A 256,099-nucleotide genomic window follows, 5' to 3' on the forward strand; every position below is an offset into this window, starting at 1 on the left:
GACATTCTTAGTGCCCGGAAGAAAAGAGACCACAAAATCAAAACGTGTGAAAAACAAGGCCCACCTAGCCTGTCTAGGATTCAAGCATTTGGCCGACTCCAGGTAAATCAAATTCTTGTGGTCAGTAAGGACTACGACTTGATGTTTAGCTCCCTCCAACCAATGTCTCCACTCCTCAAATGCCCATTTCATGGCTAACAGTTCCCGATTCCCCACATCATAGTTACTTTCGGATGGGGAGAACTTTCGGGAAAAGAAAGCACAGAGATTCATTTTAGATGTTACAGGATCTTTTTGGGACAAAACAGCTCCTGCACCAATCTCAGAAGTGTCCACCTCTACCTGAAACGGGAGTGAGACATCAGGTTGCTGCAAAACCGGAGCAGAAGTGAACCTTCGCTTCAGCTCCTGAAAAGAAGAAACAGCCTCCGGAGACCAATTCAGCACATCAGCACCCTTCTTAGTCAAATCAGTCAATGGTTTGGCAATACCAGAAAAATTAGCTATAAATTTACGATAAAAATTAGCAAAACCCAAAAACTTCTGGAGGGCCTTCAAAGAAGTGGGCTGAACCCAATCATAAATGGCCTGTATCTTGGCCGGGTCCATTTCAATAGTTGACGGAGACAAAATAAATCCCAAAAATGAAATCCTTTGTACACCAAAAAGGCAATTCGATCCCTTGACATACAGGGAATTCTCCCTCAAAATCCGGAACACAGTCCGAACATGTTCCACATGAGAGTCCCAATCCTTGGAAAAGATCAAAATATCATCCAGATAGATGATCAAAAATTTATCCACAAAGTCTCAGAAAATATCATTCATGAAGCACTGGAAGACAGAAGGGGCATTAGTGAGCCCAAAAGGCATCACCAGGTACTCAAAATGTCCCTCCGGAGTATTAAACGCCATCTTCCATTCATCCCCCCTGCTTAATGCGAATAAGATTATACGCCCCCCTGAGGTCAAGCTTTGTAAACCAGCAAGCACCTTTAACTCTGGAGAATAGATCAGAAATCAGGGGTAACGGATACTGATATTTAACAGTAATTTTGTTGAGGGAACGATAGTCAATACAAGGCCTTAATGAACCATCTTTCTTGGCCACAAAAAAAAACCCAGCACCTAAGGGTGAAGAGGATGGTCTAATATGACCCTTCTCCAACGACTCCTTAATATAGGATCGCATAGCCTCGTGCTTGGGTACAAATAAATTGAAAAGTCGACCCTTGGGAAATTTACACCCAGGGCTCAGCTCAATTGCACAGTCATAACTCCTATGAGGAGGCAAAGACGCAGACTCATTCTCACTAAATACATCATAAAAATCAGCCAAATAGTCAGGAACATCATGCGACTTGGGAGAGGAGGAGAAAATAGGAGCATCACTAAGGGCACACCGACACCCCCAACTCACCAGACACTGAGGTTTATTCTTCACCAAAGGAGTAGCATCAATACCCCTCAAAGGGATAGGCGTCCACAGAGGTGTCATAGGAAACCCACAACGTTTAGCAAAATCCAAGTCCATCAGGTTCAGAGCTGCTCCCGAATCCACAAAAGCCTTAGCGGAAAATGTGGACAGGGAGCAGATCAGAGTAATTGCCAGAAGAAACTTAGGTTGAACACCACCCAAAACAAATGTGTGTGCAAAACATTTCTCTCGTTTAGGGCAGACAGAAATAATATGAGAGGCATCTCCACAGAAAAAACACAGCTTATTACGCCTTCTGAACACCTGACGTTGCGCCCTAGACAAAACTCTATCACATTGCATAGGTTCAGACATTTGTTCAACAGGTGGCAACACCTCTCGTGCAGTTTTGCGTTCACGCAAACGCCGATCAACCTGAATGGCTAATGACAGAATCGTCAAGACCAGAGGGAACAGGAAATCCCACCATAGTATCTTTTACGGTTTCTGACAAACCCTTCCGAAAGAGAGCTGCCAAGGCACCATCATTCCAGGTAGTAAGGACCGCCCACTTTCGGAATTTTTGACAGTACAACTCTGCAGAATCCTGACCCTGGCTCAATGCCAACAGGGCCATTTCAGCCTGATCAATAGCATTAGGTTCATCATACAACAACCCCAAGGCCTGAAAAAATGCGTTCACATCAGTCAGAATAGGATCATCAGGTTTCAAAGAAAACGCCCAATCCTGGGGATCGCCGTGCAGCAAAGAGATGACAATTTTAACCTGCTGCGCGGAGCTCCCCGATGAGTTAGGCTTCAAGGCAAAAAATAATTTACAATTATTCTTAAAATTCAGAAATTTAGACCGATCCCCAAAAAACACATCAGGAGTAGGGATCTTTGGTTCAGCAGCATGTGAATGAGCTAGATAGGCGGAAATTCCCCGCACTTCAGCAGTAAGCTGCTCCACACGATCAGACAATTGCTTAATCTCCATTGAGAAAAAATTCCTCAGAGAGATAGAGGAAAAAATATACACAAAAAAAAAAATTCTGACACTTTTTTTTTTTTTTTTTACAATTCTTTCCTGCTATTGAGCACCCTAGAATCTGCAGTATGGCTGGTGATTCTGTTATGAATGAGTCACTGGAGGAGGAGAAAACAAAAATGCAAGCTAAGTCCAGAAAACCGGAGAGGTTGGTAGCTATCGGATTGCAGACCCCTGATCCTGTAAACCACAACTAACATTAGCCGTGGGGGGTTCCTACGGTGCCCTAGACCCCTCGACACAGCCGGAGAACTACATAAGCCTAAAGGAAAGGGGAAATCTAAACTGCCCCAGAGCAGACCCCCAAAGCAATAGACAGCCCCCAACATGTATTGTCAGTGAAAAACAGATGAAAACACAAACACAGACAGAAAGACAGGCTGAGCAAACGATGGAGCTCAATTAACTAGATAGGACAGGACAGAAAAGATGCTGGCTGCAATCCGCAAAAAACCCTACCAAAAATGTCCCAACCGTCTGATAGGGAAAAAGGCCCTGAAGTCGCTAGACTTCAAAATCACTATATCAGCACTCAGGTATATTCTGAAAACAGAGCAAAGAGATCAACTGATCAGAGACAAAAATGGAATTCAGCCAATCCCAACCAGGACTGGCTGAATACAAACACTAAAGAAACCAGACAAAATCTCATAGAATAATAGCAGGGCAAAAACTTAGCTTTTAGTAGACAGGAACTAAGCTGGATGCAAAAGCTCAGAGCAGAAAGGATCACCAGCAGCCCTGCAGGGCGTCGGCTGCCTTATATCCACTCAGAAATTCCAGATGTCCAATCACACTCCGCCTGTTCAGATGACAGGTTCTTCCCATCCCAATCAATTTCACTACCTCTCTTCACCAGCAGAGGGAGTTCATCAGACATCAAAGGTGAAGGGGAGAATGAACTCACAACAGCTAAGTGTGTAAGGAGAGCAATCTGCCCTAGGGGCTGTGTTATGGTTAACGCAGGAAGAAGCCACCCATCATCATCATCATCACAAGGGATTCACAATTATAAGGCTTGGACTACTGTCCATGTTGTGCCACTGCCCAATGTGTAGGCATAGATATAGTGTCTTCAAAACATTAGCCCTAGGGGCTGTATCATGGTTGATGAAGGAAGCAAGGCAGGTCTAAAGGACCAAACAATTATGATAAAGCCAGGACTACTAGCATAGAGGTGGCCGTGCCCAGTGTCCAGGCATAGCCATAGTGTCTCCAAAAATTAGCCCAAGGGGCTGTATCATAGTTGATGAAGGAAGCAAGACAGGTCAGAAGGGCCAAACAATTATGATGAAGCTAGGACTAATAGCATAGAGGTGGAAGTGCCCAGTGTCCAGGTATAGTCACAGTGTCTCTAAAATTTAGCCCAAGGGACATGATACCATGGTTGATGAAGGAAGAAGGGTCTCACTCTCATCACAAGTGCCTCCGATGGGAAATATTAATTAACATAACATTGTTTTTAGCTTATTGACCATGAGGTACATGTGTCAGATGCAGGTTTTGAAAACATGTGTAAGAAGAAGAAAAGGGGCTTGTATGGGAAGGGATGGATGTGATCACCAATATAAAAAAAAAAACGTGTTGGGTGACTTTAGGTTGGGATACTGTCATACTGTTGCGAAATCCAGACCTTGTTAAATTTTATCAGAGTCAGCCTGTCTGGATTCTCTGTTGTCAACTGTGTGCGTGTATCTGTGATGATTGCTCCAGCGGCACTGAAAACACGCTCTGACATCACACTAGCAGCAGGGCAGGCCAGCACCTCCAAGGCATAGATGGAGAGGTCGGGCCAACTATGCAGCTTGGATACCCAGTAATTAAACGGTACAGAAGCGTCAGGAAGGACGCTGGTATGGTCACTTAGATAGTCGTTCACCATCTTGTTCAACTTCTCCCTCCTTGACATTGCTACTGTTCCAGGTAGTCCTTGGTGATGAGCCGGTTAATTGAAGATAGCCCAGTTTGTGGACATTTTACCACCACCTCTTTTGGACCTGCTTGGTGAATCTCTCCCCATTAATGCATGCTGTTGCACAGAGCTGGTATCTCTGCTAGCAGTGGTGTCTGAGGGTGCTGTTGCCTTCAAATGATCGACAACAGCCTTCTTGAAGGATTCCATTGTGACACCCCTTGGTGACTGCAAGAGTAGCGAAGGAAATTTGTCCTTGTACCGTGGGTCTAGAAAGGTGGCCAACCAGTATAGGTTGCTATTGAAAATGTTTGCCAAGCTGCAAAGAGGCAAATGTTCTGTGACCCCTGAAAGTGGAACAATACCCATCCTCTCCTCACACTGACTCTCCTCCTCCACCTCCTCCTCTTCAGCCCACCCATGCTGGTCAGACAAGAAGCTGGGGTTGGGATTCCCCTCTGTAGCATGAGGTGTACCCTCGGTACCACTGAAAAAGAAGTCCTCTCCCTCCTCATGTTCATCATCATCTTCATCCCCCAATGTTACCTGATGATATTGGCTGGGCTGGGTAGGATCACCCATTGTGAAATCTTGCTCCATACCCAGCTGCTGGGCACGCAAAGATTCCATTTTTTGATTCTGCAGCAATTTTTTTTCAGAAGACATAGCATAGGGATGGGTACGCTGATAATAGCCTGACCACCAAGCTTGGTGCAGTACTCAAAGTTAACAAGCACCTCACAAATATCAGCGATCCACACCCACTCGACAGTCATGTGTCTTGGCTGAGTCTCAGTGTGACGGGCATGTTTAAGCTGGTATTCAGAAAGCGCCCTCTGCTGCTCACTTACCCTTGCCAACATATGATATGTTGAGTTCCACCGTGCTGGCATGTCGCAAATGAGTCTCTGGTTTGGCAAATTAAATTGCTTTTGAATCGCTGCAAGACCGGCAACAGCGGTTGAGGAGTGGCAGAAATGGACACAAATAAGGCGCACCTTCTCAAGTAGGTACGGTGAGTCAGGGAATGTTTTTATAAATTTCTGCACCACTAGGTTCAGCACGTGAGCCATGCATGGCACGTGTACCAGCTTCCCGAGCTTTAAAGCCGCCACCAGGTTACGCCCATTGTCGCAGACAACCAGACCAGGTTGTGTGACATCGGCGGCCGTGCCCGCCGCAGCGTCCCCTCACCTGCGCCCTCCTGTCCACGCGCGCTTCCGCTCTGCTCCCCGCTCTGCTGCGGGTAACCGCGCCGGCCTTAGGCCGCGCACGCGCGTTCCCCCGCTCTCTTCTGCTAGTAGGGGGCGTCGCTGAGGGGAGGGTCTGTGGGACGTACTTCCGGGTTCTGGCTATATCAGGCGTCCGCTCTATTCTGAGGGCGCCTGGTGATTGTGTGACTTCTTGCACCCATTGGCCCATACCTATTCTAGTGTATCCTGCCTATCCTTTGCTGTTTTCCCTGTGTGCTCTGTGGCCTGCTCCACTCTCGTCTGTCTGTCTCTGCCCTGTGCTCCCTCTCTGTACCCTCCCCTGTGGACTCCTGGCCAGTATTTTCCGCTATCCCATCCCGCCATCCTCCTTCTGCCTGCCTGTCCATCGAGTCGTCCCTCCTGGCACCGGCTGTCGCGGTTCTGCCCCCTGCGGTCCTGCCCCTAACGATCCCTGTACAGGGGTCGGTCTTCACCAGGTGCGCTCGGCCCAGGGGCTCCTGATCCACGACCCAGAGGGTCCACTCTTGGACGTATTAGACCTGAGTTGTCACAGTATCACCAGGCCATGGATCCCGCCGGTGCCGCAGCCGCCACACAAAAGGAATTACTTTTCCTTCGTGAAAATCAGACCCGGATAATGTCCTTTATGAAGTCTATGGACACCCGGCTATCCGCCCTGCAGACCTCTGACCCCGGGCACGCTCCCCTCCTGGTCAGCCTCCAGCAGGAGCTCGCGCAGCAGCGCGACGCTCAATCCCACATCTTAGGTTACATGGCATCCGTGGATGATCGATTGCTTGCTCTGCAATCCTCTGCTGCCGCAGCAACTTCCCCCCGTGACGTAGTCTCTGCCCCGTCTCCCCGTCTGGGTAAACCCCCCAGGTACAGCGGAGACCTTAAGTTATGCCGGGGTTTTCTGAATCAATGCAGGCTACATTTTGAGCTTGCCCCCCTTCAGTATCCTACTGACCGCGCCAAGGTGGCGTTCATTGTGTCCCATCTCGAGGGTGAGGCCCTGTCCTGGGTGAACCCCTTGTGGGAGAGGGATGACCCCGTAGTGTCAAGTATTCAGACCTTCTTGGAAACCTTTCGCAAGGTATTCGATGAACCGGGTCGCTTAGCATCCACCACGGAGGCCCTTTTTAACCTCCGCCAGGGTTCCCTCACAGTGGGGCAATACGCCATCCGCTTTCGGACCCTCTCTTCAGAGTTGGGGTGGAACAATGAGGCTCTTGTGGGAGCCTTTTGGAGAGGCCTCTCCAGTAAGATCAAGGATGAGCTTGCCGGGCGAGACACCCCCACCACTCTGGAGGACCTTATTTCGCTGGCCACTCGGATTGATCTACGCTTTCAGGAGCGCGCTCGAGAGGCGGTCGGAGAGAGAAGGTCCTTTAGGCTGTACCAGGCTCCTGTCCCTCGTTTCCCTGCATCTCCTGTTAGTACCGCTCCTGAGCCAATGCAGATTGATCGTGTCAGACTGTCCGAGCAACGGCGCAGGGAGAGGATGACCAAGGGACTCTGCCTGTACTGCGGAGGTGCCAACCATTTTGTGCGTTCTTGTCCAGAGAAGCCAGAGAGGTCGGGAAATGCCTCCACCTAGGTCAGGTAAGAGAGGACCCCCTAGGTGATCAAAATTCCTCTCTCCCCCTTACCCTTTCAGCTTTGATAATTGCAGGTCGGGAGCGTGGATCTGTGGAGGCGTATGTGGACTCGGGTGCTGCTGGTAATTTCATCCGCCAGGAGGAGGTTGATAAACTCCGGATTCCGGTGATTGTATTGAGGAACCCTCGTGCTATTTCCTCCGTTGATGGTAAACCTTTGCCCGGACTCATCACCACGGTTACCGTCGAAGTAGACCTTCAAATCGGAGCACTCCACCTCGAGAGGATAGCCTTTTATGTCCTGCCACAACTAGCCCATGCTGTTCTTCTAGGGCTACCCTGGCTCAGACGGCACGAGCCGGTGATTGACTGGCGCTCTGGGGAAGTTCTCCGTTGGGGGCACTCCTGCCAGGAGCACTGCCTACGGGCTCTCACTCGTCCCCGTCCATGCTCGAAGCCTGCCGACCTTCCGGGTCTACCCGCACCCTATCACATGTTTGCTGATGTGTTCAGCAAAAAGGAAGCGGACTCCTTACCACCTCATCGCTCCTATGACTGCCCTATCGACCTGGTCCCCGGAGCCACCCCTCCCAGAGGGAGAACTTATCCTCTATCCCCAGCAGAGACCACGGCTATGACGGAATACATACAGGAGAATCTGGCCAAGGGGTTCATCCGGAAATCCTCGTCCCCTGCGGGCGCAGGTTTCTTCTTCGTCCGGAAGAAAGATGGGTCCCTGCGACCCTGTATTGATTACCGGGGCCTGAACAACATCACTGTTAAAAACCGGTACCCGCTCCCGCTGATTCCAGAACTCTTCGACCGGCTGAGGGGGGCCAGAATCTTCACGTAGTTGGATCTGCGGGGAGCTTACAACTTAATCCGAATCCGAGCGGGGGACGAGTGGAAGACGGCCTTCAATACTCGGGACGGCCATTATGAATACTTGGTCATGCCGTTCGGTCTCTGCAATGCTCCGGCGGTGTTTCAGGAATTCGTAAATGAGGTATTCCGGGACCTACTCTATTCCTGCGTGGTGGTGTATTTGGATGATATCCTCGTTTTCTCGGCCGATCTCTCCTCCCATCGGAGAAGTGTACGCATGGTCCTGCAGCGCCTTCGAGAAAATCGTCTTTACGCCAAGATTGAGAAGTGCCTCTTCGAGCAAACAGCGTTACCTTTCTTGGGATATATCATCACGGATTCCGGCCTTAAGATGGATCCGGAGAAGCTGTCCGCGGTACTCCAGTGGCCTCGTCCAGTTGGCATAAAGGCCATCCAGCGTTTCCTCGGCTTCGCTAACTATTACCGACAGTTTGTACCCCACTTTTCTACAGTCACCAAGCCCATCACGGTCCTGACCCGTAAGGGGACGAAGTCTAACGACTGGTCTTCCGAAGCCGAGGACGCCTTTCTTGCCCTGAAACGCTCGTTTGCCTCTGCTCCGATCCTACACCGCCCAGTGGCTAGTAGGCCCTTCATCCTGGAAGTTGATGCCTCCTCCACTGGAGCTGGGGCGGTCCTTTCCCAACAGGCTCCATCCGGACGTCTAGTCCCCTGCGGGTTCTTCTCCAAATCCTTTTCTCCTGCGGAGTGCAACTACTCCATTGGGGACCGGGAATTGTTGGCCATTATGATGGCGCTGGAGGAATGGCGATATCTGCTCGAAGGGGCAGTGCACCCCTTTACTATCTTCACGGACCACAAGAACTTGGCCTACCTGCAATCTGCCCAGAGACTCAACTCCAGACAAGCCAGGTGGGCCCTGTATTTTTCCCGTTTTGAGTTTAAGCTCCACTTCCGGCCCGGCAGTAAGAACATCAAAGCTGATGCGCTTTCCAGGTCTTTGCAGCCACCTGAAAAGGAGGAGGATCCATCATATATTATCGAGCCGGCTAAAGTTATCTCCGTGGCCCCTGTGAGATTCTCTACTCTTCCGCCTGGCAAGACCTTCGTTCCTTCAAACAAACGTCTGGAAGTGCTGCGCTGGGGACATTCCTCCAAGGTTGCTGGGCACGTTGGGATTAAGAAGACCCTTTTGCTTCTCTCCCGGTATTACTGGTGGCCCTCTCTCCACCAGGACGCAAAGGACTTTGTAGCCTCCTGCAGGACCTGTGCTCAGAACAAGGTTCCTAGGACTCTGCCCCCCGGTCTCCTTCATCCGTTGCCTGTGCCAGAGGCCCCTTGGCAGCAAATCGCCATGGATTTCGTGACTGATCTGCCTCGCTCTGCTGGATGTACTACCATCTTAGTCGTCGCAGACCGCTTCTCCAAGATGGCCCACTTTATTCCCTTGTCCGGACTGCCATCTGCTCCGAAGTTGGCCGAGATCTTTATCCACCAGGTTTTCAGGCTGCATGGTCTTCCCCTACGAATCGTGTCCGATCGAGGGGTCCAGTTTACCTCCCGATTCTGGAGGGCTCTCTGTCGGCTCCTGGGCACGTCTCTCGACTTCTCCTCAGCGTATCATCCACAAACCAATGGCCAAGTGGAACGGATTAACCAAATTCTGACCACCTACTTACGCCACTTTTCTAACGCCCATCAGGATAATTGGGTCTCACTCCTACCTTGGGCGGAATTCGCTCATAATAATCATCCCAGCGAATCAACGTCCAAGACGCCGTTCTTTGTGGTAACTGGGCTAAATCCTGGGGTTCCGTTGCCCTTTTCCGCATCGTCTGGAGTCCCTGCAGCAGATACCCTCGCCAAGGAATTTTCGCAAATTTGGAAGGAGACCAGGGAGGTGCTCGAGGTAGCCAGCATCCGAATTAAGAAACACGCAGACAAGAGACGAAGGGATCTACCCCCGTACCATCCCGGGGACAAAGTCTGGCTTTCTACCAAACATATCCGCCTAAAAGTCCCTGCTTACAAATTAAGTCCTCGATACATCGGGCCTTTTGAGGTACTTGGGCGCATTAACGAAGTAGCCTACAAATTGAGGTTGCCGGCATCGCTCCGGGTCCCTAACGCCTTCCATATCTCGCTCCTTAAACCTGTAGTTTTGAATCGGTTTCAACCAACCTCCATGTCCCCTCCTTCGCCAATTTGTTCGAACGATGTCTTTGAAGTAAAGGACATTTTGGCCATGAAAAGGGTCAAGGGTAAAACTCTTTTTCTTATCGACTGGAAGGGTTTTGGTCCAGAGGAGAGGCCCTGGGAGCCCCGAGAGAATGTCGATGCCCCCCTTATCATGAAAAGATTTCTGACCAACCTCAGAAGGGGAGGACATATGGGGGGGGGTACTGTGACATCGGCGGCCGTGCCCGCCGATGCCCCTTCAGCGGCGGTGCCCGCCGCAGCGTCCCCTCACCTGCGCCCTCCTGTCCACGCGCGCTTCCGCTCTGCTCCCCGCTCTGCTGCGGGTAACCGCGCCGGCCTTAGGCCGCGCACGCGCGTTCCCCCGCTCTCTTCTGCTAGTAGGGGGCGTCGTGAGGGGAGGGTCTGTGGGACGTACTTCCGGGTTCTGGCTATATCAGGCGTCCGCTCTATTCTGAGGGCGCCTGGTGATTGTGTGACTTCTTGCACCCATTGGCCCATACCTATTCTAGTGTATCCTGCCTATCCTTTGCTGTTTTCCCTGTGTGCTCTGTGGCTTGCTCCACTCTCGTCTGTCTGTCTCTGCCCTGTGCTCCCTCTCTGTACCCTCCCCTGTGGACTCCTGGCCAGTATTTTCCGCTATCCCATCCCGCCATCCTCCTTCTGCCTGCCTGTCCATCGAGTCGTCCCTCCTGGCACCGGCTGTCGCGGTTCTGCCCCCTGCGGTCCTGCCCCTAACGATCCCTGTACAGGGGTCGGTCTTCACCAGGTGCGCTCGGCCCAGGGGCTCCTGATCCACGACCCAGAGGGTCCACTCTTGGACGTATTAGACCTGAGTTGTCACAGGTTGGAGTTGTAGTGGGGAGAGCCACTCATCGGTCTGTTGTTTTGTTCCTTGCCACAGCTCTGCTGCAGTGTGTGGTGTTTCACCTAAGCAGATCAGCTTCAGCAGAGCATGTTGCCACTTTGCCGATGCACTGCTGCACAGCTCCCAACTTGGGAGTGATGTGGAGGGTAATTCAGCATAGGACGACAAGGCGGAGGAGGAGGAAGAGGGGAGACTGGACGTATATGATGAGGCGGAAACCCTGATTGAGGTTGGGCCTGCTATTCGTGGCGTGGGTAGGATATGTGTTGATGGTCCAGTTTGAGACTTTGTCCCACCCTCCACCAGGTTGAGCCAGTGTGTCGTGACAGAGATGTATCATCCCTGGCCACAAGTACTTGTCCACAAGTCTTTTGTAAGATGGACCTTCCCGGTTACGGCGTTGGTGAGAGCCCGCTTTAGATTGTTTAAGACGTGCTGGTATATTGCGGGGACGGCACACCGGGAAAAATAGTGCCGGCCGGGAACAGAGTATCGTGGGGCAGCCACAGCCAAAAGATCACGGAAAGACTGTGTCCCCACAAACCTAAACGGCAACATCTCCACGGCTAGCAACCTGGCAATGTGCGCATTCAGCATTTGTGCTTGTGGGTGTGTGGCTTGGTATTTACGCGTCCTTTCATACATCTTGGGGCACAGACAATTGGACGCTTTCCTGGGACAAACAAGTGGATGAGCTTGTTGTGGCCTGTGTCTGTACAACCGCAGATTAGAAAAGACGTATCACAGGCGACATGGCAGTGGTTTGACCCGCAGTCGCAGACACTGATTTGGTACCCTGTTGTTCAGCCCACCAACCAGGGTGCTTGGCTGCCATGTGTTTCTCCATACTGGTGGTGCTTTGGTTGCCTTTGCCCTGGCCTCTGCTCAGCTTCCTATGGCAGATGCTACAGATGACAACATTTGGTTCAGAAGGACTATCGGAAAAAAATTTCCAGACAGCGGCTGAACGCACCCTTGCCTTGACTTGGGGCACAGAGGGATTGCTCTTGGCAACAGTTGACACAGTTCGCACTCTGCTCAAACCAGTAGCCCTTGGTGCCTTTGTTGGTGATACGTATCCACCTTCATCCTCTGTACTGCTGTGATGGCTATGCATGTCAACGGCCCAGGTCGGATCAGTGGTCTCATCATCGACCACCTCTGTTGTGAGTTCATTCTCCCCTTCACCTTTGATGTCTGATGAACTCCCTCTGCTGGTGAAGAGAGGTAGTGAAATTGATTGGGATGGGAAGAACCTGTCATCTAAACAGGCGGAGTGTGATTGGACATCTGGAATTTCTGAGTGGATATAAGGCAGCCGACGCCCTGCAGGGCTGCTGGTGATCCTTTCTGCTCTGAGCTCTTGCATCCAGCTTAGTTCCTGTCTACTAAAAGCTAAGTTTTTGCCCTGCTATTATTCCATGAGATTTTGTCTGGTTTCCTTAGTGTTTGCATTCAGCCAGTCCTGGTTGGGACTGGCTGAGTTCCATTTTGTCTCTGATCAGTTGATCTCTTTGCTCTGTTTTCAGAATATACCTGAGTGCTGATATAGTGATTTTGAAGTCTAGCGACTTCAGGGCCTTTTTCCCTATCAGACGGTTGGGACATTTTTGGTAGGGTTTTTTGAGTATTGTAGCCAGCATCTTTTCTGTCCTGTCCTATCTAGTTAGTTGGGCCCCATCGTTTGCTCAGCCTGTCTTTCTGTCTGTGTTTGTGTTTTCATCTGTTTTTTACCGACAATACATGTTGGGGGCTGTCTATTGCTTTGGGGTCTGCTCTGGGGCAGTTTAGATTTCCCCTTGCCTTCTTTAGGCTTATGTAGTTCTCCGGCTGTGACGAGGGGTCTAGGGCACCGTAGGAACCCCCCACGGCTTTTGTTAGTTGTGGTGTATAGGATCAGGGGTCTGCAATCCGATAGCTACCAACCTCTCCGGTTTTCTGGACTTAGTATTTTTGTTTTCTCCTCCAGTGACTCATTCATAACACACCTCGTTGTCCATGTCATCCTTCCTCCGTGTTGATATTGGCGACTGGCCAGATGGCAACTGTGTGTCATCACCATCAGCCTCCACCTCTTCACCCTGTATATCACGTGGATGAAAATGGCTTTCTTCTGGATGTGGGGTTTCAAATATTTGGCCATCTTCAACAGATAATACCCCCTCACGTTCCTCTTCAATGTCGCACGGTGAGAGGCCAGAGGCAAAGCAAGGAAATGGATCAAACAGATCCTCAGAGTGACTAAGGTTGGGGTCAAATGTTTCCTGTGACTCCTGACCGGGTGATGAACTAGGAACAGGTTGAGAATAGGATGACCCAGCGTTTTCTGTATGGACAGTAGACTGTTTTGTCATGGACCATTGGGTGCTGCTAGAACATTTCGTTGAGGCCTTATCAGCCATCCAAGACAGTATCTGCTCTTGTTCTTCTGGCTTCCAGGCCCGTTTATGTTCCAGACCGGGAAATTTCACCAGGAACCTAGATGCATCAACCTTCTTCAATCTCCCAGACTCCTTGCCTTGTTGGGCAACAACGACCCCACGTCCATGTCCCTGTCCCTTCACAACAGCCTTTTTAGGAATTTTGGATTTTTCTGACATAGTTGCAGATGTTCAGATGCAGATATTGGGGAACAAGGAGCAGCTAGTGCTTTGTGGAAGGTAGCACTACAGCCTAGTACTGCTTTGTGTTTTACAAACAGCACCGCAGCAGCAGAAAAAAATTGCCCTGAGGTTTAAGGTGAGATTATGCACCCCAGTAACCACACAAGGCAGCGGTGCTGCCACAAAAAAATTGCCCTTAGGTTTAAGGCAAGAATACGCAGCCCAGACACTACACAAGACAGCGGTGCTGGCTGCGTGTCAGTTGTGCAGTACCGTGTGTGTGTGCTATTCACTGTGAATACAGCACCGCAACTGCACAAAAAAACTGCCCTGAGGTTTAAGGCAAGAATACGCAGCCCAGACACCACACAAGACAGCGGTGCTGGCTGCGTGTTAGTTGTGCAGTACCGTGCGTGCGTACTATTCGCTGTGATTATGTGAACACAGCACCGCAACTGCACAAAAATACTGCCCTGAGGTGTAAGGCAAGAATACGCAGCCCAGACACCACACAAGACAGCGGTTCTGGCTGCATGTCAGTTGTGCAGTAGAGTGTGTAAATACTATTCGCTGTGAGCACAGCACCGCAACTGCACAAAAAACCTGCCCTGCAGGGGTAAATGTGACGTAAAGAAAAGCTGGGAAAACGGTCACTACTCAGTCCCTGACCTTATACTTTCAGCTCTGAAAAGAGCTTTTGGGTTTCACAGAGGATTTCTGGCTGATTTGAACCAAAAAACACAACTCTCCCTAGCAGCTGCTCACACTCTCCCTACACTAGCTGTGTTCTGCATGCAATGTGCAGAAAATGGTGGCAGGGCTTAGTGCCAGGCTATGATGACTCATAGGATGCTGGGCGGCCAGCCAATCATAGTAATGCTGCCCACAACCAAGAAGGGTGCGGCATTACTGTGATTGGCAACTGATGGGCGGGAGAACCGAATAGCGAGGCAAGTAGTGAAATACTTGCTATATTCCGAGTATCACGAGTAACGCATTACTCGCCAAGTAACGAGTACCCACGAATATGCTCGCTCATCCCTAATTATTATATTTAAAATATCATTAAAGTGCCAAATAGTGCAAAAAAATGCTCGTGCCAAGAAAAAGTGCAAGTAAAATAGCAACCTGTGCTATACCACCTATTCTATTAGAAGGACCAATCGACCTTGTACATTTTATCAGGTTGTTATACAAGATATAACCTGCTACCAGCAGATTTATACACAGTATATCCCGCTTATTATTGGATTGCAAGATATTAATCTCATGAATTATACATTTACACACAGGTCTATATTAGCATGATTATGTATCAACTGAAAGGGCATAATAGCCTCACATATATCCACTCAAAGACCAAATCTTAAAGGGAATCTGTCACCTATTTTTTCGAGTATCAGCTTCCGGCACCGCCATCAGGGGCTTATCTACAGCATTCTGTAATGCTGTAGATAAGTCCCCCCCCCGATGTAACCTGAAAGAGAAGAAAAAGGAATTATATTATACTCACCCAGAGTATATATAGAGTGCATCCTCTCTATCCTTCCCCTATAATAATATAAGGGAGGTCCGTTGGGTCTACTACTCAGCATGCAACAAATCAATTATAATTCTCATGACATTAACTGTGTGATGCTCTTTGACATACGCCTGTAATGAGAGGAGCCTTGGTTCTATGAAAGTGTTTCAAAATAATATGGATTTTATAATACCTGTAAATGTCCTCATTAAGGGCTTTCTACAGCAATATACAACTTGCTTGTTTGATTGTAAAACATCTCCCCTAAACATATGGGTAGCAATGAGTTTGCACCCATATGTGGGGATATAGTGCATGTATGTCTTCAATAACAAGCACCGCAGCTTTGCAGTATAACTACTACACGATGTAGTACGAATGCACGGTACAACCACACTTTAAGTTGGAATCAAAAGACGTGAGCGTTCCAAAGCGGGAATGCTTGCGCTCCCTGAGCCGGAAATGACGACACCGGCTAGGTGACAAGCACAGGAAATGACGCGAGCGGTTCACAGCAGAACCTTTCCATAAGCCGGAAGTGAGAAGTCCGGTGTCCAGAAACATGTGGATTGTGAGATATTTGTTAGACATTAATGATTGGGCCAACAACTGATATGTCTCAAGGTTGTATGATTTGTGAATATTGAATACCGCCATTTATTTAATAATTAGGAAATCTATTAAGATTTGGTCTTTAAGTGGATATATGTGAGGCTATTATGCCCTTTCAGTTTATACATAATCACGCTAATATAGATCTGTGTGTACATTTATAATTAATGAGATTAATATCTTGCAATCCAATAAAAAGAGGGATATACTGTGTATATATCTTGTATAACGACCTGATAAAATATACAAGGTCGATTGGTCCTTCTAATAGAATAGGCAATATAGCACAAGTTGCTATTTTACTTGCACTTTTTCTTGGCATGAGCAATTTTTTGCACTATTTGGCACTTTAATGATATTATAAATATAATAATAAATGTTAAGTTTTAATTTTCCAATCTGCTGAGAATAGTATACATCTAGATTGGGCATATTGGGCCCCTGCTTGCTAGTATGTCCCAAATGAAACAGTTGTTCTCTCACAATGCCCGAGAGCTGAAAGAGCGTGTCACATCTTAGTCAAGAAACTGATACAAGGAATATTCCAGAGGGTTTCATCTCCTGCAGAGATAAAATGCACTCGGCTGGAAACAGAGGTATAACTGGAACATTGTCTCTTTAAGAAAATGTTTGGTTTATTGTAGCAGCATACACCAAGCTGGGAAAGTAAACACAGCCCTCCAGGCAAAACAAAGAAACAAAAAGAAACAGCCCTTTTCTTGGAGGGATCTACCCACTCAGAGGCAGCAATTTCCATGGTTCAGGTTAGCACACACTTTCCTGGAGTCCGATCTCTCCAGGAACCACTGAACACTAGAAGCTCTGCCAGTCAGCCATTTTTAGTCCAGACCTTGTGACTCCTCCATCACATGACTGATTAAATGATTCTGACATCACACAGGTCCTGGCAGCTCTGCAGGTGGAGATACGTGGACAGTTTCCCTCCTACTCTATGAATGTCCATTAAAACCTGCCCATAATATAATTTTATATAACAGTCCCAACAAGTAGTGTGCTGGAGGAAACTATTCTGGTTTTACATCACTGATGCGATCATACGCAGTGACACGTATCTCCCCTCCATCACTTCACCAGTGACTCTGTCACATATTCTCCCTCTCTGACCAAAGCCAGGGGTTTTGACACCTTCACTCACTAAACAGGGTACTCTGGACAGGGCATCTGCTTTCCCATGCAAGCTTCCTGGCCTGTGCTCCACATGGAAAGAGAAGTCCTGGAGTGCCAGAAACCACCTAGTTACACAGGCATTCTTCCCCTTCTTTTCCCTCATCCATCTCAGGGGTGCATGATAAGATATTAGCCTGAACGTATGGCCTAGCAGGTAGTACCTCAGGGTGTCAATTGCCCACTTGATGGCCAGGCACTCTTTCTCCACGATGGCATAGTTCTCCTCACAGGAGGAGAGTTTCCTACTCAGGTATAGGACTAGGTGTTCGTTGCCATCTATTACCTGGGACAGTACAGCTCCTAAACCGATTTCAGAAGTGTCCATCAAGAGAACAAACTCCTTTGTGAAGTCTGGTATGACCAAGACTGGCTGTTGGCACAGGACAAAGGACAAGCTTCAACTTCTGGAATGCCATCTCCGCTTCAGAGGACCATTTGGCCATTGTCGACTTTGTGCCCTTGAGAAGATCAGTCAGGGGAGCAGCTATCCCCTGCTTTTTGGAGACCGACTGTGGCCACTTCTGGATTGCCTCCACTTTGTCTACTTGTGGCTTTCTCTCACCACTTCCAACGATATAGCCCAAGTACTTCGCTTCCTCTTTCCCGAGGGAGCACTTCTTTGGGTTTATGGGAAGCCCTGCTTTCCTTAGTGCATCGAGTACCACCTGAACCTTCTGCAGGTACTTCCTCAGTCTGGGCTGAAAATCACAATGTCATCTAGATAAGCGGCGGGGTACTTCTTGTGAGGGCCTAGAATAAGGTCCATAGCCCTCTGGAAGGTGGCTGGAGCTCCTTGTAGTCCAAACAGCATCCAGGTATATTGAAAGCACCCGTCAGGTGTAGAGAAGGCCGTCTTCTACTTGGCACTTGGAGACAGGAGAATTTGCCAGTACCCCTTCGATAGGTCCAGGGTGGTGATGTACCTGGCTGACCCCAGCCTCTCAATAAGCTCATTGACCCCGGGGCATTGGATACGTGTTGAACTTGGACACCTCATTGAGCTTCCTGTAATCATTACAGAAGCGCCACTCTCCATTTGGCTTCGACACCATGACAATAGGGCTGGACCAACCACTCTTTGACTCCTCAATGACACCTAGGCTTAACATTCTCTTCACCTTCTGGGAGATCACCTTGCGGAGAGCCTCAGTAATCCAATACGGCCTTTGGGTCACCCTCACATGTGGTTCAGTCAGGATCACGTGCTCCACCACCTGCGTACATCCTGGCAACACCGAAAACAGGTCTCAGTTCCACTGAAGCAGCTCATGGCACTGTAGTTTCTGGGCCGGCAACAGTGTCTCTGCCACTGTGACATCCTCGACCTTGGCTTCAGGATGGGCCCCTAGGCACGATGCTTCTATCGAATCCCTGTCTCACCATGGTTTCAGCAGGTTTAAGTGATACACATGGTACGGCTTCCTTCTCCCTGGTTGATGGACCTTATAGTTGACATCACTCAACTTCTCGACCACCTCGTATGGCCCTTGCCACTTGGCCAGGAATTTGCTTTCCACAGTGGGGATCAACACGAGCACAAGGTCCACAGGGCTAAACCGTTTCAGCCTCGTGGCCCGATTATAGACTCTCGCCTGGGCTTCTTGTGCTTGACGGAGACTCTCCTTCACCCTTGTGATCTGGTCCTGCATTTGTGCCACATGCTTGATGACACTCCGATGGGGTGTAACTTCTGCTTCCCAAGTCTACGTTGCAACATCTAGAAGTCCCCAGGGGTGCCGTCGAACAGCTTGAATGGTGAGAACCTCGTAGAGGCCTGGAGAACTTCCCTGATGGAGAACAGTAGGCATGGCAGGAGGCAATCCCAATCTCGTCCATCCTTCTCCACGACCGTCTTAACCATGGATTTCAGAGTCTTTTTGAACCTCTCCACCAGGCCGTCTGTCTGCGGATAGTACACCGACGTCCTAAGTTGGGTAATCTGGAGTGCATTGCAAAACTCCATTATTACCTTGGACATAAACGGTGTCCCCTGGTCCGTGAGGAAATCCTTCGGCAGGCCCGTCAGGGAGAAAATATGAACTAGCTCTCGTGCTATACTATGGGTGGAGGAGTTTCTCAGAGCTACCGCTTCCGGGTACCACGGAGCGTAGTCCATTATCATGAGGATGTATTGATGAACCCTGGTGGACTTAACTAATGGCCTGACCAGGTCCATGGCAATCCAGTCAAATGGGACTTCGATTATGAGTAACAGAATTAATGGACTGCGGAAGTGGGACACGGGCAGTTAGCTGACAGTTAGGGCAGGAGTGGCAGAAATTAACAATGTCCCTGTGACACCCAGGCCAGTAAAATCTCTGAAGGACTCGTTCCTGGGTCTTATCTACACCTAGGTGCCCACCCAACACATGAACATGGGCCAGATCTAGCACCCTACGTCTATAGGATCCCGGGACTAACGGCTGCTCTAATACTTCCCCTCTCTGTTTAGTAACCCAATATAGCAGCTCCTCATTGACCGCAAAGTACGGGAACCTGGTGTCGGTCCCAGGCTCTTGGGCAACCCCATTTATCAAAGTCACGTTTTCAAGTACATTTTTCAAAGTCAAGTCCTACATTTGGGCAGCCCCAAAATTTCCGCCAGAAACCTCTAGATCAGGAATTTCAGTCTCACTGGTAACCATCTCGTCCTCGTCACCGGCCAGGACATACAAGGGGAACTCATCCTTCTCTGACTGTGATGGGGTTTCAACAGGGTTGAGCTGTCTCCTGTCTGCATTCTTTGATATCTCCGCCTTTCCCCACAAGTCCCAGAAATGGCTGAAGTACCTCCCAATTATCACGGGGTGCAGCAAACCTTCGACCACCCTAACCTCATGGGACTCCATACCAAGGCTTGTTTTAACCGACACTGGTGACAGTATATTCCTTGGTGTCCCCATGGATACAGCATATACCCATGTGTTTCCCTGGGATTAACTGATGGCGTAATGTGGCCTTTACCAGGGTCACCAAACTCCCTGAGTCTAAGAGTCCTGTCACCAGTACCCCATTTATTGACACGGGACATGTCTGTGGCCCCTCACTGGGCTGATAGTGCACACTGCAGGCAGGGTGATCATAATAGGATCAGCGCCTCTCTAGGCTACAGTCCATCTTTTCAGAGGACAAGGGGCAACAGGCGGCTATATGTCCAGGACCGTGACATCTCCAGCAAAGCAAATCTTTACTCGTGGCCCTTAACAACCCCTCAGTGATCCCTTGAGATCTAGGAGTCCCACCAGTGGTGGTTTTACTATCCCTCTTTTGGGGCTCAGGTTCCATAGCTCATGTCGTGTCTCCCCCTTTGATGTGGGCTCTGGCGCTGAGCCCACATCTTTGCCGGCCGATGTCAGCTGTTTTGAACAGCTGTCATGGGCCTCTAACAGCCGCGGGTGGAATTGCAATCCATCCACGGCTGTTAACCTGTTAAATGCCGCTGTTAATCTCTGAGAGCGGCATTTAACACGCACTTCCAGCAAGCTCACTGGAAATCCCACCCCTCGGTGATCCCGTCACGTGATCACAGGCCACCGATGGGTTGACATAGCAACCAGAGGCCTCCAGCAGACCTCTATCATTGTCACTGCCGGATTGCTGTGATACAGTACATACAGGCGATTTGATCATCGTCTGTATGTAGCAGAGCTGATCGGATTATGGCAGCTTCTAGTCTCCCATGGAGACTATTGAAGCATATCAAAAGTTGAAAAAAAAAGTGTTTTTAAAAATATTAAAAATATTAAAAAAATTAAAAAAACAAAAGTTCAAATCACCCCCCTTTCGCCCCATTCAAAATAAAACAAAATAAAAAAATCAAACATACACATATTTGTTATCGCTGCATTCAGAATTGCCCAATCTATCAAGCTATAAAAAGAATTAATCTTATCAGTAAACGACGCAGTCAAAAAAAGGTAAAAACGCCAAAATTACGTTTTTTTGTTGCCGCAAAATTGCATTAAAATGCAATATTGGGTGATCAAAAGATCGTATCCACACTAAAATTGTGTAGGGGAAGTGGACTGACCTATGGACCTGTCTGCAGCAGGAGGGTAATGTACAGTGTGCTTGACGTGGACTGCTGGATATGAAGGTGGGAGACAGCTAGAAATAGAAGAAGGATGGCGAAGTACTGGATTTGGCCACTATGGGGAGACTAAAGACAGCAGAAACAGAAGGAAGTGTAATACTGTAGTTTGGCCACAAGATGGCAGCAGAGAGCAGTGAGAAAAGGGCAATACAGCAGCTTAAGGCTACGAAACCGCAGAGTCATGGGGGGCGGAGTTACAGGAGCTCTAGAGGGGAATTCCCAGAGAGAGGGAATATAAGAAGGAGTAGCGAGTTCCAGAAGAAGCCAGTCCAGGGAGAGGAGCTTAGGAGAGAAGACTGAAGAAGGGAGAGACAAACAGAGAAGAAGCTCCAAAAGGGACTGAGGAGGAAGACAGAGGGGTGGCCCTGACAGGCGAGACGCAGGACAGAGAAGGTCGGGGGTACCAAAGATGGACGGACTCAGATGGGTGAAGCGCTGTGGTGATAGGCCTAGGGTAGAGCCGCGAGGGACGTCAATCAGGAAAAGGAAGCAAGTGAAAGGTACCCGGGCCTGTGTGCGGAAGTGTCATGCAGCTGCTGCAGTTGTCAGAGGGACGGCCAATAAAGAGGACCTGTTGGATGCACATCAGTCTCTGCCTCAGTCTTTTCGCGGTGGAAAGGGACCACCCCCCAGTCGGCACCCGTACCTACAATTGTATCATTAAAAATGTCAACTCGGCACAAAAAAAAATAAACTCTCACCCAACCAGAGATCAGGAAAAATGGAGATGCTATGGGTCTTGGAAAATGACTTTTTTTTTTTTAACAAACTTTGGATTTTTTTTCACCACATAAATAAAAAAGAACCTAGACATGTTTGGTGTCTGTGAACTCGTAATGACCTGGAGAATCATAGTGGCAGGTGAGCTTTAGCATTTGGTGAACATGGTAAAATAAAAATCCAAAAAGCAGTTGTGCAATTGTACTTTTTTTGCAATTTCACCACACTTGTAATTTTTTTCCCATTTTTGAGTACAGGATATGATAAAACCAATGGTGTCGCTCTAAACTACAACTTGTCCCGCAAAAACTTGCCCTCACATGGCCATATTTTTGAGTACAGCATATGATAAAATCAATGGTGTCGCTCTAAACTACAACTTGTCCCGCAAAAAACTTGCCCTCACATGGCCATATTGACAGAAAATTTAAAAAGTTATGGCTCTGGGAAGAAGGGGAGCGAAAAACAGAAACGCAAAAACGAAAAAGGGATAATCTTTATTTTTAGTTAATGAGATTCTCGTGCTGCGGGGCAGCCTGTGGGGGGGTTATGTAGTACTTAGCTTACATATTCATCTGTATGGCTTATGACATGTCACTGATCCCTCACTCACCTGCCCCCTATTTTATATACTGACTATAATATGGTTTGAAAAATCTTTTATCCCCTATATCATGCACTGTAGCATGATTTAGGCGATAATATGCATATTTTAATTTTATTTAGACATAGTTTTAAGAACTGTTTTTTTTTTAAAAACAAAATTGCATTGGCGGCTGAACCTGCCCAGTAGCATCTATCGCATTCCGATAGATGCTACTGCGCAAGCGCCGCCACCGGCGCTATTTTGGCAGAGAAAAAAATTAGGCTTCATCAAAATGGTGCCGGCTGTGCTTGCACAATAGCATCTATAGGAACGCGATAGATGTTACTGCGCAGGCGCTGCTATTGGTGCCATTTTGCTAGAGAAAAAAATTAGGCCCCATCAAGAATGTTCCAGGCATTGCACCCATGATAACTCCCAGTTGCAATTGATGGGGTGTCTGCAAGCGTGAGGTTTGCCACTTAATGCACAGCAACTCATCCACAGTATGGCTATTGTCTGCTATGCTATCAAACTGGAAAACTGCTTGGCAGTGCATAATTTTGCATAAACGAAAAGAATGAGGGTACAGTGTGGAGTCAACACTGCCTGCCCTTGAGTCTGCCGAGGATGCCGTCATGTCTGTGGAACATAATCCACAAGAGGTGAAGGAGAAGATAGGTAACTGTCAGAGACACTGCACTGAACTTGCTCACTGAGCCAGTGTGCGTGTCCTGAGTAAAGCAAAAGCGTGCTCAAAGCTACCTGTGGAGCGGGCAGCAACCGAATAGATGCGTACTTCAGAGCCACAGGACCTGAAGCACGTGACTGCTAGAGGCGTGGCCTAAACTCCACAGAGCTAGGAGCTGCAAGACAATTCCTAGCAGAATAACTGCGAGACAAAGTTACCCAGGGGCATAGACAGTGAGAACAGTCAGGACGTAGCCAAAGAGTCACACACAGAGATAGCTGCAAGGTACCAAAGGGGGCGAGCAGAGAGTAGTCAGGTCACAGGCAATGAGTCATACACAGATAATAACGCAGTACAAAATCAACAGGCAAACTCACAGCGGGAAACAGAGCCGGGTCAGAACCATATAAACAAGCTATAGCAACAAACAGGCACACGGGGTCAGCACACTAGGCCAAAGGCAAAAGTATAACTGGCAGGGATTGAAGCTACCCAAGGGTTTATGAAGCTCTCCCAGAACCAGAAAGAGGCCACAATCATTAACCCCAAGTGTGCAGGTCAAAACCTGCACAGAGCTCCAGACAATAACCCCCGGTGTGCAGCTCAAAAACCTGCACTGGGATCATGACAGTACCCCCCTCTCAATGGGGGGCCTCTGGACCCCCAGGCTTCCCCGGGTACTTGGCATGGAACGCCTGAACCAGGCGATCTGCATGTACCGAGCGAACAGGGACCCATGAGTGCTCTTCTGGTCCATATCCCTTCCAGTGGACCAGGTACTGCAAAGAGCGGCGCACCCGCCGAGAGTCCACAATATGTCCAACCTCATACTCCAATTGACCCTCCACCAGCACTGGAGGAACAACAGTCTCAGAGTTCTCTTTGACAGATCCTGCTGGTTTTAACAGAGACTTATGGAACACATTAGATATTTTTAAGGAGGCGGGGAGACGCAACCTATATGCCACAGGGTTGACTATCTCCATAATCTCGTACGGACCAATGAACTTTGGTCCCAACTTAACTGATGGTACCTTTAAGTTGATGTTACGCGTGGAGAGCCAAACCTTCTCTCCCACCTGAAACATGTCTCCCGAGGCTCTCTTTTTGTCCGCAAAATATTTGTATCTCCCCTGGGCCCGAGAGATATTACGCCGGACTTCAGCCCAGAGGTTTTTTAACCGTTGAACGGACCCCTCTGCTCCTGGACAACCGGAATCCACTTGAGAAAACTCCCCAAAATGCGGATTAAAGCCATAGTTAATCAGGAATGGGGACATGTTGGTGGACTGACTCACCCGGTTGTTAAAAGCGAATTCAGCCAACGGTAAACAGAGCTGGGTCAGAAACATATAAACAAGCTATAGCAACAAACAGGCACACGGGGTCAGCACACTAGGCCAAAGGCAAAAGTATAACTGGCAGGGATTGAAGCTACCCAGGGGTTTATGAAGCTCTCCCAGAACCAGAAAGAGGCCACAATCATTAACCCCAAGTGTGCAGGTCAAAACCTGCACAGAGCTCCAGACATTAACCCCCGGTGTGCAGCTCAAAAACCTGCACTGGGATCATGACAGTAACCATCTCATGAGGATAGAAACAGATGTAACTCCCAGTCACAGAGACTTCACTAATCACTACCTTTTCTGGTTGCAGTGGTTTAATGCTGCCACTCAAAACATTCCACCAGAGGGCTGTGAACTTATGTATTGTGTCTGCCCATAGTCGATGCTCCAGGAGTCTATGGCGCACTGCATTTTGGAGTTCAAAGATAATGGGAGAGAGTGGCCTATGTTCTCCTACACATGAGAGAAGGCACACCTTTCTGTAAGAAATAATGACAGCTGAGTATCTTTCAGCAAGTCGAGTGCATGCCATTATTTCTCGAAAAGCAGCCAAGTCCCCAATGTGGTACTGCAGTGAGTGCACGCAAGTAAGTTGATAAAGTAAGAGTTTAGTTGGCACAGATGTGCAGGACTGGGAGCGTACACTTTTTTTGGCAGACAAGCAGGCATGGGTATTTGTGACAGGGAAGGAGCCCTCGAAGCATGACAAGCAGAAGTGGTGAATGACAATTATAATGACACCAACCACCTACTAGTTGAGTGTGGAGCCTGGCTGACTGAAATATAGGTATGAGGAGAAGAGGGAGGACATGCTTTTTTTTAAGCCTGATATCATGCTCTATTTCCTGAGTACACTTAAAAAGCGACTTATGGTGCCACAAAAAAAATGCATTGGCATGCAGTCCCCTTAAGCCAGAAGGCCACAACGAGGGTCAGGGACAAGTAGCCTCCCCTAGCCAAAGACAAGAAAGACCCAATCTTGCTCCTAGCATATGCCTGGATTCCCAACCAATGAAGAACTAAGAGTCATCAACTGTCAGCTCTCCTCCCGAGAGATGAGAGCCAGGGGTCAGGAGTGTACAGAACCTGATGGCCACTCACTCCCTTTGAAACTTACTTTTAAGTGGTGGCTTTGACCCTGGGGGGGTATGATTTCCACCGGATGACTATATAAGCCGCCCAACATACCAACAAGCAAGCCAAACCCAGTGTGCATGATGTTTTTGTCTACTAGGATGGCCCATGCCAAAGTCACCTTTTTGAAAGATACTAGAGTTGAACTTAGCCAAAAGGCTAGCTGGCTTGCTTTTCCCAAGTGAGCCAGTGGTGTCACTTCATGATGGAGAGTCAGCAATTCTAGCCCATACGAGCCTGGATGTCCACGGCTTGTTTACCTCTTGGAGAGCTTGGCAATGTCACTGCGCTGCCTGCTCTGCCTGCCCCGTGGCCGCACGCACCATCGCTACCCGCGCCCCGTCTTACTCACCTGGCCCGGCGCATTACCGTCCGCTCTCCTCCTGCACCCGCTCCTGCCTCAGCTTCCTGTCAGGCGCGCGGCCGGCCCCACTGCGCATGCGCACGCCTCTCTCTGTGAGACCAGCCTCTCTCCCGGCTCACTATAGGTCCTGACCCGGAAGCACCTCTGCACCTGCCCTTATCAGGCCGCCTCTTCCTTGCTGGCATTGCCTAATCATCACTTGTGTGTAGCTAGTGACCCTGGCCCCTTGTCTGCCTGCCTTCCCAGTTCTCCCTGCTGCGTTACTCTGCTCCCTATCTCGGTCGTCCTGTTTAACCTGCTCCTTTGTGTCTCTCCCAGTGCCTGCCATCCCGTGTCCACTTCCAGTCTGTGTCCCTGTGTTCCAGTCCTGCTAGCCTGTGTCTTCATCCAGTCCGTGTCTCATCGTTCCTGCCATGCCTGCCTGAACCTTCCAGTCCGCACCCCTGTTTTCCAGTCCTGCTACCCTGTGTCTCCGTCCCCTCCGTCTGCCGTGGTTCCGGTCCTGCACGTCCGTCCACCTGCCTCTCTCATCTCCTGCTGTGTCTGCTCCGTCCTCCTCGGGTACTGGCTGCCGCGGTGAGTAGTTTCCCCTGGGCCTGTCCATAACACTCCCTTTATAGGGGGTGGTCCACTTGGCCTGCTCACCCAGGGGAGGTTCGCTTACCGTGGTCCAGTAGGTTCACCCTTGGGAACCATCACAGCACGATCAGGCCATGGACCCCGCCGGTACCTCAGCCGCCGCCCAAAAGGAACTAGCAATCCTATGGGAGAATCAGTCCCGGATCATGGCTTTTTTAAAACCATGGAGTCCTGCCTCTCGGCTTTACAGACCTCCGACCCGGAGAGCGCGTCCCAGCTATCCAGCCTCCAGCAGGAGCTTGCCTAGCAGCGAGATACCCAAGCCCACATTCTTAACTACATGGCTTCGGTGGATAACCGATTGCTCTCACTCCAAACCTCTGCCTCGGTCCCGACTCTTGCCCCACATCCGTCACCCCGTTTGGCCAAGCCTCCGTGGTATAGCGGAGATCCCAAATTATGTTGGGGGTTCCTTAACCAGTGCCAGTTGCATTTTGAGCTGTTGCCGCAGCAGTACCCCACCGACCGAGCCAAAGTGGCCTTTGTGGTAACCCACTTGGAGGGGGAGGCGCTAGCCTGGGTAAACCCCCTGTGGGAGCGAGACGATCCACTGGTCTCCCAGCTCGTCACTTTTCTAGAGACTTTTCGTAAAGTCTTCGATGAGTTAGGTCACCTGGCCTCCACCACAGAGTCCCTATTTAATCTCCGCCAGGGTACCCTCTCCGTAGGCCAGTACGCCATCCAGTTCCGTACGTTGTCCTCTGAGCTGGGATGGAACAACGAGGCCCTGGTAGGCGCTTTTTGGCAAGGCTTGTCATCTCGAATCAAAGACGAGTTGGCAGGGCGAGACACACCAACGTCCCTTGAGGACTTAATTTCCCTGGCTTCGCATATCGATCTACGCTTCCAGGAGCGATCTCGCGAAGCTGCCAGGGAGAGAAGGCCTTCTCGGTCTTCCCCAGCCACACGCAGTCCTCCCCGCTCACGATTTTCCACCGCAGCTCCAATGCCAGAGCCCATCCAGGTGGACCGCCTCAAGCCAGCTGAGCTGCGCCGTCAAGAGAGGCTCGCCCAAGGACTCTGTCTGTACTGTGGCAGTTCCTCTCACCTTCCTCACTCTTGCCCAGTGAGACCGGGAAATGCCTCCGCCTAGGACAGGTAAGAGAGGCCTCCCTAGGTGTTAGCAATACCTCTCTACCCTTAACCCTCTCTGTCTTACTGAATTTCGGATCCAGCCGCTCCTCCGAGGTGGCCTATATAGATTCTGGAGCAGCCGGGAACTTCATCCAGCTCGAGGCGGTCAAAAAATTGAGGATACCTGTCAGATCCTTGGAGATTCCTCAGCAGTTAGCTTCGGTCGACGGTGCTCCCCTGTGGGAGACCGTTACTTTGGTCACCGAAGAGGTGGAGCTACAGATCGGAGTCTTGCATCGGGAGAAGATTGCCTTCTTCCTACTGCCGTCGTTATCCCACACACTCATATTAGGCCTTCCTTGGTTAAGAACCCACGAACCCGTACTTGATTGGCGAGCTCGTGACATTTTACGATGGGGTTAATCCTGTCACTCTACTTGCCTTCTTCCCATTCAGCCAGTCAAAGCTTCTCTATCTCCTGCGGTGCCTGCAAGCTTGCCTTCGGCCTACTGGTCCTTCGCGGACGTTTTTAACAAGAAAGAAGCAGCGAGCTTGCCTCCGCATCATCCCTATGACTGCCCAGACAACCTCATTCCGGGTTCTACTCCACCCCGTGGTCAAATTTACCCTCTGAATCCTCTCGAATCTCAGGCCATGACCGAGTACGTCCAGGAGAACTTGGCCAGAGGCTTTATTCGGAAATTGTCTTCGCCCGCAGGAGCGGGCTTCTACTTCGTCAAGAAGAAGGACGGCTCGCTCCGTCCCTGCATCGATTACCGGGGTCTCAATGATATCACAATCAAAAATAAATACCCGCTCCCACTCATTCTCGAGCAATTCGATCGGCTGCGGGGAGCACGAATCTTCACCAAACTAGATCTCCATAGGGCCTACAATCTCATCTGTATTCGCTCCGGTGATGAATGGAAGACCGCTTTTAACACCAGGGACGGCCACTACGAATATCTGGTGATGCCATTCGGCCTGTGCAATGCTCCCGCTGTGTTCCAGGAGTTGGTGAATGATATTTTCCGAGACCTTCTGCACTCCTGTGTGGTGGTATATCTGGATGACATTCTTGTCTTTTCCCCAGACTTGCCTACCCATAGAAGGAACGTCTGTCAAGTTTTGCTGCGCCTGCGGGAGAATCGCCTGTATGCTAAGCTAGAGAAGTGCGCCTTCGAGCAGACATCTTTCCCGTTCCTGGGCTACATTATTTCCGATTCCGGCTTGAGTATGGACCCAGAGAAGGTGTCCGCCATGCTCAACTGGCCACAACCTCATGGAATCAAGGCAATCCAGCGATTTCTTGGCTTTGCCAATTATTACCGGCAGTTCATCCCTCACTTTTCTTCTTTGACTGCCCCAATCTCCTCTCTAATTCGTAAGGGGGCCGACCCTCACGTCTGGTCCTCGGAGGCTGAAAAAGCTTATCTTACCTTGAAACAAGCCTTTGCCTCAGCTCCCGTTCTCCATCGTCCGGAAACCAACAAACCTTTTATTTTGGAGTTGGATGCCTCTGCCATCGGGGCTGGAGCTGTGCTATCGCAGAGATCTTCTTCTGGGCAACTGGTCACCTGCGGCTTCTTCTCAAAAACATTTACCGTCTCGGAGCGAAATTATGCCATTGGTGACAGGGAGCTGTTGGCCATCAAGTTGGCATTGGAGGAGAGGCGGTACCTATTAGAGGGAGCTGTGCATCCATTTAAGATCTACACGGACCATAAAAATTTGGCATACATTCGAACGGCACAGAGGCTGAATCCCCGGCAAGCCAGATGGTCCTTATTTTTCACCCGGTTCGATTTTGAACTCCACTTCCACCCGGGTAGTAAGAACCTCAAGGTTGATGCGTTGTCCAGATCTTTTCTTGCTGGCGATACTGAAGAGGAGCCCACGCACATTGTGGACCCTTCTAAAATCATCACGGTGGCACCCCTCAGCCTGTCCACTCTACCTCCAGGAAAGACCTACATCCCTGAGAACAACAGGAAGCGGGTCTTGCGCTGGGGCCATGCCTCCAAAATTGCAGGTCATGTTGGGTTCAAAAAGACTCTTCAGCTAGTGTCTCACTACTACTGGTGGCCCACTCTTCTTCAAGATGTGCGAAGTTTTTAGTGTCTTGCCCCTCATGTGCCCAGAACAAGGTTCCCAGGCAATTACCTTCTGGTCTCTTGCATCTGCTGCCAGTCTCTTCGGCTCCCTGGCAGCATGTGGCTATGGACTTTATTAATGATTTGCCTCGCTCTGCGGGCCGCACCGTCATCCTCGTCGTTGTGGATTGATTTTCCAAGATGACCCATTTCATCTCGCTTCCTGGCCTCCCTTCGGCCCCCGAATTGGCGAAAATCTTCATCCATCATATTTTTCGGTCTTCCTCAACATATCGTCTCGGACAGGGAAGTCGAGTTCATGTCCCAATTTTGGAGGGCACTCTGCAGATCCATGAACGTCGTACTAGATTTTTCCTCCGCCTATCACCCACAGACCAACAGACAAGCTGAGCGTACTAACCAAATTTTGGTGAATTACCTCCGTCACTTCTCCAACGCTCATCAGAACAATTGGTCAGACTTACTCCCATGGGCTGAATTCACAAATAACAATCACGTCAGCGAATTTTCTTCCAAGTCCCCCTTCTTTATCGTATATGGACAACATCCAGGCTTACCCCTACCGGTTCCTCCTGTCTCGGGTGTGCCGGTGGCCGATCTTCTGTCTGGGGAGTTCTCCAGGATCTGGCAGGAGACCAAGACCGTTCTCGAGCAAGCTCGTGTAAGGATGAAAAAACACGCAGATAAGAGGCGCTTAGATCCACCCCTTTATCATCCGGGCGATAAAGTGTGGTTGTCCTCCAAATTCATCCACCTGAAGATTCCCTCGCACAAATTGGGTCCTCGGTACATCGCACCCATCGAGGTCTTGTATCGCATTAACGACGTCTCTTACAAGTTGAAGCTTCCCGCCTCGCTCCGTATCCCCAATTCGTTCCATGTCTCTCTTCTGAAACCAGTGATTCTCAATCAGTTCCATGCCTCTACTACTCGTTCTCCTCGGCCTATTTCCGCTGATAATGTCTTCGAGGTTAAAGATGAAAAGGCTTAGAGGGAGAACCTATTTCCTGGTGGATTGGAAAGGTTTTGGTCCAGAGGAGAGATCTTGGGAACCTCGAGAGAACATCCAGGCTCCTCAGATTTTGGCACGATTTCTTTCCAGTCTGGGGAGGAGGGCCTGTAAGCAGGGGGTACAGTCACGCCACTGCCTGCTCTGCCTGCCCCGCAGCCGCACGCACCATCGCTACCCGCTCCCCATCTTACTCACCGGGCCGGGCGTGTTCCCGTCCGCTCTCCTCCTGCACCTGCTCCTGCCTCGGCTTCCTGTCAGGCGCGCGGCAGACCCAACAGCGCACGCGCACGCCTCTGTCTCTGTGAGACCGGCCTCTCTCCCGGCTCACTATAGGTCCTGACCAAGAAGCACCTCTGCACCTGCCCTTATCAGGCCGCCTCTTCCTCACTGGCGTTGCCTGATCGTCACTTGTGTGTACCTAGTGACCCTGGCCCCTTGTCTGCCTGCCTTCCCAGTTCTCCCTGCTGCGTTACTCCACTCCCTATCTCGTTCATCCTGTTTAACCTGCTCCTTTGTGTCTCTCCCAGTGCCTGCCATCCCGTGTCCACTTCCAGTCTGTGTCCCTGTGTTCCAGTCCTGCTAGCCTGTATCTTCATCCAGTCCGTGTCTGATCGTTCCTGCCGTGCCTGCCTGAACCTTCCAGTCCGCACCCCTGCCGTGGTTCCGGTCCTGCACGTCTGTCCACCTGCCTCTCTCATCTCCTGCTGTGTCTGCTCTGTCCTCCTCGGGTACCGGCTGCTGCGGTGAGTAGTTTCCCCTGGGCCTGTCCCTAAAGCTCCCTGTATAGGGGGTGGTCCACCTGGCCTGCTCGCCCAGGGGAGGTTCGCTTACCGCGGTCCAGTGGGTTCACCCTTGGAAACCATCACAGGCAACATCTAAAGAATTGTCTGGCAGTAATTTGCTAAAGAATTCCCACATATTTTAAGCTCTAATCTACAAATCACCACCATCGTCACCAGACTTTACAAGCACTGTTGAACCCTCTCTGCCAATAGCACATGTAGCCCCACTAGCTCCAGGGCTGATCACAGAAAAAGCAGATTTAGAGTATCTTTTAGCCATACATCATCAGTGCTTTGCATTGCTGAAGCCAACACCCTCCTCCTCTGATGGCATCACCTCCTCGGCAGACATTTGGTTTCCAGGTCTTATCCACCATAGAATTCTCATCATCCTTGATTCATCTGACACTTAACTGTGTGGGAAATTGGCCGAGCTTCTTGCACCTTTGCCTAATTTCAAGCTCGAAATTTACCCTGGATACTTCCACTGACAGTGTCCCTACCTCTGTAAGCAGGTGACGGTGACTGTTATGAATGGGTCACCGAGGAGAAAAAAGCAAAACAAGCTAAGTCACAGAAAACCAGAGAGGTTGGTAACTATGCAGGTTGCAGATCCCTGATCTTACCACACAACTAGCAGTAGCCGTGGAGCGTGCCTACGATGTTCCTAGACGCCTCGTCACGGCCGGAGGACTAAATAAGCCTAACTAACTGCCCCAGAGCAGACCCCAAAGGAATAGATAGCCCCCACACATGTATTGATGGTGAAACAAGATAAAGGCACAAACACAGGCAGGAAAATAGGCTGAGCAAACGATGGGGCCCACACTAACTAGACAGGAAAGGAAAGACACTGTCTGCAACCTGCAAAAAACCCTAACTTAGCTTTAGATGACTGGAACAGAGCTGAAAACCAAGAGCTGACAAGCCAGAAGGAATCACCAGCAACTGAATAGGGTGTCGGCTGTCTTAAATCCAATCTGAGAATCCTGAGGTCCAATCGTCATCCTCATTCTCAGGTGGCAGATCTCCACCGATCAAACCAGCCTCACTACCTCCCGTCACCACAAGAGGGAGTCTGGAAGGGGAACTCACAACTGGTGAACCAGAGAATGAACTCACAACAGGGGACCCTCATTTGACTCCTCTCTCATATGCACTGAGTCCTTGTGGCACCTCAATGGTTCCCATGTGTTTACATTGTTATGCCATGTTTAAGTGTGCAATGTGTTCTGTGTGACGTTCCCTTTATTCCATGTCATTTTATGTCTTTGTATTGTATAAACTGTACTGTGTTGAATATCTTGAGATTAGGGATAGAAGGAGTTAATCAGGGGGGATGGATTAACAGCCTAAAAGAGGCAGGAAGTTCCTGCGTCCAGTACAGTGCCGGGGCAGGCTTGCCCAGGGCTGGACGCTCTTCATCGTCAAGAGCAAAGTATACCCCTGGAGGGGAATGAAGTACTGCCAGGAACTGCCAGCAGTGGGAACGGGCACTGGAACTGTGGAAGTGCCCCCCGAAAGACAGTTGGTTCTCAAGAACCGGATTGGAGCTGACAATGCTGCATATTTTGATAGGGAAAGCGCAGGAAGTGTTACCTCATTCACCTCATCTTTATTAAAAGTTTTCTAACGTTGTAACTGAAGCGATGACATGTGGTGCAGTCCGAGGACGCCGTTCCAATAAGGAGAGCAACCATGTGCTGGAAGTAACTAACTGTGCCACAGGGCTGGGACTTTATCTGTCTTTCTATGTGCAAGGGGCCGGGGTGCTCACTGACTGTGACTTAGTGGACTCGCCCACGACTACCACCCCGTGCCCCCTCGTTACACCTCCATATCATGCAGAGCCTGCAACACAGGTGGCATTAGAATCGTGTCCTCCATCTTCTCTAGCCCCATTTCATCCAAGTACAAAGGCTGACAGGCAATCTCTTTTAATAAATCAACTGGAAGAAATTGTTTTGGTGAAGTATCTTACTTTACTTTCAGGGCCCTGTGCAGAGCGAGCTGACAATCAAAATGCCCCATAAAAAAAGGGGGAGACAGAAGCGCACAATAGGGTCTTATCCAATGATATAAACGTTTCACAGATATGGATCCACTCACCTGGTTCAGTTGTGTGGAACACAACAACCATAAGCACAAATGGGTAGGATCCGATGAACTGCAGCAATCAGCCAGTCACTAGAATTGCATATATAGGAAGGAGAGAAGTCCGGCTTTCAGGATCGCGCTGTTCCAGTCCAAAGTTCACAAGGAGTTAATCCAAGGACCAAGCAGTGATTATAACTTTCTTTTTATTCCATAAACGCTACGCGTTTCGTGTACACACTGTACACTTCCTCAGGAGCAAAGTTACACTGGCATCACATTCCATTCTCCTTATATACTAACTCCCCCAGGAAGTGAGGTAGGTGCTCATTGCACTTAAAAAAATTCACACATAACTATCAACATAATGTAAAATCACAAAAATCACTAAAATTCATCTATAAAACACACTTCTATAAAAACACACATATGTATACTTCACACTAGAAAAAATGGCTGAGAGAACAGAAAAGTTTCTTGAGTGCAGAGCATGGGTCTGCTGTGCAGGATCGAATCCGCATAGGAGTACATACATTAATTAATATATGATCATCTGCCTGAAATATAAGGAAAGTAAAAGTATAATATGTTGAATGAAGGGTTAATACTGAAAGGAAAATATAAGTGCGGTTATATAAGAGATTTGTGAATGTTGTTCTGCTAATTGATATGATGTACCAAGAATTTTAGATTTTTATTGAGTATAATCATAATTTTATTATAATGTTTTACATTTTTTCTAGTGTGAAGTATACATATGTGTGTTTTTATAGAAGTGTGTTTTATAGATGAATTTTAGTGATTTTTGTGATTTTACATTATGTTGATAGTTATGTGTGAATTTTTTTAAGTGCAATGAGCACCTACCTCACTTCCTGGGGGAGTTAGTATATAAGGAGAATGGAATGTGATGCCAGTGTAACTTTGCTCCTGAGGAAGTGTACAGTGTGTACACGAAACGCGTAGAGTTTATGGAATAAAAAGAAAGTTATAATCACTGCTTGGTCCTTGGATTAACTCCTTGTGAACTTTGGACTGGAACAGCGCGATCCTGAAAGCCGGACTTCTCTCCTTCCTATATATGCAATCAAAATGCCCCGGCATGGTTACATTTGCTGCTAATAGTATAGTAAGCAGTGACTGTGTATGCTCCGTGCATATCCCATGACTGAAAGACAGTGGATCGCAGGAGGAAAAAAAGTTGATTGGAACGCCATTTAGCTGCAGACTAAACCTATGTCTGCAAGATAAATAGCTTTTTCTGAGGTGACAGGTTCCCTTTAAGGTGCTGTAATGCAGTATATCACACAACAACCAATTCACAGTCCCACAGAGTCTACAGGTGTAGCACCTCATTCACACTGACTCTACTGGTGTAGCACCTCAGTCACACTGATTCTACTGGTGTAGCATCTCATTCACACTGACTCTACTGGTGTAGTGCCTCAATCACAGTGACTCTACTGGTGTAGCACCTCAGTCACACTGACTCTACTGGTGTAGTACCTCAATCACAGTGACTCTACTGGTGTAGCACCTCAGTCACACTGACTCTACTGGTGTAGCACCTCAGTCACGCGGACTCTACCGATGTAGCCCCTGTCACAGGGTTACCGCAACAGTGTGGAGACAGAAGAATGCAGCATCTGATTGCTCCTAATGTGGCACTGAGAAGAAGCACTTTTTTCTTTCATTTTAATGGTGTCTATTTCTTCGGGCAGAATTGGGGTTAATCGGCCATGTTGGAAATCTCTGTGCTCCCAGCTGAGCTCAGTTAAACACTCCTTTCCCCTTTAGAATCTGGGCTCTGATACAAATCCTTATCAGAGCTAGCATTTGCTGCATGGCTAATGGAGGGAGAGGTGTTCATATGAGCAGGAGAGTTGGAGGAGTTATCTGTGACTGTTGCTTGGTTTGTATATGTGGTATTTCCCTATCCTTCTCTATTTTGATTTATTCCCCTACCTCCTACGATGCACAGTAGCGCCCCTCTTCCCTGGGTGGGGGAAGAGGACAGATGGAGGGCTAACTCAGGAGATAAGGCAAGGGTGGATGCCCCAGCATTTTCACCTTCAGAAGTATCCCGGGGAGTAGAATGAGCTAGGGCGCCCCCCCAGTGTTAGGGACAGTGAAGAAGTCCCTGGTCCCGGGTCACCCGACAGCTGTGTCATAACATTAGTTCTGACCATAACCATTTTTTCTGATCCATGATGGATCCAATCACTGCTCTGATGGGGCAACTGCAGCAGCTCAGTCTGGAGGTGGCGGATTTATGCACAGTTGTTTTGCAGCACCCTAGTACATCTGGTGAGGGAATCTCGTCTATCAGGTAAATCATAGTGGGGATGGTAATCTTGCTCTTCCAGTGGCACCCCCAAGCGTAGGCATTTTCTCTCCCTTCTGACTCTCAGTCAATTCAGACGGTGGAGTGATTTTTTTCTGGCACTTGGCCTTATACATGATGACCCCGATCGCATCTTCTTAGCTGAGTCCATTCTGCACCAACTTCAGCAAGGAGACTGGCTGGCGGAGGAATATTGCTCTGATCGCCGTCTTTGCCAGAGACATAGGGAGTGACCTCTGTTTCCAGGAGGTTCGGGGTCAAGGTAGGTCAGCACTGAGCCTTCTAAGGAATCCATGCAGGCGGGTGCGGCATCTCACTCTGGTAAATTGTCTGTTGTCCAGCATGAAGAGGGAGTGTTTCTTCTGTGGTAAAAAAAGGGCCATTTCGTGGGCACGTTTTCTTCCCGACCACATAGTAAGCAACCGCCAGATAACTAGATGGCCCGGGTTGAGGGGAGGTTAGTAACCCGGGTGTACTTATCACCATTGTGGGTAGGACAGTTTTTTCTACCAGCCGTAATCCCCCTAGATGGAATTAAGGTGGATGTGTCTACATTTCTGGACAATGAGCAGGGTTTAATTTGATCGATCTAGGTTTGTCCAGGTCTGAGACCTCATCCCAGACACTCTGTCCAGACCTATACCCATGATTGCCATTGACTCTGACCCTTAGAGACAGGGAAATTAACTCATGTCATCCAAGACTTACAGCTGCAGGTGGGGGCCATGCACACTGAGGTGTTAGACTGTTATGTGCTAGAGGGTCTGCACTCACCTGTGGTGCTGGGACTTCCTTGACTCGCTCTACACAATCCTGTAGTAGATTGGCAGACTCAGTAAGTAGTAAAATGGAGCAGGTATTGTCAAGGACACTGCTTGGATACCCGATTTGCCAGGGTGGATACCCATCCCAAAAATCCGACAGATACCTAGTGCCTAGTTACCTGTCGGATTTTAGGGATGTCTTCTCGGAGCACGGGTGTCAAGAACACCCTTCTCTTCGTCCTTATGATTGTTAAGCTGCCCAAGAACAGATTCTATAATATCTCTGGTCCAGACAGACAGACCATGACGGACTACATCATGGAAATCCTGGCTAAGGGTCATATCAGACCATTCTCAGCCCCCATTGCTTCGGGGTTATTTTTTGTAAAGAAAAAAGATGAGGGGTTACGCCCTTGCCAGGATTTCTTTAAACTTAATAAGATTACTGTCCGTGATCCTTATCTGCACCCTCTCATTCCAGACCTCTTTAATAAGATTGTAGTGGCAAAATGGTTCTCTAAGGGTACCGTTACACCTAGCGATGCACCAGCGATCCCGACTAGCGATATGACGCAGTCAGGATCACTGGTGCATCGCTAGGTGGTCGCTAGTGAGCTGCCACACAGGCAGATCTCACCAGCGACATCGCTGGGGACGAGGATCGCTACTTACCTGTCAGACGCGGCGATCCTACGTCCTCCCGCCCGGCTCCACGCGTCGCTCGTCGTCACAGCAGGAAGCGCTGCAGGAAGTGACCGACGAGAAATGATCCAGCAGCTTCTCGCGCGATCAGCGATAACCAGCGGGGGAGCCGGTCGGAGGTAAGTATCACATGCAGCGATATCGCTAGCAATATCGCTGCAACGTCACAAAATCGGTGACTTTGCAGCGATATTGCTAGCGATATCGCAGTGTGTAACGGGGACTTTAGAAGGATCTCAGGGGGTGTATAATCTCAGAGCCTGTTTGTTGGGCTCTCCATGCATGTGTCATGACTGTCACACAGCTGCGACACATGCAGCTGCGGAGCAGAACAGCTGATCAGCTGGAGCGATCCAGGAAGCTGGGTTCCCTCTGCAGCTTATTCGGTGAGCACTATAGCTTGCCAAATAAGCCCTGACCCGATCAAATGTTATGGCATCTATATGCTCTGATCTGGAAAGAGAGGTTGTTGACGCTCAGGGGGATGCCCCTGCTGCCTGTCCTCTAGGTAAACTGTTTGTTCCTGTTAATATCCATCTTAGAATCCTTAGCGAACATTACGATTCCCCTGGTAATAAAGCCACTGCTGATCTGCTTACTCTGCGTTTTTGATGGCCAGGTGCTCATCAGCATGTTCGGGAGTATATAGCTGCCTGCAGTGTCTGTGCGTGTTCTAAGACCTCTCACACTCGTCCGTCGGGGTCTCTCCAACCATTGGAGATTCCCAGCAGACCTTGGACACACTTGTTGTCACGATGTGACACGACCCAACGGGGGCGTCGTCAGCGGACGGCGCAACACACACACACAACGGGATGGAAATGGGGAGAGGAAGGCCCTACTGATAGGGAAATGGGGATGGTTACTACCTCAGCTCAAACCTAAGCCTGTCCTTGCACTCCCCTAACACCCTAAGTGGGTCCTTCCCACCACCGCCATCAGGAACCTCGTCCCTGTCACCTAGCACTGCCCTGGCCAGTGCACTGGCCGGCAAAGGGCGCTAGCCTCACCAATGCAAATAGTACCACACAGGGGATAGTGACAAACATGAAAGGGACGAGGAAAAAACACCACACTTAGCTTCCAGACTCCCCTGCCAAGCTCCACACCGAAGATGACAAAGAAGCCAGACTCCAAACTCCAGAAACCGCAGTCACCAGAGAGCTGCCACTGCAAGGCTGGTCTCCATAGAGGAACTCTATCACCAACAGTCAGCTGATGCATCAGGTGACCATTTAAAGGATGGTGGGAGTGGTCATCACCCATATCAGCTGACCTAACAACTCTGCAGTTACAACAGACATTAACCCCCACTGGTCCTGAAAGGAAAAAAGCCACATTTCAAACATAGCAGAACCAGAGCTGCCACAAATCCAAAAATGGATCGTGACACTTGGTTGATTCGTCAGGGAAATAAATAGATTACATGGGGTGCCGACCAACATTTGTTTCTGATCTGAGGGTGCAGTTTGTCTCCAAGTTTTGAAGGGCATTTTGCACCTGTCTAGGGATCCATTTGTCATTTTCTTTTGCATTTCACCCACAGTCTAATGGGCAGACTGAACGGATTAACCAGAATCTAGACATGTATCTCAGGTGTTTTGTATTTGAAAATCAGGAGGACTGGGTTACCCATTTACGGTTAGCCGAATTCACTGTAAATATCTGTTGTCAGGAATCAACTGATAAGTCTCCTATCATGATCCAGACCGGGTTATTGTCTTGTCTCTCCTTTCCCGATCTGATCATGTCAGGGGTTAATTTTCCCTGCCTCGTTCATGTGTCCGGTCTGCTATATCTCTGTGCTGCAACCTGTGTGTAGTGCCGGTTATATTGCTTACCTTCGGCGTGTTTAGCTTGCTCTGGCGAGATCCTGATCTGTCCTGCTGCATTCATCTGACCCTACCCGTGTTTGCTGACCTTTGGACCGTGTTCAGACTACCCATTTGTTATTGCCCCTTTGCTTATCTGCTGTTTCTCTGGCATTCTGACCCTGGCATGTGACCCAATTTTCAACTTTGGGTTTCCCCTTGGTACTGCGCTACTCTCTGGTATGGACTCAGCTGACTATTCCGCTGCCACCTAGTGGTTGCTTCACTGTATTACTGCTGGTCTGCTTCATTGCAGGATATTCAGCTCATTCTCCACTCTGCTGCCATCTAGTGGAGTTGGTGTTACTCTGAAGTAACCCTCAGTATTACAGGGTGACATCTCCGTTTTTCGGGGCATATGGGTTCCATGCTCAGTTTAGTTCATTTAATAGTAATTGCCCTTCTGGATTACCGGAAGAATGGTTTTCATCTTCTATTACTAACATATAGCAGGCGTTACGAATAATTTGAGGAACATGGTATCCAAATATGAGTGTCGCTGATTGGAGACGTTTGGTCAGTCCAGACCTGTGTGTTGGTGACTTGGTGTCACTTTCCTCTAGGAACATTAAGCTGAGGGTTCCGTCTTGGAAACTGGTCCCAGGTTTATCGGTCCTTATAAGATTGTAGCCATCGTCAATCCCATAGCATTTAATCTTGCTTTACCACCTACCTTTAGGATCCATAATGTATTTTATCGATCATTCCTTAACAAATATGTTGCATCTTCAGTACCATCAGCTCTGCCACCATCTCCCATCATTGTCGATGGAAACTTGGAGTTTCAGATTGTGAACAGCTTGGATTCTCGTCTTGCTCGTCGGTCGCTTCAGTATCTGGTACTGTAGAGACACAGGGGGTTGTTATGCGCCCCGGGTCCCCTAGCTGAAACCACATGGACCAGGGATCATCCCGCCAAACGCCCGCTTTCCTTTTAACGTGGGCGTAATGCTACTCAGACAACACGGGATGAGGGTAAAACAGTGTGGCAATGTTTAATAAACCACAAAACAGACAAATAACACGTAGAACAGTCCCAGCACAGTACTCAAGATGGTACACATTACAGAGTCTCACCCTTCCGCTGACATGCCGGGATAATGGCAGATGTTACATCAGAGCTCCCAGGGTCATCTACCCCACCTGTGGTACACACAGAGAGGAGGTAACAACAACCATAAGAAGATGACAGTCCATACAAGGTACAAGGCCACTTGATCCGAGGATCACAACCTGGCTTCTCCGAACATCTCCTTTGAGCCAGGCGACCAGTGGGTCCCAATCCTTGCTTTCTCCAAACATATCCATGGTTCAGCAATGGTCAGTGGAGCAGATCTGTATTCTTCCAACCAGGCCGAAAACCCCTAGGTTGTTTCCTGTAGAATGATAGATCCTTGTCCATCGTGGTGGCGCCATGATGTAAAAAGGCTGCTGTCCTGTCTCTGTTCCTTTGGGTGTCAGGATGTCCTGGCAGAATCTCTGGTTGTCTCTCTCACCCAGTTTATCTGTTTCTGAGTCTCTTTATACAGAGGCATATATCCGATTTTTAGATTTAGCAAGTGTCCTTCAGTCCAGCATCACAGATAAGTGGAAGAATGGTGAGATCAAGTAGCATTACTTGATTATTTAAACTATTTGCATGGATTTTCCTCCTCTGGTTAGAATGTAAACAAACTGGCAGGCAAGGACAATGCATTTAACATATTAGCAAACATCATTGTTCAATGGCCATCCATTACTGTTTTGCAAAGATAATAGAAGATAAAATGTAGGAGATAATATTCGTGCTACAAGAAGAGTCAATTAATCAGACAACAGTTTATAATTTTGGGCCTACACAATTTACTTCTGGCTAATTAAGATACAAGGCTGTGTCTTCACAGGTACATTGGAGAAGGTATGGTCCTGAGGAGAGGATGTGGGTACCAGCATCTGATCATGTGGACAGACTGGTCCGGGCTTTTCGAGTGGCACACCCCGATAAGCCTGGTCCTGAGGTTCCGGAGATCCCTTATAGGGGGGGGTACTGTCACAGGGTTACTGCAACAGTGTGGAGCCAGAAGACCGCAGCATCTGATTGCTAGTACTCCGGCGCTGAGAAGAAGCACTTCTTCGCTTTCATGGTGTTTACTCCTTCTGGCAGTACAGATGTTAATCGGCTATGTTGAAAATCTCTGTGCTCGCAGCTGAGATTACAGCTCGGTTAGCCACTCTTCTTCCTTTATAATCTGGGCTCTGATACAAATCCTTGTCAGAGATAGCATTTGCTGCATGGCTAATGGAGGGAGAGATGTTCACATGAGGAGAGTTGAAGGAGTTATGTGACTGTCACTTGTTTTGTATGTGTGGTTATTCCTTATCCTTCTCTATTTTGGTTTATTCCTCTACCTCGACACCCCAGTGCATTCCTCTGTTATATGTGACTGAATATTTTGTATGCCTAGAGATTTCTGTTAACCCTTGTTTGTGTTGCCTCGTTTGTCAGACTGGTATACTACGGTGCACAGTAACGCCCCTCTTCCCTGGGTGGGAGAAGAGAACAGATGGAGGGCTAGCTCAGGAGATAAGGCAAGGATAAATGCCCCAGCATCGTCACCTTTAGAAGTATTCTGGGAATAGGGCGAGCTACAACGCCCCCTATCAGACAGCAGGGAAGTGGTATTCTGAAGCTGGTAAGCAATAATAAAAAAACAACAATATCCCTCACCTGCTGTCTATTGTTCTGTCCCACGTCATAATCCATGTCTGGGGGATAAACATTTTTCAACCTGGACGGTGCCAAGATGCGAACAGGTGAGGGATATTGTTGCTTTGTTTGTTTTTTTATTACAAGAGACAAGGGATTCAGTGGAATTTGGAGTTAGGTGAGTATAACTGTCTTTGTTATTTTTAAATAAAAATGGAAAACTGTGTTTTGTTTTATTTTAAATAAAAGACTTTATTCTGGCTGTGTCTTTATTTACCATACAACTATGGGATTAGTAATGGAGAGGTGTCTTAGAGACAACATTCTTTTACTAATCCGTTGGCTTGATGTCACCGGACAATACAAAGGTGACATCAACCCCTCAAATATGAACCCCACTTGCCACCCCTACAGGGCAAGTGGGAAGAGCCGGGCAAAGTGCCAGAATTGATGCATGTAATAGATGCACCTTTTCTGGGCAGCTGCGGGCAGCCTGAGAATACCAGCCTCCAGCTGTCTGCTTTAGCAAGGTTGGGTGTTCAAAAATGAGGGGAACTCATGTAATTTTTTAAAATTATTTATAGAAATAATTTAAAAATATGGCGTGGGGAGCCCTCTATTGTTAATAACCAGCCTTGGTAATGCTGACAACAGAGGGTCACAGCCCCAAGCAGTGAGTTTTGCCTGACTGGTTATCAAAAATACAGGGGAACCCACGCTGTTTTTAAAAAAAATTATTTATTTACAGCACAGGAGCTGGCTGCTGAATACTCCCATCAGCCATTCCTGCTCTCACTGTTATTAGCAGCAGCAGACGTAGGCTGATGGGAGAAGTATTCCCATCCGCTGACACTAGTGACAGGAGGTAAACTTTATACCTCCGATCACAGCTGCGGGCTCATGCTGTCTTTTAACAGGTTGGGAACCGTGGCTCTCTGACTGGCGGTGATGATTTCACCGCCAATCAGAAGCGGTGTTTGCCGCTCTGTCATGCCCATGTCAACGCGACAAACACCTGGTGTTCGAGCAATCGAACCCAAACAGTAACACGGACTTCCTGGTGAAGTCCGTGTTCGATGTCCATGCCCAAACAGTAGGTGTTCGGTAAAATTTTACATCTTCACAGTTCTGTCAGTTCATGAAAATCAAGTACGATCTGATGTTTTCCATGGACTTATTAACTTGCATGGCTTGGCTGAGTACGATCGGAATATCGGATGCAAATCATGCATGCTACAAATTTTTCTTCGAACAGACTTGGTCCAAGGAAAAAAATCTGATGTGTACACTGCTCACGGCCCCATAGAATAACATTGGTCTGACTGAAATCCGATGTTTTGTCTGATCACACTCGGACCAAAGATACAATTGTCTGCATGAGACTTAAGTCAGATCTGAATATATATGAAGTGTCTGCTATGACCAAGGCTCTATCTACTTCGTTAAACAATTAATCAACTAACTACAGACCAGAACAGGCCGGACTATACAAGAGAAACAAACTCCCATGCCAGACAGAAAAGACCATAAAATGCCAAGTGATTGAGAACTATTACAGTTTGAAAGTCTTTAGTGGTTGATAATCATTAACCCCTTTCCCACCTGAGACTTATGCATAGGTCCTTGTGGCCTGGGTCTTACTGATCTGGGATGTATGGATACATCCCGGCGATTTTGCGTGCGTGTGATCGCCGCTGGGTGTCAGCTAATTCTGACAGCTGACACCCGGCACTCAGTGCCAAGAGCAGTCTTGCTCCCGGCACTTTAACCCCCTAAATGCTGCGATCGAACTCAATCATAGCATTTCGGGAGAGGCTAGAGGGAAGACAGCCCCTCTGCCCTTGAGTGGGAGACCCCACGATGTCATGGCGGTGTCATGACGACGTCCAGGTCACCACTGCTAGCAAAGTTGCTAGATCATGCTCAGAGCATGATCAGCAACTTTGTATGTCATTGCAGCACTCACAGTTTGCATAGCGCAAGCGATGAGCTTTAGAGAACAGCATAAAAAAGAAAAAAAAAATGCTTTATCATCATACTGCTGAACAAAAAGTGGAATAAAACAAGATCAAAAGGGCAAATATAAATAAACATGGTACTGCTGAAAACGTCATCTTGTCCCACAAAAAACAAGCCATCATAAAGCTCCATCAGCAGAAAAAAATTAAAAAAAGAATAGCTCTTAAAATAAAACGATGCAAAAATAATAATTTTTTCTATAGAATAGTTTTTATTGTGTAAAATCGTCAAAACATTAAAAAAAACATTTTAATGTGGTACTGCCTTATCAATTTTACCACATGGGAACAATATAAAACCCCCACAAAAATAATTTCTGAATTGCTGGTTTTCGCTCATTCTACTTCCCAAAAATCGGAATAGAAAGCGATCAAAAATGCCATGTGTCTGAAAATGGTACCAATATAACGTCAACTCGGCCTGCAAAATACAAGCCCTCACATGACTCTGTCGACCTAAGGATAAGTTCACACGTAGCGGAATTCCCACGGAAGTTACCGCGAGAATTCCGGAATTCCATTCCACGGGAAAATCGCATTTTAAATTCCCGCGATTTTCTCGTGGAAAAACTAGCGATTTGCAAGCGTAATTAGCTTGCAGAATGCTAGCATTTTCCAAGCGATCTGGAGCATCGCTTGGAGAACTGATTGACAGGTTGGTCACACTCGTCAAACATAGTGTTTGACAAGTGTGACCAACTTTTTACTACTGATGCTGCATATGCAGCATCAGTAGTATATGATAGGATGTAAAAAATAATAAAAAAAAATAAAAAATATTGTTATTCTCACCTTCCAGCGTCCCGTGCAGCCTTCCCGCCGCTTTCCACGATTCCACTGCGGGAAAATCCGCAGCATTAGCACAGCATTGCGGAATCCCATAGGTTTGCATGGGATGCTGGTTTTTTGCATTTTCGCGGCAAAATCGCGTTTAAAATCGCTACGAAAACGCAAAAAAACGCAACGTGTGAACGCAGCCTAAATGTGGAAAAATTATAACTCCCAAAATGTGGCGATGAAAACAATTTTTTGCAATAAAAAGCGTCTTTTAGTGTGTGACAACAGCCAAACATAAAAACCTGATATAAATTTGGTATCGCTGTAATCACACCAACCCGAAGAATAAAGTCGTCGAATCACTTATACCACCTGAGGAATGGCGTAAAAAATAAATAAAACCAATTCTTCACCTGCTCTTTTGTTCATTCTGCTTCTCAAAGATCGCAGTAAGGCTCGGCGTTCATTTATCCTGTGCTCTATAATGAGGCAGATGGGGGTTTCCATGTACTCTATAATGAGGCAGAGTGGATGCCATCTGACCTGTGATCCCAGTGGTGTCTGTCTTTTTAGAATTGCATAAGAGTGCCGACGGCCACAGTTTTGTGCACTTCTGAAAAGACGGACACCGGTGAGCAGAGGCCAGACGGACCTAGTAACTCTGCTGCCTCATTATTGTGAATGGATCCCTCAGAGGTCCCCTCTGAATCACGGGCAGATTTAGCTGCAAACCCCAAAGTAAGTGCTCAGCATAGAGCGCTGGATAAATGTGATACCAAATGTTATATAAAATGTTCCCAATAAAAGCTTCAACTCGATCCACAAAAAAAGCAAGCCCCCACTCAGGTCTGCCACCTGTTAACAGAAATATAGGGGGCTTCCACGTTACTGGTAGCACAAAGGTTCTAGAAAAGCAAAATTGCTCCTCACCCCCAAAAGAAATTCAGCAAATTCTGTGCTCCCAAATCCGAATGCCCTCTCCCTTCTTAGCCCTACAGTGTACCTAAACCACATATAGCGCCACACATTTGGTGTTTCTGAAGCGATGAGATCCCGTCTAATTTACATGTGCATGTCTCTAAAAGCATGAGCTGGGCATAACGTACTGGTCACTACAACATATTGGTCACTATAGCGTACTGGTCACTACAGAGTACTAGTCACTTCAGTGTATTGGTCACTACATCGGCAGTTAGCAATTTTCACTCAGCAACATCCACTGCTGCTTGTTTCTGGAAAACACCCATGGACTCAAAATCATAACTACACCTGTAGTTAAATTCCCAAAGGTATAATTTCCAAAATAGGTCACTTGATGGGGGGATTCTGCTATTCTAGCAATTAGGGGTTCAGTATATGGAGTCCACAAACTGTTCTAGGAAAATATGCGCTCTAGGAGGCAACTAGCGCTCCATTCCTCCTGAGTCTCTCCGTATGGCTAAGTAGTACTGTACAGCCACATAAAGGGTATTGCCACGTTCGGTAGAAATTGTGGGACTAATTATGGTGACATTTTTACCCACTTCTTGTGTGAAAATGTAAAATTTTGGTGGTAAAAATGTAGTTATTTTTTCTTCACTTCCCAATGGTATAAAATTTTGTGACACACCCGTGGTGTCAATATGATCAGTGCACCCCTAGATGAATTTATTGAGAGAAGTAGTTTGTAAAATGGGGTCACTTATGGAGTGTTCTGCTGTGTTGGCACCTCAGGGGCTCTCCCAGTAGTTCATAGCACCCGCAAACCATAACAGTAAAATCTACACTACAGTATTGCGCTCCTGTTCTGAGCTTTGCACTGTGACTGAAAAATTTTCCCGATTACATGTAGGGTATTGGCGCGATGGATGTCCTCACAAGCTCCCCCATCAGTGGTATTGTATTAAGGATAGCGTACCCAGCACTTATCTTTCTCTGGGCATTTGCCCTCTTGCTGGGTTTCCTATCCCAGTTCCCTATGCATTATCTGGGAACTTCTTTCCTTTCCCTTTTTTGCTCCATCTATCTGATTGCCACTTATACCGGTCATTGTGTCTTTCTTTAGCAGCTTCATTATGCATATTGGATTATGACCATTTGTTAATGCTGTTGTAACTTTTTGCACTAGTGGTATTATATACAGCAGGGTTCCCCAACTCCAGTCCTCAAGGCCCACCAACAGATCATGTTTTCAGGATTTCCTTTGTATTGCACAAGTGATGCAATTATCACCTGAGAAATACTAAGGAAATCCTGAAAACATGATCTGTTGGTGGGCCTTGAGGACTGGAGTTCGGGAACCCTGATATACAGGACATTGCATTTTAGCACTTGTCCATTTTCGGGGTACTTGTTTTCTTGTTGGGTGACCTCCATCTTTAACCCGTATACATCATTATGGAATGTTTGTATTTTTTTCTTTATTTTTCCATCAATAGCTCCACTAGGGTTTCTATATAGCAACATGTAGGGCAAGGTTTTGGTTATATAGATATACTATGACCACTTGTTATTTATGTGTGGGACATAATTATTTAATATATTGTCTTACCATTGTGTAATAATTGCACATTCCACTATAATACTTGTGCACTTTTGTCCCATCCAGGGGAGTTTGTATGGCTTCATTTTAAGACTGAAGGATCTCTCTCATGTGTCATGTTTATGACTTTTTAATTGTTTTTATATGGTTATGTCCGTGTTGTACCTAATAAAATTAGCATTTTTGTGGTGATCCCTGTCATTGGTCAGTAGCTTTCTCTTCTTGTATATGGTTCATTTGTTTACTGATTTAAGGTGTATCTCCCACGCTATTTTGTGGTGCCCTCCCAGTCCTAGTTATATGTAGGGTATTGGCGCACGCAGGAAAAATTGGACCTCAGTTTGTGGTAACAAAAATTCCTATTAGCCTTTCGAAAAATTAAAAACTTAGGGCTAAAACAACATTTTAGTGGTAAAAATGTAATATATTTTTTCTTTACTCAACGGTATCAAATTTTATGGTATCAATATGATCACTGCAAACCTAGATTAACATATGAGGGTTTTTGTTGTTCTGGCACCTCAGGGGATCTGTGACATGGCACCCTCAAAAAATTACAGCAAAATCTGAACTCCAATGTGGCATGTCTCTTCCCTTTTGAGCTTTACAATGTGCCTCAAAAGTAGTAGTTCCCCACATATGGGATATCGGCGTACTCAGGAGAAATTGCACAAGAAATTTTAGGTTTCGTTTTCTCTTGTTACCCTTGTGAAAATAAAAAAAATGTGGCTGAAAGGACACTTTTGTGGGAAAAATTAGATTTGTTATTTTCACTGCTCAACATTATAAACTTCTGTGAAGCACTTGGGGGTTAAAGGTGCTCACCACACATCTAAATACCTTCAATGAGGGGTCTAGTTTACAAAATGGGATCACTTCTGGTGGGTTTCCATTGTTTAGGAACATCAGGGGCTCTCCAAATGGGACATGGCGTTCACTAATAATTCCAGCAAATGTTACATTCAAAAAGTCAAATGACGCTCCTTCCCTTCCAAACCTTGCCGTGCTCCCTCATATGGAGTATCAGCGTACTCAGAAGAAATTGTACAACAGAGTTTATGGAGCAATTTCTCCTGTTACCCTTATGAAAATGCAAAATTTGGGGCTAAAATAACATTTTTGTGGAGAAAATATGATTTTTTTTTTACGGCTCAACATTATAAACTTCTGTGAAGCACCTGAGGGTTCAATGTCTTCACCACACACCTAGATCAGTTCCCTGAGGGGTCTGGTTTTCAAAATGGTGTCACTTGGGGGGTTTCCACTGTTTAGGCACATCAGGGGCTGTCCAAACGCGACATGGCATTTCCTAATTGTTCCAGCAATTTTTGCATTCAAAAAGTCAAATGGTGCTCGTTTCCTTACGAGCTCCGTGTCCAGTGATTTTCCTCCACATAAAGGGTCTCGGCATGCTCAGGAAAAATTGCACAACACATGTTGGGGTCCATTTTTTCTGCTTACCCTTGTGAAAATAAAAAAGTGGGTCTAAAGTAATTTTTTTGTTTAAAGAAGTTACCGTATATACTCATGTATAAGCCGACCCGAGTATAACCCAAGACCCCCTAATTTTACCAGAAAAAACTGGAAAAACTTATTGACTCGAGTCTAAGCCGAGGGTGGTGCTGCACAAGGGTTAATGGTGGTCCAAAAAGATGCTCCATAGATAAATATCCCCATAAAATGCTGCAAAAGGGTTAATGGTAGCCCAAAAAGATGCTCCATAAATACCCCCCATATAATGCTGCGCAAGGGTTAATGGTGGCCCGAGAAGATGCTCCATAGATAAATACCCCATAAAATGCTGCACAAGGGTTAATGGTGGCCCAAGAAGATGCTCCATAGATAAATACCCACCATAAAATGCTGCGCAAGGGTTAATGGCGGCCTAAGAAGATGCTCCATAGATAAATACCCCCCCCATATATTTCTGCTGCTGCATATAAAAAAGAAAAAAAATCACATACTCACCTCTCCGTCGCTGGGGGCCAGATGCCGGTGTCCTGAGCAGGCGGAGACACCGATGCGCTATGTGGGACAGGTGCCGGTGTCACCGCTGGCTCAGGCCCCCGGCAAAAGCGATACTCACCTGACCCCGGTCCATCGCAGGGTGCCGCTCTGTCTCCCGGGTCTCTACAGTGACGTTCAGCAGAGGGCGCGCACCGACTACTTCATCACGCCCTCTGACCTGAACGTCACTGCCAGAGGACGGAAGACAGCAGAGTCACGCGCAGCGGTGAAACAGGGACAGGTGAATATGCCTCCCCCCGTCATACTCACCCCCTCCTGGCGCACGGTCTCTGTAGCCCCCATGCTTGTTGCATGTTCTTGGTGCCGCTGCTATGCCAGGTTTCAGTGGTCACATGGTACTGCTCATTAATGTCATGAATATGCGCATATTCATGACTTTAATGAGTAGTACCACGTGACCACTGAATGCAGGAAGTGCAGGGGCGCCGAGACCATGGAACAGGGGGGCTACAGAGATTGTGCACCAGGAGGGGGTGAGTATGATCTCTGACACCCACTCGCGTATAAGCCGAGAGGGGGACTTTCAGCCCCCAAAAATGGGCTATAAATCTCAGCTTATACGTGAGTATTTACGGTAAATGTTCATTTTTTTCGCATTCCAAAAATTCCTGTGAATCACCTGAAGGGTTAATAACTAGAGATGAACGAATTTGTTCTGATTCAGTTCTGAATACGATGAGATTCGAATATATTTTTGCAATATTCGTCGGACACAGCCGAATATGTCAAAGTCAGATTCGGGGACAAAACCCAAACAAATTCGCTCATCGCTATTAATACACTTCTTGAATGTGGTTTTGGGCACCTTGAGGGGTGCAGTTTTTAGAATGGTGTCACTTTTGGGGATTTTCTATATAGACCCCTTAAATTCACTTCAATTGTGATGTGGTCCGTAAAAAAATGGTTTTGTAATTTGTTGGAAAAATGAGAAATTGCTGGTCAACTTTTAACCCTTATAACTTCCTAACAAAAAAAATTTTGTTTAAAAAATTGTGCTGATGTAAACATGTGGGAAATGCACAAAGTCACAGCGGCTTTAGGCTAAGTGCACACGTACCGGAACTCTCGCGGAAATTACTGCGAGAATTCCGGAATTCCAGTCCGCGGAAAAATCGCATTTTAAATTCCCGCGATTTTCCAGCGGAAAAACTAGCATTTTGCAAGAGTAATTAGCTTGCAAAATGCTAGCGTTCTCCAAGCGATCTGTAGCATCGCTTGGAGAACTGATTGACAGGTAGGTCACACTCGTCAAACATAGTGTTTGACAAGTGTGACCAACTTTTTACTACTGAGGCTGCCTATGCAGCCTCAGTAGTAAAAGATAGAATGTAAAAAAAATAATAAAAAATGGTGTTATTCTTACCCTCCGACGTCCCGCGCATCCGTTCCCAGTAATCCTTTGCGAAAATGCCCGTGATGACGTCAGTTCTCGCGGGATCGCGACGTCTCGCGGTAATTCGCGATGACGTCGCGCGAATGACCGCGGGACTTCGCGATCCTGCGAGAAGGGACGTCATCGCGAGCATTTTCGCAAAGGATTACTGGGAACGAGAGCGTGGAGAGAGGCAGGAAGGCTGCGCGGGACTTCGGAAGGTGAGAATAACAATATTTTTTATTTTAAATTCTGTTTTTTACAGGGATATGGTACCCAAAGCCCGGAGGACAGTCTCCTCACCTCCGGACCATGGGTACCATCCGCAATTGTTCTGCTTACTTTCCGCATGGTGTGCACAGCCACATGCAGGAAGTAAGCGGAACAATGCATTCCTATGGGTGCGGGATCGCCGCGATTCCGCAAATTAATGAGCATGCTGCGGTTTTTACCGCGAAGCGATTCCGCCGCGGTAAAAACTGCAGCATTAGCACAGCATTGCGGAATCCCATAGGAATGCATGGGATGCTTATTTTTCGCGTTTTCGCGGTTAAAACCGCCACGGAAACGCGAAAAAAACACCACGTGTGAACTCAGCCTTATGGGGTTTCTGTTTCACCCTTTCAAACACGCATCAAAAACGCAGTGTGAAGACCCTGTGGAGCTGGACATAAAAAAGAGCGGTTTTCTTACTTTTTCTATGAATGTGACGCTAAAGAAAACCCAGATAACAGCCTGAGTTACTGCAGAGGGACCGACGTGCGGAGCACAGTGAGGTCACACACTGGGAGCCCTGAGGAGACGGCGCAGCGTGGCGGGGCCCTGCTCCTCCGCTGTCTCCTCACGAGTGGCCGGCTGCCGCCCCGCGGTAGTGATTTGTGAGCGAGCAGCGAACACAGCGGCAGAGAATGAGGGGAGCGTGAGCGCGCCCGCCTGTGGTGAGAGGCGTGTCCTGGCGGAAAGAGGCGTGTCCTGGCGGCACGGGGCGGGGTCACTGAGCCCCGCTATGTGCCGCTCTCATTTCCCTGGGTGTGGTTACACCAGAGACTTCGCTGTTCCGTTAGCAGAAGCTGCTCATTGTTACCGCGCGTTATCCCGGCTCAGCCTTCCCGCATCTCCGCCCGAGCTGTATGGAGAGAAGCCGATAACTGCTGCCAGGGACGAGTGACACGAGAGACCGCCGCCAACATGCCAAAAACTGTGAGTGCTGACTGCTCCGGGGAAAGTTTCCCTCCTCTCATTGCCCCCAGTATACAGCGGCATACCGCCCGACTGTGCTGAGCCCGGGGGGGCGCCACCGCTGCCAGATACATCCTCCTCTGTGCCAGAGCTTCACCCACCCCTGCCAGACACATCCCCCCCCCGTGCCAGGGCTTCACCCACCCCTGCCAGACACATCCCCCCCCCCCCGTGCCAGGGCTTCACCCACCCCTGCCAGATACATCCCCCCCCGTGCCAGGGCTTCACCCACCCCTGCCAGATACATCCCCCCCCCTGTGCCAGGGCTTCACCCACCCCTGCCAGACACATCCCCCCCCCGTGCCAGGGCTTCACCCACCCCTGCCAGATACATCCCCCCCCCCCCTGTGCCAGGGCTTCACCCACCCCTGCCAGACACATCCCCCCCCCCGTGCCAGGGCTTCACCCACCCCTGCCAGATACATCCCCCCCCCCGTGCCAGGGCTTCACCCACCCCTGCCAGATACATCCCGCCCCCCCGTGCCAGGGCTTCACCCACCCCTGCCAGATACATCCCGCCCCCCCGTGCCAGGGCTTCACCCACCCCTGCCAGATACATCCCCCCCCGTGCCAGGGCTTCACCCACCCCTGCCAGATACATCCCCCCCCCCCGTGCCAGGGCTTCACCCACCCCTGCCAGATACATCCCCCCCCCCCCCCGTGCCAGGGCTTCACCCACCCCTGCCAGATACATCCCCCCCCCCCCGTGCCAGGGCTTCACCCACCCCTGCCAGATACATCCCCCCCCCCCCCGTGCCAGGGCTTCACCCACCCCTGCCAGATACATCCCCCCCCTGTGCCAGGGCTTCACCCACCCCTGCCAGGTACATCCCCCGCCCCTGCCAGATACCTCCACCCCCCCACCCCCGTGCCAGGGCTTCACCCACCCCTGCCAGATACATCCCGCCCCCCCGTGCCAGGGCTTCACCCACCCCTGCCAGATACATCCCGCCCCCCCGTGCCAGGGCTTCACCCACCCCTGCCAGATACATCCCGCCCCCCCGTGCCAGGGCTTCACCCACCCCTGCCAGATACATCCCGCCCCCCCGTGCCAGGGCTTCACCCACCCCTGCCAGATACATCCCCCCCCCCCGTGCCAGGGCTTCACCCACCCCTGCCAGATACATCCCCCCCCCCCGTGCCAGGGCTTCACCCACCCCTGCCAGATACATCCCCCCCCCCCCCCCCGTGCCAGGGCTTCACCCACCCCTGCCAGATACATTCCCCCCCCCCCCTGTGCCAGGGCTTCACCCACCCCTGCCAGATACATCCCCCCCCCCTGTGCCAGGGCTTCACCCACCCCTGCCAGGTACCTCCCCCCCCCCCCCCCGTGCCAGGGCTTCACCCACCCCTGCCAGATACATCCCCCCCGTGCCAGGGCTTCACCCACCCCTGCCAGATACATCCCCCCCCCCCCCCCCGTGCCAGGGCTTCACCCGCCCCTGCCAGATACATCCCCCCCCCCCGTGCCAGGGCTTCACCCGCCCCTGCCAGATACATCCCCCCCCCCCGTGCCAGGGCTTCACCCACCCCTGCCAGATACATCCCCCCCCCCCGTGCCAGGGCTTCACCCACCCCTGCCAGATACATTCACCCTCCATTGCCATATACATTCCCCCCCCCCCTTTGCCAGGGCTTCACCCACCATTGCCCATCATGTTCTACCAGCCACTCAGTGCCAAAGAGTGGGATATTGGTCTACGCAAGTGACGGACCAGGTGTCCCATCTGTATTAATGGCGGTATACATTACCCGTAGTGACTGCGGCGTGTCCCATCCATAGTGATGGCAGCATGCTCAATCTGTAGCTATGACAGCGCGTACCATTCATAGTGATGGAGTCACGTCCAACCCAGGGATGGATGTATACACAACCTACAGTGATGGCGGAGCGCCCCATCCGTAGTGTCTACACAACCTGTAGTGACAGCGGTGTGTACCCGAAGTGATGGCGGTACAGGTGGCCAGTAGTGATGGTGGGGAGCATGGCCCATAGTTACAGTGCTCCACACAACTTATAGCGACGGTAATGTACACAACCCGTAGCAATGATGGTGTACTAGTCCTATGGTGACGCTCCGAGTCCTGCTGTGTATGTATGCTTGGTACAAGTGATCATCCATACAGTACTCTGTATGACTAGGATGGAGGTGATGGCACAGGGATGTGTAACGTGTAGTCGTGGCCTACATTGCTCGTGCTGATATATACCCAGGACTGGTGCGGAGTGTGGTCCAGATCTACTGAACTCTATGCATTTTCCATATGTAAGATGGACGCACACATCATCACAGCCACCAGGCGGACGCGTGCTGCTGCACCTGTTCTCGTCCCCATTCACATGGACTCCACGTGCTGCCATGCTGATGCACGTGACAGTAGTAGCTGTGAAGAGTCGTGATCTTCTGTTCTTGCAGAGAGTATATGTATCTCCTCTTATAGTAGCTGGTGGTCCGGGGCCGTAGTTTGACTACTTAGTGTCCATGTTACAGCCCCAACCTGAAGGCTCGCACCGTGTGTGGGTGCACTCGGTTCCTGGGGGGCAGCCACAGATGTTACCTGCCTCCTCGTTGTCGGCCATGCTGATGGAGGCTTCAGTCCTTGACGGATCCCAGAGATTCCTGTTGCTGCGGTGCTTGCCATGTGGACAGCAGGGTGTGGTGGTGAGGATGGTGGTCTGTACTCTGCTGGAGACTCTCCCCCTCTTTTCTAGAAGTTCAAGCAACTTCCTTGGGTGTGTGACTCAGGGTGTATGAGCGGCAGGAAGTGACCGCTGTTAACTCCTTGTGTCCTCATTCCTGCTCTGCTCGGTGGGGGCCTTCTCCGCTATAATACATGGCTGTGAGTTTGTGATGAGGTCAATGATTACATTTGTTTTACGTCTCACCAAACTCTTCCAGTAGTAAAATATTGACCGTTACAGAAGGATGACTTGGTTTGCTCTTTCTTCTTTATAGTTCTTCGGCCTTCTACAAGTGACAAAGATGGCATTTGTACACCCACCGATGTTCATGAGAGTTCACTGAATAGATCCATTCAGTGAGGACCTCGTCTGTTTCCATGAAGTGAGAAGTCCCACTCGTAACGCAAAGTGAAGCTAAATCTGTGCTTCCTTGCTCGTTGCTGCCAGGGCCTAGAGTAAGGGGTAAGGCCTCTTTCACACATCATTTTTTTGCCGTCAGGCGCGATCCGGCTTTTTTTTGTAAAACCGGATCCGGCAAAATGCAATGCCGGATCCAGTTTTTCCCCATTGACTTGCATTAGCGCCGGATCGTGCTGGATGGCATTGCGTTTCATCTGTTTTTTGCCGGATCCGGCAACTTGTCTCATTCCGGCGTCTGGAAAAAACGGCTACTGTAACGTTTTTTGTCTCCGGCGAAAAAGCCGTAAGCGCCGGATCCGGCGCTTCCTGCTTTTTGCTACAATGAAAGTCTATGGGCGCCGGAATGCGCCGGATCCAGAAAAAGACGGATCCAGCCACCGGATCCGTTTTTTTAAGTCTGCGCATGCTCAGATCCAATTGGCCAGCCCCCAGGAACAGATATAACCTGCTAGACGGATCCAGCAAAAAACGGATCCGTTTCTACAGTTCTCCAAAATTTATGCCGGATCCGTTTTTTCTAAAAATAGCCGGATCCTGCCTGACGGCAAAAAACTGATGTGTGAAAGTAGCCTAACGCACACACTGCAGATTGGACGCAGACGTTTCGCCCATCTCTTGTCCATCCCCCGGCTGCTTTTCATGTAAAGTAAGAATGTGGATTTCGGGAAGGAGGCGGTTGCACTGGATGGGTCTGCACTGTGTATTGAAGAGCATGATGGAGGGACAGTCTGCACCTTACGTTGGCGGTCACTGCGGACGTTACTTGTGCAGTTGCTCATCAGTAGTGTCGGCACGCAATAATGTTGGAAGAAATGGCAATATCTCTGGGATCAGTCCACCACCCAGCATGTTGTACATTTCTGGATCCAAAAAAGTATATGTGAGAAATAAGAGTACAGTTACAGCCGCTTCTCTACACTGATCATCACTGTACCACCCCTGTGACTGAGTGCCGAACACTGCCGGGAGGAAAAAAGTTAATTTTCTACCGGCAGCGGGGTTCTAAGTGCAGGTACCGGGCAGGTTCAGAATGCTATAAATCTGCAGATTATCCCCATATCTGTTGGTTAATAGTGTTTTTTTTTTTTATGTGACGGGGTCCCTGTAACCACCCCACTGCATTTTTCTTCTTGAAACATTCTTTGGGTTTATGCTGGGTTCTTCCCTTTCCTATTCGCCCCCCTTAAAATACAGCATCTGGGAGGTTTATTCTTCATGTTTTTTCCCTTAAGCCTTTCTAAAGGATTTAAGAAATGCTTAAAATAAACTACTCAAGACATATGGAGCTATTTACTTAGGCCTAAGCAATAAGAGTTTTATTAAGTTATTTGTGTATTTTTTTGCTGGAGAAAGTATCAAGTTTTGATGCATGTCCGTTATGCAAACGAAAAAAAATGACTTATTTTAAACTTGCCATTTTTCTAAAAAGTGGGATATCTTTAAAAGGGCAGATGAGGCCAAAGGCGTCCTGACAGATTTATAGGGAATCAGTCAGTAGGATGAGCCCTCCTGAGCAGTCTATAGGGGCACGCAGGTCATTGGAAGCTGAAGAACAGGACACCTTGATATCTGCGATCTGATGTTTTATTCCAGAGAAATCCACATTTTTCTTTTATATAACTGATCTGTTCAGTGCTGTGGCCCAGATATAGATCTGGATGAGACTCTGCCTCTAGAGCATATTTTAAATAGGTGGAGTTAACAGTGTGAGGCATGTAATGACTGACAGTCTGCTCTCCTGATCTCACTTCATAGCTGTGTGGTTGTACATGACACATCTGTAGGCTCCTCTCAGCTTCAGCTCACAGGCGGCCAGTGATACAATACAGCAGAGCTGTGAGAGCTGCAGCAAATGTGTTTATAATGAAACAAAGTTCTGTCCTGCTGTTCTGTTTAAGTTACTTGTTACACCATGTTATACATTGAGCATTTTACTCCTACTGGCTTCTGCTTAGGGGTGTGTATATACTGCTCTGGCAAGAATTAAGAGACCACTGCAAAATTCATTTTGCCTAATTTTTCTCTTTATAGGTATATTTGTGAGTAAAATGTGCTCTTTTATTCTATAAACTACTGACAACATGTCTCTGAATTTCCAAGCACTAAATTTTGTATTTATTTTCAGAAAATGAGACATGGTCAAAGTAACAAAAAAATGCAGTGCTTGCAGATGTCAAATAAAACAAGTTCATAATCATTTAGAAACAACAATACTAATGTTTTAACTCAGAAAGAGTTCATAAATCAATATTTTGTGGACTAACTATGATTTTTAATCACAGCTTTCATGCGTCTTGGCATGCTTTCCACCAGTCTTTCACACTGCTTCTGGGGCAAAAATGTAAGCATCTCTTCTTTGTTTGATGGCTTGTGACTATCCATCTTCCTCATGATTACATTCCAGAGGTTTTCAATGGGGTTCAGGTCTGTAGATTGGGCTGCCCATGACAGGGATTTGATGTGGAGGTCCTTCATCCACACATTGATTGACCTAGCTGTGTGGCATGGCGCATTGTCCTGCTGGAAAAACCAGTCCTCAGAGTTGTGGAACATTGCCTCAGCAGAAGGAATCAACTGTTTTTCCAGGATAACCTTGTATGCGGCTTGATTCATATGTCCTTCGCAAAAATTAACCTGCCCAATTCCAGCCTTGCTGAAGCATCCCCAGATCATCACCGATCCTCCACCAAATTTCACAGTGGGTGCAAGACACTGAGTATTTCAATAAAATGATGGTCATCCCGGTCAGTGAAGAGTCATTTTCATCCTCTGCCTGTCTGTAGCTTTATGTCCCCAGTGTCTGCTGCTTGACCTTGTTGTAATGGACTGCCATCTCAGAAATTTTAAGGATGGAGGCAACATGATGCTCACTGTATCCCTCTGCTAGTAAAGCCAGAATTGAGCCCTTCTTTTCCTCACTCAAGACCTTTCTTTTCAACTCCTTTGGCATGGTTAAAAGTAATTTTTTCTTTCCTATTACTTTTGGGGTATTACTAGCACTTATTTTGCCATCCAGCTTGTCCTATTGCAAGAGGATTGTGAACACCACAGCAGGGTTTTTTATACTTTCCTTTGTTAAATAAGATTTGGATCAGGCGATCACCTAATCAGAAGCACATAAGTAAGCGTTTTTACCGGCAAAAAACGCTTAAAAGAAGCATCCCATTCATTTTAATGCATTCTGCCCTTTTTGTGCATATTGATATGTTTTTTTCCTCGAAAAAAGCGCATTGCGGTAAACGCAGCATGCTCATTAATTTTGCAGAAAAGTCCACGTTTTTAGCTATTTTCTATGAGATTGGGGACGCATGGAAAAAAACACATCAAAAACGGGAAAACGCAGAAAAAAAACGCACGTTTTCTGGAAAGGAGTCCAGTTTTCATGCAGAAATTTTCTGCATACGTGGGCACATAGCCTTAGTAGAATGAGGTGTTCTTTGGTTGGAATTCAACTGACACTGGAATGGCTGTCAGACATGTAGAGAAGCTGATGTTTATAAAACTGTGCAGTGGTCTCTTAGTTTTTGCCAGATATATCTATATCTCCTTGGTGTGAAGTATTGTAAGCAGATGGATGCTAAATGCCTACACTTATGGAAATGTGAGCCCTTCATTTAAAAAAAAAAAAAAAAAAAGTTTTAACATATAACAGCTGATAAAGCTAATACTGGTCTCTACCTTAAGGCTATGTGCACACGTTGCGGATTCTGCTGCATTTCCGCAGCGGTTTTGGCCCTGCGGAAACGCAGCAGTTCCGCTGACCATGTACAGTACAATGAAACCCTATGGGGTTTCAAAAACGCTGTGCTGACGGTGCAGATTTTTCCGCGCGGTTTTGCGGCGGTTTACCAACCGCAGCATGTCAATTGTTTGTGTGGATTTTGCAGCGGTTTCATACCTTTACCATAGTAGAGGTGTGAAACCGCAGGGCAAAACCGCAGACCAAACCGCAGGTCACTTTACCTGTGGTTTTACCTGTGTTTCCACGCGGAAAAACCCGCAGCGGAATCCGCAACGTGTGCACCTAGCCTTAGGCTATGTTCACACGTAGCTTCTCTGCTGCCAAGAGCGCATGTTTTTCCTGGGGAAAAAAGCGCAACGTGTGAACATAGCCTTAGATTGTCATTCTGGCCTGCTATGATTGCACCTTTTGAGTATGAGGCGGCTGTTTGTCCACTTCTGGCACTTCCTGGGATCACTTCTTTTCCCAGGGTAGAGGAGATAACTTTGTTGCATAGACTTCCTAGTAACTAATTTCCAGTCTGCAGCCAGCTTCACGCTGTACAGTCATGTACAAACTTGACAGGCTTAAAGCTTAATAGAAAACTAGCCAAAAATGCTGACATCAAGCTGAAACAAGGTTTGGCCTTTGCTCTAAATGCAATCACCCGCAGCAGGGGACTTGCCCGAGAGCGAGCAGAGGCTCCCGGCATAGACCCCCGGCAGAGGCTCCTTGGCTCCAGCCGAACTTCTGATTATTTTATGTATTGCAGTTTGTGGATCTATTCATGAAACACTTTTACATAGGACAGATGTTCCACTGTGCGGCCTTCACTTCCTGCCATAGAAAGCATTGTCTACCCAGCTACATCTTGGCGGAAGGAAGTGTCATCGTGTGCAGTGGGGGCAGTGACATTGTCCGACTTCTTCAGCAGTTGAAGAGTTTAGCTACTGCAAATCTTGAGAAACCAGAGTCACATCCTGTGCAGGTCGCATGATGCAGGCAGCACTGACATGAAGCCTCACCAGGCGGCTGCAGATCCCGTAAGGAGGTCCTCGTCCTAAACTGACACTGGCATCCCTCATGTGGGCAGCGCACACGTCACTAGGGAAGCTGTGGGCCAGCGCCAGCCTCATGATTATGGGCAGTAGACTAAATACAAAGGAAATGAATCACTGGGACAGAATAATCTGGGTTCAGATTTGTCCAGTGGCCTTCTCGATTTCTGTGTAAGCTTTGGTTCAGTATGAGCTGGGGGGTTTCACCAGTGACTCGTCAAGTGGTGGCTATGAGTAATACTGGTAAATCCTGCCACGCCTGTATCCGGCCTCGCAGCAGAACGGGAACTGTAGAGAGCCGTTAAAGGTGCCGATCAGTGATCTGTGAGCTGCTAATGGATCTGGAGCAGAGAAGCATGGCTGTGCATATGTTGGCACATAGGAAAGTTATCGTTCATGGGTCACAAAGCTCCAACTGTAGTAAATATATTTATACAGGCGCTCCTTCTGTAGCTCTGGCTGTAGTAAATGCGTGATACAGGCTATAAACCAAAATTGAGGAGTAATTCTAGTAATCTAATATAAATATCTTACTATATGGTGTTCATGTAGGCAAAAAGTACTATTTAACCAAGAATAGTCACATCAACAGAAAATAATATATGAAGTAAATGAAGACAAATATATAGATCTTGTCAATTTTTTATTAGAGATACCAAGCATATCATACTAAAATCAAAGACAGAACATAACAACCAATTTAAAAACAGGGGAAGCAGGCTGTCGCACACATCTGTTTATAATATGATCAGGGAGTAGATCAAAAATGTATATATGGTGAGTATGCCAAGGTTGCAAAACTTGCGGTTATTTTTTATATATCTCTATCCGCAAGTGTAAGAATTTCATTATAATGTTATGATAATTTAGTTGGTCCATATATAGTGTTGGTTGTGTATAATAAGGTGCTAATCGTTAGATTTAGATTACTGGCCGCATGAAATCTCCATGAAAGTAGACAAAAAGGCTATATATACTAACTAGGATTCATGCTGTGTGTGTTGACACTGCTGCCCCACACTCCAAGGCACGTTTCACACATTGCTTCATCAGACGCTCATTCCGTAGCTCTGACTGCAGTACATGCGTTTATTCAGGCGCTGGTTATGTAGCTCTGACTGTAGTAGATATATTTTATACAAACGCTCGTTTTGTATTTCTGACTGTAGTATATGCGTGTATACACGTTTCGTAGCTGACTGTAATACATGCATTTATACAGGCACTCGTTCTGTAGATCTGACTGTAGTGCATGTGTTTATAGAGGCGCTCGTTCCATAGCTCTGACTGTAGTAAATATATTTTATACAGGCGCTCTTTCTGTAGCTCTGACTGTAGTATATGCGTTTATACAGGTGCTCGTTTCGTAGCTCTGACTGTAATACATGCATTTATACAGGCACTCGTTCTGTAGTACATGTGTAGCTCTGACTGTAGTGCATGCGTTTATACAGGCGCTCTGTAGTAAATATATTTTATACAGGCGCTCGTTTCGTAGCTCTGACTGTAATACATGCATTTATACAGGCACTCGTTCTGTAGATCTGACTGTAGTACATGTGTAGCTCTGACTGTAGTGCATGCGTTTATACAGGCGCTCTGACTGTAGTAAATATATTTTATACAGGCGCTCTTTCCGTAGCTCTGACTGTAGTATATGCGTTTATTCAGGCGCTCGTTTCGTAGCTGACTGTAATACATGCATTTATACAGGCACTCGTTCTGTAGATCTGACTGTAGTACATGTGTAGCTCTGACTGTAGTGCATGCGTTTATAGAGGCGCTCGTTCCATAGCTCTGACTGTAGTAAATATATTTTATACAGGCGCTCTTTCCATAGCTCTGACCTGTAGTATATGCGTTTATTCAGGCGCTCGTTTCGTAGCTCTGACTGTAATACATGCATTTATACAGGCACTCGTTCTGTAGTACATGTGTAGCTCTGACTGTAGTGCATGCGTTTATACAGGCGCTCTGACTGTAGTAAATATATTTTATACAGGCGCTCTTTCTGTAGCTCTGACTGTAGTATATGCGTTTATACAGGCGCTCGTTTCGTAGCTGACTGTAATACATGTATTTATACAGGCACTCATTCTGTAGATCTGACTGTAGTACATGTGTAGCTCTGACTGTAGTGCATGCGTTTATAGAGGCGCTCGTTCCATAGCTCTGACTGTAGTAAATATATTTTATACAGGCGCTCTTTCCGTAGCTCTGACTGTAGTATATGCGTTTATACAGGCGCTCTGACTGTAGTAAATATATTTTATACAGGTGCTCTTTCCGTAGCTCTGACTGTAGTGCATGCGTTTATACAGGCGCTCTGACTGTAGTAAATATATTTTATACAGGCGCTCTTTCCGTAGCTCTGACTGTAGTATATGCGTTTATTCAGGCGCTCGTTTCGTAGCTCTGACTGTAATACATGCATTTATACAGGCACTCGTTCTGTAGATCTGACTGTAGTACATGTGTAGCTCTGACTGTAGTGCATGCGTTTATAGAGGCGCTCGTTCCATAGCTCTGACTGTAGTAAATATATTTTATACAGGCGCTCTTTCTGTAGCTCTGACTGTAGTATATGCGTTTATACAGGCGCTCGTTTCGTAGCTGACTGTAATACATGCATTTATACAGGCACTCGTTCTGTAGATCTGACTGTAGTACATGTGTAGCTCTGACTGTAGTGCATGCGTTTATAGAGGCGCTCGTTCCATAGCTCTGACTGTAGTAAATATATTTTATACAGGCGCTCTTTCCGTAGCTCTGACTGTAGTATATGCGTTTATACAGGCGCTCTGACTGTAGTAAATATATTTTATACAGGTGCTCTTTCCGTAGCTCTGACTGTAGTGCATGCGTTTATACAGGCGCTCTGACTGTAGTAAATATATTTTATACAGGCGCTCTTTCCGTAGCTCTGACTGTAGTATATGCGTTTATACAGGCGCTCTGACTGTAGTAAATATATTTTATACAGGTGCTCTTTCCGTAGCTCTGACTGTAGTGCATGCGTTTATACAGGCGCTCTGACTGTAGTAAATATATTTTATACAGGCGCTCTTTCCGTAGCTCTCACTGTAGTGCATGCGTTTATACAGGCGCTCTGACTGTAGTAAATTTTATACAGGTGCTCTTTCCGTAGCTCTGACTGTAGTGCATGCGTTTATACAGGCGCTCTGACTGTAGTAAATATATTTTATACAGGCGCTCTTTCCGTAGCTCTGACTGTAGTATATGCGTTTATTCAGGCGCTCGTTTCGTAGCTCTGACTGTAATACATGCATTTATACAGGCACTCGTTCTGTAGATCTGACTGTAGTGCATGCGTTTATAGAGGAGCTCGTTCCATAGCTCTGACTGTAGTAAATATATTTTATACAGGCGCTCTTTCCATAGCTCTGACCTGTAGTATATGCGTTTATTCAGGCGCTCGTTTCGTAGCTCTGACTGTAATACATGCATTTATACAGGCACTCGTTCTGTAGTACATGTGTAGCTCTGACTGTAGTACATGCGTTTATACAGGCGCTCTGACTGTAGTAAATATATTTTATACAGGCGCTCTTTCTGTAGCTCTGACTGTAGTATATGCGTTTATACAGGCGCTCGTTTCGTAGCTGACTGTAATACATGCATTTATACAGGCACTCGTTCTGTAGATCTGACTGTAGTACATGTGTAGCTCTGACTGTAGTGCATGCGTTTATACAGGCACTCTGACTGTAGTAAATATATTTTATACAGGTGCTCTTTCTGTAGCTCTGACTGTAGTATATGCGTTTATACAGGCGCTCGTTTCGTAGCTGACTGTAATACATGCATTTATACAGGCACTCGTTCTGTAGATCTGACTGTAGTACATGTGTAGCTCTGACTGTAGTGCATGCGTTTATACAGGCGCTCTGACTGTAGTAAATATATTTTATACAGGCGCTCTTTCTGTAGCTCTGACTGTAGTATATGCGTTTATACAGGCGCTCGTTTCGTAGCTGACTGTAATACATGCATTTATACAGGCACTCGTTCTGTAAATCTGACTGTAGTACATGTGTAGCTCTGACTGTAGTGCATGCGTTTATAGAGGCGCTCGTTCCATAGCTCTGACTGTAGTAAATATATTTTATACAGGCGCTCTTTCCGTAGCTCTGACTGTAGTGCATGCGTTTATACAGGCGCTCGTCCTTTAGTTATTTTAGACCTAGGAAAAAGGAAACTCCCACAATTTACAAAACCTAGTTACATCTGAGGCTTGTCTGCATTGGGTGCTCTGAGATCCGACCAAGCAAAATGGCCCACAGAGTTGGCCATGTATACATTGCTGCTAATGCTTCATATAGAATTTAATTCAATATTTTGGCAAAGTTTTAGCCATATTGCTTGTCCTATATTCCGGCCCATAGACTTTATGGAAAAATCTGTCTTCAGGGTATCCTTACGGCAGAGGATCCCGCCAATGGAGAAATCTGTGCCTTCAGGGTGTCCTTATTGGAAAGCTAAGACGCTGATCTTTCCAATGCAGCTGTACGCAGCACCGTACGGGGCGACTCAGTGATTCGTTCGTTGTGCACTAGGGATAAGGGACTTTTAGAAAACCCCTTTATATTTAGACGACAGGAATTTGGTGAGGTTTGATCACACTGGAGCGTGCTGTGTGATACATTTGGTGCATCTTGCTGTAAATGTTAGACACTCCCCTGCGCCTCCTTTTGGCTGGATGGCTGGGTCGCTTCACCCCGATATGTTGTGGGGTGATAATGTCCCCTTCTCCATTTCTGGCTCTCGCTGTTATGTCAAATAATGCAGCAGAAGCTTTGTGCATCCAGCTGGGCTGAAAGATTTAAGCTGTATTGGTACATATGACGTGTAAATTAAAGGGGTTTTTAAAAACACGTGCTATCCCCTATCTATAGGCTTGTGGGACCTACCAGAACACCAGACCTCATCCTGACTGGAGCGGGGGGGGCGCTTGCTCTGGCTACACTTTACTTGCCCATGGGACTTCCAGAGTACAGCGCTCGGCTCTTTCCAGCAGTCCCATGGTCAGTGAATGGAGCGGAAACCGAGCATGTGTCCCCTGCGCCACGTGAAATGGGACTGCGGGACCTCTCTGGGGTCTGGGAGTCCCGCTCTCTGGATGATAGAGGGTCTTGCAGTTCAGACTCCTGGAGATCATGACGACGTCCCCTATGGACAGGAGATAGCTTGTAATTTTGGGTAAGGCCCCATTGCTTTTCCTTGGCAGCTTAGATTTGGTTATTTTTTTTTTCCCCATTTCTGGATTCTAATGGTGACGAAAGCGACTTGGCTTCTGTGCCGCCTCTTGTGCAGCCTTCCAGCTCGCTCATGGTATTAATGTTTTGCTGTGTGAAGAATACGTTTAACGCTTCAGTGAATGACAGATCTTTAACTTCCACTTTCTGGAGAAGTCGGAGGTTGTATATGGCGCTATGTGGGGACTTTGTACTGGAGATTTGCATGGTTGCACGCTCATGTCACACATTCCCAAAATGTCCTGTCCTGAACCTGGTGCAAGCTCTAACCGGTGTAAGAGGGGTTACACATTGTGGAGCTCCATTCAATGTTGTTCCCTGGCAAACCCTTTATATATACTGGAAACAGATGCATGGCCCATCTACCCATCACCTGTTTAATTATATAGATATTTGTGGCTAAAAATCACTTGCAAATTTGATCCATTAAAAATGTTGCACCGTTTGGCTTTTACAGGCTTTTTATTTTTCTTCACATTCAACTTTGTGGTCTGTGGTCATTAAATTAACTCAGACAGATAATAGTTCCAGGCTCATCATCTGACCAACGTATTGAGCTGACTGACAGATTCTCAGTTGCGTCATTCTGCACCCATCAATAGACAGCACAATGCAGAGCCTATAGAAGGAAACAATGCCGTTTTATTTTTTTTAAATACCAATTATAAATGATTTCTGGCCCTTATTTACATGTGTTTAAGTCTGAAATGTCCCGAAAGATGGCGCACTCTCTGCTAATGGATGTATTTTTGGGTAAGTGTCTTGTGATGGATCCAGCATTGGAGTTTCAGGGGCTGATCATTTTGGGTGTGAGAGGAGTTGCGCTGACGGCAATCTAATGTCAATGCCCAGCTTAAGAAACAAGTGTTTAGTAATATAGCTGCGTCAGACCTCACAAGTTCTCCTTAAAGGGATATTTCCCTAAACAAATTGTCTATACACTGCACGATAGCTATTGGATCAATGTCGTCCACCACCGGCAGACCCATCGTTTGGCGGAGGTAACTTGTGTATTTCCTTTTTCCGTCTGCTGGATGTGTTGGCATAAGTCCTGGGCACTGGAGCAGTGGGAACGTGCTCCCAGAACTTACCAAGCCCTTCTCCATCTGTCGGATCCGTCTGGGTTTGATGAATGCCAGGAGAGTGTTACGGCTGCGTTGTGCCGGCTGTGCAGGTTGGTGAAGCAGGGATGATGCTATGGGGATGTTTCTGGGGGATCAAACTTGGCCCCTTAGTGAAGAAAAATCTCCATTCTTCAGCATACTGACTCATTGTGGACAACTGTAACTTCTAACGTTGTTGGAAGATTTTGAGAGAGGCCGGTTCCTGCTCCCCATGACCGTGCCGCGTGCACGAAGCGAGGTCCGTAAGGCAAGGTTCGGCGAGATTAGTATAGGATGACGTGATTGATCCACTCAGCGCTCTGACCACCATTACATCCAACACTTAGGATGAACAAGAACGGAGATTACACCCCCGGCCCTCTCCTCCAACATCCGTGTCTGTCCTCACAAATGCATTTCTGGAAAAATTGGAAAAAATTCCCACAGATGTTCAATCTTGTAACAAGCCATGTCCAGAGCTTGCAGTGTGTGACGGCTCCATATAATGTCTACGGGACGCCATAAAGGCTGCAGTAGCTGAGATGTGTGGCGGTGTTCCGGTAGCCAGGGCTGTGGAGTCGGTAAGCCAAACCTCCGACTCCTCAATTTCCCTTACACCGACTCCAACTCCGACTCCGACTCCCACACATATTGCTTATATTTAAGTGAAAAATTTATTGTAGTACAATGTGAACATCAGACATTTAATCATTTTTATGATCCAATAATCAAGATAGAACAGAATATATATTGGTGTACTACCCGGTTTTCATTCTTTTTGGTACAGATACGATATGGATAGACAGATATGGATAAATGGATAGATAGAGCAGATTTCTTATCTGCTTTTGATATTGAAAACATTATCTATGAGCTCAAAAACCTTTCAGGTGATGCAGTTTTTTTAAAAAGATGATCAGCTTTTGCAGCTGAAAAACGTATCCTCAAAAAACACTGGAAAAACGCTGTGTGTGAATGTAGCCTTAGATAAGGAATAGAACAGCCATTTATAGGACATTTCATAACTTTCCCAAATTCCTATGAAAAAATATTCAGCACATCCTGCATTGAATTACTGTACCCAATTTATTATATATTTTAGGAGTCGGTCCATTTTATACCGACTCCAACTCCGACTCCACCAAAATGAGCTCCGACTCCACGACTCCGACTCCACAGCCCTGCCGGTAGCGGCGTCCTTTGTGTATTTTGGACGTTGTGTGGAGTGTTCAGCAGTCTTGTGATCTCTTCTCCCACACTTCAGGATGGGTGGTTCAGATGGAGCTGGGCTTGTGGAGCCATTCCCCGGCTTTCAGTCGCGTCGCTGCCATCTAGTCCTCTGCTGTCGGCTATCTTTGTTTTGTCACCTTCGTATTTACTTAGAAAAGTAGATAATGTGCCTAATATTTACTCTTGATTATCGCATGTTTGCATAATCGCTGCTCCACCATCGGAAGTGTTGGATCAAAGCTGCATCTCTGGCTGCAGGCCAGCGAAAGGTTTATCCTGGAGGTCACAAGTATTGGAGGAATTCCTATGTCTAATATTGGCAAGCGATGGGAGTTCTCCACATTACAGATGAATAATATGCATTTGGTGCAGGTAGTTATTGCTCTATGACCGCCATAAATTTACAGCACTTCATACTGGGCTTTATTCCTGGACCGTTGTAAACTTTAGGACATGGTGAAATGGAAGCTGGCAGCCGATACATGCTGCATGGCTTCTGCCATGTATGTTTAACCCCTTTACTCCCAAGGGTGGTTTGCACATTAATGACCGGGCCGATTTTTACAATTCTGACCACTGTCCCTTTGAGGTAATAACTTTTAAACGCTTCCATGGATCCCCGTGATTCTGACATTTTTTTCTCGTGACATATTGTACTTCATGTTAGTGGTAAAAATTTCATTGATATATCTTGCGTTTATTTGTGAAAAAAAACGGAAATTTGGCGAAAATTTTGAAAATTTCGCAATTTTCCAACTTTGAATTTTTATGCTCTTAAATCAGAGATACGGCACACAAAAAACTTAAGTAACATTTACCACATGTTTACTTTACATCAGCACAATTTTGGAACCAAAATTTTTTTTGTTAGGAAGTTATAAGGGTTAAAAGTTGACCAACGATTTCTCATTTTTGCAACACCATTTTATTTTTACAGACCACATCACATTTGAAGTCACTTTGATGGGTCTATATGATAGAAAATACCCAAAAGTGACACCATTCTAAAAACTGCACCCCTCAAGGTGCTCAAAACCATATTCAATAAGTTTATTAACCCTTCAGGTGCTTCACAGGAATTTTTTGAATGTTAAAAAAATGAACATTTAACTTTTTTCTCACCAAAAAAATTACTTCAGGTTCAATTTTTTTATTTTACCAAGGGTAACAGGAGAAATTGGACTGGAAAAGTTATTGTGCAATTTGTCCTGAGTACGCCGATACCTGATATGTGGGGGGGCAACCACTGTTTGGGCGCATGGCAGAGCTCAGAAGGGAAGGAGCGCCGTTAGACTTTTTCAATGCAAAATTGGCTGGAATTCAGATCGAATGCCATGTCAAGTTTGGAGAGCACCTGATGTACCTGGAAACTAGACCCCCCCCCCCCCCCCCCCAAGGAACTTATCTAGATATGTGGTGAGCACTTTGAACCCCCCAAGGGCTTCACAGAAGTTTATAACGTACAGCCGTACAATTAAAAAATCATATTTTTTCCACAAAAATGATCTTTTCACCCCCAATTTTTATTTTCCCAAGAGTAACAGGACCCCAAAAGTTATTGTGCAATTTATCCTGAGTACGCTGATACCCCATATGCGGGGGGTAAACCAGTATTTGGGCGCATGGCAGAGCTCGTAAGGGAAGCGGCGCCATTTGACTTTTTTGGCTGGAATTGAGATCGGACGCCATGTCGCATTTGGAAAGCCCCTGATGTACCAAAACAGTGGACACCCCCCAATTCTAACGCCAACCCTAGCCCTGACCAGAAAATGGAAATAATTTTTTTTTTTTTTTTATTATTTTTCCCTAAGGGGGTGATAACGGGGGGGTTTGATTTACTATTTATGGCGGGTTTTTATATTTGGCAGCTGTCACACGCTAAGACGCTTTTATTGTAAAAATAGTTTTTGCATCACCACATTTTGAGAGCTATAATTTTTCCATATTTTGACCCACCGAGTCATGTGAGGACTTATTTTTGTCGGGACGAGTTGACGTTTTTATTGCTACCATTTTCGGGCACGTGATATTTTTTGATCGCTTTTTATTCCGATTTTTGAGACGCAGAATGAACAAAAACCAGCGTTTCATGAATTTCTTTTGGGGGGGTGCGTTCACACCGTTCCGCGTGCGGTAAAATTGATTTTTATTTTTATTCTTCGGGTCAGTACGGTTACAGCGATACCTCATTTGTCATTTTTGTATGTTTTGGCGCTTTTATGCAATGAAAACAATTTTATATAAATTATTTTTGCATCGCTTTATTCTGCGAGCTATAACTTTTTATTTTTTCGCTGATGACGCTGTATGGCGGCTCGTTTTTTGCGGGACAAGATGACGTTTTCAGCGGTACCATGGTTATTTATATCTGTCTTTTTGATCGCGCGTTCTTGCACTTTTTGTTCGGCGGTATGATAAACAGGGCTGTGGAGTCGGTAAGCCACAGTTGCGACTCCGACTCCTGGATTTTATCAGGCTCCGACTCCTTCATAAATGGCCAATTCATAACAAATTTACTGTTGTAAAATATTAAACATCGTGCTTATTCAGTTTCTCACCATCATATAAGTAATCAGACCACTTAGAGCAAAAACTACATTTATTAGAATACAATTAGAATATAGCAAATAACTTTTATAAACTTTTCTAAACTGTAAGTAAATATGCAATAAACACTTTTATGCAGTTAATAAGAAGAAATCTATAAATTTGTCCTCAGAAAAAGTATTGCCTCTGTCAGATCCTCCTTCATGGATGCCCTCAAATCTGATCTAATTATTTTGAGAGCAGAGAACAACCTCTCTACACTAACTTGTGTTGGTGGCAAAGCAGTAACCACTCGGGCAACATCTCTGACAATGTCAGGATACAGAGGAATCGCTTGTTGCACTGTTATTTTTGATGAACGGTCAAATTTCTCAATTTCTCTTAGTGCACATGAAAAATTCTGCTGAAATGTACTGGCTGTGTTCCTTGATGGGGATGACTCTTCTATGCGGGAACGCTTTGCACGGTCCTTGTGATCCAAATATTTTTCGAAATTAAATTCTTCAGCAGTTGATGATGAGGGTGAAGATGTGACAGGACGACCAAATTCTTCTTGTTCCTCCTGACTGTTCTGCAACCCTTTCATCCTTACTGCTATTTCAAACACAGCTTCTTTTCCTTTACTTAGCTGTTGATCATCTAGAAGAATCCGATGCATTGGGTCTACATAACAGCTGCCAAAAGAATGTTATTTTGTAATAGTAGCTCCTCTCTCCGTTTCATTGATGTAGCAATGCCACTTGCAATTAACCCTCCTCTTTGGGACAGGCGAAACATCAGGTTCTTCCACTCCTTTAAGAAAATACCTGGAGTTAAGTCCTCTGCTTGTAATTTTTTAGTCACTGTAAATGGGTGCTCTAGCAATTTTTCCAGCTCAGTCACCTGATTCCACTGACTTTCATTTAGCGTCAGTTGAGGGTTAGCCATGTCTACAAGAAAGGTTTTCAGTTCAACCAAGCGCTGAATCATTAAGTAAGTACTGCCCCATCGTGTGGCTTGATCAATAATTGCCCCTTTTCCAGCACGTCTCTTCAAAATTGAGTCAACTTTAGGGGTTCTGGCAACAGTAGCCAATTTTCTCACCTTGCCAATCAGTGCAGCAGCATGTCCTTCTTGCAGACTGTCTCTTATAGCCAGCTGTAGCGTATGCACAACACAGCGCATGTGATGAATGAAAACATATTGACACAGTTTCAACAAGATCATCTAAACTATCATGTTGCTGTTCATCTGAAGCAACTTCAGTTTGCTCCTCAGTTACAATACTGTGTTCCTCTATTTCAAACATTTCTGTGTCTGTGGACCCAGAATGTTCTTCTAGCTGCTGGTCACCATCATTACTCATTCATTAGCTTAATAGTACTTATCATATTTGAAGCATTGTCAGTTACGACAGAACTTGCTCTTTTTTAAGTTCATAGTCTTGCAGAACCTTTTCCACCAAGACCTGGAGAAACTCACTGGTGTGATGAGCTTTGGTGTCTTTTACTGCCAATGTCTTGGTAACTATTTCATTTTTGTCACAAACAAATCGGACATTGATGGCAAAATAGTTCACTCTGTGACGTGTGCAGGCATCCATTTTAAGAAACAAAGCGTCCCTTGAGAGTTTTTTTAAGTTCTTCCTTTTGTTTAAAAGCTTCTTCGATTACTAATTTTCTAATACTCTCTCTCTCCAGAGAAACACCAAGCTTGCGGGCCATTTCCCCATTCAGACACATAAAAGCTGGTCGTGAAAATAATGAAATAGGCACACTATCCTTTACAACAAGCTCTATGATCTGTTTTTTAAATGTATCTACTGTCATTGTCACAGTAACTTTGTCACTGACAAAATATCTTGCAACTGATGGCTGCAAAGTTCTCTGCTCCTTTGTTTGGTTGGAAGAGCTGGGCACTGGTTCATTGGTTTGGATGCAGTCTTTCTCATCCACTGCTTTCAGTACTTCTGGATGAAAGCGCTGTAAATGTCTCTTTAGATTAGAAGCTCTGGTAGGAGCATTTTTATCTTTGCCTGAATATGCACTCATCTTGGCTTCACAGCATTTGTTTTCGTCTGGATCATTTGTCATACACTGACAGACATAATGTTTTCTATCTTGAGTGATGGTGAAATGTTCAAATACAGCTGATTTAATGTGATGCTTCTTTGACATTCTCAGGTTTTTAATTCTGCATTCACAATCCAAATGACAATTGTTTTTCCTAAAAACAATTGTACAAAATTATTGCCAGGTCGTACAACTGATATAGTGGTCAGTAATACTGTTATTATTCCTCATGTACTCACAGTTAACTGATGCAAAGTTTGTTGAAAGGATAATACTTCTTACAGTCTTCCTCTTCTGAGTAGCAGGCAGCTGTGAGATGCTTGGAAGACGCACACCTAGTATGATCTAGTCTAGAGGAGGAGCTTTACTACTAAGAATTTGCAACACATTTTCACTTTCAGTTTCATACATTGTAAGTAGGGGGGTTGGGGCAGCATGAGGTTAACCAAGTATAAGATTAGATAAGGGCAGTGGAGAACAGTGACACCCAAGAAGTAAGAAATGTCTATCTCCAGCAGAACTGCTTATCACTGTTGTTCATAGTTTGATAGAACATATATTTGAGTAACATTTATAAAATTCATATGAAAGTTCAATTATGAAATATTAATACATTTTTTTAAAGCTGGAGTCGGTACATTTCTTCCGACTCCAACCAAAACTAACTCCGACTCCACAGCCCTGATGATAAAGCATTATTTTTTGCTTCGTTTTTTATTTTTTAAGGGGCTCGCTAAAGGGGTTAACTAGTGGGACAGTTTTATAGGGTGCGTTGTTACGGACGCGGCGATACCAAATATGTGTACTTTTTTATTTATTTTTATTATTTTCAAAAAAGAATTTATTAGGGAATATTTTTTTTTTTATTTGTTTTAGTGATTTTTACTTTTTTTTTTTTTTTTTTAACTTTATTACATTTTCCCGGGGGGGACACTACTGTCATGTGAGAGATCTGTCACATCACAGGCAGTTTTGGAGGCTTCCTCATGCCGGTGCTTTGCAGGCATGAGGAAGCCGGCTCCCTGCAGGCCCCTGAAGGTCCCCGCCGCCATATTGAATCCGGGGACCTGCAGGGAAGGGGGGACCTGCAGCAGCTCTGCACATCGCGCTGCTGCTGGGGTCTCAGGGAAGCATGGAGGGAGCCCCCCTCCCTGCCGATGCTACCCTAAACCCCCGGCACACTGCGATTGTGTTTGATCGCAGTGTGCCGGGGGTTAATGTGTGTGGGGGGGGGGCAGTCCGTGACCGCCCCTGACACAGTGCCGGGTGTCAGCTGTGATAAATCAGCTGACACCCGATCAGCTGCGCTCCCCCCGTGAGCGCAGCTGATCGCGCTAGACGTACTATTCCGTCCTTGGGAGTTAGGTCCCAGGTCACATGGACGGAATAGTGCGTCTAATGTAGGAAAGGGGTTAAAGGGGTGCGGCGTTATGCTACAAGTCTGCAGTCACTCTGTGGCTATGTGACTGCGTGCTTGGGATTCCTCTCACGGGTACTGTGAAACGTGAGGGTTCATCGTGGCGGCGGGTGCGTGACCACAGGTACGTGATTTGCATTCATGCAGTCATGTGCAGACTAGATGAGCTCAGCCTATATGCCGGACACATCTAGTCGTAATGTGGCTGGAAGCAAGCGAATTGCTTGCTCCCACCACTGGAGAATGCTCACAGTGCTGGAGACTACTCGAACAGGCGGTCCCCTGCTCATTCTCCCCTTACTTGTTGCCAAAAGTGACAGGTTTCTCCTTTAGGCTAGGATAAAATTGCATTAGGGCATCCGTTTAACGGATGCGCTAACGCTGATGTCATTTTTTTACATCTTTAGTGACCTAGCGCTAACGGTATGCGTTAACACTAGGTTGCGCTCAGGTACCATGCGCTACTGAGCGTTAGCCCATACAGTTCTATGCACAGCGAACGGGTCCGTTCGCTGTGCGTTACTTCAACCCACCCAAAAACGCTGCAAGCAGCGTTTGATGGTGCGTCATGAATTAACGCATACTTTCTAACGCATGCCGATATTTTGCATGCGTTAGTATCATTGCGGGCAATGGGTGTGTTAACGGATCCGTTCCATAGCGTTAGTGCCGCTATGTAAGGGATCCGTCAGCGCATTGCCCCCTAACTGAATGTGAACCCAGCCTAAGCACCCACAGGCAGAGGCATGTCCAGTTCCCTTTAAAGCTCCTACCAACTCGTAGGAGCAGGTGAGGTGCCTGACTGTCAGATACAACTGGGGACCCTGAGGAGAAGATGGAAGCGGTTTATTATCACTTCTGTCTTTCATGCCAGCGCCACCTAGTGCAGTAGGACTATGCAGTGTAGACATGATTGTTGGGTCGCTCCGGCACAGCAGAGAGAGTCCCTGTAGTGGGCTTTTATCACTTGTACTTGGACCTCCATACATTCTCCAGTTACAGTGTAAACAATTATCAAAAGGGGGGAGACGGAGGATCCCCAGAAATCTTTTATTTCCCAACTGACAAATTGGGTAACAAAACGTCTACAAAAAATAAAAACTATTTCTTTTTCTTGTCTAAAATACGTATTTCATGTAAGGCCTCTTTCACACTTCAGTTTTTTGCATCAGTCAAAATCCGCCAAAAGGACGGATGGCGGATCCGTTTTAGTACTGATAACGGATGCCACCTGTCCGTTTTTTTGACGGATCCAACAAATGAAGAATTTTAAAGGAATCGCAGCCTAGAGAGAGAGAGGGAGAGAATTTTTTTTTTTTTTTTTTTGGTCCGGCACCCAGAAAGAATTTCGGGTTAAATCAGTGTCTGGAGGATCCGCCAGAAAAAAAAAAAAAACGTTGCAAGCTCCGTTTTGAAAACTTTGAAGATTGTGACGGACAGCAACTTTTGGCGGATCCTCAAAAAAAACGGATGCAACGGACAGCAATCCGTCACAATCCGCCATTAATGGAAGTCAATGGGGAAAAAAAACGGATCCTCAAAAGAAAATTGAGGATCCGTTTTTTTTTTTAAAACCTGGCAGATTGTGACTGATTGTAAAAAAACTGAAGTGTGAAAGAGGCCTAACAAGAATACATTGAATCTACAGATATCCAGACTGTAATCGCCTGGAGAATCAATGTTTTCATTCTTTCAGATTTCGTGTGAAACCTGAGCTGCTAAAATGTAGTCAAAACAAACAAATATTCGTTACTTTCTCCATAGTCACGTTGCTAAAAGATTCATCGTATATAAAATACACTGTCACCTGTATGTACCCCAAGACTGGCAGAAAAATATTTCTCCTGCATAAAATGACGCCGCCTCATGCAGCAAGGTGGTTAATATTAATATATATATATATATATATATATATATATATATATATATATATATATATATATATATATATATATAATATTAGTACATTTAGTTATTTAAATATTCCTTTTTTTTCCATTGGAGACCATTCAGCAGGCGGGGCCAGGAGTATGTCCTTGTGGCCTCTGTCTGGTCGGTATGTGCCGGAGAGGGCCTGCAGACTGTACTTTTCTATACTGAGGGCCACTGTAAAGGAGCACATAATCTCCGCTGTACGTGTCGTTACAATCGGTTATGTTGGGCACCCACCTCCTGAGTGTGTGCACTGTATAGGGGGTGCAGACACCAGGTTCATTTACCCTTAGTTTATTTTTTTTGTAGCTGCGAAAAGAATGGTCCTGGAGCAGCCGTTCCACATACCAGGCTCCAGCTGGATGATGCATCGTGCACAGGCCGTCTAGTCTATGGTTACGTCATCTGTCAGTTGGCTGACTTTTAGACCACAAAACCAGCGCACTGCTGCTGTAAAATCCGCCAAATTTACCAACCCCCTTGGCCGCACCTTCTAGACACTTTTCAAGGTGTCTAATGAGGCGTTAGTGTACTTGCCCTTTTTGCGTGGCCTTTCTATCACTTTATTCACATTTTCATCTGTAATGTTTTCTGTAAATCTGCTTGGCTTTGGAAGCTTCCTGTTACTCATTGATAACATTTTCACTACAGAAATGTGGTGAAATTTATAGGATTTTCTTTCATCTCATTCAAGTCTTTAGGGAAAATCTGCAAAAATCCTAAACTCCTACTTACAGCAGATTTCAAGAAGCGCACTGCGGGTCAGTTCATACAGCGCAACAAAAGCAACCGTGAGCATGAGATATGGAGTAATCCCATCCACTTGGCTTCACCTGGACAACCCCTCCCCAAATGCTATAGTCCCTATGTTTAAAAAAAAACAAAAAAAAAACGTATCTTGTCTCCTAGAATGGCGATGCTTTTGTGTTTTTCGCGTAAGTAGCGGCACAGAGCACCTAAGCCAGAGTCCTGGATGGGCTTCATTTCTGGGATATTCTCATTATAGTCTCCCCCAAAGTGGGAAATGGCAGCTCTAGATAGTACTGGCAATTATCATACGTGTTATAGCGGCCTTCCCACATAGGTACAGCACGTAATTATTGTACCTGTGTTGTAGCGGCCATACTACATAGGTATAATACATAATTGTTGGTGATCAAGTGAATTAAACGTTAGGGATACATTAAATGTTTATGCATGAAGTGGGAGCCAGACCTCGCTGGAGCATAGTCTGACATCCATGTATATTTACATGTTGTATACTAGGGTATAAAGCCCCCTTCTTACATAGTGAGATCGCTGAGCGTCACCGATTTTTGTGACGCAACAGCGACCTCGCCAGTGATCTCGCTACATGTGACACGCAGTGGCGACCGCCCCCCCCTCCCCCTGCTGGATATCGCAGATTGTGCTCGAATGTCCTGGGCCATTTTTTCGGTGATACAGAACTCAGGGACGCAGGCGGGAGTCGTCTGAAAAGCTGCTGTGACAAGGATCGCCGGATCGTTGCTGCGTCGCTGAAGAGATCTGCCTGTTTGGCAGCTTACTAGTGACCATTTAGCGATGCACCAGTGATCCTTACCAGGTCGTATACTTGTTGGGATCGCTGGTGCGTCGCTTAGTGTAACGGAACCCTAACCCTGCCCACACCACAGGCTGCTTTATATACTATTGATTTATATATTTACGGTATATTGCTCTACTTTATATACTGTGTGATCTTTACTGGCTATTTTGGGTTACTGCTGTGGCTCACCCCTCAATTTTAGCCTGTCCATACTGCTGGAATCATTGACTTGTCATAATTAAGATGTAAATACTTACACAAAGTTTGTAGTACTGTCATTAGTATTTTATTTACCGCACTTCATCTGGCGGCACGTTTTTTTTCCGTGCATTGGTGCCCTATGGGGACATCTACATTTATTACTCCCTAGGATTAGAATCTTCAGTTACTTGTATTTTTATGAACAATTGTACAATTATTCACATCTATTAGCTACTTTTAAAATTATGGCGAAAGAAAAAAAATAAAAAATACATCCAGTTCAACCGGCTGCTATAGAATCCTGATCCAAAGAAAGACAAGAAAAGAACATTTAATCAAATATATGAAGTCTCAGAGCTAGATGTAATGTGGCCACATTGGGTGTATACTGTATATTGTCCTAGATCTTGGTAAGAGTCTGTGTAATTATTGTAACTTGCAGCAATCTGTACCAAATTGTAGACTGTGTACAAACGCCGAGAACTTGCGTCTTGTGGACTCTGGGTTCAGTCCGTCCTCGGTCCACTTTGCTGCTCAGCTTTGACTCCATGTTCTGTGGCTTCTGGGATCTCCTGATCGCTTCTGGGATCTGTAACAGAATACAACATGAATGAGGCTACTTTCACACTTGAGTTTTTTTGCGCTGCGGGTTTGGGTGCGTTTTTTTAAAAAAACGCATGGTTTTTTGGCGCATTACCATGCGCACGTATGCACACCCATAGACTATAATGAGTGTTTGGGTAAAAAAAAGCATTGCGTGGACATGCGTTTTTTTGGGGCAAGTAGGACGCACAAAAAATGCAACAGGATGCATTTTGTGCGCCCGAGCGCACACTACAAAAAAAACACATGCGCATACAAACGCATGTGTATGCGCACCCATGTAAAGTATAGGGGGAAAAAAACCGCAAGTGTGAAACCAGCCTGAGACCTCCTGAGCTGTGTAGTCACCAGACTGGGTCCCTCCTGCTGGTGGAGTGCCACGGAGATGACACAGTACTGTAGAACCAAGATGAAACTCTCACCTGCTCTTCAGTTGGCGTTCTGAATCCATGATTGTAGAGTGTTGCAGTGGTCTCTTTAGCTCTGGTTCTGCACTGAAGCACAGACCCCGTTTGGTGAACTGGCAGCTCAAGAGGGTTATGGCCACTGTGGGCTTTAAATCCCATCTGAAAAGAGAAGCTCCTTGAAGATGACACAGGTCTGGAGCCTAGCAGTGATCTGGACCATGGATGGAATTTATAGGACCAGGACCTGAGTTGCACTATGGGTCCGATGCATTAAGCCCACCTTTGGAGTAGAATTTGCTGAATTCAGCTCATTGAGCAGTGCACACCGCTTACTGAATTTGCAGCATCTTCTGAGTGGCATGCTCCTCACCAGAAACGTTTCTCCATGGAATGACTGGATAAGAATTGCCACCAATATTGATGATTGTATTTTACCACGCCCCGTCCGGCCTCCTCTCAGCTCGCCATTGTGGTGGTGCTGCACGAAACTTGTGAGAAAGTGCTTTACTCCAATTTCCTGATGTAAAACGCATTGATGAATTGGGGCTAATGACTGTTCTTGGATTTTACATTCACGGGAGCTTTGACGTTTATATAGGCGTTAATGAGTATTCCTGGAAGTTACTGTCACAGTCCTGAACTTTGTCTTGGGAAACTGGTCTATGGAAGTAACATCCAGCATGTGTAAGCACTTCACAAGTTTTGTACTTGTGCTATGGGCTCAGGAAGGGAGGGGTCTTATCTGTTGGGTCAGCAGGGCACAAGATTTTAGCTTCATCATCACTGGCTATGCCGTGACCTCTATAGAAGACTGAGTGTTCCTTTTTTGTGAGAGCCCATTTTAACCCCATAATTCCCACCTATACTTTTTTTTTTTACAGCAGCTATTAAGGTTCCTTAGTCCTCAGCACCTCCTTTTTACAGCTCAAGTTAATGGTCAGATTCAGTAAGACTGGCGTTTTGTACTCCAGCTCTAATGAAGGCACCGTTACAGTAAGAGGCACAATTCAATAAGCAGTTAGTAAATCCGGCACATCCTACCACTGCCGTGCGCCTCCAGCAGAAAAGTTATCTTAGTCAGGGACAACAAGTGGCGTCAACTTAGATGATTTTACTACTTTTGCCACTCCCCTTCCTTCCATGCTCCTCCTGCTTTGGCAAAGCTCTCCAGCATCGGTATAAAAATGCCAAATTGCAACAATTTTTCACAATTTTGAGTTGCTAAAATATTTTTTTATTTAATGGTGTTTTACCCTCAAACTTGCAAAAACGCCTTGATGAATCTTGCCCTATATGGTATAGTACCTCCCAGCAAGTGTAGACAGTGTCAGCTGTACAATACAGCCGGAAACCGGCCTCATCAGCCACGATCAAAGCCAGCACCGATCAGTGTTGGTTAACCCTCTAGATGCTGCTGTCAGTAGGGAAAGCTGCGTCTACATCAGTGTTTCCCAATCTCATGTCCTCACGGTGGCTAGCTAATCTTGTTTTCACAATTTGCTTGGAAATATAAACGATCAGAAATTTTGCCGCAGGTTTTCACCTGAAATCCTGAAAACATGACCTGTTGGGGGGGGGGGGGGGGGGGTCGCGAGTGGTTGAGTTTGGGAACCACTGATCTGGATGTTTAACAGAAGGAGAAAGCGCCCCCCCCCCCGATCATCCCCATCTGCACCTTCCTAACACAATCAGTTTCTATGTCCTCTGGGTCTGGCAGCTTTTTGGCCCAAACCACAGGTAGCCTCCTTTAATAGAAATAATGAAAAATTACTGCTAAACATTATGCCCTTTTAACATCCTAACAAAATGAATGAAGGATGTTTGAAAAATGATGTTGCTGTAAATTAGATTTTCTGTACGTTTTGTGGTATCTGATGTACGGGAGAAGCTTTCAGAATTCACAAATTGTTAATTTCTCATCAAAAATCATATTTTACTTGAAGGGAATCTGTCGGCAGGATTTCACCCCCAAACTACTTAATACACATGTAGATCTTTCAGAGACTAGTCTGTCAGTACCATTACCCTGCCAGTCCGTTCCTTCGTCACTGAGAAATGTTTGAATTGATGTGCAAGTAGCTATGGGGAATGTGAAGCCTCCGTCACTCCGGCTCTATTCCCCACCCAGTGCCGCCTCCTTCTTAACGGACTTCCTCTTTGTTGTGTTACTTCAGGCAGATGAGCCTTCAGTCAAGCAGGGGAAGGTGGCGCTTGGCGGGGAAAAGAGCCGTAGTGACGCAGGCTTTTGCTCGAGTATAGCATTTCGGCCTCATTCACATAACCATTCAAACCGGATTTCTCGGTAATAGAGGAATGGGACCGGTCATGTAAGGGTACTGCTGGTCTTGTCTTTGAGAGAACTACATGTAAATAGTTTGTGGGGTGAAGTAATCTTTGCTGGATGACTTCTTTATCAGACATCCCGAGGATGCCGCCCCAGTCTGAACTGGCATAACCGTGGCCTGTTCTGCTGATCCCTGCCAGTCCCTCTGGTTCTGTGGATAGGTGATGCCTTATCTTCTCTGGAGAGCCCCTTTATCATACATACTCAGGGGGGCACAGTAGTGAGTGAAGCCCCTGCTGGTTCAGTGACTTTTTGCGTACATAATGCAGTAAACGTTCTACCACTGATTGCTGCGCATTGTGGACATCTCATAGCTCTGTGCAGTCACTGTAGAAAAACTGATGTAAAAGCGCCTGCTTCCGTCTGTTGGAGAGGCTCCAGAGGAAATGCATGACTAAAGCGTTCCGTAGGGCGACGTAGGCTGCGCGGCCTTTCCTGCCTCGCTGTGCCTCTGCATCCTTATTAGGCAGTCTGCTCTGTGCACGCCGGGGCTGTGCTGTGGGAAAATCCTCTGCACTTCAGAAATACTGGCTTAAAATAAACTTTGAGATGTCCGTAGAAGGCTAAATAAAAAAATAAGTGGATCCCTAAGAAATGTGTGTGTGTGTGTGTGTGTGTGTGTGTGTGTGTGTGTGTGTCGAGTTACTAATTGGGAACGTTACAGAAAACGCAGTGCGACGTCCACGCTTTGTGGCAAGAAGTATAAAGTATTGTATACCCCTGTGACTGTACAGCAGATGCAGCAGAGCTGCTGGTGTTTGGGGGCTGCAGGGATAAACCATAGGTCTGGTGGGCGCCTCCCTGCTCTCACTTCGCTGGAGCCGCTTCTCACTTGAAGGGACTGATTGTTTTCCTGCCAAAACTGGAATCTAGAAACTCCCCCCACGCTGCAGCGAGTATTCACACACCACTTTCTTTACCCGGTCCTAATAAGCCCTTTGTCTGCTGACCGGTGGATGGCCTCCTGCGTCTTCTCACGGTCACTCTTCTATGGCGGTCCTCCGGCCACACTTCTGCCATTCGGAGACCTCCCTGGTTATTGGTTACATTGTATATGTAACTGGTAAAGAATGTGCCTGCTCTCTGGCAATGTATAACTCCTACATTAGCCATTGGTGGAGGTCCGCTCCTGGAGCTGGTGGGATTTGCTGCCCTTGGTCAGGACGTCTTCTCTTGTGAAAATCCCTGGTTTTCCCTCAGCTGTGCAGCTGCAGTCCATTTTCTGCAGCTCTTGATGGCTGGGCATGAAATAGGGGTCTGATTCGTTCCATTCCCACAAAACAAAATTGAATGCAACGTTTGTGTTGCAGCAGTCATAAAGTGATATTGCAGGAATTCATTGTATCTGCTCTGTGCGTTGATTGATCACATTTTTTTTTATTTCTGTGAGCCATTTGTACGAAGACTCGCTACAACCAGAAAACCAAAGCTTAGTGCTCAATTCAGTTTCCAACTTTGCAACCACCATGCTTTACTTGGGGTCTGTAGGGGAAAATTATAGGAAGTGCTGCTTTCCTGCCATAGAGGGTCACAAACCCTGCCATAGAGTGTCAGAAAGTGTCCCTATAGCAGGCTCCCCTTCTACACACTGTAGGTGAGGCCCAATAGTGCTTTCCTCTTCCATGTGCGCTAATGAGGTGTACTGACTGGTTGTCACTAGGAGTAAACATTACTACTTGCCAAGGGGTTAGGATTCTGCCTCCCCTCCACAAAAGCAGCATTTCTGGATGTTTGGTGTGGGCCTAGGCTGTGTCTTAAATGGTTTGACCAGGTCTGAAATATTGAGATATTGTTAGGAAGTTATCCATATCACATTGCGGGGGTCTTACACCCCCGGCACCGCCTGCCAAACAGCAGATGCCCCGGTCACTGTAACACCACAGCACCGTACTTTGTAGTGGTCATTATTGGGTACCGCAGCTCAGTTTCTGTTTACTTTATCAGTATTTAAACATGATAAATGTAGTTGATTTCTAAATAGTTAAAGAAATGCAGAGAGGTAATGGGTCAAATAAATCTGTCACCAGGTTTTCACTACCCTGAGAGCAGTGTGATGTAGAACAGAGACCTTGACTCTACTGATGTCACTTACTAGGCTACTTGCTGTAGTTTTGATACAACTACAACTGATCCAGTTACTTATTTTATCAGTATTCCTGCAGGACACACTGGCGATGGAGCAGAGGGGGGCATGTATTTTATGTTCCCATTAATGCTGTGGGAAGCGTTTTACCTCACATAGACAACCTGTTTAGCGTCTTTTTTACACTGGTTATTCTGCAGTTTGTACTGTGCAATCTTTGTCCTTTGCTAGACTGGAAATAAGGTCCCGCACTGAATTCCCGGTGGGCACATGGAAAAACTGTACTTGTACACAGAGGAAGAGGCGCAGGAGGAGACAGCGCAGCAGCCCGTGATGAGATGAGGTGTCTCCGACTACCATGGACTCCTGCAGACATTGTGGTTGTGCTGTAGTCAGATACAGCTCTGCCCTAATGATGATGACTTAGTCATTGCCTAGTCAGCCAGGGTTGGCTGTTATCCCCAGACCTTACTACACTGTCTGATTATCGGGAATGATCTATAAAATATGCTCGTTTCCCAACATTTGGCCAATTAAACACAATGCCAATTGTCCCACAATGAGGCAAAACGCTCTTTCGTCAGCGGATGGATTCCTAAGTTTGTTTACCCATCAGTTATGGCCAGCACGTCATTTTGTGTAAGCACGACGTGTGCTGCCGGGAGCAATGACTGTTACTGATCGCGCAGTGCGTGGTTAGCCTGTCTATAAAGGCTAATGGCTGCCAATTGACAAACATGTAGCTGGACATTGGCCACCGTTGGCTAGAATAAAGGCACACTGCACCCCTACAAAGTATTGACTCCTCTATTCTGAAAACTTGCCCCTTCTGCGTCCTTCACAGTAATTAAAGTGGAATGAAAAAAATGAACATTTTTCACAACTGCCGTACTATCAGTCTAACACACCCAATAGCGGGGAGACCAAGCGGCCAGTATTTGGCTTCAAGTTGCCTTGGTCGCCCCTGATCGCGGGGTGTCAATATGGTCAGAGAGATGGTTTTTTTTTTTTTTGTATTGACAGATGCATCTAAGGAGTTAAACGGTCACAATACATATCACCGCCACTTGTGGCCAATGCAGAAGCAGGTCTTGAGAGGACCTGTAGATTGTTTTGGAGGATATTGTGGGATTTGTTTGGAGATATCTGTAGGAGACAGATTTTGGATGGCTTTGTAGGTCAGTGTTAGTAGCCTGAACTGGAAATGTTGGGATGATAGCCAATGGAGGGATCTGCAGAGGGGAGATGCGGAGGAGTAGTGAAGCGAGAGGTAGATTAGTTGGGCAGCAGAGTTAGAGGGAACCATTGCTATCCCTGTCACAGAAACTTGGAAGCTGTCAGGGCAGTAAAGTTCATTTTCCCCCCCCCCGCAGCGGTCGGCTGTGTGCAGGCATCAGGCAGGTTAGTAACGCCTTCAACCTGTAGATGAACTCCATAATCTGCAGGGTAATAGCCTTTTTTTCTGGTGACAGGTTCCCTTTAATGATGGACTTGAGAGGTGCGAGAGTGTTAATGGGGATGCCACAGAGGAGGATGTTTCAGTAGTCCAGGTGGGAGATGATGAGGGCAATAACAACATAGTAGATTCAGGGTTGATGAATGGATGGATTTTGGAAATATTTTGGAGGTGGAGAGAGCTTGGATGTGCGATTTGAAGGACAAGTCAGTCGCGGGTCACTCTCAGGTCGCGGATCTCCAGTACTGCAGATGCGTGGTGTCACTTATTGTGATATATTGGGTGAGGGGGTGAGTTATCTGACAACTGCAGAGATCACTCCATAAACTGGAGCCTGATATGTGTTTCTTACATAAAGCATATTGGGTACAAACATTGGAATGACCTGAAGTAAGAGCATTAATAATAATCTTTATTTTTATATAGTGCTAACATATTCCGCAACGCTTTACAGTTTGCACACATTAGTATCACTGTCCCTAAATTCCCTATCAGAATGTGGGCGGAAACCCACGCAAACACGGGGAGAACATACAAACTCCTTGCAGATGTTGTCCTTGGTGGGATTCAAACCCAGGACTCCAGCGCTGCAAGGCTGCTGTGCTGTCCACTGAGCCACCGTGCTGCGTATTGATTTATCCTTCAGATTGCACCCGGTGCCGGCTGCTGGACAGCGAGCATTTCTTGGTGCTGGGACCACTGGTGATGCTATGCAGGGCCAGTGCCAGCTTCTGGACAGTGAGCACTTCTTGGTGCTGGGACCACTGGTGATGCTATGCAGGGCCAGTGCCAGCTTCTGGACAGTGAGCACTTCTTGGTGCTGGGACCACTGGTGATGCTATGCAGGGCCAGTTCCAACTTCTGGACAGTGAGCACTTCTTGGTGCTGGGACCACTGGTGATGCTTTGCAGGGCCAGTGCCAGCTTCTGGACAGTGAGCACTTCTTGGTGCTGGGACCACTGGTGATGCTATGCAGGGCCAGTGCCAGCTTCTGGACAGTGACGTCTCTGTGCTGGGACCACTGGTGATGCTCTGCAGGGTTGGTGCTGGCTGTTGGGCAGTGAGTGTCCATATGGCACGTCTCGGTGCTGGGACCACTGGTGATGCTCTGCAGGGCCGGTGCTGGCTGTTGGACAGTGACTGTCCATATTGCTCGTCTCTGTGCTGGGACCGCTGGTGCTCTGCAGGGCCACTGCCTGAATTCTGCTTGCTGCTCTTGTCTGGGGCAGCTCAGCAGAATGAAAAGGCCTTTGTGTAACGTGGGGACTGAGCCGGCCATCCTTGTCATGCATCTCTGCAAAGGCAAAAGCTCTGGCTGTACTTTTGCAGAACAAGGTTTGCAGACGAAGACCTTGGAAGAGCTGTGCCCATAAAAGAAGGGATACTTCTCCCGGCCAAGATTGTTGTTTTTTTCTATAGTGAATATTCTGGTTTATAATCTTCAGTAAATTAAGGTTTATTCTGAAGAAAACTTGTTCAGTCAGACAGTCTGAGCATGCATCTACCGTAATTGATCAGTGGCTGGTGCTGAAACTATGCGGTCTATAGATACTTGTATCTTTATTCTCCAACTGTAGTCCTAAACCAATCCACACTCCTTCCAGTAACGCCTCCTCATTTCTAAAATACTTCAACTGAAAACTAGGACCCTGGTTCCTGAAAAGCAATGTTGTTCATGCCTTCCTCAATGATAGTGTATGCTGGAGTCACCGGCGCCCGACTCATTAGGAGCACGCCTCGCTTCACTTTGAGGAAGATGTGCAGACACACAAGGTGCTTCCTAAAAGTTGCATGCACCTCACCATAAATCTCAAACCATATTTACTCCAGTCTATGACTGGAGTAAGACATGCCACAGCTTGTCATGAATTAGACTGTCAATCTCCGGCTAGCAACACACAATGGACTCGTTTGCCTACAGACTCCGGGGATTGCAATTAATAAAATGCAAGTTTTACTGAAATGTTTCCCACAAAAACATATGATTCAATAATCTCCTGCTCTATAACATCCAGTCGGCAGATCTGAGACCACTTTCTACGTAACAGGTTAAGTCCAATCCAATATAAGACTGACTGACCTTTCCATCTCTGCCCAATGGTATCAATGACTTGATACTTGTAGTATCTCGTTTTTCCTTGTCTGTTGCTCTCACATACGAGCAAGGAGGGTCCAGCTTTAGGCCATGCCTGTTATCAGAAGGGATGTGAACATGGCTGCACCTAGGTACATCCCATACTGTGAGGACACAATCCAGATTCCAGGACTTTGCATCCTTTGGGCTTGATGAATGATGCTGATATTGACCGTTGCTGATGGAAATGATTTGTGCAGCGATGGTGAAATTACTTTCCTGGCTGTAGAGTAGTCTACGAGTCTCCTTTTACGAAAGACATCCCAAGCAACAAAAAGGAAAAGTCCTAATAGTTGGGTTGTGTAAAACCTTTCTTAGCATTTTGGTTGCCTGCCTTCTGGGATTCATATTAATTAATATTAATTAATGTCACAAATCGACCAATTTCTTCTTACATCTTCCTCCATATGCTGGTAGAGCTCTGACCTTTTATCCCTGTTACAGTATGTTGTGTATATGCTGGTACAGATCTGATCTATGGTCCCTGGTACGCTATGTCTTGTATATGGCTATAGTTCTGCAGTGGATACTCAAGAAGAATAACGCAGGTTGTGAATGAAAAGCCTTTACAGGAGCAAATGTTAAAATGGCACCATTTAGTGTGAATTTCTCAAGGTTCCGCTTTATTTAGGATTTTGTCACTTGTTTCGCTTCCTCTTCCTTCGTATATTCCCATTAGTATTGGCAGCAGATGCTGACATTTCCTGTGCACCTGTCCATTATCCGGTAAAGAAAAATGAGTTGTGCGTGTTCAGACTGGAGGCATCACACAGAGGAACACCTATGGAAACCAGGTGTAAAGAAACACGTGACACAAACAAGAATCTGTTAAACACTTAGGTTCCTCACAGTACCCCCCCTTTTACTCTGACTGCACCCCCTTGGCATTCTCTCAAGAAGATTCATCAGATAGTCACCTTGAATGGGTTTCCAACTTTCATGAAGGCATTTCCAGAGATGCTGACCACTTGTTGGCTGTTTTGCCTTTACTCTACAGTGTAACTTATTCCAAACCATTTCAATTGGCTTGAGATCGGGTGATTGTAGAGGTCATGTCATCTGACGCAGCCTCCATTCCTCACCTTGGTCACATTGCCCTTACATCGCCTGGTGGTGGTTAGGATCATTATCTTGTAGGAACACAAATGATGGTCCGACCACGTACAAACCATATTGGATTTCATGTCTTTGGGAATGCTGTGGTAGCTATGCTGAGGAAGTGCCATGAATTTGGAATAAATCTCCACCAGTGATATAGCAAAGCATCATCACGCCGCCCCTTCCATGCATCACGGTGGACGCCGCTCCTGGTGGACGTCCTTGCCTTTTCTGCATCTCAAACACATGACGATTGCTACTAAAAATATTACATTTTGACTCCTCAGACCACAGTACAGCTTTCCGTTAATAGCACTTTTCTTACTTGGCCCAAACAAGTCTCCTCTTGTTTGCAGCCCTCAGTAGTGGTTTCTGACCATAATGGCCTGCTTGTCACAGTAGATGTTGAGACATGTCCTTCTGCTTGATGTTTCTGTATCATTCGAGGGCAGTTATCAGTTATTGTGTCAGATCAGAAGCAGACAGGAGGACGAACTACACAGAAGGCTTTATGCCGGTGAAGGACTTTACAAATAAGCACATGGTGATCTGGGATTTGCCGGCTTTCTTGCCAGCACTTTCAGTTCTTCCTAACCATTACATATTGAAGCCGTTGTTTTGTGAAGACAGACCCTTCACTAAAGATGACCTTTCCTGTAATCTGTTGATCATTGTGATCTCCAGGAAAGGTGCCATCCTGTAACGAGTAGCCCCGGCCGAGTCTGGTTGTTGCCTAAGGTGGTGTTTTTATGGCGCAGCCCATTGTACTCTGTGCAGTTGGTTGAGGTAGTTGAAATAGATGTAAGGTGAATAATTTGATTTTCTGATGATCAATTGGATATTTAATTGGTAATTTATAGTTGTGCAGTTAATAAAAGCAGTGTAGTATAATTTGTATGAGATGCGAATAATCACAAACTAATGTTGACAGTCAAGAATCAATGAATTGGTGAAACCAAGCAGTGGACAACGAGGTGCAGTCATCACTCATTTAGGCAAGACTTCTAACCATCGCAGTCTGCAGTGTATAGTGAAAAAGGGTCGGTTCATCTTTAAATGAATTCTGTATTGAATTGGTTAAATTGTATTCACTTAGCCGTGGAGCTCTGGAGGTGCGCCGCTTATCTGTAATGATCCCGTGTTATAGATCGTGATTGTCGCATTCGGAATTCAGCATAAATTGTGTTCTGCGTTCTTATTGTGTTTGCACAGAGGAACTCAGGAAATTATACAACACCAAACATTGTACAATCTAATTTTGGAGAACTACTAGAATACGGCTCTACTGATGGCATTCATTCATGGGAGGTAAGCTTGTAATAAAGGGCATATTAAAGGGATATTCTCAAGTTATAGACAGAAGAGCAGGTAAATTGGCAAGTTGCTTATTTTCATTCTAGTTGCTGTCATTCTCATGCAATGAGAGCTTTTATCTTTTAGTGTAGTTTGTTTCCATGGAGCTCAGCCTCCAGACCTCTTAACATCCCAGTCAGACCTCTGAAGCCCTTATAGTTCTATATAGAATTTAGCTGCACACCTCTCAGCTCCTGAGTGAGCTCTTATCAGTCCTGTAAAATCACAATCTCTAGCACAGCATCATGGCCCTCACTGTCTAGACTTGTTTTGTTTTTTTTCAAATGCCCTGTTATCTCTGTGTACAAATACAGTGATAGCAGTGTACATTTCAGAACAAACCACTGATGTCTGAATGTTACAGTACAACTTGTGCTTAGCTATATAGTTCTACCAATACTGCAGCTCTGCTACTTGCCAGAGGAGAGCCACCTTGCCAGAGAAGGAGAGCCACCTTGCCAGAGACCAGAAAGTATAAGACACAACTTGGGGAATAGGTGATTTATGTGCTTACGAATGCGGCAGTGTCTGAAGAATGTACTTTTATTCCACAACATCACTTAAACTAATAAGGCATGACTAGTGCCGAGAAGCATCTCTTCTCCCAAACTAGTCCTGCCTTCACTATGCAGGCCATCATTCCTGCTTCAGAAGGTGTGATTAGAAGCTTCAAGACCGGACTTGTCTGGGAGAAGAGATGCCTCTCTGGACTAGTCGTGTTTCATTGGCATATGTCACGCTGAAGAATAAATCTCAATTCTTCATACAGCAGTGATAATGAGCACATAAATCAACACCGCTATTGTCAGGGAACTCTTGTTAAAGTCCCCCCTTCGGCCCCCAATATTTAGTTATCACCTCCCCAAATTATGGGTTCTGTTTTGCAGATCACTTTGGGGTCTGATCTCTGAAAGCCTCAACAATCCCAAGAATGGGGCTCCTAAATCCCTCATTGGAATCAGGCACTGGTCAAGCATGCACTACATCACGTAATTCATTGCCTATGGTACTGCCTGAAAAAGGAAAATTAGAGGCGTGCTCCGCCGTCTTCACTGCCTGCTGAAGAATGAACAGCGCGGCCCCTCGCAGACGCCACCACAGCTTCATTCTCGCGGTTCTTGGGATCGGTGGGGGTCCCAGCCGCTTGGCCTCCACTAGGCCACAAGTTTTACACTTAACTTGGTGTTGAGAGTAACACTTTTTTACCTTTTTATTAACTTATATTTTATTGATTCCTCAAGACTGGATGAAGGGCAGTGAGCGTCGGTATTACAGGTGAAGGATGACTTGTGACAACTTATTCATATTTTAAGGGGTTTTCTGCTTTTTGTCTGGTTCTTCTCTAGTAACGATTACTTCCATGAAACTTTCACGTCTCTTCCCTTTTCTACACATCCGGGAATATATTTCACCGACTCCTTCTCATTATTCTGCTGTCAGCAGGTTATTCCCTCCTGCTTTCCTAATCGCTGTGTCTTCAGTGCTCTCGTCACCCTCACGTGACTTTCACCCCTTCCTCCAATGTGTGACTAGATGGGCTGCGTGGCTCTGGGAGGATGTGGTTGGTCTCCTATGAAAGTCTGGAGTTGTAACTGACAGCATTACCCATCACAGCCATTAAGGGTTATTCCCAAAATATAAAGTTATCTGATTTCCGGAGGTCCTCCTCAAGAAGCGTGGGTCTGTTTTCGGCAGTCCCATAGCCGATGAATGGTGCGGAGGTTGCGTAAACTCTGCTCCATTCAGGACTGGGCTGCAGAGCGCTGTTCGAGGTTCTTTCGTCCCTCCTAACCTAACTCCTGTGTTTGGCAGATCGGTGCACCCTCTGAAATCTCTGCGAGGGGCAACAGATGGCACATATTAGTACTGACACCTGCAAGGAGCGGCAGATGACGGGCTGGGCTGACCTGTCAACCAAATGCAGGAGCCCGGATGAGGACCATGGCGTGGAGGCTGGGGAGCTGGAAATGTGCTTTACATGGGGGATTTCTACAAGAAAAGAAGCCATTATTCTCAGAGTAGCTGGGCCTGCGTAGCCATACATTTTTTAATTTTAGGTAGAAATTCCTTGTGACAGGTTCCTTTTTAAAAGAATCTGTCACCAGGTTTTTGTTACCATATCTGGAGCTGCATGACACAAGATGCCCTGATTCCAGCGATGTCACTTACTGAGCTGCTTCCTGTACTTTTTGATAATCTATTGATAAGTGACTTTTATCACTAGAGGACTAGCAAATCTGCTGCCATCTAGTCCTCCATATTCATGAGCTCTGTATAACCCCACCCACATCACTGATTTCTTCTTGTACACAGCAGCCAATCAGTGATGTGGGCGGGATTATACAGGGATCGGCATTCAAGAGAACTGCTAGATCTGCAGCAGAGAACTGTGATTTTATCAAAACCACAGCAAGCAGCCCAGTAACTCAGTAAGTGACACATCTCTGGAATCGGGGTCTCTGCTATTACATCTCGCTGCTCTCAGATGGGCAAAAAAATCTGCTGACAGATCCCCTTTAGGTTACAAAAATTACAGAGAATCTCAGATATGATAGCACAAACATTAATAAAGAGCACGAAGTTGCCAATATACCACCCCTGGAAATGATTTTATCTGGGCGGCCATGATTTTAAGGCTATGTGCACACGTTGCGGATTCCGCTGCGGTTTTTCCACGCGGAAACGCAGGTAAAACCGCAGGTAAAGTGACCTGCAGTTTTCCTGCGGTTTGGTCTGCGGTTTCACACCTCTACTATGGTAAAAGTATGAAACCGCTGCGGAATCCGCTCAAACAATGGACATGCTGCGGTTTGTAAACCGCAGCAAAACCACGCGGAAAAAAACACACCGTCAGCACAGCGTTTTTGAAACCCCATAGGGTTTCATTGTACTGTACTTGGTCAGCGGAACTGTTGCGTTTCCGCAGCGGCAAAACCGCTGCGGAAACGCAGCAGAAACCGAACCGTGTGCACATAGCCTAAGAAAAAAAAAGTGTATAACTATATACTTATGTATGGCTCATAACCAAGGTCTGTATTCTGTCACTGAAGGTGACACTGTCCCATCAACTTTGTGCCACGTGGGGTCTGGCCGCCGTGGGCGTGATGTTTTTCATAGACTGCACTCGGACCAGAAATGTTGCTGTGTGAACTTAGCCTTTGTAGTAAACAACTTAGTTTTGTTCCTCTGATATAGAAGCAGAGTTCACACGGTGTGATGTGTCCAGGAGCTGTGTGCAGACTGTCAGGTACCTGCGCCCACTCCCTGTAGTCGGTGTCTGCCTTGTGATTCGGGATGCGATGCTCTTCATGTCCGTGTCAGCGATTACAGGGCTCTCGGCTCCGTCATCCGTTGCTGCAGGTTCCCCGGACTCTATGATGGTGCCATACTTCCCATGTTTTCTGCTGATTTGCGGTGATCGTCCACCTGTGGAATCGCAGGTTGTATCCTGATTAGACGGGAACAGACTGCTGAGATTGTGTTTTCCTCGCGGTATGAAAGGGACCTTCACTTGGGAGGAGGCTGGGGTTAATTAAACTTGTAATCCGTTGAAGTATTACAAGCCTTTTCGTGTGACCTAGAAGTTGCCTCTGACCGGAGGAGCGAAGAATAAGTCCCAGCGCTGTGGGATCGAAGCGGCCGCGTCTCGTCATCATGTCTGTGAGTAACAGAAGACCATCGAGCCGTCATGTATGATGGTGTGTCCTCAGCCGTTGTCTTATCCCGTTCACTCATTCCTTTCTGTGAATGTTTATGTGCAGGACGTCTCCTGTAATTGGAGGACTGACCATATGGACACTCTCTCTTGCGTATTCTCTGTTTTCTTAAACCTGGCATTGGATACAGTAATTGAGGGCTTCATGGTGACTGTACGGTGCCAAGATCAATGCCACAGTGTAACATCACACTTAGTGACGGTGTCGCATTGTAACGTCGCCCTCGGTGACGGTGTCGCATTGTAACGTCGCCCTCGGTGACGGTGTCGCATTGTAACGTCGCCCTCGGTGACGGTGTCGCATTGTAACGTCGCCCTCGGTGACGGTGTCGCATTGTAACGTCGCCCTCGGTGACGGTGTCGCATTGTAACGTCGCCCTCGGTGAGGGTGTCGCATTGTAACGTCGCCCTCGGTGAGGGTGTCGCATTGTAACGTCGCCCTCGGTGACGGTGTCGCATTGTAACGTCGCCCTCGGTGACGGTGTCGCATTGTAACGTCGCCGCTTGCATCTGTTCCAGTGACTGATGATCGCCTATCAGTATAACTTGACCAGACAACCCATCTTATGCCTAATACAGGATCAAGCGTGACTAAAAGGGGATTTTAAGGGATCAACTAATTTACTCATTTGTCAACTGACCACATTGATTTTGTGCTTGAAAGGGAACATTCGGATTTTACATCCCAAACCTATGGGGCGTTTAACTCCTTACCTGTCGTGTAGCGAGGGGTGGGGGGAAGGGACCATGCACTTGCAGCTCCCCTGTCACCTCCTGTTTCATTGCCCTTGCTCCTTGTGTGGCGCCTGCACCGTCACACCACAAGACCCTGTGTGTCCGCAGTACAGCGCCTTCACCTGTTTGCTAGTTGGGATAGAAGATACTTCTTAAAGAGCCACAAAAAATAGGTCCAGGTCAAAAGTAGCCCGTATCTGCGGTTTGTAGTCCATTTTTCCTTTTTAGAGTCCGCCATATAGTGTAGTGCCAGTTTTCTGATCTTTCATCAAGTGCTTCTCGGGGATGTATGCTTAGCTGCTCGGCATGATTAACCTGCGCCTCCCTGGTAAAGACCATATAATTTGCACCAAATAAAAAGGCCCATAACTCTGGAATCACATGGTGGATAAAAAACCAGGACACTCCAGGGAACAGCGGGAATAAAGTAAAGGGCAGGACCTTTCCCCTGGTGACAAGTTCTGATTAATGGGCAGACATGTTGGTGCGCTTTTCTCCTTGTGTACTCTGCCCTGAGTATATTCTATTCTGGTGGCTGACACTGATTAGTGCCCATCGGGGGTCGCCATATGTTTTGTCACCTTTTGTAAATCCAACATCTGTTGGAAACCTTTTTTCTTTTCATAAAATGTAACTGGAATTCCAGTGTTACCACAGAGGGCGGATTCTCCGCATTCTTAGCAGATTCATGGCGTAATCTTCATTATATGCTTGTGAGTTAGCTGGTGTTTGTCAGGAGCGGAGTGGTGGGCAGAGTAGTTTGCCTGTGCTGGAGAGGCCTCAGGAATGTAGCTCCTGCTGGCTGTACCAGGCTTCCCCAGACTCCTGCCGCTGGTGGAGGAGGGGGTGTGCTCCATAACACCGCTACAGCATCAAGTGGGACACCTCTCCCCGCGGGATTACTGCAGCGACGTGATAGTCAGTGTGGTCAGTCTTCTGCTTCCCGCCATATGGTCACTGGAAAGAAAGCGGTAATGGGCTCCTAGTGAAGAAGGGCTTTATAATAATAATACGTTTTTATTTCTATAGCGCCGACATTTACATTTCAGAGCTTCAGGGCTTTCTGCCTGACTACAGATATAGAACTGTCATAAGTGAAGTCAGCTATTTTAGTTTGGGGACTTTGGATTTTTTATTTTTTTTCTATATTTATTTTTTTTTCATTTATTGAATGGGTGAAATAAGTACTGAACAAATCACAAATTTTCTACGTAAATATATTTCTAAAGGTGCAATTGACATGAAATCCTAACCAGATGTCTGTAACAACCCATCCATCTACCCAGGCGAAGGAATCGCCATAATGTCCATAAATTGTGTAATAATGTGAAGTGACACCTGGAAAAAGTATTGAACACGCTTATTGAAATTTAGTATGTCATGCAAAAGCCTTTGTTGGTGATGAAGCTTCAAGTCTCCTCCCGTATGGAGAAACTAGTCGCAAGCATTGCTCAGGTGTGATTTTGGCCCATTTTCAACACAAATACTTCTCACATCCTGAAGGTTCGTGTCTCCTTCTATGAATCCAAGCCTTAATTCCTTCCATACATTTCCTACTGGATAGAGGTCCAGTGATCAACTCTGCTATACTAGCAGCTTTATTTTCTTTCTCTGAAACCAACTGTGAGTTTCCTTGGCTGTGTGTTTGGGATCATTGTCCACCCTCGTTTCATCTTCATCATCCTGGTAGATGGCAGCAGATTTTTATCAAGAACTTCTCGGTACATTTGTCCGTTCATCCATCCTTCCTTCAATCATATGAAGTTTCCCAGTGCTAAATGATGAAAAACAGCCCCACGCCATGATGTTTCCACCTCCAAACTTCACTGTTTGTATTGTATTTTGGGGTTTGATATCCAGTGCCTTTTGGCCTCCAAACATGGTGTGTTATAGCATCCAAAGAGTTCAATTTTTGTCTCCTCTGATCAGGTAATGTTTGCCCAATATTTCACAGGCTTGTCTAAATGCTGTTGCGCAAACTTTACAGTTGTGGCCAAAAGTATTGACACCCCTGCAATTCTGACAGATAATACTCAGTTTCTTCCTGAAAACGATTGCAAACACAAATTCTTTGGTATTATTATCTTCATTTATTTTGTCTTAAATGAAAAAACACAAAAAGAATTCTCCTAAAGCCAAATTGGATATAATTCCACACCAAACATAAAAAAGAGGGTGGACAAAAGTATTGACACTGTTCGAAAAATCATGTGATGCTTCTCTAATTTGTGTAATTAACAGCACCTGTAACTTACCTGTGGCACCTAACAGGTGTTGGCAATAACTAAATCACACTTGCAGCCAGTTGACATGGATTAAAGTTGACTCAACCTCTGTCCTGTGTCCTTGTGTGTAGCACATTGAGCATGGAGAAAAGAAAGAAGACCAAAGAACTGTCTGAGGACTTGAGAAACCAAATTGTGAGGAAGCATGAGCAATCTCAAGGCTACAAGTCCATCTCCAAAGACCTGAATGATACTGTGTCTACCGTGCGCAGTGTCATCAAGAAGTTTAAAGCCCATGGCACTGTGGCTAACCTCCCTAGATGTGGACGGAAAAGAAAAACTGACAATAGATTTCAACGCAAGATTGTGCGGCTGTTGGATTAAGAACCTCGACTAACATCCAAACAAGTTCAAGCTGCCCTGCAGTCCGAGGGTACAACAGTGTCAACCCGTACTATCCGTCGGCGTCTGAATGAAAAGGGACTGTATGGTAGGAGACCCAGGAAGACCCCCACTTCTTACCCTGAGACATAAAAAATCCAGGCTGGACTTTGCCAAAACTTACCTGAAAAAGCCTAAAACGTTTTGGAAGAATGTTCTCTGATCAGATGAGACAAAAGTAGAGCTTTTTGGGCAAAGGCATCAACATAGAGTATACAGGAGAAAAAGAGGCATTCAAAGAAAAGAACACGGTCCCTACAGTCAAACATGGCGGAGGTTCCGTGATGTTTTGGGGTTGCTTTGCTGCCTCTGGCACTGGACTGCTTGACCGTGTGCATGGCATTATGAAGTCTGAAGACTACCAACAAATTTTGCAGCATAATGTAGGGCCCAGTGTGAGAAAGCTGAGTCTCCCTCAGAGGTCATGGGTCTTCCAGCAGGACAATGACCCAAAACACACTTCAAAAGCACTAGAAAATGGTTTGAGAGAAAGCACTGGAGACTTCTAAGGTGGCCAGCAATGAGACCAGACCTGAATCCCATAGAACACCTGTGGAGAGATATAAAAATGGCAGTTTGGAGAAGGCACCCTTCTAATATCAGGGACCTGGAGCAGTTTGCCAAAGAAGAATGGTCTAAAATTCCAGCAGAGCATTGTAAGAAACTCATTGATGGTTACCGGAAGCGGTTGGTCGCAGTTATTTTGGCTAAAGGTTGTGCAACCAAGCAGGGTGGATTTGATTTAAAATCACGATTTAAATCACTAGTCAGTAAGGCTTGATTTAAATCAGTTTCTACCTAAACTAGTTCTTGCTACTTTAACATGCAAGTAGATGAAGATTTTTAGAATCACTTTTTATATTACTTTTTTCTCCCCAGTTTAATGGGTTAATCATTCATATTTGGACACCACTGTTCTGTTGTACTTAGGAAGGAGAAAAATAATCCTGACCTTAATAACAATTTAAATAGATTTATTCAACTGAAACAATAACAACATTGCAGCATAAGTTATTTGCTTAAACAAACATCCATGTTTATTAACTAATTTGGCTAAACAATATATATATATATATATATATATATATATATATATATATATATATATTTTAAGAAACTTAGACTGTCAGCCCAGCCGACACATGAAAAACTTAAATACTACTGTCCCTGCTGTCCTCTGTAGCTCACTTGTCATCTTCATCATCATCTTCTTCTTTGTTCCTATTCATAACCTGGAAATGAAAAACAAGCTTTCCTGCTTTATTGGGTCCCAACCGATTTTCTCAATTTAGAATGAATGAGTCCAAAGGAAGAGAATATTCTTTCAACGCCTGCAGAAGAAGCTACTGCTGTTAAAAGTGAAATCATTACTTGAACAGTCTCTAAATCCAAGCGCTTAAGTGACTTCCACCAGTTTACTGGTGTGACCTTCCTTAAAATATCTTCAGCAAACATATATTTCTTGAATGGTTCCCCCTTAGCTCTGAAGTTTATTATAGTTGGCATTAAAGATGGATGATTGCTGGATACCCATGTCATAGCTAACTCCTCTTCCTCAGCACTTAAGGCCCTTTTTACATTTAGCGATGCACCAGCGATCCGACCCGGTCAGGATCGCTGGTGCATCGCTAAATGATCGCTAGTGAGCTTTCATACAGAAAGACCTCACAGCGATTCAGCAGCGACGCAGCGCACGATACTTACCATTCACACACAGCGATCCAGACGTCCTCCCGCCCGCCTCCACGCGTCGCTGGACGTCACAGCAGGAAGCCCAGCAGGAAGCAGACGACGAGAAATGGAGCCGGACATTCTCGCGCGATCAGCGATGGACAGCGGGGGAGCCGGTCGCTGGTAAGTATCACACATAGCGATATCGCTAGCAATATCGCTATAACGTCACAAAACCAGTGACGTTTTAGCGATATTGCTAGCGATATCGCTTAGTGTAAAACCCCCTTTAGGTTTTGACCCTGATATTGGATATTGACAATATTTGCCAAAAAATGAGCTGGAGTCAGTGCTTGTCCTATTTGTTTGTTTACTGCTTGTAATTTAATTCTGTCCATGTGTAGTTCTGTTTTTAAATGTTCACTCAGTTCCTTCCAAATTTCAACAGCATCCGCAATAAAACAGCTATTTTTCTGTATTTTGTTTAAAGCTTGAGAGATGGGTTTCAGGAAGCTCAGCATATGTTCAACATTTCTCTTAAGCCCAATGTTGAGGATTTTGGCCGTGACAGTGCCATCTATTTTATCTCGATTTTCTTCACAAAGTGTCATCAGAATAGGCCAGTTTTTGATATACTGCTCAAAACAGTCCACCACAGAGTTCCATCTAACATCTTGTGGGAGCGTTAGCTTGGTTCCACCCATCCTTTTCAGAGCTGCTGCAGCAAAATGATTATTACGGAAGTATTTAGCAATTTCAACAACATTAGCCTTTATTTCTGGAACACTTAAGTCTTTGGCTAAGAGGTGCAGCAAATGAGCACTGCAACCATATGTTATTAGCAGCTTTGTATTCCCTCCCTGCTCTTCTAAATCTCTTCTCATCTTGGATACGTTTGCAGCATTGTCAGTGGCCAAACTGCGTACTAGACATTTGAATTTTTGTTCACATGTCGTTATAGCTTTTACTGCCACTTCTTGTAAGTATTCTGCTGTGTGTGCATTTCCTGACTTATCAGTTGTTTGTGCAAGGAAGACTTTACCTTCTTCTGTTGTTATACAAGCACATACAATAGGATCATTGTGGACATTACTCCACCCATCAATACTTAGGTTAACAATTTTACCCTCCAGAGCTGTTGCACATTACTCCATTTCTCTGTCATACACTTGATCCAGCAGTTTCCCTGCAACATCAGCTCTGCTGGGTGGACTGTATCCTGGTCTCAGTGACTGAACCATATTAATGAAATGTGGGTTCTCAGTCAGACGGAAAGAAGAGTTCGTTGCATAAATAAACTGGGCAATTTTTTCATCAATCAACTCTTTTTCTAATCTGCTAGTTCTTATCACAAACCTATCTATGGTGGTTCCAGGAGGTAAAGGTTTTTTCTTCCTTTTGGGTGATGGTGATGTGGGTGTCTGATGATGATGCTGCTAATGAAGCACTATCCTGGATGGATAACTCTGAAACTGTAGAACAGGATGATGGTGATCTTGGAGGTGGATAGTTTCCAGAATCCATGAATTCCCCTAAACAAAAAAAGTCAATGCTGTTATTTTATTGTTTATACAATTTCTGCTTATTGTACACAGAACATCACTGCCCCTGCCCCAAAAGGAATATTTGTTTTTCTTCATAACTGTACCAAATGACAGTAACATGCAGTAATAATAAGAAATATAATTTTTCTCACACATGACAGTTCAGTCTTTAGAAATAGGATTCAATAAAAATGTTTACCAACCTGAAGATCCTGCCTGTTCAGAAGTGTTTCTTTGGTCATCTTCATCACCGCACTTCTCATGAGGTTGCCTCATTCGCGCCACCAGGCCTTGCATCTCTTTGTTGCATCGTTTGCATTTTGCACGCATGCCTGCCTTACCGATAGGCGAAGGAGCTTCATTAAAATATTCCCAAACTTGGTCTCTTTTACGGCCTGCTGCCATTATAAGGAAAGAATGTAATAAACCTCAGATCGTACACACAAACAGATCCAGACTTGTCTGTCTGTGGCTATGCTGCAGTATTGTGCTCAAAGTTTCACTTTCATTTTCTTGTCTGCTTGCCCTTCCTCCTCCTCACACTTTGATTCACATTCTTCTTGTGTTGTGCAGATCTATTCCACTCCAAACAATCAGAAACATATTGTCTAACTTCTTGGACTTGGCACTGAAGGGGTTGATTCTGTATTCATAGGTTTGTAGAACAATAGGATTAAGGTCTTTTTCTCAACTCTGTTCATGTTGTAACATTTTTGCCGTGAAGAAGAGGCTGGGACCTCTGCGGAGTCAAATTCAGTTTTGAGAACTGCGTAAGTAAAGCGAGCGTCTGATAATATAGGAGAGAAACTGCCCACTAATCCTACAGAAACCTCTGGAAGAGCATGGCATTGTGAATGTTACACATATACAGCCTTTATTCTACTGAGTTAAACAACTCCGCTTTATCTCATGATGGAAGAACCTTTGGATGGTAAAATATTTTCCTCAAAAAGCAGTTTATTGAAAAAAATCCGATTTAAATAAAAAAAATCTTTTTTTTTTTTTTTTTTTAAAACATTGATTTTTATCCACCCTGCAACCAAGTATTGGGCTGAGGGTGCCAATACTTTTGTCTGGCCCATTTTTGGAGTTTTGTTTGAAATGATCTATGTTTTGCTTTTTGCTTCATTCTCTTGTTTTCTTCATTTAAGACAAATTAAATGAAGATAATAATACCAAAGAATTTGTGTTTGCAATCATTTTCAGGAAGAAACTGAGTATTATCTGACAAAATTGCAGGGGTGTCAATACTTTTGGCCACAACTGTAAATGCACTTGAAAATGCTTTTTGTTCAACAATGGAGTATTGTGTGGTGAGTGTGCATACAGGCCATGGAGGTTGGTGATGAGCGTGCATACAGGCCATGGAGATTGAGTGGATTACTTATAGTTTTTCTTTGAAATGATTGTACCCGCTGATTGCCGGTCTTCCTGTAGCTCTCCTTGGCTCTTGAACAAATCTATTGATAATTCTTTTCACTCCTCTAAAATCTTGCAGGGAGCACCAGTTCGTTGACTGTGTGTGGTGAGATTATATTCTTTCCATTTCTGGTCCATTGCCCCAACAGTGTTTACTGGCTGGAACCTTATGTAGAATATAAATTAATCAGTATGTTTTGCAACATTAACCCCTTCACCCCCAAGGGTGGTTTGCACGTTCATGACTGGGCCAATTTTTACAATTCTGACCACTGTACCTTTATGAGGTCATAACTCTGGAACGCTTCCATTGATCCCGGTGATTCTGACATTGTTTTCTCGTGACATATTGTACTTCATGTTAGTGGTAAAATTTCATTCAAATAACTTGCGTTTATTTGTGAAAAAATTGGAAATTTGGCAAAAATTTTGAAAATTTCGCAATTTTCCAACTTTGAATTTTTATGCCCTTAAATCACAGAGATACGGCACACAAAAAACTTGATAAGTAACATTTCCCACATGTTTACTTTACATCAGCACAATTTTGCAACCAAAATTTTTTTTTGTTAGGAAGTTATAAGGGTTAAAAGGTGACCAGCGATTTCTCATTTTTACAACACCATTTTATTTTTAGGACCACATCACATTTGAAGCCACTTTGAGGGGTCTATATGATAGAAAATACCCAAAAGTGACACCATTCTAAAAACTGAACCCCTTAAGGTGCTCAAAACCACATTCAAGAAGTTTATTAACCCATTAGGTGCGTCACAGGAATTTTTTTGAATATTTAAAAAGAAATGAACATCTAACTTTTTTTCACAAAAAAAATACTTCAGGTTCAATTTTTTTTATTTTACCAAGGGTAACAGGAGAAATTGGACTGCAAAAGTTATTGTGCAATTTGTCCTGAGTACGCTGATACCTGATTTGTGGGGGGGAACGACTGTTTCGGCGCATGGCAGAGCTCAGAATGGAAGGAGCGCCGTTTGACTTTTCAATGCAAAATTGGCTGGAATTCAGATCGGACGGCATGTCACGTTTGGAGAGTCCCTGATGTACCTAAACAGTGGAAACCCCCTACAAGTGACCCCATTTTGGAAACTAGACCCCCCAAGGAACTTATCTAGATATGTGGTGAGAACTTTGAACCCACAAGGGCTTTACAGAAGTTTATAACGTACAGCGGTACAATTAAAAAATCATATTTTTTCCACAAAAATGATCTTTTCACCCTCAATTCTTATTTTTCCAAGGGTAACAGGACCGTAAAAGTTATTGTGCAATTTGTTCTGAGTACGCTGATACCCAACATGTGGGGGTAAACCACTATTTGGGCGCATGGCAGAGCTCGGAAGGGAAGCAGCGCCATTTGACGTTTTTGGCTGGAATTGAGATCGGACACCATGTCGCGTTTGGAAAACTCCTGATGTACCAAAACAGTGGAAACCCCCCCACAAATGACACCATTTTGGAAACTAGACCCCCTAAGGAACTTATCTAGATGTGTGGTGAGCACTTTGACCCCCCCAGTGCTTCACAGAAGTTTATAATGCCCGGGCGTGAAAATAAATAATTCGTATTTTTTCCACAAACATGATCTTTTAGTCACCATTTTTTTATTTTCCAAAGGGTACCAGGAGAAATTGGACCCCAAAAGTTGTTGTCCAATTTGTCCTGAGTATGCTGATACCCCATATGTGGGAGAAAACTACTGTATGGGAACACGTCGGAGCTCGGAAGGGAAGTAATGACGTTTTGGAATGCAGACTTTGATGGAATGGTCTGCGGGTGTCATGTTGCCTTTGGAGAGCCCCTAATGTACCTAAACAGTGGAAACCCCCCACAAATGACACCATTTTGAAAACTAGACCCACTAAGGAACTTATCTAGATGTGAGGTGAGCACTTTGAACCCCCAAGGGCTTCACAGAAGTTTATAATGCCAGGGCATGAAAATAAAAAAATGGTATTTTTTCCAGAAACATGATCAATTAGTCCCCAATTTTTTCATTTTCCCAAGGGTAACAGGAGAAATTGGACCCCAAAAGTTTTTGTCCAATTTGTCCTGAGTATGCTGATTCCCCATATGTGGGTGAAAACTACTGTATGGGCACACGTCGGGGTTCGGAAGGGAAGTAGTGACGTTTTGGTATGCAGACTTTGATGGAATGGTCTGCGAGTGGCATGTTGCCTTTGGAGAGCCCCTAATGTACCTAAACAGTGGAAACCCCCCACAAATGACCCCATTTTGAAAACTAGACCCACTAAGGAACTTATCTAGATGTGAGGTGAGCACTTTGAACCCCCAAGGGCTTCACAGAAGTTTATAATGCCAGGGCATGAAAATAAAAAAATGGTATTTTTTCCAGAAACATGATCAATTAGTCCCCAATTTTTTCATTTTCCCAAGGGTAACAGGAGAAATTGGACCCCAAAAGTTGTTGTCCAATTTGGCCTGAGTACGCTGACACCCCATATGTGGGAGAAAACTACTGTATGGACACACGTCGGGGCTCGGAAGGGAAGCAGTGACGTTTTGGAATGCAGACTTTGATGGAATGGTCTGCGGGTGTCATGTGCGTTTGGAGAGCCCCTGATGTACCTAAACTATTGAAACTCCCCACAAGTGACCCCATTTTGGACACTAGACCCCCCACGGAACTTATCTAGATGTGTGGTGAGCACTTTGAACCCCCAAGTGCTTCACAGAAGTTTATAACACTCGGACGTGAAAATAAAAAAATCATTTTTTTCCACAAAAATGATATTTTTGCCCCCAATTTTTTATTTTCCTAAGGGTAATAGGAGAAATTGGACCCCAAAAATTGTTTTGCAATTTGTCCTGAGTAGGCTGATACCCTACATGTGGGGGTAAAACACTGTTTGGGCGCATGGCAGAGCTTGGAAGGGAAGGAGCACCATTTGACTTTTTCAACTCAGAATTGGCTGGAATTGAGATCAGACGCCATGTTGCATTTGGAGAGCCCCTGATGTGCCCAAACAGTGGAAACCCCCAATTATAACTCCAACCCTAACCCCAACACACCCCTAACCCTAATCTGAGCCCTAGCCCTAACCCTAGCCCTAACCCTAGCCCTAACCCTAGCCCTAACCCTAGCCCTAACCCTAGCCCTAGCCCTAGCCCTAACCCTAGCCCTAGCCCTAACCCTAGCCCTAGCCCTAGCCCTAGCCCTAACCCTAGCCCTAGCCCTAACCCTAGCCCTAGCCCTGTGTGCACACGCTGCGGATTTTGCTGCAGTTCCGCAGCGGTTTTGGCTGCTGCGGACCCCAGTACCATGATTCCCTATGGGACATGTCAATTCTTTCTGCGGATTCTCCTGCGGTTTGCCATCTCCTCTAATGAGGAGATGAAAAACCGCAGGACAAAACCGCAGAGCAATCTGCAGGTAAAACCGCAGGTCTTTTGACCTGCGGTTTCACCTGCGGATTTTACAAAATCCGTGCGGATGAATCCGCACCTAATCCGCAGCGTGTGCACACAGCCTTACCCTAACGGGAAAATGGAGATAGATACTTTTTTTTTTTTAGTTTTATTATTTTTCCCTAACTAAGGAGGTGATAACGGGGGGTTTGATTTACTATTTATGGCGGTTTTTATGTTTGGCGGCTGTCACACGCTAAAAGACGCTTTTTATTGTAAAATAGTTTTTGCATCACCACATTTTGAGAGCTATAATTTTTCCGTATTTTGACCCACTGAGTCATGTGAGGTCTTATTTTTTGCGGGACGAGTTGTCGTTTTTATTGGTACCATTTTCGGGCACGTGACATTTTTTGATCGCTTTTTATTCCTATTTTTGGGACGCAGAATGAACAAAAACCAGCGTTTCATGAATTTCTTTTGGGGGGGTGCGTTTACACCGTTCCGCGTGCGGTAAAATTGATAAAGCGGTTTTATTCTTCGGGTCAGTACGGTTACAGCGATACCTCATTTAGGTCGTTTTTTTATGTTTTTGTCGGTTTTATGCAATGAAAACTATTTTATATAAAAAATAATTATTTTTGCATCGCTTTATTCTGTGAGCTATAACTTTTTTTATTTTTTCGCTGATGATGCTGTGTGGCAGCTCGTTTTTTGCGGGACAAGATGACGTTTTCAGCGGTACCATGGATATTTATATGCGTCTTTTTGATCGCGCGATATTACACTTTTTGTTTGGCGGTATGATAATAAATCATTATTTTTTGCTTCGTTTTTTATTTTTTAAGGGGTTCGCTAAAAGGGTTAACTAATGGGACTGTTTTATAGGGCGGGTCATTACGGACGCGGCGATACCTAATATGTGTACTTTTATTGTTTTTTTGTTTTTTTTTTTTTATTTTCAAAAAATGAATTTATTGGGGAATATTTTTTTTTTTTTTTTTACTTTATTTGGCTATTTTTTTTTAATTTTTTTTTTACTTTATTACATAGTCCCAGGTGGGACATCACTGTCCTGTGACAGATCAGCAATCTGTCACAGGCATTGAAGCAGACTTCCTCTTGCCTGCGCTTTGCAGGCACTGAGGAAGCCAGCTTCCTCAGGTCCCCGAAGGCCCCCGTCGCCATCTTGGATTCGGGGGCCTGGAGGATAGGAGCCCCCCGCAGCAGCGCTGCACATTGCGCTGCCGTGGGGGGCTCAGGGAAGCACGGAGGGAGCCCCCTCCCTGCCGATGCTTCCCTTTAACTCCCGGTACACCGCGATCATGTTTGATCGCGGTGTGCAAGGGGTTAACGTGTCGGGGGCGGTCCGTGACCGCCCCTGACACATAGTGCCGGGTGTCAGCTGTGATAATCAGCTGACACCCCGCCGCGATCAGCGGCGCTCACCACGTGGGCGCCGCTGATCGCGGTAGACGTACTATCCCGTCCACGGTCATACGGGCCCGGGTACCGTGGACGGGATAGTACGTCGGATGTCAGGAAGGGGTTAAGGTTGTGAAGGTTTTGAGACAGGTCACTGGTTTTACCCATCATGAGGTGTTTTTTGTGTGGCACCTGGCAGCTTTTAAATGAGACACCTTTTTATAAGCCATCAGTTGAACCAGCTGACATTATTTTTCACTAAGTGGTAGGATTGCTTTTTAATTACTGAAAAATTTTAGCGGCTATCATGATTTCCCAGGGTTTTTTGCACCTCACTCTTAATGTGTTCAATACTTTTTCCCTGTCATTTCAAATTATTACACATAATGTAGTTTATGTTCATCTATGGTTTGATTCCTTCTGCTGTGTGGATTGGATGGGTTTCTGCCCTTTAAGAAGTCACTTGAGTGATGATATGCGTCAGGTTGACAGGAGCCTGACCCCACCTCTGCACCATTATTCCCAACTACTGAGTCCTGTTCTATGAACATATACCCTGAAACTTCTCCTGTGATATTATATTCACAGGGTTGCGGGTAAGATAGATCTTGAGACCCAGTTTCCTTGGGTTTAGCTACACTTCATGGTACTTTATCTGATGTGTTACATTTTTGTAGCTTCTAATGAGGTCCTTTCAGGAAGCTTTTGGTGGTGCATAGCACCTAAGCCATGTTATCCTAACTACAGTAATTAGCAGATGCTCTGTATCAGGTGCCAACTACTATGATTTTACAAATGTATGTATTTTGAACTAGTGATGCTATTACTAACTTTGAGGGCATTGTGTCCTTCCCTTTCTTATAGTTAGGTGGATTGGATGGGTTGTTACCGGCATCTGGTGAGAATTTCATGTTAATAGCACCTTTTTGTGTGTGTGTATATGTGTGTGTGTGTATATATATATATATATATATATATATATATATATATATATATATATATATATATATATATATATATATATATATATATATACACACTTTGTATGTATCTATACATACAGTATATAATATATATTACACTTCTGATTTTGCACGTTTTTCCATCTACAAAGAATGGAGCGGTCTGTAACTTGTCATAGGTACACTTCTCCTGTGAGAGAAAGAATCTTAAAAAAAAAAAAAAAAAGAAAAAAAAAAAAATCCAGAAAATCACATTGTCTGATTTTTACATAATTAATTTGCATTTTATTCCATGTATTTGCTAAAATTGAAAAACAGAACTTAATATTTGGTCCAGAAACCTTTGTTTGCACTTAGAGGTCATACGTTTCCTGTAGTTATTGTCTAAGTTTGTACACACTTCAGGAGGGATTTTATCCCCTTCCTCCATACAGATCTTCTGCAGATGTTTCAGGATAGAGGCTGTCGCTGGGCAACATTGAGTTTCCGCTCCCTCCAAAGATTTTCTGTTGGGTTTCAGGTCTGGAGACTGGCTAGGCCACTACAGTACGTGGGATCCATCTTCAATGCTCTTACTGAGGGAAGGAGGTTGTTGGCCAAAATCTTGTGCTACATGACCCCATCCATCCTCCCTTCAATATGGTGCAGTCATCTTGTCTCCTTTGCAGAAACGCACGCCCAAAGTATCATGTTTTCCCCTCCATGCTTTACAGTTGGAATGGTGTTCTTGGGGTTGTAATCTGTTGTGAATTCTCATTCTGGGCTCCCTCTGGTTACTGAAGGTAGTGGAGCTGGTCAGATTGACAAAGGTGCTGCGAGTTCTCTTTCTGGGCTGCGTTCACAGCAATAATCCTCTTCCTTTCTCCAAACACAGTGAGTGCAGTTGATGCCAAAATATTCTATTTTGGTCTCATCTGACCGCATGACCTTCTCCCAAGCCCCCTCTGGATCATCCAGATGATCATTGGTGAACTTCAAACGGACCTGGACATGTGCGTGTGTGAGCAGGGGAATCTTGCGTTCCCTGCAAGATTTTAATCCATGACGGTGTAGTGTGTTACTAACTGTAATGTTTGAGACTGTGATCCCAGCTCTCTTCAGGTCATTGATCAGGTCCTCCTGTGTTGTTCTGGGGTGATTACTGACCTTTCTGAGAATCATCCTTACCCAGTGAGGTGAGATTTTGCATGCAGCCCCAGACCAAGGAAGATTGACAGTCTTGTGTTTTTTCCATTTTCTAATAATTGTGCCAACAGTTGTTGCCTTCTCGCGAAGCTGCTCGTCTATTGTCCTGTAGCCCATCACAGCCTTGTGTAGAGCTATAGTTTTTTCCCCGGTGTCCTTAGACAGCTAGAGATTAGGTCTTGGCCATGGTGGAGAGTTTGGAGTGTCATTGAGTGTGTGGACAGGTTTCTTTTCATACAGGTAACAAGATCAAACAGGTGCAATTTAATACAGGTAATGAGTGCAGAGTAGGAGGCGTCTTACAGAAAAACTAACGGGTTTGTGAGAGCCAGAATTCTTGCTGGTTGGTCGGTGATCAAATATGCAATAAAATGTAATTTAATTATGTAAAAATCATACAATGTGACTTTCTGAATTTTTATTTTTAGATTGTCTCTCACAGTTGAAGTGTACCTACGATAAAAATTACAAACCGTGTGTGTGTGTGTGTGTGTGTGTGTGTGTGTGTGTGTGTGTGTGTGTGTGTGAGAAGAGGGCACCGAAGAGAAGAGAGAATTCAGTTACCCCACAGGATTAAATCATATCAGAAGCAACAGCAGTGTCTGTATTTACTGGTATCAGTAATATCACTCGTTTTGCCTGTGAAGTGAAGGACACTTAGAAATGTCGACATATGGCAAATGATGTCTGAGTAGGCAGGATAATAATTTAGTAAACACTTATTAAATAAAACAATCTCGATTTAACCATTTATTTTTAAATCCTTTTTGTTGAATTTTCAAAGTTGTCCTATCGGAAAGACAGACAATCTGAAAATTGCACATAAAAGGGGGTCCGTCTAGGATTGTCGTCCTGAGCCGTCTATAGGGGCATGCAGGTCATAGGAAGCTGAAGAACAGGACACCTTGATTTCTGCGAACTGGTGTCTCATTAAAAAAAAACATGGTTTTCTCTGGAATATGTAAACGAGGTGTTAGGATCTCTGGGCGGGACATAGATCCCCCTGAGGATCCACCCCCACATATTGTAAATGACAAGGAGTTACCAGCTGTTATGACTGACAGTCTGTTCTCCTTATCTAGTGTCTCACACTGGTGACTCTCCCGAAAAAAATCTCTTGAGGTGGATTCTCAGCGAGATCTATGTCCAGCCCAGAAATCTCAGCACCTGATTTACATATGTTGAAAAATATGATTTTTCTCTAAAATGGGACCTCAGATCACAGATATCAAATTATCATTTTATTTAACTGTGACCTACATGCCCAAATGGACAGAATGGGGTTGATCCTACTGACAGATTATCGTTAAAAAAAACTAAATTCCAAGTTGGAAAGTTATCCCCACAGGATAGGGGAAAACTTTCCAACAACAATGACCCCCCACCGATCCTGAGATACGGTGCTATGAAGAGCCTCTGCTGAATGGAGCAGAGTTCAATCATTCGTACTGCCACTCCATCCATTCTTAAAAGGGTTCTCCAGGGAGACAGATAATGGACATGCCTTCATAAACTATAAAGCTAACATTCATAGTGGCATTTCTAATCCTGACAATACCTACTATTGACTGTGATGGTGGATGGACTCCGTGCTCCCAACCCTTCTGGACCATCACGTGATGACTAGTGATAAGCGGACCCCTGGATGTTCAGGTCCGGCCGAAAAGTACCAAAATGTTTTTGGGTTCGATACCAGGGCATGATCCGGACCCCATTCACTTGAATTGTGGGGGGGGCGAAATCCGGACCCCATTCACTTGAATTGTGGGGGGGGGCGAACATCCAGTGTTTGCCACACTGTTATGTACATGACAGTGCGACGATGTCGAACGCACCTTCTGATCGATGGTAAAATCACCGCCAGTCAGAGAGCCACGATTCCTATGCTGTGATTGAGGGTATAAAGTTTACCTCTGGTTATTGGTGTCGGCTGATGGTACTACTGCTCCCATCAGCCTGCTATCGCTAATAACAGTGAAAGCAGGAGCCGCTGCTGTGAGTATTCCTGACTTTTCACAGCATTTATGGAGTATGAGCCCCATGTGCAAATATCCCCACACTTACAACCTTGGGTGTTATTAATGGTTCCCATGCTGAGTGCACTTGGAGAAATCATCAGAATCCGCTGCTGGCATCTCCTTTTGCAGTTAGCGACCGATGATGTGCCAGATGCACTTGATTGGAGATAATACTGGACATGCTGCAGGTGTCTGTCGCGCAGGTGGCTTCATATATACGAGCAATGTGCGGCCTGGTATTGTGTTGGGAAAAACAGCTCTTGGGACACACTCCCATTACCTCTTGAAGGCTTCTTCATGCGTTGATCACGTGGTCTCCAGACCAATCTGTCGATCATTGCGTTCAAGACAAAACTATTGCTCGTCGCTGTAGAGGATAGACCTTCATTACTGTCTCGCTCTGTACATTTGAGAGCAGTGACTTGAGGTCAATGGACACCTGTCGTCAGACATCTGACTTATAGCACAATGTGATTATCGATCCTGTGATTTCCATAACTCCACAACTTGTCCTTTGTGTTGCAGTATCAATGAGGAGGAGTCTAGAACCGTTTGGTCAGCTTTCTGCACCTATAGGGGTAGATGCACACAATTCGGAGTTGCTGCGTGTTTCACGCTGTGTTCTTGTCCAACCTGCAGCATCCAGATGTTACAGCATAGAGGATGTGATTTCAACAAATCCCATGTCCACAATGTGTCCACAGATACCCGCGGCTCACCTGTGGAGACGGACATGCGACGCGTCTGTCCATACCGTAGTTTGTCTATCTTGCGAAGATGCGAGTCTCAGCAAGAGAAAGCTCACCCGTAGAATGTATTGGACGTGGTGAATCTGCATGGTTCAATTAACATGCGGAATCACCTGCATTCAATATACGGCAGCGACCATGTACTGCGTCCAAAGCGCTGCTACTCCGGATCGTCTGCACTTGGCCTGACATCTGATAAACCTATGAGTATGTTGGGTCGATCAGTCGGTGCTGCAGCGTCCTGTGAACTTCCCTGATTGTCATACTCATGGAGTAGAAGGTCTAAGGGACACATTGTAAGGTGGAACATGGCTGCTTTGTCCACGGTGCTGGAACGTGGATCGTCTGATAGAACGATTTCCTCCCCTCTCTGAAGGCTTTCTATGAGATTTTAGTGGTGATGAACATTGGTGAGGCCAGACACTGATGTTGAACCAGAGGGCCGGATCACAATCTCTGTGCTAGCTCATCACTAAGGTGTTGAATGGGGTTGAGGTCACGATTTCACACCGGACTCGCTCCATTATACATTGAATGACCTACCTTTGTCACTTTGACACAGTCTTGTTGGAATGAAGAAAAGGTTCCCTTCCCCAAAACTGTTTTCCTAAAGTTTCCAGGGACCAGTGGAAACATGCCTATGTGATGTGTAACATTGTGCTTGGTGATGTAAGGCTTTGATGGAAAACTGTGCCATGAATCTCCCGTCACCTTACGCACCTCAGCACTTGTGACCCCTCTCTGTAACGTTATAGTTTGAAACTTCGTAGCAGAGTTGTTGTGGATCTAAAATGCTTCCACTTTTCAATTATACCACTCACATCTGATGGTGGAATATTTACTAGGGTGCAATCTTCACAAACGGACTTGATGGAATTTTGTCATCCGGTAACAGGACCATGCAGGTATCAGCGAGCTCTGTAGAACGCGCCATTCAGTAACCAATGTTAGTAAAGCAGACTCCACAACGAGGGATCGGAGCTTATATATCCGTAGGAACGGAATCAAAAAAACTATATTCAAAGATCTAGAGGAAAGTGCCCAATACTTGTCCATTCTGAGGTGCACACCTCTGTGATGTAGGAATTGACATGTACTTAAAGCTCAAGGAAACGTCCACTCACTGACTAATCCTGAGCCATCTTGTGTCTTGCAGATCAGCGTACGTGTGACCACGATGGATGCAGAGCTGGAGTTTGCCATCCAGCCCAACACCACTGGAAAACAACTCTTTGATCAAGTAAGTAAGCCGCCTGTCTGATGCTCAACAATGATTAGAAGACATTCACATGTTTGTTTTTTTTTCTGCAGCCAAAGCTTAACCCCTTTCTGACATGAGACGTACTATCCCGTCCATGGGACCCGGGCCCCTATGCCCATGGACGGGATAGTACTTCTAGCACGATCAGCGGCGTTCACGCTGATCGTGGCCGGGTGTCAGCTGATTATCACAGCTGACTCCCGGCACTATGTGTCAGGGGCGGTCACGGACCGCCCCCGACATGTTAACCCCTGCACACTGCGATCAAACACGATCGCAGTGTACCATGGATTTAGCAAAGCATCGGGAGGGGGCTCCCTCCGTGCTTCCCTGAGCCCCCCGGAGCAGCGCGATGTGCAGCGCTGCTGCGGGGGCTTCCTTCCCTGCAGGTCCCCGGATCCAATATGGAGCAACCGTACTAACCCGAAAAATAAAACTGCTTTATCAATTTTACCGCACGCGGAACGGTGTAAACGCACCCCCCAAAAGAAATTCTTAAAATGCTGTTTTTTGTTCATTCTCCGTCCCAAAAATCGGAATAAAAAGCGATCAAAAAATGTCACGTGCCCGAAAATGGTACCAATAAAAACGTCAGCTCGTCCCACAAAAAATAAGACCTCACATGACTCGGTGGGTCAAAATATGGAAAAATTATAGCTCTCAATATGTGGTGATGCAAAAACTATTTTTACAATAAAAAGCGTCTTTTAGCGTGCGACAGTTGCCAAACATAAAAACCGCCATAAATAGTAAATCAAACCCCCCCCTTTATCACCCCCTTAGTTAGGGAAAAATAATAAAATTAAAAAAATGTATTTATTTCAATTTCCCGCTAGGGTTAGGGCTGAGATCAGGGTTAGGGGTCTGTTGGAGTTAAGGCCCTTTTACATTTAGCGATGCACCAGCGATCCGACCAGCGATACGACCCGGTCAGGATCGCTGGTGCATCGCTAAATGATCGCTAGTGAGCTTTCATACAGAAAGATCTCACAGCGACGCAGCGGACGACACTCACCTTTCACACACAGCGATCCTGACATCCTCCCGCCCGCCTCCACCCGTCGCTCGTCTCACACAGCAGGAAGCAGACGACGAGAAATGGAGCCGGACATTCTCGCGCGATCAGCGATGGACAGCGGGGGAGCCGGTCGGAGGTAAGTATCACACATAGCGATATCGCTAGCAGTATCGCTATAACGTCACAAAATCAGTGACGTTTTAGCGATATTGCTAGCGATATCGCTATGTGTAAAACCCCCTTTAGAATTGGGGGGTTTCCAGTGTTTGGGCACATTAGGTGCTCTCCAAACACAAAATGGCATCTGATTTCAATACCAGCCAATTCTGCGTTGAAAAAGTCAAATGGTGCTCCTTCCCTTCCAAGCTCTGCCATGCGCCCAAACCGTGTTTTACCCCCCTACTCAGGACAAAATGCAAAACATCTTTTGGGGTCCAATTTCTCCTGTTACCCTTAGGAAAATAAATTATTAGGGGCAAAAATAATATTTTTGCGGGAAAAAAAAAAATGATTTTATTTTCACGCCCGGGCGTTATAAACATCTGTGAAGCAGTTGGGGGTTCAAAGTGCTCACCACCCATCTAGATAAGTTCCTTTGGGGGTCTAGTTTCCAAAATGGGGTCACTTGTGGGGAGTTTCAACAGTTTAGGCACATCGGAGGCTCTCCAAACGCGACATGACACCCGCAGACCATTCCATCAAAGTCTGCATTCCAAAACGTCACTACTTCCCTTCCGAGCCCCGACGTGTGCCCATACAGTAGTTTTCTCCCACATATGGGGTATCAGCGTACTCAAGACAAATTGGACAACAACTTTTCGGGTCCATTTTCTCCTGTTACCCTTGGGAAAATAAAAAAATTGGGGACTAAAAGATCATGTTTGTGGAAAAAATATGATTTTTTTTTTTTATTTTCACGCCCGGGCGTTATAAACTGCTGTGAAGCACTGGGGGGTTCAAAGTGCTCACCACACATTTAGATAAGTTCCTTGGGGGGGTCTAGTTTCCAAAATGGTGTCATTTGTGGGGATTTCCACTGTTTAGGCACATCAGGGGCTTTCCAAACGCGGCATGGCGTTCAATACCAGACAAAAAAGTCAAATGGCGCTGCTTCCCTTCCGAGCTCTGCCATGCGCCCAAATAGTGGTTTACCCCCACATGTGGGGTATCTGCGTACTCGGGACAAATTGCACAATAACTTTTATGGTCCTGTTACCCTTGGGAAAATAAGTTGGGGGGTGAGATCATTTTTGTGGAAGAAATGTTTTTTTTTTTCCTCTTCGCCACGACAGCACCCACTGAGAGAGGGGATCCGCCCCCGGAACAGGAAACCTACAGAGAGATAAATGGGGCGGTTCCCCTCGCTCCCTCAGTTTTGGTTTCCTGTTCCTGGAAAGGAACCCGCAGAAGAGGATACCTGGTCTGGAAGCCGCCTGCGTGCAGAATATGAGCAGCAGGGGCCCCAGGACTGGAGGCAGCGTCGGGCGGAGAGGTGTATCCCCCCCCCCCCAGAGCTGGTAATGCAGGTGAGGCCGGAGGTGAGAGTGGTGCCAAGGCTCACTGGGGAGGACATGACTATACCCCCCCCGAGGAGGGCGCATTACAAATACCATTGGGATACCGGGGTTGATGGCCGCACCCCCCCCCCCCCCAAAAGGAAGCAGAAGAGCTCGAGCGTTTGTGCTGGGCAGCGCTACCGGGGGTCATACCTGCAGCAAGGGTTAATGGAGAAGGACCCCGTGTGTTGGTGGCGGGGTGCAGATACGCCGGCGCATCAGTACTCCGCTGTGAGCGAGCGTTCCCCAGGAGAGGCAACCCGGAAGTGGTAAGAGGACTTCCGGGGTCAGGACAGGAGGAGAACGCCCACGCATGCGCAGAAGCAGAGAATAAAAAAAGACAAAAAAAAAAAAAAAAAAGAGGAAAGAGGAGCAGCTATAGCAGAGGCTATAAAAAGAAGCCACAGACACAGCGCTAGTGCGCAGTCATGTCATCCATAGATGACCCAGCTTCGCTCCCGTTAGGTCAGCCAGTGGAATCCCCACATGGCAGTAGACAAAGCGGTGCTACAAGGAGAAGCAGTAGCACCAGAAGAAGTGGCAGCTCCAGGAAGGAACCTAGTGGACCTTCCAGGCAAGATGAGCCCTTGGAGAAAAAGCGTTAAAGAAAAGAAGTCGTCCCATGCCTCAGCCGGGGTCGCGGACCTCGCAGCCGGTAGTTGCTGACGAAACTCAAGGGTGAGTGTTTTTTGGTCAGAATAAATAATTGATGGCCTTCTTTTTCTGGTCCATACCCCCTTTAGGCCAAAAGAACGGAGAAGGCGAAAAATAGAGAGTGTGCCTTATGTTCTCAGCCCCTCCCAGATGGCCACCCTAAGAGATTATGCCAATCGTGTATTGAGGAGGCCTTACAGGAGGAATCCTCACGAAAGAAGGAGGATATCCGGGCGATGATTAGAGAGGAGCTACGGGCCTTAGGCGGTTCCAGTAGTTTGGGGGGGTCACTCCTCCGTGAGAGAGATATATTCGTCAAGAGGAGGAGCCTCGCCGGCGTCAAAGTCGCCGTCAGAAACCGGGGAACTAGATTCCGATAGATCCCAGGAATACCCTTCCTCAGAGGACGAGGACCAAACGTGTTTCCCCACGGACAGTGTCAGTAATTTAGTGAAGTCTGTCCGAAATACCATGGGGTTACCAGAGAGTAAGGACCCCAAGACTCCACAAGACATAATGTTTGCAGGCATTTCCCGTAGAAAAGTCCGGGCATTCCCAGTGGTCCCAGCTGTAAAAGAGCTAGTTAAAAGGGAGTGGGAAAAACAAGGTCAGAGAACCTTCCTCCCCTTAACGTCAAAACGTAAGTACCCATTTGACGATGAGGAATTAACAGCCTGGTCGAGAGCCCCCAAGGTGGATGCGGCAGTGGCCTCTACCTCTGGTAGATCCTCCCTGCCGGTAGAGGATTCAGGAACTTTGGCTGACTCTTTGGATCGTAAAACCGATACATTCCTTAAACGATCTTGGGAAGCATGCACGGCAGCTTTTAAGCCCGCAATAGCAGCCACGTGCACGGCAAGGTCAATGTTGGTGTGGCTGAATGACCTAGAGGACAATATTAAGAATGGAGTAGCTAGGAATAGACTCCTTTCCTCTATGCCCCTCATTAAGGGAGCAGTGGCCTTCCTCTCCGACTCCTCCGCGGACTCTCTCTGGTTATCGGCTAGGGCAGCAGGGCTAACCAATGCAGGCCGGCGGGCCTTATGGTTGAAAGGGTGGAAAGGAGACACGCAAACAAAAACTAGACTGTGTGCTATACCCTGCCAGGGTAAGTACCTGTTTGGCACGGAACTGGATGAGATCTTAACAAAAGCGGGGGGGAGAGAGAAAGGTTTTCCTAACCCGTATGTTCCGTTTAACAGGAGGGCCTACAGGAAGCCGCCGTTTGGCAAAAAGAAGGACTTTAGACCCCAGGACCGCTGGGGAAATAAGGACCCCAAACAAAGGGGCAACCTATTCAGGAAACGTCCCTTTAGGGGCGACAGGTCCCGATAAAACCACTACACCGGTAGGTGGCAGACTATTAAAATTCAGCCACCAATGGGAGAAGGTGACATCAAACCCATGGGCCATGAATATTGTGTCATCAGGCCTAAAATTAGAATTTGTTCGGTATCCACCGAACTCCTTCCTATTGACTTCCATGAAGTCCCAGACACAGCAGGAAGCACTGGAGATAGAGATTGCAGTACTGCTAACTAAACAGGTCCTGGTAGAGGTCCCAGGGGACGAAATGGGAATGGGCTTTTATTCTCCTCTATTTTTAGTCCCAAAACCAGATGGCTCTTATAGGACTATAATAAACTTAAAGAAGCTTAATACCTTCTTGAAGCTGAGGCCGTTTAAAATGGAGTCGATTAAGTCTGCAATAAAACTTTTGTTCCCCAGGTGTTATATGGCAGTCTTGGACCTAAAGGACGCCTATTACCATCTCCCCATATATCGAGGGCACCAGAGGTTCCTGCGGGTAGCAGTCTGGTTAAAAGGTCGGATTCAGCATTTCCAGTTTGCGGCAATGCCATTCGGGCTATCCATGGCTCCTCGGGTATTTACCAAATTGATGCTGGAGGTGATGTCGTATGTAAGGCTGAATGACACCCTAGTTGTCCCTTACTTAGACGACCTACTCATAGTGGGAAATTCTGTTTCACAGTGCGAAGCGAGAATAGCTAAGATTATCTCATCCCCCTACAAACACTAGGCTGGCTAATTAACTGGGAGAAGTCCAGACTAGAACCAGTAACCTGTCAGAGGTTTCTAGGCCTGCAAGTGGACTCCGTAACTGACGAGTGCTTTCTGCCAAACGCCAAAGCGATGGCCATAATCAATAAGATACAGAATACTACAGGAAGACCCGTAATATCATTGAGACAGGGTATGTCCTTGCTGGGGTCCCTGATATCGTGCATTCCAGCGGTGCAATGGGCCCAGTTCCACTCCAGAGAACTACAGTGGGCTATTCTGCAGGAAACAGACTGCAGGGGCGGTTGGAAGGGAAGATGTCTCTATCGCCCGAGGTGGTTAAATCCCTAAAATGGTGGTTAAATCCTTCCAATTTATCGAAGGGAGTGCAATGGTGGGTGACTCCCTCCAAAATACTCACTACGGATGCCAGCCCCTTAGGTTGGGGGGCCCACCTAGAGGAGCACATGGTACAAGGCTGGTGGCGTAATGATGAAATAGAAACCTCCTCTAATGTAAAGGAGCTAACAGCGATTTTCTATGCGATATCTCATTTTCTCCCGCAGTTAAGAGGCACCCACGTGAGAATCCAAACAGACAATACCACCGCAGTGGCCTATATAAACCGGCAAGGAGGCACGCGGTCAGGACCATTGATGTCTATCGCGGGAAAGATCCTAGAAATAGCCGAGGTACATCTTCTCTCCTTGTCAGCGCTCCACATAAGAGGAGTAGACAACTCCCGAGCAGACTATCTCAGTCGCCAGACCCTATATCAGGGCGAGTGGGTCCTCAGCAGGCACGTCTTCGAAATGATAGCGTCAGAATGGGGCAGACCGGAGATAGACCTATTCGCGACCAGAGCCAACAGGCGCGTAAGAAGGTTTGCTTCGCTCTACAGGTCAGACAACCCAGACATTCTAGATGCCCTCCAAGCACCCTGGACATTCCAGCTAGCCTATGCCTTCCCTCCAATGGTTCTACTAACAACAGTAGTCAGGAAGATAAGACAGGAGAGGGCGAGGGTCATCTTGATAGCCCCGTTTTGGCCAAAAAGACCGTGGTTTTCATGGCTGAGAGCCATGTCAGTAATTGACCCATGGATCCTGCCGCTGCACCAGAATCTTCTCTCGCAGGGACCCTGCTACCATCCACAGGCCAAAGCCCTGCACCTAGCGGCCTGGAATTTGAAAGGGAGCTACTGAGGCAGAAGGGTTTCTCAAAGAACCTAATCAATACCCTGCTACAAAGTAGGAAGGAGTCCACAACAAAAATATATGCTAAGGTGTGGAAAAAGTTCCTGGCCTTTCACCCAGCAAAACTAGCCGGTGAAGTACCCATTACGGCCATTCTAGAATTTCTGCAAAGAGGCCGAGAATTGAGGCTCTCAGTAAGTACTCTAAAGGTCCACGTATCAGCCCTAGGAGCCCTATTTAACTATAACGTGGCAGCAAATAGATGGGTGACCCGTTTTATCTCAGCTTGTCAACGGTCAGAACCGGTGCATATGCCTCAGCTACCAGCATGGAACCTTACTCTAGTTTTGGATGCTTTCACTCAGGCACCATTTGAGCCCATAAGCTCAGCATCAGTGAAGTGCCTCTCATTGAAAACTGCTATGCTAGTAGCCTTAGTATCGGCTAGAAGAGTGAGTGATCTTCACGCTCTATCAGTAGACCCTCCGTTCCTGTCAATAACACAAGACAGTCTGATTTTAAAGACAGACCCGTCCTACCTTCCCAAACGGGCAACTAAATTTCATAGATCTTAGGAGATATGCCTACCTTCCTTCTATGAGAACCCGTCAACACAGGACGAGGTGAAATATCACACTTTAGATGTGAAAAGAGCTGTGCTAGCCTACCTAGATAGGAACAGTCCCTGGAGGCAGAGTAGGTCTCTTTTTGTCTCCTTCCAGGGCAACAGGAAGGGGTCTGCAGTTACAACAGGCACGATATCCAGGTGGATTAGAGATGCGATCACAATGGCATATTTGGCAAAAGGAGAAGACCCTCCACTGGGGATTAAGGCGCACTCTACTAGAGCCATATCATCCTCCTGGGCCAAGAGGGCGAACGTCCCAATTGAACAAATATGTAAGGCTGCAACCTGGTCTTCTCCGTCTACCTTTTATAGTCACTATAGACTAGATTTGTCCTCTACCGAGGATCTAACTTTTGGTAGATCTGTCCTTAACACGGTGTGCCCTCCCAAGTGATTATCTCTGGAAATCTCTCAGTGGGTGCTGTCGTGGCGAAGAGGAAAAACCGGATTACTTACCGGTAATACTCTTTTGTAGAGTCCACGACAGCACCCGCTCACTTCCCTCCCGTAAAGATTTTTTCACACATGGGTCTCCTTGGTGGTGGAGATTATGATTTAAGTTAGATATGTGATTAAACTTAGTAAGCTTAAAACTACATAGGGGTAAAATAGATGAATCGCCCAAACAATTTGACTAAAACATGTATGGCGGTTCCTCCGTTGTTCTCGGTAACACAAACTGAGGGAGCGAGGGGGACCGCCCCATCTATCTCTCTGTAGGTTTCCTGTTCCGGGGGCGGATCCCCTCTCTCAGTGGGTGCTGTCGTGGACTCTACAAAAGAGTATTACCGGTAAGTAATCCGTTTTTTTTTTTTTAATTTAAATTTTACAACTGTACGTTATAAACTTCTGTGAAGCCCTGGGAGGTTCAAAATTCTCACCACACATCTAGATGAGTTCCTTGGGGGGGGGGTCTAGGGGGATAGTACGTCACAGCGATCAGCGGCGCTCACAGCTGGCACCCGGTACTATGTGTGAGGGGCGTTCACGGACCACCCTCGACACGTTATCCCCTTGCACACCGCGATCAAACACGATCGCAGTGTACCAGGGGTTAAAGGGAAGCATTGGCAGGGAGGGGGCTCCCTCCGTGCTTCCCCCGTGCTTCCCTGAGCCCCCCCACAGCAGCGCAATGTGCAGCGCTGCTGCGGTGGGCTCCTTCCCTGCAGGTCCCCGGATCCAAGATGGCAACGGGGACCTTCGGGGGCCTGCAGGGAGCTGGCTTCCTCAGTGCCTGCAAAGCGATCTGTCACAGGACAGTGATGTCCCACCTGGGACTATGTAATAAAGTTAAAAAAAAGTGTGTAAATAATTTTTAAAAAATTGCTAAATAAATAAAAAAATATTCCCTAATTCATTTCTTGGAAATAAAAAAAACAAACAAACAAAAGTACATATATTTGGTATTGCCGCGTCCGTAACGACCCGCCCTATAAAATTGTCCCATTAGTTAACCCCTTTAGCGAATCCCTTAAAAAATAAAAAACGAAGCAAAAAATGATTTATCATACTGCCGAACAAAAAGTGCAATAACGCGCGATCAAAAAGACGCATAAAAATATCCATGGTACCGCTGAAAACGTCATCTTGTCCCGCAAAAAACGAGCCGCCATACAGTGTTGTCAGCGAAAAAATAAAGTTATAGCTCGCAGAATAAAGCGATGCAAAACATAAAAACATAAATGAGGTATTGCTGTAACCGTACTTACCCGAAGAATAAAAGCGCTTTATCAATTTTACCGCACGTGAAACGGTGTAAACGCACCTCCCAAAAGAAATTCACGAAACGCAGGTTTTTCTTCATTCTGCATCCCAAAAATCGGATTAAAAAGCGATCAAAAGATGTCACGTGCCCGAAAATTATACCAATAAAAACGTCAACTCGTCCCGCAAAAAATAAGACCTCACATGATTCGGTGGGTCAAAATATGGAAAAATTATAGCTCTCAATATGTGGTGATGCAAAAACTATTTTTACATTAAAAAGCGTCTTTTAGCGTGTGACAGCTGCCAAATATAAAAACCGCCATAAATAGTAAATCAAACCCCCCATTATCACCCCCTTAGTTAGGGAAAAAATAACAAAATTAAAAAAAAATTATTTCCATTTTCCCGTTAGGGCTAGGGTTAGAGCTGAGATTAGGGGTGTGTTGGGGTTAGGGTTGGAGTTAGAATTTGGGGGTTTCCACTGTTTGGGCACATCAGGTGCTCTCCAAACGCAACATGGCGTCTGATCTCCATTCCAGCCAATTCTGCGTTGAAAAAGTCAAATGGTGCTCCTTCCCTTCCAAGCTCTGCCATGCGCCCAAACAGTGTTTTACCCCCAAAAACCAGCCTACTCAGGTCAAATTGCAGAACATCTTTTGGGGTCCAATTTCTCCTGTTACCCTTAGGAAAATAAAAAATTGAGGGCAAAAATATCATTTTTGTGGAAAAAAATGATTTTTTTATTTTCACGCCCAGGCGTTATAAACTTCTGTGAAGCACTTGGGGGTTCAAAGTCCTCACCACACATCTAGATAAGTTCCGTGGGGGGGGGTCTAGTTTCCCAAATGGTGTCATTTGTGGGGGGGGGGGGGTTTCCACTGTTTAGGTATATCAGGGGCTCTTCCAAGGCAACATGACATCCGCAGACCATTCCAAAACGTCACTACTTCCCTTCCGAGCCCCGACGTGTGCCCATACAGTAGTTTTCTCCCACATATGGGGTATCAGTGTTCTCAGGACAAATTGGACAACAACTTTTGGGGTCCAATTTCTCCTGTTACCCTTGGGAAAATAAAAAAATGGGGACTAAAAGATCATGTTTGTGGAAAAAATACAATTTTTTTATTTTCACGCCCAGGCATTATAAACTTCTGTGAAGCACTGAGGGGTTCAAAGTGCTCACCACACATCTAGATAAGTTCCTTTTGGTGTCTGGTTTCCAAAATGATGACATTTGTGGGGGGTTTCCACTGTTTTGGTACATCAAGGGCTTTCCAAACACGACATGGTGTCCGATCTCAATTCCAGCCAAAAACGTCAAATGGCGCTGCTTCCCTTCCAAGCTCTGCCATGCGCCCAAATAGTCGTCTACACCCACATATGGGGTATCGGTGTACTCAGGTCAAATTGCACAATAACTTTTAGGGTCCTGTTACCCTTGGAAAAATAAGAATTGAGGGAGAAAAGATCACTTTTGTGAAAAAAAAAAAATTATTTTTTTAATTGTACGGCTGTACGTTATAAACTTCTGTGAAGCCCTTGGGGGTTCAAAGTTCTCACCACATATCTAGATAAGTTCCTTGGGGGGTCTAGTTTCCAAAATGGGGTCACTTATGGGGGGTTTCCATTGTTTAGGTACATCGGGGGCTCTCCAAACGTGACATGGCGTCCGATCTGAATTCCAGCCAATTTTGCATTGAAAAAGTCAAACGGCGCTCCTTCCCTTCTGAGCTCTGCCATGCGCCGAAACAGTGGTTTCCCCCACATATCAGGTATCAGCGTACTCAGGACAAATTGTACAATAACTGTTGCAGTCCAATTTCTCCTGTTACCCTTGGTAAAATAAAAAATTGAACCTGAAGTATTTTTTTGTGAAAAAAGGTTAGTTGTTTTTTTTTTAAAAATTCAAAAAGTTCCTGTGAAGCTCCTGAAGGGCTAATAAACTTCTTGAATGTGGTTTTGAGCACCTTGAGGGGTGCAGTTTTTAGAATGGAGTCACTTTTGGGTGTTTTCTATCATATAGACCCCTCAAAGTAGCTTCAAATGTGATGTGGTCTGTAAAAATAAAATGGTGTTGTAAAAATGAGAAATCGTCGGTTCCTAACAAAAAAAAAATGTTGGTTCCAAATTTGTGCTGATGTAAAGTAAACATGTGGGAAATGTTACTTATTAAGTTTTTTGTGTGCTGTAGCTCTGTGATTTAAGGAAAATTCAAAGTTGGAAAATTGCGAAATTTTCAAAAATTTCGCCAAATTTCCGTTTTTTTCACAAATAAACACAAGTTGAATGAAATTTTACCACTAACATGAAGTACAATATATCACGAGAAAACATTGTCAGAATTACCAGGATCCATGGAAGCGTTCCAGAGTTATTACCTCATAAAGGGACAGGTGGTTAGAATTGTAAAAATTGGCCTGGTCATGAACGTGCAAACCACCCTTGGGGGTTAAGGGGTTAATCTTTTGGCAGTAAAAAAAAACTGCAGACAAAAAGCAGGTTTTGCTTCATTTTTTGCTGCTTTCCTTTCTTTGTTTTGGCTGCATTTTTCAGAATCTCTGCCTTGCTTCCACCAATGCATGTATGTGAAAACGTAAAACATTTTCGGAGAAACAGGCAATTTGGCCATATTATTTAGTAGATAATATCTGAAAACATAGCGGCTATTCTGAACAAGAAAGTTTATATGAGTCAATGAAAAAACACGCAAAGCATTTTTTTTTTTTTTTTTTTTTATCAGAGCAGCTCACCCCCAAAAAATTAGAATAAAAGTGATCAAAATGTTTTATGCACTCCAAAATGCTGCAATTAAAAACTACAGCTTGTCATGCAAAGTCCAGCTCCACTGATGTCTCAAAGTGGTGACAAGTTTTTATTCAGAATTTTTTTTTTTTTTTTTTTTTAAAGCCAATAAACCATAAATATAAGTATTTGATAATCATGCTTTCATCTAACTTAAGGCTATGTACGCAACTCGTGCCCTACCAATGTGTGAAAGTAAATAATGGCCACCAACTTAACCCCTTAACGGCCAAAACGGTGGCCACTAAAGAACCTTATTCCCTCATCGTGGTTTTAATACTGATGAGAAATAAAGTTGTAGCTCCCCCAGAGTCTGAAAATATCCAGGATCTCCGCCACTGTTGCAGCTGAGACCCTGCAGAACACGAGTTGTACCTGATTTTCTTGTCCCCAATCACATGATCGCTGTTATTCAGTGGATCATGAACAAAATACTGTGCCAGCTATTAAAATCATTTATCGCTGTTCTGACAATAATATACTTCTCAGGAGCGAAAAGTGATTCCCCTGGACTTTTTGCTCCATCCTGCCCTCCACATCATCTTCCCAAAAAAAAGAAATGGTGGTCTCATGCACAGTGCGCCAGCCAAGATCTGCTAGCCGGCACCCAGCAACAGCAGAAGTATTTTTCCTATTGCTTCATTTTGATCACCCTATCACAGTGGTGAAAAGCCAATAATTAGTGTCACCCCACCCCCAACCATGTGTTATCCCTTTAGTCAGATTATTATTTTTTTAATAATTTTACAATTTTTAATTGTTTGCATTTAGGGTTGGCCATATGGTTGGGATTGAGCATAGGGTTGGGGGTTGAGGCTTGATCTTAGGTTTGGGGTTGAGCATAGGGTTGGGGGTTAGGGTTTGGTGCTTGGCCTTATAGTTAGGGGTTGGGGATTCGGCTTGGTTTAGAGTTAAGGAATTATCCTCACTGAAGTATTTCCATGGCATTTCAATGGGCCAGGGCCCGTACTCAGGATTCCCTTTTGGGGACAAGGTACGGGACGGTAAGCCACGGTTTGTCACCAATTATAATACCCATTGGGCACAAGTGAGGGCCAGCGGTCATGTTCAGTTATTCTTGGGGCACTTCCCATGGCGTTCCTCATTGGGCTTGGCTTACCTTCACACTGGTAGGTTGTCAAAGTATTAACCCTATGGGTATTTAATCTTGTTGGTCACAATGTTCTTCACTTCCCCTGACGAAGCCCCTCTTGTGGGGATGATACGCGTGAGGCCACGTCTGTTTCCAGTCAGGATCATACTCATGGGATCATCAATGGACCTTTCCCTTTCTGGGTAACATATGCTTCTCATACCATTAGTTGGGCTTTTATGAGAGGCTCTTTTCTCTATTGTGGGAGCTTCTCTTGGGGTGTTTTTTTGTGATTACTTTATCTGGGTTTTAGGCTGTTATGGGGGCTTCCGTCCTTTTGGTGGTCCCCTTACCTGCCTTCCATTTATGGGTTATCCTAGCTGCTTGGAAAGGGGATATTTCGATATATCTAAATAACACCCCTCCCCTTTTTTTGCCCCATGAGCCTTTAGGAGTTGGTCCGGGGATTATTATAAATTCATTATTTCTATGTATTGGGTTTATTACTGCATTGTTATTTTGAGTGTACACGGTTCTCATGGTTTTTTAATTGTAATTGTGTATCAATAAAATTGATGTTATATTTTTTGTATATTATGGTGTGCATATATTCCATTAGTCCTTTTTTTTTTTTTTTTGCCATTGTCTAGAGTTAATGTTGGGGGATAACATTGAGCTTGGGGTTTTTCAAAAGTAAAAAAAAAGACTAGTGTTGAGCTTAAGTTCTTGCTACTCAAGTTCTACTTGAGTTGATCGGATGATCAAATATGTATCACGTAACGGGTATCACGGATGCTCAAGTGAGAGTCTCGAGCCTCCGCCCCACGTTTCGTGGCTGTTAGATAATCCCCAAAAAATGAGGTAATTCATAGCCCCCCAAAAAATGCAGGCTTGCACACTCGTATGGCGAACAGCCGCGAAACATGCAGGACGGAGACTTGAGCAGCTCACTAGAGCACCCGCGATGCTTGGTACATACCCAAGCACCCGATGCAATCTGGAGTAGCGAGCACATGCGCTCAACAATAATATTAGATCGTCATATTGATTATCACATTCTGTGTAGTACTTTATGGGTTTAAAGTCCTCACTATACCACTGGATAAAATCCTTGAATGGTGTAGTTTCCAAAGTGTGGTCTCTTTTGGAGGGTTTCTGCTGTTTGGGCTCTTTAAGGGCTCTGCAAATGTGACATGTCGCCCACAATCTTAGTCAGCCAAATCGTGTTCCAAAATTCAAATATTGCGCCTTCCGTTTGTGTATCTAAACCAGAGATCTCAAACACGCGGGCCACATATGGCCCCTGAGGCAGGCATCTGCGGCACGCGGTGCACCACATGTCTCACTCCCTGAGACAGGTGGAAGGCGCGCATTCAGGAGCGTGCGATGGCTGTTCTGTGTGCAAAGGACCTGGGATGAAGTCAGGGGTCACATGATCAGGGGCCTCTGTTTATGCAGGACGCTGCTGTCTGTGCTGGTTGTCATGGTGCTGAATGAAGGTAAGTTTGTGTGGGGTAAGGAGGGGTTTACAGGGTGGATGTAGCAGAGCCGTGTGTGTATGGAGCGGAGCAGTGTGTGTACAAAGTGTATGGAGTGCAGCCGTGTGTGTATGAGGTGTGCGGAGCCATGTGTGTATGAAGTGTACGGAGCGGAGCCGTGTGTGCACGTGATGTACGGAGCGGAGCCGTGTGTGTACGAGGTCGACGGAACGGGGCCGTGGGTGGACGGAGTGGGGCCGTGGGTGGACGGGGTGGGGCCGTGGGTGGACGGGGTGTATTATGTTTGAAAGGAATGTGGCCTGCCAGCTCAATTTTTTTTTTTTTTTTTTATGAACAGAACTGTTTACCTACATGTGAGGTATCGCCACTCTCCTAAAGTGGGTAACAAACTGTGGGTTCCAATTTTTGGTGTTGCGTCTTGCAAAAGTGATAAATTTGGGGCTAAAGCAAAATTTTTGTGAAGAGAAAAAAATAATTTCAATGTGATGACCTAAAGTTATCAAACTGTGTTGCACCTGTGGATTCAAAATGCTCACTATACCCCTAAATAAAATCCTTGCGGGTTGTAGTTTCCCAAATGGTGTCACTTGTGGGGGGTTTCCACTGTTTAGGCACATAGGAGGCTCTCCAAATGCAACATGGCATCCACTTGAGATTCCAGCTCTTTTTGCGTTCAAAAAGTCAAATGAAGCTCCTTCCCTTCCAAGCCCTGCCGTGCGCCCAAACAGTAGATATTTCACACACATGGGGTATCTGCATACTCTCCAGAAATTTCACAACAAATTTTGGGGTCTACTTTCTATTACCCTTGTAAAAAAAAAAAAAAAAAAAAATTGGGGCTAAAGTACTTTAAAATTTTTTCACTTAATTTTTTTTTTTTTTTTTTTTTTTTGCTTCCCCATTCCATTGACTCCTGTGAAACACTTGCAGGTTTAGTACACTTTTTGAATGTGGTTTTGCACACCTTGAGGGGTGCAGTTTTTAGGATGGTGTCACTTTGGGGTATTTTCATATTGACCCCTCAGTCACTTCAAATGTGAGGTGTTCCCAAAAAAAAAAAAAAAACTTACAAATTTTGAACACTTCTAACTTGCTAACAAAAAAATTGTTTCAAAAATTGTGTTGCTGTAAAGTCGACGTGGAAAATGTTTATGAATGAATTAGTGTTATATAACGATCTGGTTTGAGGGCATAAAAATTAAAAGTTTGAAAATTTTAAAATTGTCATTTTTGATATTTTCATAAATATACGCAAATTATATAGACCAAAATTTACCACTAACATGAAGTAAATGTCACGATAAAACTATCTCAGAATCAAGTGGTATATGCTGAAGCATTCCAGAGTTACTACCTCAAAGTGACAGTGGTCAGCTTTAAAAAAAAAAAAAAAAAAAATTGGCCTGCTCATTAAGGTAAAAATTGGTAGGTTAATGCCCTACCAAAGTGTTGGGTAGATAATGTCCGACCATTGAGCGCTTCCGGGGTTTCCGTGTAAATCTGACATATGTGATTCAGACAGAACCCCCGGCTGAAGATTCCCTATAATGAGGCAGATGGAGGCACTGTGGACGCAGTCTCTCCTGTGATTCGGCGGTGTCCGTCTTTTTAGGATCTCAGAAAAGTGCCGTCGGCCACAGTTTTGTGCATCTCTGTAAGGGACGCTGCTGAACAGAGGCCAGACGGAGTCCAGAGGAACTCTGCTGCCTCATTATTGCTCAGCGTAGCGCGCCGGATAACTGTGATCCCGAATGTTCTTTACCCCAAAATGCCACTAATAAAAGCTTGTACTCAACCCACAAAAAACAAGTCTCCAGTTCGTCACCTGTTATCAGAAATATAAGGTGCTGCTACATTACTGGAAGCACAAAGGCCCGGAAAAAGTCTTATGGCTCCCCCCCCCCAAAAAAAAAAAAAAATCCAGCAAAGCCTGCTCTTCCAAATGCCATGCCGTCCCATCACCCCCGAACCCCCACCCGTGTGCCTAAACCATAGTTGGGAATCCACATGTTTGTCATTATCATAGAGAGCAGAGCCCACTTAATTTACAAGTGAGAACATGCTGGGCATAATGTAGTGGGCACAACAACGTACTGGTCACTATAATGTACTGGTCACTACAACAGCAGCTTTGCATTTTTCACAACATCCACTTATGCTTATTTCTGGAAAACACCCATGGAGTCAAAATTGTCATTACACCTGTAGATAAATTCCCAGGGGTGTATAATTTCCAAAATGGGGTCACTTGAGATGGTTTCTACTCTTCTGGCAATGAAGTGCTCTGTATATGGACTCCACAAACTATACAACGAAAATTTGTTCTCCAAGAGTCAAACATCGCTCGTCCCTCCCAAGCCTCACTGTGTGTTCAAACAGAATTGTACAGCCAAATATGGGGTATTGCTTTGGTCACGGGAATTTGTGTGACAAAATGTGTGGTCATTTTTAGTTATTTCCTCTTGTGAAAATGTAAAATCTGAGGCTAAAACATTATAGTGGTAAAAATGTAATTTTTCTTCAGCGCTCAATGGTATAAAATTTTGTGAAACACTTGTGTCCATATGATCACTGCACTCCTAGAGGATTTCATTGAGGTGTAGTTTGTAAAATGGGGTCACATATAGGGGGTTCTGCTGTTCTGGCCCCTCATAGGCTCTGCCAATGTGACATGGCATCCTCAAACCTTTCCAGGCAAATCTGAACTCCAATATGGTGCGTCTTCTCTTCTGATCTTTGCACTGTGCCTAAAAAGTAGTTTTTGACCACATATGAGGGTATCGGTGTACATCCGTTTTCTCCTATTGGCACTTTTTGAAAATTTAAAAATTTGGGGCTAAAGCAACATTTTAGTGCAAAAATGTAACTTTTCACTTTAACAGCCCAATGTTGTAAAATTCTGTGAAATTCATGCTTACTACTTCCCTAGATGAATTCTTATAAGAGGTGTAGTTTCCAAAATGGGGTCACTTGTGGGTGTTTCTGCTTTTGTGGAATGTTGGTGACCTCTAAATGTGACATGACGTGGAAAATCTATTTCAGACAATTTTGCACTTCAAAAATCAGACTGACATGCCTCCCAGTGATTGTTGGAATATCAATCGTCTGTCACCTAACTTCTGATATATGGTTTTGTGGGATGACCCCCTGAAAGGGAGAGATTAGTTGTCATGTAAATTATCCTAGTTTTGGCGTTAATCTGTAGGTTAATAGCATTCTTACACACAGAGACCCCTGTTGCCGGTAGGAAATTAACTTTATTCCCACAGGCAGTGTTCGGTCCTATTCACTAGGTACCGGTGATGTTTTAGTCAACGCTCTGTGTATAATGGCTTTAACCATGTCCAGCACTGACGGCAGCTCTGCATTAGGGCCGGCTGTCAGTCAGTGTCGGGGGCACAGTTACAGCTGCAACTCTCTATACACAGAGCAGTGACTGAAGCTACGGCGCTGCCGCTCCGTTACTGGTTCCCAAAGCTGCTGGGGGGATAAAGCTAGTTTCTTCCTGGCAGTGGGACTCCATGCTGGTGCCACATGGTGTCAGAATGCTATCGGCCTGCAGATTAAACCCATAGCTGCAGGTTGATAGCGTTAAAGGGAACCGGTGATGTAAAATAACGCCATGTGACTGCAGACTTGTGCATCCTCTCATCACACACTGTGGTCACATGACAGCCCAGTAACGGAGAATCCTCACAGCGCACATTGTGTGCCATGTGAAGATCAGCAAGTCTGCAGTCATAGTGACACTTGTGACCACAGTGCGCAATGAGAGGATACACATGACAGCCAGCATCGGAGTCCTTACAGCGCACGGTGTGTGCTATGTGAAGATCAGCAAGTCTGCAGACAGTGACTGCAGACTTGTAGATTCCTTTATCTTTATAGAAGTGAAGAAAAATAATAATGTGATAATTCGCTTCTTGCTAAAGACTAACATTTGCCCCCAGACGCTGTGTGTGCATTTCTCCGTGTATGCCTCGGTTGTATCTGACAATATGGCGTTGATCTCGGTGGTTGACGTGTCCCCGGTACATGCAGTCCTCCTGCTTCCTGAGTTTCAGGACATACTTGTGCACTATAGAGAATTTCTGGCATGTTCTGTGCCATTCTATACGGCCAGATCTGTATATTTTCACATTTAAGCAAATGCTCACTTTTTTTTCTTCTAGTAATTGAAGTTTTGAGCCAGATTTCAGCCCAAACAGAAGCAGATTTCCATGGCTGTGATGCATAGGAGCTTTGTGCGGCTCGGTCCCAGCTGTGCGGTCTCCAGCACACTTTGTAGGATGGGCCGGGGAAGGATTGGGTGTTGCCTCCTGGCAGACATGAAGAATGGGACTTATTAACTGTTCCCTTAGCAGGAATTCTGACTGCCAAATTCCCCTTGTGCTTCAGTCTGGGTGGGGTTGTCAGGGTTTCTAATTCTGTCTGGCTGCTGTAGATTAGACCTCCTAATGGCCGCCTTCTTCTTAAAATAGATGTCCCTGTGCCTTTTCTGCAATTGCGAAATGATCACTTCTTCCATATATAAGTTTTATGGCCTCCTAAATGTCAGCATAATGTCATCCTCCAAAAATGCAATGAAGCAGCAGGTACCCCCCTATGCATCGCCGTTCACACAGTAAAGAAGCGGAGGTTGGGGATTTTGGGAGCGCTCCTATATTTTTTCTGGAGGCCCAACTCTATTGTCAACTTCACAGGGAAGTGGAAAGCTGACGGGGGACGTTGTGCTGGGTTGATGGGAAATGGCATAAGTGACTTTACCGTAATTTAATCGGAAACTCTGATGAGTTTGTGTATCGGACTGGCCCACCAGAGAACCTGGGAATCCTCCGGTGGCTTCTCCTGCAGGAGAGTTTACAGTGCAAACCTGGCACCTGCTATGAGGCTCCTGAATGGGGGAGAACCTGGTGACATCAACTGGATCTGACCAATTACGTGATAACAGACGAATCGGTAAGCAGAGCCAGATCCTAACATTGTGTCTTATGGCTATACCAATGGATACAGTGCATGATGAAAGTCTAGGTCCGAAAATCCACTGTAATGATGAGGCATTGGTTCTGCATAGATGAAAGGTGGGCCCTCGGAATCAAGCCCTCTTCTGGGCCCAATGTTCTTCAGTCCAACACTGGGTGTATACAGTCAGTATGTATGGAGGGCTGTACCCAATTCCATGTGTCACACCACATTTATTTTCTTATTCCTCAGTTATATGTTAAGAATTCTTGTAAATATATTAAATGGTCAGACATTGCAGCAAACTGCATGAGTCATTACGAGCAACTATGTGCCTTATCAGAGAATTTAGGTCTTTTGACTCCCTTTTGCCTCCTGAAAATCCCCATCAACTCTGAAAAACAGTTCTAATCTAGGTCAAAGCAAGACAGAGCTACAGCACAATAAGGCATCAGAGTACACCTCCTATAATACTGCATGGAAAGGGGCGAGAAGGAGGAGTGAGGAACCAAGGAGAGACAGACAGCACGGGCAATTCATGCTGCAGTCAGTGACTGATTCAGCTTATCCCAGAGCTGGATTCACAGTCACATGAGTCAGTACCCCTGGATTCACCTCAATGCTGCTTCTGCTACTTGTGAACATGTGCTAAAGAGAGAGAAGAGCAAGAATGTGTCGTGCATATAGCAACACTTCTCCTACTAGATCAGATAAAACTTAGAATTAAAGGGCCTACAGAGGAGAAAAATGATGCATGTCATGTGGCCAGAAGTAGTGTTATTTCTCAACTACACACATGACAGATTACACTGAAAATGTACCCAAAATTACAGGTATGCTGTAAAGAAATAAGTTATCAGTGCCTTCAATTTAAAGAAAATCTGTCATCAGGTTTTGCCACCTCTCATGAGAGCAGCATGCTGTAGAGTCAGAGACCCTGATTCCAGGAATGTCATTTGCTCAGCAGCTTGCTGTAGTTTTGATAAAAATCAGTTTTTATAAGCAGGCGATATTCACTAGAGGACTAGTAAACCTGCTGCCATATTGTCCTCCATATTCATGATCTCTGTGTAACCCCGCCCACATCACTGGCAGCTTTCTGCCTATGCACATTGTACACAGAAAGCAGCCAATCAGTGTTGTGGGTGGGGTTCTATAGAGCTGAGCAGTCAAGAGAACTGCAAGATGTGCAGCAGAGAAAGTAGTGATTGTATCAAAATTGCAGCAGGCAGGCCGGTAAGTTACACATTGCTGGATTCAAAGCAATTGTGCAAGTGAATCGCTTCGAAAGGTCCCAAATTTTTTGTATATTGTGGAGTTGCACAAAAATGTTACTTTTGGCGTTGTCCTATTTGTTTGTGCCCAGCTCCTGGGATCTGGCGCTCCTTACACCAGTCTGAGTAGTAAGATTTCTGGCGAGGAGCACTCCACTTACTGGTAATTTGAGGGTCCACAGCTCGCTCTCAGCTACTGATTTTTTTTTTTTTGACTGTAAATGCTCCGGCCTGCTGACAGCAGACTGATAGCGGTTTAATCTTAGATTGTATTTCTTTCCATTACATGCGTTGTCTTATGAGCGGCCGGACCATTGCCAGATGATTCACGGCTTTGAGCCGCAGCTTGTGGTTACTGTAGTGCTCAGTCCCTGCAGTGCACTTTATAGGATTTTAATGCATCCGACGTTCATTGTGGAAGGTTTATTGGGAATCGGACAGCGATTTAATCTCTGTATACCAAGAACGTGGTCTGCATTATTGCATTATGTGCACGGTGATCAGCTGCTCCACTGTCTCCATTGGTTTTTACTAATATGAGCTTTGTGCAGTTGTACAGCATTGTCACAGGGCAATGCTGGGATTATTTGGGGGCTTGCTGTATGGTTCTTGGTATTGTTATTTTATCATTTATTTTACTCACTTATATAGCGTTATTAATTCCACAGCGCTTTACATCTCATCACTGTCCCCAATGGGGCTCACAATATAGAATCCCTATCATTATGTCTTTGGATTGTGAGAGGTACCCGGAGGAAACCCACATAAACACTGGGAGAACATACCACTCCTTGCAGATGTAGTCCTTGGTGGGATTTGACTCATCCCAGTATTAAAAGAAGTACAAATATAAATGAAGTGAAGCTCGTAGACTAACTGTTCACAAATACTATTCTCCATTTAAAGAGGAGTTCAATACATTATAACAATCCCTGAGCTCCCCTGCTTCTGCCGCTTTTTTTCCATTTTGTCCTGCTTCGCTTTATTGCAGAGATAATATTTGTTGCTTTTGGCGCGCAGTATGTGAAATCTCTGCTCGTAGTGCAACTGGACGACTCTTTAGAGACTCTGGGGCATGCGCTGTTGCCCTTTTTTGCCCACATGTTGGTAATCTGCGCCAAGAAGTCTCAGACACTTCTAAGCTGTTATTGTCAGCATCTGGTAAGGAGGGGTGAAAGTGCACCTCTCCAGAGAAGACTGTAGCGAAACGCCTAGTTGCAGTACATGCAGAGATTTCACATACTGAGCTCCGAACGCAACAATGTGAATATCTCTGCAATGGAATAACACCACACAAAACAAAGAGTGGCAGAATCAGGAGAGCGCAGCGATTGTTACAAGGTGTTAAACGCAAGTGACAGATCATCTTTAATGGTACAGTAGCATGGTTTCATTGAACTCTGCATTATGCGACTCGTCCCCTTTTTCCTGGAATTGTATGAATGATTTGAGTTACTTTTCTCTAGTTGCTGTAGCACGGTCTCCACATGCACTGACCTGTCGTCTGGAATGTAACCTACTAACCGTCCGTAGCAGGAGTGATCAATAATTGGTTATTAGTGACATGCGCTTATTATACCACACCTGACTAGCTCACAAGTCCGTCAGTCTGTGCAGCACCAAACACAATCCTGAAGATATTTTTCTGTTTTCTCCTAAGGTTGTGAAAACCATTGGACTTCGTGAGGTTTGGTTCTTTGGACTCCAGTACCAGGACACAAAGGGCTTCTCCACATGGCTAAAGCTCAACAAAAAGGTAACACTTTAGTTGTTTTGGTTTTTTTGGGGTTACAATTTGTAGTGTTTTCCTCTGTGTGCAGCCTTGGGTGTGATTTCAGTTCAGCTTTTGGTGCTCAGCTGCCCTTTTTAAAGGGAATCTCTCAAAAAATGTTTGCTATCTTATCTGAGTGCAGCAAGATATTGGGATAGGAACCCTTATTCCAGCGATGTCACTAACTGGGCTGCTTGCTGACGTTTTCTTAAAATCAGTTTTATCAGCTGCAGATTTAGCAGTTCACTGAATGCTGAGCTCTGTATAACACACCACTGTTTGGCTGCTTTCTATGTACACGGTGCATATACAGAAAGCTGCCAGTCAGTTGTGTGGGCTCATGCTATGGAGGGACTACCTGGCGGCAGGTTTACTAGTCCTCTAGGGATAATCTGCTGATAAAACTGTGATTTTATCAAAACTACAGCAAGCAGCCCAATAAGCGACACGTCACTGGAATCGGGGTCTCTGGCCCTAAAATATGCTGCTCTCAGATTAGATGACAAAAACTTGGTGACACATTCCCTTTAACAGGTGCTTTCTACCAGTTTACTTGATGCTTTTTTATCTTGAATTCAGCAGACACTTGGGGCCTGATTCATTATTGCAAGTTTTAGTTTTTGTTTTTTTTGCCTCTTTTTCATTTTGCTTGGTTTTTGTAAATTGTACCGTTTTAATCTAGTTTGTGTCCGCCAGTATCCCCCCCCCCCCCCCCCCCATGTTCTCTATGCTGGGCAAGGTTCTGGGAATCGTCAATGGCAAATTTTTATGAAATCTCAATTTGCCCCCGTCACACACAGCGAGATAGCTAGCGAGATCGCTGCTGAGTCACAAGTTTTGTGACGCAACAGCGATCTTACCAGAGATATCTCTAGGTGTGACGGGTATCGCTGATCGTGCTCGAATGCCCTGGGCATTTTTTGGATCGTTAGTCTCCCGCTGGCCAGCACGCATCGCTGTGTGTGGTAGGCAGGAGACCAGCGAGCTGGACGCTGGTTTCCAATGTGAATGCGTGCGTCACTTAGTTACCCGCTGTGTTCCTTAGATACCAGCGTGCTGGCGCTGGTATCTAAGGTAAACTGCTGGTTTCTAAGCGCCCCGCTGTTTACCTTGGTTACCAGCTCCCTGCACCAGCGTGCTGGTATCTAAGGTACACAGTGGGTAACTAAGCAACATGCGTAGCTTGTTACCTGCGTCGCTGGTGAGATCTGCCTGTTTGGCAGCTCACACCGATCATGTAGCAACACACCAGCGATCCTGACAAGGTCATATCGTTGTCTGGATCGCTGGTGCGTTGCTATGTGTGAACGGGGTCCTAAGTGCTGTCCCCTTCCTGTAGTGATTTTACATATGCCTGAAGAATTTTAAATGAACAGGGTATTTTTATTTTTTTGCTGTAAAAAGTCACAAAACATGTTAAACACGAAAACAAAATTTTTTGATTTTGTGCAAAATTCATTTTCACTTACAATTTGGATGAATTTGACAAAAAATGTCAGTGAATATCACAAGAAGAAAAAATAAGAAATGGTTACTTAAAAATATTGCAAAGTATGAGTTGTGTACTTTGTGCTCTTTTATGCCTCGTACTAAAAATTACTCCTGGTTCTTCCTCAGGTCACTGCTCAGGACGTACGGAAAGATAGTCCATTGCTTTTCAAGTTTCGTGCCAAATTCTACCCGGAGGATGTTTCTGAGGAATTAATCCAAGATATCACGCAGCGACTCTTCTTTCTCCAAGTAAAAGAAGGCATTCTGAATGATGACATTTACTGTCCTCCTGAGACTGCAGTGCTGCTGGCTTCATATGCCGTGCAGGCCAAGTATGGGGACTTCAACAAGGATGTCCAAAAACCAGGCTATTTGTCCCAAGACAAGCTGCTTCCTCAGAGGTAAGGATACTCTGAATTTCTAAATGTAATCATTGCAAGCAAGATTGAGTGGTCTCTTATTGATGACTTATCCTATGGATAGGCCATCAATGTCAGTCTCTGGCATTCCACTTAAAGAGGACCTGTCACTAGCTCAAAATATCTGAATTGAATGCCTTGTAGAACTCCCTGAGCTCCCCTGATTCTGCATCTCGTTTGTTTTTTGCTGCATCTCTCTATTGCAGTGATATTCTCATTTGTTTCTTCTGGAGAGCAATATGTGAAATCTCTTCTTTGCAATTTTAAATTGACGTTTCTTCATGGTCTTCTCTGGGGGGGCGTGTGCTTTCAACCTTTCCTCCCTATTACTGTGATTGGCGGTGTCTGAAAGGTAGGTATTCCCGCACACATTGCTAAAGGAGACTGAAGAAACACATGGTGCACTATAAGCAGAGACTTCACAAACTGCATTCCAAAAGGTACAAATGTGAATATCTTGGCAATGAAGCGACGCAGCGTAAAATGGAAAAGAGCAACAGAGTCGGGAGCTTGGGGATTTTCTTTTAAATGTGACAAGTCATCTTTAGGAATAATGATTATTTCAACAAACTTCTTTTTGCATCTTTTCCCATGGCAGTGACTGGTTGGGGACAAGGTCCTGACGCTCCCACTTAATCAAAGGGAACACATGTCCTGTCTGCTTTACATTACATACACTGAGATCAGAAGATGGGTTGTAATGATGATTTCTGCTTTCTGGCAGCTCGCTGTATAATAATGCTGTGAGCCTTTTCTGTTGACACTGAGCCATTTCATATACAGAAGAAATATTTCATAGCACAGAGCTAGTTAAATGGAACCTGTCACCCCCCCCCAGGCGGTTTTAAGTAAAAGAGTCACCATGTGCAGCCCTAATGCTGCATTCTATCAAGGTGGCTCTTTTACTTAGCATCCCTTCCACCGCAGAAATAATTGTTTTTAAAATTGGTCAAAACTACCTGAATTTTGACAGGGGGGCAGGTCTTTCCCCCTCTGACAGACGCCTCGCATCCATCAGTCATTTCTTTCTTCAGTATTTGGCGCCGCCTCCTCAGCTTCTTTTGAAATCGTGGCGCCTGCGCTGTACTATATCTTCTTGGGCATGCGCAGTTAGCGCTGCCCGTTCTGTCTCATCACATCCTGGCCTTGCTATCGCGCCGGCGTGGACGCGCTGCCAGAGATCCCGCCCCGCAGTTGCTTATGATTTAATCACGCTGCGGGGCTGGGAATCTTGGGCATGAGAGACGCAGAGAACTACTGCGCATGCCCAAGATTCCCAGCCCCGAAGTGTGAATAAATCATAAGCGATTGCGGGGCGGGATCTGTGGCCGCGCGATAGGAAGGCCGGAATGTGATGTGAGAGCACAGGCACGTCGGGCAGCGCTAACTGCGCATGCCCACGAAACTATAGTACAGCGCAGGCGCCAGCATTTCAAAAGAAGCTGAGGAGGCGGCACCAAATACTGAAGAAAGAAATGACGTATGGATGCAAGGCGTCTGTCAGAGGGGGAAAGACCTGCCCCCCCGTCAAAATTCAGGTATTTTTGACCAATTTTAAAAACAATTATTTCTGTGGTGGAAGGGACGCTAAGTAAAAGAGCCACCTTGACAGAATGCAGCATTAGTGCTGCACAAGGTGGCTCTTTTACTTAAAAACGCCTGAGGGGGATGACAGGTTCCCTTTAAAGGGCTATAATTCCCAATGAACTGCGGGGTCCATTACCGAAAAACCTCTTCCTAAATGCTAAAGTGCTTCAAGTAAAATATAAACCCCTGTATACTCCTGTGTCAGACTGGCACTGTTCCTTTGATCTCAACGCTATCTGTTGGCCCTCCATGCTGTGCGTGCATGCTGCATCCGATCCTCAGCTTTTTGGCTGCAACCTTCTGTTAGACCGAACTGTGCTGGACAGGACTATGAAGACTGAAGTCCGTCAGCGTGGAGCGGTTATTTGCAGACAGAGAGGATAGTCGGGAGCCTCTTATGGACTTCAGCCTTCATAGTCTGGTCACCCGGCTGTTGATTGGCTGCAGTGCTGTTATTAAGGCACATGAGTACCGGCAGACACAGCGCCAGTCTGCGAGCGGAGTATATGGTGTGTTTGCTTCTTACCCTAAAGCACCACATGTTACGGTTACACAGGGCTTTTTTTGCAGCATTTTTTCCAGATGAAGGTGTGATGGCAGGAAACACATTATACACATTTTTCATGCAGTTTTTATGCATTTATTCAATGAATAGAAAACACTGAAAGAATTGTAATTCTGCAGTTAACACTTCATTCGCACCTTTAGTATTTGGTCACTGTTTCCCATCACTATTTGTAGCCAAATCCAGGAATGGAATAATCAGGGGAAAGAATGATAGAAACACGTCACCATGTCTGTATTTGTCACCCACTCCTGAAGCGTTCTCCTGATCACATGGGTACGCCATAAATGCTGAATATGGGAATGCCCTGTATTCCTGCAATACTGAGGCATCACTGATTAAGGGCTGCATGTAGTCTTCTGTTTGTGCATCAACACTGGAGATGCACAATGCTCAACACATATCTTTTTTTATTTATTTTTTTACAGCACATATAGCATGGTACGCACATTCTTTTTACAGTACATACAGCATGGTACGCACATACCGCACACTTTCTGCAGCACATGCAGCATGGTACGCACATACCGCACACTTTCTGCAGCACATGCAGCATGGTACACATACACTGCACACATTCTTTCAGCACATAGAATGTGTGTGGTGTGTAAGTACCATGCTCTATTTGCAGCACATACAGCATAGTACGTACACACCGCACACATTCTATTTGCAGCACATACAGCATAGTACGTACACACCGCACACATTCTATTTGCAGCACACAGAGCATGGTACTTACACACCACACACATTCTATTTGCAGCACATACAGCATAGTACGTACACACCGCACACATTCTATTTGCAGCACACAGAGCATGGTACTTACACACCGCACACATTCTATTTGCAGCACATACAGCATAGTACGTACACACCGCACACATTCTATTTGCAGCACATACAGCATAGTACGTACACACCGCACACATTCTATTTGCAGCACATACAACATAGTACGTACACACCGCACACATTCTTTCAGCACACAGAGCATGGTACTTACACACCACACACATTCTATTTGCAGCACATACAGCATAGTACGTACACACCGCACACATTCTTTCAGCACACAGAGCATGGTACTTACACACCACACACATTCTTTCTGCAGCACATGCAGCATAGTACGTACACACCGCACACATTCTATTTGCAGCACATACAGCATAGTACGTACACACCACACACATTCTTTCAGCACACAGAGCATGGTACTTACACACCACACACATTCTTTCTGCAGCACATGCAGCATAGTACGTACACACCGCACACATTCTATTTGCAGCACATACAGCATAGTACGTACACACCGCACACATTCTATTTGCAGCACATACAGCATAGTACGTACACACCGCACACATTCTATTTGCAGCACATACAGCATAGTACGTACACACCGCACACATTCTATTTGCAGCACATACAGCATAGTACGTACACACCGCACACATTCTATTTGCAGCACATACAGCATAGTACGTACACACCGCACACATTCTATTTGCAGCACATACAGCATAGTACGTACACACCGCACACATTCTATTTGCAGCACATACAGCATAGTACGTACACACCGCACACATTCTATTTGCAGCACACAGAGCATGGTACTTACACACCACACACATTCTATTTGCAGCACATACAGCATAGTACGTACACACCGCACACATTCTATTTGCAGCACATACAGCATAGTACGTACACACCGCACACATTCTATTTGCAGCACATACAGCATAGTACGTACACACCGCACACATTCTATTTGCAGCACATACAACATAGTACGTACACACCGCACACATTCTTTCAGCACACAGAGCATGGTACTTACACACCACACACATTCTATTTGCAGCACATACAGCATAGTACGTACACACCGCACACATTCTTTCAGCACACAGAGCATGGTACTTACACACCACACACATTCTTTCTGCAGCACATGCAGCATAGTACGTACACACCGCACACATTCTATTTGCAGCACATACAGCATAGTACGTACACACCACACACATTCTATTTGCAGCACATACAGCATAGTACGTACACACCGCACACATTCTATTTGCAGCACATACAGCATAGTACGTACACACCGCACACATTCTATTTGCAGCACATACAGCATAGTACGTACACACAGCACACATTCTATTTGCAGCACATACAGCATAGTACGTACACACCGCACACATTCTATTTGCAGCACATACAGCATAGTACGTACACACCGCACACATTCTATTTGCAGCACATACAGCATAGTACGTACACACCGCACACATTCTATTTGCAGCACATACAGCATAGTACGTACACACCGCACACATTCTTTCAGCACACAGAGCATGGTACTTACACACCACACACATTCTTTCTGCAGCACATGCAGCATAGTACGTACACACCGCACACATTCTATTTGCAGCACATACAGCATAGTACGTACACACCACACATTCTATGTGCAGCACATACAGCATAGTACGTACACACCGCACACATTCTATTTGCAGCACATACAGCATAGTACGTACACACCGCCCACATTCTATTTGCAGCACATACAGCATAGTACGTACACACCGCACACATTCTTTCAGCACACAGAGCATGGTACTTACACACCACACACATTCTTTCTGCAGCACATACAACATAGTACGTACACACCGCACACATTCTTTCAGCACACAGAGCATGGTACTTACACACCACACACATTCTATTTGCAGCACATACAGCATAGTACGTACACACCGCACACATTCTTTCAGCACACAGAGCATGGTACTTACACACCGCACACATTCTTTTTGCAGCACATACAGCATAGTACGTACACACCGCACACATTCTATTTGCAGCACATACAGCATAGTACGTACACACCGCACACATTCTATTTGCAGCACATACAGCATAGTACGTACACACCGCACACATTCTATTTGCAGCACATACAGCATAGTACGTACACACCGCACACATTCTATTTGCAGCACATACAGCATAGTACGTACACACCGCACACATTCTATTTGCAGCACATACAGCATAGTACGTACACACCGCACACATTCTATTTGCAGCACATACAGCATAGTACGTACACACCGCACACATTCTATTTGCAGCACATACAGCATAGTACGTACACACCGCACACATTCTATTTGCAGCACATACAGCATAGTACGTACACACCGCACACATTCTATTTGCAGCACATACAGCATAGTACGTACACACCGCACACATTCTATTTGCAGCACATACAGCATAGTACGTACACACAGCACACATTCTATTTGCAGCACATACAGCATAGTACTTACACACCGCACACATTCTATTTGCAGCACATACAGCATAGTACGTACACACCGCACACATTCTATTTGCAGCACATACAGCATAGTACGTACACACCGCACACATTCTTTCAGCACACAGAGCATGGTACTTACACACCACACACATTCTTTCTGCAGCACATACAACATAGTACGTACACACCGCACACATTCTTTCAGCACACAGAGCATGGTACTTACACACCACACACATTCTATTTGCAGCACATACAGCATAGTACGTACACACCGCACACATTCTTTCAGCACACAGAGCATGGTACTTACACACCACACACATTCTTTCTGCAGCACATACAACATAGTACGTACACACCGCACACATTCTTTCAGCACACAGAGCATGGTACTTACACACCGCACACATTCTATTTGCAGCACATACAGCATAGTACGTACACACCGCACACATTCTATTTGCAGCACATACAGCATAGTACGTACACACCGCACACATTCTATTTGCAGCACATACAGCATAGTACGTACACACCGCACACATTCTATTTGCAGCACATACAGCATAGTACGTACACACCGCACACATTCTTTCAGCACACAGAGCATGGTACTTACACACCACACACATTCTTTCTGCAGCACATACAACATAGTACGTACACACCGCACACATTCTTTCAGCACACAGAGCATGGTACTTACACACCGCACACATTCTATTTGCAGCACATACAGCATAGTACGTACACACCGCACACATTCTATTTGCAGCACATACAGCATAGTACGTACACACAGCACACATTCTATTTGCAGCACATACAGCATAGTACGTACACACCACACATTCTATGTGCAGCACATACAGCATAGTACGTACACACCGCACACATTCTATTTGCAGCACATACAGCATAGTACGTACACACCGCCCACATTCTATTTGCAGCACATACAGCATAGTACGTACACACCGCACACATTCTTTCAGCACACAGAGCATGGTACTTACACACCACACACATTCTTTCTGCAGCACATACAACATAGTACGTACACACCGCACACATTCTTTCAGCACACAGAGCATGGTACTTACACACCACACACATTCTATTTGCAGCACATACAGCATAGTACGTACACACCGCACACATTCTTTCAGCACACAGAGCATGGTACTTACACACCGCACACATTCTTTTTGCAGCACATACAGCATAGTACGTACACACCGCACACATTCTATTTGCAGCACATACAGCATAGTACGTACACACCGCACACATTCTTTTTGCAGCACATACAGCATAGTACGTACACACCGCACACATTCTATTTGCAGCACATACAGCATAGTACGTACACACCGCACACATTATTTCAGCACACAGAGCATAGTACGTACACACCGCACACATTCTATTTGCAGCACATACAGCATAGTACGTACACACCGCACACATTCTATTTGCAGCACATACAGCATAGTACGTACACACCGCACACATTCTATTTGCAGCACATACAGCATAGTACGTACACACCGCACACATTCTATTTGCAGCACATACAGCATAGTACGTACACACCGCACACATTCTATTTGCAGCACATACAGCATAGTACGTACACACCGCACACATTCTATTTGCAGCACATACAGCATAGTACGTACACACCGCACACATTCTATTTGCAGCACATACAGCATAGTACGTACACACAGCACACATTCTATTTGCAGCACATACAGCATAGTACTTACACACCGCACACATTCTATTTGCAGCACATACAGCATAGTACGTACACACCGCACACATTCTATTTGCAGCACATACAGCATAGTACGTACACACCGCACACATTCTTTCAGCACACAGAGCATGGTACTTACACACCACACACATTCTTTCTGCAGCACATACAACATAGTACGTACACACCGCACACATTCTTTCAGCACACAGAGCATGGTACTTACACACCACACACATTCTATTTGCAGCACATACAGCATAGTACGTACACACCGCACACATTCTTTCAGCACACAGAGCATGGTACTTACACACCACACACATTCTTTCTGCAGCACATACAACATAGTACGTACACACCGCACACATTCTTTCAGCACACAGAGCATGGTACTTACACACCGCACACATTCTATTTGCAGCACATACAGCATAGTACGTACACACCGCACACATTCTATTTGCAGCACATACAGCATAGTACGTACACACCGCACACATTCTATTTGCAGCACATACAGCATAGTACGTACACACCGCACACATTCTATTTGCAGCACATACAGCATAGTACGTACACACCGCACACATTCTTTCAGCACACAGAGCATGGTACTTACACACCACACACATTCTTTCTGCAGCACATACAACATAGTACGTACACACCGCACACATTCTTTCAGCACACAGAGCATGGTACTTACACACCGCACACATTCTATGTGCAGCACATACAGCATAGTACGTACACACCGCACACATTCTATTTGCAGCACATACAGCATAGTACGTACACACCGCCCACATTCTATTTGCAGCACATACAGCATAGTACGTACACACCGCACACATTCTTTCAGCACACAGAGCATGGTACTTACACACCACACACATTCTTTCTGCAGCACATACAACATAGTACGTACACACCGCACACATTCTTTCAGCACACAGAGCATGGTACTTACACACCACACACATTCTATTTGCAGCACATACAGCATAGTACGTACACACCGCACACATTCTTTCAGCACACAGAGCATGGTACTTACACACCGCACACATTCTTTTTGCAGCACATACAGCATAGTACGTACACACCGCACACATTCTATTTGCAGCACATACAGCATAGTACGTACACACCGCACACATTCTTTTTGCAGCACATACAGCATAGTACGTACACACCGCACACATTCTATTTGCAGCACATACAGCATAGTACGTACACACCGCACACATTATTTCAGCACACAGAGCATAGTACGTACACACCGCACACATTCTATTTGCAGCACATACAGCATAGTACGTACACACCGCACACATTCTATTTGCAGCACATACAGCATAGTACGTACACACCGCACACATTCTATTTGCAGCACATACAGCATAGTACGTACACACCGCACACATTCTATTTGCAGCACATACAGCATAGTACGTACACACCGCACACATTCTATTTGCAGCACATACAGCATAGTACGTACACACCGCACACATTCTATTTGCAGCACATACAGCATAGTACGTACACACCGCACACATTCTATTTGCAGCACATACAGCATAGTACGTACACACCGCACACATTCTATTTGCAGCACATACAGCATAGTACGTACACACCGCACACATTCTTTCAGCACACAGAGCATGGTACTTACACACCGCACACATTCTTTCTGCAGCACATACAGCATAGTACGTACACACCGCACACATTCTATTTGCAGCACATACAGCATAGTACGTACACACCGCACACATTCTATTTGCAGCACATACAGCATAGTACGTACACACCGCACACATTCTATTTGCAGCACATACAGCATAGTACGTACACACCGCACACATTCTATTTGCAGCACATACAGCATAGTACGTACACACCGCACACATTCTATTTGCAGCACATACAGCATAGTACGTACACACCGCACACATTCTTTCAGCACACAGAGCATGGTACTTACACACCACACACATTCTTTCTGCAGCACATACAACATAGTACGTACACACCGCACACATTCTTTCAGCACACAGAGCATGGTACTTACACACCACACACATTCTATTTGCAGCACATACAGCATAGTACGTACACACCGCACACATTCTTTCAGCACACAGAGCATGGTACTTACACACCACACACATTCTATTTGCAGCACATACAACATAGTACGTACACACCGCACACATTCTTTCAGCACACAGAGCATGGTACTTACACACCACACACATTCTTTCTGCAGCACATACAGCATAGTACGTACACACCGCACACATTCTATTTGCAGCACATACAGCATAGTACGTACACACCGCACACATTCTATTTGCAGCACATACAGCATAGTACGTACACACTTCACACATTCTTTCAGCACACAGAGCATGGTACTTACACACCACACACATTCTATTTGCAGCACATACAGCATAGTACGTACACACCGCACACATTCTTTCAGCACACAGAGCATGGTACTTACACACCACACACATTCTTTCTGCAGCACATACAGCATAGTACGTACACACCGCACACATTCTATTTGCAGCACATACAGCATAGTACGTACACACCGCACACATTCTTTTTGCAGCACATACAGCATAGTACGTACACACCGCACACATTCTATTTGCAGCACATACAGCATAGTACGTACACACCGCACACATTCTATTTGCAGCACATACAGCATAGTACGTACACACCACACACATTCTATTTGCAGCACATACAGCATAGTACGTACACACCGCACACATTCTATTTGCAGCACATACAGCATAGTACGTACACACCGCACACATTCTATTTGCAGCACATACAGCATAGTACGTACACACCGCACACATTCTATTTGCAGCACATACAGCATAGTACGTACACACCGCACACATTCTTTTTGCAGCACATATAGCATAGTACGTACACACAGCACACATTCTATTTGCAGCACATACAGCATAGTACGTACACACCGCACACATTCTATTTGCAGCACATACAGCATAGTACGTACACACCGCACACATTCTATTTGCAGCACATACAGCATAGTACGTACACACAGCACACATTTTTTCAGCACATAGAGCATGGTACTTACACACCGCGCACACATTCTTTTTGCAGCACATACAGCATGGTACGGGCACACCGCACACATTCGTTTTACAACACATGCAGCATGGTACACACACTGCAAACACAGAATCACTACTGTTGTGCGCACTTGTTGCCACTAGGTGGCGTTAACATTGCGTACAAGAATATTGTACAGCGATGCGCTGAGTGACACCACTGCTTTACGTGGGTAATGTCAGTATGACGATGGCTGAGATGTTTGCATTGATTCAGTGAATTTTGAGAAATAATAATTTGTAAGAATACCAGTTACTAGGAGCCACATACACTGTGTAACCATTCTCTGCTTTCTCTGCTTAGAGTCCTGGAGCAGCACAAACTCTCTAAAGACCAGTGGGAGGACAGGATCCACGTCTGGCACGAGGAGCACAGGGGCATGCTAAGGTAACACTCCGATGGGCAGGGGGTATGGCGAAAGGCTTCCCTGAATCCAGCGCATCACTCTGGGGGTCTATGGGGATGTATGTTTGGCTCTGTAGAATCATTTGGTGGTCTGGATTTTGTGGCTTTTCAAAGCTGTTGGGCTGGTTGGCATGAAAGATTATCCTGGACCTTAGTAGCGTCCTCTTTAGTTCAGGGTCCCTCGCCATCTGCGTACATGGAGGGGAGGACAGGGCAGGGTTATACTGTCTTTCTGTTGCCATACACATTAGACCAGAGTTGTGTCCACCGACAATTCATTTTTTATGGTGACCTCCAAAATCTTGCCCAGGAGATGTCTGGTGAGGCAAGGATGGGGCATGCTAAATTTCACTGCCTGCTACTTGTTGCCTCCTGGTGAGATAAACACGTGCTAGAGGTGGGAACGGCTAATTCCCTGTGCCCAGTGTGAACGCTGACCTGTTCTGCTCAGTATAGGGGGGCCATGAGAGCGCTGTCTGCCAGACCAGTCTCATGTACGGTATCTGTGTTCTTTAAAAGGTTTTTACGCTTTACAAAAAAACTTGATCCCAAAAGGATGCATACTTGTAAACCAGACTTTGTAGTCTCCCTCCTCCCTGTTGAGATTTCTGTGTATTGACTGCAATGCTCGTCACCACTGCGGCCAATAACTGAATTCAGCAGCTCATGATTTCAGGAGAGCCACTGCGGTTGGCTGAGGGGTGATGTGATGTCAACGCTGCAGCCAGTGCATAGAGCATCAGCAGTAGTGGGTGAGGTCTCATTCCTGATCCAGGTTGCTGTACTTTTCTCCCTGAGTTGTCCCCTCTACTGTGATCACTGATGGGGCAGGGTGAGGTCTCACTCCTGGTCCACATTGCTGTGCTTCCTTCCCTCTGTAGTGTGATCACTGATGGGGTAGGGTGAGGTCTCACTCCTGGTCCACATTGCTGTGCTTCCTTCCCTCTGTAGTGTGATCACTGATGGGGTAGGGTGAGGTCTCACTCCTGGTCCACATTGCTGTGCTTCCTTCCCTCTGTAGTGTGATCACTGATGGGGCAGGGTGAGGTCTCACTCCTGGTCCACATTGCTGTGCTTCCTTCCCTCTGTACTGTGATCACTGATGGGGCAGGGTGAGGTCTCACTCCTGGTCCACATTGCTGTGCTTCCTTCCCTGAGTCACCCTCTGTACTGTGATCACTGATGGAACAAGGTGAGGTCTCACTCCTGGTCCTCATTACTGTGCTTCCTTCCCTCTGTAGTGTGATCACTGATGGGGCAGGGTGAGGTCTCACTCCTGGTCCACATTGCTGTGCTTCCTTCCCTCTGTAGTGTGATCACTGATGGGGTAGGGTGAGGTCTCACTCCTGGTCCACATTGCTGTGCTTCCTTCCCTCTGTAGTGTGATCACTGATGGGGCAGGGTGAGGTCTCACTCCTGGTCCACATTGCTGTGCTTCCTTCCCTCTGTACTGTGATCACTGATGGGGCAGGGTGAGGTCTCACTCCTGGTCCACATTGCTGTGCTTCCTTCCCTCTGTAGTGTGATCACTGATGGGGCAGGGTGAGGTCTCACTCCTGGTCCACATTGCTGTGCTTCCTTCCCTCTGTAGTGTGATCACTGATGGGGCAGGGTGAGGTCTCACTCCTGGTCCACATTGCTGTGCTTCCTTCCCTCTGTAGTGTGATCACTGATGGGGCAGGGTGAGGTCTCACTCCTGGTCCACTTTGCTGTGCTTCCTTCCCTCTGTAGTGTGATCACTGATGGGGCAGGGTGAGGTCTCACTCCTGGTCCACATTGCTGTGCTACCTTCCCTCTGTAGTGTGATCACTGATGGGGCAGGGTGAGGTCTCACTCCTGGTCCACATTGCTGTGCTTCCTTCCCTCTGTAGTGTGATCACTGATGGGGCAGGGTGAGGTCTCACTCCTGGTCCACATTGCTGTGCTTCCTTCCCTCTGTAGTGTGATCACAGATGGGGCAGGGTGAGGTCTCACTCCTGGTCCACATTGCTGTGCTTCCTTCCCTCTGTAGTGTGATCACTGATGGGGCAGGGTGAGGTCTCACTCCTGGTCCACATTGCTGTGCTTCCTTCCCTCTGTAGTGTGATCACTGATGGGGCAGGGTGAGGTCTCACTCCTGGTCCACATTGCTATGCTTCCTTCCCTGAGTCACCCTCTGTACTGTGATCACTGATGGAACAAGGTGAGGTCTCACTCCTGGTCCTCATTACTGTGCTTCCTTCCCTCTGTACTGTGATCACTGATGATGCAGGGTGAGATCTCATTCCTGATACACATTGCTGTGCTTCCTTCCCTGAGCCGCCCCCTGTGCTGTGATCACTGATGGAGCAAGGTGAGGTCTCCTTTCTGGTCCATGTTGCTTCCTTCTCTCTGTACTGTGATCACTGATGGAGCAGGGTTAGGTCTCATCCCCGATCCATGTTGCTGTGCTTCCTTCCCTGAGTGACCTCTGTACTTTCATTATTGATGCTGTCTCATTTCTTGCCCATTATAATAAGGTTTTCTGATTTTCAGGGAGGATGCAATTCTAGAGTACCTTAAAATTGCTCAGGATCTGGAGATGTATGGGGTCAACTACTTTGGCATCAAGAATAAAAAGGGCTCTGAACTTTGGCTTGGAGTGGATGCATTGGGACTTAATATCTATGAGCAAAATGACAGGTAATGTATTATAAGGTGTCAAAGCGCGTGAAATATGGCCTGGTACCCAGGGTATTTTTCTTGTGCAATAGCCATGAGCTAGGAATCCAGTTGCATGGCTGTTGGCAAGAAACTGTTGAGGGGATTTCTCCTAATAGCAGCTTTTTATAGTTGTACTTCGCACACAGTTCCAGCAGAGGGCGCCACAGTGCAGTGACTCCCAATATTTCTATAATAGAGATTTTTTTCCTTCAGTTTCTATTTCTTTGTTTTTCAGCCAATTAACATCTATTCACCTACAGTGGTTTGCAAAAGTATTCACACCCATTGGCTTTTTACATATTTTCTTACATTACAACCAGCATGTAAATAACTTTGTAATCCGGTTTGTGTATGATGCATCAGCGCTAAATAGTCTAAGTTGGTGAAGTGATGTCAGAAAAATATAGGTAGAAATTAAATGTATGGGATTAAATAACTAAAAATTAGCCTGTGCATATGTATTCATCCTTTTGCCATGAAGCCCCTAAATTTCTACTGCAAGCAATTCCCATCAGAAGTCCCATGCTTAGTGACAGGACGTCCCTCTGTGTGTGATCTAAGTGTCATGTCTGCCAGTATATATACTATACTGATCCCATGGAGCACCATCAAATCCATTATCACATGGAAAGAACATGGTACCACGAGAAACCTACCAAGAGATGGCGCCCACCAAAACACTCAGCCCGGGCAAGGAGGGCATTAATCAGAGAGGCATCACAGAGGCCAAAGGTGACCCTAACGGAGCTGCAGAGTTCCCAAGCAGAGACTGGTGGTCCGCTACCTGGTTTCTCTGGACGGTCAGGTGGTCTCCATACACTGACATGATTTATCTTGTGTATGGCTAGATTGTAAGTTTTCTGATGACTTATTGCAACTTCCAGATGTGAAAGTCACTGTTGGCGCTACATACTGACACTAATCAGGTTGTCAATGTATCAAAAGAGTAATAACTTCTCCAAAAAAATTTATTTTGTGAAGAAAGCATATTAGACTTTTTTGGGTGGTGAAAAACTGTTTTAAGGCAGTATGGCCACTAGGTGGCTCTAGTTCCAGATCAGCAGGACAGATTAGAAGGGTGGGGGCGCAGTACAGATCTGCTGCACATGGTGGGATCTGACTTGTCTCACGGATTCTCTTTTTTCCTCTTGTCTTCTTGCTAATCAAATCTTTTTATCAATGTCTATTCTGCCTGCTCTGCTGTCCCTCGCATTTGGCTGCTGGCTCTAGATAAAGTGGGGCCCTGGGCAAAAATTTAAAGTGGGGCCAAAATGCTGACATGTTAGTACATCACACAGAAAGGAGCAGATTTCATCTCATTAAACAGGGACCACTTGACTATATTCCTTTGGAGCTTGTTCACCATCTTATCACACCAGTTATCAGAGAATGATGGGGGTGGATTACAGTGCAGATGTAGAGATGTTCTTCCGGATAGTCATTTGCTTTTCCCGTCTTTTCCAGCTGGCCCAGACCAACACGACAACTTCTCCAGCTACAGCTTGTCTGCAGAGATTACAACAAAGACATCTGACTTCTCGCATTTCCTGCACCATCCCCATCTATCCCCAACCTGCACAAACTCCTTGTCCTGCTAGTACCCCAAGACTGAGCCGCTGCTACTGTAATTGTTTTTATACAGCTCACTATAAATGGTATAATTTCCCCAATATACAGTGTTGGCCCCACAGCTCAATATATACAGTATGACAGTTCCAAGCCTCCCCATATACAGTATAATGGCACACAGCTCCCTATATACAGTATGTTGGGCCCCACAGCTCCCTGTATAGTGTTGGTCCAACAGCTCCCTATATACGGTATGTTGGCTCCATAGCTCACTATATACTATATGTTGGCCCCACAGCTCCCTATATACGGTATGTTGGCCCCACAGCTCCCTATAATAATAATCTTTATATAGCGCCAACATATTCCGCAGCGCTTTACAGTTTAACAGTTTCAAAGCACAAGTCATAAGTAACAACATTTAACAATACAATAAAGCAAAATAAAACGAAATAAGATGTACGGTATGTTGGCCCCACAGCTCCCTATGTACGGTATGTTGGCCCCACAGCTCCCTATGTACGGTATGTTGGCCCCACAGCTCCCTATGTACGGTATGTTGGCCCCACAGCTCCCTATATACACTATACCAAAGCAAAAAGAAACAGATCTGCCCCCCAAAAAGGAGCAGAGGGCATATGACAGAACTGAGTCACCCCCTCCCTGCCCATATACCCATCACACATCCTCCAACTCATAGTCCCGTGCCCATATACCCATCATACATATCCGCCATCCCATAGTCCAGTGCCCATATACCCATCACACATCTTCCATCCCATAGTCCTCTGCCAATATACCCATCACACATCCTCCATCCCATAGTCCCGTTCCCATATACCCATCACACATATCCTCCATCCCATAGTCCCGTGCCCATATACCCATCATACATGGCCGCCATCCCATAGTCCAGTGCCCATATACCCATCATACATGGCCGCCATCCCATAGTCCCGTGCCCATATACCCATCATACATGGCCGCCATCCCATAGTCCAGTGCCCATATACCAATCATACATGGCCGCCATCCCATAGTCCCGTGCCCATATACCCATCATACATATCCACCATCCCATAGTCCAGTGCCCATATACCCATCATACATGGCCGCCATCCCATAGTCCCGTGCCCATATACCCATCATACATGGCCGCCATCCCATAGTCCAGTGCCCATATACCCATCATACATGGCCGCCATCCCATAGTCCCGTGCCCATATACCCATCATACATATCCACCATCCCATAGTCCAGTGCCCATATACCCATCATACATGGCCGCCATCCCATAGTCCAGTGCCCATATACCCATCACACATCTTCCATCCCATAGGCACATCTTCCCTCTTAATGGCATCTCCGGTATGGAAGTTAGGGCAAATCCACTCAGCACTCTGGTTCTGACCCCAGATTTCTATTAAAGGGATCATTGGTATGGAAGTCAGGGCAAATCCACTCAGCGCTCTGGTTCTGACCCCAGACCTTTCTTAAAGGGATCCCCGGTATGGAAGCTAGGGCTGTTCCACTCAGCGCTCTGGTTCTCACCTCAGGATCTCTTAAAGGGATCATTGGTATGGAAGTTAGGGCAAATCCACTCTGCGCTTTGGTACTGACACCAGGCCTTTCTTAAAGGGCTCTCCGGTATGGAAGTTAGGGCAAATCCCTCAGCTCTGTGATTCCGACCCCAAGGCTTCTATTAAAGGGATCATTTGTATGGAAGTGAGGGCAAAACCACTCAGCGCTCGGGTTCTGACCCCAGGCTGATGGGATGATCTTTGATATTAGGGATAGTTGTCTGGTGGCTCTGATGGGATGATGTGGGATATTAGTGGTAATAGTCCGGTGGCTCTGACGGGATGATGTGGGATATTAGGGGTAGTAGTCCGGTGGCTCTGATGGGATGATGTGGGATATTAGTGGTAATAGTCCGGTGGCTCTGATGGGATGATGTGGGATATTAGGGGTAGTAGTCCGGTGGCTCTGATGGGATGATGTGGGATATTAGTGGTAATAGTCCGGTGGCTCTGATGGGATGATGTGGGATATTAGGGGTAGTAGTCCGGTGGCTCTGACGGGATGATGTGGGATATTAGTGGTAATAGTCCGGTGGCTCTGATGGGATGATGTGGGATATTAGGGGTAGTAGTCCGGTGGCTCTGGCTGACGGGATGATGTGGGATATTAGTAATATAAATATATTTATTTATATTACTAATGCCCGGGCAGTGCCGGGCTCTTCAGCTAGTATATAATATATAAGAACCAATAACAGTATATCAAACGGCACACTTTGTCCCAGGACGGTAGGGCCATCTTACCTGCAAGGGAAAAATTATCAAAAGACTTATATGTCCATACATAGACTGTTATGTAAATTATGGCATGAGACAACAGGGAGCTGGAGAAAGATCACTTGGTACATAATTCTAATACAATTAATAAGTCCCAAGTGAATATAGTAGATATGAAGACAGTAACTGTAGTCCAGCAATCCAAAATTCATATGGTCCACAATGGGCCAACATGGCTTAGATTGAAACAAGAGTCCGAGACAATTTTCCCGATGTTCATGAATTTATGGCCAGCACTAATGATGGGTCCAAAATGAAAAAGGATAACGGCTCACAGCAGAAAATACAGGGTAGGAAAAAAACCTACAAAGATTTAAAGGAATACATTAATTACAAAAAATAAACAAGTTAAAAGACGAGAACCTGTGCCCAGAGTAAAAACACCACATGAATGTGGATTAAAGAAAAGACTTGAAACTGATGGCTTCATTTAGGCCGTTGGGTACTAGGGTGTCAAGTGTGACCATCTAACGTGTTTCCCTCTGCAAGAGTTTTTGTTTAAGATTGCCACCACGGATGCCTGTATAGACATGGTCGATGCCCCCAACAGTAAATCCCTTCAGATTACAATTGTGGACCTCAAAGAAGTGTTTTGGAGTAGTTTTTAAAAGGTGTGGTTCCAAACAATTTGCCGCATTTTTGATCTCTAATGTGCTCCTGCACACGAATTTTGAACGGTCTGGTTGTCATACCGATATATATATTTAACCACATGGGCAGCTGACATGGTAGACAAATGCCTCTGTGTTACACGTAATGTGAGGCACAATTTTGTAAATTTTGTCTCCCTTCGAGTTTGAAAATTCCTTTGTCCTGGGAATATAGCAGCAAGCCGAGCAGTCTCCGCAAGGGAAACAGCCCCAGGGGGGCCTTTATTTGTCAGAAAAGGGTTATTTTTAGGAGGTATATAGTGACTACTACATAAGATGTCACCCAAGGTCTGTGATTTATGCCAAGTAATGGAAGGGTAGGGCGTTAACTGCCGTTGTAAGTCTTTATCTGTTAGTAATACCAACCAATGTTTTTAAAAAATCTGATCTCTGCCCAGTTGGAATTAAATTTAGTAATGAATCTGGGTGCTGCATCTGTGGACGTAGTCTTGTTTTAGAAGATTTTGTTAAAAGGGTAGCTCTATCCGCATATAAGGCTCGGGAATTACTTCGAATGATGGCTTTGTTTGGGTAACCTCTATTTTAAAATCTACAATGCAAGTCTTTGGCTTGCTTTTGGAATGTCAGATTGTTTGAACAAATATGGCGTGCCCGCAGAAATTGTCCTATTGGAATGGAACTTTTGAGTTTGGGTGGATGTGAAGATGTAAAGTGCAGGAGTGCATTGGTAGCAGTAGTCTTTCAAAAGATATCTGTGCAAATGGTGCGATCACTGGATTTTACAATTTTGAAGGTCCAAAAAATCAATTGAAGTTTTGACTATACTTCCAGGTCAATTTGATATTGAGTACGTTATCATTGAGGTGGCAAAGGAATGAGTCAAGTTGTGACGTGTAGCCCTGCCAGATAAAGAATACATCATCGTTGTAATGCAGCCACGAGATTACAGAGCCGTGACCAGTTGTGTCAAGGACCGTATCCCTCTCCCACAGCCCCAGGAACAAATTGGCATATGAGGACGTACAAGACGCCCCCATTGCTGCTCCCTGGAGCTTTAGGAAGGGGCCGTCCTTGAACACAAAAAAAAATTGTCGGGTAATATAAAATTTAACAATTTCAAAATAAATTGGGTCAATTCAGAATCAGGATTGGTCATATTTAAAAAGAATTGAACGGCTCGCATCCCGTGGCTGTGATCGATCAACATGTAAAGGGACTCCACGTCACAAGTGACAAGCTACATGTCACTGTCAAGGACAAGGCCGTCCAATCTCTTAAGGACATCAGTGGTATCCTTTACAAAGGACGGGAGTGTTTCAACACATTTTTGCAGATAAGTTAATGAATCTACAGGCTGGTTCACAATATGCCTGAGACAATAGGTCTGCCTGGTGGGCAATGGAGGTCCTTGTGCAATTTGGGAAGCAAATAGAATGTGGGAATAATAGGATATATGGTATGTTGGCCTCAGAGCTCACTATATACAGTATGTTGGTCTCTCAGCTACCTATATACATTATGTTGGCCCCAGAGCTCCCTAGATACGGTATTTTGGCCCCACAGCTCCCTATATACGGTATGCTGGCCCTACGGCTCACTATATACAGTATGAGACCTCTTCCGAGCCCCTATAAGTACTGACTTGTAAAGTGAGAAAAGTGCTATATACTTATCTAACTCCAAGTCCACCATCTGAGCGCTGGCAGAGCATGCCCCCTGCAGCGGGAAGCTGACGTCCTATGTGCGCTCTGACGTTTTGTACTCTACAGGCATAAAGCAACCTGCAGCTTACAGAATGCAGAGCGGAAAAGCAGGGTGACCGGATTGTTCTGCTCTGCTGCAGAGTTTGCAGGTCGCTGCAGGTGGACCCCTCTGTGTGCGGAACAGGGTTGACTGACCCCTCTACTCTGCTACTGCTGAGCGAACCTGAGTAACTGCCCAATTTCGCCTCCACCTCCCACCTTGCTGCCACCTTCCTTCCCACTCCTCTTCCACTGGCCTACTTGTTTCTGATATCACATAAGTGGTGGGCTAAGGGTGGGACAATGGGATCACGCAATTTTGGCCCGTTCAGCCCGTATCAGGCAGCTGGCAAGGCACCAGAAGCAGAATAGCACATCTGCTCTATAGGGTTGGGCTATCTTTTTGTTAATTTGCAGTCAGATTACAGGTGCCGTTCAAAGAGAACCTGCCACCAGATTTCCCCATACATGGTGCATGAATTATAGCGGCTTGCCCACCACTCGGACAGCCTCATTTTAAGTATGGTCTTATCTGGTCTTAAAAACAGAAATAGCCTATATCCAGCTCCCACCCCGGCGCCGTTCAGTGTCTATTAGCATTTTTCTGCCACATGATTGCAGTCGCCATCATGTCACTCTCGATCGTCTGCAGTTTTCACACTTCCTTCAGGCGGCTGCTCATTGTGGTCCATGTGAGATCTGCACCGTTGTCACCCTAGCCTGGAGTGACCCAGCGGAGGATCTGCTTGTCTTACCTTACATTGTGAAATTAATATACGGAGAGGTTTTCTGACCCCTTTAGTAGATGTAAGCCCCCACGAGGGAGGCTGGTGGACACTTCACATGAGAATATATACTGACATAACTTCTGAACGTAGTTTTCCTGGGGCTTCCATTTGTTTTCCTGTTCTAGTATTCGTGTATAGTCTCACTTCAGATCTAATCTGTTAATAAAGTGTTGTTTTAATTGTATTGCATTAAGTAAAGTTACATTCCTTTTTCAGGTTAACCCCCAAGATTGGGTTTCCATGGAGTGAGATCAGAAACATCTCATTTAATGACAAGAAGTTTGTGATCAAACCTATCGATAAGAAGGCTCCAGTGAGTAGATGTGGTTGGGCGCGTAGCCTTCATGTCCCGCAGGCCGGCCGATCAGTCACCGCAACACAATAACTTTTTGAGTTGAAGTTTTGATTACTAATTCTTATAGGTTCTTACAGAACAACAGTGCCTTGTGCCCGAGCCATTGTCCCATAATTAAGTCTGTTTGCAGAGCTGCCCCATCTCATCCAGTATTTCGCTTGTGCTCTCTTATGGCCACGCTATGATCTGTGACTTCTGAAGAACATTGCTTATGGGGGTAGTTGACTTGCCTATTTTCATGTTTCAGGACTTTGTATTCTATGCCCCCCGATTACGGATCAATAAGCGAATTTTGGCCCTCTGCATGGGTAATCATGAATTGTACATGCGCCGCAGGAAACCGGACACCATCGAAGTCCAGCAGATGAAAGCCCAAGCAAGAGAAGAGAAGCATCAGAAGCAGATGGAGAGGTATCAATGACATTTCCCTCCTACCAGCACCCGCATTTCTTTTTCTCTCTCAGAATTTTTGTTAACTCTCCTTTCAATCATGCAGAGCCCTCTTGGAAAATGAGAAGAAAAAGCGAGAGCTGGCGGAGAAGGAGAAGGAAAAAATTGAGCGGGAGAAGGAAGAACTGATGGAAAGGTTAAAACAGATCGAGGAGCAGACTAGAAAAGCCCAAGATGGTGAGACTGCGAATGATCTAAACAAATGTGCTAATCTTGATTGCTGGGGTTTTACACAAGTTAATGGGTAACTCATTTTAATTTTTACTTCATAAATCAGTAGTTCACATGAGAATAAGTAACTTTGTAATACATGATCAGAAAAATCTGCTCCTTTCTCCTCCTGTACGTCAACGATAATTCTCCATTTTCACGTAAAATATGTATTCAGTAAAGCGAGATTTTCACATTTCTGAGATGTAGATCAGTTGGTGCTTTTTTTAAACTCCTATGGAGGAGCTGGAGGCCAACAGACATTCTGCTTCAACTTCTGAAGTGGGAGGAGCTATTGGCAAACAGGCATTCTGCTGTATGTTCTCCTGAGGTGGGAAGAGTTAAAAGGCTGACACTGTCATTCTGCTACAAATTCTCCTAAGGTGGGAGGCTCTAAAGGCAGACAGGCATTTTGCTGTAATTTCTCTTGAGGTGAGAAGATCTAGAGGCTGACACATTTTGCTGCAAGTTCTCCTGAGGTGGGAGGAACTAAAGGCAGACAGGCATTCTGCTGCAAGTTCTCTTGAGGTGGGAAGAACTAGAGGCTGACACATTTTGCTGCAAGTTCTCCTGAGGTGGGAGGAGCTGAAGTCAGACAAGCATTCTGCTGCAAGTTCCTGACGTTTGCGCACCAACTGTCATCTCTATCACATTAATGGGAAAATCTGTGTTTTTGAGAATGACTGATCAATCCAGGTGGAGAGAGAAGTATATTTCTCTGATAATATATATTACAGAATTTCTTATTTTCACATGTGCTATTATTTTGTGGAGGGCGGAAATGAATTGATGGTCACTCTCCAAACCTGAATTCCTTGTGTGGAGTTACAGCCTTGATTGCCTCTTACACTTGTCTAGTACCCTCTACCTTCTATCTGTCAATGTTCATCTTATTTGTGGCGGGACACTAATGTGGTTAAATGGAGCCCGAATATTCAATTCATCCTTTGTGCTCAATTTTTCTCACTGCAGATAAAGCAAATATGAAAGGTCGCACATGAATACTGTTTTGGGGGTATAAAGACTTAGCCCCCCCACCCTGCCCAGGAGTGCACTCCATAGAGTACTTCTCTGATTTCAAGCCTAAAGTTGTTTTTGACTTTTTTGATTGATATTTTCTGCATTTAAAGGAACATCAAATCGACAAAGTAAAAATAAACAGAAAATCTGGGAAATGGTGCCTGGTTTTTATAAATCACATCTGGATTTTGTTTTCAGCTTGAGACCCAATAGAAACTTGTAAGAGACGGAGATAACTGAGATTTCATCTTTTATTTTTTAATATCTTAAGAAAACGTCTTTTATTGTTTGTTTATTATTGAAATCCAAATCTTTTCTTGCACAGAACTGGAGGAACAGACCCGAAAAGCCTTGGAATTGGATGAGGAGCGTAGAAAGTCACAAGAAGAGGCAGAGAGACTCGCCGGAGAGCATCGGGCTGCGGAGGAAGCCAAACAAGCCCTACTGAAAGAATCGCAGGACCAGATGAAGAACCAGGAGCAGCTGGTGGGTGACAAGCGGAACTTGTGTTTGAGGGTTACTCTGTCTCCAGTTTCCCATCTCTTCAGGACGTGCACGGTCTGCTGTGACAATGAGGAAACATTTAGACATGTCATATATGCAGCTGATTTTCCAGCTAGGATCAATGTTATTCTGCCAGGCCGTTCAGATGAGCGTCCTTCTTATATTTTTTTTTCATGCACCAAATATGAGTGTGAACATCACAGCATGCACGAATTCTTTCTCATGTTGGATGGAACTCGTCCATTTACATCCAAGGGTGCGCGACAAGAAAATCTGATCCCCCATGTAGCATCTCCTTTTTATGCATACATTGCCATCATTAAATATTTGGCCTTGTAAATTATATTGACGGCTTATGTATGAAAACAAAGGTCATACGGGTGACAATTGGAAGGAAAATTGTCACATTTTTTCTGATTTTATTTTTTGTGCATGCTCGTGTGAACAATCTCATTTTTTGAAGAATTGTTTACCTGCTGAAAAATGCAACACAATGACATGTTTATTACACCAGTAAACTATTGGGATGCTCATATTTTGTGTAAACTTGTTATTTCTCTTTGTAGGCCGCAGAGCTCGCTGAGCTTACCAGTACAATTGGCCAACTGGAACTTGCCCGTAAGAAGAAGGAAAGTGAAGCAGAAGAATGGCAGCATAAGGTACTGCACACCTTAAACCATCTAATAATGGCATTGATCGATCATCTTATGATGCTAGATAATGGGCCTCATGTATAACTACAGGAGAATACTAGCAGATATTGAAAACATCTTAATACTGCTTGTGATTGTCATGGGTTTAACCTCGACAGAGAAGCCAAAAGACCTCAGCATCTCCTACTCCTGCATGCATTAGAAGCAATTCATCATCTTTTTAAACTGTGCAGGTTTCTTTTAGCAGTGCAGGAGTTAATCTCCTCAGTTAAGAGCTCCTGGAAGCTTTCCTGCATTAAGGCTCTCAGCTGTGCACTGTTAGCCACTCATATCTCCTATATAAACCGGGTTCTGGCTAGCACTCATTGCCAGAGCTAGCTTATGCTGCATGGCTGGAGGTTGTTGCTGGTTATTATAGTAGGCAGTTGGTGGATTTATCTGTGACTGTTACTAGGTTTTGGGTGTGTGATATTCCCACTCCTTTCTCCCACTTTGGTTTTACACCATCCTCCACTCTCTGGTGGATTCCTCTTATATATGTGTGTATATTTGTATGTTTGGTATTTTTCGTTACCCCTGTTCACATTACTATATTAGTCTGGTTGGTGTACATTACTACTGTACTCCCCTCTTTCCTTGGTGGGGGAAGGGTCCAGACGGAGGGCGGATTCAGGAGCTAAGGCAAGGTACCTGGCCCCGGTGTCTTCATCAGAAGTATTCCTGGAAACGGGCTAGGGACAGAGAAGGAGCCCCTGGGTTTCCCGTCTTCAGAGGAGAGCACAAGTTTCATTGGATGAGTGTTTCCCCAGTACACTTGGCAGCGTAGAAGCCCTCAACCTTTGCAGCTCACTATGTTCTCTAATTGTGACTCAAGTTAGATATTAGAGGGAATTATTAGATAAGACTGTTCTGCTTGCAGCTTATTGGAGTATTCCTTAATCAACCTTTTTACAGGCCCAGGAAGTGCAAATCGACTTGGAGAGGACCAAGGAGGAACTAAAGAATGTGATGAGCACTCCTCACGTACAGGAGCCAACACTCGCCGAAAATGAACACGACGATGACCAAGATGAGAACGGGGCAGAGGCTAGCGCCGAACTGAAACCAGAAGCTACAATCAAGGACCGAAGTGAGGAAGACAGGACCACAGAGGCAGAGAAGAATGAAAGGGTCCAGAAACATCTCCAGGTAATGTTTTTATATGGGGGTCTCTGTTGGGGCACAGGGCCCTACATTACTAAAGTTTGCGGTTACATATGAGTGGGTTGGATGAAGTGTCCTCTTCTAGGCATAATTGCTGTACCCTTTCTTTTATTCTTGTAGCTATTAAGCTCAGAGCTGGAAAAAGCCCGAGATGACACCAAGAAGACGGCCAATGATCTTCTGCATGCTGAAAATGTGCGCGCTGGAAGAGACAAGTACAAGACGCTGCGTCAGATCCGCCAAGGCAACACCAAACAACGTATAGATGAATTTGAATCTATGTAACGCTTGTATAATGTAATCTTCTCCATTTCCCACGATGGTCTCCTTCCTTTCAATGGCTAAGCTGGAACTGCTGTACCACTTTGAGGCAGGGTTTGCCGCATACAATCATAGGCATGTAGTATCTGCTGTCTTCCTCTTATAGGGAAAGGTTCTTGCTCGTTCCAAGGATACAGAGCAGCCGGCCTCAGAAAAAAGCTTTCTATTTCTCCAGCATTTGTGAAAGTATTATTACCCAGAATGTCTATACCTAACAAGCTTCTGCCATAGTTAACAATGGAGCTTTTTGCCTTTTCTTCTATTATTTTTTTTTCAGTTTCTTTAGACCAAATTTTAAACCTCCTGTTGTCAGGCTTGCACTGGTTACGTGGAGCGGCATTGACCGCAGTACATTCCCTTCTGCTGCCCATAATGGTATATAAGGAATCGGAACAAGTTAGTGAAAGGCCTCCATTGTTCCTGGGATCATTCCTAGTTATTTATTGTGGAAAGCCAATAACTGATATTACATAGGGGACATCTGCCTTAGGGATTTCATGACCAATTGTGCCTCAGATTGTGTAGTTGTTACACGTCGCTCCGTCTCTGCCCTGTGTAGCCAAGGTATGAACCACATTTCTGCTTCGTGGTCTTCAGACCACAATAAACCTGTGATTTCCATGATGTTCTAGCATTCTCGCTGCTGATAGTTTCTGCGTTGTTTTGCCCTTGGTGGTTACCGTTTCCTGCTGCCATCCCCCCTATTCCATTCCTACCAGTATTATATATTTTATTCTGATATAAGTATTTTTCTAGCTATGCACAGTTTAGTCAATCTCAATGGGACAAGTGGAGCATCCTCCGGGAGCGAGAACGTCCTGTATACTGTATTATACAATCTCTGAGCACTCAGTATTAATGACCGAGCTCTGGGGGGGTTTATTTGACAGATAATTGCTTGTTAACCCCGTCATTCTTGGCTGTATGGGAATTTACCCATGAGAAGTGTTAATATTTTTTTTCTAAACTATAGTCTATTGCTGTAATTTATATTGATGGGGGTTATAACAGCATATAGGAACATTTTCTAGTCTTTCTTTACTAAACTAGTGCAGGTTTCCTGTTGAAAATCTGTTTTGTAATTTTGGATTCCACTTTGATCTGAACTTGTTCTGTTCTTCCGGTGCCAATAAAATACAGTAATTTGAATCTAGAAATTCTCGACTCGTATTATTCTAAGTATTTTTGTAAATATGCACGTTGTCTCATGTCAGCTGAAAAGCCATCGGCACCCCATAACCACAGTGATGGGAACACGTCTTATAAACTGTTAGCATATGGCTAGGTTGGGGGTCTGACCTCTGGGACCACAGATTTATGTTCACCTAATGAGGAGGTCAGGGCAGGCACACAGACTTGGGTGTAGTAGGCTGGAGGGTCCATGGGAGAGTATGGACTTGGCACTAAAGAAACCACAGGGTCAGAAGGACAAACCAGAGGGAAATAAGGCAGTGGAACCACAGGCGTCCTGCAAGGATGAATACACAATATTAAAAGTTGAAGTTACAGCACATGATGGGTTAATCCAGATGAGCGCAGGAATCACAGGAAAATTAAAAGCTGATTGCACAGTGACATCGGATGGTGAATCACTCCAAACATGACCTGAAATGCGAGTTTAAGGGATATAGTCAGGGCAGAGATGAAGGAAACCCTAAAATCCCTGTCCCAACCAAAAAGTTTAAGGGGTGAGGACCCGGTGGAGTCCGATTCCTCGACAGAGTGAAGGAGGAGAAGTTAAGGACTCCCATGTTTCATCTCCCTCGTCCTCAGAAGAAGAGGACTCTGGTCTGTTTTGCCTGCCGCTTGACCGAGTAGGCAAGCTAGTAAAAGCAGTCAGAGGGACAATGGAGGTGGAGGAGCCGAAGCCTCAGTTATCCATGCAGGATGTCATGTTTGGGGGCTGGAGCAGAGGAAGCGAAGAGTCTTCCCATTAAACGAAAAGATTCAGGATCTGATCCGCAGAGAGTGGAAAAAGCCAGATAAAAGAGGGTCGCTACCACCAGCCCTCAAGCGTAGATATCCCTTTGACGATCCGACAGTGAGTACTTGGGACAAGGCCCCCAAATTAGATGCAGCCATTGCGAAGGCATCAAAAAGATCCTCACTACCCTTTGAGGACATGGGGTCCCTTAAAGATCCTCTAGACAGGAAGGCAGATACCTTCCTTAAAAATACCTGGGAGATGGCAGCCGGTTCCTTAAGACCAGCAGTAGCATCAACATGCATGGCAAGGTCCATGATGGTCTGGTTGGACCAGTTATAGAGTCGCAGTTAAAGCAAGGAACGTCTAGACAGACAATTCTTGGAGCCCTACCAATAATCCAGGAGGGCGCAGCCTTCCTAGCGGATGCCTCGGCTGATGCAGTAAGAATGGCCGCCAGGGCAGCAGGACTCTCTTATGCGGCTCGGAGAGCCCTGTGGCTAAAGTGCTGGCCGGGAGATATTCAATCCAGGGCGAAACTCTGTACTATCCCATGTGAGGGGGAATACTTGTTCGGTGCAGTCCTGGACGAACTGCTGGAGAAGGCCAGGGATAAGAAAAAATTCCCAAATCTTTGGTCCGCATCTTACCGATGTCCATTTAATAGGAGATTTGGTCAAGGGAGAAGGCGCAATCCTTCACCTAATAGAGACCGTCCCAGATGGGAGGATAGAATAGAATCCTTCACCTAATAGAGACCGTCCCAGATGGGAGGATAGAAGGAGAAGAGGTACGGGCTTCATGTTCATGCGCTCGTCGAGAGAACAGAAGAGAGAACCAATGACTAGCAATTCCCGTGGGGGGTAGACTGTCATCCTTCCTCCCAGCATGGTTACAGGTCACCAATAGTGACTGGGTGCGGAATGTGATATCCACCGGGCTCAGGTTGGAGTTCACTCAAGTCCCACGGGATACCTTTAAACCAACACCCTTAAGATCTTCACCCCTCGAACAAGCGGCTTTAGAAGCAGAGGTCTTGAACCTGTGCCGGAAAAACGTCCTGATAGAGGTTCCAGAATCTGAGAGAGGAAAGAGGGTTCTACTCTCCCTTATTCCTAATCCAAAAACCGGATAAAACATTCAGAACGATTATTAATTTACGTTTCCTTAATGAGTTTTTGGTTAATCGCACCTTTAAAATGGAGTCCATCAATTCAACAATAAAGATGCTGTTTGAAGGGCGTTTTATGGCAGTCGTGGACTTGAAAGATGCATACTATCATGTGCCTATCCACGCAGATTTCCAGCAGTTCCTGAGAGTGGCGGTTTCAATAGACGTTATAACCCGTCATTACCAATACAGAGCCCTTCCCTTTGGTCTCTCAGCAGCGCCCCGGGTAATTACAAAAATAGTGGCCAAAGTTATGGCTCATTTACGGGAAGTTGACATCTTAATTGTCCCATACTTAGATGATTTTTTGATTGTGGGAAATTCGGTGGGCCATTGTCTATCCCAGATAGAGAAAGCTAAGTCCAGATTAGAGAACCTCGGGTGGATAATAAATTACGAGAAATCCCGATTTCAGCCCTTAAGGGTCCAGAAGTTTCTAGGCTTCCTGTTAAATTCAGAAACTCAGCAGTGTCTGTTACCCGTAGATAAATTACAGCAGATACAGCAGCAGGTTCTTTGGGCAATTGATAAACTCCATGACCCTCAGGCAGGCCATGTCCCTGTTAGGCTCCCTAACCTCATGTATCCCAGCAGTCAAGTGGGCACAACTCCACACTAGGGCCCTTCAGAAAGACGTTCTGGTTAATAGCAGGACCTTAGAGGGCTCCTTGCAGGGTCGAGTATTGCTAAGCCCCTCAACTATTACATCTCTTAGGTGGTGGCTCAATGACGGAAACTTAGCCTCGGGGGTGCCCTGGGTGATGCAGATAACCCGCGTAATAACCACAGACACTAGTCCTTTGGGTTGGGGGGCCCATATGGGGGACATAGTGGTACAGGGACAGTGGGACTCCGATGCTGAGACCTCATCTAACCAGGGGGAGCTGCTGGCGATTGAGTTGGCCGTTAAAAAACTCATTATGTATCTACAGGCCCATCATGTGAGGATACTCTCGGACAACCAGGTAGCAGTAGCCTATGTCAACCACCAAGGTGGAACCCGCTCCGACGCCCTGATACGGATAACGGAACGTCTCCTTCAAATAGCGGAAAACATTTTTCTATCTTTAACTGCGCTCCACATCAGTGGAAAAGACAACATGAAGGCAGACTTTCTTAGCCGCAGGGCCCTAAAGTAAGGAGAATGGGCTTTAAACTCAGACATCTACAACCAGATTGTCCGCAGATGGGGTCAACCGGAGGTGGACCTCTTTGCCACCAAAGAAAACAGGAAGGAAAAAACTTTCTGCTCCCTAAATCCCAGGGAAAATCCACTGGCAGTGGATGCCCTCCTAATAAAATGGGACTTCTCGCTGGCATATGCCTTCCCACCTTTGAACTTTCTACCTCTGGTAGTGAGGAAGATCAGGGAAGATTGGGCAAGGGTCATATTAATTGCCCCCTTCTGGCCCAGAAGGACCTGGCTTGCATGGTTGAGGACCATGTCAGTGAGCGATCCCTGGGTACTGCCGAACCTTCCAGATCTCCTCTATCAGGGGCCAGTCAACCACCCACAAGTAGCGGGACTCCGTTTGACGGCATGGTGTTTGAGAGGACACTATTGAAGGATAGAGGATTCTCAAAAAATGTAATCGATACCCTCCTAAAAAGCAGGAAACAAACCACCACAGATATCTATGCTAGAACTTGGAGGCGATTCCTGTCCACCTTTGAGTTTAATGTCAGGGATGGAATACCCATAAAACAGATTCTGGAATTCCTCCAGAGGGGTCTTGAGTTGGGCCTTTCCACTAGTACATTAAAAGTACAGGTTTCAGCTTTAGGGGCCCTATTTGCATGCGACATTGCCGACAACCATTGGGTGGCGAGATTCATAAAGGCAGTTACCAGATCGAGACCCATACTCAAGGATAGGTGTATACCTTGGGACTTAAATTTAGTCCTGACAGCCATGACAGAAAAACCGTTTGAACCTCTGGATTCTGCTTCACTAAAGATATCATTTAAGACAGCCTTTTTGGTAGCAATAACATCTGCACATAGAATAAGCGACCTACAGGCACTTTCCAGATTGCCCCCTTACACAGAATTCTTACAGGATAGAGTAATCCTAAGGCCAGACCCGGCATACCTTCCCAAAGTAGCATCTAATTTTCATAGGACACAAGAGAGAGTTCTGCCTTCCTTCCTCCCTAATCCAACCAATCCTAAAGAACAAAAACTTCACGCTCTAGATGTTAAGAGATGCCTACTTAAATATTTAGCAGCCACGGATCCTTGGAGGAGGGAGAATGGATTATTTTTATCCTTCCAAGGTCCCAGAAAAGGGTGTAGAGTGTCAAAGCGCACATTAGTGAGGTGGATTAGGGAGGCTATCTCTCTTGCCTACACAGCAGGTGGCGGTCCGGCTCCACAGAACCTGAGGGCGCATTCCACTCGTGCCATGGCATCATCTTGGGCAAAGAGATCGGGAGTGTCAATTGACCAGATATATACAGTACAGACAAAGTTTGGACACACCTCATTCAAAGAGTTTTCTTTATTTTCATGACTATGAAAATTGTAGATTCACTCTGAAGGCATCAAAACTATGAATTAACACATGTGGAATTGTATAATTAACAAAAAAGTGTGAAACAACTGAAAATATGTCTTATATTCTAGATTCTTCAAAGTAGCCACCGTTTGCTTTGATTACTGCTTTGCACACTCTTGGCATTCTCTTGATGAGCTTCAAGAGGTAGTCACCGGAAATTGTTTTCACGTCACAGGTGTGCCCTGTCAAGTTTAATAAGTGGGATTTCTTGCCTTATAAATGGGGTTGGGACCATCAGTTGTGTTGTGCAGAAGTCTGATGGATACACAGCTGATAGTCCTACTGAATAGACAGTTAGAATTTGTATTATGGCAAGAAAAAAGCAGCTAAGAAAAACGAGTGGCCATCATTACTTTAAGAAATGAAGGTCAGTCAGTCCGAAAAATTGGCAAAAGTTTGAAAGTGTCCCCAAGTGCAGTGGCAAAAACCATCAAGCGCTACAAAGAAACTGGCTCACATGAGGACCGCCCCAGAAAAGGAAGACCAAGAGTCACCTCTGCTGTAGAGGATAAGTTCATCTGAGTCACCAGCCTCAGAAATCGCAGGTTAACAGCAGCTCAGATTAGAGACCAGGTCAATGCCACACAGAGTTCTAGTGTGGCGCCCCTGAGGTTTCAGTCACCACAGAGGTACTGCACCTCCTCCAGAGGTGTGGTTCCCCACCATTCAGGTAAGGTGGAGACACCTGACCACACTCCAACACCTGCATCTCACTCAACATAGTAGTGTAGCAAAGCACCCTTTGGTGGCTCCCTGCTTGGAACACGAAGCGTGCTGGGAGGCGGGTGGAGTTTAGTTTTGCACAAAAGAGCGGGAGGGGTTTAGGATTCAGTCAGTTTGTCACAGGATGCTGACGAGGGCAGTCTGTGAGAGAATATCCCCTGAGTGGGATGGATGAAGGAAGTGCTGCAGCCGACCTCAGTGACCTGGGTCCGCTGGCACAGGAAAGGAACTTTGATAGAAAGCCTGACTCTCCGTAAGAAGCAAAGGATTAGTACGGAACGTGATGAGCAGAAGAGAACTAAGGATTAGGGTTAGAGGAGAACCCTTCCCAAGTTCTAAGCGTAAGGCCAGGGTCCGGTCCTCGAGGTTGTATGGATACTAATGGTCCTGCAGCAGACACCGGAGGAATAGAAGTTGTCACCGCTTTATTCCCACACTAGACTTGGGGGCACAACAGCATCTATAGTGAGCCGGGACTAGGTAGTAAGGAGTCCCCGAAGCAGGCTACAGCTGTCTGCCGTACAAGTAGAGTTCATAGGAACATCTGACAGGAAGAACTCCAGTGTAACTCAGTACTGGGAGTACTTCACTAAAGGCGCTAAGAGGGAGACGTTCAGAAAAGGCACATATGTTGGCGAAGTGCTGGAAAGGAGTACTTCATCTTGCCTGGAAGTTGCTCCTGACCTGGAGGACACCGCACGGATGCGGGCTCTTGTGCCACAACAGACTGTGAGTAAAGCTTTGGAACTACATGCCCTGGTGTCCTCCACTTATTCCTGCGTCAACCTGCCCGGCACTGCTACATCCCCTGCGCCCGACACTACACCATCTAAGTGTCACTTCATCTCGCTGCTCTGGGACTAAAGCCCTGCCTGTGGAGGGTTATAACATCATTGCTGCACCACACCATCTGTCCCAGAGGATCTGTCTGCAGCGTCGTCTTAACATCATCTTTGCCGAACACCACAGGTGGCGTCACGACTCATTCATTCTAATCATCATAAGCACACTGAACTTTCCCATTCTATTACAATGGGCACCCAGGGCCACGGGCCGGGTCCCAGCTGCCGTGACAAGTCCCATTGAAGCTCATCGGGCCCGGCACCGAGTACCCCACAGCCCTGGGAGGGCGACCCACTAGCAGCAGACTCATTTCTACAACAACTGTTAATAGGAGACTTTGCAGCAGGCATTCATGGTAAAATAGCTGTTAGGAAACCACTGCTAAGGACAGGCAACAAGCAGCAGAGACTTGTTTGGGCTAAAGAACACAAGGAATGGACATTAGACCAGTGGAAATCTGTGCTTTGGTCTGATGAGTCCAAATTTGAGATCTTTGGTTCCAAACACTGTGTCTTTGTGTGCAGCAGAAAAGGTGAACGGATGGACTCTACATGCCTGGTTCCCACCGTGAAGCATGGAGGAGGAGGTGTGATGTGTGGGGGTGCTTTGCTGATGACACTGTTGGGGATTTATTCAAAACTGAAGGCTTACTGAACCAGCATGGCTACCACAGCATCTTGCAGCGGCATGCCATTTCATCCGGTTTGCATTTAGTTGGACCATCATTTATTTTTCAACAGGACAATGACCCCAAACACACCTCCAGGCTGTGTAAGGGCTATTTGACCAAGAAGGAGAGTGATGGGGTGCTATGCCAGATGACCTGATGCCAGATGACCTGGCCTCCACAGTCACCAGACCTGAACCCAATCAAGATGGCTTGGGGTGAGCTGGACCGCAGAGTGAAGGCAAAAGGGCCATCAAGTGCTAAGCATCTCTGGGAACTCCTTCAGAGCGAATCTACGATTTTCATAGTCATGAAAATAAAGAAAACTCTTTGAATGAGGTGTGTCCAAACTTTTGGTCTGTACTGTATGTAAGGCGGCCACCTGGTCATCTCCTTCCACCTTTTTTAACCACTATCGGTTAGACATGGGTGCCTCCTCAGATCTCACCTTTGGGCTAAGGGTGCTGCAGGCTGTAGTCCCTCCCTAAATTAGTTTACATCTCTGTAATTCTCTCGTGGTGCTGTCATGGGAGTCTGAATAAAGTATTAAGTTACGTACCAGTAACGGTATTTTTCGGAAGCCCATGACAGCACCCTTAGTTCCCTCCCTTGTTCACATATAGGGGTGCACTCCTTTAGAAGATTGTTCACGAATTTACCTTATGTGGGAGATGGTATAAAAATATTTTTTTGGTAAATAGGATAGATAGGTTGTATATATTATATGTTGTGTACTAACCATGGTAGCCTCTCAAGCTCTGTAATCCAACTAATGCATGGGAGAGGTGCTGCCCTTTTGTATCTGTAGGTTTCCTGTTGCTGAAGGGCGGATCCCCTCTCTCGTGGTGCTGTCATGGGCTTCCGAAAAATACCGTTACCGGTACGTAACTTAATACTTTCCCTACAGATCGTACCATCATGGACGAAGAATCCCGAGGCCGGCTGACCGACTTAGGTAGCGGGGGGGTCTCCTACCTCGGGCAGTGCGGGGTCCCCTGGAAGCGCCACGTTGGGCCCGGGCAGGGCTCCACGACAGTGTGCGCGGTGCAGGTTGGAGCGGGGTCCGGCGGATGCCCGTCTCCAGGGCCGGCGCCGGCAGGTGAGTATAAATCCCCCCTGCGCGTTCACAATGGCCAGAAGTGACGGGGCCAGTGGCGCCGGGCCGGAAGCCTGCTGGCTTTCCTCTGCGTCGCCGGCACCGACATACCGGGGGGGAGGGGGGCACAGGGGGAGCGTCCATGGACGTCTCGGGAGGGGGAGGGTGGGGGAATTAGCCCTTGGTCATGACACCTGCTAACCTGGATTTCCAGGGGGAGGATATAAAAGGGCACAGAATCGCTGCAGAGCTGCTTTAGCTCATCTGCAGCTATGGATAAGCCAGAAGCTCCCGTGACCCAGCTTGACCGAGAGCAGGAACGTACCTCAGAGAAGTCCCAGACAAGCTCCCAGCAAAAGAAAAAACGAACTGGACAATCCGGCCACAGAAGTTCCTCCAGGCCGAAGGATCCAGCTCGCCCCCCCCCCCGTGATCCGGTACCTACGCCTTCTGCTCAGGGTAAGAGATCTCCGTGAATGTGCCCTGATGCAATGTTCCCCTTATGTTTTTACTCCTATAGGGGAAGAAGTGCGCTGACAAAGCGAACAACAGGGAGTGCGCCCTTTGCAAATGCCCCTTGCCGGACGCCTACCCTAAAAAGCTGTGCCAGTCATGTATACGGCAGACTGTAAAAACAAAAAAGGGGGGGGGGGAGTAGTCCTAGAAATTAACATACAGACTTCCTTACCCTTTCCCCACTCATACAGGTGGCGGAAGAAACCGCTGACTTCGCTACGAGTCTAAGGGGAATTATCAGGACGGAAGTTAAAGCCCTAAAGTCCGTATCCCAGGGGGAATCATCCAGGAAAAGAAAGAGAGCAAGTTTCTCAGGGTCGGGCTCCTCAGCTGACCCTAGAGGAAGTGAAGATTCCTCAGAGCCCTCGACCTCCTCGTCTGCGTCCTCTTCAGAGGAGGATGCCAGTTGTTTCTGCTTGGGTCTAGAACAAGTGGACAAATTAGTCAAGGCAGTTAGGGCCACCATGGGGGTAACAGACACGAAACCAGAACGGTCAGCGCAGGACCTAATGTTCTGTGGTTTAGACCCCAGGAAACGTAAGTCGTTCCCGTTAAATGACAAAGTCCAAAACCTGATCAATACGGAATGGAAGAAACCAGAAGGAAAAGGCTCCCTTCCACCGGCTTTTAAGCGGCGATATCCCTTTGAGGACCCCTTGGTAAACAAATGGGGCAAAGCCCCAAAATTGGACGCAGCAGTGGCTAAAGTGTCAAAAAAAAATCCGCTATTCCCTTTGATGACATAGTTTCTTTAAAAGATCCACTAGATAAAAAGACAGACTCCTACCTGAAAGGGGCATGGGAAATGTCAGCTGGTGCCCTGAGACCGGCAGTAGCAGCTACCTGCACAGCCAGATCTATGATGGGTCTGGCTGGACCAGCTGGAATCACAATTAGAGGACAGAGCCTCGAGAGAATCTATCTTGAAGACCCTACCTACCATCCAGAATGCGGCAGCCTTTTTTGCCGACGCTTCGGCAGATTCTGCATGAATGGTGGCCAAAGCCGCAGGTCTATCAAATGCAGCCTGAAGGGCTAAATGGCTGAAGTGCTGGCCCAGGGATATCCAGGTCAGGTCCCGGCTTTGCTCCATCCCGTGTGAGGGAGAATATCTATTCGGACCAGTCCTAGATGAACCCCTGGAGAAAGCTGGCGACGATAAAAAGAAATTCCCTTCCCTGCCCACCCCTTCCTATAGTCCCTTTACTAGGAATAGATTTTTCCGTAGAAGATCATCCAGAGACCCGGGCAGATGGGAAGATAAAAAGAAAAAAGGTACCTGGTTTATGTTTGGAGGGGGACGCCAGGAAGCATCCTGTGAGGCCAAGAAACTTCCCCAATGACTAGCGGCTCCTGTGGGAGGTAGACTATTGGCCTTCTACCAAGCCTGGTCATGGATCTCAAACAGTAACTGGATCCTGGGGTTGGTAGTCTCATGTCTAAGGCTAGAATTTGCCTGGTAACCCCGCTCAGGTCTTCCCTGTCGGAACAGGCTGCCCTAGAGACCGAAATCCATGACCTATGCCATAAAAGAGTACTGATAAAGGTACCAGAGGCAGAGAAGGGCGAAGGCTTCTACTCCCCCCTATTTTTGGTCCGTAAACTGTTTAGTTCTTACAGGACCATAATCAACCTGAAGGCACTCAATAGATACCTGGTCATTCGGCCATTTAAAATTGAAACGATCAATTCCACAATAAAGTTACTGTTTGAAAACTGCTTTATGGTGGTGTTGGATTTAAAAGACTCCTATTACCATGCACCCATTCATGCGTCTCATCAGCGTTTCCTTAGAGTGGCGGTTCATTTAGAGGGGTCTATACAGCATTTCCAATATGTCGCCCTTCCCATTGGTATAGCAGTCGCCCCCCGGGTGTTCACTAAAGTTATAGCGGAGGTTATGGCCCATCTACAAGAAGCAGACATCCTGGTTATCCCCTACCTGGATGACTTCCTTATTGTAGGCAGAACGGCAGACCATTGTCTGGATCAATTGCAAAACGCAAAATCAGCTCTGGAACGGTTAGGGTGGCTACTAAACATTAAGAAGTAACGTCTACAGCCCATGAAAGTTCAGCAGTTCTTGGGCCTAACCCTAGATTCGCTGTATCAGGAGTGTCGTTTTCCACCTGAAAAATTAGTTCGCCTACGTCATCAGGTCCTGAACGCCTCCAAGAACCCCACCATGTCTCTTGGGAATGCAGTGTCCCTCCTAGGTTCTCTCTCGTCCTGCATCCCCGCGGTCCGGTTGGCCCAGTTCCATACAAGGGTGCTACAGGGCGAGGTTTTACGACATCAAAAAACCCTGGGCGGTTATCTAGAAGGCCAGATGACTTTTGAAATCCCTTGATTGGTGGCTAGACGAAAACAATCTAGCCAGAGGGGTGCCCTGGGAATATAACGTAACCTGGGTAGTCACCACAGACACAAGCCCATGGGTTGGGGGGCCCACATGGGGGAGGTTTTAATCCAGGACCTATGGGAGTACCATCAGTTGGAAATGTCCTCCAACCTGAAAGAGCTAACAGCCGTAGAGCAGGCAGTTAAAAACTTTGTGCATCTACAGGGTCACCATGTTCGAATATTCTCCCGACAATCCGGTCACCATGGCTTACATCAACCACCAAGGTGGGACTCGTTCCAGACCCCTGATGAAGGTAGCAGAGCGGCTGTTTCAATGGGCAGAGCAACATCTCCTGTCTTTAACAGCTCTGCACATAAAAGGAAAAGAAAACGCCACAGCAGACTTCCTAAGCTGCAACCTTCTACGGCAAGGGGAATGGTCTTTAAAAACCTCCATCTTCGACCTGATCGTACAAAAATGGGGGCAGCCAGAAGTGGACCTCTTCGCCACCAGACAGAACAGGAAGGTGCCTCAGTTCTGCTCTCTAAATCCCAGAGAAAGCCCTCTGGCAGTAGACGCTCTTTTGATCAAATGGGACTTCGGGCTAGCATACGCCTTCCCTCCCCTGTCTCTACTACCCCTGGTGATGAGGGAAGTCAGGAAGGACATGGCGAGGATTTTAGTGATCGCCCCGTTTGGCCCAGGTGGGCATGGTTCTCATGTCTCAGGACCATGTCGGTTCCTACCAAACATCCCAGATCTCCTATCCCGGGGCCCAGTTTACCATCCTCAGGTGGCTGGCCTACATCTGACGGCGTGGATTTTGAACGGGCACTACTAAAGGAGAAAGGTTTCTCCCCAGCCCTAATTAACACCCTGCTCAAAAGCAGAAAAACAACTACAACCAAAATCTACGTTAGGATCTGGAAAAGATTCCTTCAGGGTTCAGGGGTAGTAGCTGGGCAGTCCACACCAATAGCGCAGATCCTAGAATTCTTACAAAAAGGTCTGAACATGGGGCTTTCCACCAGCACCCTTAAAGTACAGGTGTCAGCCTTAGGGGCCCTTTTTAACTGCAACATCGCCAGCAACTATTGGGTCAATAGGTTTATTAAGGCAACAGGCAGGTCCAGACCGGTAGTAAGAAATAAATTTATGCCATGGGATCTAAACCTAGTCCTCACGGCCATGACGGAGGCCCCATTTGAGCCTATCTCATCAGCCTCCACAAAAAACCTGTCTCTTAAAGTAGCTCTTCTGGTAGCGTTGACATCAGCCCGTAGAGTAAGTAACATCCAGGCGTTATCTAGACTGCATCCCTACATACAATCCAGGGACGACAGGGTAATTCTTACACCCGATCCAGCATACCTGCCTAAAGTAGCCTCCAGTTTCCATAGAACTCAGGAGTCTTTCCATCCTTCCTCCCTAATCCCACGGACGATAAGGAAAGGAAACTACACACTCTAGACGTTAGGAGATGCCTCCTTGAGTACCTGGCGGTTGCCGACCCCTGGAAAAAGGATAATGCCTTGTTTATCTCCTATCAGGGCACCAGAAAGGGCCTTAGGGCTTCAAAAAGCTCGCTAGCGAGGTGGATTAGGGAAGCCATTTCAATAGCATACACCTCAAAGGGCAAACCGGCTCCTGGCAAGCTGAGGGCGAATTCCACCAGGGCCATGGCAACCTCGTGGGCAGAGAGATCAGAAGTCTCGATCGACCAAATATGTAAGGCAGCTACTTGGTCCTCTCCGAGCACCTTTTACAACCATTATAGACTAGACCTGGGTGCTTCCTCAGACCTCTCCTTTGGTGTCAGGGTTCTGCAGGCTGTAGTCCCTCCCTAAAGTAATTATTACTCTCTGTAGTTCTCTCAGGTGGTGCTGTCATGGACGACCGAATAAAGTTGTAGTTACTCACCGGTTAACGGTATTTTTCGGAGTCCATGACAGCACCCGTATATTCCCTCCCTTTAGTTTAGTTTGGGTGTGCACTTCTTCCTCTTATATGTACACTGGTAACGAATAGTTGTGTAAAGTATTGTACATAAATTATGCTATTAACCTTGGTGGTCCTCTTGTGCGCTGTAAACCAACTGATGCGTGGGAGAGTTGCCGCCCTTATGTATCTGTAGGATTTCCTGTTCCTGAAGGGTGGATCCCCTCTCTCAGGTGGTGCTGTCATGGACTCCGAAAAATACCGTTAACCGGTGAGTAACTACGACTTTCCTATAAATCAGAGTCCAGTGGTGGTTTTACACTACTCTATCCAATGCTCAGGATTGTGCTTGGTGATGGAAGGCTGCATGCAGCTGCTCTGCCATGAAAACCCATGCCCTGAAGCTCCCAGCAGTTTTTATGCTGATGTTAATCCCAGTGAAGGTTTTAAATGCTATAGTTATTGAGTTCACAGAGGATCGCTATGTATGCACCTCAGCACTCGGGGACTGTGCGCTATAACTACCTGGTCTGCACTTTGTGGCTGAGCTGCTGTGGTTCCTAGATCCTTGTCCTTAATTATATCCACATTATAACTGGTTGTGGGAAGAAATTCTCATGTAGGAGGTTAGAGATCTGACTTGTGGCTCTAGTGACATCCTATCAAAATACCATGCTCAAGCTCCCTGAGCTGTTTACAAGCGCAGTAAGTGTATGCTGCATTATTACAATTATTCATTTACCCCTCCACCCCAGGGCCATTTGCCATTTTTTTTCCCCTCATCTTTTTCCAGAAGCTATAACTTTTTTTATTTTTCCGTCGACATAACCATATGAAGCTTGTTTTTTGTGGGCTGAGTTTCACTTTTGGATGACACCTGTGATTTTACCATATAGTGTACTAGAAAGCAGAAAAAATCCAAGTGTAGTGAAATTATAAAAAAAGAAAAAAGTGCAATTCCACAATTGTTATGGGGTTTTTTTATTCACCATGTTCACTATACAGTAAAACTGACCCGGCAATATGATTACCTAGGTCAGTATGAGTATTCGGATACTAAATATAGTTAAGAAAAAGCATCAAAGACAAAAGATTTACACATACATTGCTCAAAAAATAAAGGGAATGCTTAACAGAATGTAACTCCGAGTTAATCACACTTCTATGAAATCAACCTGTCCAGTTAGGAAGCAACACTGATTGTGAATCAATTTCTCCTACTGTTGTGCAAATGGAACAGACAACAGGTAAAAATGATAGGCAAATAGCATTACAACCCCTATAAACGAGTGGTTCTGCAGGGGGTGACCACAGACCATTTCTCTTTTTTCATTCTATTTGGCTGTTTTGGTCACTTTTGCATTGTCATTGTTCTCACCCTTAGAGGTATTGTACAGTACCACAAGGCGGTGTCTACAACCCCACAGAAGTTGCTCAGGTAGTGCAGCTCATCCAGGATGGCACATCAATGCGAGCTGTGCCTAAAAGAATAGCTGTGTCTGTCAGCACAGTGTCCAGAGCATGGAGGAAATACCAGGAGACAGGGCAGTACACCTGGAGACATGGAGGGGGCTGTAGGAGGACAACAACCCAGCAGCAGGACCACTATCTCCTCCTTTGTGCAAGTAGGAACAGGAAGAGCAGAGCCCTGGAATAGTAGGACCTCCAGCAGGCCACTAACATCTATGTGTCTTCTCAAATTGTCAGAAACGGACTTCATGAAGGTGAAATGAGGGCCTGACGTCCACAAGTGGGTGTTGTGCTTACAATGCACACCACTCAGGACAACTGGCAGAGAACACCAAGATTGGCAGATTCGACATTGGTGCCCTGTGCTCTTCACGGATGAGAGCAGGTTCACACTAAGCACATGTGACAGAAGTGGCAGTGTCTGGAGACGCCGTGGAGAACGTTCTGCCTGCAGCATCCTACAGCATGATAACCTGACAAAGGGGCAGCATAAATAAAAAAAACACCCAGCAATAAATTTAAAATAAATCTTTATTCATACAATTATTTAACCCCTTTCTGTCATGTGACGTACTATCCCGTCCATGTGCCCTGGGACTTAATACCCAGGGACAGGATAGTACGTCACAGCGAAAGTGTAAAAATAATTTTTTTAGAATCGCTAAACAAATTTAAAAAAATATTCCCTAATAAATTCATTTTTTGGAAATAAAAAAAAAACCAATAAGTACACATTTGGTATCCCCGCGTCCGTAACGACCCGCCCTATAAAACTGTCCCATTAGTTAACCCCTTTAGCGAACCCCTTAAAAAATAAAAAACGAAGCCAAAAATATTGATTTATTATACCGCCGAACAAAAAGTGCAATAACGCGCGATCAAAAAGACGCATATAAATATCCATGGTACCGCTGAAAACGTCATCTTGTCCCGCAAAAAACGAGCCGCCATACAGCATCATCAGCAAAAAGATAAAGTTATAGCTCGCAGAATAAAGCGATGCAAAAATAATAATTTTTTATATAAAATTGTTTTCATTGCATAAAAGCGCCAAAACATAAAAAAAAGACTTAAATGAGGTATCGCTGTAACCGTACTGACCCAAGGAATAAAAGCGCTTTATCAATTTTACCGCAGGCGGAACGGTGTAAATGCACCCCCCAAAAGAAATTCATGAAACGCTGGTTTTTGTTCATTCTGTGTCCCAAAAATCGGAATAAAAAGCGATCAAAAGATGTCACGTGCCCGAAAATGATACCAATAAAAACGTCAATTCGTCCCGCAAAAAATAAGACCTCACATGACTGTGGGTCAAAATATGGAAAAATTATAGCTCCCAATATGTGGTGATGCAAAAACTATTTTTACAATAAAAAGCGTCTTTTAGCGTGCGACAGCTGCCAAAAATAAAAACCGCCATAAACAGTAAATCAAACCCCACGTTATCACCCTCTTAGTTAGGGAAAAATAATAAAATTAAAAGAAAATGTATTTATTTCCATTTTACCGGGTTAGGGTTAGGGCTGAGATTAGGGTTATGGGTGTGTTGGGGTTAGGGTTGGAGTTATAATTGGGGGGTTTTCACTGTTTGGGCACATCAGGTGCTCTCCAAACGCAACATGGCAACTGATCTCAATTCCAGCCAATTCTGCGTTGAAAAAAAGTCAAATGGTGCTCCTTCCCTTCAAAGCTCTGCCATGCGTCCAAACAGTGTTTTACCCCCACATATAGGGTATCAGCATACTCAGGACAAATTGGACAACAACTTTTGGGATCCAATTTCTCCTAGTACCCTTGGGAAAATAAAAAAAATTGGTGACTAAAAGATCATGTTTGTGGAAAAAATACGATTTTTTTTATTTTCACGCCCGGGCGTTATAAACTTCTGTGAAGCACTGGGGGGTTCAAAGTGCTCACCACACATCTAGATAAGTTCCTTGGGGGGTCTAGTTTCCAAAATGGTGTCATTTGTGGGGGGGTTTCACTATTTTGGTACATCAGGGGCTTTCCAAATGCGACATGGTGTCCGATCTCAGTTCCAGCCAAAACCGTCAAATGGCGCTGCTTCCTTTCCGAGCTCTGCCATGCGCCCAAATAGTCATTGACACCCACATGTTGGGTATCGGCGTACTCGGGACAAATTGCACAATAACTTTTATGGTCCTGTTACCCTTGCAAAAATAAGAATTGAGGGTGAAAAGATCATTTTTGTGGAAAAAATATGATTTTTTAATTGTACCACTGTACGTTATAAATTTCTGTGAAGCCCTTGTGGGTTCAAAGTTCTCACCACATATCTAGATAAGTTCCCTGGGGGGTCTAATTTCCAAAATGGGGTCACTTGTGGGAGGTTTCCACTGTTAAGGTACATCAGGGGCTCTCCAACCGTGACATGGCGTCCGATCTGAATTTCTAGCCAATTTTGCATTGAAAAAGTCAAACAGCGCTCCCTTCCCTTCTGGGCTCTGCCATGCGCCGAAACAGTGGTTCCCCCCCACATATCAGGTATCAGCGTACTCAGGACAAACTGCACAATAACTTTTCCAGTCCAATTTCTCCTGTTACCCTTGGTAAAATAAAAAAATTGAACCTGAAGTATTTTTTTTGTGAAAAAAGTTAAATGTCCATTTTTTTTTTTTTTAAATATTCAAAAAAAATTCCTGTGAAGCACCTGAAGGGTTAATAAACTTCTTGAATGTGGTTTTGAGCACCTTAAGGGGTGCAGTTTTTAGAATGGTGTCACTTTGGGGTATTTTCTATCATATAGACCCCTCCAAGTGGCTTCAAATGTGATGTGGTCCGTAAAAGTAAAATGGTGTTGCAAAAATGAGAAATCGCTGGTCAACTTTTAACCCTTATAACTTCCTAACAAAAAAAAATTTTGGTTCCAAAATTGTGCTGATGTAAAGTAAACATGTGGGAAATGTTACTTATTAAGTTTTTTGTGTGCCGAATCTCTGTGATTTAACCCCTTCACCCCCAAGGGTGGTTTGCACGTTCATGACCGGGCCAATTTTTACAATTCTGACCACTGTACCTTTATGAGGTCATAACTCTGGAACGCTTCCATGGATCCTGGTGATTCTGACATTGTTTTCTCGTGACATATTGTACTTCATGTTAGTGGTAAAATTTCATTCAAATAACTTGCGTTTATTTGTGAGAAAAACGGAAATTTGGCGAAAATTTTGAAAATTTCGCAATTTTCCAACTTTTAATTTTTATGCCCTTAAATCACAGAGATACAGCACACAAAAAACTTGATAACTAACATTTCCCACATGTTTACTTTACATCAGCACAATTTTGGAACCAAAATTTTTTTTTGTTAGGAAGTTATAAGGGTTAAAAGTTGACCAGCGATTTCTCATTTTTACAACACCATTTTATTTTTAGGACCACATCACATTTGAGGTCACTTTGAGGGGTCTATATGATAGAAAATACCCAAAAGTGACACCATTCTAAAAACTGCACCCCTTAAGGTGCTCAAACCACATTCAAGACGTTTATTAACCCTTTAGGTGCGTCACAGGAATTTTTTTGAATATTTAAAAAAAAATGAACATCTAACTTTTTTTCACAAAAAAAAACTTAAGGTTCAATTTTTTTATTTTACCAAGGGTAACAGGAGAAATTGGACTGCAAAAGTTATTGTGCAATTTGTCCTGAGTACGCTGATACCTGATATGTGGGGGGGAACGACTGTTTCGGCGCATGGCAGAGCTCAGAATGGAAGGAGCGCCGTTTGACTTTTTCAATGCAAAATTGGCTGGAATTCAGATCGGACGCCATGTCACGTTTGGAGAGTCCCTGATGTACCTAAACAGTGGGAACCCCCTACAAGTGACCCCATTTTGGAAACTAGACCCCCCAAGGAACTTATCTAGATATGTGGTGAGAACTTTGAACCCACAAGGGCTTTACAGAAGTTTATAACGTACAGCGGTACAATTAAAAAATCATATTTTTTCCACAAAAATGATCTTTTCACCCCAATTTTTATTTTCCCAAGGGTAACAGGACCCTAAAAGTTATTGTGCAATTTGTCCTGAGTACGCTGATACCCAACATGTGGGGGTAAACCACTATTTGGGCGCATGGCAGAGCTCGGAAGGGAAGCAGCGCCATTTGACGTTTTTGGCTGGAATTGAGATCGGACACCATGTCGCGATTGGAAAACCCCTGATGTACCAAAACAGTGGAAACCCCCACAAATGACACCATTTTGGAAACTAGACCCCCTAAGGAACTTATCTAGATGTGTGGTGAGAACTTTGAACCCCCAAGGGCTTCACAGAAGTTTATAACATAAAGCTGTACAATTAAAAAATCATATTTTTTCCACGAAAATGATCTTTTCACCCTCAATTCTTATTTTTCCAAGGGTAACAGGACCCTAAAAGTTATTGTGCAATTTGTCCTGAGTACGCTGATACCCCACATGTGGGGGTAAACCACTATTTGGGCGCATGGCAGAGCTCGGAAGGGAAGCAGCGCCATTTGACGTTTTTGGCTGGAATTGAGATCGGACACCATGTCGCGATTGGAAAACCCCTGATGTGCCTAAACATTGGAAACCCCCCACAAATGACCCCATTTTGTAAACTAGACCCCCCAAGGAACTTATCTAGATGTGTGGTGAGCACTTTGAACCCCCCAGTGCTTCACAGAAGTTTATAACGCCCGGGCGTGAAAATAAAAAATTCGTATTTTTTCCACAAACATGATCTTTTAGTCACCATTTTTTTATTTTTCCAAGGGTACCAGGAGAAATTGAACCCCAAAAGTTGTTGTCCATTTTGTCCTGAGTATGCTGATACCCCATATGTGGGAGAAAACTACTGTATGGGCACACGTCGGGGCTCGGAAGGGAAGTAGTGACGTTTTGGAATGCAGACTTTGATGGAATGGTCTGCGGGTGTCATGTTGCCTTTGGAGAGCCCCTAATGTACCTAAACTGTGGAAACCCCCCACAAATGACCCCATTTTGAAAACTAGACCCCCTAAGGAACTTATCTAGATGTGAGGTGAGCACTTTGAACCCCCAAAGGCTTCACAGAAGTTTATAATGCCAGGGCATGAAAATAAAAAAATCGTATTTTTTCCACAAACATGATCAATTAGTCGCCAATTTTTTTATTTTCCCAAGGGTAACAGGAGAAATTGAACCCCAAAAGTTGTTGTCCAATTTGTCCTGAGTACGCTGACACCCCAAATGTGGCAGAAAACTACTGCATGGACACACGTCGGGGCTCGGAAGGGAAGTAGTGACGTTTTGGAATGCAGACTTTGAGGGAATGTTCTGCGGGTGTCATGTTGCCTTTGGAGAGCCCCTAATGTACCTAAACAGTGGAAACCCCCACAAATGACCCCATTTTGGAAACGAGACCCCCTAAGCAACTTATCTAGATGTGTGGTGAGCACTTTGAACCCCCAAGGGCTTCACAGAAGTTTATAATGCCCGGGCATGAAAATAAAAAAATCGTATTTTTTCCACAAACATGATCAATTAGTCCCCAATTTTTTCATTTTCCCAAGGGTAACAGGAGAAATTGGACCCCAAAAGTTGTTGTCCAATTTGTCCTGAGTACGCTGATGCCCCATATGTGGGAGAAAACTACTGTATGGACACACGTCGGGGCTCGGAAGGGAAGTAGTGACGTTTTGGAATGCAGACTTTGATGGAATGGTCTGCGGGTGTCATGTTGCCTTTGGAGAGCCCCTAATGTACCTAAACAGTGGAAACCCCCACAAATGACCCCATTTTGGAAACGAGACCCCCCAAGGAACTTATCTAGATGTGTGGTGAGCACTTTGAACCCCCAAGGGCTTCACAGAAGTTTATAATGCCCGGACATGAAAATAAAAAAATCGTATTTTTTCCACAAACATGATCAATTAGTCCCCAATTTTTTCATTTTCCCAAGGGTAACAGGAGAAATTGGACCCCAAAAGTTGTTGTCCAATTTGTCCTGAGTACGCTGACACTCCATATGTGGGAGAAAACTACTGTATGGGCACACGTCGGGGCTCGGAAGGGAAGTAGTGCCGTTTTGGAATGCAGACTTTGATGGAATGGTCTGCGGGTGTCATGTGCATTTGGAGAGCCCCTGATGTACCTAAACTATTGAAACTCCCCACAAGTGGCCCCATTTTGGACACTAGATCCTCCCACGGAACTTATCTAGATGTGTGGTGAGCACTTTGAACCCCCAAGTGCTTCACAGAAGTTTATAACGCCCGGGTGTGAAAATAAAAAAATGATTTTTTTCCACAAAAATGATATTTTTGCCCCCAATTTTTTATTTTCCTAAGGGTAACAGGAGAAATTGGACCCCAAAAGTTGTTTTGCAATTTGTCCTGAGTAGGCTGATACCCAACATGTGGGGGTAAAACACTGTTTGGGCGCATGGCAGAGCTTGGAAGGGAAGGAGCACCATTTGACTTTTTCAACTCAGAATTGGCTGGAATTGAGATCAGACGCCATGTTGCATTTGGAGAGCACCTGATGTGCCCAAACAGTGGAAACCCCCCAATTCTAACTCCAACCCTAACCCCAACACACCCATAACCCTAGCCCTAGCCCTGGCCCTAACCCTAGCCCGAACCCTAATGGGAAAATGGAAATAAATACATTTTCTTTTAATTTTATTATTTTTCCTTTACTAAGGGGGTGATAACGGGGGTTGGATTTACTATTTATGGCGGGTTTTTATGTTTGGCGGCTGTCATACGCTAATAGACGCTTTTTATTGTAAAAATAGTTTTTGCATCACCACATATTGAGAGCTATAATTTTTCCGTATTTTGACCCACCGAGTCATGTGAGGTCTTATTTTTTGCGGGACGAGTTGACGTTTTTATTGGCACCATTTTCGGGCACATGACATTTTTTGATCGCTTTTTATTCCAATTTTTGGGACGCAGAATGAACAAAAACCAGCGTTTCATGAATTTCTTTTGGGGTGGTGCGTTTACACCGTTCCACGTGCGGTAAAATTGATAAAGCCCTTTTATTCTTTGGGTCAGTACGGTTACAGCGATACCTCATTTAGGTCGTTTTATTATGTTTTGTCGGTTTTATGCAATGAAAACTATTTTATATAAAAAATAATTATATTTGCATTGCTTTATTCTGCGAGCTATAACTTTTTTATTTTTTCGCTGAAGATGCTGTATGGCGGGACAAGATGACGTTTTCAGTGGTACCATGGATATTTATATGTGTCTTTTTGATCGCGCGTTATTGCACTTTTTGTTTGGCGGTCTGATAATAAATCATTATCTTTTGCTTCGTTTTTTATTTTTATTTTTTAAGGGGTTCGCTAAAGGGGTTAACTAATGGGACAGTTTTATAGGGCAAGTCGTTACGCATGCGGCAATACCTAATATGTGTACTTTTATTGCTTTTTTTTATTTCCAAAAATGGATTTATTGGGGGAATTTTTTTTTTTTCTAATTTCTTTGGCGATTTTTTTAAAATTATTTTAACACTTTTTTTTTTAACTTTATTACATAGTCCCAGGTGGGACATCACTGTCCTGTGACAGATCGCTGATCTGTCACATCACAGATCACTGTGACAGATCAGCAATCTGTCACAGGCAGTGCAGCAGACTTCCTTATGCCTGCGCTTTGCAGGCACTGAGGAAGCCGGCTCCCTGCAGGCCCCCGAAGGCCCCAGTCACCATCTTTGATTCGGGGGCCTGCAGGGAAGGAGCCCCCCGCAGCAGCGCTGCACATTGCGCTGCTGTGGGGGGCTCAGGGAAGCACGGAGGGAGCCCCCTCCCTGCCGATGCTTCCCTTTAATGCCCGGTACACCGCGATCATGTTTGATCGCGGTGTGCAAGGGGTTAACGTGTCTGGGGCGGTCTGTGACCGCCCCTGACACATTGTGCCGGGTGTCAGCTGTGATAATTAGCTGACACCCGGCCGCAATCAGCGGCGCTCACCACGTGGGCGACGCTTATCGCTGAGACGTACTATCCCGTTCATGGGCATAGGGGCCCGGGTCCCATGGACGGGATAGTACGTCTGATGTCAGGAAGGGGTTAAAATCCTCATATGGATACGCCCCTTGTTAGAATCCTTATGGACACAGTCCTTGTTACAGTCCTCATGGACATGTGTTATGATTGGGTCACCGAGGAGGAAAGCAAGACCAAGCTAAGCCACAGAAAACCAGAGAGGTTGGTAACTAAGTGGATTGCAGACCCCTGATCCTATCCACACAAATAGCAGTAGCCGTGGAGCGTACCTACGATGATCCTAGACGCCTCGACACAGCCGGAGAACTAAATAAGCCTAAAGCAAGAAAGGGGAAATCTAAACTGCCCCAGAGCAGACCCTCAAAGGAATAGATATCCCCCAAACGTATATTGTCGGTGAGACAAGATGAAAACTCAAACGCAGGTAGGAAAATAGACTGAGCAAACGATGGGGCCCACACTAACTAGACAGGAAAGGAAAGACACTGTCTGCAATCACGCAAAAAACCCTGCAAAAAATGCCCAACACGTCTGATAGAAAAAAAACTGAAGTCTCTAGACTGGCACAAGCAGTAACATAAGGATGGAAATTCAGCACAGCCCCAGCCGGAGCTGGCTGAACACACAAAACTGAAATAGACAAAACCAGATCAAATGTGAACATTAGCAAAAGAACACTTAGCTGAGCATGCCGGGACTGAGCTGGAAACTAAGACCTCAGGAGGTAGGAAAAAATCACCAGCAGGGATAGAGGGAGTCGGCTGTCTTAAATCCAGTCAGAAACTCCAGATCTCCAGTCATCCTCATTACCAGGTGGCAGGCCTCTGTTAATTAGATCAGCTCCATTACCTCCAATAACCACCAGAGGGAGCCCGGAAAGAGAACTTGCGACCCCTCTGTCAATATAACCAGCTCCACTACCTTCACTAGTAACCAGAGGTAGGCCAGAAAGCGAATTCACAACAGACATGCCACTTGTTACAATGCTCATATAGACACACCTCTTGTTACAATCCTCATGTAGACACACCTCTTGTTAAAGTCCTCATTTGGCACACCCCTTGTTACAATACTCATATGGACACGCCCGTGTTACAATTCTATGTAGACACGCCCGTTGTTATAATACCCATATGGACACGCCCCTTGTTACCATCCTTGTGGACAAACCCCTTGTTACAATCTTCATACGGACACACCCCTTGTTACAACCCTCATGGGCACACCCTTTGTTACAATCCTCATTCGGACACGCCCCTGGTTACAATACTCATGGACACACCCATTGTTACAAGCCCCATATGGACACACCCCTGGATACAATACTCATATGGACACTCCCTTGGTTGCAGTCCTCATATGGACATGCCCCTTGTTGCACTCCTCATATGGATACAACCATTGATACAATCCCCATATGGACATTCCAATGGTTACAGTGCTTAAACGGACATGCCCCTCATTACAGTCCTCATATGGACACTCACCTTCTTAAAATCCTCATATTGACATGCCCTTTGTTACAATCCCCATATAGACACGCCCCTTATTACAATCCCCATATGGACATGCCCCTTGTTACAATACCCATATGGACACACCCCTTGTTACGATCCCCATATGGGCACGCCTTTTGTTACAATCTCCATATGGACATGCCCCTTGTTACAATCCCCATATGGGCACGCCTTTTGTTACAATCCCCATATGGACATACCCCTTGTTACAATCTCTATGTGAACATGCCCCTTGTTACAATCCTCATGGACACGCCCCTTGTTACAATCATATTCACACGCCCCTTGTTGCAATCTCTATGTGGACACGCCCCTGGTTACAATCCTCATGGACACTCCCCTGGTTACAATCATATGGACACACCCTTGTTACAATCTCTATGTTTACACGCCCCTTGTTGCACTCCTTATATGGACACACCCATTAACACGCCCCTTGTTAAAATCCCAATATGGACACGCCCCTTGCTACAATCCCCATATGGACACACCCCTTGTTACAATCCTCATGTCAGCATTCCGTGTTTTCTAAATCACCTTGTGAATGATTTTGCCCTTTGTCAAGATGGAGGTTGCTGTTTTTGTGTGCCCTACTTCCTGTTCATTTGTATAAAACCCGGCTCAGGTGCTGCCTTCCTTGCTGGAGTATTCTGCTTCCTTCAGCTGTGCTGCTGGTTCCTTAGTGTGCTTCTACTGTGGCGCTGGACATTCCCTGTTCTCTGCGTAGGAAAGCTGCACTCATCGCTAACATTAATTTGTTGACTTTGGAACTTAACCCTTGGTTCACTTCATCTGGTAAGAAGTGTGATCCTGAACTGTGTGTTGTTCTTAACCCTCCACTCTCCCCGGTGAGAGCGGTCGGAACTATCATCAACCGTATGCTTTAATGTGAACCTGTTTCTGGACTCACCTGTGTTCACGGCGCTTCTGGGATCAACTTGCGAATCAGCTTTTGGACTTTCCTGTGCTTTAGCTGCATCTAGGATTTACCTATAGGCTTGTTCTGGACTTACCTGTGCTTGCTACATACCTGGATTGGACTCTCTCTGCATCACAACTGTGTGAACTGCGCCATGTCACAAGAGTGTCACAGTCACCTTTGGATCACATTTTTGTGAGGACTCTGTCTTGGGAACTATACCGAATCGCTATATCGCTTTAGGACTTGTCTCATTACAGGTTATCAGTATATTGTTTTTGGGTGTCACTGCTGTTGTAAAAATGCACTATTTGCACTAAAGTAACCTGTTTCTGTCTGTTCATTGCCCCACGCAACCAGAATCCTCGAGTTCCTACAATAGTATTACACCCCATATGGGCACACCCCTTGTTACAATCCCGATATGGACACACCCCTTGTTACAATCCTCATATGGACACACCCCTTGTTACAATCCTTATATGGGCACGCCAATTGTTACACTCCTCATATGAACACGTCTAACACACAGGTACTTGGATGCAGTGACACATGCGCAGAGCAGGGATTATTATTTAATTGGATAACAGGGATGTACTCCTCGCAGGGAGTTAACAGGGATTGCAAAATAAAACAATATAATGGTTGTTTACCTATACAGTCTTTTGCTAAGAGATTCACTTATTGTGGCTCCGCTGTCCATCACTCTCTAGAGGTCCGGTGAGTAATGGGATGCCGGCGGAGGTCGGTGAAGAGTCTTCAGGCGTTCCTGCCCAACACACGTTCTTGCTTCGGGTGGTAGCGGGCGGTCACTGGTTTTGTCTGCTTAGCCCCTAGTCCATTTAACTAAGGAGTAACAAAATAAAGCTCTCCACATGTATCTGCTCGGCAAGTGTCTCCCTGTGCAGCCGCCGTCACCTGAATGGCTGCACTGTAATGCTTTCCTCTGTGTGCCAGTCAACACCAGGACGTACACGCTGCAATACTCTGTCTCGTGCTCGTTCCCCCACCGGTATGGGTGAGTCTCTCACGTGGCACCTCGTCTCTGCACGCTACGGCCTACTTCTCTCCTCACTACAGCCACGATCCTCTCCTGCTCAGCGTTCTGGTGGGAAATCGCCTTCACTTCCCGCACAACCCCTTTTACCTCACTGCGCCTGGCTATGCTCCCTTCACCCTGGTTACCAGCTTGCTCTGTCTGCAATCTCGTTCCCTCCAGGAACAGGAGGTTCAGCCCCAGCAGTTCTGGACCCGGTACTTCAGCAGCCCTGGCAGCCCTGTCCTCCCTTCTACACATGCCCCTTTGTTACAATCCTTATGTGGACACGCCTTTTGTTGCTGTGCCACATAAGGGGGCGGAGTCCAACGAAGGCAATGTAATACATAGTCATGGTAAGGGTAATCAACCCCTCTCCCCTGTTCCCCATGGAGGCCATGTATGGCGCTCACCCGAGAAGCCACCACCACCTGAATCCTCAGCGTTAGTGCAACATCCCGGCACGTATCACGTGCGGAAATACACGGGGGCAGAGCAAGGACAGCACTCAGAGACCTACGGATTAAGATCGATTTTAGTCAAAGATGTTGTAGCGGTACACCGGAGGCTGTGCGCTCACTTGAAGAAGTCCCTACTTCCATCGCTGGGACTACTTGTCTCATTTTCTTTTATCTGTTTTTAAATAATAGTATGAATAAAGATTTATTATTTTAAATATTTTGCTGGGTGGTTCATTTTTTTGGTTCTTATCCTCCAGCATGACTGGTTTGGCAGTGGGTCAGTAATGGTGTGGGGAGGTATTTCTTTGGAGGACCGCACAGCACTCCATGTACTAGCCAGAGGTAGCCTGACTGCCATTAGGTACCAAGATGAGATCCTCAGACCCATTGTGAGACCATATGCTGTAGCAGTAGGTCCTGGGTTCCTTCTGATGCATGACATTGCTAGGCTTCATGTGGCTGACCTATGTCAGCTGTTCCTACACGATGAAGGCATTGATGCTATGGACTGGCCTGCCCGTTCCCCTGACCTGAATCCAATCGAGCACATCTGGGACATCATGTCTCCTTCCATACACCAACGCCACATTGCACCACAGATGTCCAGAAGTTGGAGGATGCTTTAGGCCTGGTCTGGGAGGAGATCCTCCGAGAGAACATCTGCCGCCTCAACAGGAGCATGCGTAGGCGTTGTAGGGAGGTCATACAGGTATGTGGATGCCACACATACTGCTGAGTTTTAGTGATGAGTGAACGTGCTCAGATAAGGTCTTATCTGAGCATGCTCTGGTGTTATCCGAGTATCTTGGATGTGCTTGTATATTATGTTCGAGTCCCCGCGGCTGCATGATTCATGGCTGTTAGCCTGAACATGTGGGGATTGCCTGTTTGTTACCGAATACCCACATGTGTTCAGGCTGTCTGACAGCCACAAATCATGCAACCACAGGAACTCGAACATAATAACACCCACACCCAGATGCTTGGATAACACCCGAGCATGATCAGATAAGATGTTATCCAAGCATGTCGGCTCATCACTACTGAGCATCATTTCCTTGTCTTGAAGCATTTCCAGTGAAGTTGGATCGGCCTGTAATTTGATTTTCCACCTTGATTTTGAGTATCATTCCAAATCCAGACCTCCATGGGATATTCTTTTTGAGTTGCATTGATCATTTTTATGTTTTATTGTTCTCAGCACATTCCACTATGTAATGAATAAAGATTTTCAACTGGAATATTTCATTCAGTTATATCTAGGATGTGGAATTTTAGTTTCCCTTTATTTTTTTGAGCAGTGTATATACTGTACGTCCATACAGTACTGATGTATGTAATGCTCATGTTAGATGCATGATTGCATATATCCTAAATATGTATAAATATATTCATTGAACAGAAGATATAAAACACCCTCGGTGAAAAATTTACAGTTGAAACAAGGAAGAAAAAGGAACAGCGATCCTGCCATATTCATGCATTAAAATAAATTTTATTATGAAACATATAGTTTTTGGGGTTTTGTAATTGAAGTGGTGAGAAAAAAAAATGTGATTTTATACACGTGGTCAAAATTGTTGGTACCCCTCGTTTAATGACAGAAAAACCCACAATAGTCACAGAAATAACTTGAATCTGACAAAAATTATCTATATATATATAAAAATGAGTGTTTGTATGTGTGTATCAGCCATGCCCACTCCGCATAGCCCCACCCAATCACTAAGCATCTTTCATTTTACCAGAGCTGTTTAATAGATGAAAGCTGAGCTGTGATTGGTTGCTATGAACAACAGTTTTCCCACTCCACAACACCTCAGCAGACACTGACCGGGTGGGAGAAATTTATCATCCACGGGAACATAAGTTCCCAGCCATTGTCTGCCCCCCAGAAAGGAGCAGACGGCACATCATGACAGAAATGAATCACCCTCTCCCTCCTCCATCCCATAGTCCAGTGCCCATATACCCATCACACATCCTCCATCCGATATTCTCATAGGCACATCTTCTTGACCACACCAGGTACACTGCCTGTGTTGCCAATAGCAACCAATCACTAAGCATCTTTCATTTCACCAGAGCTGTTTAAAAGATGAAAGCTGAGCTGTGATTGGTTGCTATCAGAAACAGTTTTCCTTGCAGACAGTTGTGGTAACTGAGGCCTATTATTCTTATCATTTCTATGGTGTTATTGTCCTTCTGTAAAGCTGGAAATAACACAATTTATTACCGTGCCAACACAGACCACCCTCTGACACAGACTGCAGGGGGAGCCCAGTATCACACAGGATAGGATTAGATACATTGCTCAGCAGACAGTATCCCACAGGATAGGATTAGATACACAGCTCAGCAGTCAGTATCACACAGGATAGGATTAGATATACGGCTCAGCAGACAGTATCACACAGGAAAGTATTCAATACACAGCTCGGCAGATAGTATCACACAGGATAGGATTAGATACACAGCTCAGCAGTCAGTAACAAAGGATAGGATTAGATACACAGCTCAACAGTCAGTAACACAAAATAGGATTAGATACACGGCTCAGCAGTCAGTTTAACACAGGAGAGGATTAGATACACAGCTCAGCAGTCAGTATCACACAGGATAAGATTAAATACACGGCTCAGCAGACAGTAACACAGGATAGGATTAGATACATAGGTCAGCAGACTCACACAGGATAGGATTAGATACACCGTTCAGCAGACAGTAACACAGGATAGCATTAGATACACCGCTCAGCAGACTATCACTCAGGAGAGGATTAGATACATGGCTCAGCAGACAGTGTCACACAGGATAGGAATAGATACACAGCTCAGCAGACTATCACACAGGAGAGGATTAGGTACATGGCTCAGCAGACAGTGTCTCACAGGATAGGATTAAATACACCGCTCAGCAGACTGTATCACACAGGAGACAATTAGATACACAGCTCAGCAGACAGTAACACAGGACAGGATTATATACACTGCTCAGCAGACAGTATCACTCAGGATAGTATTAGATACACAGCTCAGCAGTCAGTATCAAATAGGATAGGATTAGATACACAGCTCAGGAGACAGTATCCCACAGGATAGGGTTAGATACACAGCTCATCAAACAGTAGCACACAGGACAGGATTAGATACACAGTTCAGAAACAGGATGTGCCAAAGGAGAGGACATTTTCATTCCAAGAATTCCACTCATTCCATCTGATTTGCCTTTTGATTTTAAACGCCTCCAGTTTGACTGGCATTTTCAATGTCCATTAACAATGCTCAGGGACAGTCCTTGAAAGTAGTAGGGACTGATTTGCAATCTCCATGCTTTTCACATGGTCAACTTTACATGGCCTGTTCAAGAGTTGGAGCTGCCAAAAATCTGTTCATCTTTGCACGGAAAGGAAAAAACAAAAATGTCGTTTATCAAAAGGCTTTTGAATGAGTTGAAAATAAAATACTATCAATACTTGGGTAATCGTTTAGTTAATTTGTGTTACAAATCTGTAGTGTTGAATATATGATGTGAAATGGTTTTATGTGCAATATAATCATTATAATTTTTATAACTAACCACAGTTGGTTACTATGCCCAGGCAACGCCGGGCTCTTCAGCTAGTATATATGTATACAGTATCTAATATATAAAGCTCAATGTGGGTATGTATGTATATATGTATGTCCGGGATTGGCATCCGCACCGTCGCAGCTACAGCCACAAAATTTGGCACAGTCACACGTCTGGACCCCAAGAGCATCATAGGCTATGTTGTGAGGCAAAATTTTTACCCTGCGCGTTCCAATTCACCAAACAATTTTGCCCCAATCTACATAATGGGGAAAAAGTGTATGTATTGGCATCTGCACCGTCGTATCTACAGCCACAAAATTTTGCACAGTCGCACAGTTAGTTACTATGCCCGGGCAACGCAGGGCTCTTCAGCTAGTAATAAATAAAAAAAACTATGAAAATGAACAAATGAAAGTCAGACATTGCTTTTCAACCATGCTTCCACAGAATTTTAAAAAAACTAAACTCATGAAATAGGCCTGGACAGAAATGATGGTACTCCTGAAAATAATGTGACAAAAGGGACATGTTAAATCAAGGTGTGTGTACTAATTAGCATCACAGGTGTCTACAATCTTGGAATTAGTGACTGGACCTGTATATAGGGTTTCAGATACTCACTGTGCTTTTGGTGACATGGTATGTATCACACTCAACATGAACCAGAGGAAGCAAAGGGAAGTGTTGTCTCAGGAGATTAGAAAGAAAATTATAGACAAGCATGTTAAAGGTAAAAGTTATAAGACCATCTCCAAGCAGCTTGATGTTCCTATGACTACAGTTACACATATTATTCAGAAATTTAAGACCCATGGGACTGTAGCCAACCTCCCTGGACATGGCCGCAGGAGGAAAATTGAAGAAAAATCAAAGAGACGGATAATATGAATGGTAACAAAAGAGCCCAGAAAAACTTCTAAACAGATTAAAGCTGAACTTCAAGCTCAAGGAACATCAGTGTCAGATCACACCATCCGTCGTATGAGCCAAAGTGGACTTCATGGGAGTCGACCAAGGAGGACACCATTCTTGAAAAAAAATCAATAAAAAGCCAGACTGGAATTTGACAAACTACATTTGACAAGCCACAAAGAAGAATGTCCTATAGACAGATGAGACAAAAATGGAAATTTTTGGCAAGGCACATCAGCTCTATGTTCACAGACGGAAAAATGAAACATATCAAGAAAAGAACACTGTTCGTAGTGTGAAACATGGAGGAGACTACTTTGCATCATCTGGCACGGGTGTCTAGGATCTGTACAGGGTACAATGAAATCTTAAGACTATCAAGGGATTCTAGAGAGAAATATGCTGCCCAGTGTCAGAAAGCTTGATCTCAGTCGCAGGTCATGGGTCTTGCAACAGGATAATGACCCAAAACCCAGCTAAAAACACCCAAGAATGGCTAAGAGGAAAACATTGGACTATTTTGAAGTGGTCATCTATGAGCCATGGCCTAAATCCTATTGAGCATTTTTGGAAAGAGCTGAAACACGCCATCTGGAAAAGGCAACCTTCAAACATGAGACAACTGGAGCAGTTTGCTCTGGAGGAGTGGGCCAAAATAGCTGTCGAGAGGTGCAGAAGTCTCATTGACAGTTAAAGGACTCGATTGATTGCAGTGATTGACTCAAAAGGTTGTGCAACAAAATATTAAGTTAAGGGTACCATCGTTTCTGTCAAGGACTATTTCATGAGTTTTATTTTATTTTTTTTAATTCTGTGGGAGCATGGTTGAAAGGCATGACTTTCATTTGTTCATGTTCATAGATTTTTTTCTTTATTATTACTTTTGTCAGATTCAAGTTATTTCTGTCACCATTGAGGGTTTTTCGTATCCCCCACTTTGAGGTGGACTCCGGCGGTGAGCCCATCTCAAAGCCGCGACATGTCAGCAGCTGAAAACAGCTGACATTTGCCCGCAATAGGGGCGAGCGGAATCGCCATCTGCCTGAGCCTATTACCTAGTTAAATCCCGCTGTCAAACGCTGACAGCGAGCTTTAACTAGAGCTTCCGGCCGCGCGGCCTTAAATACGCCCATCGCTGACCCCCGTCACGTGATCGGGGGTCAGCAATGTGTTGGCATAACAACCTGAGGTCTCCTAGAGACCTCTTTGGTTGTTGATGAGGCACTGCTATGAGCACCATCTGGTTGTCGGCGCTCATAGCAATGCTGTATTTCTGCTACATATAGGCCATCTGCTCATCGCCTATATGTAGCAGAGCCGATCGAGTTGTGGATGTTTCTAGCCTCCCATGGAGGCTATTGAAGCATGCCAAAATTAAAAAAAAAAAATGTTTTAAAAAATATGAAAAAAAAAAAATATAAAAGTTTAAATAACCCCCCTTTTGCCCCATTCAAAATAAAACAATAAAAAAATCACAAATACATATATTACGCGCAACACTAGAAGCTTGGGGTCTCTTAGCTAAACAACAAAAAGGCCTCACTAATACTGACCCGTTAGGACCTCTGTCCCTTAACGTGATTGCGTCTCTTTTTCAGCTAGAACTGCCCTCCATCTGGTCCGACCATGGTGTCAAAAAATTAAGGGATCTTTGTGGACACAATCACATCTCCTCCTTTAGCGATATGAAACACAAGTTCAGTATCCCATCATCAGCATTTTATGACTATATTCAACTAAAAGAATTAGCAACTACACTTAGGAAGAAAGACGCAAAACCCTCTGAACCTTTCTTTAATCTCACTAACAACATAAACCATTGCCTTTTCTGGAGGGTTTCGTACATTTATATGTGGTTCAATAAGAGCCACGAATTCATCAAAACAAATAATATAATTAAGTGGGAGACGGAACTTGGGATAAGCCCAGGGGCAGCAGACTGGGAGCAGGCTTGTTCCTCCTCTATGTCCGCCACGTTATCTATGTCTCTTCTGGAAACCCATCAGAAAATCATCTCCCGTTGGTACTATACCCCAGCCAGACTAGCCAGGATATATCCAGAGATCTCCCCATTATGCTGGAGAGGATGCGGACAACACGGGAACCTTCTTCATATATTGTGGTTTTGTCCGGTGATCAAACCTCTTTGGAGAGATATCTCTCTCCTAATAAACTCCCTTCTCCAAAAACCCATCACCCTCTCACCTCAACTGGCCTTGCTAGCTATCACCCCACAAGAACTAAATCAAACTCTTCCCCCTTTAATAATTCATATTCTTCTTATTACCAAAAGTTCCACAGCTTTTCATTGGAAACGACCGGACATTCCAACCATTGAAGATATAAGAGACAAAATCTCCTTACATAAATCTTTTGAACTAAAACTAGCCACTATTAACAATAATATTGGCCATTTCTCCCGCAAATGGTTCAGATGGATTGCATTATTTCCCTCAAGCTAACTCTACAGCAATTGCTGCACTGATACTTTGTTGTTTGTTCTTTTTTCTGTTCCAGAGATAATCTGGCGACTGTTAAACATATAGTTATAGTATTGTTCTGGTTATAAGATAACCCAGTTAATTATACTACACCGCTAATGTCTTGAAAATAAAAACTTGTTCGGACCATTTGGTCCTTCCCCCCCTTTTCCCTTCCCTCCTCACCCTCCCATCCCCTCCCTGAGACCCCTTTTTCCTCACTATTGTAAAACCCCTTAATAAAATTGGTTTGAAAACAAATACACATATTAGGTATCGCTGCATTCAGAATCGCCCGATCTATCAATTAAAAAAGGATTAACCCGATCGCTAAACAGTATAGCGGGAAAAAAAACCCGAAATGTCAGAATTAGGGTTTTTTTGGTCACCGCCACATTGCCTTAAAATGCAATAACAAGCGATCAAAAGTTCTTATCTGCACACAAATGGTATCCTTAAATACTTCAGCTCGGCGCACAAAAAATAAGCCCTAAACCAACCCCAGATCATGAAAAATGGAGACGCTACGGGTATCGGAACATGGCACAAATTTTTTTTTTTATTTTTTTTTAGCAAACTGTGGAATTTTTTTTCATCACATGTTTGGAGTCTATGAACTTGTAATGACCTGGAGAATCATAATGGCAGGTCAGTTTTAGCATTTAGTGAACCTAGCAAAAAAGCCAAACAAAAAACAAGTGTGGGATTGCACTTCTTTGTAATTTCACCGCACTAGGAATTTTTTTCCCATTTTCGAGTACACGACATGGTAAAACCAATGGTGTCATTCAAAAGTACAACTCATCCCACAAAAAATAAGCCCTCACATGGCCATATTGATGGAAAAATAAAAAAGTTATGGCTCTGTGAAGAAGGGGAGCGAAAAACTAAAACGCAAAACAGAAAAAAGCTCTGGCCATTAAGGGGTTAAACGCAGGGTACCAACAATTTTGACCACGTCTGTATCATTGTAGTCAGTTTTATGGCGTCAACCTGACACTGTCTGTAGTTATTGAGCACAATCCTACTGACCGGTTCCCTTTAAAGCTGTTAGAAATACCATGGGGATAGTAGAATCCAAGCCCAAAAGATCGATTCAGGATATGATGTTTGGAGGCTAGAACCAAAAGAGGCGTCGATCATTTCCCTTAAATTAAAGGATCTGCGCCTTGATACAAAAGGAATGGAAAAACCCGAGAGGAAAGGCTCCCTTCCCTTGGCATTTAATAGGAGAAATCCCTATGATGAGCCTTCCTCATCAAGCTGTGATAAAACCTCAAAGCTAGATGGGGCTGTTGCAAAGGCTTCTAGGAGATCCTCTACCCTTTGAGGACATGGGGAATTTAAAATACCCTCTTCACAAAAAAGCAGATACCTTTCTTAGAGGGACATGGGAGACGTTGGCAAGAACCCTAAAACCAGCAATGGCTGCTACGTGTACTGCCAGGTCCTTAATGGTCGGGTTGAACCATATGGAGACTCAATTAAAGGATAAGACAGCTAGAGACCGGATACTGTCCCACTGATGTGAGGAGCCACAGCTTTTTTCTCAACTGCTTCAGTCTACTCGGTCCATTTAGGAGCTAGACCTGCAGCCCTTTCAAACGCAGCCTGCAGGGCCTTAAGGCTGAAGTGCTTGTCAGGGGACATGCAGACCAGATCAAAGCTGTGTGCCATTCCGTGTGAGGGGGCATATCTGTATGGCCTGGCTTTGCATGAACTTCTGGAGAAGGAGGCCAAGATGAAAAGAGGCTTCCTAGCTTGTCCGTCCCACCCTACAAGCATTCGTTTAGTAAAAGTGTGTCAATCAGTTATTGACAACTGGACTTAATGGGTTAACAGTCTGGGCCAAGCACCTCAACTGTCACAGGGCACAAGGCTGATTAAATCAGTCACCATGTGCAGATGGGGGGGTGCTGCGGGCTCAGCGTCAGAGCCCACATCAAAGGCATGGACAGGACATAAGACATAAATGTCATCGGTCTTCAAGGGGTTAAAATGGAATAGATTAAACCTTCCAATAGAATGAGTACAGATGCATAACACAATCTGACTTGCGTGTATTTTCTTTTTTACATGAACATCTCACCTGTTATATTGGCATTAAAAGTAAGATTGCGATGTGTTATTGATCAGTTACACAAACATCAAGGTTGTTTTGCATCTATTGTACAGTTTTTTTTCGTACCTCTTGAATTGGGAATAAGAAATATTTTTAACCTCTTTATGTAGTGGTTGCTATTAAAATCTCTATAATTATTTGTATCTACTTTTTTTTATGTTTCTCTGCTAAAATTTAATTTGAAATGCTGCATTATAATATCAGCAAAATCAGTTTCTCCTATTTACAATTTATAGTTATTGTATAGAACTAGATGATATTGCTGATTACCAATGATGTATTTCCATTTCAAATAACCCTGTAAAGATATTGGCATAGTCTGGTGTGACTCCCGTACCCATCGCGGTACTACTACTCCCATTGTGTAATTTATCTGAGGAAGGCTCCAATCTTGGGAACTGAAGTATGTGATGAGCTAGACTTTGTAAACTGTTTAATACATCTTATATACAATATATAATTTTGTAAATATGAAGAGAATTTCACATGATAGCGCCTTGAAGCGTTTCTGCTGTATTCTATATATCACCTGATAAGAAATCTTGTGCATTTTCTCATCTCTTCTATATAGCAAATATATCTAAACCCTTAAAAACACACACTGCAATCAAGGAAAAAAAGAAATGAGAATACAAAATATAACCATAGAAAGTCCCTCCCTTATAGGCTTACAGCGGTTTAATTTCTACATTGCCAGACTTGTAAATTAGGTTATTAAGATGGTATGAGGCCATTTTGAAGGCTAAATACCAGAGAGGTCGACATTTACTGCAGTATTATCCAGTAACAGCAGAAAAAGTACAGGGCCAAGGATAAAATGAGACAATACATGAATCATCAGTATAGTAGTGAGGTAAGCAACACTATGATGTACTATAATTACGTGTTCTGGTTAGATAATGATTAGTAATGGGTGAGCCCTAAAATGCTTGGATGCTCGTTGCTCGGGTCGAGCATATTGGAATGCTTGGGTGCTAGACCCGAGCAATAAGCCCAATGTAAGTCTATGGAAAACTCGAGCATTTTTTCGGCGTCCCCACCCTGGCGGTCTTTAGAGGGACTAGAAATGGCAGCAATCGATGGAAGCAGTGCTCAAATGACATGGGAACATCATGGGGAAGACCCCTGGAAGCATTTCTGACTCCCAGGTCACTGCTGTGAACAATGTTGTCAGAGTCTTACGCCACTTTTACAGACTCATAATAAAACATACAAAAACGAAACCAAAATGGATTTTCCTGGGGAATACGTTAAGGAACATCCTTTCCAGGGTAATGACTTGTACAGTGGGTACGGAAAGTATTCAGACTCCTTTAAATTTTTCACTCTTTGTTTCATTGCAGCCATTTGGTAAATTCAAAAAAGTTCATTTTTTTCTCACTAATGTACCCCATCTTGATTGAAAAAAACCCCAGAAATGTAGAAATTTTTGCAAATTTATTAAAAAAGGAAAACCAAAACATCACATGATCAGGTCATAAGTACTCAGACCCTATGCTCAGTATTGAGTAGAAGCATCCTTTTGAGTTAGTACAGCCATGAGTCTTCTTGGGAATGATGCAGCAAATTTTTCACACCTGAATTTGTGGATGCTCTGCCATTCTTCCTTGCAGATCCTCTCCAGTTTCGTCAGGTTGGATGATGAATATTGATGGACAGCCATTTTCAGGTCTCTGGGTTTAGGTCAGGGCTCTGTTTGGGCCAGTCAAGAATGGTCAGAGTTGTGTGTTATGAATGGGTCACCGAGGAGAAAAAGGCAAAACAAGCTAAGTCACAGAAAACCAGAGAGGTTGGTAACTATGCAGATTTCAGATCCCTGATCTTACCACACAGCTAGCAGTAGCCGTGGAGTGTGCCTACGATGTTCCTAGACTCCTCGTCATGGCCGGAGGACTAAATATGCCTAAAGCAAGAAAAGGGAAAACTAACTGCCCCAGAGCAGACCCCAAAGGAATAGATAGCCCCCACACATGTATTGACGGTGAAACAAGATGAAGGCACAAACACAGGCAGGAAAATAGGCTGAGCAAATGATGGGGCCCAAACTAGCTAGACAGGAAAGGAAAGGAGAGACACTGTCTGCAACCTGCAAAAAAAACCCTACAAAAATCATGTCCAACACTTCTGATAGCAAAATTAACCCTGAAGTCACTAGACTTCTCCCACTATATCAGCACTCTGAAATACTGATAAATAAGAGTGGAAATTCAGCACAGCCCCCAGCAGGGGCTGGCTGACCACACCAAAAAACTGAATAGACCAACAAAATCAAGTGTGAACATTAGCAGAAAAACTTAGCGTTAGATGACTGGAACAGAGCTGAAAACCAAGAGCTGACAAGCCAGAAGGAATCACCAGCAACTGAATAGGGCGTCGGCTGTCTTAAATTCAATCTGAGACTCCTGAGATCCAATCGTCATCCTCATTCTCAGGTGGCAGATCTCCACCGATCAAATCAGCCTCTCTACCTCCTGTTACCACCAGAGGGAGTCTGGAAGGAGAACTTACAACTGGTGAACCAGAGAATGAACTCACAACAGTACCCTCCCTTGAGGAGGGGTCACCGAACCCTCATCCACGCCACCAGGCCGATCAGGATGGGCCCGGTGAAAAGCACGAACCAATCTATTGGCATGAATATTGGAGGCAGAGACCCAAGAATTATCCTCCAGACCAAAACCCTTCCATTTGACCATATACTGGAGTCTCCGTCTAACCAAACGAGAATCCAATATTTTCCCTACCTCTATTCCACATTGCCTTCAACCAACACAGGGTCAGGAGGTTCTGCCATAGGAACCACTGGCTCAACAAACCTCTTCAACGGAGATTTGTGAAATACGTTATGGATCTTGAACGTAACTGGGAGAGCCAATCGAAATGAAACAGGATAAAGAATTTCCAAAATCTTATAAGGACCAATAAATCTTGGCTTAAGTTTAGAAGATGCGACCTTCATAGGAATATTCTTAGACGACAACCAAACCATATCACCCACTTTAAACCGGGGACCAATGGTCCTATGCCGGTTGGAAAATCGCTGGGCCTTTTCCCGAGAGAGTGACAACTTATCCACCACTTGGTCCCATATCTGCTGCATTCTCTTAACCAAAGTGTCCACACCTGGGCAGGACGAAGATTCCACTTGCCCTGAAGAGAATCGAGGATGAAACCCAAAATTACAGAAAAAGGGTGACATCAAAGTGGCAGAACTAGCTCTATTGTTCAGTGCAAATTCGGCCAAGGGCAAAAATGAGACCCAATCATCCTGATAAGCAGATATAAAACATCTCAAATAAGACTCCAAGGTCTGGTTTGTTCTCTCAGTCTGTCCATTGGTCTGGGGATGAAACACGGAGGAGAAGGATAACTGAATTCCCAGATAGGAGCAAAAGGCTTTCCAGAATCTGGAAACAAACGGGACTCCTCTGTCGGACACAATATTCTCAGGAATCCCATGAAACCGAACCACCCGTTGTAAAAACAAGGGCACCAACTCAGCGGAAGATGGCAACTTTGGGAGTGGTACAAGATGGACCATCTTCGAAAATCTATCACAAATCACCCAGATAACAGTCATTCTCTGAGAGACAGGAAGATCAGAAATAAAATCCATTGAGATATGGGTCCATGGCCTCTTGGGCACCGGCAGGGGCATCAGCAACCCACTAGAACGAGAACAGGGTTTAGACCGAGAACAAGTCCCACAGGACTGTACAAAATTCCTGACATCACGAGAAAAGGCAGGCCACCAAAAGGACCGACTCACCAAATCTGTGGTACCAAAAATACCTGGATGACCAGCCAATGCGGAGCAATGAATTTCAGACATCACTCTCTTTCTCCACTGGTCAGGAACATACAATTTTCCCATAGGGCAAAGCTCAGGTTTATCCTGAAATTCCTCCAGGGCGCGTCTCAAATCGGGCGAAATGGCAGAAAGAACTACCCCCTCACCTAGGATGGTAGTAGGCTCGGTCACACTAAGAGAATCGGCAAAGAAGCTCCTAGAAAGGGCGTCTGCCTTAACATTCTTAGTGCCCAGAAGAAAACAGACCACAAAATTAAAACGCGTGAAAAACAAGGCCCATCTAGCCTGTCTAGGATTCAAGCATTTGGCCGACTCCAGATAAATCAAATTCTTGTGATCGGTGAGGACCACAACTTGATGTCTAGCTCCCTCCAACCAATGTCTCCATTCCTCAAATGCCCACTTCATGGCCAACAATTCCTGATTCCCCACGTCATAGTTGCGTTCAGATGGGGAGAACTTTCAAGAAAAGAAGGCACAGGGATTCATCTTAGAAGTCACAGGGTCTTTTTGGGACAAAACAGCTCCTGCACCAATCTCAGAAGCATCTACCTCCACCTGAAATGGAAGTGAGACATCAGGTTGCCGTAAAACTGGAGCTGAAGTAAATCTCTGCTTAAGCTCCTGAAATGCTGAGATAGCCTCAGGAGACCAATTCAGCACATCAGTGCCCTTCTTGGTCAGATCAGTCAGTGGTTTGACAATACCAGAAAAATTACCTATACATTTACGATAGAAATTAGCAAAACCCAAAAACTTCTGGAGGGCCTTCAAAGAAGTAGGCTGAACCCAATCATAAATGGCCTGTACCTTGGCCGGGTCCATTTCAATAGTCAATGGAGATAAGATAAATCCCAAAAATGAAATCCTCTGTACACCAAAGAGGCATTTCGATCCCTTAACAAACAGGGAATTCTCCCTCAAAATCCGGAACACAGTCCGGACGTGTTCCACATGAGAATCCCAATCACTAGAAAAGATCAAAATATCATCCAGATAGATGATCAAAAACTTATCCACAAAGTCACGGAAAATATCATTCATAAAGGACTGGAAGACAGAAGGGGCATTAGTGAGCCCAAAAGGCATCACCAGGTACTCAAAATGTCCCTCCGGAGTATTAAACACCGTCTTCCATTCATCCCCGTCCTTGATGCGAATAAGATTATACGCCCCCCTGAGGTCAAGCTTAGTAAACCAGCAGGCACTCTTAACTCTGGAGAATAAATCAGACATCAGAGGTAACGGGTACTGATATTTAACCGTCATCTTGTTAAGGGAACAATAATCAATACACGGTCTTAATGAACCATCTTTCTTGGCCACAAAAAATAACCCAGCACCTAAAGGTGACGAGGATGGTCTAATATGACCCTTCTCCAAGGACTCCTTAATATAGGATCGCATAGCATCATGTTCGGGTACAGATAAGTTGAAAAGCCGACCCTTGGGAAATTTACACCCAGGCATCAACTCAATTGCACAGTCATAACTCCTATGAGGAGGCAAAGATGCAGACTTGGTCTCACTAAATACATCAGAGAAATCGGCTAGATAATCAGGAATATCATGGTTTAATGCCAACAGGGTTCTCTCAGCTTGATCAACAGCATTAGGTTCATCATATAACAACCCCAAAGCTTGAAAAAATGCATCCACATTAGTCAGAATAGGATTTTCAGGTGTCAGAGAAAAAGCCCAATCCTGGGGATCGCCGCACAGCAAGGAGATGACAATTTTAGCCTGCTGCACAGAGCTCCCCGATGAGTTAGGCTTCAAGGCCAGAAATAATTTACAATTATTCTTAAAATTCAAAAATTTTGACCGATCCCCAGAAAACACATCAAGAGTAGGGATCTTAGGTTCAGCAGCATGTGACTGAATGAGGTAGGTGGAAATTCCCTGCACTTCAGCAGCCAGCTGCTCCACACGATCAGACAATTGCTTAATCTCCATTAGGAAAAAGAAAAAAAAAATCCTCCTACGGCCCCAGAGAAAAAAGAGGAAAAAATCTAAAAAAATTCTGACACTTTTTTTTTTTAAACAACTTTTTCCTGCTTTTGAGCACCCTAGAATCTGCGGTATGGCTGGTGATTCTGTTATGAATGGGTCACCAAGGAGAAAAAGGCAAAACAAGCTAAGTCACAGAAAACCAGAGAGGTTGGTAACTATGCAGATTGCAGATCCCTGATCTTACCACACAACTAGCAGTAGCCGTGGAGCGTGCCTACGATGTTCCTAGATGCCTCGTCACGGCCGGAGGACTAAATAAGCCTAAAGCAAGAAAAGGGAAAACTAACTGCCCCAGAGCAGACCCCAAAGGAATAGATAGCTGTTGTGAGTTCATTTTCCCCTTCGTCACTGGGGTCTGGTGAACTCCCTATTCTGGTGAAGGAAGGTAGTAAGCCTGATTATCAGGCACCTGAGTCTAATGAGGATGACTGGCTGAGTGGAGTCACAGACTGGATATAAGGCTGCCGACGCCCTTCTGCTCTGTGGGTGATTTCTCTGTGGACTTCTTGGACACCAGTCTGATTCCTGCTCCCTAAAGCTAAGTTTTCTGTTTTGGCTGTTAGCCTTTTTGTTTTGTTTTTTGTTTTCCTTGCTTTTCAGTATTCTGCCATCCCCTGCTGGGGTGAGCTGAATCTCCTTTTGCCTGTAGCTCTGTCTTCAGTATATTCCTGAGTGCTGACATAGCTTTTTGAAGCCTAGCGTCTTCAGGGCCTTTTTCACTGTCAGTTTGTTGGCTCCAATTTTCATAGGGTTTTTTATGGATTGCAGACAGCAGCCTTCCTGTCCTTTTCTATTAAGTTAGCTTGGGCCCCTCTTTGCTCAGTCTATCTTTCTGTCTGTGCTAGTGTTTTCATCTTGCTTCACCGTCATTATATGTTGGGGGCTGCCTATTGCTTTGGGGTCTGCTCTGGGGCAGTTTAGATTTCCCCTTTCTTTCTTTAGGCCTATTTAATTCTCTGGCTGTGATCGAGGGGTCTAGGGCATCGTAGAAACCCCCCACGGCTACTGCTAGTTGTGTTGTTAGGTTCAGGGGTCTGCAATCCGATAGCTGCCAACTTCTCTGGTTTTCTGGACTTAGCTAGCATTTCTGTTTTTGCCTCCTACGGTGACTCAATCATAACAGAATCACCCGCCATACCGCAGATCCTAGGGTACTCTATAGCAGAAAAGAATTGTGTTTAAAAAAAGAAAAACAAAACAAAAAAAAAAATGTTTGTATATTCTTTCCTCTATATCTCTGAGGCTGTAGGGGGGATTTTTTTTTCTCTCAATGGAGATAAAGCAATTGTCTGATCATGTGGAGCAGCTCACTGCGGAAGTGCGGGGAATTTCTGCCTACCTTGCTTGTTCGCGTGCTGTTGAACCAAAGATGTATTTTTTAGGGATCGATCTAAATTTTTGAGTTACAAAAATAATTGTAAATTATTTTTTGCCTTGAAGCCTAACTCGTCAGGGAGCTCCGCGCAGCAGGTTAAAATTGTCATCTCTTTGCTGCGTGGCGATCCCCAGGATTGGGCGTTTTCTTTGAAACCAGATGATCCTATTCTGACTAATGTGAACGCATTCTTTCAAGCTTTGGGGTTGTTGTATGACGAACCTAATGCTATTGATCAGGCTGAAAAGATCCTGTTGGCATTGAACCAGGGTCGAGATTCTGCAGAGTTATACTGTCAAAAGTTCCGAAAGTGGGCGGTCCTTACTACCTGGAATGATAATGCCTTGGCTGCTCTCTTTCGGAAGGGTTTGTCAGAAGCCGTAAAAGATACTATGGTGGGATTTCCTGTTCCCTCTGGTCTTGACGATTCTATGTCATTAGCCATTCAGGTTGATCGGCGTTTACGTGAACGCAGGATTGCACGAGAGGTGTTGCCACCGGTTGAACAGACGTCTGAACCTATGCAATGTGATAGGGTTTTGTCTAAGGCGCAAAGTCAGGAGTTCAGAAGGTGTAATAAGCTGTGTTTTTTCTGTGGAGATGCCTCGCATATTATTTCTGTTTGTCCTAAACGAGAGAAACGCTTTGCACACACGTTTTCTGTTGGTGGTGTTCATCCTAAGTTTCTTCTGGCAATTACTCTGATCTGCTCCCTGTCCACATTTTCCGCCAAGGCTTTTGTGGATTCGGGAGCAGCGCTAAACCTAATAGACTTGGATTTTGCTAAACGTTGTGGATTTCCGATGACACCTCTGCAGACGCCTATCCCTTTGAGGGGGATTGATGCTACTCCTTTGGCTAAAAATAAACCTCAGTTTTGGACCCAGGTGGTCATGCGGGTCACCCCAGATCATCAAGAAAATTGCAGATTTTTGGTATTGCATGGTCTGCATGATGCCGTTGTTCTGGGGTTTCCCTGGTTGCAAATTCATAATCCAGTTTTGGATTGGAAATCTGTGTCTGTGGTGAGTTGGGGTTGTCGGTGTGCCTTTAGTGAGGCTCCGGTTTTTTCCACCTCTCCTCAGTCGCATGATGTTCCTGACTATTTGGCGGACTTTTATGATGTATTTAGTGAGAATGAGTCTGCGTCCTTGCCTCCTCATAGGAGTTATGACTGTGCAATTGAACTAGGCCCGGGGTGTAAATTTCCCAAGGGTCGGCTCTTCAATTCATCTGTACCCGAGCACGAGGCTATGCAGTCCTATATTAAGGAGGCATTGGAGAAGGGTCATATTAGACCATCCTCTTCACCCTTAGGTGCTGGTTTTTTTTTGTGGCCAAAAAGGATGGTTCTTTAAGGCCTTGTATTGATTATCGTGCCCTCAATAAATTTACTATTAAATATCAGTATCCGTTACCCCTGATTTCGGATCTATTCTCTAGAGTTAGAGGTGCTTGCTGGTTTACCAAGCTTGACCTCAGGGGGGTGTATAATCTTATCCGCATTAAGCAGGGGGATGAATGGAAGACGGCGTTTAATACTCTGGAGGGACATTTTGAGTACCTGGTGATGCCTTTTGGGCTCACTAATGCCCCTTCTGTCTTCCAGTGCTTCATGAACGCGATTTTCCGAGACTTTGTCGATAAATTTTTGATTATTTACCTGGATGATATTTTGGTCTTCTCCAAGGATTGGGATTCTCATGTGGAACATATTCGGACTGTGTTCCGGATCTTGAGGGAGAATTCCCTGTATGTCAAAGGATCGAAATGCCTTTTTGGAGTACAGAGGATTTCATTTTTGGGATTTATTTTGTCTCCGTCAACTATTGAAATGGACCCGGCCAAGGTACAGGCCATTTATGATTGGGTTCAGCCCACTTCTTTGAAGGCCCTCCAGAAGTTTTGGGGTTTTGCTAATTTTTATCGGAAATTTATAGCAAAATTTTCTAGTATTACCAAGCCATTGACTGATCTGACTAAGAAGGGTGCTGATGTGTTGAATTGGTCTCCTGAGGCTGTTGCTTCCTTTCAGGAGCTGAAGCGAAGATTTACCTCCGCCCCGGTTTTGCGGCAACCTGATGTCTCACTCCCGTTCCAGGTAGAGGTGGATGCTTCTGAGATTGGCGCAGGAGCTGTTTTGTCCCAAAAGGATCCTGTAACATCTAAAATGAACCCCTGTGCTTTCTTTTCCCGAAAGTTCTCTCCATCTGAACGTAACTATGATGTGAGGAATCGGGAACTGTTGGCCATGAAATGGGCATTTGAGGAGTGGAGACATTGGTTGGAGGGAGCTAAACATCAAGTTGTGGTCCTCACTGACCACAATAATTTGATTTACCTAGAGTCGGCTAAACGCTTGAACCCTAGACAGGCTAGGTGGGCCTTGTTTTTTACACGTTTTGATTTTGTGGTTCTCTTTTCTTCCTGGAACTAAGAATGTCAAGGCAGACGCCCTCTCTAGGAGTTTCTTTGCTGATTCTCCTGTGGTGACCAAGCCTGCTACCATCTTAGGCGAAGGGGTAGTTCTTTCTGCCATCTCGCCCGATTTGAGACTTGCTCTGCAAGAGTTCCAGGAGGACAAACCTGAGCGTTGTCCCAGTGGAAAGTTGTATGTTCCTGACCAGTGGAAGAAGAGAGTGATGTCTGAAGTTCATTGCTCTGCATTGGCTGGTCATCCAGGTATTTTTGGTACTAGAGATCTGGTGAGTCGCTCTTTTTGGTGGCCCACCTTGTCTCATGATGTCAGGAATTTTGTGCAGTCCTGTGGAACTTGCTCCCGGTCTAAATCTTGTTCTCGCTCTAGTGGGATGCTGATGCCTTTGCCGGTCCCCAGGAGGCCATGGACCCATATTTCAATGGATTTCATCTCTGATATGCCGGTCTCTCAAAGAATGACTGTTATTTGGGTGATTTGTGATAGGTTCTCTAAGATGGTTCATCTTGTACCACTCCCTAAGTTGCCATCTTCCTCTGAGTTGGTGCCCCTGTTTTTGCAACAGGTGGTTCGCTTACACGGGATTCCTGAGAACATTGTATCTGACAGAGGAGTTCAGTTTGTGTCTAGATTTTGGAGGACTTTCTGTTCCAAGCTGGGAATTCAGTTGTCCTTCTCCTCTGCTTTTCACCCTCAGACCAATGGGCAGACAGAGAGAACAAACCAGACCTTGGAGTCATATTTGAGATGTTTTATTTCCGCTGATCAGGATGATTGGGTTTCATTTTTGCCCTTGGCCGAATTTGCTTTAAATAATAGAGCTTGTTCTGCCACTTTGATGTCACCTTTTTTTTGTAACTTTGGGTTTCATCCTTGATATTCTTCAGGGCAGGTGGAGCCTCCTGCCTGCCCAGGTGTTGACACTGTGGTGGAGAGAATGCACCAGATCTGGGACCAAGAGGTGGATAAGTTATCTCTCTCCCAGGAAAAGGTCCAGCGGTTTTCCAACTGACATAGGACCATTGGTCCCCAGTTTAAGATTGGTGATATGGTGTGGTTATCATCAAAAAATATTGCTATGTAGGTGGCTTCTCCTAAGTTTAAGCCTAGATTTATTGGACCTTACAAGATTTTGGAGATTATTAATCCGGTCTCTTTTCGATTGGCTCTTCCTGTCACATTTAAAATCCATAATGTGTTCCATAAGTCCTTGTTGAAGAGGTTTGTTTAACCAGTAGTTCCTGGGGTGGCACATCCGGACCCTGTATTGGTTGAAGGTAACATGGAATATGAGGTAGAGAAGATACTGGATTCCCTTCTGGCTAGACGGAGACTCCAGTATTTGGTTAAGTGGAAGGGTTATGGTCAGGTGGATAATTCCTGGGTCTCTGCTTCTGATATTCATGCCAAAAGATTGGTGCGTGCCTTTCATCGGGCTCACCCTGATCGCCCTGGTGGCGTGGTTGAGGGTTCGGTGACACCTCCTCAAGGGGGAGGTACTGTTGTGAGTTAATTTTCCCCTTCGTCACTGGGGTCTGGTGAACTCCCTATTCTGGTGAAGGAAGGTAGTAAGCCTGATTATCAGGCACCTGAGTCTAATGAGGATGACTGGCTGAGTGGAGTCACAGACTGGATATAAGGCTGCCGACGCCCTTCTGCTCTGCGGGTGATTTCTCTGTGGACATCTTGGACACCAGTCTGATTCCTGCTCCCTAAAGCTAAGTTTTCTGTTTTGGCTGTTAGCCTTTTTGTTTTGTTTTTTGTTTTCCTTGCTTTTCAGTATTCTGCCATCCCCTGCTGGGGTGAGCTGAATCTCCTTTTGCCTGTAGCTCTGTCTTCAGTATATTCCTGAGTGCTGACATAGCTTTTTGAAGCCTAGCGTCTTCAGGGCCTTTTTCACTGTCAGTTTGTTGGCTCCTATTTTCATAGGGTTTTTTACGGATTGCAGACAGCAGCCTTCCTGTCCTTTTCTATTAAGTTAGACTGAGCAAAGAGGGGCCCAAGCTATCTTTCTGTCTGTGTTAGTGTTTTCATCTTGCTTCACCGTCATTATATGTTGGGGGCTGCCTATTGCTTTGGGGTCTGCTCTAGGGCAGTTTAGATTTCCCCTTTCTTTCTTTAGGCCTATTTAATTCTCCGGCTGTGATCGAGGGGTCTAGGGCATCGTAGGAACCCCCCACGACTATTGCTAGTTGTGTTGATAGGTTCAGGGGTCTGCAATCCGATAGCTGCCAACTTCTCTGGTTTTCTGGACTTAGCTAGCATTTCTGTTTTTGCCTCCTACGGTGACTCATTCATAACAGACAGCCCCCACACATGTATTGACGGTGAAACAAGATGAAGGCACAAACACAGGCAGGAAAATAGGCTGAGCAAATGATGGGGCCCAAACTAACTACACAGGAAAGGAAAGGAGAGACACTGTCTGCAACCTGCAAAAAAACCTACAAAAATCATGTCCAACACTTCTGATAGCAAAATTAACCCTGAAGTCACTAGACTTCTCCCACTATATCAGCACTCTGAAATATTCTGAGACAGAGCAAAAAGAGACCGAACTAGTAAGGGACAAAAAGCCAATTGGCAAAATATTGATAAATAAGAGTGGAAATTCAGCACAGCCCCCAGCAGGGGCTGGCTGACCACACCAAAAAACTGAATAGACCAACAAAATCAAGTGTGAACATTAGCAGAAAAACTTAGCTTTAGATGACTGGAACAGAGCTGAAAACCAAGAGCTGACAAGCCAGAAGGAATCACCAGCAACTGAATAGGGCGTTGGCTGTCTTAAATCCAATCTGAGACTCCTGAGATCCAATCGTCATCCTCATTCTCAGGTGGCAGATCTCCACCGATCAAATCAGCCTCTCTACCTCCTGTTACCACCAGAGGGAGTCTGGAAGGAGAACTCACAACTGGTGAACGAGAGAATGAACTCACAACAGTTGTGCTCTTCTCTGTGTACCCCTTGGATGACTGGGCATAGGCTTCAACATTACAGGGTAGTTAGGCAGCTCAGGCATATAGCCCACCCGAGCACACCGGGATCAGACCCCTGACGGACTGATCCAGGAAGACCTTCCAGGCTTATTCCCCAGCTAACCCCTCCTACAGTTAACTCTTATGTGTACTATAGCTAAATCTACCAAGTAGTGGACTCAGTTCCCCCATCTAGTGACCATAACCCAAACTGCACTGTCCCTACCAAGTACATGGTGCAGAAACATAACAACACGTAATATGTAAATAATACAGCAACATGAAATATACATTATTACACTACAACGGAATAAAATATATAAATACTGTATATACATAATAACAACATTGAGGTTTAAAGGGGTAAGACTCTCAACCCCTTACATTCCTCCTTCCTTAAATCATTGTCATCCCTGACAATGCTATGATTATAATAAAATTTTACTATTTTACAGTGAATATTCCACGGAGGGAGAACAGATACATACAACAGCTTACTATGAGCTAGATTTATACGAAGTCAATGTCCATTTCATTTTCTTATTTGTATATATTCTATTTAACAAACGCCTGTACTGACAGTCCTCAGGCAGTGTCCTATAAAACACAAACGACTCTCCTAGTTAGGACCAGGATACTTTAGGGTGATCCCCTTTCCATTAAGGAGAGCATCCACTTTAACTGATATGCACAAAGTAGGTGCATGGAGACAGTCCATCCATAGCATCCTCAGTCTATTCATTTTATTGTACAAATGCGTACCCTCAGGTACGTTACCTTTAAGGGAGACGTCCCTCTCCCTTTAATGATAGCACGGTCCCGCGACCCTTATGCAGGCCGCCTGTTTCCAATATGCAGGTTGCTGCTGCAGCCACATGTGGTCTGTCAGTCCTTGGACCCACACCGGTTAAGAGTCAAGTTCTGCTATTCAGCAGAAGGGGCACAATGGGTGCAACAAAAAAGCGCAGTTACAGAGTAACGATTACTTTAGACCATTCCGGCCAGACTGCTCTTTCTCTCGAGAGCACTTCAGGGCTCCTTTTCCCGAGGGGACGCACAACTGTCCCATCTTAATCAAGGTGCAACAAGCACCAAGTCATTTTACTCAATAAACAGACATCTATTCAGCGGCACGCGTTCCATGCCTCCTTTTCATCCTGATCCCACGCCCGTTTATGGGCTGAGGAGGACTCTGCAGCCGCAGAATCCGTGGGTTGCAATGATGCAGCGGAGGCTGCATGAGACTGAGAGGTAGAAAGAAATGGGCTCTCAGCTGCCTGTACGGAAAAAGAGATGCCAAACGTTGCACTAGTGCTGGCTGCGGGTCCGGTCTCCTGGGCCTGGGGGCCAGATGACAGAACAAGGGGCCCACTTTCCGGAACACATGACTGAGGAACAGACGAACCCTCCCGGGACAAGGGCCGAGGTGTACTCACTACCTCCTGTACACACCCATCCCGCGACTGCTGCACTCCACTGTGGTTACAGTGGGGCAGTCTGGCTCCCACAGATGTAGTACCATCTCAACCCCTACTTCCGGCGTGGGTTCCTCCTGGGCGGTCGCAGCTTCCAGTCCCTCGGTTTCTGACTCCCGGCGCCTGAGTTCTGGTTTCCAACAGGAGGATCTCATCTCCCAGTGTGGTGGCTCCCGTTGATGAGATCCATGCTCCAGAGGACATCGCAACCTCAGCTCCAACTCCCACTGATGTTCTAGCTCCTGAAGAAGACATCCCGGCTAAACCTCTTCCAGATCATCGACCTCCTCCGGTATGTGTTGTCATGTGAAGCCACACACAGGCTTCTCTTCTGGGCCCCACCCATTCCAGGTAACTTGCTGGTAACTTGCTGCAGGGGGCGAGTCTTTCCCTTTCTCCGGCGTTCCCACCAGGGGTTGTTAACAGCAATCTGTTGGCGCCATTGCTGCGCCGTCACGCCCACAAAAGGTGTCATTACAGTCCTTTTTGGCACCAAAGTCCTCCATCTTCATGGCCGCCATCTTGTAACTCACTTTATCAGACTCAAATCACAGTCTTTTTCACATTTAATTCTTCTGTCACATCAGGTAATTTACTCACAATTGCAATATCTTCAACCCGCATTCTTTGGGTCAAACTTGTCACATCCAATTTCTCTCCTTTTATCTCCTCACTGGTCACACTTGAATCTCCATCTCTTTCTGCAGTTCCTCTGCACAGCAAGGTGTCGGCATCCTGCCGACTACAATTTTCCCTTCACTGTTCCTTGTGTCACCAAGTGTTTCCGTGGGACGGAGCGTCTCAAACAACTCCTCAATATCCTCCCTGTAAATCATCACCACGGTGAACCACTCTCCTGCCCGTTTTGCCCCAGACATCAGAGATTCAGCCCACGTAGCTATCAACCACAATCTGGAGTGACCTGCCCGTACACTTTTACGGTGACCTTCAATCTTCCTCTTCTTCCTTCCTTTCTTTTCCTCTCTACTGCTGGTTCTGCTGTACCTTGCTCTTCTCTGTGTACCCCTTGGATGATTGGGCATAAGCTTCAACGTTATGGGGTAGTTAGGCAGCTCGGGCATATAGCCCACCCGAACACACAGGGATCAGGCCCCTGACGGACTGATCCAGGAAGACCTTCCAGGCTTATTCCCCAGCTAACCCCTCCTACAGTTAATGCTTATGTATACTACAGCTAAATCTACCAAGTAGTGGACTCATTGCCCCATCTAGTGATCATAACCCAAATTGCACTGTCCCTACCAAGTACATGGTGCAGAAGCATAACACATAATATATAAATAATACAGCAACATGAAATATACATTTTTACACTATAACGGTATATAAATATATAAATATATACATAATAATAACATGGAGGTTTAAAGGGGTAAGGCTCTCAACCCCTTACATTGTGAATGCAAGGCCTGGCCAAAAGTTAGACGCACCCAATTCCCCTTTTAAGAGATGAAAAAACAAGGGGATATAAAGCGGCAACTATATTGTGTTGAACATAGTACTATAATAATCAAAATAAATAATAAATATACAGTCATATGTTAAAGTTTGGGCACCCCTATTAATGTTAACCTTTTTTCTTTATACCAATTTTGTTTTTTGCAACAGCTATTTCAGTTTCATATATCTAATAACTGATGGACTCAGTTATATTTCTGGATTCAAATGAGGTTTATTGTACTAACAGAAAATGTGCAATCTGCATTTAAACAAAATTTGACCGGTGCAAAAGTATGGGCACCCTTATCATTTTCTTGATTTGAACACTCCTAACTACTTTTTACTGACTTCCTGAAGCACTAAATTGGTTTTGTAACCTCATTGAGCTTTGAACTTCATAGCCAGGTGTATCAAATCATGAGAAAAGGTATTTAAGGTGGCCACTTACAAGTAGTTCTCCTATTTGATTCTCCTATGAAGAGTGGCATCATGGGCTCCTCAAAACAACTCTCAAATGATCTGAAAACAAAGATTATTCAACATAGCTTTTCAGGGGAAGGATACAAAAAGTTGTCTCAGAGATTTAACCTGTCAGTTTCCACTGTGAGGAACATAGTAAGGAAATGGAAGAACACAGGTACAGTTCTTGTTAAGCCCAGAAGTGGCAGGCCAAGAAAAATATCAGAAAGGCAGAGAAGAAGAATGGTGAGAACAGTCAAGGACAATCCACAGACCACCTCCAAAGACCTGCAGCATCATCTTGCTGCAGATGGTGTCACTGTGCATCGGTCAACAATACAGCGCACTTTGCACAAGGAGAAGCTGTATGGGAGAGTGATGCGAAAGAAGCCGTTTCTGCAAGCACGCCACAAACAGAGTCGCCTGAGGTATGCAAAAGCACATTTGGACAAGCCAGTTACATTTTGGAAGAAGGTCCTGTGGACTGATGAAACAAAGATTGAGTTGTTTGGTCATACAAAAAGGCGTTATGCATGGAGGCTAAAAAACACAGCATTCCAAGAAAAACACTTGCTACCCACAGTAAAATTTGGTGGAGGTTCTATCATGCTTTGGGGCTGTGTGGCCAATGCCGGCACCGGGAATCTTGTTAAAGTTGAGGGTCGCATGGATTCAACTCAGTATCAGCAGATTCTTGACAATAATGTGCAAGAATCAGTGATGAAGTTGAAGTTACGCAGGGGATGGATATTTCAGCAAGACAATGATCCAAAACACCGCTCCAAATCTACTCAGGCATTCATTCAGAGGAACAATTACAATGTTCTGGAATGGCCATCCCAGTCCCCAGACTGGAATATCATTGAACATCTGTGGGATGATTTGAAGTGGGCTGTCCATGCTCGGCGACCATCAAACTTAACTGAACTGGAATTGTTTTGTAAACAGGAATGGTCACAAATACCTTCATCCAGGATCCAGGAACTCATTAATAGCTACAGGAAGCGACTAGAGGCTGTTATTTTTGCAAAAGGAGGATCTACGAAATATTAATGTCACTTTCATGTAGAGGTGCCCATACTTTTGCACCGGTCAAATTTTGTTTAAATGCAGATTGCACATTTTCTGTTAGTACAATAAACCTCATTTGAATCCAGAAATATAACTGAGTCCATCAGTTATTAGATATATGAAACTGAAATAGCTGTTGCAAAAACCAAAATTGTTAAAAAGAAAAAAGGTTAACATTAATAGGGGTGCCCAAACTTTAACATATGACTGTATATACCACTTGAAAAAATAGATGGCAGACCATCCGGATAAAATGAACAAAGAAAAAGGCCGGTAAGAATGGTGGAGAACACAATTACAAGGGGGAGAAGGAATGTAAAAGCACAAAGAAGTATAATAAAAGTGCCTTTATTAAATATGGCAAATAGGTGTACAAGTCATAAAAAATACATATATATTAATAAATCACACACAATTAATAAAAAAATAAAAAATATATACCAACACAAACGCCAATCATAATACATAAATAAAGCTCAATATTGTGCCACTAAAGAAGCTGTGTCAATACCACCAGCTAACCATAAATACATTTGAAGTGGCACAAATAAAAAGATATATGAGCTATATACAAGATAATAGAATAAACCCACCAGGTAACAATTAAAATGTAGACCAAAAAGATTAAATGAATCCACAATCAACCTCAATAGCTTGACTTCTGACCTGCTCATCTGTCTTCAGTTCCTGTTTGGGATTGTTTTGTCTGGCTCTGACCTTTGGCATGTTTCTGGCTGTGCTGTCGTCTCGTCCTCTTGTTACCGCGCTCCCGACCGGCTTTTGACCTCTGGCTTACTTCAGACCTTGCTCCTGCCTTCTCCTCTGACACTGCGTTCCTGGCTGTTGCTGACTTGGCTTGTATGACCACATTACTGCCCCCTAGCGGTGTTTGCTCAGCTCTACAGGTCTTCGCTTGAGGTGAGCTCCTGTTACCTCTCTGACTCACTCTCTGGTGGTTGTCCCTGTATTGCACGATATTATCACTAACCAATATTTAACCTAGTAGAGGTCTATTTTTTTTCTGTGGTATGGATCCGCTCCACACCATGATGGATCGAGTAGCCAGTCTTACACAAACGATGCAGAATTTCTCTGTAGAGCATAGGGCCTTGGCTACATCTCACCAGCACAGAGAGAGCTGGCTTAGACAGTAAAGACTGCCCGAGGTGCTGCCTCTGTATGGTGATGTTACTGACGTTTCTTTGCATTACCCTGAACCTTCTGTTAAACTCCTTGACACCTTCTCCGGTGAGAAGGAAAAGTTCCGTGTGTTCAGGGAAAGTTGTAAGTTGTTGTTTTCCCTTAGACTCCGATCTTTGGAGGAGGAGATTCGGCGGGTGGGAATTGTCATATGTTTACTCAGGGAAGTTACGCAGTCTTGGGCCTTTTCTTTACCCCCGACCGCCTCAGAGAGAGTGTCTGTAGATAGGTTTTTTGATGCCCTAGGACAAATTTATGATGAACCTGACCGGGTCAGATTGGCAGAGGACGCGATCATGGGTCTCTCTCTCACGGGAAGCTCTCTGCCCAGTGGTACTGCTCAGAATTTAGGAAATGGTCCCCTGAGGTGTCCTGGAACGACTCAGTGCTCAGATGCCAATTTCGGAGGGGACTATCTGATCATCTAAAAGATGCTCTGGCCCTTCATCCACCACCCAGTTCCCAGGAGGAGGCAATGACGCAGGCTGTCCGTATGGATCGGAGCCTATGGGAGATAGGAGTCATGCAACGGGAGGCCCCGTTGCTTCCGGTCAAGCCAGAGTTGGTGCCTCAAGCTGAACCCATGGAGGTGGGGACCACCACCTTCAAGGAGAGAGAGAGGTGATGGCGACGGGAAGTCAAGCTCTACTTTTACTGTGGTGCTCCGGGACATTGGAAGGACTATCCCTCTTGTCCTTTTACCTCCATGGTGTCGGGAAACGCCTAAGTCTGGGTAACTGTCGAGGAGGTTACCCAGACTCTCAGGTACATTTTTCCTCCTTTCTTAAAGTACTGCTCAAAGTGGAACTTGGTGTTAGGAACTGTTTTACACCCACGTCGGCTTTTGTGGACTGTGGGTCATCGGTGCCCCTAATTTTCTCTTAATTGATGGCCAATTGCAACTTAGGGACAGTTAGGTTGGAAACCCCCCATGAATGTTGTAGCCATTGATTCTACACCCCTCACTAAGGACCGTATCCATTTTGACTCAAGGTGGGGGCTGTACACCAGGAGCACATATTATGTTATATTTTGGACAATCTTCCTGCAGGGATGGTGTTGGGGTTTCCCTGGTTGCAACTACACAACCCGTTTATTGATTTGGAGTCCCGGGATATTGTGAAATGGAGACCTAATTGTTCCAATGATTGCTTTGTTTCTGTATCATCCGTCAGTCTGGAGGGTATTCCGGAGTACCCGAAGGACATTGAGGATGTTTTCTCCAAAAAGAGGCTGAGGTTTTACCACCACACCGCCCCTTTGATTGTAGCATTGACCTTGTTCCTAATGCTAAATTGCCCAAGGCCCGTTTATACAATCTCTCTGGTCCAGAGCGAGTTGCCATGAAAGAATATATCTCAGAGAGTTTTCATAAAGGACACATTTGCCCTTCTGTTTCTCCCATTGCGGCGGGGTTCTTTTTTGTAAAGAAAAAGGACGGTGGTTGGCACTCATGACTCGATTTTCGAGCGTTAACTAAGATAACTGTGAGGAATACGTACCCTCTCCCACTTATTCCTGATTTATACAACCAATTGTCTGGGGTCAAATGGTTTTCCAAGTTGCATCTCCGGGGTGCATATAACCTTATCTGAATACAGGAGGGGGATGAGCAGAAAACTGTGTTTCTCACATCTGAGGGACTCTTTGAGAATTTAGTTATGCCTTTCGGTCTGACTAATGCGCCGGCAGTTTTCCAGAACTTTATTAAGCTAGTTTTTGCTGACTTTATTGGGCGTTTTATGGTGGTTTATCTGGACGATATTTTAATCTACTCGCCGGATAAACAGACTGACATGGGTCACCTTCGTGCGGTCCTCCATAGGCTCTGAGAGAACTCTCTATTTGCTAAACTATAAAAATGTTCATTTTTTGTTCAGAAACTATCTTTTCTGGGGTTCATTCGGTCCTCCGAGGGGTTCCGTATGGACCCTAGCAAGCTTCAGGCTATTGTTGATTGGGTTCAACCCAGACATCTGAAAGGTCTGCAACGCTTCCTGTGGTTTGCCAATTATTATCGGAAGTTCATAAGGGGGTTCTCCCAGGTGGTCAAGCCCCTCACTGATTTAACTAAGAAAGGGGCTGAAATCAAGAGTTGGTCAACCTCAGCCATTGCGGCGTTCTCTTTGTTAAAGAAATGTTTTATGTCCGCCCCTGTGTTGAGTCAGCCGGATCTGTCTGAACTGTTTGGGGGTGGTGGCAGTGTGGTCCCATGGACCCGCCACTTTAACCAATTTAAGACCTTGTGCTTTCTTTTCTAAGAAGTTCTCGCCTGCAGAAAGAAATTATTATATGGGGAATCGGGAGCTTCTGGCCAATAAATTGGCGTTTGAAGAATGGAGGCATTTTTTGGAGGGGGCGGTTTCCCGAATCACTGTAATTATGGACCACAAAAATTTGGCTTACATCGAGTCTGCTAATAGGTTGGCTCCTAGGCAGGCTAGATGGTCACTTTTTTTTCACAATTCCAATTCTCTATCACCTTTCGGCAGGGTTCTGAAAATGTCAAGGTGGATGCCTTATCTCGCAGTCTGGACCCAATATCTCCTCCCGATCCTCCTTGCTCTATTCTTCAACATGGGGTGTTTGTGGCTGGGATTTCCGCTGTGTTGGAGCAGGAGATTCATGAAGCTCAGTCTCTTGCTCCTCTGTCCAGACCTGTTAATAAGCTTTTTGTGCCTGTTCAGTTTTGTCTCATGGTGCTCCGGGAGTTCCATGACTCGGCCTTGAGTGGGCATCCTGGAATCTCGGCCACCCGTAAAGCCATCGCTAGGTTGTCTTGGTGGTCTTTTTTGTCCTCGGATGTTGTGAGGTTTGGGTCTGCTTGTGAGGTATGTGCTCATGCCAAAAACTCCCATAACTGATTTGACTGCTCTCAAGAACAGCCAGCTGCACACTGACACAGGATTTAATCGTTCCCGCAGTGTATATCACTGAGCTGCAGTGAGAGAATTCACCGGAGTTCATCAGCTGATCAGCTCCGGTGATTTCCATTATGGCACCAGCGCTGCGTGAGAAAGTTCTCACGCAGTGGTGGTGACATAAGTGAGATCATTGGAGCTCCCGATGTGACTGTTATTCAAGTGAGATCGCCGTGGGACACTAGATTGTCTGGACTACAGCGGTCAGGGGAGTATTTGGTGGTTTATTATTTTTGATTGTTTACAGAAGGCATGGGCATCGAGGATTGGGCGTTAAGGTGAGTATATGTTATTTTTTATTTTAGGTTTTATTTTACATTTTTTATAGTAGACAAGTATATCAGAGATTTGGTGTTAGGTGAGTATATTGTATTTCTTATTTTTATTTTAATATATATATTATTATTTTACATGTTGTGATATTTTTACATTTGAGCACACGCGCAGATGGCCGTGAGACTACTTCTCCCATCAGCGGCTCCTGCTATCACTGTTATTATTGACAGCAGATGTAGCTTGAAGTGAGAAGTAGTCTCTCATCAGCCCATGCCTGCTGACCTGCGGTAAGTGTTTTACCATGGTCACAGTATCTCTGTGGGGTCACTCAGACATCTGACCGCATGACCCCGCAACGCTCTAATGTTACCACCGATCAGTACCGCCATGCTGGTGTTTCCCATGTTATCACACAGATGACTATGTGGGAAACACCATAGGAAGCCCGTAAAAATGCAAACAAAAGCTCAGCGAATCCGCAAATATTTTTTACCTGTGTTTTTGCTGTAGATGTAACTGACTCAATTGAAGTCAATGGGTGAAAAACACTTAAAATCTGCACAAAGAATTGACATGCTTCAGAAAAAATGCACTGCAAATACTCAAGGAAAATAACTGATCATGTGCACAACACTTCAAGATTGTCATTGAATTAATCGGCATAAGGATTCCATAGTTTTTTGGCCCATTTACCCGTGGAAAAAACACTGTGAAAACGCATTGTTTGCGCATGGCCATATAGTTTTATAATAGAGATGAGCGAGCACTAAAATGCTCTGGTGCTCTTTGCCGGAACTGAGCAATTCCTAATACTCGAATGCTTGTTTCGAATAATGACTATAATGTTAAGAAACATTCTTTCCTGTATAATGACTTACATATAAGGAAAAATTTATTAAATTTTAAAAAAATGATAATTTAAGTAAACCAAAATAGATTTTTTTAACTAAAAATAGGAAGTTTCAGTTGAATTTATGAAGGAAGCAAGAACTGCAAAAAATTAGGGACTCAGAGGGACACCAGCGGCGTATGTCAGAAAATGTGCCATAACTGTCTGTTCTGTACAGTATATGCTCTAGAAGCCGTTCTGTGGGAAGATTTCATGCTCCAGCACGTAATGGATGCTTAACCTGAAATTCGCTAAATAGTCAAAACAACATTTTATTGCCCTGTCCCTTTAAACTTCAGTTTCCTGCCCATCACCCCTTAAAATTTCATGGACATATTACTAGTGCATTCCCCTGTGCCCTTGGAGGTCACTATGAAGTGACACTGACCATGGTTTATCTTTCTAGTTGAGAAATTGAAATCAGAAAACAGTCTGTCCTCGAAGAGCTGCTCAATCCATGTCCTCCTTGTCACGCTCAAGGCTTTTTGCTCGTATCACTGTATTCGCAGCAGATTGTGCTGTAATCATCCTTGTGTGCATGAACCCCATAGGAGGCAGAAATGGTTTGTGGTCTATTCGATATTCCATGCTTAAAAGTAAAAAAAAAACATATTTACTCTTTGCATAATTTACTTACTTTATTAAGTTAAATGAAAAGTAGTAAGAACAGATGATCAAAGAAGGCAAAAAATGAGCAGTCCGGTTGTGTATGGCATAGACTATGTTCATGTGACTCTTCAAAGGGCTAATCTAAAGTTTGGAAATGATCCCCTTTCCATAGGGTAGGCGTAGGGGTTAACCTCAAAATCACTGGGGGACCGTCCGCTTAGACCCCCAATGATCCTGAGAACTTGGGCTCGTGTAAATGTTAGCGGTAGTTGATAGTGTACACTGCGGCCCATTCAGTCTTATGTGAGTGCTGAAGATCAGCAGAACATAGTGCCTGTCTATCTCCAGCCGTCCCATTAAGAATGAATGGAGTGGCAGTTCCCATGATCAACCACAGCTCCACTTACACGGGACTCTTTAGAGCTCCAGTATAGGGATCGTTGGGGGTCTCAGCAGTGAGTGATTGGGAAGTTATCCCCTATCTCAATGACATTGGATAGATTCCAGACTTAATACCTCTGTAAAGAAGGTTTGTTGAGGGGTATGGTGGTAACACCTGCACTGATCTTGGAGACGACAAGAGTTTAAAAGAAAAAAATCATCTTGTACTGTAGATTTTTGGCAGAATATACAGTTCTATGAAAAAGTCCACTGCATTTTAGGCACATGAATTTACCTCCCCCACACCCTGGGGTTCACTGGTATTAGAGTTCCAGCTCACCCCCAGAACATTTTCTGATGTTTCTTTTGCAACCCACTGATCCTCAAGAACAGCAACTTGCAGGCTGAATCTTTGCTCCATAGATCGCCTTCCTATCGCAGGGAGGATTTCACACTTTGTCCATTTCATCCATATGCACGTACTGTAGCTCTCTCCTCTCCTTTAAATAACCACTCCAGAATTTTTTTTTATATTTCTGCACTGGAGTGGTGTCAATAGCACAATTCCCTGCCCCTGGTATTATATTCACCGTCCACTGTCTTCAGCTATTCACGGTGAGGCCCCAGTCCTGATCCCCCAACTTGTGACTGCAGCTCAGGCCCATAAGTCAGAGGTAATGGTCACGAGTTCTCAGTGTAAGTCTATGAGCCTCGTTCTGGCCTTGTTATGACTCTCATAGATTTAAATTGAGAAGTGACTTCCAGATTACCCAGGAAACATTGGAGTAGTCTGGCAGGTCACAACTAGAGATGAGCGAATATTTCAATGTTTGGTTTGGATTATGATCACCGATTTTGCAAAATTCGCTTCTTTATTCGTTGAATTTTCGTCGAACATAGCCGAAAAGCCATTGAAGTCAATGGGAGGCAAAAACAAACGAATACACACCTTCAAAAAGGTCTGAAAGTAGCCAAAATACATCAAATTAGGGGCAGACACCAGGATCGTGGCCTCAATTCACCTTCAGTACAAATTTTAGAATGGCATGGCAGCAATCAGCCATTCATGAGATATCGGGGTCTGGGACAGCATTTACAGCTATCTATTGAACTTCAAATTAAGATGAGGTGGGTGAGGGATCGGTTTAGGCCTGATTTGCTGGGAGCCTTATCATAGAATCATAGAATCATAGAATCGTAGAGTTGGAAGGGACCTCCTGGGCCATCTGGTCCAACCCCCTGCTCAAAGCAGGATTCGCTAAATCATCCCAGTCAGATGTCTGTCCAGCCTCTGTTTGAAGACTTCCATTGAAGGAGAACTCACCACTTCTCGTGGCAGCTTGTTCCACTCATTGATCACGCTAACTGTCAAAAAGTTTTTTCTAATATCTAATCTGTGTCTCCTCCCCTTCAGTTTCATCCCATTGCTTCTAGTCTTTCCTTGTGCAAATGAGAATAAAGTTGATCCTTCTACAATGTAACAGCCCTTTAGATATTTGTAGACAGCTATTAAGTCTCCTCTCAGTCTTCTCTTTTGCAAACTAAACATTCCCAAATCCTGCAACCTTTCCTCATAAGACAGGGTTTGCAGACCGGTCACCATTCTGGTCGCTCTTTTCTGAACTTGCTCCAGTTTGTTGATGTCTTTTTTAAAATGTGGTGCCCAAAACTGGACACAATATTCCAGATGAGGTCTCACCAAAGAGGAGTAGAGGGAAATAATGACTTCACGTGATCTAGACTGTATGCTTCTGTTAATACATCCTAGAATTGCATTTGCCTTTTTTGCTGCTGCATCACACTGTTGACTCATATTCAGTCTGTGATCTATTAGTATACCCAAGTCTTTTTCACATGTGCTGTCACTTAGCCCTATTCCTCCCATTCTGTATATGCTTTTTTCATTTTTATTGCCCAGATGTAGTACTTTGCATTTCTCCCTGTTAAAAACCATTCTGTTAGTTGCTGCCCACTTCTCCAGTTTATTTAAATCTTTTTGAATCCTCTCTCTCTCTTCTCTAGTATTAGCTATCCCTCCTAGCTTTGTGTCATCAGCAAATTTAATCAGTTTACCCTCAATTCCTTCATCTAAATCGTTGATAAAGATGTTGAACAATACAGGGCCCAGGACAGAGCCCTGTGGTACCCCACTTGAGACATTCTTCCAACTGGATGTGCAGCCATTTACGACCACTCTTTGGGTCCGATCACTAAGCCAGTTATGAATCCACCTAACAGTTGCCTTGTCCATTCCATACTTAGTCATTTTTTCAATAAGGATTGTATGAGAGACTTTGTCAAATGCTTTGCTGAAGTCAAGATATACTATATCTACAGCATTTCCTTGATCCACCCAATCAGTGATACCGTCATAGAAGGAAATTAAGTTAGTCTGACATGACTAGCTCTGATATCCTCCAGATGAGCACTGGAGGATGTGGGCTTAATACCACATGCAACAGCTCAACCTGCTTTCATGCTCAGCCACACTCAAGTAGAACAAATATCAGTTTTGTAGACTACTATTGTCAGAAAAATTTAAGGCTAGTAACACAGTTAGTTGACTCAAAGGAAGTGGAGGCCTGACGGTCTCAGAGGTCTGCTGTTACAGGCAAAACTCATGAAGGAGACCCAACCAGGAGTCTACTCATTTACAAAAATTAGTGGCAGACACTACCAAAGTGGCATCAATTTCACCAGAGTAGAACCACCAGTATAATGGGGACCTACACCTCTTTCACTACAGCCAACCCAGAAGATGGAGACTGTAATGGGCAAGGTTGTGGAACCACTGTGCCATAGCCCTCGGAAAGCCTGGAAGGACAAAACTAGGTGGCCTACTAAATTCAACCTCAGATAAGCAGCAGGTAAAAGTGCGAATTTGAAGAATGCAGGCAGGCACTGTAGGAACACTGGAATCATGGGTGCAGATGGGACTGACTGAGAAACAGAAAAGCACTGGCAGGTGTGGACTGGACCGGATGTTAGATGGATGGGTTGGCAGGTGCGGACTGGACTGGGTGTTACACAAATGGGCATGGCAGGTGTGGGCTGAAACGGTTGTTACACAGATAGGCACTGGCAGTTGCAATCTGAACCGGCAGTTAAACAGATGAGCACTGGAGGATGTGGGCTTGACCAGCTGAGAAACAGGAGAGCACTGGCAGGCACGAACTGGACTGGGTCTTGGACAGATGGGCACTGGCAGGTGCGGACTGGAAGGGGTTTCACACAGATGGGCACTGGCAGGTGCGGACTGGACTGGATGTTACACAGATGTGCACTGGCAAGTGCGGGTTGGACTTGATGTTAGAAAGATGGGCACTGGCAGGTCCGGGCTGAACCGGGCGTTAGACATATGGCCAATGGCAGATGCAGGCTGGACCGGGTGTTAGACAGAGGAGACTTGGCAGGTGCAGGCTGGACCGGCTGATGGACAGAAGAGCACAGACAGGTACGAGCATATGCATACAGGATACACAAGCAGATGGGCAGACCTGGGGAATCTGGCAACTAGCAAGCATGCAAGGCAAACTAAAAACATTGCTCAGGTACCTCCATACTGAAGGAGGTGCCTTAAATACAAGGTGATGTCCAGTTATTGGCTGGGGACACCTTAGAGCGACGTACACGGTCACTTTAAGAGGGAGGGAGCGCTCATGCGCGCCCCAAGCATAGTGCTCGGACATACAATTGAACCTTGGTGGACACTGACACATAGGGGGTGAGATGGGGAGCTGGTATATGTGTGTGAGACACTGAAAGTCCTTTCTGTTAGGTACATGGAGATCCAACAAAGGGTCAAGTCTGTAATGGCAATACATCAGAATGTCTGTAGTAAGAGGGAATGGTCCATTGTATCAAAGGCAGATGACAGGTCCAGGATAAGGAGGACAAACTAGCATCTCTTTGATTTGGTGATTAGTAGGTCGTTGTTGACTTTAGTCAGGGCCTTTTCAGTGGAATCTTGCGGTCGGAAGACATATTGTAAGCGGTCAAAGAGGGAGCAAGAGGAGAAGTGGGAGGACAGTTCAAAATGGACGTGTTGTTCCAGTAGTTTGGAGACATAGAGGAGAATTGAGATGGAGCGATAGCTAGACACAGAGCATGGGTCAAGAGTTGGCATTTTGAGGCTTAAGGCCTGTTTCACACTTCCGTAATTACCTGTCAGTCAAAATCCGCCAATAATTTAAAAAAACGGATCTGCCAAAAAAGGGTCGGATCCATTTTTTTCCCACATAAACTTACATTATTGGTGGATCTTGACTGATGGTCGTCCATCCCACCCATTTTTTTACGGATCCGCCAAGATTTTAGCGGCTCCCGGGCGGATGAGACGGACCCTGCAACGTTTTTTTGCTTTGGCGGTCTGCTATTTTCAGCATTAACCCATAAATGCCGTTCCGGAGGCCGCTAAAATCTCTCAATCTGGATCTCTCTCAACTCACGCGATCTCGCTCCAACTCCCGCGATCCAGCTCCCCCGATCTCGCTCCAACTCACGCGATCCAGCTCCCGCGATCTCGCTCCAACTCACGCGATCCAACTCACGCGATCCAGCTCTCGCGATCTCGCTCCAACTCACGTGACCCAGCTCCCGCGATCTCGCTCCAACTCACGCGACCCAGCTCCCGTGATCGCGCTCCAACTCACGCGATCCAGCTCCCGCGATCGCGCTCCAACTCACGCGATCCAGCTCCCACGATCTTGCTCCAACTCACGCGATCCAGATCCCGCAATCTCGCTCCAACTTACGCGATCCAGCTCCCGTGATCGCGCTCCAACTCACGCGATCCAGCTCCCGCGATCGCTCTCCACCTCACGCGATCTCGCTCCAAATCCCGGCCGCGATCTACATCAAAATCGCGGCCGCCACGGTCGCTTTAAATTACGCCACATCGCTTCTCCCGCGGATCCTTCATACTACGTGCTCCGCTGACATCCGTCCGTCACGGATCAGCTGGTTTCAACCTTTGGCGGATTTCAACTGACTGCCGATGACAGAGGTATGAAACAGGCAATCAGGGTGCAGGAAACACCCACAATGTCCTGGCACAATGGGTTGTGTCATTGGCTGCTCAAATCACATGTCCCTCTCCATATAAATAGCGGACATCTTGTTTTAGAAAAATTTTGACACTGTAACAACGCAGAGGCTGCTCCTGACACTGGCACTGTAATCAGTCAGAAAGTGTAGCGAGCTAGTATCCAATGTATCTGTTAAATTTTAATTTCCAGAACTTTTTTGGCCATTATTGAATTGCAAACTATCCAGCAGGGCACATGTCCTACAAGTGTGTTGTGCACTGCCTCTATTATGCTCCATGCATGAGTATAGCATCCTAATATTTTTTCAGTAGCTAAATGTTAAACAGCCTGCTGTATCCCACCTTGTCATTTGGTGCTGTGGTGATATGAAACTTTCTACAGGCCTAAGGCACATAGAAAAAATTAGAATTTTTTCTGTTTCTAAATGTGAAACAGCCTGCTGTATAACACATTGTCCTGTTGTGGCAGTGATATGAATCTGTCTGCAGACCTAACGCACATTAAAAAAAAAATCAAATTTTCTCTGTTGCTGAATGTGATACAGCCCGCTGTATCCCACATTGTCATGTTGTGGCAGTGATATGAATCTGTCTGCAGACCTAACAGACATTAAAAAAAAATCTAATTTTTGTTGTTGCTGAATGTGATACAGCTCGCCATGTCCCACATTGTCATATTGTGGCGGTGATATGAACCTGTCTGCAGACCTAACACGCATTTTAAAAAAAATTATAATTTTTTCTGTTGCTAAATGTGATACAGTCCGCCGTATCCCACATTGTCATGTTGAGGCAGTGATATAAACCTGTCTGCAGACCTAACGCGCATTTAAAAAAATATATAATTTTTTCTATTGCTGAATGTGATAAAGCCTGCCATATCCCACAATGGCATGTTGTGGCGGTGATATGAACCTGTCTGCACACCTAACGCACAGTTAAAATAATTATTTTTTTCTGTTGATAAACGTGATACAGCCCGCTAGGTCCAACCTTTTTATTTAGTGCAGTTGAAATTGTTCTGTGTGCAGAATTGTTGCACATTAAAATAAATTTATTTTAATTTTTTTCCAAATGTAATACAGCAGCCGAGATCTGAGTTTGAAATCGTTTTGATTCTATCTTCTAGATTATGTGCATCTTTGCATCCAATTTCCAATGGGCATCTATTATACTTAGCTTGAGATGCGCATCTGTTACACCTATCTTCTGATGAGCATCAAACGCTCTCTGATAATTGGTGTTGGGTAAATGATTAATAGTTGTGGGCTGGAATCCTGGATCTCATACTTCCCATATCTGCCCTGTTATTGATCCTGTTGTACATTCCCATTCTCACCATTGTCATGGCCCTTTTCCTGATAAGTTCATGTAACGTCACGTCGGCCATATTTCTCCAGCAAACCTGCACCTTACCAGCAGCAACTGTAGGAAAGAGACACCACAGACAGTATTCTAGATTATACAGGCCTCATCCACACAAAAAAAAATATTTTATGTTACTAACTGAATACAGAAGGGGAGATTTCAGTTTGAAATTATTGTAAGCATCTAGTCAATGTTATACAGGCCTCATCAACAGGACCAAAAAAATTCTTCTGTTACTAATGTCATACAGTAGGGGACATCTCACTTTGAAATTTTTTGGAGCAGATCTTCTTTGTCATACAGGCCACATCAACACTGAAACAATTCTTTATGCTGTGAGTAATGTGATAAGGTGGGCTCTGGCAGTGAGCCAACCTCAAAGCTGCAACATGTCAGCTGTTATGAACAGCTAAAATGTGCCCGCAATAGGCGCGAGCGTAATTGCCATCCGCCCGCGCCTATTAACTAGTTAAATCCTGCTGTCAAAGCTGACAGCGGGCATTTAACTAGCGCTTCCAGCCGCCGGGCCGGAAGTGAGCTCATCGTCGACCCTCGTCATTTGATCCGGGATCGGCGACGTGTTGCCCTGACAACCAGAGACCTCTATGGTTGTTGCAGGCACATTGCTTTGAGTGCCGCCCGATGGACGGCACGCAAAGCAATGCAGTGAATCTGCTACATATGGGCAATCTGCTCTTTGTCCATATGTAGCAGAGCCGATCGAGTTGTGCATGCTTCTAGCCTCGAAGCATGCCAAAAGTAAAAAAAAGTTTAAAAATAAAAAAATAAAAAACCTAAAAGTTCAAATCACCCCCCTTTCACCCCATTCAAAATAAAACAAAAAAACACACACATACACATATTAGGTATCGCCGCGTTCAGAATCGCCAGCTCTATCAATAAAAAAAAGCATTAACCCGATCGCTAAATGGCGTAGCGAGAAAAAAATTCAAAACGCCAGAATTGCAATAACGGGCGATCAAAAGAACGTATTTGCACAAAAGTGGTATCATTAAAAACGTCAGCCCGGCACGCAAAAAATAAGCCCTCACTCGACCCCAGATCACGTAAAATGGAGACGCTACGGGTCTCAGAAAATTGCACCATTTTTTTTATCAAACTTTGGAATTTTTTTCCATCACTTAGATAAAAGAAAGCATAGACATGTTTGGTGTATATGAACTCGTAATGACTTGGAGAATCATAATTGCAGGTTAGTTTTAGCATTTAGTGAACCTAGCAAAAAAGCCAAACAAAAAACAAGTGTGGGATTGTGGTGCCCCTGAGGGTTCAGTCGCTACTGAGGTGTAGTATCTCACTCTCCACGTAAGATGGTAACACCTGACCAGCTTCCAACACCTGCATCCCACACAACATACAGTTGTGGCCAAAAGAATTTACACCCCTGCAATTCTATCAGATAATACTCAGTTTCTTCCAGAAAATGATTGCAAACACAAATTCTTTGGTATTATTATCTTCATTTAATTTGTCTTAAATGAAAAAACACAAAAAGAATTGTCCTAAAGCCAAATTGGATATAATTCCACATCAAACATAAAAAAGAGGGTGGACAAAGGTATTGGCACTGTTCGAAAAATCACGTGATGCTTCTCTAATTTGTGTAATTTACAGGTGTTGTTACTTACCTGTGTCACCTAACAGGTGTTGGCAATAACTAAATCACACTTGCAGCCAGTTGACATGGATTAAAGTTGACTCAACCTCTGTCCTGTGTCCTTGTGTGTACCACATTGAGCATGGAGAAAAGAAAGAAGACCAAAGAACTGTCTGAGGACTTGAGAAACCAAATTGTGAGGAAGCATGAGCAATCTCAAGGCTACAAGTCCATCTCCAAAGACCTGAATGTTCCTGTGTCTACCGTGCGCAGTGTCATCAAGAAGTTTAAAGCCCATGGCACTGTGGCTAACCCCTCTAGATGTGGACGGAAAAGAAAAATTGACAAGAGATTTCAACGCAAGATTGTGCAGATGTTGGATAAAGAACCTCGACTAACATCCAAACAAGTTCAAGCTGCCCTGCAGTCTGAGGGTACAACAGTGTCAACCCGTGCTATCCGTCAGCGTCTGAATGAAAAGGGACTGTATGGTAGGAGATCCAGGAGGACCCCACTTCTTAACCCGAGACATAAAAAAGCCAGGCTTGAGTTTGCCAAAACTTACCTGAAAAAGCCTAAAACGTTTTGGAAGAATGTTCTCTGGTCAGATGAAACAAAAATAGAGCTTTTTGGGCAAAGGCATCAACATAGAGTTTACAGGAGAAAAAAAGGCATTCAAAGAAAAAACACGGTCCCTACAGTCAAACATGGCGGAGGTTCCCTGATGTTTTTGGGGTTGCTTTGCTGCCTCTGGCACTGGACTGCTTGACCGTGTGCATGGCATTATGAAGTCGGAAGACTACCAACAAATTTTGCAGCATAATGTAGGGCCCAGTGTGAGAAAGCTGGGTCTCCCTCAGAGGTCATTTGTCTTCCAGCAGGACAATGACCCAAAACACACTTCAAAAAGCACTAGAAAATTGTTTGAGAGAAAGCACTGGAGACTTCTAAGGTGGCCAGCAATGAGTACGGACCTGAATCCCATAGAACACCTGTGGAGAAATCTAAAAATGGCAGTTTGGAGAAGGCACCCTTCAAATATCAGGGACCTGGAGCAGTTTGCCAAAGAAGAATGATCTAAAATTCCAGCAGAGCATAGTAAGAAACTCATTAATGGTTACCGGAAGCGGTTGGTTGCAGTTATTTTGGCTAAAGGTTGTGCAACCAACTATTAGTCTGAGGGTGCCAATACTTTTGTCTGGCCCATTTTTGGAGTTTTGTGTGAAATGATCAATGTTTTGCTTGTTGCTTCATGTTTTTCTTGTTGCTTTTGTGTTTTTTCATTTAAGACAAATTAAATGAAGATAATAATACCAAAGAATTTGTGATTGCAATCATTTTCAGGAAGAAACTGAGTATTATCTGACAGAATTGCAGGGGTGTCAATACTTTTGGCCACAACTGTAGTAGTGTAGCAAAGCACCTTTGGTGGCTCCCTGCTTGGAACACGAAGAGTGCTGGGAGGTGGGTGGAACTTAGGCTGGACAAAAGAGCAGGAGAATATTAGGAAAAAGGTCAGTCTGTGAGAGAAGATCCCCTGAGAGGGATGGAGTGAAGGAGGTGCTGCAGCAGACTTCAGTGACCTGAAGCTGCTGGCACGGGAAAAAGAAATAGAAAGCCTGATTCTCCAGAAAGAAGAGGGATTAGTGCGGAACGTAAGGAGAAGAAGAGAACTAAGGACTAGGGTCGGAGCGGAGCCCTTCCTCAAGTTCTAAGCGCATGGTCGGGGTCCGGTCCCGAGGTTGTATGGATACTGATGGTCCTGCAGCAGACACCGGAGGAATAGAAGTCGTCACCACTTTCTTCCCACCTAAGACTTGGGGGCACAACAGCAACGTGAGTGAGCCGGGACTCGATAGCAAGGAGTCCCCGAAGTAGGCTACAGCTGTCTGCCGCACAAGTAGAGTTCTAAGTAACATCAAGAAGGAGGAACTTGGGTTTAACACACAACTACAAGTACTTCAGTATAAGCGCTAGTGTGGAGACGTTCAGAACAGGCACATGAAAGGGAGAGCTGGAGAGGTTAATTCCATCTGCCTGGGAGTTGGCTGAGCCCCTGATCTGGAGACCGCGGCATTGAAGTGGGCACCTGCTTGTGCTGAGAACGTGAGTAAAAGAACTGGAACTGCACCTAGCTGTCTCATTGCCTCCTTCCTGCGCCAACCCACTCAGCACTGCTACATCTCTGTACCTAACACTGCACCATCTACTTCTCCTCACTATCTCCTCATCTACATCAACCTCTTCTACTCTGCCCTGGGACTCCAGCCCTACCTGTGAAGGGCTACAACATCATTGCTGCACCACACCATCTGTCCCAGAGAAGCAGCCCTGCAGCGCTGGTCAAATTGACCAGAAACCACAGGTGGCGTCACGTATCATCCACTTATAAACTTTAATCAGCCACGCTCAACCCCTTTTACATGGACGCCCAGGGCCACAGACCGGGTCACCGCCACTGTGACGCTTCCCTCTGAGATACCGGCCCGGTACCGAGTACCCCACAGACCTGGCGGACGATCCATTTTGACGTCACAAACAGGATGACGAAGCCCGGTACCACCGGGTCCTGTGTGCTGAAGATTTATTGGACTTAAAATTGCTGAAAATGTGCAAAACAACCAAAATGATAGACTGTAAAATGGACTCTCAAAATGGCCACCGGCACGGTGAAGAAGGGCGTGACAACATGGGTGGCCCTAAGAAAAGAGCGCGAACTGTCCTGGGCCTCCCCTGCCTGAATTTCTATGCAGCAGCAACATGGTCCCAGGAAGGAGGAGCCAAGCCCTGTGGCAGGAAAGGAGCCCGGGAAGGAGAGAGAACGCCAGGACGCCATGTTGGAAGAAGGATGGAGGCCTGAAGAGCGTGAGGAGGCTGAGCTTGTCTTCCCCGGTGCACTAGCTGAAGGCTCCGATCCTGCTTCCACGATGGACCGCAAGCAGCTGGAGAAGGAAATTACCCAGCTGACCCACCGTCTGCGGCTGAAGCAGGAGGCTCTGTGGACCATGAATCTGCAGTGCGCTCAGGAGGGGAGTACGCAAACGGTACCTCCACCACCGGTACCCACCGCCGCTGCACCAGTTCTCCAGGCAGCACCTGTGGAACCTGCAGCCACTGCGATGCCATCGGCAGCGCCTGTCACCACCTTCACGCTGCAACCGCCGCTGAGCGCTGCCTGCCAGGAGGAGTTATCCGAGGGCCTGGGAGCTGAAGAGATGGCGACTTCGCTCCCGCCTGGACCTAGCGCGGCCGCGCAGGTCCCACCGTAGGCCTCAGCATACCCGGAGTCAGCATCCGCTCCACCACCACCGCCGCCCGTGGACCAGGCAGCTCCAGTAACCACCGCTGCCACCGGCCGCCGTCCAGTGCCTGCACCGGAGCTGGAACACAGCCAGGAGGTGCCAGGTATGACCACCGCCCCTGCAGTTGGGAAGACCTCAGGGTGCCCGGCTGCTGCAACGTCCGGGCAGGTTGTGCTGGACCTAGTCTGGGACCGGGATACTAGTCCCTGGGGGGAACACCTGAACCCCTGGCAGTGGTGCCCCTGTCCACGGTGGGTAGAGGCCGGCCCCAAGAGGTGGAGGAGGAAGAGTCTTACTGCCAACAGACTATCCACAAGCTGGCAGCGGAGCAGAGGGAGCGGGAGCAATGGAGACTGGCAGTGCTGGGCCCTGACATGGACCAGAAAGAAAACGCCCGCGCCGGGCACTACGGTCCCCGGGACTCAGCCGGCTGGGGTCAGGTCCTGAACTTCTATCTGGAAAGGGGGTTTGGCTTCATCTCAGACCCCCAGAGGATCTCCGACCTCTTTGTCAGCCGGAGGGATGTAGAGTCCCACCTCCGGAGGGGACACCCCTCTCGTGATCTATACACGGGAGAGTACGTCACTTTCACCCGGCACGAGGGGCTACACGGCTGGTATGCCTTGAACGTGCACTGCATCCCGGAGGAGTTTATAGCAGCCTACAAAAGGGACAAGGCCTATGTTCCACCGAAAGAGGCAGTCCCCACCGTGGTATTTGTACCCCGCAAGGTCACACAGGCCACATCCACGGAAGTGAAACACCCCCACGTACAGGTTGCCACCCCTACAGTACCACAGGCAGCAGTAACACCAGCTGTCAGACCAAAAACCAAAGCAGCAGAGATACTGCCCGAAGCTGCTGTGCTACCCTCACAGGCAGCTATTGCTCAAAAACTAGCTGCCACCCCATCTGCACAGGCAGCCATCCCCAAAGCCCAACAGGAGGAATACCTGTAGTTTGTGAATCCACCAACAGTACGCGGATATCCTGGAAATCTCCCCTGGAAGCCGCAGAAGAGGCCCGCTTCCACCACCCCAGGAGGGGACCACCACTAAAGAACATTTACCAATAACTAACTGAACTGTTACCTAGGAGGGTATGGGCACCGTTGTGCCCTCATTTTCTGTGTTTCCCCAGTTTGCCCAGTTGGCACCAGTTTAATTGAACTGAGATCATGGACAATGATTGATCCAAAAACTGTTCCTGTAAATAGTTTGCGCCTCTTAAGGTGCCCTTTCTTGGTTTTACATGAACCTTCTTCAAACAAGGACTTCCTCAGACCTGGAGTTCTGCTCCAACCCCAAGGACACTGCAAGAAATCCCGGCTGGGAGCGGTGTCCAGCACTTGCAAGAATTATTGACATTTTAATGTGAAGTATTTTATAATGTGCCTTATGAAAATGTTGGTAGCAATGTTTAGGTATCTGATTAGGAGTGAATATTTTGCAGAATATAGCCTCGTAATAATGCTTTAATAAAGATGTGTGAAGCTTTGAATAAAAATTTTGAATTCTAGTGATGAACCAGGAGTTAGCGGTTGTCACCTATGGGTCTAGAAGTAATAGCAGAATGTGAAAATGTGAATGACAAAAGAAAAAGGAGTTGAAGTGAAAATGGTAATACTTGAACTAGCAGTGAACTTCTTAGCAATGGTTACTGCCAATAGCACTTTAAATTAGGTAAAATGTTAAATTATAGGTAGTCTGTTAACTTATTCTGCAACGCTTAAGAATCAGTGCCTCCCATATTGGAAAGTTTAGTTTAAAATTGTTTACTTGTTGAAATGCATGTTAAAAAATTTTTGTATGTTCCTTATGTAACATCTTACTACTCATTTGTTTACAGCCTGCGGACGTGTTGTGATTAAAGGAGGGGGTATGTGGCGCCCCTGAGGGTTCAGTCGCCAGAGAGGTACTGCACCTCCTCCTGAGGTGTAGTATCCCACTCTCCAGGTAAGATGGTAACACCTGACCAGCCTCCAACACCTGCATCCCACACAACATAGTAGTGTAGCATAGCACCTTTGGTGGCTCCCTGCTTGGAACACGAAGAGTGCTGGGAGGTGGGTGGAGCTTAGGCTGCACAAGAGAGCAGGAGAATATTAGGAAAAAGGTCAGTCTGTGAGAGAAGATCCCCTGAGAGGGATGGAGTGAAGGAGATGCTGCAGCAGACTTCAGTGACCTGTAGCTGCTGGCATGGGAAAGAGAAATAGAAAGCCTGATTCTCCAGAAGGAAGAAAGATTAGTATGGAACGTAAGGAGAAGAAGAGAACTAAGGACTAGGGTCGGAGCGGAGCCCTTCCTCAAGTTCTAAGCGCATGGTCGGGGTCCCTGAGGTTGTATGGATACTGATGGTCCTGCAGCAGACACCAGAGGAATAGAAGTAATCACCACTTTATTCCCACCTAAGACTTGGGGGCACAACAGCAACGTGAGTGAGCTGGGACTCGATAGCAAGGAGTCCCCAAAGCAGGCTACAGCTGTCTGCCATACAAGTAGAGTTCTAAGTAACATCAAGAAGGAGGAACTTGGGTTTAACACACAACTACAAGTACTTCAGTATAAGCGCTAGTGTGGAGACGTTCAGAACAGGCACACGAAAGGGAGGTCTGGAGAGGTTAATTCCATCTGCCTGGGAGTTGGCTGAGCCCCTGATCTGGAGACCGCGGCATTGAAGCGGGCACCTGCTTGTGCTGAGAACGTGAGTAAAAGAACTGGAACTGCACCTAGCTGTCTCATTGCCTTCTTCCTGCGCCAACCCACTCAGCACTGCTACATCTCTGTACCTAACACTGCACCATCTACTTCTCCTCACTATCTCCTCATCTACATCAACCTCTTCTACTCTGCCCTGGGACTCCAGCCCTACCTGTGGAGGGCTTCAACATCATTGTTGCACCACACCATCTGTCCCAGAGAAGCAGCCCTGCAGCGCTGGTCAAATTGACCAGAAACTGCAGGTGGCATCACGTATCATCCACTTAAAAACTTTAATCAGCCACGCTCAACCTCTTTTACATGGACGCCCAGGGCCACAGACCAGGTCTCCACCACTGTGACACTTCCCTCTGAGATACCGACCTGGTACCGAGTACCCCACGGCCCTGGCAGGCGATCCAGGATTGCACTTTTTTTTTGCAATTTCACCGCACTTGGAATTTTTTTCCCGTTTTTGAGTACATGACATGGTAAAACCAATGGTGTTGTTCAAAAGTATAACTCGTCCCACAAAAAGTAAGCCCTCAAATGGCCATATTGACGGAAAAATAAAAAAAGTTATGGCTCTGGAAAAAGGGGAGCGAAAAGCGAAAACAAAAAATTGAAAAAAAAAGCTCCGGGAGTTAAGGGGTTAATCACGTCATATTTCACCTTCTAATTTTGTGCCACAGAAATTCAGCTGTGTGCAGAGGTTGTGCAGAGTAAAAAAATCTATTTTTAGTTGCTAATAGTGTGCTCCTAGCACACCATCTGAGCAACATGACTGGGAAAAAGTGAGGTTGTGGAGGAATGGGGGTTAGGCTTGGTGATCGAGGTGTATGTGGGATAGGTGTTAATGTTTCTGAAAGCACTAGTGAACCACTAATGTGACGACCTATGCAAAGACAACTGACAACTTCTGTTACATGATGTTTTTAGTGTGCTACGTTGTTCTTGCGTAATTGCAGTCTCTGATATTTTTAGTCTTTCTTATGTGCCTGCTGCTGCTGGAGATGTTAAAACTAATTTGTGGAAATGTGAACAGTTCTGCTAGGGTGTACTTCTGCTGGATTGGGTATAGTGAAAGACCTGTCGGTCCCTATTATAATATTTCTACTATGGTAAAATTGATGCCACTTTGTTAGTGTCTCACATTAACTTTGTAAATGTGTAGATTCAGCGTTGGGTCTCCTTCATGTGTGTTACGTGTAGCAGCAGGTCTTCGATACCACCAGTCCTCCACTATCTTTGAATCAACTACCCATGTTACTATCCTTACATTTTTAGGACAAGAGTAATCTTCGAAACTGATTTGTGTACCACCTAAGTGTGGCTGAGCTTCACTTTGAACTTTTTTGGGGGGTGTTTATCACTTATATAGCACGAATAATTCAACATTAGCTTTCCAGACATTACTGGCACTGTCATCATTGGGACTCACAATCTAAATTTACTATCTGTATGTCTTTGTATTGTGGGTAGAAAAATAATGCAAACACGGGTAGAACATACAAACTCTTTGGAGATGCTGTCCTTGGTAGGGTTGTAACATAGGACTAAGCACTGCAAGACTGCTAATGTTTTTGCCTTGACAACTGAACATTTCTGTGGTTGGAAAGCTATCACTGCAATTCAAACTGTATGCCTCACTGCTATGTTGCGGAAAACCATTTTCAAGACTGTCATCCAGCATGTTCTGACACTGCAGCATGGGCACGTCCTTTTCGGGGGGATAAGCAGCAGGCGAAATTTACTTTTGTATTGTGAATAGAACACACTGGCAACCCAGTTCAGCACTATTTGGAACCATAACTATACGGCTAACAATCATGTTGCAGATAGTGCTGCAAGAAGGCGCTAATAGGTCGGTCTCTTTCATGAGGTCCAACTCCACAGTGTGTTGGTGTTGGTATAACACTCAAGCTTTCTTCCTCATTCGCTCCTGACAACCACAGACAACATAGTGGGAATCATTATAGTCTTCATCTCCTAACTGTTGCGCGTCCATCACCTCTTCCTTCTCACCCTTTTCATGGTCCTTCTCCATTTGTTCCTCCCATGGCAAACGCATGTGAGATGAAAGACTTGAACTTTTAGATATTGTTATCCCTAAAGGTATCCTCATCTGCTTCCTCCTTTTCCCCCCAGGACCACCACCACCACCTGTTCACCCACACTATTTAAAGTGTGCTCCAGCATGTAGGTGACAGTAATAGGGATGCTGGTGATGGCATCATCACCGCTAACTATCTTAGCAGCCAACAAGAAAACGTATAGTATGGTGCAGATATCCGTCATCTGTATCCAGTACGCAAGTGTGAATTGCACCATGTTCGTACTGCATTGTGCCAGGCTATGAAAAATGTCATCCTGCACCAGGTCTCAGCACTTGCTGACACAGTCACTGAAACATGTGCAGAGTTTAATTCCACAGTGTGGTCATATCGCATATCAACCGGTTAACCGGTAGTCCGATAGATCTTTATACCATCTGAAGTGGAATGGTGAAAGTCAGCACAGCAGGGGTTTCTGCAGCAGTGCATACAGGCTGGGACAGTGGTGGAGGATTTACTGTACCGTCAGGTTGACGGTATGAACCATACAAGGCACATGTGTAAGGTTGGCCCAGCGTAGGGCCGCCACCAGATTTGCATTGTTACCGCACACAGTCTTCCCTGGCTCCAGGTTAAGTGTAGACAGCCATTGCTCAAACTTGGCATGGAATAGCTGTCCCCAATTGTTGATCTGCATGACTGCGATCTCCAAGTCATATTAATGTAATCACTGCCTGATTATGGTGAGCCCTGACTGCGCAGTACGGAGGTGGGGGAGGGATTCTATCTGCAGTGTTGGAACGTGTGTTTAGTTAAGGCAGTGGTTGAGGGTGCAGGTGGAGGTCCTAGAGGAGGTGGAGGAGGCAGAAGCACTGCAGTAATTGTTACATACAAAGGTTTGTTCAGCAAAGGCCTGGGGATTGCAAGACTTGGTGTCTAGGGCTTTAGTTCTCCATCCCCTGGTGTGTACTAGTTACTAGTTTACTTCTCCAACCTAAGTTGCTTAGTAGTTTAGTTCTCCAATCTCTGTTGTCTATAAGTTTAGTTCTCCATGTTCTGGTGTTATTTTGTTTGGTTCTGCAATCATAGCTGTTTAGTAGTTTAGTTCTCCAACCCCTGTTGTCTATTAGTTTAGTTATCCATCGTATGTTATATAGCAGTTTAGTTCTGCAACCCTAGTTGTTTAGTAGTTTAGTTCTCCAACTCCTGCTATCTAGTAGTTTAGTTATCCATCTTATGGTGTGTAGTGGTCTATTTCTCCATCCCAAAGCGCCCTGCAAGCCTTGGGGATTGCAAGATTTGTGGAGCAGCCCCTTCAGCCACCAGAGTCACCCAGTGCCCAGTCATCTAGATGTAACTCCCCTGTACATGCTTGCTCATTTAGATGTCATTGTTGAAGTGCACCCTGGCAGACGTTGAATTTTTCAGGGAATGGGTGATGTTGTCTGCAACTTGTTGCTTTAGCGCAGGCACATCTTTCTTAGAGAAGTAATGGTGAATGAGCAACTGGTACTAGGGGGAATGCGACAGCCATCAGCTTTCGGAGACCGTCTGTATCCATAAGGTGGAAAGGCTGCATTTCCGTGGTCAACAGATTGGAGTGGACATGCAATAATCACAGAGATCTCAAGCCATGAATCATACATAAACAAGCTCTTTGATCTTTGTAGCAAATAGTTCTCAGCTGGCCCCAATTGTCCACACAATGACACGATTGGGTGACGAATCATCCAAAGACGCAGCAGGCTGTCCACAGTAATTAGTTCTCAGAAAAGTAATAATGAGTGTACAGCTTATCCACGTCAAGATTACAACACATGGAATATCCCGCCGTATGATCACTGCTAACTCCACGATAACCCTACACTCCTCGCTTACAACAATCCTGTTTTTAATCCAATAAATAAATAAAAGCCAATTGGATGCCATTCTTCTTTTGAGGTTCACATCATCAGAGGGTTCCATCCCCCTCAGAGTAGCAGTCATATACCTGCCCCCAGACACACTCACCCACCCACTTCCTTGACCACTTTTATGCATTGCGGCCACACTTCATGTCCTCAGAATTGACAACCCTTATCCTGGGAGACTTTAACAGCTCCACCTCCCCAACTGCATCCCAGCTTCTATCTCTAGCCAATTCTCGTGGCCTCTCACAACTTTCAAACTCTGAGACACACAAAGACGGTAACACCCCTGATCTGGACTTTGTCAGGATCAGTTCAGTCTCCTACCTAGATGACTCGCCTCTTACGCTTTGTCCCCCATGAAAATAGGAGTATAACCACAACTTAGACATTTTTAGGTGTTCCCTAAAAACACATCTGTTTAGGGCGGTCTATCACGTTCCCTAATCAAAGTCCTTTTAATATATAGCTTATTCCCTACTTCTCTGAACATAATTCGCCTTCAAACCCAACTGTACCTAAAAGGCTCATGCAGCCTTTATCTACCCCCCATTTCCTCAAGATGGTTGTACCATCATTGTAAATAAGCACCTTTAATTAGTGTCACCCCCACCTCATTGTGCAATGTAAGCTTTGAAGAGCAGGGTTGTCATTATTTTTGCTTTAATTGTTTGATTATCTTAAACTTGGTAACTTTTGACTGTTTTATATGAACTGCTGACTTGTAAAGCTATGCGGAATATGTTTGCAATATATAAATAAAGGTTATTATTGCTAGTAGAGTGAAGATGGTGAAATTCAAACTGCTAACTTTGCCATGTGTAGGAGTAAAGAATCTTTTGCGTGAGCACAACTGCACAAATGATGGTTTGCTGCTGTGCTGCCACAGTGTGGAGTAGGGTGAACATAACAAGCTGCTGGACTGTGCGAGAGGTGCAGGCGGAAATATTATGGTGGATTGAGAAAGATGGGGTGTGCTTGGTAGGTAAGGTCAGTAAAAAACAGCATCAGTTTCAGTAACAGTATCAGCTGACAGGCTCTCAGTCACCACAACTGTAGAGGGTAAACAAGCGGAGGTTCTTCAGCCGGAGACCTGTGTGATAACACTTGCCACGGTGAGGGAGGAGGAAGAATCAAAAGATGCAGTTGATGTGGTGGACGGTGGTTGGCGAGACCCGCTAGACTGTATTTTAGCACAGTGACATTACCAAATTAACGCATGTTGATCGTGCACTCTACAAGGTTGCTTTTTAAAAAGTTGACAGATAACATGATGTTTTAGATTTCTGCCAGTATGGAAAAAAGATCCAAGCTAAACAACTGCAGAACCACGAATGCTGCTGTCCACTGCCAGAATTGGGCCTCAGGATGCATTGGTTGTCATGGTTCCATAACTCTGCATCTACGTAACCTCCTTGTATTCCTCCTCCTCTTCCTCTGCTGAGCTACTCAGCTGCATGTCTCTGGGTTTACACAAAGTGTGATTTACTACCTCTCTGTTCTCCCACTCCTCGCCCTGAGAGTCACCCTCCTCCTCTTCCTGCCTTGACAGCACAAAACAGTCTGCAGGCGCCTCAAATATCTGAGTCTCGTCACAAATGGATTACCTTCACCCAACGGGGATAAAGTCTGTTGACGAGGATTTGGTTTATGCTGAGACCAAACTATGTCCGGCTATGGATCAAAGTGAGAAAAAAATTGGCCATCACAGCAGATTATTTCCACCTCTTGACTCTTGAATCTTTAGAGTACACTTTCTATGCCCATGGCATACAATGTGTGAAGAGATCTGCAGACTCAGCCATCTGTGGTTCCCAACAGTCAGTTGGGCGCTTGTAGAGTTGTGATGTGGGGGAAAAAAATCAGGTAATTGGGGTGCCACCATTGAGGACTGTACTGTGTGTGATATTAAGGTGGAGGAAGAGGAGCAGAGGTCACTTGATGCAGTGCTTGCCATCTACTGGAGCATATATTGTTTCTGGCCCTCATCTACAAAGTGTACCATTGTACAGCCGCCAAAGAAAGGGAGTGGAATTGCCCGTCTAGTAACAGAAGTTGTAAAAATGCTGTGAAAATTCTGACTGCAGCAAAATAAATCGACTTCTCGTCCCTCATATCATACCTGTCTCACAACCCTAAACAGCTATTCAGTACTTTCAATTCTTTCCTGTGTCCACCAGTTCCTCCTCCCTCTCACCTCAGCTGAATACTTTGGCTCACCACCTGTGAACTTGACACAATAACGTCCCACCTCATTCCAAACTTTACCACAGTCTTCATCACAAGCATAACCCACCTCTTCAACCTGTCACTAACAAGTGGTGTTTTCCATCCTGATTGAAGCATATCTTTATCACACTCATCCTCAAAAATCCCACCCTTTTACCATCCTCAGTGTCTACCTATCGCCCCATATCATTTCTGCCCTATGCCTCCAAACTTCTGGAACAACACATCCATTTTCAACTGTCCTCCCACCTCTCCTCTTGCTCCCACTTTGACCTCATACAATATGTCTTCAGACCGCACTTTTCCACTGAAACTGCCCTGACTAATGAAAGAGGCCAAGTTTGTCCTCCTCCTTATCCTGGACATGACATCTGTCTTTGACACAGAGGATCATTCCCTCTTACTACAGACTTTCTGATCTGTTGACATTACAGATTTTGCTGTTATGAATGGGTCACCGAGGAGGAAAAAACCTAAACATGCTAAGCCCAGAAAAAACAGAGAGGTTGGTAACTATGCAGATTCCTGATCCTAACCACACAGCTAGCAGCAGCCGTGGAGCGTGCCTACGATGAACCTAGACGCCTCGTCACGGCATGAGGACTAAATAAGCCTAAAGCAAGAAAAGGGAAAACTCACTGCCCCAGAGCAGACCCCAAAGGAATAGACAGCCCCCACACATGTATTGACAGTGAAACAAGATGAAATCACAAACACAGGTAGGAAAATAGGCTGAGCAAACGATGGGGCCCAAACTAACTAGAAACGAGAGGAAAGGAAAGACACTGTCTGCAATCTGCCCAAAACCCTACAAAATAATGTCCAACACTTCTGATAACAAAATTAACCCTGAAGTCACTAGACTTCTCCCACTATATCAGCACTCTGAAATATTCTGAGACAGAGCAAAAAGAGGCCAATCTAATAAGGGACAAAAAGCAAATTGGCAAATACAGATAAATAAGAGTGGAAATTCAGCACAGCCCAAGCCGGGGCTGGCTGACCATACAAAAAAACTGAATAGAACAACAAAATCAAGTGTGAACATTAGCAGAGAAACTTAGCTTGAGCTGACTGGAACAGAGCTGAGAAACAAGACCTGACAAGCAGAAGGAATCACCAGCACCAGAGTAGGGCGTCAGCGGTCTTAAATTTAATCTGAGATTCCTGAGGTCCAATCATCATCCTCCTTATCAGGTGGCAAATCTCTACTGATTAAATCAGCCTCACTACCTCCTGTTACCACCAGAGGGAGCCTGACTGGTAGACCAGAAAATGAACTCACAACAGTACCCCCCTTGAGGAGGGGTCACCGAACCCTCATCCATGCCACCAGGCCGATCAGGATGGGCCCGGTGAAAAGGACAAACCAATCTATTGGCATGAATACCAGAGGCAGAGACCCTAGAATTATCCTACTGGCCATAACCCTTCCATTTGACCAAATACTGGAGTCTCCGTCTAACCAAACGAGAGTCCAATATTTTCTCTACCTCATATTCCACATTGCCTTCAACCAACACAGGGTCAGGAGGTGCTGCCATAGGAACCACTGGCTCAACAAACCACTTCAACAGAGATTTGTGAAATACGTTACGGATACGTAACTGGAAGAGCCAAGCGAAAAGAAACAGGATTATGAATCTCCAAAATCTTATAAGGTCCAATAAATCTTGGCTTAAATTTTGGAGATGCAACCTTCATAGGAATATTCCTAGACGACAACCAAACCATATCACCCACTCTAAACCGGGGACCAATGGTCCTATGCCGGTTGGAAAATCGCTGGGCCTTTTCCTGAGAGAGTGACAACTTATCCACCACTTGGTCCCATATCTGCTGCATTCTCTCAACCACAGTGTCCACACCTGGGCAGGACGAAGATTCCACTTGCCCTGAAGAGAATCGAGGATGAAACCCAAAATTACAGTAAAAGGGTGACATCAAAGTGGCAGAACTAGCTCTATTGTTCAGCGCGAATTCGGCCAAGGGCAAAAATGAGACCCAATCCTCCTGATCAGCAGATATAAAACATCTTAAATAAGACTCCAAGGTCTGGTTTGTTCTCTCAGTCTATCCATTGGTCTGGGGATGAAACGTGGAGGAGAAGGATAACTGAATTCCCAGACTGGAACAAAAGGCTTTCCAGAATCTGGAAACAAACTGAACTCTGTCGGACACAATGTTCTCAGGAATCCCATGTAACCGAACCACCTGTTGTAAAAACAAGAGCACCAAGTCAGCGGAAGATGGCAACTTTGGGAGTGGTACAAGATGGACCATCTTCGAAAATCTATCACAAATCACCCAGATAACAGTCATTCTCTGAGAGACAGGAAGATCAGAAATAAAATCCATTGAGATATGGGTCTATGGCCTCTTGGGCACCGGCAGGGGCATCAGCAACCCACTAGAATGAGAACAGGGTTTAGGCCGAGAACAAGTCCCACAGGACTGTACAAAATTCCTGACATCACGAGATAAGGCAGGCCACCAAAAGGACCGACTCACCAAATCTGTGGTACCAAAAATACCTGGATGACCAGCCAATGCGGAGCAATGAATTTCAGACATCACTCTCTTTCTCCACTGGTCAGGAACATACAATTTTCCCAGAGGGCAACGCTCAGGTTTATCGTCCTGAAATTCCTCCAGGGCGCGTCTCAAATCGGGCGAAATGGCAGAAAGAACTACCCCCTCACCTAGGATGGTAGTAGGCTCGGTCACATTAAGAGAATCGGCAAAGAAACTCCTAGAAAGGGCGTCTGCCTTAACATTCTTAGTGCCTGGAAGAAAAGAGACCACAAAATTAAAATGCGTGAAAAACAAGGCCCATCTAGCCTGTCCAGGATTCAAGCGTTTGGCCGACTCCAGATAAATCAAATTCTTGTGATCGGTGAGGACCACAACTTGATGTCTAGCTCCCTCCAACCAATGTCTCCACTCCTCAAATGCCCATTTCATGGCCAACAATTCCCAATTCCCCACGTCATAGTTGCGTTCAGATGGGGAGAACTTTCGAGAATAGAAGGCACAGGGATTCATATTAGAAGTCACAGGGTCTTTATTGGACAAAACAGCTCCTGCACCAATCTCAGAAGCATCTACCTCCACCTGAAATGGAAGTGAGACATCAGGTTGCCGTAAAACCGGAGCTGAAGTAAATCTCCGCTTAAGCTCCTGAAATGCTGAGACAGCCTCAGGAGACCAATTCAGAACATCAGCTCCCTTCTTGGTCAAATCAGTCAGTGGTTTGACAATACCAGAAAAATTACCTATAAATTTACGATAGAAATTAGCAAAACCCAAAAACTTCTAGAGGGCCTTCAAAGAAGTAAGCTGAACCCAATCATAAATGGCCTGGACCTTGGCCGGGTCCATTTCAATAGTCGATGGAGACAAGATAAATCCCAAAAATGAAATCCTCTGTACACCAAAGAGGCATTTCGATCCCTTAACAAACAGGGAATTCTCCCTCAAAATCCGGAACACAGTTCGGACGTGTTCACATGAGAATCCCAATCACTAGAAAAGATCAAAATATCATCCAGATAGATGATCAAAAACTTATCCACAAAGTCACAGAAAATATCATTCATAAAGGACTGGAAGACAGAAGGGGCATTAGTGAGCCCAAAAGGCATCACCAGGTATTCAAAATGTCCCTGCGGAGTATTAAACGCCGTCTTCCATTCATCCCCGTGCTTGATGCGAATAAGATTATACGCCCCCCTGAGGTTATGCTTAGTAAACCAGCAGGCACTCAACTCTGGAGAATAAATCAGACATCAGAGGTAACGGGTACTGGTATTTAACCGTCGTCTTGTTAAGGGAACGATAATCAATACATGGTCTTAATGAACCATCTTTCTTGGCCACAAAAAAAACCCAGCACCTAAAGGTGATGAGAATGGTCTAATATGACCCTTCTCCAACGACTCCTTAATATAGGATCGCATAGCATCATGTTCGGGTACTGATTGTCAGAGACACCGCACTGCACTTGCTCATAGAGCCAGTGCGCGTGTCCTGAGTACAGAAGCAGTGCTAACAGATACCTGTGGAGCAGGGCAGCAGAGGTGACCATGCGTGCTTCAGGCTAATAGTGTCAGGGTCCAGTCAGCGCTGGAAAGTAAAGAGGCATAGGACCTGCGGACACTGAAACTGAATAGTCTGCACGGGACCTATGGTCATGTGACTGCAAGGGGGCGGGGCTTAGCGTCCTGTATTCAGATAGGACAGGGCACCATACAACAACTCAGAGTCAGGCAAAACAGAGGTCACAGCAGTACGGGCAAACGAGGTACAGGAGGGACAAACAGAAGGGTTGTCAGACAGAGCCAAAGGTCATACACAAGAGGGCGACGTGGTACCAAAGGGACGAGCAGAGTGAAATCGGGTCACAAGCAGAGAGTCATACACGAGAGGTAGCGCAGTACAAGAGGGTCAGGCAGAACTCGTAACAGGGACAGAACCAGATCACAACCGAACAAGCAAGCAAGATATCAGGCACAAGGCACACGTATACAAGAGGTCACTTAACTCAGCCGAGGGCAGGAGTATAACTGACACCGGACCCAGGTCCAGTGAGCACTAAATAGCCTCCTGCTGCCAGAGAGAGGCAGCACAATTAACCCATAGTCTAACCAGGACGGGTCAAAGCGAAATCCTGTCCTGGATCATGACACTGATAAGTTGAAAAGCCGACCCTTGGGAAATTTACACCCAGGCATCAACTCAATTGCACAGTCATAACTCCTATGAGGAGGCAAAGATGCAGACTTACTCTCACTAAATACATCAGAAAAATCGGCCAGATAATCAGGAATATCATGAGACTGAGGAGAGGTGGAGAAAACAGGAGCGTCCCTAAGAACACACTGACAACCCCAACTCACCACAGACCCAGATTTCCAATCCAAAACTGGATTATGAGTTTGCAACCAGGGAAAACCCAGAACAATAGTATCATGCAAATTATGCAGCACCAAAAATTTACAATTTTCTTTGTGGTCTGGGGTAACTCGCATTATCACCTGGGTCCAAAACTGAGGTTTATTCTCCGCCAAAGGAGTAGCATCAATACCCCTCAAAGGAATAGGCGTCCGCAGAGGTGTCATGAAAAAACCACAAAGTTTAGCAAAGTCCAAATCCATCAGATTCAACGCTGCTCCTGAATCCACAAAAGCCTTAGTGGAAAACGTGGATAAGGAGCAGATCAGAGTAATTGCCAAAAGGAACTTAGGTTGTACACTGCCCACAGCAAATGTGTGTGCAAAACGTTTCTCTCGTTTAGGGCAGACAGAAATAGTATGAGAGGCATCTCCACAGAAAAAACACAGCTTATTACACCTTCTAAACTCCTGACGTTGTGCCCTAGACAAAACCCCATCACATTGCATAGGTTCAGACGTTTGTTCAAAAGGTGGCAGCGCCTCCTGTGTAGTTTTACGTTTACGTAAATGCCGATCAACTTGAATGGCTAATGACATGGAATCATCCAGACCAGAGGGAAAAGTAAATCCCACCATAACATCTTTTACGGTCTCTGATAAACCCTTCCGAAAGAGAGCTGCCAAAGCACTATCATTCCATGTAGTAACGACCGCCCACTTTCAGAATTTTTGACAGTATAACTCTGCAGAATCCTGACCCTGGTTTAATGCCAACAGGGTTCACTCAGCTTAATCAACAGCATTAGGTTCATCATACAACAAACCCAAGGCTTGAAAAAATACATCCACATTAGTCAGAATAGGATTTTCAGGTGTCAGAGAAAAAGCCCAATCCTGGAGATGACAATTTTAACCTGCTGCGCAGGGCTCCCCGATGAGTTAGGCTTCAAGGCAAGAAATAATTTACAATTATTCTTAAAATTCAGAAATTTAGACCGATCCCCAGAAAACATATCAGGAGCAGGGATCTTAGGTTCAGCAGCATCTGACTGAATGAGGTAGGTAGAAATTCCCTGCACTTCAGCAGCAAGTTGCTCCACACATTCAGACAATTGCTTAAACTCCATTAGGGAAAAAAAAAAATCCTCCTACGGCCCCAGAGAAAAAGAGGAAAAAATATATATATAAAAAAATTCTGACACTTTTTTTTTAACAACTTTTTCCTGCTTTTGAGTACCCTAGAATCTGTGGTATGGCTGGTGATTCTGTTATGAATGGGTCACCGAGGAGGAAAAAACCTAAACATGCTAAGCCCAGAAAAACCAGAGAGGTTGGTAACTATGCAGATTGTAGATCCCTGATCCTACCACACAACTAGCAGCAGCCATGGAGCGTGCCTACGATGAACCTAGATGCCTCGTCACGGCCGGAGGACTAAATAAACTTAAAGCAAGAAAAGGGAAAACTAACTGCCCCAGAGCAGACCCCAAAGGAATAGACAGCCCCCTCACATGTATTGACGGTGAAACAAGATGAAAACACAAACACAGGTAGGAAAATAGGCTGAGAAAATGATGGGGCCCAAACTAACTAGAAAGGAGAGGAAAGGAAAGACACTGTCTGCATTCTTCCCAAGACCCTACAAAATAATGTCCAACACTTCTGATAACAAAATTAACCTTGAAGTCACTAGACTTCTCCCACTATATCAGCACTCTGAAATATTCTAAGACAAAGCAAAAAGAGGCCAATCTAATAAGGGACAAAAAGCAAATTGGTAAATACAGATAAATAAGAGTGGAAATTCAGCACAGCCCAAGCCGGGGCTGGCTCACCACACAAAAAACTGAATAGAACAACAAAATCAAGTGTGAACATTAGCAGAGAAACTTAGCTTGAGCTGACTGGAACAGAGCTGAGAACCTGACAAGCAGAAGGAATCACCAGCACCAGAGTAGGGCGTCGGCTGTCTTAAATCCAATCAGAGATTCTTGAGGTCCAATCGTCATCCTCATTATCAGGTGGCAGATCTCTACTGATTAAATCAGCCTCACTACCTCCTGTTTCCACCAGAGGGAGCCTGACTGGTAGACCAGAAAATGAACTCACAACACTTTGCCCTTTGTTGGATCTCCTCATACCTAACAAACAGTGTCAGGAACACCGCACTGAACTTGCTCACTGAGCCAGTGCGCGTGTCCTGAGTAAAGCGAACAGTGCTCCAAGATACCTGTGGAGCGGGCAGCAGCCGAGTAGATGCGTACTTCAGAGCCGCAGGACCTGAAGCACGTGACTGCTAGGGGCGTGGCCTAAATTCCACAGCGCTAGCAGCTGAAAGATAACTCCTAGCAGGGTAACTGCGAGACAAAGTTACCAGGGGGCATAGACAGGGAGAATAGTCAAGACGTAGCCAATGAGTCACACACAGTGATAGCTGCAAAGGTACAAGAGGGGCAAGCAGAGAGTAGTCAGGTCACAGGCAATGAGTCATACACAGAGATAATAACGCAGTACAAAATCAACAGGCAAACTCTCAATGGGAAACAGAACCGGGTCAGAACCATATAAACAAGCTATAGCAACAAACAGGCACACAGGGGTCAGCACACTAGGCCAAAGGCAAAAGTATAACTGGCAGGGATTGAAGCTTCCCAGGGGTTTAAGAAGCTCTCCCAGAACCAGAAAGAGGCCACAATCATTAACCCCAGGTGTGCAGGTCAAAACCTGCACCGAACTCCAGACATTAACCCCAGGTGTGCAGCTCAAAAACCTGCACTGGGATCATGACAGTACCCCCCTCTCAACGGGGGGCCTCTGGACACCCAGGCTTCCCCGGGTACTTGGCATGGAAAGCCCGAACCAGACAATCTGCATGTACCGAGCGAGCAGGGACCCATGAGCGCTCCTCTGGTCCATATCCCTTCCAGTGGACCAGGTACTGCAAAGAGCGGCGCACCCGCCGAGAGTCCACAATATGTCTGACCTTATACTCCAATTGACCCTCCACCAGCATTGGAGGCACAACAGACTCAGAGTTCTCTTTGACAGATCCTGCCGGTTTCAACAGAGATTTATGGAACACATTGGATATTTTTAAGGAGGCGGGGAGACGCAATCTATATGCCACTGAGTTGACTATCTCCATAATCTCGTACAGACCAATGAACTTTGGTCCCAACTTAGCTGATGGTACCTTTAAGTTGATGTTACTTGTGGAGAGCCAAACCTTTTCTCCCACCTGAAACATGTCTCCCGAGGCTCTCTTTTTGTCAGCAAAATATTTGTATCTCCCCTGGGCCCGAGAGATATTACGCCGGACTTCAGCCCAGAGGTTTTTAACCGTTGAACGGACCCCTCTGCCCCTGGACAACCGGAATCCACCCGAGAAAACTCCCCAAAATGCGGATTAAACCCATAGTTAATCAGGAATGGGGCATGTTGGTGGACTGACTCACCCGGTTGTTAAAAGCGAATTCAGCCAACGGTAACGCATCACACCAATCCTCCTGTCTGGCGGAGGTCAGACACCTGAGAATTTGTTCCAGGGATTGATTGGTGCGTTCTGTCTGACCATTACTCTCCGGTTGATATGCCGACGAGAAGGAGAGTGAGATGCCCAATTTCATACAGAACGCCCTCCAAAATTTGGCCACAAACTGCACACCTCTGTCAGACACAACATTCAGGGGTACCCCATGCAATCGAACCACATGCTGCACAAACAACCTTGACAATGTTTCTGCTGAGGGTAATGCTGCCAAGGGAATGAAATGGGTCTGTTTAGAAAACCTATCCACCACCACCCAGATCAGGGTATTGCCCCTGGAAGGTGGAAGGCTGGTAATAAAATCCATGGAAGGATGAGTCCATGGCCTATCAGGAACCGGTAAAGGTATGAGTTCCCTAGCCGGTCGGTTATGCGAGCTTTTGGAATGGGTACACATGCCACAAGCAGAAACAAATTCCTTGACATCGGACCTTAATGAAGGCCACCAAAAACCCCTGGCTACTGCCTCTCTAGTGGCCGTGATACCTGGATGAGCACTCAGCCTAGACTCATGAAACTCCTGCAGAAGTCTAGGCCGCAATGAATCTGGAACAAACAGTTTATCCCATGGCCTGGTTGCCGGAGCTAGGGCCTGAGCCTTTAGAATTTCTTGTTCCAACTCAGTTGAGACCCCCGCCACTACCACCCCTGGGGGAAGAATGGAGGACAGCGGCTCAGGGGGAGACACTGGATCAAAACTTCTGGACAGGGCATCCGCTTTAACATTTTTGGACCCTGGTCGAAAAGTAATGGAGAACTGAAATCGTGAAAAAAAAAAGTGACCAATGGGCTTGTCTAGGAGTAAACCTCTTAGCAGATTCAAGGCATGCCAAATTTTTGTGATCCGTGACAACCGTGATAGGGTGAGCCGCCCCTTCCAAAAAGTGCCTCCATTCCTCAAACGCCAGCTTGACCGCAAGAAGTTCCCTATTGCCTACATCATAGTTTTTCTCAGCTGAAGAGAACTTCTTGGAGAAGAAGGCACAGGGTTTGAGATTGGTAAGGGTGGCCGGACCCTGGGACAGCACAGCCCCCACCCCCACTTCAGAAGCATCCACCTCCACAATGAATGGTTTGGATGGGTCAGGTTGTACCAACACCGGGGCAGACATGAAACATTTCTTAATCGCTGAGAAGGATTCCTTAGCGAGTACAGACCAATTTTTTACATCAGCGCCCTTCTGGGTAAGATCCGTGAGTGGTTTAACCACTTGTGAGAAACCTTTAATGAACCTCCGGTAATAGTTTGCAAATCCTAAGAAGCGCTGGAGCCCCTTGAGATCTCGAGGCTGAACCCAGTCAGCGATCACCAGCACCTTCTTAGGATCCATACGAAACCCCTCAGAGGACACAATCAACCCCAAAAAAGACAGCTCCTGTACAAAAAAACAAACATTTTTCCAATTTAACGAACAATTGGTTCTCCCTGAGTCTCTGGAGAGCTGTCTTTAGATGTTGCAAGTGAGATTGACTGTCCGGGGAATACACCAAAATGTCATCCAAATAAATAATAACAAAACGGCCTATCAGATCAGAAAACACAACATTGATGAAATTTTGGAAAATAGCGGGTGCATTAGTTAACCCAAACGGCATTACCAGGTTCTCAAAGAGTCCTTCTGATGTGAAGAATGCAGTTTTCCACTCGTCCCCTTCCCGAACCCTTATTAGACTGTAGGCCCCCCGCAGATCTAACTTGGAGAACCATTGGGCCCCAGCTAACTGGTTACATAAGTCTGGGATGAGGGGAAGTGGGTAAGAGTTCCTAACCGTTATCTTGTTCAGTTCCCAAAAGTCGAGGCACGGCCGCAAACCACCATCTTTTTTTTTCACAAAGAAGAACCCTGCTGCCACAGGTGACACAGAAGGCCTGATGTGCCCTTTGCGGAGACTCTCAGCTGTGTACTCCTTTATGGCTTGGCGCTCAGGCCCAGACAAATTGAACAATCGAGCCTTAGGTAACTTGGCTCCAGGCACTAAATCAATGGCACAATCGTAGGGTCTATGTTTTGGCAGCGCCTCAGCCTCACTTTCGGAAAAAACGTCTTTGAAATCCTTCAGGTACTCCGGAATACCTTCCAGACTGACAGACGACACAGACATGGATTTAACAGCGTTAACAAGATGTCCCAGGTTACCACATTTATTATTGCATCCCCATTGAGTGATTTCCACTGTAACCCAATCAATGGTAGGATTATGGCGTTGAAGCCAAGACATCCCCAGTACCAGTCCTGCAGGCAAGTTATCTAGCACAAGACAACTTAGTTTTTCCACATGAGTGGAACCCACTTTTAGAGAGAAAAGTTCAGACCTGCAACAGATACCATCTTGGGTAAGAGGCGACGAGTCAATTGCCACAAGTTTAACAGGATCGTGAAGCCTGACTGTCCCTATCTTATTAAGAGTCATAACCTTGATATCAATCAGGTTCACAGCAGAACCGCAGTCAATAAAAGCAGTAGTCTGAACAGGACCATAACCAAGTTCCAGTTCCACCTGCAGCACCATTTTTGCACATGAGGAAAATTGTACCTGAAGGTCAGGGTAGCCTCCTCGACTACTACCCAGACCTAGTCGTTTCCCGCCATCTTGGAGGATGACGGACAGGAAGGGCAGTCCTTCTTCCAATGTCCAGATTTCCCACAATAGAAGCACAACTGCTTTTCCCGGCGGCTTCTTCTTTCCTTTCCCTCACAGGTGACAACGCTCACCTCCATAGCCATAGGAAGAGTCCAGGTCTCATCTCCACTGAAGAATAATGGTGTTTCCCATTGCATAATGCCTCTAGCCCGCAGCCTGCGATCCGTGCGAATCGCTTGGATCATGGCATCCTCCAGGGAGTCAGGCGGAGGATGAAGTACCAAAGCATCTTTCAGACGTTCACACAGGCCTCTGTGGAACAGCCCCCAAAGGGTGGCATCACTCCAGGAAATCTCAGCTGCCCAACGTCTGAATTCAGTACAGAACCATTCGGCCGAGTGCTCCCCCTGACAGACACTCATCACCTTGTCCTCAGCCAACCGCACTCTATCAGGCTCATCATAAATAAGCCCTAAGGCTTCAAAAAACACATCCACAGACATTCTCTCAGGGGCAGAAGAGGAAAGCTAAAATGCCCAGGCTTGTGGGGACCCCCTAAGCAGGGACATCACCACCCCCACCCTCTGTTTCTCATCCCCAGAGGAGCAGGGTCTCAAAGAGAAAAAGAGCTTACAGCCCTCCTTAAATGCCCTGAAATCATCCTTGTTACCAGAAAATGTATCTGGCAATTTAACCGGGGACTCAGGTGGGACTAAAATGACATCTCTATTCCCCACCTGCTGGAAACCTGCGGAAAGCACCCCCTGTACTGAGTCCTCCACCCGCCGTTTGGACTGGGCCAGAGCTTGGTGTTCCAAAATAAGCTTCTGCAGTGACTGAGTCAAGCATTTCACCTGCTCAGATAAAGCACACATTGGGTCCATGCTGCAGAAGTGAGGAAAGAAAAAAAAATTGTAGGCCAGTTATAATGTCAGGAACACCACACTGAACTTGCTCACTGAGCCAGTGCGCGTGTCCTGAGTAAAGCGAACAGTGCTCCAAGATATCTGTGGAGCGGGCAGCAGCCGAGTAGATGTGTACAGAGCCACAGGACCTGAAGCACGTGACTGCTAGGGGCGTGGCCTAAACTCCACAGAGCTAGGAGCTGCAAGATAACTCCTAGCAGGGTAACTGCGAGACAAAGTTACCAGGGGGCATAGACAGGGAGAATAGTCAAGACGTAGCCAATGAGTCACACACAGAGATATCTGCAAAGGTACAAGAGGGGCGAGCAGAGAGTAGTCAGGTCACAGGCAATGAGTCATACACAGAGATAATAACGCAGTACAAAATCAACAGGCAAACTCACAACGGGAAACAGAACCGGGTCAGAACCATATAAACAAGCTATAGCAACAAACAGGCACACAGGGGTCAGCACACTAGGCCAAAGGCAAAAGTATAACTGGCAGGGATTGAAGCTTCCCAGGGGTTTAAGAAGCTCTCCCAGAACCAGAAAGAGGCCACAATCATTAACCCCAGGTGTGCAGGTCAAAACCTGCACCGAGCTCCAGACATTAACCCCAGGTGTGCAGCTCAAAAACCTGCACTGGGATCATGACAAACAGGACATTCAGCATCTCCCACTCACACACCACCTCATCTCACCCCCAATGTGTCGGTGTCCCCCGAAGTTCAGTTGTAGGACCAGGCACTAAGTTTAGGGCGTGCTCTCCCTCCATCTTCATGTCAACGTAAGTTATTCCCAACATATAGCTGGGCGACAACTTCTATTTAAGGCTTTTCCTCCAATATGGAGGTGCCTGAGCTACGTTGTAAGTTTGCGTTGCATGCTTTTGTGGCGACCCTGAGGGTTCAGTCGCCACAGAGGTACTGCACCTCCTCCTGAGGTGTGGTACCCCACTATCCAGGTAAGGTGGAGACACCTGACCACACTCCAACACTCGCATCCCACACGCACACCAGTAGTGTAGCAGAGCAACCTTTGTGGCTCCCTGCTTAGAACACGAAGAGTGCTGGGAGGTGAGTGGAGCTTTGACTGCACAAGAGAGTGGGAGAATATTAGGAAAAGGGTCAGTCTGTCAGAGAAGATCCCCTGAGAGGGATGGAGTGAAGGAAGTGCTGCAGCAGACTCCTGTTACCTGGAGCTGCTGGCACAGGAGAGAGCAATAGAAAGCCTGATTCTTCAGAAGGAAGATAGTTTAGTACAGAATGTAAGGAGAAGAAGAGAACTAAGGACTAGGGTCAGAGCAGAGCCCTTGCTCAAGTTTGAAGCGCATGTCCGAGGTCCGGTCCCCGAGGTTGTATGAATACTGATGTTCCTGCAGCAGAAACCGGAGGAATTGAAGTCGTCACCACTTTATTCTCATCTAAGACTTGGGGGCACAACAGCAACGTGGGTGAGCCGGGACATGATGGCAAGGAGTCCCCGAAGCAGGCTACAACTGTCTGCCGTACAAGTAGAGTTCTAAATAACATCAAGAAGGAGGAACTTGAGTTTAATACGCAACTACAAGTACTTCAGATTAGGCGCTAGTGTGGAGACGTTCAGAGAAGTCACATGTTGGAGGAGTGCTGGAAAGGTGTACTTTACCTTGCCTGGGAGTTGCCTGAGCCCCTGACCTGGAGGACACGGCACCGAAGCAGGCATCTGTGTGCACCAGACTGTGAGTAAAGCCTTGGAATTACATGCCCTTGTGTCCTCCACTTATTCCTGCACCTTACACCCGGCTCTGCTACATCTACTTCTTTACACCATCTCCCCATTTACCAACCTCATCTGCACTGCCCTGGGACTACAGCTCCACCTGTGGGGAGCTTCAGCATCATTGCTGCACCACACCATCTGTCCCAGAGAAGCAATCCTGCAGCTCTGGTCAAACTGACCAGAAACCACAGGTGGCATCACGAATCATCTCAACAACTTAATCCCCATCACTCTACCCCTTTTACATTGACCACCTGAGGCCACAGACCGGGTCACTGCCACTGTGACATCTCCCATTGAAATCAACGGGCCCGGCACCGAGTACCCCACAGCCTCTGGGGGCGAGTCACTTTCTAGTTGTCAGGTTCCCCAGGTCCGCCCGACTGCTTGTCTGCCGTGTACCCATCTGCTCTTACCTGCTTGTACCCGTCTGCTCATACCTGTCTGTGCTCTTCTGTCCATCAGCCGGTTCAGATCGCACCTACCAGTGCCCATCTGTCTAACACCCAGTCGAGCCTGTATCTGCCACTGGTCTTTTGTTCCTCAGCTGATCCCATGTGCACTCGTGTGTTATGCCCACAGGGCGTAATGAGGTAATGGACTCACTAGACCCCTGATGGTGCAGTGGAAGCTGTATACCTAGTACTCAAGAGTCAGGAGAATGAGCTTCATAAACCAAGGATACTTATTAAAGAAGAGTTGACAAAAGGAAAAAGGTGCCTGAGAGGAGGACCCTCTGGATCACGACACTGTACCGCGTAATGAGGTTCTGGGTAAGGTGTACCCCATACAGTGATTCCCCCGTCACAACACCAGGTGACCTAAATGCAGTGAATTCCAGACCGGGGGGATGACTCAAGATTTGTGGGATATTGGCTCTGGCAGTGGAGAGAATCCCAGAAGCTCCGTATAATCCTCAAAAGGGTGATCCAGCCGGTAGTGGTGTCCGGATGGTTCCGAGGGATCCAGGATAGGGAACTGCCAGCAGAGGATTCTATGGAGACAGAAATATCAGTATAAAGCAAAACAACGGACTTTTGATTGTAGAATGCTGCAGAGCACAGCAGAGTGCGGCCTGATCAGGAGGCAACAATCCCACAGAATGATCGCGTTGCCCAGGCAGACCAGGAGACCTGCCAAGAGGAAGCAGATTCCTAGGAGAGAAAAGAGCCACTGATGGTCTGGAGCCACGGACAGAGTGAGCAGTACCAGTGGAGCTGCGAGATAGGCGCCTGTCTCTCCGCACAGCGGAGAGCGGACCCGAGGCTGCGGGCATGACACCATGGTTCCAGAGTCCCTACTGTGGCTGCCTGCATTCTTATTCCCTCCTTCTGGCTGTACCATCCTACCCGCTGAAGTGGGTCAGCTGCCACCTTCAGTAGGTCAACCATGGAGTAGCATCTGGTACCACCTCCTTGTCCCTCCTTGGGTCACAGTATTTGCCTTCTGCCACTTATCTGAGTTGGATTTGGTAGGCCACCTACTTTAGTTACCCCTCCAAACTTTCAGAGGGATTCAGCACAGTGGTTCCACCACCTTGCCGATTACAGTCTCCATCTTCTGGGTTGGCTGTAGTAGAAGAGGTGTCGGTCACCGCTATAATAGTTCTACTCTATTGCAATTGATGCCACTTTGTTGGTGTCTACCACTAATTCTTGTAAATGTGTAGACTACCCGTGTTACTAGCCTTAGTTTTCTGACAATAGTAGTTTACGAA

At 45.7% G+C, this 256,099-nt stretch overlaps 1 protein-coding gene across 1 annotated transcript; it reads left to right on the forward strand.

Moving 5' to 3' along the window:
• Positions 1-51,707: 51,707 nt before the first annotated feature.
• LOC141087481 (moesin) lies at positions 51,708-162,002 on the forward strand. Its single transcript, XM_073573034.1, has 13 exons — positions 51,708-51,959; positions 111,315-111,398; positions 133,491-133,586; positions 135,219-135,493; positions 146,279-146,362; positions 148,895-149,041; positions 156,346-156,442; positions 156,732-156,895; positions 156,981-157,111; positions 158,490-158,650; positions 159,235-159,327; positions 160,276-160,509; positions 160,645-162,002. The coding sequence occupies exons 1-13, from the start codon at positions 51,948-51,950 to the stop codon at positions 160,807-160,809; spliced, it is 1,743 nt and encodes a 580-aa protein (XP_073429135.1). The 5' UTR covers positions 51,708-51,947; the 3' UTR covers positions 160,810-162,002.
• The last annotated feature ends 94,097 nt before the right edge of the window (positions 162,003-256,099 follow it).

This window comes from Dendrobates tinctorius, unplaced genomic scaffold (assembly GCF_039654945.1).
Source record: "Dendrobates tinctorius isolate UK_male_01 unplaced genomic scaffold, ASM3965494v1 ptg000034l, whole genome shotgun sequence".
Taxonomy (NCBI): Eukaryota; Metazoa; Chordata; class Amphibia; order Anura; family Dendrobatidae; genus Dendrobates; species Dendrobates tinctorius.

Coding starts and splice junctions, on each gene's coding strand:
- LOC141087481 (XM_073573034.1), top strand. Junction 135,494..146,278: donor GACAAGCTGCTTCCTCAGAG/GTAAGGATACTC, acceptor TTCTCTGCTTAG/AGTCCTGGAGCAGCACAAAC. Junction 159,328..160,275: donor CAGAAGAATGGCAGCATAAG/GTACTGCACACC, acceptor ACCTTTTTACAG/GCCCAGGAAGTGCAAATCGA.